Below are 269792 nucleotides of genomic sequence, written 5' to 3' on the forward strand. Positions count from 1 at the left end.
CTTTTATACAGTCAGTGGAAAAACCTCAAAAATTGAAACGAGAAATACAATGATACGATTGACTGAAAGGTTCGCTTAAGAGAGATTTTTGAGGATCATGTTGGACGCAAGCGACGACCTCCGGGGCTGAAAATGAAGCCAATGCTGAAATACCAAAAACTGCAGTTCCTTGAATGGCCACTGAGGTTGGCTCCAAAATTGAGTCAGTCATAGACCCCCATGTTACATGACTGCTTTGAGTGACAGTGTCCTTGGTTTCTTAGTCAGATCCACCCCTCGCTCCTCCATAGCGCCACCCTCTCGTCTGAATAAGGCTTCAAAAATCCAAGATGGCGACAGCTGAAATGCCAAATTCCAGACTTTAATATGAGATGGGTGATGTCATTGTGGCTACATCCATTAATTTTTATACATTCTATGGTTAGACAGCGATCTCTGATTTAAAAAATGTTTCATATCATTTAGGAGAGTTCAGAGACTTGGATGCATTTATGTTAAGGAGCACTGAAGCCCTAATATTTATCTCACAACTCAAAAAGATCAATTATATAGATTGGAAAAAATGTAGAAAAGTTTATAGATTCCATAATAAATATATCCATAATGAATGCACTTGTGTAATGTTGCTGTCTCTTCAATCTTTCATTGTTAAATCTTCAGCTCTAGCATTTGTTACTTGCTCATTTAATTATACAGGCTTGGGACTTTGCTTTGAAAGCAATTTCTTGTTCATGTTCACAAGTTAGGATGTGACTGTCCAAGAACATACTAATTACATTTGAGAAATCTATTTTGCATTACTGTACTGCTATATTATTCTCTATTGAGGTCTTTATGCTTGTGATAATTGTTTTCTTTAGCATAATTGAGGATACAGCAGTGTAAATGATGAAGCATGAGAGCTTAATGTCCCAGAGATACATTAGCTCCCACTTTATTTGTTAGCATATGCTACCAATTATGCTTGTACCTCAATAAAAACATGCTTTGTTTGTTTTAAATGGTTTCCTCTAAGGTATCACATACTTTACATTGAAAAAAAAAAATCAGCTCTCTTTAATATTCAACTTTCAAATTCAGAAGAAAAGGTAAATATTCTCTAACTTTTGACTTCTATTAGTTAAAATCCCGTCCCCCAGGAGCTCACAAATGCCCCACTCCAGGCTTCCTGCAGAAATATTATCTGTTTTTGACCTTAAGATTGCTATTAATATGTATATTTTGAAATTGAAGTTCAGTTTTGAAGCTGTTTCCATAAAGGTCAGGTCTTTATGAAAATTAAGAGGAAGGTAGAGGTTTGTGATGGAAAGAGGAAAAACATGCTCTCTTTCTGATAGAATCTAGTGGGTAAATGTTAATAGTTGTTTGGATGGATTTTTTGTTATATTTTGTCTTATAACTGTACTACCAGTCGCATGGCAAGGGGGCATTTTCTACAGACTTCAGACCTTAAAATCAGTCGTAGCTGGAGAAATCATGTGTGTGTGTGTGTTGGTTTTGTGTAGATTCTTTGCACTAGTGATGCACAGTTCGGATCTGGCGTCATCCAAATCTGTATGTACACATAAATCATCACCCCCACTTCCCACCTGAATTAATTATCAAGATTTAGAGACTAGTGGACATTTCACTCCCCCTCTACCAGCCCCTGTACAATATGTTGCTTTTAGAAGTATGTATTGTACTGATGTACATGTGTTTTCCTCAGTAATTTACTATAATGATTAAAGAGGCTGCTTTCAGTAATTGTAAATGTTTCCATGTGGGCAGTAATGTCAGAGCAGCAGATTTGTAAGCAGCAAAAGGCTAGCAAAACTAGCCTCTGAAATTATCAATGAAGTCACTGCTGTGTCTCATGCTTTCTCATGACACACCTATAGTTTCTGCTACTGGGATTGCTGTGATCAAGTCTATTATTAATAAGTGTTATTTATTTAAAATCATAGTTTTTCTCTTTTGGTAAAATGAAAATGGCAACAGGTTTTTATTTTTTCACCCACCTGCAGCCTATCAGCTATTAAATAGAATGTTAATTTTTGTGACCTGATCCACCTGACCCATGGATTCACTGTGGTGCCCGTGGAAAAATCTTTGTACTGCGCATCACAAATGTGCACTGAAAGGACTGAAATGACCTTTGGATTCACCAGTCTGTGTATTTGTTAATGAATCATAGATGGTTGCCTAATTAATTATTCTGGGACTGAATACATCAGAAAACCTCTATTGCCACTTGATCTCCTAAATATCAGGTGCTCTTCGCCCTTGCAGACATTACATATTCTGCCTGAATCTTTTGATTGATTTCTTACTATTAAACTATGAACAGCATTCTAATTACATTTCAGATTGATTGAAATAAAACCTGAATACATATTTTTTCCTGTAGTTACATTTGCATTTTAGGCATGTAGCTGACATGAAAAGGAAAAAAAAATCATGTTCTTTGTGATGAAGTATTTTCATCCTAGAGGTCATATAGCAACACAGCACACGCTCTGCTCAGTTTTCACCTCTGCACCACTGGCTCATCATTCTGTCATGTAGTATGGAAGCTGTCAACAGTGACACCCTCTACTAGTTGGGTGTCAAGGATGGATGGTACAGCCTGTACAGCCTCTTCATTTAACCAAGAGTTTTACTCCAGAGCCATGTTAGGTTAATGGAATGAAGTTGGCTGCTGTATCAGTGGAGGCATGTTTGATCTGTCTTACAGATGCTGCCGAGATGGGCTGAAAATCAGATTAGCTATAGGTCTAAGAAAACATACTGACTGTTCTTTTCTTTGGTTGTTTGTTTAAACAGCTTAAATGACCTATGTTTACAATCATTTCCGATGCAGGAAGTAGCGTGATGTTCAACAGGCGGGGGTGATTGATGGACACCCAAACTATGTTCGCAATGGAATGAGAACCATGTGGACGCAATTGTATGGTTATTATTGAAACGGGCATCATGTAAACTTGGTAGAGCAATTACAGATTGAGGCTTTAATGAATGCACATGGGCAATAACTTTCAAAGTACAGGTGGACATTTTATTCAATCAGACTGATTTTTGACAGCACTGGAGATTTCAAAACTTTCGTTGCCCTGAAATGTGATGTATCAGCGGAAGGAGTGAGATCTGCTTTGTTTTGTTACATCTCTCTTGGGAGGAATCAGTGAATAAACCAGGAGCTCCATCTATGGCATAATTGAGCACTTTGAAAAGGACTCTGGGATTGTGGGTAATTGCTTCAATGCTGTTTGCAAAGTACCTTTTGATTAAAGTTTTCCAATACTTTAATTAGATGGACACTAAGCTTCAAAGGCTATTGGCACTTAGCCTTCAAGCTGTTTCACTATAAAGGAAAACTCTTTTTTCTTATGAAACAACCTGTTTTTTTGTAGTTTTGTCGCTCCCACTGATTATGAAGGCATTTTCCTCACCAACTTCATTGCTGAGATTGGAGGAGGCGGGGACATCACTAGCCACAGCTCAACAACAGGTTGTTAAAATGCTTTTTTTAATTTCCTTTAACATAAAGGAAACCAAATAGAGTAGTTTGAGTTTCCTTCATACAAATCTGATGCAATCTGTCATTTGATTTTTGGTACAAGCTGCACACAAAACGAATGGCAAAGCAAACGTGTTAAAGATTATTTATCACCAGTTTTTATCCAAATCAAGAAAAAATAAATCTCAGAAGTTACTCTTTAAAGAGATAAAGATTTATCTTGTTGTGAGGACATTGGTTCCTTAAAAAAACGCATAAGAAATACAGCGCGCACATGCTACGTGTCTACGTTTGTTTACACATACCTACATACATACACAAAGAGATTGATCAAATACTGTGAACATCCCTTCAAGAACACGTTTGCTTTCAAATAAAAGCAAGACCAAAGCAAATTAAGGGATAGCTGGGTGAGCTTTACAGTCCCTTGGTCTCGTATAAACTCTTTTTATTATGCAACATGAATAGATCATGTTAAACTGAGTTGTTTCGATATCTTCAGCATATATTGATACATAGTAGGGATCGCAGTATAAATGTATTTTACATATAGAGAGCAGTTCTGTGCAAACTCATCAGCAGTAATCTGGTAGATATGACAAGAAGGCAGCAGAGTTTATGTACTTATCACAACTATCTTGCAATCACACACTTATTTGTGTCAAGCTTGGATTATTTTCTTTTCTCCCCCTTATTTTTTGTACAGGTATTTTAATGCATAATCCAGCTGAGATCAATCACTCCTGATAAACCAGGACCATACAGACAAAAGTCTCAGAGAAGCAAAGGGGATCTTATATTTAAAACATTATTATCTATAATGCACATGGATCATACATTTTTAAACCTTCACTACCAATACATGGCTGTGGTGGTGTGTAGCAATGTGCACCCCATATAAAACTACCAAGCACTGCCTTTAGGTTTTGCACTTCTCACACATTGTGTCAGAATAGTAAGTAATGATACACAGAAGGAAAAAAGAGAGAGATGAAGCAAAGACAATAAACAATCTGATATCTCTAGAGTGCTACTGGGAACACTCCTTGTTGTCTTTGGTCTGCATTGCCATTTCCATTATGGCTGGGTTCAGAGAAGATTTTGACTCTGGGTAGAAAAGGGAAAAATGAAAGAGAAAACTCACACATCCTCAGGGTAGATGTTGATTTGAAAGGAGAAACAAAAGAATAATACCCTTTGATGTGAAAAATAAAACCAACCGCTTCACAGCTTTGATGGGAGAATGTGAGGAAACAGCAGTCTAATTGGTGTTGTAATCTCTATGGAAGTGAGGGCGAAGGAAAAAGACAAGGCTTTGTGGCCCGAGTCCCCTGATTGGACAGATGATGGGGTTAAAGTACATATGAGCTAGACACCAAACATTTAGCATCGCATTTTTTTTTGCAACACACCCACAGGCAAGGTTAGAGAGTTACAGATGACGTGAGGGGATTGCAGGAGTCAAACAGGACATCTGAGCACTGAATCAACCACTGGAATCAGATAATAATAGCTGTTGATGGCATCAGGAAGCTGATACTTATAATGACTAATACTGCAAAGTTTGAGACAGTAAACTGGAATATAGTGTTTGTTTAAATGTACTGCTTTAATCAAAAAGCAAAATCTCTCAAGACCAATCGGTTTGCATTACTATCAACATAAACATTTTGGTGTCAGTCGACTTATTTTTAAGGGATTCGCAGGGTTTTTAAGGATTGCATGACATGTAAACTGCCCTGTGAATTCGTAAGGTAGGAAGTTTAATACACTCATAACATCTTAAGAGCAAAAATAGGAAATATCATAGACTAGTTCCCTGGTTATGACGAGAGACATCATAGTAATAAAGTACAGCTTGTCCTGCCTTATGGGTATCATCTGCACTGCTGGAAGACGTTTTAGACAAATAAAACTGCTTGGCTGAAGGTACCCTGTTATGTAAGTCAACCATAACCTCACATCTGCAATAGATGGTGTAGGTGTGGTCTGCAAGCTGTTCACTTCTATACAAAGATATGCACCTTTTAAAACATGGCTGATGGTCATTCAAAATACTTATTGAATGGATGAGGCTAACTTAAGCTAAGGGCATTCGAGAGGTGGTAATTTTGAATGTTATGTAATTTGTTGCTGCAAGAAACTGAGATTGTTGTTAAATTGAGAGCAGTTATTTTTTAAGCCTCTGTGTTGGCGATAGCTGTGTCTGGTTTTCACGTAGTCTGTACATCTGTTCCTCTCATTCTTGTGAACACGATATCATAAGAACACTTCAAATTTAATATGAATGTCCACTTGGACTCAACAATGGACTGAATAGACTTTGGTTGTCAAAGGTTAAGGTCACTGTGACCTTGTCTTTGTCTCATTCTCGTGAACCTGATATCTCAAGAATGCCTTGAGGGAATTTCCTGAGCAATGAACTGATTACAATTTGGTGGTTAAAGGTCAAGGTCACTGTGATATTATAATATTTTGCAAATACAGTTTTCTGGCCATTATTCAACGACATAACTCATGAACAGAAGAGGAAACACTTGGTCAGATACTGAACTGGTAATGCTAATCTTGGATTCCCACCTTCAGACTGTGCTGATTATATAGATCATCTGTGCTGTGGGGTTGAAGATATCTTCAAGGCATTCATGTATAGGAATATGTAGCAACGTCCATATTTGAAGCATTGTCGACTGTCATGGTTACATATGACTCTGGACAGACAAAGTTGTAAACTGTAACTGCAACTTGACTGTTTTTTGGAGTCATACAGCCCTGAGGCGGTAATTCTAGTTTTTATGTGCCCTCTGTTGGGGGCCTGGCCTAAATCCTTGTAGGTATTATTTCTACATTGTAGAACCAGTTCTTACTACCTTATTTATTATTTTTTTATCCTTTATTTAACAGGAAAAGTCCCATTGAGATACAATATCTCTTGCAGGGAGGTCAAGATGAGTAGCAAAGTTTCAAATATAAGCACCAACAGGGACAGATAACACCACACACACACACACACACACACACACACACACAAAGCGCAACAACAGACACCGAACATACAGGAACAACAAGAATCATGGCAAATAGTATCACTTTTTCAAAGCAATAACTTTGTTCTTTAAATAATGATGTACTAAAAGTTTCAACTGAGGGTAAAGTTTCCAAGTTTCATATGCCTTGCAGCTCATTCCAGGCTTGAGGGGCATGAGGCACCTTTAGCACAACCCCAACTTTATCTCAATTTTTTTGCTTTACAGATTTTTTAAATATTAAATATTAAGATCATCCATGTAACTGTCAAAAGCTGAAATTATTTTCCAGGTTTTACAAACAGCAGTTTAAGGCAACAGCACCCCTCAGTATGCAATGTGAGGAAATAAGATGAGCTTGCAGAAGTGGCTCCCAGTGAGGAAATAAAAGAGGCTTTGCAGATTTTTCTTACTCTGCAACAATAGAGATATCCATAGTAATTAAGTACATCCAATAAAAACATTGATAGTACAGTAATGAAATAAGCCATGTTACGATCGAAGCCTCAGAGTCTTGCAGAAAGCTATTGTAATTGAGGAGCAGTTGTGTTATCCCAAGCTCCATTAAAATTTCATCACTCTTGCACATTTCCATGAATGGCATTATTCAAATTATGCTAAATCACATCAGCTTGCCTGCTTGGCAATGCAACGTTGCCCATTACAATGACCGAGTCAAGATTCCCAAAGTCTAGAAAAGGTCTGCATGTGATTTAACAGCATGCTTCATATTCTAAACAGATGCTGAAGAGCTACTGAGTATTGGCCCTTGGCCTCTGAATATTTGTAAGACTGAGGAATAAGAATACTGAAGCCAGTACATTTGAGACAAACCTTTGCTTTATTCAAACAAATATAGCGCACATGGTTTTGAAATAAAGATGAAAAGTAAACTGAATTGGCCTGGGAGGCGGCTACTGTGGGCCTCTGTTATTTCCTGCATAAATATTCTTGACACATATTTACCACATCTGTCATCATAGGTATTTTGTACTCCATACAATTGTTCATAATGTGGGAATGGTGACATCTTAAATTATTTCACTGCTCCATTCATTACAAGAGACTGAATAACACTGTTGGCTGAATATCTGAAAATAACTACACGCAAGAAGCACATGTACATTCGTTTTCTCATTACATACATGGGACAATGTTTAATTCAAAAGCAGCAGCATGTTCTTCACATTGTGGTGAAGTCCACACTGCGCACAACACATCCAAAAAAGTCCAACACAGCTTGACACTGATTTGTTATTGCATGTAACTCAGTTTGCAGTGAAATATTCATCAGGTGGAGGGAGCACCTACTCTTCTGCCCATAATAAGTCACCTGCTAACACACTGCGAGTTGCCTGTCTTAACCTAGGCCATGGGAACATCATTATGATTATAGCAGTGATTTCATGATACCTGGCTGTTAATAATACATGATAAATAGCTGGATGAATGGAACAAAGCAGTGTGTAATATTAGGTGACCCCGTGTTATTAGCACTGAGAGGAACCATTAGTGGGTTGTCTTAACCTGCCTTAATGAGGTCTCCCCGCTCTGGGAGTGAAAGGGACGATTGGTGCATACGATAAAAGGGGAACAGGAGTTGAGGTTGGAGAACACACACAGTGGTGTATGGTGGCTATGTTTCAGCTGCCGACTGGTGTGTCTGTCTGTTGAGGGAATGATTACTTTAAAATTATTGTAAAGTAGAAAAAATGAAGTGGGCCCGCTGAGTAGTCTTTTATTTTTACTTTTGACTGCACATGCTTTTTTCATGCCTTGCCTAACTTGCTCTGCACAATTTTACACATTTACTACAGAGTACTTCACTGGAGTATCTGGCGATTAAGGGCAAATCGAGAAGTGCACTAAGCATTTACCTTGCACTAAAGGTCAAAGACTGCAGCTGGCCCCAGTCAACCTTGCTGCTATTCTCAGATTGTCAAATACAGACGCTTTGTTCAGCATCTGCTACTAACACCTGGTACCTTTTAGCATCTATATGAGACGCACAGCCATCTCAGGGGTGAAACATGTTAACATTGTGAAACAGTCTCAGTTAGGGTTAAGCAACAAAACAATTTGGTTTAGTTTGGAAAAAAAATCATGGTTTGTGTTTAAGTCAAGCGACAAACTGTAGGGCAGAAAAATGAAGCCACTGCAGAGGTTCCAAAAACTGCAGTTCTTCGAATGACCACTTGAGGCTGGCTCCAAAAGCGAGTCAATCTTCATAGACCCCCATGATGAAATGCCCAAATTTACAGCAGAAATATACATGTTTACAGCCTGGTACAAAAAATGCTGTTGGTCTCTACAGCTTATTTCCCTATGAATTACAACTGTATTGGGCAAATACACCTAACTCAACCATTTACATATTTACATTTGATTAAAATTTAAAAGTCTGTATACTTAAGGGTGTGACCACTTTGAGTATCACCACAATCTATGAGTCAGGTCCACCCCTCACTCCTCAACTGCGCCCTCTCATCACTTCTGGCTCCAAAAATCCAAGACGGCGGTGGCTGAAACACCACACCCAAGGCTTCAAAACAGAAGTCCATAAGCCAGTGGCTGATGTCAAGGTGGCGATGTCCATTATTTTACATTATACAGTTTACAAACCTACACCACTGTGGTAGCTAAGTCTTTGTATTACCACAACAATGATGACTGTTTGATGTAGTGTGATGAATCTTTAGACTACTTAGTCAAAACTGGTAACCATTTACTGTTATAGATAAATGTACTCTTTTATTCTGAGTTGTATTTAACCCCAAACTACTTAAATGGCAGTCAGAAGACTTACCCATGACATTGGGTCAATAGGAGTGCACCGCAGTTAGCTAATAACTCTGTGAACGAATAAGTATGCACATGATTAGCATACCATATAATGACCATACAGTCACCCAAAGTTAGACAGATTTTTTTATAAGGAGCAGATCTGTTTAAACAGACTTACACTTGGATTTTATGGCCCCCAAGCATCCAAACGTTATTGAATTTCCAGTTGGAAGAGGACAGCTGATCACCATAGTTTCTCTTGTGATGAGCACAGCTCAGTTCTTGTCAGCCATTGTGGAACAAAATATTCGTCTTACTGCACCACTCAACTCTACAGCTCTGTCAGCACGTCGCCATTATCTCAAGTCTAACAAAATAATTAATGTTCTTGTCAATCACGTATTAAAAGCAGTGCCCAGTCTAGATACACTAGTAGTCAATATTTAGAAACCTTTCCACATGTGACCTAGAAATTACAAGTTGTGAAACAAGGAAAACAAAATGGAGGGTATCAGTCAAGCATTGATGACATTTCATCAGTTAATGCTATGACCACCAACACTAATACCCAAAATTTTAAATTTGAGTTTCCTGTAGCTTTAAAACAGATTGCATGGAAGCTGAACAAAGCAGTTCGTAATGGCTAAATGATGTAATGTTTTAAATATACAGAGCTATAAAGCTAATTAAGCGAGTCAAATTAATTACAAGTAGTGTAGCTGCTTGTTAAAGCTCTCTGTAAATAGGGGTGGGGGAGGTTACCATAGAAAGTGGGGGTAAAGGGGGCTGGAGGATGAACCCTTAACCATGGACCCAGCAGACCCATCTACAGTTACGGCAGATGGTTGTCAGAGAGTGCAGACATGCATTGCATGGATTTGTGTTTATTAGTATTTGTGTATATCAGCATATGAGTGGACACACAAGATATTTGTGCGCTATTGTATGAGTGGACCTGATCAACTTAACAGCTGCAACCATAGTGTTTGCTACACACCCACATAGAAAATATTAAAAGACAACAGTGGTGTCATCTGGAGTCATAGCCTATTTGCCACTGTCATTATCTAGTTTCTACTTCCTGTTTTGTTATGCGTGCCATGTTTGTTCATATTTTGTTACTTTGAAAGGCAAACTTTACTGTGTGAAACCATCACTGGAAATTAAATGCTGTCTCGCTTAGCAAAAACAGCCTAAATAAGAAGACATGGATGTGACAAGTTTGCAAGGTGACATGTTGAAGTATTATTATTGTTATTGTTTGAGGTATTATTTTCTGGCGGAGACTTCCATTTCTTCCCTTGGGTGTCAGTTGATTGACAGTAAGCACAGCATAAAATAATGTGCCCACTGAGATGAAAACACAAAACTCAGCCACAAAGAAAAGACAACAAAACAGACACTTAACCAAAACAAAAAACAGTCACTTAACCAAATTAAGGCATCATATTTACCATGATAAACTATCTAGCATGGACAGTTGCTAAGGAAGTGGAAGTTTCTATTCATACTTTACAAAATATGAATGGCATTAGATACAGAAATAAATACTTTGCAGAGTTTTAAACAACTTGAAGGCCAACGCAGTTCAGATAATCTGCATTCATTATAAAAAAAATAACTCTGGTATTACCATGTTAATAAAACACTTTTTAATTTTCAGAGTGACTCACTGTTTGGCTTTACAAAGAGAAGACTTTAACAGTAATGACTGGTGTGCAGGCCACAAGATGGACATGGTTTCCACAGGGATCATCTCAATCAGAAAAGAAGAAGAGACGGGAACATTACTTGTCAGTCATGTGACAGTGCCTCATTACACTCCCACATCACAAAACCTGAGACTCTCTCAAGTGTTTATTACACTGGGCTTCAGGGAGAAATCGATCTAAAATGACAGCTGGTAGGTCCATTTCTGTGGAGGGTGACGTTGACCTGTAGACAGTGATACCTTAGTGACTGATCTACCTGAAGTTACTGTGTTCAGCTATCCAGGGTGTGATGCTATCATCAGCTATGTTATCTGGTTACATTATGGCCTCTGTTTGTTACATTTTTACAAGAGAGGAGATGGAGATTGAGGAGAAAGTAAGGCTTAAATGTGTGAATGTTCACATAGAGGAAGAGATCTACCAAGGCTAAGTGTGTGTGTGTGTGTGTGTGTGTGTGTGGCAGACCTATCAGTCTTCTTCTATAATCCCTTCAAATTTTAATGCTCATATTTAGCCTGTTGTTAATATTTACTGTGTACCTACAGTACACAAGCATATGGATTGCCAATGCCACCATCACCATGTGATTATTACACATTCTGTCCAATAGAGGGCATTTCAACATTACCAATAAACAGGTATAGCTGTGGCTGTGGCTCATCCAAGAACCATCACCTTATTGTGGTGGAGGAGTTTGAGTGCCCTAATGACCCTAGAGCTATGCGGTTGGGGGCATTTTGCCCCTGGTAGGGTTTCCCATGGCAGATTGGTTCTGGGTGAAGGGTCAGACGAAGAACAGTTCAAAAGACCCTTCATGATGGAAAACAACAGGAGATCGTGTACCTGGCCCGGAGGGTTACCAGGGCCCCGCCCTGGAGCCAGGCCTGGGGTTGGGGCCCGTGGGCGAGTGCCTGGTGGCCGGGCCTTTGCCCATGGGGCCTGGCCGGGCCCAGCCCGAACCGGCTACACGGGCTTGTCCCCCTGCAGGTCTACCATCCGCAGAGGGATCCAGAAGGGAATGGTGCATTGTGGATTGGGCAGCAGACCAAGGCGGGGGCCTTGGCGGTCTGATCCTCGGCTACAGAAGTTGGTTCTTGGGACATGGAATGTCACCTCTCTGGTGGGGAAGGAGCCGGAGCTTGTGGAAGAGGTTGAGTGTTGCCGGCTAGATATAGTCGGCCTCACCTCGACACATAGTTCCGGTTTCGGAACCCAAGACCTTGAGAGGTGTTGGACTCTCTCCTTTGCTGGAGTTGCTCCGGGTGAGAGACAGAGGGCCGGGGTGGGCTCTCTTATAGCCCCCAGACTCTCTGCCTGTACGTTGGGGTTTACCCCAGTAGACGAAAGGGTTGCTTCCCTGCGCCTTCGTGTCGGGGAACGGGTCCTGACTGTTGTCTGCGCTTACGCGCCGAACAGCAGTTCAGAGTACCCACCTTTTTTGGAGTCCCTGGGACCGGTGCTGGACAGTGCCCCGACCGGGGACTCCATTGTTCTGCTGGGGACTTCAACGCTCACGTGGGCAATGACAGCAGGACCTGAAGGGGCGTGATTGGGAGGAACTCCCTGCCTGATCTGAACTCGAGTTGTGTTCAGTTACTGGACTTCTGTGCGGGTTGCAGTTTGGCCATAACTAACACCATGTTCGAGCATAAGGATGTCGATCGGTGCACGTGGCACCAGGACAGCCTAGGTTGCAGGTCAATGATTGACTTTGTAGTTGTATCATTTGACCTGCAGCCATATGTTCTGGACACTCGGGAGCAGAGCTGTCAACTGATCACCACCTAGTGGTGAGTTGAATCAGGTGGCGGGGAGGATGCCGCACAGACCTGGCAGGCCCAAACGAGCAGTGAGGGTCTGCTGGGAACACCTGGCGGAAGAACCTGTCAAGATAAACTTCAACTCCCACCTCCGGGAGAGCTTCGACTGCGTCCCGAGGGCAGAGGGGGACATTGAGTCCGAATGGGCCGTGTTCCGCTCTGCCATTGTCGAGGCGGCGGGCATGGTTTACAGTGGGGGGCGGAGAGCTGCTGACGTCAACTGCAGACATTGTTGGGTGGTGGAAGGAATACTTTGAGGAGCTCCTCAATCCCACCAACACATATTCCAGTGAGGAAACAGAGCCGGGGGTCTTGGGGGCGGGTCGTCCAATTTCTGGGGCAGAAGTCGCCAAGGTAGTGAAGCAACTCTGCGGCGGTGGAGCCCCAGGGGTGGATGAGATTCGCCCTGGATATCTCAAGGCTCTGGATGGGGGCAGTGCCTCTGGAGTGGCAGACCGGGGTGGGGGTCCCCATCTTCAAGAAAGGGGACCAGAGGGTGTGTTCCAACTACAGGGGGATCACATTCCTCAGCCTACCCGGTAAGGTCTACTCCAGGGTGCTGGAGAAGAGGGTCTGGTCGATAGTTGAACCTCAGATTGAGGAGGAGCAATGTGGTTTTTGTCCCGGACACGGAACCATGGACCAGCTCTTTACCCTCGCCAGGGTGCTGGAGGGGGCATGGGAGTTCGCTCAACCAGTCGACATGTGTTTTGTGGATTTGGAGAAGGCTTATGACCGTGTCTCCAGGGGCATCCTGTGGGGGGTGCTCCGGGAGTATGGGGTTGGTGGCCCCTTGCTAAGGGCCATCCAGTCCCTGTACCGAAGGAGTGTGAGTCTGGTTCGCGTGGCCGGCCTGCCTCAGATGGAGTTTAAGTATCTCGGGATCTTGTTCACAAGTGAGGGCAGGATGGAGCGAGAGATTGACAGGCAGATTGGGGTGGCGTCAGCAGTGATGCAGGCCTCTTCACCACACCCGGTCCGTTGTGGTGAAGAGGGAGCCAGAAAACGAAGCTCTCGATTTACCAGTCGATCTATGTTCCAACCCTCACCTATGGGCACAAGCTCTGGGTAGTGACCAAAAGAACAAGATTGCGAGTACAAGCGGCCGAAATGAGTTTCCTCCGCAGGGTGGCTGGGCTCAGCCTTAGAGATAGAGGTGTTTTGGGCATGTCCAACCGGGAGGAGACCTCGGGGCCGCCCCAGGACACGCTGGAGAGATTACATTGCCTGGCTGGCCTGGGAACGCCTCGGGGTTCCCTCGGAAGAGCTGATGGAAGTGGCTGGGGAGAGGACTGTCTGGGCTTCTTTGCTGAGGCTGCTGCCCCCGCGACCCGAACCCGGATAAGCGGAGGACAGTGGGTACAGGTACGAGCTGTGGCTGGAGCAGCTACATGACTTCCCACGCATTTATTCATTTGTGGTGGCCCACCACGATTAAAACATGCACTGCCACATTTTGATTTAATATTTTGGAACTGGACCATTAATTAGGTTTGCTGTTGGAATGTATACACCACTTGGTTATACATTCTCGCAGTGCAAAGCGCACTCTGGGCACAGACAGATGGGGCAGCAAAATGTTAGGCATAGTCAAAGCTCTGATTGGATCTACTGATACTCTTAAAGACTCATGAAGGACCTCTGAATTCAGAGAAGAGACACAGACTGATACATAAGGGACCCCAAACCATATTTATTCTAATTGCGTGGGAAACATTTTGTGACCTGGCCACCAGCTATATGACTCCCCCACCATCAGTCCAGAATCAGCCCCCTTTTCTCTTTGATGAAAATGCTAAGTTAGCATTTAGCTAGCTATGAAGTGTTAGGTTAAAAGAGAGGCAGTTATAGTTAGGGTTAGGGTTAAAGTTGGGGGTACATCTTGTTACATATAAGGTGGATCACTTTATGAATAATGTAAATAAATAAAGTGGATTAGTGCAGCATTTGGCCTCATATTTATTTTCTACAGTGTGGCATTGTAGTAGGGTTCAAATAACCGTCATGTTAGTGGGTTTGTCTTGGCTTGTAGGGGCTTGTCGTGGTGCACTGGTTAGCATTGTCGCCTCACAGCAAGAAGGTCTCTGGGTACTCCGACTTCCTCCCACAGTCCAAAGACATGTAGGTTAGGTTAATTGGTGACTCTAAATTGGCCGTAGGTGTGAATGTGAGCGTGTATGGTTGTCTGTTTCTATGTATCAGCCCTGTGATAGTCTGGCAACCTGTCCAGGGTGTACCCCACCTCTCCCCCAATTTCAGCTGGGATAGGCTCCAGCCCACCCACAACCCCTAACAGGATAAGTGGTTATGGAAAATGAATGAATGATAGCTTTCTTGCTAAATAATAATTAATCTTAGGCACAAAATGAATTATTTTTCAATCTCACATCACTTCTTCAATGGTCAGGAGTATTGATCTCCATGGGTTCATTGCTGTTTGCCATTTGTGAAATTGTAATGTTAGATGTCAATCCCATGTACTAAACCTGTGTCTGTACAGCAGCAACCTGGGTTTGGCTCCAACCTGGGGCCCTTTGCTGCATGTGTCCCCTCTCTGTCTTTCTCTGTCTCCCCCATATCTTGTCATTCATCACCTGTATTATTTAATAATTGGGCTCAAAAAAGGGCTCAAAATATAATCTTTGAAAAAGGTTAATGTTATCACATTGAACATGAAAATGCGATTCAGAAAACGAATTTTTTTTTTCAGATGTCCTGTCTCTATTCATGCTTGTCGCTTGCTTTGAATGCACCACAATGGACGAGAAGATGAAATGAAGAGTTACCTACACGATCGCTACTTGTGTCACTACAATAACTCAAATAAGACAGCAGCTAGCTGGAGGGAGATCGCCAGGGAGCTGAAAATTTCTGATAAATGACCATCGCCAACAACAGCTCACTTGCTTTTAGCTATTTGTATGTCATTTGTAGTAAATACCACAATATCTGACATGTATTTTCTCATTAAAAAATACAAATTTCAGGGGAAAGCAAGTAGCCTACTCACCCATGTTCTAAGTGGTTACATCTCCAGCTGTGAGCGCACAGCTGATAGGTATGTGGTTTTTTACTTGACATAAAAGAAGTGAATGACAGATTCAGTGTGGACAGAGAGCATCTGATGTGATGCAGTAGTTGGACGCTCATTTGCTTTTAGGACAGGGTAGCAGCACATTTTTGAAAAACTTTAAAAAAATACACATTGGAATAGTTTCAGCATTTGAGTAGCATTCATTTTTTAACTATTCGATTCATATTCAACTTCTGAAATTTGTTTCAACAGCCAGAATATATAGTGTATTACTAAGTTCTACTGTCTGCATACCTGACGGAGAGAGAAAGCAGATAGTTGTAAGACGATGCTAAAAGGGAAAGGGATTGATTTTCTGAGCTTAGAAAGCTATCAAAGAAACATCACTTACTTAGAAGAAATAAGTACTTGATTATAAAATACTATATAACCCTTGGGGAAAAGGAGTCAGTCATTGCTGTGACTATTCTAAAAGCAAATATCTTACAGACTGGTAATAATTTCAGTTGCTAATTGATAGTCTTGACACAAAAGATACAGCACATGCTTGAAATGGCAATTGTTGCCCCTTCTATTCATTCAGAAAAATGAATACTACCTTTTGAAAGTCTTTAAATACACTGTAGCTCCCAGTTGGATAAAGAAATGAACAACTGTACAAAGCAACACTTCCTAGTATGTTGTACTGTTGTGGGTCTGTGGGGAACCCAGAGCATAGCACAGCTGTTAAGTACTTTTAGCAGAGCTATTGTTCAGTGAAACAAAACAGCCCATTCAGCTTGGCTGGTTTCCAGAGCACTCCTATAGTGGCCAAATGTTTATCATTGTTTTGACACTGCATAGGATAGGACAGCATGGGGTATGCCTATAGATAGCAGTGTGTTGAGTGTGTGTGTGTGTTTGTGTATGTATTTGTGTGGAGAGAGAGCCGTTGTACAAGGCACTCTAATGCTCTAGAAACAAATTAGTGCTATATTGTAACAGACAATTTACCATACTCTCTTGACAATTCCTTGAAATATGCATCCTTGTATTCCTCTGTGTAATTTCTCTTGGGGATTGAGTGGAAGTGCAGTGGTAACTCAGTGAGCAGGCAGTAAAATTAGGTCTTATTCTTTTAAAATCTTAAGTATGACAGAAACACATGTTTTTATCAGTTGCTGTTTCTACAAAATGGTCAGTCTGCTGTCTCCAATGATTGGCAATTCCTCTGCCCTTGAGTCTTCCAGAACTGAGTCAGTCTTTGGCGTAACAGTATAGGACAGAAATGAAAGGTGTTACATTATCTGTTCTGACTGCAGTCCGAAAGCTGCCGCTACACTGATTGTGCTTCCCCTCTCTCCTTACCCATTTAATCTCTTCATTCTGGCAATGTGCGCAGCCAGGACAGTTGTGCTTTATTCTAATTGCATACTTTCGATTAAAAAAGCTTGTTTTCCTTGATTACTTTGATGTTGAAATGGGAGCAGGGGAGCAATTCACATTCATTCGGCAGTATGTTTTTCCCCCCCGCTCTTTTGTGCTAACAGCAGAATTCCTATTTATATATTGGCAGTGGAACTAAATTACTGCAAACATCTCTGTGGGCCAGCCAGGCATAACAGATTGGCAGGGTCCTGTATTATATCAGTGCCCCCTGCTGGTCACCAGCAGAAATACACCATTGTTCATTCCAGGCACGTATGGCATCAGGGGCTGTTAGAAACACTGTGGAATGGGGTCCTAGATTCTTTGCAGGGCTGCTGGAATATTTGCTAAATGAATCCCTCATGACTGGGATTCCTTTGCCAGTGTACTGCTATGTGCACATACCAGGAATGAATCCAGTGTACCTCCACATTATCAGCATTTAGCTTACACAGTTTTCTAGGAGAACTTGCAGTGAGTGCAGCAGGCTTCATCTCCAAAATCACTTAAGTTACATGCATTAACAAGCATGAAGTGCTTCTTTTGTAAAGCCAGAGGGCTTTTAAAGTATTCCTATGGCCATGTAAAGATCATAAAGAAAGAGCTAAAAAAATGAGAGAGAAGTGAGATATGAATCAAAAGCGAGGGATTGGCATATTTAAAGAGATGAGTATTTAAAAGAAACAAGGTCCCCAGGGGAAGATATTCAGAAGAGTAGGTTTGAATGGGGATGAAGATAAAAGAGTGAGGATACCTTATCTGTGTACTGATGCTAAATGCTACATGCTACATTGTACACTTTAGTACAGCAGGGCTTAGGGCTCAACTGTCCATACAGCAGAAAGCCTGATCAGCTGTGTATCATTCATGCCCTTCATTGAAGTTAACCCACCAGAGTACAGGGGCAGGTTTGCGACTAAAGGCGTGGGTTGACTCCCCCGCTGGGATGTGAGCGTCTCTCCCCAGAGTCCCATCACATACTGCTACAACACGAGCAAACATCAAGGGGCTTTTGCTCTTTTTATGTTTTATTCTCTCTCCATTTCTCCTCTCTCAACAGCCAATAAAGTGAGTTGCACAAGGTTGCACTAAATGCAACACTGCCTCATTGGTCTATTAGCACTCAACTACAGGTCAATTAGGAGTGTTCAACTGCTGAGAGCTCAGCTGGAGAAAAAGCTCGGAGATTAAAGCAAAGAGTTAGAAAAAAAGATGTATTTTTGCCATGTATCTCTCCAAAGACAAATAGATACTGAGAGAGACAAAAAAGAGCTCTGCAAGCACTGAGCCGTAATTGGTGAAGACATAAATAGGATCAGATGCAGCCAACATCACAGTGTGGCAAACAGGTTATACCACGAAATAAAATATGGCTCTTGTATTGACTTTTTGAGTTAGCGTGTTTTATTAGAGGCAATGTCATTTTAAGACTTGACACTAATAAATACATAGAAATGCCATAAAAGCCTTTTAAAGAATTTACATTGTTACGAGTAAAAGTACAGGATAATTTAAAGCTTTTCTGTGGAAAGCAAATGCCAACCACTGAAATGTCACAAAAAGTTCAAGGTAGCCTGAGAACTGAATAATGTTGTCAAGTGCTCTCCTCCCATCACATTTCTAATACAGAAAGGCCTCTTTGAAACTGCTTGTTCACTTGAAACTCTGTTATTTCTGAGTATATGTCAGGATATCAAATAAATTTGGAGCATTTGCAATAGGCCTAATTATTTCATTTTGCTCTTGGTAAAAAGAACACAGCTCAGTTTTAATATAATGAGTCTATTGACAAGCACCTTCCTTCTCTCATCATGTCAAAGCCTGTGCCAGCTGCACCTTGGGATGAGGTTGTTTGTCTTCATTAGCATCCAGTGTTTCTTCAGTGTTTTCATTAGCAAGGTCCCCTCCTGTATTTGTCAACTGCAGTGAAAGGCCAGAGACACAACAGAATCCGGGTCACGCTTTAATCGTTTTCATGCTATCTCTACCGCTCTCCGAGGTGTTTGTCTTCCATTAGCCGAGGAGAGACTTTCCCACACTGGGGGTTTCTCGAGCAGCTGGTGCAGCCCAGCCCTACCAGCCTTGTGAACGGAGGGAAATGAAGCTGCAGGTTTTGTTCCCAAGCATTCCTCTTCTCCCACCTGCATATGGCCGCAGCATGATGGCTTTACTTGAAAACTGGCAGCAACGAGGTCCAGATGATACGAGGTGCAATTTGCTCAGCCTAGAGAAAGTCAGGTGTCTTGCACAAACACACTCAGTTCTCAATTTTTTGCCTCAAACAAGAGGTCAGGGAGTTTGCGACGAGAAAAAAAACACACATATGGGTTTGGTCCAAGTGGTGCAATTACTGCATTTAAACTTCTATAATGGCTAAACCCATTCCACACATCTTGATAGATCTATCACATCATGCTCATGTACGTTGTCAGTCTCCAATGCACTAACCCAGCTCAACACAACAGTGCCGCTGCATAATCATCACACACAGTGACCTCTAATTAAACTACGAAGAGAAACTTTGAGGAGGAAAAGGCTCCCTCACTTCATATGCGTGTGTTGCCTGTTATAGAGAGAGAATTAAGGTACTGTCAGCAGTTTAATGAGCCTCTCACCTATTGTTTCCACTTTTCTGTGGAAACGCGGCACCATCCCTCGCTCTCAACAAAAATGACTGCAGATACTGCTTTCAGCATGTAAGTTACAGTGATTAGCAGCTGTGATTTAAGCTCTTTCTTAATTAACCTTGTTCTTTAATTCCATCCCCCTCTAATTTCCAGGAGAGACAATGGAAATGTGCGCTGACAACTCATGGGACTGAGCCTATTCCAATGACAGGGTGATAGAGATATGGTGTATCTCACCACGTGCACATTAACCAAGTCAATATGAGATAGATGGAGGAGATCATCTTAACCCATTAATCTCACTATACTTGAGTGTATCTTTTGGCTCTGTGTAGTTCAGTCAGTAGACCCTGGTACTGGGTTCATTTTTAAGGGGGATTTTCTGTTGGGCATTAAGCACAGTATACTACTGTCTCTTGCTATGTTTACTTCTACTGCAATTTTAAGAATATATGGAAATGGTACAGTGGGAATCATCAGAGGATCCACGATATGGTGTTATCACAATACTTAAGTCACGATACAGTATTACTATGATTTTAAATGTGTTATATGATATGTGATATGCTGAGTATGATGGTAAAATATATTGTGATTTTTTTTTTTTCCAAATTAAAATTTTGTTGAAAAACTTTGTCAACATCTGTTTCATCTAATAAGATAAAGTTTTCAGTCTGTACATCTCACTTGAGCCATTCTTTTTAGCATAAAAATTATCTAGTTGACTAAAAACGCAATTTGAGAAATTATTATCTAGTGCCTAAAGTTTAATTTGTATTTGTAATATTAATCATTTTCATAGTTAAAAAAAAATTGACGATATGATATTGCTACACAAAAATATTGTGATACTATGCTGTATTGATTTTTCCCTCCACCCCTAGTACTTACCAGAATTTGTTGTTTGTTACCCCTCTGCTAGCCTTGAAATAGTTTAGCTACTCTTACTTTTTTACATACTTGGAGCAGTTTGTTAACAAGTGAAAATAGATGCAAACAAACAGTGTATAGTTATAGTTTATTTGTTTGTACTTGTGCTTATGTTGTGTTTATTTAGATGTAACTGGTAGATCAGAAAGTTTAAATATCTTCAACTTGGTCCAATTATGACATAAACTTGGCATAATCTTTACTTAAACATGGTCCGTCTGTAGTGTCATCAACGGTTCCTAGTTGTCTAAACATAGCCAAGCTATACCTTTTTAACAATAGAAATTGCAGATGAAGGAAATGCTCCTGTAGGCCTTTATGGATTTTTGGAGAGGTCATATGGTTTGGTCTGGAAGCTAAGTTTAAGTAGGAGTACCCGTTGTTAAAAAAAAAAAAAAAAAGAAGTTTTCACATGGTTTTGCTTTTTATACAGTTCTATGAAGTGAAACTTCAATATACAGTGGGAATTCCAGTTTGGTGCTACATACATGTAAAGTGCTTTGTTTATGGTCCTGTGCACAGTAAGATTTGGTGTTGACATGGGTCCTGGCATACTTTAAATATTTTGTGTGTATAAGAACATTCATTGCTGGAGTTACACATTCAGAAGTTAATTGAACTGGGAAGAAACTAACTAAAATAAACTAAAATGTAGGTTTGTCTTAATGCCAGCAGTTGGCATCCAGTTCACATCTTTGGTGGAGGTCATCGTCTGTCTTTTTGCTTCTCTGTTCACCATTACAATTGAGTATAGCATAAGTGTTATTAAAATAACATGCCTAAGAAAATGTTCACACCAAGGTAGCAGTAACCTGAGGTTAGTCAGAACAAAACTGTAGAGGCTAATGAATATCTCTGCTGGTCTATTTAAAGCCTGGCTCACCTTTCTTTTTTTCTTAGGCAAAGTCAATCGCAACTATTGATTTTTACTGAAGCGGTATAGTAATCTCTGTTTGCTTAATATACACCAACTTGCAGTCTCTTGTTCCAGAAAACATTTATCTTTGCTGCAGCAGTCGGTTGAATGGAAGAAAAATGGCGGGGGAGTGGCCAGTTAAATACCAAGACTGTGTAGTGGCTGTCTGTTCATGAGAGGAGCTGTGCTCAACGATTCTGGACTGAATAGCTGGAGGCAGGGCATCAGAATCAAGGCAGTCTGTATACTGATCAGCCCTGAGCCTCCAGAGAGCCACTGGGCTAGGAGTGTTGTGCAGTGTGGGGAGTGTTCAGACCCCATATAGGTACCCACCACCCTCAGCCACACTCAGCAGGATCATTTCTACATACACTGACCATGAGTCAGAAAAGTTGACATTCATGGATTAAAGTATTCTTGGTGTGCATTTGTATGAGTAGTGCTTCTAGGTTTAGTGTAAGGTGTTTTAGGCTATTATCCATCCGTTCATTCATCTTGTAAATACATAACTGGAACAGTGTTCAGTACAAATTGGGAAAAATTATGTCCTATGCACAGCCTGTTTAATGTGATTGACTGTAAATATAGGGGATATGCAAAATAGTGAAGTCATAAGAGCTTCATGTTGTTTCTGGTTTTTTTTTAAGAGATATTGCAGACAGCTTTAAAGGTTTTCCATTTCAATATCGCTCAAGTATTTGTATGTATTTTGACCACAGACAACAGCCATGGCCATACAATGACACCGGCAGTAAAAATTAGTAGGATACTACTATTTAAAATATTACAATGTTGCATTTAAAAAAACAAAAAAAAAAGTTTCTGTTATTAATTATATAAACTTGTTGGCTTGTCAGTGTTTAAAAGAAAAGTTCTAGATAAATTAGAGCCTGGTCGGCCTGTAGCCAGTCCCACAGAGCTAAGCTACTGCGAGCTGTGATTGAGAGCATGCACCTGACGTGAAATTTGATCGTAGTTTCTGCTTACAGTACGTTCACATTGATAAATGCAGAGCTTTGCGTGGAAATGACTGTAGGCCCAGTTGTCTGTCTGTTCGTTTCGTAACTGAGGGCTAGGGCTCTTCGATTATGGAAAAAATTATAATCACTATTATTTTGGTCAAAAATGAAATCACGATTATGGAAACGATTATGCGGTGCACGTGATGACTTATATTGTTTACATGACCGCCTGTCATTTATGTCTCTACATGGTCGTATGTTTACAATTCTCCTCTGCACAAGACAATTAATTGGACAGCCTTACTGAGGGCCACTATGTTTTTGGGTTGTCTGTCTGTTGTGAATGCAATATCTCAAGAACATCTTCAGGGACTGTTTTTTTTACAAATTTGGCACAAACGTCCACTTGGACTCAAGGATAAACTGATTAGAATTTGGTGGGCAAACATCAAGGTCATTGTGACCTCACATAACACGTTTTAGACCATAACTAAAGAATTCATATGCTAATTATGACAAAATATTACATAAATGTCAAGTAGGATAAAATGATAAAGTGATGACATTTTAGATCTAAAAGGTCAAAGGTCAGTGTCACTGTGACATCATAATGTTTTCTAGCCATCATCCAACACCATAACTCAAAACAGAGGGGAAGACACTTGGTCAAATAATGCATTGGTGACACTAATCTGAAGTGCCCATCTTGAAACTGTGTTGATTGTATAGATCTGTAGATCTCCTCCGTGTTGTCGATGTCTGTGAAGCATCCCTGTTTTTGAATTTGTAGCTTCTTTGCAGTAACATCCATATTTGAAAAATTGTTAACTGTCACGGTTACATATGAGTGTGGACAGACCTGGATGTCAACTGTAACTGCAATTAGTGTTGTCACGGTACCAAAATTGGGACCCACAGTACCAGTGAAAGTATCATGGTTCTGAGTAGTATCACGATACCACAGCAAAAATGAGGCAGATGTGCCTTTTGTCATTTATAAAAAGATAAATCACTTTTCTATAATACATCAATGATATTTCAATGGAATAAATTACTTATTGATTTATTCATACTTCAAAAACAGCATCAATAAGTGATTAACATAGCGGGGATCGAAATAAAATAAATGAATGAAATAAAAATTAACCAGCCACCCTCCTCCCCTGATAAGTTAAGAACATACCCTTCATAAGTAACGAACAGTGCGGTGAGGTTTGTGGACCGTTACCTGCCACAAAGAGAGAAATGTGAGCGGCTTGTTTCTCCTCTGACACGTCACATATCTGTGTGCCGCTATGGCTCGGCTGTTCAGGTATAGGCTACTTCTGGGCATGACACCAACAAAGAGGAAATTATTGGACCTGGAGCCGGGCTTCTCGGTCGCCGGTAAACCGTGTTATCTTGCGGTGGCCGTAGCGCTCCGCCGTATTCCTGTCTGTGACCCCCGTTCAACCCACAACCGGCAGGATTCGCCTTTCGTTTCTGCTGCTGGTTGAAATCTGTACTCGCACAGCGTGCTCCTGAATGATTTCTTTTGCTTGCACAAAACTATTTTTAGTCGCAAATGCGAGTAAAATGCTTGCACCGTAGAGCTCTGTTGTGGAAAACAAATCACTGTAGCATATACAAACAAGTCTAACCTACAAGTAAAAAGAAAGAAATAATAACTTTCATTGCTTAAAGATACTCAATAACTCAGCTGATACCTAAAATGTCACTGGAAAACAAACCACTGCAGCGGCATATTGAGTTCCAGGTGGCCAGCGCAGGCCATTATTGGACAGCACATGGACACTCACCCTCTTGTGATTGGACTTTGAACTTATCCCACAGTAGTGCTACCGTGAGGTACGGTAGTACTATGGTACTCCAACATTATGGTATCATATGTACCGTGGTGTTTAAGTACCGCGGTCTACTGTTGGTACCAGTAAATCGTGTAACACTAACTGCAACTGAACTAGTTCTTGGAGGCATACAACTGTAAGGCGGTGATTCTAGTTTCAAGTCTGTCTCAAACCATTCTCGGAACCCATCGGCTGTATTCAGTGTCTGACTTCCGGCAGACGGCAATACAGCCTTTTGGGGCAGACCCCCGATTTTTTGGCATTCTGGTTTGATTTGGGCAGAGGAGGCGAATTTCCGTTTCCGACTTCCGTTTATATATAAGTAAATATGCTGAACCATTGCAATGGATTCAGAGTTTGCAGTGACGCCAATTATGTTCCGCCTCGTTAGTTCACTGCACGGAGCGTTTAACCTGGCAACAACTGCAGCCGGCTCAAACGTGATTGGTCAATATCATGCAGACTACAAACAGCCTACAACCGGAAACCAGGGTTCTTCCACTCTCTTCTGGAGGCAAGATCTCCGAGGTTTGCCTATAGACTCTACATTCACTGAATGTAGAGTCTGTATATAGAGACTAGTCTCAAACCAACACTCACAAACCCATATACACAGTATTCAATCACTGTAATTGTTCCTTTTTTTCATGCTGGCCATGAAGAGGTCCATCCCTACTTGATTTTAATGAGAAGGGGGAGAAAATCCAAAGTCACTCGACACATTGTCATTCTAAATACATTTAGCCAAAGAAAATATGAGTTTTTGTATTGCTAACCTTAGAAGTTACCCACTTGATTTGGCTAACTGAGTCTGCTGAAGCCTAACAGTAGCTTCAGTTGATTTTAATAATGCCTTTTTGCACAGAACAAGGATTTATGTTTTGTCCATCATCTCTTACATTAAAATTACATCAAAAGACATCTTTTCACAGCCACTACAGAAACGGGGGATGATTACAGCAACCAATACCAGTTTAGTGTACAAATGGGCATGTTAATATTGTTTTAAGATTGACTTGTAAATTGGGAAACTATTCTTTTTAACATGCTTGTAAAGGTAAAGGTATAACAGTAACATTGCAGTTACTTAAATAGGTTTACAATAGGGTTGGGAATCTCTCTGTGATAGATGATTCGATACGTATCTAGATACACGGGTTACGATTCGATTAAAAAACGATATATTTTTAATACAGAGCGATTCGATACAATTCGATACAGTGTAGAAACGATATGATTCGATACGATTCAATACAGTGTAGGGACGTTACGATTCGATATGATTTGATACGATTCTATGGTTAACATTTGTTGATGTAGACATTAATCATGTATTATAAAATAAAGAAGCCAATTCTATAAAAGTGACACTCTTACAGTATTTTCAGGTTTGTAAAAGACCACATCCCCAAGCATTGTTGCTGTATGGCACTGGCAAAAATAAAATAAAAAGACAAACAACAACAAAATCACACATTGTCTGTGTTTTTGTATGTATCTTATATGGACTTGAGTCTGGAATAAAGTTTATCATAGCACTGTACAATATAAACATAAAGCAGAATAAAATAATAACATACAATGTAGGGGCAGAATCTGACATCTCCTGTTATTAGTTGATATCATGGACTGTGATGACTAGCAGCATATCACTGACAGCATGTCAGACTATTTCTCTGTGTTTGCTACACTCTGTCATTTATAAAAAGATAAATCACTTTTCTATAATACATCAATGATATTTCAATGGAATAAATTACTTATTGACTTATTCATACTTCAAAACAGCATCAATAAGTGATTAACATAGGGGGATCACAATAAAATAAATAAATAAAATAAAAATCAACCAAAAATCAACCAGCCACCCTCCTCCCCTGACAAGTAAAGAACTGTCCCTAAAGTGCGGTGAGGTTTGTGGAAATGTGAACGGCTCGTTTCTCTTCTGACACGTCACATACCTGTGTGCTGCCACGGGTCGGTTGTTCAGGTATTTTTGGGCAGTCATGACACAGACGAAGACTTCTTGGACCTGGAGCTGGGCTTCTCGGTCGCCGGTAAGCCGTTATCTTGCACCGCGGAGCGCTATGGCCGCCGTATTTGACAAGAATACGTATTTCTGTCTGTGTCTGTGACCCCCCGTTCAACCCACAACCGGCAGGATTCGCCTTTAGTTTCTGCTGTGGCTTGGCTGCTCCCTGGTTTATCCAACCAGCATTAGCTTCTGTTCCCCAGCTCCACCGGTCAAGCTGGCGCTGATGTTTACATCCATTATCGTTGTCAGTAATGCCTGCTACAGAGCATGCTGCCGGCTCTTAAAGCCAGTCAACCGATTGCTAGTCTCGCGATACCCGATCCATGACTCTACAATCGATTCATCTAAGGATTCATGGCTGATTCGTATCGATTGAGGAGGCTGCTGCCGACGAAGCCATATCTCTCACTTGTCAAACCGGATATCCGGTCGTATCGGTTAATCGTTCCCAACCCTAGTTTACAATGGAATTTCTTAGGCAATGGTTATTATATAAAAGTAGGAAATGGCTGTCCTCAAATACCTGCTGTGTCATCTCAACAATGTGTGGCCATGAGAGCTCTCAGAGTCCTAAGTACACTTATAGGTGAGGAGAGCAGTTTATCAGTGTAAAGATTTAAAATTATACGATTTCCTTTAAGCTCCATTTAGGGATTAATTCATACTTTTACTGCCCTACCTAGTAAAATATTTTGCATCAACTGATCACCTAAAGGTATGGATCTGTGTGTGTGTGACTGCTCTGCAAGAAGGTGCTGATTATTCCTATTAGAATCGTGTTGTGTTTCAGGCACTGTAACAGCAGTGTCATCTGCCAATGTTATTTCATGCTCGGTTGGGTGTGAATCAATTTCATTCCGGGGAACAATTACTGGAGATTGCAGATTTTTTTTCCATCCTTCCAATCATAACATTTGAATCAAATCATTGTGCGCTACTTAACATACAGTGCCAGAATCAAAACACATCAGCTGCTCAGTGCTGTGATCATGTGGCCTCTATGACAGGCCATTTCCAAGAGGAAAGCAGTTGTTTGCAAACCGCTATGTTTGTTTCAGTTTCCCACAACTTAAAACCACAGCAAAAATATTCCTCCTAGTTTTTCTCCTCTTTTCTCTGGGTCAATAAATACCACACATGACCTTGGTGAACTCTGACTCGGAACGTTTACATTGTCGGGGCAGGGTAGTCAAACAGTACCCGGGATGGATGGGAGATAAAGCCTCACACATTCTCCCATTACTCTCTTAAAGAATGTCGACCCCTCGGCGATGGACAGAGAGCCTGGATTCCAGGAGCCTAGTTGGGCCAACACTGACAGTTATTTCTGGCCTTAGATTTGGAAGGAGGCAGGCTGGAAGTGGGGAAGGTTAAACGAGGAGCTATGCTTCAACAGTTAAAGAGGCTGATCAGTTTGAGGTTGTGCAGCTTTCACTAACATGGAGGTGTCATTCAAGCCTGGCTACCTATAACTGGAGGAAAGGGTCCATCCATGGATCACTAAACAACACAGACAGACAGGTCCTCTCCAATTAGAACTGGCTGGAATGTATCCGCCCCATCTTCCACTGGCACTTAGTTGGACATAGATGGGTGTATTGCTAAAGGTTAAGATCAAGGTAAATATACTTTAACTGGCAAAGCTTTAAGTAGTGCTGGATGGTATGACCAAAAGCTGTATCACAGTACTTTTAAAGATTCTGCAGGTTTCACAGCATGTCACAGTATTGTTTTATTTGCATGACTGGGCCGTTACATAGGTTTATAGTGGCTTATTCTATTGTCAGGGGTACATTAACTATAACATATTTTTGTCATGTATATAATTGAAGACTTTCATTACTATAATATTTGCCTGGCCCCCAAAAAATATACATTATATGAAGGAATCAGAATGCATGTCATAGTTGCATAATGTAAACCAGTGGTTCTCAAATGGTGTGCCCCGGCTCACTGGTGTGCCTTGATGCTAATCCAGGTGTGTCATGGGATTTTGTGATAACCACACATTATTATTGCAATATTTAACTGGGCCTATACAAATAGTTAAGAAAGAAATTTAAATTGACTGTATCAGCATGTTTTGCGCACCCATTTCATAATAAAGAGGCAAACTCAAGCTAAAAACTGTAATTTGATTTTAAAAAAAACCCTTCATTGGGGACTTATTTGTTGTTGTTCACGCGTGGTAATTTAAGTGTGTGACACATCAAAGGCCCTTATTGGCAGCCAGTATTGGAATAATTTAAAAAGGGGAAAGCAATGGATCGCTTTATTTAAAAAAAAAACAAAAAACAAAAAACTTGTTTATTAACCTAACCACCACCACCCCTCCTAGTGGGTACATTTTTCCTCTTGTTTTTTCTACATAAAGATAGCAATGGATCGCTTTATTGTATGGACCAAACTGCAACAAAGCGCCAGCGAAGACGACCTACCAACGAAAGAAATGAAGAAAGTAGTCAGTAGACAGTATCACAAAAGCAACCTGTCTTATTTTTTCTAATTTTTATTGTTTTATGTCATTTTTAGAGTTGTAACGCACATTATATAGGCTGTTGTAATGTGTACAGATATAGACGTGTGCCTTGAGATTGTGGCTTGCCCTTTGGTGTGCCTTGGGCACAAACGTTTTGAAAACCACTGATGTAAACAATTGCCAATTGCGACATAGCAAAAACAGAACTTAAAAATAATAGATATACAAACAACAACCTTTAGATTTTCAAAACAAAATATTGTAATATTATTGTATAAACACCATTAACTGACTACAAATACTCATATTGCTCATATTTTCTCCCCGCCAAGACTCAAATCCAGTGTTTTAATTATTGCCCGTGAACCCGTCTTTCTTGACTGTCTATAGTGGACCATATCCTTGCATGGGTTGATGAATTGATTTTGATGTTGCAGTGCCTCAAGAAAATGTGGCTTCAAGTGATTTCTGACCCTTTGGCTACTGGTTGACAGTCTCAGATCTGACCACCATAATTACATACACTCATGGTACGTCACATTTTTTAAAACCAAAAAACTTCCAAACAGTAGACACAGCTTCTCTCTTGGGCACAAGTTCTTCTGGTGCATCTCAGTCTCTTTCTTCTTCCTCCATCTCTCTTCTCTGTTATTTTAAATTCACTGTAGCTAGCAACAGAGCCGCTCCCATCTCTTAACAGACTGTAGTGTTATGCTACTTTGCTAGCTAGCTAGCTGTACCCACTACCCAGCATGCTGTTGGGTAATTTTGGAAATGTACAATTATTAGTGGTACAGATTGTGTCACGCATTGTTTTTTATGGTCTGATGTTCTACCCTGTTAAAAGAGAGTTAGTGTGGTTTATTAATGGTTATGTTACAAAGTTATAATAGGCTCCCCTCTCCAACGCTATGTGCACTGACTATTGCTACCTATGTAAGACTTACAGCAGTTGTTTCAGCTCTGTACTGGTATAGTGACATATAAAAAATTCATGTCATAAATTAAAACCAGTATACCACCCACCAATAGATTTAAGTGTTAAGAAATGTTATAAGTTAAAGCTATAGTTGGTAATGTTGGAGAGCTAGCAAGATTTGAAAGTGGCACCTCCTCTAAGCTCCACCCCTCCTCCCCCTCCCGTCAGTGCTCCGTCCAAAGCCACGCCCCCACAAACTTTAATGCGCATTCTGCAGTACACTGACAGAGAAGCTAATGTTGGGCTAATACGAGCTACAAAAGTAGCTAAGTTGGCTAACGTTACATATTCCATGAAAATAACAAATCCCCCCCCGAAGCAAAACAAATAATTACCAGTCTAACAGAAAGACAGCAACCTCTGCATCACTTTTCAGGCCCCTCAGTTGTCTCCACCGTTCAAAAGTTGCGATGTTGGTTGACTCTGGTTTGTCCTCTCGCTTTATCTAAAGCCTTTTTCGTCGCAGCCTTTTCTGCCTCTGACTTTCTTTTCTTAGCCTGTTTAGCGGGGCGTGGTGTTACAAGTAACGCTGGAAGTGGTACTTTTGGCTGCATTTTCTTTGCCATTATTCAGCAAACTTATTCTCCTGCTAACTCTGTATTTCTGCTGAGGAGTGTTCTGAATATTTCCGGCAAAAGATGACACATCATGAGTGCACGCAGGGAGGAGGGAGGTACAGAGGGGGGTGTGGGCAGGACCAGAGCGATATATAAGACGAGACATGAAGGCATCTGATTGGTTCTTTCCACTCGCACCGAGAGGCAGGGATTGGTCAGAGTTTTTACAGGCCTGTAGCTGCCACAGAGGTCGGATTTTTTTTTCGTTCCTTTTTCTGAACAACATTGTGTATTGATTACTCTCAGGATGGAAGGACCATTTCACCCAGTATAACAAAAAGTGTTTCTGAACAGGATTACCAACTATAGCTTTTTAGGCGCTGTATGTATGTAAGAATGTGGCCAAAATGGTTACTGCACTCAGATTCTGTAACTGATGCTGAGACTCTACTGACTGTGTGACTGGTAGAAAGCGGTGGGTGGCAAAACAGGCCAAAACACAAATTCAAAACATAAACATGATTGTAAAAATGTTTTTTAAATGCGAATACTCTGGCTGTACTATTGTTGTCAGTGAGATCAGTATGTTATATGAACATTATTCCTTGATCTTTGTGACATATTAGGATGATTTTACAACTATTTGCTTTAGATTTCTTACATATAGCTCTTTTAATTGCTTATTCTGAAGATCCACTCGGTAACTTTTAATCATATTAAATGCTGCTTTAAAATAGTGTCAAGACAGATAGTGTTATATTTTACAGTTCAGAGATAAAATGGCTGCAATAAAATGTTTTCTGAAATCGAGTGGTGAGCCAATAATTGTAACTCTCCCTGTGAGAAAGATTATCTATTTTAGCATCAAGTCTTTCCTTTGTCACAGAGGAACACCTTGGAGAGGGTGTGCACACGGCATACACAGATTTCCTTCTTTCATGCCTTGTGAGCTACTCATCCCTTTCCTGTCCATATCACACAGATACCCGACTGCGTTCAACAAAGGCTGCAATCATCAAGCCCTGATTTTTCACTCAGGTCTGCGCAATATCAAATTGACAAAAGAAGAAGCTATTTCTGAAAGAGGCACAAGAGCATAAAAAGCACACAAATAGTAGAAGAACAAGAATCGATAGATTCTCTTTTTGCAACATTGGGGATGTGCGTTGTGGTGTATTGTATGGTACATCAACCTTCCACCCACACTTTGCAGATCTAAACAGACACTACGCTTGTTGTTCGTCATGTTGCCACAGCAATATTTCTATTTATCCTGTGAGACAGCTATACAAATAGATGAAGTGCAACAACATGACATTTTCTGTACTTCAATTACTTTGCGGGGCTGGGCCACGTGGGTTAAAAGCCAACAAACCATAACTTTCCCTGACATTTCCTCCCCCCACAGTGACCGTTGATGGATTCTCCCTGACAAAGCATTCATTATCGCGGAGAACAGAGAGTGCACTAAAATCTCTTCTCTTTTCTTCTCCCCTCCATCCTCTGCCTCCCTGTCCAAATCGAGATGAACTCAGCTGCAGGAACAGAATGGGCTCCACACTCACCATCAGAGGGGAAAAGCGTTGAATCGCTGCAGGATATTCACTGGCAATCAAAAAGTATATCCTTATTGCAGGGCAGCCATTATGGTGCAGTGGGCAGAGGGGCATATCAAATGGAAACAACTGTTCTGTGCCAGCTCAGATTTGATCCTGCTACAATGAGAGAGGCTGCTATGGAAATGAGCTATGATGGCATGCCATTGAAGATTAGCTTCCTTTTATCATTTATCTCAGAGTTCAATGCACTGAGGCTCAGCAGTCCAAGATGCATCGAGTCACCATACGTGGCAGGCACCCCCAACCCCCCAAAAGCCCTCTGGAAGGATGTAGCCATAATGTAATGTTCAGACAGTTCAGTCAGTTTAAACAGAGAAGTGTAAAGATGGAATATCAGCTTGGGGTCAAAAATAAAACCTGTGCTACTTTTTTTTGTAATTATGTGACTATTTAACAGGCAAGGGCTCATAAGGGAACAATTTACATGCCAGAGTTGGTGTCCTCATCACATCTCTCTTACATGGATGCAAACACACACACACACACACACACACACAACCCTTATCCACCCACTAGCAGGGGACTGATTGTCTGATAGCATTAGCATTCCTGTCCAACCCTGATATAGAAGCAACGCAGGAGTCAGGCTCACTTCAAGAGGTTCACATCACAGACAAACGCATCCATTCACTGTGGACAGGCTAATAAATAAAAGAGTAACCCTGTGGCAGTAACAAGCCTATAAAGTATAGCTATGTTTTACAAGTGAATGAGACGGACGGGCAAGAAAGATGGTTACCTTGCGCGAGCCGGGCACTCTGTACTTTACAAGGCTGAGAGGAGCGTGTGACTCTATCCAATACTGCACTCTGCTGCAGATTGACTCTGCTTCATCATGATATGAAAATCTCAGAGTGTCACAGCATGAGTTATCATGTTTACACTGTGGAGATGATATACAGTACATCTCTTAAAGTGACGTGCATTTTTCTGAAGTATGAATTAGAGGTGAAATACATTGTAGTTTGAAAAACACATTTGAACTTCCTATGTCAGTTGCCTCTTCACAATCAACAAACAAAAATTTATATTTTGTATAAAGGGTGCATAGCAATATCTATGCTTTAATAAATTGGTTTTAAAATATAGATTAAATTTTAATTATTGGCTTCAATCAGGACCCAAAGCTACAAATGCATGATGACTTGACGAATGAATTTGTGGCTACAGAGGAGACAACAATGACGACATGCCAGTTATTTTCTCAATAGACTCATAATGTGAGTAAACAGTGAAAGATTTTAACCACAATGTCCCACACTCCGAGTAGATCAGATATATTTAAATTGTTGGTTTTATTGGACCAACAAACCCACAGATATTTAGTTTACTATCACTGAAGTCTAAAACCAGATACTGCATTCAGGTCGATGTTATCCCTGATTTGCGCCGCATCCTCAACTAATTTTGAGAATCTGTCTGAATTTCTGTCTGATTGGTTGCCGTTTGACATGTAGTTTGAGGGGGATCATGGCAGCAGAGTAATTGCCTGAACAATAATCGGTGATCAGGCTCTTGGACAACAGGATAATTATATCTGGTATATCAGAAATGTTGTTGTTGGTTGGCTGTTTTACGGTCTGATTTCCTCCAAAGCTGCTTTCTAAAGATCTGTTATAAACTGCAGTGAGCTTGTTTAAACATTGTTGGAGTAGTATTTTATATGATGTGGATAAAACTGTGGTCTTGACACTGCTGTGATATAACACTGAATTTCTCTGCAGAATACACAGACCATATTGTCTGCATGCTCCAGCAAACTGCGTTTTCATACTCTCCTTTTTTTCTTCATACTTTGTTTTCATTGGGCCTCATGCAGAAAACAATACATACACTTTCTCTTGTATTTGTTCCTTTGCACAATTTGTTCTTATTCTGTTCATACCCATTTACTCACCAATGTTGTTTCTTTTTTTGCTCTGTTCTTAGGTTAGAAAATTTTACCAGTGGTCGAGAGCACTCTTACCAAGGTAAGGAGACACATCTTGTTTTACAGTTAGCAAACTGTTCGTTCAACGTTAGGACAATAAGTTTTAAACAGATGTATATCATATAATCAAAGTTGGATTATTATGTTTAAGAGTAATTATAATGATTGGATTATTAAATTCACGGGCTAAAGAAATACTATTGGTCCATTGATCCCAGTTTAGACTATAGAAACATTTGGATAATGTTGCATTCATTCAGCTTCTGAATGGCTTATGTACTGCTCTTAGATACTGCTCTGCTCATATGACATGTACAGCATCACAAGTGTTTTGCTATTACTGGGTTCTACCTGAAAAGCTAGGAAAATTACATTTGCTTTGTTTAGGCTTATTTAAGAACACATCCATTTCACTACTGCTTTAAGTTCTTGCATCCTTTTTTGGTGGCATCTCTCCTATTCTTGGGCAAATGTGAGAGTATTTGCACACCACACAACACCTGTTCTTATATAGTCCTCCCTAACTGTGTTAATAAGAAACAATTGTTCCTTGAAGTAGAAAGTGGTTTCTGGCACAACTTCACCGATTCACAAGGTGCATGGAGAGTGAGGAAACACTGGAAAATGTCAAAAGAGCTCCAGCAGCACTTGAGGTGTGAAGAACAACTTTATTGACCGACGCGTTTCGGCTTGTGGCCTTCATCGGGGTCTTACCCTGATGAAGGCCACAAGCCGAAACGCATCATATGAAGAACCACACCACAAGCGTTGCTGGAGCTCTTTTGACAATAAGAAACAATTGGCCACACACCTCCAGTTAGATCAAGTGGGATTCATCATTCAGCACATCTGGGTTAGAGCAGAGTTCGATAGTTTAGAATGTTTGGTGCATCTGGAGTTGACTTCTGATTTTTTTCTCTTAAAACTAGGTAAGAAGTTAAGTCAGAAAAATATTTCAGAAAATGTTGCTGCATGAGGCCCGTAGAATTAATACTACTTTTCTCTCTTTTTTGTCAACATTGTTGAGGGTGTGGCCATCTTCTTAGAATAAGCTTAATAGGACTTGTCATTGGACAAACAGACTGGGCGCTCCGTGTTTATGTTCAGTGTGAGCAGCTACATCATGGCTGGTCAGTTGATCCATGCAGTGTGAGCATGAAACTTGCAGGTTTGGCCACAAAGAAAGGCAGATTAAATCATGAAGTGTTAGTTAAGATGGCGAACAAAATTAATAAAAAGGCACCACAAAACAGCAGACTTTGACAACTGACAAAAGTTTGAACCCATATATTTGTAGTATTGTTGCTTAAAAATTGGTAAATGATTAATGGGTTGTCAAAATTGTTTCACTTTCTGTGTTTTTTTTAAATGGACATTGATTAATCAACTAATTGTTTCAACTGTAAAATAACAAATTAGACTATTAAGCAGTCTATCCCAGAGAGTTTAATAAATAACTTCCCATATACAGTAGGTTTCAGTGAAATTGAAATTTTAGTGCAATAAATTGATCACTAAATATTCCAATATTCTATAGATACCATATAATGTATACTGTGCATACTGTATCACAGATCCAAACACTTAATTGCCACATTAGGAACAAGCGTACCCAGAAAATAATAAAGCAGAAGTGGATAAAGGACAGCAGATACTGCCGTGAGGCTCCAGTCTGGCTGCCATGCCACATCCACGCCTAGTGGACACAGCGCAGCTGAACAAAATGACCCCATGTCGGCTCCAACATATGCACGTCAAATACTGGATCAAAAACAGGCCTGGTGGACACAGGCCTTTATATTTACACAGCGTCTATTTTACAAGTAGAACCAAAAGCCAACCAATCAGAGCAAGCTAACTCAGCGGCCTCAATTACAGGGAACGTCTGAGCAGCCAAAACACTGGCCTCATCATGTCTGCGTTAGCCCTACTCCAGTCCACAGAGACTGCAATCAGCAGCACACAACACAAATATAAACACATTAGCTTTAATTAGATTGTGGCCAGCGCTTTGACTCCATCAAATCTAATACATATTATGCTGGATGTAATCCAGCTGGTTGCTATGGTATTGTTGCCTCTGCAGTGGAGTGAGGCTGGGATAGTATGTGCTGCTGGGGAAACAGTGAATTCTTTAGCTGGAGATCTAGATGGGAGAGAGTGAGTCTCTATATAAGAGTGAATGTGTCAGCATGTGTAAGTGGGTGACAGAGTATTTAATGTTTGTGTACATGCATGCATGTATGTGTGTTAGTGGTTATTTCCAGGTGGTTTAGAGAGAGTGTGTGTATGTTTGTGTGTGTGGTTAGGGAGGTAGGGGGTTGCTGTTTGTATAAATGCATGACCACGCACATATATGTCAGTGCGACCATGTGTCACATGCAACATATGCTCCCCAGCAGCTTTTCCTTTGGAGGGAGGCTGAGCTGTGGCACACAGCAGGACTTTCCCTGACATGATCCAGGGGGACAACATGGAGCACAGTCCCAGGAGCCACAGGGCTCAGCCTGGGGCCTATGGAAAGCTGGAGATTTGTTTGTGGCCTCGCTTTCACCATCTTGTCTGCTCACTGCCTGTATGAGCACACAGGCCGACTGCATCAAAAATATGAACCGAACTACACATATGGACACATGCAATCATGAGTGCATTCCTACATAATGAAATATTTACATGCTACATATATACACATGAACACAGGGTAAACTATCTGACATGACTGCCAAAATTGAGCTTATCCATATTTTCATGATTTTAGACATTTGGACAAAATGCTCATATAATGTAACTTTTGTATTTATTATCAAATGTTTGGTGTTTAACAGCTTAGACATGGATTTCATCAGACTGTGTAGTCTCAGCTAGTTCATACACACTATGCACATGCACACAAACTAAACATCCATGTGTTCCCACACACAAGCATAATGCAAATGTAAGTGTTTACAAATGCACATTAACACATACAGTGTTTCCTCTAACATTGTTTTCAGCAGCGGGGGGTGGGGTTGGGGGGGGAGGGGCACGGTACGATACCAGTGAAAGTATCATGGTTCTGAGTAGTATCAGGATACCACAGCAAAAATGAGGCAGATGTGCCTTTTGTCATTTATAAAAAGATAAATCACTTTTCTATAATACATCAATGATATTTCAATGGAATAAATTACTTATTGACTTATTCATACTTCGAAAACAGCATCAGTAAGTGATTAACATAGGGGGGGATCAAAATAAAATAAATAAATGAAATATAAATCAACCAGCCACCCTCCTCCTCTGACAAGTCCCTTCATAAGTAACGAACAGTCCCTAAAGTTTCTCCTCTGATACGCCACATACTGTGTGCTGCCATGGCTCAGCTGTTCAGGTACTTTTGGGCAGTCATAACAAGTTATTCACCTGGAGCTGGACTTCTTCGCCGGTAAGCCGTTATAATGTGCCACCGTATTTGACAGGAATATGTATTCCTGTCCGTGTCTGTGACCCCTGTTCAACCCACAACTAGTGAGATTCGCCGTTATTGTTTATTGCCACACTGCCGACATTTTACTCTGTCCGTCACCGCACGTTGTTTGATTGCGTTATCAAAACACGCCGCTATTATTCAGCCTTGCTTTTCACTTATTCCACCGAATACCGAATGTGTGTGTTTTTTTTGCAATATTCGGCCAAATATATTCGGTGCATCCCTAAATAGAAGCCTTCCCCCACTCCCCACTCCCCTCACCGCCGCTCTCCTCACTATACTGCCAACACGCCGCTGCTAAATGAATGTAGCGGAAACACTGACATACATACACAGGCAAACATGCACATGTTCTGCACATGCAAAAACAGTATGTTATACATTGATGCAATAATTGGATAGTAATTTGTGTTCAGGGCTGCAACTAGTGTAAATTTTATTATTGATTAGGGCGGTAGCAGTTCGTATATTCGTGCCAAACATCAGGGTACTGGGACCAGATTCAGTGCACACAGCCACACGCCGAGTACACAGTATGTTCTGTAGATTGATGCACATAATGTAGAACCAAAGTTCATAAGCTTGAGTTACTCCCAGAAACCTTTAGCTGTAAGCTATTAGCAACCTGTGCTAAGGTTGCATGACAGGCTGATTGGTGTGCTAGTCAGTCACACTATGGCAAGCACAAAGGAAACACTCTCCTGTGGCTGTTATTTCTCCTAACCCTGATCTGTTCCTGGTCTCTTGGACGCCTAGCAGGCTCATAATTATAAGCCTGTGGGCCATTGTATGCATATGAATGTACATTTTAAACCTCTTCAGTCTCAAAACTAGTACTGGGATCCATGTTTATTAATGTTACACTCAATCAAACTTGGCCGGACTCCTTTACGGTACGTCACTTCCGGTTAGTGGGTTTTTAGATGCGGAAACAAAATTCTCTCACAAAAACGACCCCAAAAGTCACTGTAGTGTGTATATCTTTATGGTTTGTGTTTTAATCAAGTTTCTACATCATTTTCCTACACATTTATACACCATGGTCTCCAACCTGCAAGTTGGGCTTTGAGCAGCCTTTGGTTGCAAAAGCATAACGTGATATGACAATTTTTTTCTAGTCATTTTGTTTTCTCAATCACATAGCATTAGAGGCTCCTCAGTTTTATAGCCTGTTGTGACCCGTTGCCTTTTTTCAGTGTTTGTACAGTGTGATACAGAAGTGTTTGAAATATTTCTTATTTTCACAATGAAGATAGTTTACCAAAATTGCCAGTAAGCAAAATGCTACCTCAGTCCTCAGCAAGGGACTTTGTCTGTCTTTGACACTTGCACTACTGTCCGTTCAAAAGAATGAAAAAATGAGGCTTTTTTTTCTGCCGTACTGAACTCGCACCAAACCATGATTCCTAATTTTTGGTATGAACTTAACCATGACCTCTGTGTGCTGTTACACCCGTATTATTGTTTTGATGTGTTTTTAAAAGTGAAAAATCTCCACCACAGCTTCCCAGATCCCAATGTAACAGTTAATTTATTTTTTTATTTTTTAGTGCAACCTATTATTCACAACCCAAAGACATTCAGTATCCAATCATAGATGGCAAAGAAAACACTGTTAAGGTTAGCTCTAGAAGTATTACATGTGGGTCATCCTCCTTCATAGCTCAGTCCATTTGTAAACATTTTAGTGGACACATAACTGGTAGAAACAGTAAACAGTGACACCATCATCAGTGACAATTCAGCTCACTGGTGATCAGGCTCCCCACCCATATCTTGATTCCACCATTGTTAACTTCACATGGCACTGGGTGGCAAAGGTTCCAGAGCAACCACAGTGTCTCTGCAGCCCACATTAAAACAGAAGAGCCCTACAGACATCTCAGTCCCCTCTGTTTACAATTTATTAAGATACCTCAGGCTGGCCTGTCCACAGCTCCGGCCGTTCTTCTTATCCATTAGTACCTTGAGGAGAAACTTGTGTCAGGTTTAGAGCTCCCAGTGTATGACTGCATTATGACACCCTCAATGTCCCCACAGCTCTGATTTTGCTTACTTGGTGATTTAATGGAATGAAGCTTTAGTTATTTTTCTACTCTGACACAGTCTGTATTTTCAGTCTCTGTTACACAGGGAGTGTGATCTTTGCTGGGTGTTAGGGTTAGGGGGGTTACCCTACCCCTACCCCTATCCCTAACCCTGTTTTTGTGTGTGTGTGTGTGTGTGTGTGTGTGGGGGGGGGGGGGGGTGGTTAGAAAATGAGAAAAGTAAAGGAGGTAATAGAGAGAAGAGGTGAATAGAGAAACATGTGAGCAGTGATACCCAGTTGTAGTGTGTGTGTGTGTGTGTGTGTGTGTGTGTGTGTGTGAGTTTCAAGGAATACTTTAAAATTTTGAGAAATATGAACATTCAGGTTCTTGCTCCTGCTCCAGCAGGTGGTCAGTTTAGCTTAGCACAAAGACTGGAAACAGGAAGAAACAGCTAGCCTGTTCAAAACTACTACTTATTGTACAAACAAGATAATCTGTACACAAACATAAAATATAAAAACAACGATGTAGTTTTATGGAGACAGACGCGCAATAACTATTTCTTGGCAACCAGCAACTGAGCGCAATTTGTCTTTTTATCACTTGAGGTTGCCAGGCAACCAAAGAAGACTCAAACATAGTGCCAGGCCATTTTCCATTTTGGTAATAAATGTTTACAATTAGCCACCATATCATAAGCTTATCCATTATACAACACTGTGACACTGCTGTATGCCAATTATGCACACCCGAAGATCAGCTCAGTCATAGTGTTTTTGAACATTGTGTGCATGTGTTTGGTTTATTGGTGAAAGTTGGGCAACTAAATTATTTGGTTAAGGTTAGGGAATAAATAGATTATGTTAAAAAAAAGACAGAACAAAACTACTTTCTGCACTGTTAACAAGGACACAAAAATAGCAGTCACTGGTTAAGTAATAGTGATATAATAATAAACTTCTTGTGGCGTCTGCACTGTGTTACTTAAGGGGGCATAATAGTTTGTACAGTGTGTGTAAAAACAAAAATATCAAAATATCCATTATCTACCATTTACGCCTGATCCAGAGTTTATAAAGTTTTTAGTATCTAAATCCTGATGTCCTGAAATTCCTCAATAGATAAATAAATATTTGAGTTTGCTCTTAAATATATATTGTGATATAGACTTTGATTTGAAATGCATAAGGACTATTCATTGATTACTATTCATTGATTAAATGCTCTCTGGGATGCACATTTCTACTTATTATCATTTAAAGCTGCTCTTACCTTTCTTGCATTTCACACAGCACAAATTTGAACATTCAAAAGTCCCTCAAAAGTCCCATCCCCCTCCTCCTGCAAATCTACCTCCCTCCAAAGGCCTACTCCCCCTTCCTCTATAACGTCCTCATTACGTCTATGATAGACGTAGGCGTTGGCAAGGTAACGTCGTATACACAAAGTCAGTAATGACTGATGAATTTTAGAATAAGGTTACAGTGCTAACGTTAGATAGTAGCGTTAACGTTACTAGCAAGTGGAAATGCACAAGGAAGATAACATTAATGTTTCAGAGGCTGTGCTACAGTAGGCTAACGTTAGCCTTTAGCAACTGGATGCTGTGTTGTCATATAACGTTATAGCCTATTTTACACTAGAGTTAAGGCTGTGCAATTAATTGTCTGGTGATTGCGATTACGATTTTGAGGTCAAACAATTAATTAATGAAATCGAGGGCAAACAATTTTTGGTCACGGACGCCTGGAGATGTTATTTTGTCTTCTACAGAAGCCGCACATGCTCAGTACCGCCCTTCCCCTCCTCTCCTCTATTCACTCCACGAGCCAGTCAAGTAGGTGAACTGCAAATAATGCAAGGGGCAGGTGACCGCAGAAGATTTCAAAAACAGCGTGCGTAAATGGCAGAGGGAGAGCGAGAGAGATTGGTCTGTGTGTGTGTGTGTGTGTGTGTGTGTGTGTGTGTGTGTGTGTGCGTGCGCGCGCGCACACATCTGGGCCGATTTCCGTCGTGCGCGATACAGAGAGCAGAGAATTGTAAACGTGCGACCATGTAGAGACAGAAATGACATGCCGTCATGTAAACAATATGTCATCACATGCGCCACATAATCGTTTACATAATCGTGATTTCAGTTTTGACCAAAATTATCGGGATTGAGCAGCCCTATGTAGAGGCAAACTAAAAATACCTGTCCAGCAGAAACTCTACGACCATCTCGTCCTGTTTTTGCTCAGGATGAAGCCGCATCAGTCTTCGCCATCGCTTGAAATCAGAGCTGATGTTGGCCCAAGTTTTGGCTCTTGCAGCATCGAGTTCTCTCTTAGTGTTAGGTTTTTCTGCTATATTCTTTCTTTTGCCAACTGATATCCCTGTTGGAACGGCTGGAGGTGGAAGCGGTGGTCCACATTTGTCTGCCATTGTTAGGACTGAACAAAATTATGGAAAAAAAAAAATCAAACAAAAAAATAAAATAAAAATAACCAGAGTGCACTGAAAGCAGATTCAAGGTTTTAGCTGTAATGAGCATGACAGGGAAAGACTTTAAGCCTTAAAATGATCTTTTTGCAGTGTGGAATGATCCCTCATAGAGAGAGCCCTTAAATGTCACAGCCGCAGCCTCAGCAGATCTTTGGCCAACCGACACAATGAGTGACGTACAGGGCCTTTGCTGCTGTAATGTGCAAACATCACTGTTTGAGCTGTTCTGGCTTTGGCCTGCTCTCGTCTCTCTGCCTCTCCAAACTTGGAGAGCAGCACCCAAAGCTGTGTGCAGTTACACGTCTCTAATCCTGTAATTACTGGCCCATCAGCGCCTAGTAAAACCATAATTGGAACCAGCTGTCTATTTGTTTTGTCTTTTCCTCTCCCAATCTGCACCATGACCAATTTGACATTTGCAAACGCATCTCTGGACCTCCAATAGAGGCCTGTTTTTTTTTTTTTTTAACAAGTGGGGACAATTTGGTCCAGATTACAGTTGTCCAGAACCACGAGCCAGAAAAAGAAGGGGGGAGCACCGTTAAGTATGGCAACCTTGTCTCAAATATCCCATGATTCCACAGGGCACAGTGTTTGGCTAAGTATGAGTCAGACATGAGGTCCAGCTGTACAACGAGCCAAAAAAACAGACCTGGCTGAAAAAAAAACATGAAATTGATGATCAGACAAACAGACAAGCTCATGGGCATGCTTAAAGGGAGATATAAAGGTTACTAAAAAACAAACTGTCAGTACAGAGGAAGACAAGAAAGTAAAAGAGAGGTCTGGCAGAGAGAGATTGGAGTTTTATTTATGCAAACATTTCCCAGAGGCAGCTGCTCTCCAGGCAAAGAGAAGCACATTGTTTATTCACTGCTTTTACTGTTCTGCTGCTTTTATCTACTTTGTATTTGTATCATTAACCAATACCTGCATACCATAAACTATTAAAGCCACAGAAATCTTTGTAGATGAATTCATTTCTAGCCAAACTTTAGCCATGTAACCCGACTGTTCACTAAATACTTACTGGTTGTAAACAGGAGTCAGGTCTCTTTGCTGGTATGACTTTGGCACAGCTAGGATTAATATGTAACCAGGCCTATGTTTGTGGACTTTTACCTTTGGCCTATAAATATGCAAATATATTACTGCAACACAAAAAATGTGCTTTTAAGGAAACAACATAGTTTTTGATTTTCTTTTTTTCCTACATCATTTAAAACTGCAACCAGATTCTTTGGCTCTTGGGGGCAGCCGAAACAAGCTGTGAACACGCTGACATGATTATCACCATTTAAGCTGATATGATGAGCTTGTTAACAAACAGTTGCCTTTTTACACATCCAGCAGATACAGAGCAAAATTTGCATTTATTGGAGTTTCTGACCACCTGATGGATTTAAGTCCAATATTTACTCAGTTATAGCTCTGACTTTGGTTTCCATTAACTTCTGGTGGAAATATGTGGCTGCTTAATGCTCCACTATGTTCATCAGCTAGTCATAAACTTTATCTGTCTGTCATTTGGTGCTGAGCAGGTAGTGTAAAGTGGGTTGATCAGAGCCCAGATGGTAAAGTAAAGGACTGGAAAACTGAAACAGTGAGCTAGAAGATGCTGTAACAGAGCTGAGGGGAATCAAGATTCAAGATTACTTTATTTGTTGTTAGAGAATTTTGTCTTGGACATAAAGGCTGCCACATTAAATTACATACATTGTGCAAAAACAGACATAAAGTTCATTGTACAGATATAACTGCTGGATCATGTAATAATGCTCTATGGGTTCATCACTGAGATTCCTATTTTACACACATGTAATCATGTGATTCATTATTAATATGAAAATATTGGTCACAGCTGCTTTAAATACGAACTTGGTACAGGTGTCCATGTTGTATGTTAATATTGTTTTTATTTTCTATTTTTGGAAGAGAAGTCAACTAAGCTAAACACACCCTGGATCTATTTCTGTAAACAACAATGAAACCAGCAGTCGTTGTTGGTTTCTCATTACACTGTGGTTTTAGGTCAGTTCCCAAAATGGTAAAAATACTCTTCTATCAAAGGTGGAGAGTTCAGAAAATGGTTGGGGTATAACGATACATCAATCTGGATCGATTCATTGATCAACAATATCAATATATCCAGTATCATCGATGCAGAATAAAAAACATTTATACATATATCATCTTCAAGACATCCCTTTATTTTGAAATTCAATAGGACATCTGTGTCACCATATTCGCCCAAGCACACCAAATATCTAATCATTTAAACAGTGCCAGCAGCCTAGCCCCAGGCAGACAGTGGTAAGCAGCCAAGAAAAAGACGATGAGGATATTTACTTATATTGTCTTATTTTGATCACAGCCCCCTGTATTGAATCGAATTGAAATTGCTAAATGACAGACTTCGTGATATCAGGAAATATTGTGTCGTTGTACAAAGACTTGATTTAATATAATGATGATACTTGTGATTAACATCCCTAGAACACAGTTTTTCAGAGGACACAATTGCTACCTGGCAACTAGCATGAGATGACCATAACATAATATATCTGACAGATTGAAATGATTTATTTTAGTTATTTAGACAATACAATTAACACATGTCACTGGGCCAATGCAAAATCTGGTATACAAAGATAAGGTGTACAAAGACAAGTTTGTGGCACATTTTACTGCACACTGGAGTTAGCAGTTTAAAGATACACGTAGCCTAGCATCGCCAGACCAACTCACAAATGCAAATTCGGCTGAACCTCCCAGTTTTTTTTCAGTTTCTAACACCCAAAGTAGATGGACAGACCCACAGCCAATCAGAGCAAGAAAACCTGTAACGTTGCACTGAGTGAGAGACAAATGTAAACAGACTTATGTGTGCAGAGATGAGCTTTTGTTATTCTTGGTTTCAGAATTTCAAATTAGTACTTCAAGAGAAAGCTGCACATCAGCTGCAGTGATTTTGGTTTTTGAAAATGCCTCAACAGCGCTCCCCTTTACAAAGCTAGGTTTATGCTTGCCATGGTGTCCCTGGCCTGAGGTTGCATGAGCCAAAAAATGACACAATCATGAATTTTGCATTTAGCACAACGGCTCTGTAAGTTGTCATTCATCGTATCAAACCCGTCCCATGTTAGATTAACAGTTGTGATCGGCCTGAAGCGGGCCAGGTCAGGTGGAAATCTGTTTGAACAGGAGGAAGACCAGACGCATCTGCCAAAGCAAATAAAACTTGAGCTCACAGATTCATCTGGTTCCCAGGCTAAGATACACCTGCACAATTCAACACAATCCAACACAACAGCCTTGGAATAAAAACTACCTTTATAAACCTTATAATGTACAAATTTGTAGCTGTCAGATAGGTGTTGATTCACCCAAGATCATTTTTGGTGTAGTGATGTGCTATTAGATTGCTCTGTATTAAGATGTGCCACTACTGTTCTACCCTCCTTATAGAACAGTACCTGAACAGGACTGGAAAACATGTTAAACACCTCCAGCTCTTAAAATGAGGCAACAAGGTGAAGGCTGTTCTGTTCAGACACATCTGCTTAACCATAGTGACAGTATCTCCAGTAATGTTGTTAACAAAGGTTTTACCTTTTTTGTATGCAGAACTTAAGATGAAATATGACTCTTAAAAGATTACTATTTCTGTTATCATTATTCTTTGTGCACCTAACAATAAATTAATAATGTATATAATCTTTCAAGTAATAATAATAGATAACAGCAGCGCCACATTTTATTTAGGCACTCATTCCCTGGGCAAAGATAAGTGTTTACTACTCCAGAGAAGATGTTCCACACAGTCACACTAACCTTCATTTTCATTCTGTTTTCCTTGTGAAGGTCATTGTTTCCTTTCCTCTCTCTGTATACATTACATTTCACAGTCTATTGCTTCATTCTCATCTAATGACTTGCAGGCTCCTCTGTCTGATTTGCCAGAAATGAAAGCAGACATGACAGACTAAGTGACTTCAATTCTGCTGTGGAGTAGAACTACATACCCACAGTGAAAAACACACAGCAGATAAATAACGAATAAAGAAGCAGGCAGAACTATCAAGAAATACAATCATGATGCAATAAAACTGCACAACAACAGAAAAGACATGATTAAAGTTGTTTATGGAATCAAAATGGAAGCAGCTATTATTGTATTTTTGAATTGTGCTTTTATAAAATTGCACCCTCAAGTGTGTTTTGTCAAGGACTGTACATGATTATAAAAAAACTGTGTCTCTGTGAAATGTTATCTCCTACAAATTATGTTCAAATGCAAATGTGCACAGGCCAATCACATTTAGGAGGAAACAGTGCCACACAGATTATGTTTGTAATGCTTTTCTTCATTTTATCAGACAGAACCTTTTATATTGGAGATATTTTTTATGTTCACTGTTAATTTTCTCAGTTATGTTAAAAGAATTCCGTTAACTTTTAACTTTTGAGATGGATCATAATTAAAAACAAATATGAAGTGGATGGGATGCAAAACTGAGTTTCGTCCTACACAGTTGTTTATAAAGACACCCTTTTTTAAAGTGGAATCAACTGCTTTGGAAATATGTAATGTTTCAGATCGTTTCCAGAGTGAATGTATTAGCATTTAAAAACCGTCTTATATAACTGAAATAAGGCTCTTCAGATAAATGCTTTTCCATTTCTTTATGTTGGCAAATGAAGTTGTTTTGATTCTTTTTTTACAATCTTCAGAAGGAGGGTAAATTTAGGCGTGGCGTGCTACCCTGTGATATAATATTTAAACAATTTAAAGCTCCCACAAAGATAGAGGGCTGTTTTAATGCTTTAACATTGATGTGAAATAAAAGTGTAACTTTCTCAAATGATAACATCATGCTATAGAGTTACAGTAGCAGGCTTTCTTCACGGTGTTTGATACTGTACCTTTAGCCAGCATTGCCTTGGGGCTCATATTTGAAATGCTACAAATGCTGTAGCAACACAGGATAATTTAATAGGTTTCTGACTGCCAATCCCCAGGAGCCAACATGAGACAGGGGGGAAAAAAGGCAGCTATTCTAATGTGTGCTTGGCTCTCTTCCTTGACTCGGCTGCAACTAGCACTGATAGGAATGATGGTTTTTATATGTATCACTTTCTGAGTGGCGGCAGATGTTCCGCATTCTCCAGCAGCACTCCGTTCCGGGGGGAAATCAGGGAAAACTACGCACTATAAAATTAAACCACTGACACTTCACCGGCCCTGAAACCAAATAGGGCCCGCAGCATCAGCAAGCTGGAGCGAATCCATCATTTCTCATTTTTAGAGGGTTCCATCTGTGCTAACTTTCATTAACACTGGCTGTATCTGCAGCAAACTGCTTTATAATAGATAAACACCGCACTTCGTATTCACCAGGGCCCATTGTGTTTGATATCACATGAGAGCATACAGAGGGTATATGATTAGGAAAACCCCCATATGAGTTTAAAGCTAACATTGCCTGATTTCATTATGCTCAAAGCAGCGATAATTATTTACATTAGGGTGTGCCACAGTCAGTTAGACAGAGAAACAACTCTGTCCAAAACGTGTGTGCTCCAGTTTGAATCAGATATATCTGGCTCTGAACGGTACAGATGGATAAAATGATTTCCTAGATGACTCATTTAAGTTTTATAATAAGCCCTCGTCCCAGAAATGATTTGTTGCTCTTTGTACCAGAATCCAAAAAAAGTTCTCATTTGTTGTTTGATCTTTGTTTTGCAGGTTTTGCTTAGTTTTAGAAATGTAATTAATTTCAGTCTGAGACGGGCTGTACCATCATTCAACACATTGTATGACTTCAAAGAACAAAATATAAACAGAAGAAGCGAACAGAAAAGGGATGCTTATCATCCACTCGCTGACCTCCACAAGGATAGGGGAGGTTGCATTTAAATACTGCTGGAAGTAAATGACTCATTGTTTGTAGAGGAAGTAACAGCACCACATCAAAACCTAGTATTTGGTGGGACAGTGTATGAAACGCTAGAGGGCCTTTAATTTGAAAGAAGGAGTTCAGTTGTGTCCCAGTCCAAAAATTCTAAAAATGAAGAACAGTATGCTTAGACAGTGCTAATAGTGTCATATAGGTCATAATTGTTCAAAAGCACAATTATGTTCCTCAAAGAAATTGAGAATTGATCCTCTTTTTTGTCTGTCCAAAACTGCCATTTTGATTGCAGCTGGCTAGTTAGCTTGCTAACACCACCATGCTTTTATGCTAGCGTTACCCTGACAGAAAATGAACCGAACAAAGTTGTCTCTCATCTGACAATAGCAATGTGCTTTCCTACGCTGTGACAAGAATGTGTGGATAATGCATTAAGTTGTTACTTTTACTCATGTAGTGACTGGCTTGTTAGCTAGCTAGCCTGCTTAATTCCACCATGCTGTTATGCTAAATTGGTAACTGAAAATAAGGAATACAAGGCTGTCAGCATCATGGATGTATTAAGAGACCTGGATACAGCATTGACGGTTAGACCCTGTTCATTCCAATGAAAGTTGCTCAGTGGCACATGAAGCCAAAAAAGCTCTATTTCCACTGCATAAAATTACCTGGATGATCAACGCTGCTACCACATCATTGAGCAGGCACACTAGAGACTTCCGCCAGCCGAGCCAGCTACTCACAGTTAGTGCTCAGGGTGGGGTTGCACCAGTTTGGCGTATCTCTCTACTAAATTCAGGATTTAGTAATTACTAAACCACTACTAAACCCTTAGGAATTACTAGCTAGTTTGCAACTAGTTGTTTATTAATTTTGGTTGCACCAGACCAGTTTACGCAATCCCATATCTAGTAGATGCGTAAGTGGTTACTAGTCGCATGACGCATAACTTTTAGCTGCTCTGTTACGTTAGTGGCACAGGTTGTTAAGGCTACTATTGCAGCTAATCCAGTGTATATTGAAACGATAAACATCACGCTAACGTAGTCGTTGAGGTGCCCACACAACGCCAGTGCCACCCGACGCACTGCCCGGCACACAGTACTTTTGTGGACTTGGATCGTGTCCCCAACCACATTCTGCATCGACCATGTAGCGAAGTATCGCAACGCGATTGTCACTTGTAACGACGGAGGTAGAGCCCCGTTTGACTCGGACCCGTGCTCAATTGCCGGAGCCAGCATGTCCGTGATCCGCATTACCTGGTCGCGCCTGAACCGGTACCGACAGTAAATATCAAAGTCATCGTACACATCCAAAGGGTGGATTCGGTCTCTCAAAACCCTTTTCCTAACGGCAGGTTCTCTGTTTTGTAGAGCAAGCCTCTCTAAACGAGCCATAGTTGCTGTTTTCTTCAGTTGGTTCTGATCCTGTGTCGGCAAACTAGGTAACAGTTACACAACCCTTAGGGTAGGTGTAAATATTTAGTAAACACAAATACGTGATTCCTAGTAAAACTGGTGCAACCCATTTTAATTTAGTAATGACTAAATCTTGATTTAGTAAACACTTACACTTTTACTAAGGTTAGTAAACACTTAGTGAGAGGTAGTGCAACCGGCTCCAGCTAACTTGAATGGGAATAAAATGATTAGACTTGCACCGATTACAATCTTTTGGGCCGATACCGATTTCCGATTTGCAGAGTGTTTGGAAGGCCAATTCCGATTTCATTTTTTTCAAACCACTTTACAGCACACAAGATATTGCAATATTTTCTATCTTTCCTTTGTTAGAACATTTTAACCAAGATACTACCAGCTTTTCAAAAAAGCCACCCATGTTTCACTTCCTCACATGTGCAATTCGCCCAAGCTGTGAGTTGCACATGTGCATGTGTGCGCGCTGCTGATGTTAGACGATGTCAATCATGCGGCGCAATGGGATTGACCGGCATTTTAAATCAGCATATTATAGACTGACTGGTCGGTCGCACGTCATGGCCGATCACATGAAAATCAGCCCAATTCTGAGCGCAGCCCATTAATCGGTGCAAGTCTAAAAATGATTTAATCAGGCAGCTCTTCTAGACTTTACAAATGTTATCAGACATTAATTAAACCCTGATAGTGGAACAAGTCATTTCGCAGGGGTTGTGCCGCTCCAGAAAATGTACACACAGATTTACAGACGTCTCTGTCCCGATAAGGAGTCTTTTGGGGCACAATGGCATCACGTCACAGACCCTGGAAATTGCAGTACCACTATTTGACCACTATGAAAATTCCTTCAAAGCCAGACTCAACTCGTGGATCCTCTTCAGTGTCCACAGCTCAGAAAAGCAACAGTCAATGAGGAAACACCAACACTCTTGTCATCACTGACTCCAACCAATGGTGTAACTTCATCACTCACTCACTTACTCACTTACGGAGCGACTTTGGCATCTCTATGGCTGACCTCACAGCTGTGGTCCACCAAAAAAAATCTGTAAAATCACTTGCATGTGCTTTACATAGTTTCTGCAAAACTTTGTATGTAAATGTGATTCCTCGTGATTTTGGTAAATTTTTTGTTAATTCAGTAACTACATTCAGATCGGTTGCTTCGTATTTTGAGTCCTTTGTATTGTAATCTGTTAGGCTCCAAAAGCTGCCTCCACCAGTAGCCAGTGACACCCAGTTGAACCTGGATAAGGGGATTAGACCTCAGGCATTATGGAAATAGTAAAGATCAAAAGAGGACCAGCAGTGGTCAGACTGTTCACACAGGTAGACTGGTGGAACAAAGCCTTTTTAATTACCCTTTTAATTGCCCCTTTAACAGTATGAATTAGCATTTTAATGATGGGTATGTAATTAGAGTGGAAAAGGCTACGAGAGCTGCAGGCTGCTAATAATGCCTCTCAGCTCAGAGATCACAGCAACAGGAGACAAGAGCAGCTGCACCTGAGCGCCGACACACACTGCACTACTCAGCCAACAATGAACAGATGCTACATGTACACATGCATACAGAGAAGGATTTTCTGGCACACAGGCACACACACACGGGCACATCTATGGGTGCATACACACAAAGATTTAGCAGTCACTGGAGTGAGCAATTGGTGAATGTCCAGAAACCGAGGAAACACTGACACAAACAATTTTCATACACAAATCCACACGCAGGGCCAAGTCTGCCCAAAAGCCTGATTAAATCATTAAACTGGTCATTAAAACCATTAAACATTAAAGTGATTATATCATCAGTCACCGCTGTGTATTGGAACTCAGACCTGATGTTTTTCTTTGTTTGTATGGTGGTAACGATAACCATGTTACCACAAACATAAAAGTACCTCTGTATATACAGATGCTCATGGACACAGAGGTGCATGCCAACAGAAAGCTTATGCACACACGTGCACAGACACACATGCACTCTCACACTGTTCCAAGCACACAGCCTATCAGTGTCGGAGCCACACAGAGGATAGCTTTGAGGACCTTGGCAATTACACCATTTACAACAGACTCCACTAACAGCTCGCATGTAGAGATTGAAGGATGGTAAAGGATGAGAGTAGTTTGGCTAAAGGCTTTCCAGCTAATTAAAAGACTAACGTAGCCTCCAAATGACCATTAGGATTCATTTGGCTCAAATGCAAAAAAGGCAGAGATGTATACCTCATCATGAAATGAGTGCAAGATGAAAGCAGGCAGCATCCAATGTGCCATTTCTGTGTGCCAGTCATTAATTGTAACAGAAACCTTTACCTATGTTTACATGCTAAGTGAATTGTTCAAATGCACAAGCAACATCAAAGATCTTCTAGTAACAGTCGGCTCTCAAGAGGCATGCAGTTTGCTTTCATATGAAAATGTAATAACTTAAAAAGGCCGAAAGGAGACACAATGCAGGCAGTTATTATCTGACATAATGGCTCTATATGAAAAACATCAGTGGCACATAGGTCATTATTATCCTGTAATGATATCTGCAGCGTAATTATAGAAATCTTTACTCGTGTAGCTATCTAAGAGCTCATATTGTGAATTCAAAGCGTTCTTTTGTTTTGTACGAGATCAAATACAAATGTTCTCCCTCTCTTTGACCCTAGTTTTATTCTTTATGACGTGCCTCTAAGCAGCTTGTAGTATTTATTTATGATTGGACATTAATAGCATGCTGCAACAATGAGACACATTTTTATGAGCTGAAAAGAGATCAAACCTGACATGCAGCCTTTATTTCTGTTAAACCTGTAATCAGCCTCTGCATTCAGTCTGAAACTTGCCCCACCGCTGGCTAATCTTACTCTAATTGCAGCTGCCCTTTTACAGGTCACAAACTTGGTTCTATTTAGCACCCACATTAAGATTATTTAACCAGAGCCGAGACAGAAATATCAAGGTGGGGCTCACATCAAGAACACAGGACCGTCTTTGTGCAGTGTTGCTTCTGGGAGAGACTGAGGGGGTTTCTCAGTATACTCTGGACGGCCGTCCTAATTATTTTTCCCAGAGATGAGGTCACATTCTTCGTGGCCCAATTATGGATAGAGTAGAGCTTGTTATTAACAATTTGCAGACAGACAAACAAACATGCTGGCTAAAAGGCATTTATTCAGCATGAGCTCTCGGAGTGTTTTTCCCTGGTCATGATGATCAAATTCAAACAAACAAATGTAGAAACACAGTAAGGTAAACAAATGAAAAATAATCCTAATATTTTGGCCATGAGAGTTTGAAGTTGAGACAAAAGAACCATTTTCCCCCCTCTTTTCCCTAGAGGCATGTAGGACTATGGCATGATGACACAGCGGGCAATAATGCCATTAGCAGACTATTATTGTTATTTGATGTGCGTTAAGCAACCCTTCTACAGATGGCTTAGTATGTTCAGGGGTATTAGCCCTGTTGTCATGGTGAACACAAAGGCTCCAGCAAATTGTTGGGGGAAATTGTTGTGATAATAAGCATTTCTTATCCTAATGGATTTGTTTCTAGTGATGTTAAATATTGAACACACCAAGCCAAAAAACAAACCAAACAGACAAGTACAAACATTAGAATGTACATACATTGGCCTCATGTTCCCTTTTATATCTGGTATACATATAATATGTGTGATTCTTTATGTATCCCCAAAGAAAAAAGATATTTTCTCTTGCTCCTTTCCACGGAGGTTAGAGGTCAGGATCAGCTATAGAACAGTTCTGGAGTTGGTGGACTCAGACATCACAGTAAATGTTGACAAACATGAGAGCTTGAGTACGGGGATCTATGGTTGAAGGACGTTCTCCATGCCTTTCAAACAATAAACAGGGAGCAAACGGCCCTTTGCTAAGCCCTGATTCCCTTAGTTAATGTTTCTATGTCTGTCAATCTCTGCTAGCATCCCACTTATGCTAATTACTATAATAACAATGGCAGATTTACAACTCCAAATTTATAGTTATGTTTAAGTCAATTTATTCATAGAGCACATTTAAAAAATAACAAATGTTGACCAAAGTGCTCCACAGATAGATGGGAATCATAAGATAGAAACATATTGCTATCGGGGCAACATGTTTTGCTGACATCACTGTAATTTAAACTTATCCAAATCAGGACAGAGCTGCTATAATAGGGACTTCCTCTAAATATGGTATTTCAGCCAGATCGTGTGGTTTTGCAGGACACAGCAGTGCACACCAGTCTCATCTTCGGCGAACTCCGTGCTCTTACTGTTTGTGCATACTTTGTATGGTAACCTAAATGCTCCTTTGTAAGAACAAAAATCCTGAATTATTTTAGTTTGATGAAAACGGGAAGATAGACTGAGTGTCAAGGTATGGGCACGTTTCATTTTAAAGCTTTGAATATCAGGCAGACTAGACCGAATTATGCATGCATACATTATGAGATCAGTTTTTTTTTTAATTATTATTTTTTGGTGCTAAATATAGTCTTTCTGTTGTTGGTAAATGTAGGTTATCAAGAAAAGTCAAAACTTTTAAATTGCATTGTTAAAAATGTGAAAATATAGTATAGCCTACCAACTGAGCTTGTGGGCACGGCAGGCTTGAACGCATCCGTCTGAGGCTGTGGATCAATGCCAAGTTTTACCACTATATCACTATTCCCTCTATCTTGTAGCTGTTTTTTCCTTATCTTTTGAATTTAATATGAATTATGGAACCGTTTTTGTCAACGTTTGTTTCCCCCGCTTTGTACAAAAAATTGTTTAAAGTTTCAACAAGTTTCTTCTGGAGTGCGTGACACAGGTTTGTTTTGAAAACGACCGTGGACTGTCACCTGCTCAATGCATCAGTACCTTCGGATGCCGTGACAGTAATAGCCAATAATGTCAAAATATCATTTACAGACCGATTTAACAGATGATCACTGCTGCCCGACCCGCAAGTCCATTTGCGGGTCCCATGGGTTACGGGTCGACCCGTGCATCACTACTCAGCTCAGTCTATTAATGCTGTACATAACAGTAAGGCTATAGACATTATATTCTATTCAGGCCGGCAGAACCAGCAGCACCTACAGTGCACGGCACTGCTGATTAACCATTTTATTGCAGTACAGAGTGTCTGCCAGCAACCAATTACTTGCAGAAGCTTCCTACAATTTGTTTCAATGGTTCCGATTTAATCAGAAGACAAATTAAACAGGATGACTAGCAAATGTGAAAATCAAAAGAAAGCATAGAATAATGTACTGAAGGAGACTGTTATGCCATCACATTTTTTTGTGGTTTGAGAGCAAAGATCCGGTCGCCGCTGTGCAAAACTCCGCAATACAATTACGTCCGAAAAAACCCTGGAGTCCAAGAAAATCGTCATTTAGTAAACCATCAATTCAGTCTTCCTATGCGTTATGATGCTTGCTTATGAGCTAAGTGAACAGTATCGTTCTCGCTGTAATAAGCTACCCAATCAAGATGAAATGAAATTCTGTATATGTAGTGTACAGATTGTACCTGAATTCACAAAGGTTATCTAATGAACAAAACAAAGCAACAGCACCTATAGCAGACAATAGTACCCTTCTATGTCGATAGCAAAGAGTCACATCTGGACTCATACTGACTGTACAGTGGCTACCATCACACGTTTGCTTTCACATCGACTTTTTTCTTATCAAATTTGATATTTTACAGAGCCCACTCGTCCACGTTCACAATAGGAAGAGCCGATTCTGCTGAAGGTCACCCCGACATCCGAGCTGAATGAATGACATTTAGAGTACAATTTCCTATTTTTCCCCATTTTCTTTGAAAGGCGTTGCTCTACATGTACACACCATGCACGCATGCACACACCCGCATATGTACACACACACTCACACTGAAGGCTCTCAGCTTCCACAAAGCTCTTGTATTTTACCGCAATGAGTTACACACACAGTAATGACTTGGCGGGTCTCAGAGTCACTCTCCTCTTTCTTTGAAACACATTAGATACAGAAACACTGTACAGAAACACTGCAAACTGAATTGACTTCTCAAACCTTTATCTGTAATTTAAAGAAACATTTATTTAAGTTGACAAAGTTCTCATACGACTGTGGTTTACAGCATCAGAAAGCTTACATCATTCAGTACTTTGTTTTAGGAATTCACTTACTTTATATGAATTTTCAACCATTTATAGCTGGCACTTTTGCTCCTGTTATTAGAAGATGGTATTTCTTCTAACCCTGTTGCAAAAGGACACGTCTATTTGTGCTCCCATCCAGGATAATCAAGTCATCCTTGTCCACATGCCTCCCTGTATCTCTCCTCCAGCGCCCTGACCTTTATCTTCAGCTAAATCTTATTTGCCTTCAGGACTTTATAGGGTTTTCCACTCGTTCATAATCTATTTGCAGTGTCCTACAGAATTTTCATTGCTATGACATTTGACAAAAAACTTAATGGTAAGATATTTCAGTCCCTGTATTCATTTGCGGTCGACTTTGAGCGAATCCTTTTGGAAGCAGTGGGTAGATGGATTGTGAGCAGCTTTGCTCCAGGGACATTTTCCCCATAGTTCAAGAAGATTACCTTTTTGGATGTGTGCTCCATTAAGCAGCTGTCCAAATCATAAAATACTCCCAAAAAAAAAAACTTTGTGGAGTTGCTGTTGTTTACTGTCGTCTAATGAACTACATAACAAACTGATGAATCACCAGTGTTTGTTTGACTTTTGTCTTAAAATGATATGATGATATGATGACTTTTTCCTCCTCAGCAGAGAGGAAATGACAGAGTGAAACAAACCACAGAATTGAAATAGTTTAAGATCAGTGGATGTAGCTGAAAGAATACCAAGTCAAACTTGCAGTCAGCTATTTATATTCTGTTTTACACCATCCTTCTGAAATGTAGACTTACTTATAGATGTGGTAGCATTAGTAGTTTTCTCCAAGACAAGATCAGGACGATGATGAATCAAGTGGTTATCCATGTTTGTTGTGTTGCTCATGTACCTTACTTTAACAAGACAGTTCTTGCATATTGCATTGCCTTTTTTATAGTATGTCCCATCTGTGTTGTAAAGCTGAAGTTGGCCAAGATGACGGTGCCTCACTGATTTGTTTTCCCCTGCTGTCTTCACTCTCCGCTATTTTCTCCTTGTGAGTTTCACTGCAAGGAAGTTAACTTGCGTTCACTTTACCACTTATTCATGTGACACACGCCACCACGAGGAGTCATGAAGTAGTGACTGTGGTTAGCCAACTTGGCAGGGTGATAACATTTAGAGAGCCTGGATGTTTTAATAAACAATATTGACACTGGGTGCGAGTTTATCAATGACGTATCACAATAGGATGTAAGACAGTATATTCCCATATGGATATTTTGTCGCACTCCCAGTGTTAACTATCTTGTAACAACAATGATCCAGGTTATGAAGTTAGTAGTATTATTTGAATTCTTTTTAAACAGTCCCTAAACCAGCCGAAGACATCCGTCCATATCAGAGCCATATTAAAGTCCTGCGTATTATTGTAGTGTAATTAAAAATAAATGAGTCGACAGTGGTCACTGTGTTTTAGATAGGGAGATGTTTATTGGGTACTCTGTACTGTCAGGCTGTTCTCATGCACAGTTTGTGCATATACCTACAAAAAGTAATACACTACAATTTGTATATAACCAATGTAATCATGAGCCAGTAATTTGTGTGCAACTCACATAATTGGGAAAGCTGTGATCACGTGAACAATGTGCTGATGGGAGTAAAGACAAAGTCAACATTAAGAATGAAAGTCTGTGGCAGGTTGGGGTGGTGAATGTCTCAAAACCCACAGGACTTTCCCCCAGGAGACTAGTGTTCATAACCATGCGATACCAAGTTAACTTGAAGATTTTTTTAAGGCTGGAGATATACTTGCTTTTAACTATGTGTTCGCGTACACATGATGGCTGCTTCGTGTCGCCTGCGTCTGTTTGGAGTGTTGGTTGTGGTGTCCTCAGAAATTAACGCAACTTGTCCGCGAGATATAATACATACATGAATGGATGGAGCAGTGTTGGCGAAACAAGAGGAAGAAACTCACTATTGTCAAGATCTGCTTTAAACATACCATCTATGACGGGACTGCTGTCACTTAATCTGCCGTGATCCACGCTGATTTCAGAATTAACAGTACCGTAGCCTCCTCGAGTGTTACCAGGTTTGTTGTTTACATCATGCAAATCTGGAAGTTCTTTATGGTTTGAGTTCTCTGGTGGGGAGTCCAGTGAAATTGTCTGGTATCACGCAAAGTACATAGGCTAAATATGCCAATAATACCATTCATGGCGCAGCCGGTTGTCTTTGCAAACGCATGGTTAAAAAGTGAGTATATCTCCAGCCTAAGGTACGTTGTCACCATGTTTCTTTTCCTGAACCCAACTTGTGTAACTTATCTTGCCTAAACCTGAAGACACTCGACCATGTATTTTTTCCTGAACCTTACCTGTGTAACTTTGCGTTAAGTATCTAACGGCATTCATGGGGCACAAATTTTTTAGATATGTTATGAACCGTTGTATGTGCATTTTCACATGATATCATACAAACTACTGTATAAGGATACATTAGTACAATATAATGCAATCTCCAGTCACCTTGAGGCATCCTGTTCTACATAGTAAAAATAAAAATGTAATAAAATTGATATGTTGGTTAGGCCTAGATTAAAAAATTAGCTCTCTAGCACCCCCATTTTGTTTGATCGGGTCAATAATGGAGGGGTCCCCTCAGATTATGTGTGGTCATATGCCTACAAAGTTGCGTGGTGATCGGTGAAACCCTTGAGATGTTATACACCTTTATGTGATGAGCCACACCCTCCGCAATATTCATTGCCTTATAGAAGCTCAGTTTTAGTAAGTTTTCCAACTTTTGCCAAGAGGGAACTTTAGATATTGGTCCCTAGATTATGTTTATGCAGATAGGTCAAACTTCCTAGGAAGAGATCGATTTTAAGTGTTTTTCAAAAAATTCAAAATGGTGGAAAATCTGTACAATCAGAAGTTACGGTTCTTGTGGCAGATTTGTTTCTCATGAGGAGAGGCATCTCTGTGCAAAGTTTCATGTCTCTACGACATACAGGGCATGAGATAAGCCCATTCAAATTTTGCAATTTCACTCGGTTGCTATAGCGCCACCCTTTGGCCAACTGATGTAATATTGCTTCATTCCCATCCTCTACCAGTGTGCCAAATTTCACATGGATTGACCAAGTCAGTGAGGAGAAAAACGTGGAACGGACACACACACACACACACACACACACACACACACGCCCACAGACAGTTTTCATCATTATATAGTAAGATTTACACGTTTCTGATAACGTTACCAAAAACTACATTTGGAGCGTCGATAAAAATAGATGTTATGGCAGGGCTAGCGTATTGAATTGCATTAGATTGTACAGGTGTACCTAATGAAGTGTATATACCGTACACATTAAAAAAACACAGATATTTGCTAAACTGCAGGTGTAAGGTGGACAAATCATTTCACATCATTTGACAGCATTTCTTTGCTGCTGAAATGCATTTTCTCAGTTTGGGTAACCTGTGGTATTTGGAACCTGTAGTATTTTTTCCAAATCTGTGTCCTCCATCATTCCTGAGTGATCAAGATCATAGGAAATTGTGTTTATCAAGTCCGGTATACCATGTTATTATCCCATTAGACTCTGCTGAGCATTATTTATTTCCTCTTACTGTTTCATGGCTCAAAAGGGTAATAATCCCGCAGAAAAACAAAAGGTCAAACCCAGTAAACAGGCATGTCATGCAAAATTGTTCTGTTCCAGACATAAAGAAAAACATGGTGTCTGTAGCCTGCAGTTGTGGTGGTGGCCTGCAGATCATCTCACAGAGAGAGAATGAGGGTGTGGTTGGAACAGTGACATTCTTCAAGCCAGTGTAAGATTAGAGAGGCTGTCAACTGATCAAATTCACAGTAGCTCACTGTGAAGAACTTTGAGTTCAAGAGAGGCTGCTATAAGACCAGCACTTATAAATGGTCTATTACTGAGTAAGGAGATTACACCCCAGAGAGTTTTTTTTAGTTACCCTTCTCATTTTCTGTTTGCCCTCTTTTTTTGGCACAATCCTGTGAGCAGCTGCCTCCAGTGGCACGAGTTTGTCCTCTGTGATGTTTTATGTGTGGAAACGTCATGGATCCTAGGGTTGGATTTAGCCAGGAGAGCTCTTTTTTTTTTTTTTTGATCATACAGAATCAGTCCAACATTATAGCATTGTGGCATTGAAGTCAAAGAGCAATGATAAAAAAGGGAAAAAATACAGCCTTGGGCATAATGTGCAACCAGGAGCATTTATGCAGAAATGAAAAATGTCAATACTGCTTCCTTCCATAATATTGCCTATTTCACTGGCACATAACACTGGCCTGTGACTCATGAACATAAATTCAGCGCACACAGTACAGTAAACCCGAATAATGATTAATATAACTTTCATCTTGGGTTTGCTTCACTTGGTGTGGCCTTGGGTCCTTTAATAGTCATGGCACAGTGGAAAAATGTAATAGGTTGCTATTCTGCATGTCCTTCAAATAAAATGTTTCCATAATGGTGTTTCCTCATTGGTGTGTGTGTGCATATGTATATATTTATATATATATATATATATATACACACACACACACACACATATATATATGTAGTTTTGCCCTTTTTGTATCTTGACAGAGTGCTAGATCACAGGATTACGACACCTGGGAAGAGACAGAAAATGGCTAAGCTGCTGAGAAGTATTAATATAATAATCAAGTGTTTCAGGTTTCTTTTAATTCAATTGTCCCTCTTAACATTTCCTGACTATGTCAATCAATGTGCCTGCCTTGTCTTTAAAGCAACAGAGGAGTTATCCATTCCGGCACCATTAAAACATCAATGTCTCATTTCTGCTAAATGGCAGAGGAAAGATAATTGGCATGTGTGCATGCATATTAATTAACTGATAATGAGACGATAAGCCCCCCTCTCTATCTGCAGATGTGGAACCACTAATCAATTGGCAGTGAAATGGGGTAAAAATGTGCTTCTTTTATCCCACTACTGAAATTAAAAACCTATTTAGTACCACGTTTTCCAACAAAGTGCTTTTCATTTATCTTCTCCAGCACATTATTCAATCACACTTTCCATTTGTATAATGGTAATATTTTCATGTAATTTCCCACTGCCTCTGAGATGGGTATTTTTGATATGGCTTTGTGAAATGGCTATTCCATTCCAGCTCCATTCACTAGCTGGTAATAAACTTACAACCTATATTTCAGATTAAATGTCTTCAGCAAATGGAGCCAGCCTCAGATGTTTCACAACAATGTGGAAAGATCACTTCTGCTCCCTGGTGGCGGCAGAGAGAACTACGTCAGTGTTTGTCTGTGCCCCCTGGTGGCGAAAACTGGAAAGTGCTTGAACGTTTTTGTAACCCAACTCTTGGCAGCATTTCATTATTTTCTGTGTAAAACACTCACTGTCTCTGACTCTGATATGCAGAGCATGCTATCTAGTTGGAGAGCTGCAAGGTATCCACAGCTGAAACATAAGCTGACTATCTTAAAGGGTTGCTGCTTTAGCCTGCAGCAGAATTGGAAGCATTTGAAAGAGTGTGTTGAAACTATCAGCCCTGACCAGAGGTGTGTAAGCGCTTCAGAGGAGGAGGAGAGGAGAATGAACATATAAGGGCTGTGAAAACAAACAAAGGCGATGCAAAGTACGCCGCAGGGGGCTGTACAAAGATCTAAATGAAGGCTAGAAAAGAATATAAAGGCAACACAGGTACACAACACAATATGTGAATCAGTGTATTTATCACAAAATAGTTTCTGGAATATGAACATAAGAGCTAGATTTCTTCCAGACTGTGTGTATTCATGTGTGCATGTGTGTATGTGGCTGGCCCAGACGACACAGAGGTTGATGGACAGTAGTGCTGCGTCTCCTCCTCCCGCTGACAGGCCCTCCTTCACCCAGGACAGGCCAATCTGTACACACAGCGACACAGACACACAGAGCCCATCTCAGTCACCACACAGCCCATTTGTCATGTCAAATAGTCTCACAGAGACATGGCGGTCAAGTTATAGAGGTGATTGTATCAAAGTGACCCGAATGCGATGGTCATAAATTGCTTGCTTTATGGTGACGTACTATAATCCTTGGTCCATTGATGGAATTGAAAACAATGAAAGGTCATAGTTACCTGATAAGTAAAATGTGAAAACATTTTTCATGAAGCTCATTAATAATATAGAGAAACACAGCTTTCAGGTAATCATATTTCTTACCTTGAGAGGAGTTAAGGATGAGGTGTAGATATGGCACTTAGCTGGAACTCTCCGTTTTTTCAACCCCGTCTTTCTCCGTTGTTCCATTGGTTTCCTCTGTAGACGCCTCCTTGGTGGAAGTGGCTGTCTTCGGCCTCTCCTCTGGCTTCTCAGAAGGGTCCACCACCGTGGTGCCCCGGCTTGTGTTGCAACCCATAATTTGACGAAATCTAGGAGTTTACAGTGCCCTGTTGAGCTGATGGGAGTCCAGAGGTGTGTAGAGTGTAAAAACACTGGTCGTAACCTTAAGACCTGTTTAAGTGTTGTGGGCTCAGGTGCCTTTGTTCTCTATGGCAACCTCGAGACTTCCTGTCGGGTTTGGGCACCTGACTGTGTGTTGGTTTTATTTTACGAGCCTTTGTCTGCCGGCTGCACTGCCTCTTTGTAATTACCTCCTAAGCAACATTGGTTGAGAATTAACTCAGTAGCATGCCAAACATGGTTACTGATAAACACAGAAAGGGATTGTGTGTCAATCACAGGGCAGCCATGGTTACCAACAATGGATGTGCTGGGAGTTTCTGCTCGCATTCAGTCAGAGGAATTTATGAATTTTATTATCACCAGTCAGCTAATGTTGGAGCAGATCCTTAATTACAGGTCTACAGGGTCTGAGGAAACAAAAACTGTAGGTTAGTAGTTTGGTAGATACACAGCTCTGTTTGACAGTGGAGGTGAAGACAGAGAAATGAAAACCAGTGATGTTTATTAAAATATTACAGGAGTGAGTCCCTTTGCTGTTTGGTCATTAGGTAATGCTTCTCTGTGAGGCAGAAACAGATTTCATGGTTGCTTCTCATTAGCTTTATAAAAAAGGGATAAAGAGCAGAGTGTAAACCAGTATATACAATTTAATGTGGACATTCAACCGAATCCAAACAGTCTCTGCTGGTAATATCTGTAAAAAATCTTGTTTAAGAATAAAGAGAATGATTTAATGAATAGGAATGTTGTAAAGAGACACAAGATACACTGTCAGTAAATTTATGTTTATTGTGAAATGTGTCTTCGTTTAATACTGTTAAGAAAAACTGTAGTTAATGGTGACACTTGGAAGAATACATGGGCAATGTTTTGATTTAACAGCATCTTTTAACAACATTTTCAACCACTCACTGTAGTGTGGAAAAAACAAAATAATGAAAAATATCACGTCAATATCCATGTTTGTTTTGTGTCACCCTGTGGACGTTTGCTCATGGAATGGGCAGGGTGTGCCCAACGCTTCAACGTTCGTTGTCACAAACTGGTAGGGCGTTTACAATTCTCCTCTGCTCTCTGTATCGCGCACGGCAGAGTTCAGCCCTGATGTACGCACGCACGCGCACACACACACACACACACACACGCAGACCAACTTTTCTCTTGCTCTTCCTCTGCCATTTTCCGCATGCTGTTTTTGAAATCTTCAGTGATCACCTGCCACTCACATTATTCGTAGTTCACCTACTCCACATCGTGGAGTGAATAGAGGAGAGGAGGGGAGGGGGCAGTATTGCGCATGCGCGGCTTCCGGGTGCGTTTGATTTGCAACACAAGACAATGAGAGTAAACTGACAAGAAGCGCATAATCGTTTAATGTCGATTATTTGGATTTCATAATCGTTGCAAGCCCAAATCGTAATCTAGATTAAAATTGGATTAATCGAGCAGCCCTACAAACTGGCTGAGTAAATGTGACAAGTAAAGTAGGGTGTCCACACAAAAGATTTAGTTCAGTCAGAAACACTTCAGTCAAAGAAAACTTGATTTGCATTTGCAGTATTATATTTGGTGGTATGGCTCTGTTCTGGGGCCCCTATGACTTTCTTCAGGCCTACGCAGAAAGCCTCTCCCACGTGCCTACGTGGAAAGCCTAAAGGCAAAAAGGGCACACCTGTCTGCCCTTCAACGTGCAAATGAGGAAAGCCTGAGGCAGGCAAACCTCCCTGGCTTGCAGAGGAAGCAGTCACAGTAGGCAGGCCAGAGCAGTTTGAATAGGGCGCCCTGAAAGAATTTGCCAATTGGTTGCATAGAAAGGAATCATGTGATCTATCAGCTGACTCCCTTCCATCAATCAGCTTCTTCATCAGTTGATCGGGCTGTTTGAGATCAGCTGATGTAGCTGGGATGTGAGCTGAGCTTGACATCGTGTCCTGCCTGAACTAACGCTTTGCTCAATTTAAAACAACCAGAATTGATTAAAGTACATTTAGGGGTGTCACACAGACTAAAATAAGTTTGTCTTTTAAAAATTTGAATGTATATTTAAGAAAATATCATTACAGGATAAAAACAGATTAAAAATGCTTTAAAATGGCTTGCACTAATCAAGTAGTATCATCCCTCACCTAATCAGAATTTAGCCAAATAAAATCAGGTACTCATTACGGCCATGTGCGTACACTTCGTCCCCATAAGTGCTGTTAGAGGCAGCCAAGTTTGTCCCACAATTTTAAGGAATGTCAACTGAGCACTTTCCAGCCATGCCCTACTTCAGATTCGTACATCATGCACCTCCACCCGGGAGCTGGCCGACACGACTACAGTCTTTTACCATTGGCTGCTGAGCTGAGGGTTAGGTGTCTTATTCAAGGACAGTAAGTGTCAGAGATAGTACAGAGCAAAAGAGCAAAGAGGCATAATTTTAGCTGAGACAGGATACAATACTTAGAGCTGTCAAAGAATTTAGCCCAAAGGAATTCTTAACAGATACCTGTAAGGGAAGACAAAGCTGCTCTGTGCTTTTCCTCTAACACCTGACATTGTTATTACAGCCTCAGAAACATATGACCTGCTACTCTCCACTCTACTATAGGTTAGGCCTTATAACTGGAGATGGTTGGTCCTGGTCCCGACTTCTCACACGATCATTTATCACATCCCCTAGTCGCCTCTGCAAGGCTGACTGACCATCCGAACGAAGCCTCCTTGCTGGAGGACCATCTTCGTCTTCCTCCCCTTCTCCCTGCTCTTCCTCATCTCTATCTAGTGGTAGCTTATAGCTGCTTGACAGCAGCTGTCTGCGAGGAGACACTTTCCGCTGTTGTGGATATGGAGACAAGGGAGGAGTGTCTCCCTACAAAAGAGTGACACAGCATGTGTTATAAAACCCCATATTAAGAGATGTAGTGTTACAGTATCCGATACAGTATATTACAACATTTTACATATCCATTAATATTCTTTTGGATTTTTTTTTACCTTCTTCTTGTTCAGTTTGTCAAAATTCAGACAAAGATTTAAAATGGTACACTTACTCCAAACTGCAGGGCAAAGTGCTGCATTTTTGTCTCGTAGACCTTGATGTAAAAGTCAAAAAAATCGCCTCTCTCCTCCTGATGAGGTCCTAGATAATGTGTTGATGATGTATTAGGGGTCAGGATACTGATGCTGTGGTCTCCATTATCTGTAATCAACAGTATAATAAATTAAAAGGAAAAATCAGGCCAAGATATTTTCTGACAGGATGCTGGTGATGCTCTCATGTTTGTGAATCCAGCTGGAAGTGTATTGCATGTAATGAATGTTTGTTGTTGAAATGACCGATGCAACTTGTTAGCCCAAATGAAACACTTCCTATGAGTAAAAGTGAAAGTGTGTTATCTATTATTAAAAAAGGGGAAAGGAAAGAGGCACTAGCAATGATTGGTCAGGAGCTTCCATCACCATCCTGCAAATACCCCAGGGCAGAGAGTGCAGAGCAAACCTATATCAAACACACTAACTTATATTACACCCATTCTTGAGGACTGGGACAAATTATGTCCTACCAAAAAGTTTAAAAAATACTTAAAATTAGAACTTACCAACACACTAATTCCATTTCTGGGGTGAACCATTATTTTGAAAGGATTTGCAGAAATGAAATAAATATGATTTATAAAATGTTTCGATCTGCTTTCTTTTCTTATTTTACCCTCTAAATTTGCCCTGCTCCAGAAAAAACTCAGGCAGCCAAAACACCTTTGTCCTAGAAAAGAACTTAACAACTTTAGTTAATATGTAAAGAGCGTTCAAAATCTAAAACTAACAGTATGCACCGATAACCTCGGTGTAAAAATGTACTGCTATAATTGTCTGTTTTAAAATATATTTTTTGTGAAAATCTTGGCCCTTGAAAGATATGTCCCCAATTTTTGTCAACTCCATCAGATTCCAACAAAAACATAATTTAATCAGGCTCAAAATGAGTTTACTATATCCCAAGGATTCCGGGGATAAACGTAGGACACTTAGCTGCTGTGGCATTTTGTGGCGTATGTAGCAATATAGACTACCAATGTGATGGCTAAAGCCAGCTAGACAACAAGGTCATGCACGTGAGCTCAGAGACAAACTTATATACCTCCAAGTGAAGAGGAGTATGAATTAATTTAAGTTACAGCCAATCCCCTGTAGTGTACTTTGGCAAAATGACGGACAGCCCTCAGATTTTCAGGTCATTTTTACTGAATATCTTTTGTCATTGACTGAACTTCTTTACCACTACCTCTGGGGCCATATTTTTATTTGAGTATAAAAACTGAGGTCAGCTGTTGTACATAAAGGGTAAATATCTCCTAATGGAGTAGTCCACCATCTGCTGGTATTCCACAAAAATCAGTGTCTAGGTAAAATGGAGCTTGGTCAGGAATGCCCTGGGCACCGTTTCCCAGTTTTGATGTACCTCAGTCCTCTACGAAGGTCTCTAAGATATACCTTAGCTAAGGAACTTCTTTTCCTATGAGTACCGAAAACGGTCCTTTAGCGGGTGCTCGTAAGGAGGGCTGCTAAGGTACATTATTAGTTGGAGCTGTCCTTCACTACGGTGCTTTAAGTGTATTAATCAATGCTGCACACATCGATTGATCTCAAATAAACTTGCACCGATTAATCAGCAGTGCTCGGAATTGGGCCGATTTTCACATGATCGGCCATGACCTGCAACTGGCCGGTCAGTAAAATATGCCGATTTAAAACGCCGGTCAAATTCCCGGCGCGCCACATGATTGACATCGTGTGTTTTTGGGAGGTGGCACACACATACACACACACACACACACACACACACACACACACACACACACACAGCAATGAAACGTGGATATGCTGGTGCTATAGGTGCCTATTGTGTGACAGCAACAGATTTGCAGTCTGTACACTGACAGAACTGATGTTGGAAAACTATGTAAGACACAAACTGCCATTGAACTGCAATAATGGAAAAAGAGAGCCAAACATGTATGCTGTTATAAATGTCTCACTAACAAATGCATTATCGGTGAGCAGCAATCTCCTTGTTTATAACGGGATGCGCATGTAGGTCATGTTTTAATGTGATATGCTTCAGGCGTATTAGGACAGGGATTGTTGCTGAAACGGTGCCAAAACGCTTGTCTGGACAGAAATTTAGTTTGAAAGCACTGCTTTTAAAAATACCCGTGTATGTGTGGACTAGGCTTCAAATAGATGAGCAGATGTTCTGTAAAAGGTATAGCCTAATTTATGATATAATATTTGATGGAGGTAAAATTATTATGGCAATACTTTTTTATGTTACAACGTCATTTATTTACCTTTATATGAGATTAGACTTGGACCGATTATAATTTTTTGGGCTGATCCTGATTTCCGAATTTTCAGAGTGTTTGGACGGCTGATTCTGATTTTGGCCGATTCCAATTTCTTTTTTTTTTTTTTTTCAAACCACTTTACAGCACACAAGATAATGAAAATTTTCTATCTTAACTTTGTTAGAACATTTTAACCAAGATACTACCAGCTTTTCAATAATCATCTCAAACAAACAAACAAACAAAAACAGTGACATGTTTCTTAACCTGTTAAGAAACATTTTCCTTTTTGCTCAAATATAACTTCAGGTACAGTATTAAAATAAATAAGTAAAAAAAGGCATACATAAATAAAAACATAGATAAATAAAATAATAATTCTTGGTATATAGCATTTGTGGGTAATTTCTTGAATAGATAAAATTCACACAGGTGTTCAGTATGTGCCTGCCAGTAAGCACGCGGATATGCGGATCTTCGACACGCGGACACTCGTCATTTTCAAGCGGCACAGTGCAGCAGTGAGAGCTCAGCAGTTAAGTTTAACTTGGACAATTAACATCTTTCTCCCTCTCTGTTTTGAGGTGTGTGTGTGTGTGTGTGAATGATTAAAGTGAGAAGCTGCCCATGTTTCACTTACAGTAGAGAGAGTTTAATTTGTTTAGCATGTCAACTTTGTGTACTTTTCAGTTTGTCTTTGTTTGTTGTCATTGAAAATAAAGTATCCTCTCCAACCTGATACTCTGGCAGAGAAGAATTGGCAAATTTTTCATGGGCGCAACCCACATACTCAGCTCTGCTGCTTATCCCACAAAAGCATGTTCCTTACAAATGTGGCACCATTTAAAAGGGGAATAAACAGGCTTGTTATAAGATTTATTGCCAAGAAGCATTGTTACAACAAAAAAATTATCTACCACACACAAATTTCCTTACTTTTTGTGCTCTGTGATCTCTGAACTTCCCCAGAAGGTGCAGAAAGGGCAGAATCTGTTGGAAGGGCACAGGTATAGCGGCCTATTATTGAATTACAAACCAACTCTGTTAATTTAAAAGAAACTTTTTTTTAGAAAACAAAATGCATACACCTCATGAAGCACTTCTGCCTGGGGCTACAAACACTTGGCCCATTCATCTTTGCTTCAGTTTATGTGATTCAACCTTGTTCAAATGAGTTTCTTGTAGCAATGCAACATCTCATGCCAGACTTTAAATCAGAAATGATTTTGTCCTGCTTTACTTTGACACCCCATTCACATTCCATGATCTCAATTTAACAGTATTAGGTCTCATTTAAATATAGAATTTATATTTTAGGCCAGTAGTTTGTATATTATTTTCTACAGATGCTAAGCATGCTCTGCACCTCGAGAGGAAAGGGAAAAAGAAAAGGAAAACACACCGGAAAAAGACAAAACTTGCAAAACACATATTGTCAGAATACTCAGCAGTAACAAAGAATAAGAGAAGGGGAACACATGCCTCCTCTTACCTTGACCTGACTGTGACAGGGTTAGGGCACTTAAAGAATAGACAATAAATGGTTGTTGAGTCAGTTAGCCTTAGAAGCACATCTTTAAAACTCAACATGCTGTATCAGTTTTTAAGATTGATAGAGTGCAATAGCGCAGTAACAAGAAGACAGCAACTGTGACATCAGATGCAAGATTCTCTCTTTTACAGTTCTTATTAAATGGTTTCTTACTGTTTTTTCCAGTGAGAGGATTTTCTGCATCTCCTCCTGAAATCAGCACGTTTTTGCAGACCTGAGAACAGAAAATGTCTGTGTTCATTACTGTTGAACTAATATAGCCACACAACCTTCACATCTTGTATTTGAATATTTTCTTAAGCAAATTTGTTTGCTGAGATCTAAAGGGACTTGAGCTTTAGTCTTTTCCTGTATTTAGTTCATTCTGAGTTCATCCAGTTGCTAAGAGAAGGCAGGGCTAATCTCAAAGAAAAAACTTACACTTTTGCTGGCAAGTGGCTGAGACTTGTAGCAATTCATTATGCGTTTGGAGAGTGTATCCAGTGTGCTTATCTGTAAAAGCAATGCCATGAATAAATAACTGATTACGTACTTTGAGCAAGTGTTGTTACCGGACATGCCAAAAATGCAGGTGACATTAACTGCATCAGTACAACACACCACAATATTCTGTGTAAAATTCAAAGTGTAAAATAGTAAACAAGTATAACTTTGAAAAAGTTGTTCAGTTCTTTTTACCACCTCTTCCCTACACATATACCAGCATGTTTATTAAATCAACAAATCACCATAAAAGGTGTTGAGATTCAAAAGCCCACCTTAGTTGTATGGAAAATGGCACATATGAGCAGTTGATCCAGGTGACGATCTACCATGAGCTCAGTGCAGTGGACCAGAGAGTACTCAAAACAGGTCCAGATCTTCAGACGCAGCTCATCACAATAAACCAGCGTTGAACACAGCTCCTTCAGACGCTTTCCCATCAACTTGTAGATCTGAACCAAAAACAAGACATGAGCACATAAAACACATTGTGCCCCATTGAAACCATCTATAGTGCACGGTCTTAAGTGCATGGTGCAGGTCCATTTAGTGCTTGTCCAACCCGACTTTTGATGGTTAAACGACACATAATGTGCAAAATAAGGCACAAGGGGCAGGGGTTATTTATGGTCCCTAAGTTGATCATAGCTGTGTTTTGGGCAACACATGTTACACCTGCAAACGTAATAACAGCCCACAAACGTAATAAACAACAAACGTAATACAAACCTGCAGCTTTGAATGTAATAATCCCGCAAATGTAATAAATTTCCCACAAACGTAATAGCAGCTGCCTCCTACAAATGTAACACACAATTTTCCGCAAATGTAATAACTAAGGATAATAATAATAAGGAAATTATTACATATGTGGGAAGGTGAAAATCTAAACTGTAATAACCTCCCACAAATGTAATATGAGACTGAATAATGATCTTTGTGGTTGTTGCTGTTTGTTTGTTTGCTTATACACCTGCCAATAGTGATGTGTGTGTTGACAAGCAACCCGCAGGTAGGGTGGGGCGGGTCAGAAAGTGACAGAGCAGCGTTCTGAGTAAGTTAGAAATAACTTATAGAAACACACACACACACACACACACACACAGACACACTGGTCATTCCTTGTCAGTTCACAGAATTACTCTGTGGCAGCAAATATGTCGTTTAATTGGATTTATTTTATTTTCTTCTGCCTCTTGTTAATACGGATTTCTCTGCAGCATCTGGTCTACAGTACCTGTTCAGCACCTCAGACAGTGGCGCTGCGGGATGGGTTGGCTCTCATAGGGGGTCAGGTGCAGGTTGTAAGTTTTTAAAAACCACAATAACTTACAATAACTTAATTCTCCTCCACTCAAAAATGTGTTTTCTTCTTGTTCCTACAGATGAATGTTTGAGCCTCACTGTGCAGAATGATGTATGTGCAGAGCTTGACACTCGAAGGCTGTTTTCACATTTATCTGCTGAAAATGCTCATATGATTTTAAGGGCTAGGGCTACGAGCCTATGTTGGTGGCTTATGTAGCCTTTGTTTGAACCATTAAATTAAAATATGTCTGCATATCAAAAGCCAAAAACTTGAATATGTCGTTCAGTCTTTGAAGTGATGAAAACATTTTTCAAGATTTAAGACTTGTCCGTGTACTTTTTGATAGTAACATGGACCAAGACAGCTCTGTTTGTGGGCGTGCATGTGTGTTCGAGTTATATTATTGTATGTGTGATTTTGTATATGTGTGTATATGGGGAAGAAATAATTAAAAGAAAAATAATAGTAATAATAATAATGATTAAAATAATTGTGATTATCATCACAATTAAGTTATCTTTTTTTGATGAAAATAAATGATAATTTAATCATTAAATATTCCTTCAAGACATGTTTTAACGTATATAAGTGTTTCTCTTTGAATAATAATGTATGATATAGTTTTTCCACAAAAAATTCAATTATCTTGTTAAAATCCTTAAAATGACATCTACACCTTCTCCCTCATTAAAAATGCTAGAATCTATCAATATGCCAATTTTATTCTTCATTCTTCACTGTTAAGTCCATTCTCAGTGTATGTGCACTGTGCAAAGAATGAACGACATATTCAAGTTTTTGGCTATTTCATGGTCTGTCACCAGCTTGTGTCATTTAATAATTGTCTTTAATGTAAAAATATTAAACACAGAGATTTGCTTTTTTTCTCTTGATAAAAAGTTAAATAGCTGACAACTGTTGTTTGGAGCCACAGAGTAGAAAATCATTTTGCAATCAAAGTATAACAAAACATATTGTAGATTAACTTACCTTGACAGCAAAAAAATGGAGGGAGTTGCTTCTCCAAGATCTGTTTACAGCTGATGGGGAACGCTGTTGTTCAGTGCTGGTAGATGGTTTAGCACCCAAAGTGAGAACCACTGGCATTATTCATATTAAGAATACTGTTGTCAGTTTGCAATTGAGCATTGTTTTAAATTGAGGAATGTCTTAAAATGTATTATATACAATAAAATTAAATGCAATAGAATTACAGTAATGTATTCAAAAAGGAGTTTTAATACAGTGCATGTATACCTGGTTGGTTTCTGTCAGGTTGAAAGACTGTTTGCTTTGGATCTTCAAGCTCTGTAGGAGGTATCGCCTGTTTATGACATAAAGCCCTTGTTAAAGCGAGAGTTACATGTAACTACGGTTCTATGAATCCTGGATGACCGCCAGAGGCGGTGCATAAGCACTGAATGTCTTTGTCTTGTGCATGTGTAGGTCGAGCAGCTATACCAAAAAGTCACCTGTGACCCCCTGATGACCCCAGACAGGTTATATCTTTCGGTGTCGTCAGAGGATCTGTTTCTGCAAAATCCTCTTGCGAGGCAATGAGGATTCCGAGTGACTGAACGCTGTGGCGGTCATCCAGGATTCATAGAACTATAGTTGCATATGTTCTATTTCATCCTTCCTGACTGCCAGAGGTGGTGCAGCACTAGATGACACACAAAAAGCTGGTTTGACTGGCGTATACTCGCTGTACCATCCACGTATGCTCTCAGAGCCTGCACAGGGCATAACTGTCCCGACTTGTTGTCCTCCTCCCCCTCTGGCAGGTCAAACTGCGCCAGCTGGATAGGCCGATTGAGGTGTGAGCTTGACAAAACCTTAGGCAGGAACGCAGTATTTGGCCATAAGGTGACCCCTGAGCCATCCAAGTTCCATCTCAGACATGAATTACTGACTGATAAGGCATGAAGCTCCTCTACACGCTTTGCTGAAGTGATGGTGAGGAGGAGGGCAGTCTTTGCCAACAACCATCTCAGTTCTAGTCAATAGGTCGTCATTATTAACAAAGGTAGCTTGCCTCTGTAAACTATTAAACAAAACAGGTATAACTGTAAGTTGCCACAACATAAAGTAAGTTAGCTCCAGTGGACACACTGCTGCTAACTGTAAACATGCTACAACATGCTACAACAGAGCACACCTATGCTGGGAGAGGGAGTGGAAACACTGCTGTCATCAACAAAGTAACAATATACGCTTTTGGGTATGGTACCTAATCAGTCAAGTGACCAACCTTTCATACACCATGTCCCGGGGGGACAGCTTACCGCAGCCCTTGGAGGGCGAGCACCTCGCAGCTCCGACTGACAGCGTGTGGTCACAAGGCTACTGTCGACAAGCTGCTAACAAACTAGCTTCGGCTACAGTGGGCTATGGTATGTAAAGGACAATTAGCTTGAGCCGATACTACGACCGTGGCGTGGTATACCTGCGACAGTGAAAAAAGAAAAAGGAACAGATCCTCTGACGACACCGGAACATATAGCCTGTCTGGGGTCATCAGGGGGTCACAGGTGATTTTGTTGGTATAGTTACTCGACCTGTGCATGCTCAAGACGAAGACATTCAGTGCTTATGCACTGCCTCTGGTGGTCAGGAAGGATGAAATAGAACCTTGTAGGTGTGAAAAAACACTGCAGTACTTCTGATGTTTTGATAAAGGTCCATCATTTGATTAGTAGAAACATTTTAATCATATTTCTGATTTAACCTTACTTAGAACTTGTCACTGGTATCAACTTGAAGAACCTCGTGTTTAAAACTTAGATAACTGCTAGTGCCAGGTAAAGTGTTTTTGTGTTACTGCCAACCTGTTGGCAGGTGGGCAGATGGCCCTCATTGGCTCTGATGTCCTCCCACAGTGGTGAGTGGCTGGTCCAGGCCAAGCTCTCCAGAATTTTTTCTTCTACTTGGGTGAGGTGTCTAAAAACAGGACGAGACAGGTCCCCTTCGGCCCGCAACACCAGCTCAATCACCTGTCACCACAGGAGAAAAAAAAGAGGGATGGAGGTATCCTCAAATTTAAAGGGTGGCACGAATGTTGCATTGGTTCAAATTTCAGACCAGATGGGAAACTATCTGGAAATAATATGGTGAGCAACTGCCACTCTCCTCATCCTGAGGAATTTTCCAGCTGTGGTCTAACAAAAGTGTATCAGTAACAAACACTAAATTGACATCTCTATTGGCAAATAGAAGAGGCAAGTAGAACCATGACTGAATTTTCAGAAATCCTTCCTGTGCACGTGCAACGTTAACTTATGTCATTGACAATTATTAATATTATTATTATTATTGTTATTGCAATATAGCAAGCTTGGAAACACACCTTCAGAAAGTGGTATGGTGCCAGTTTTAAGATCTGAAGGAGCAGAGGGAAGTCACACGGTAGACGGTTTGTCGATATGGTAATCTCCAGGCAACAGGCCACCAGACAGGACTGGAAAAGCCCATTCCCCAAGATGCCCTGTGACAAAAACATGCAGAAGCACAAGTGATTTACTTTAAAAGAAATATGTGAAAACAATAAGGACATGTTTAATTTTAAGTGGCTCAAGGGCATAAACATAGAGTCTAACATATTCTGTATCACTCAGTCAGTTTTCATGCAGTGCCCCTCGAGTGCGCAAAGGTGTTTGTCAGACACCAGTTCCACTTGTAGCCTCAGGGGGGCGGTGCACTCACTGAAATGTTACTGATGCCTTTCCTTTCCCTCTCTTGAATGGCCAGGGTTTCCAAGAACCTGTAGTACAATTCCTGGGCATTACAGCAGCACTTTTTTGCCAGTTCTGTGAATGATATCACAAGGAGTATATGTGACATGTATCAACAACAACAGCCAGCTCTCTGATCATGTAGGGATTTAAAATACTGTAGGTGAGCAGACAGTGGTTCCCTGCTGTGCTCAAAGAGACACTGTTGTTTCTCATAGAACCAGTAAATGTAAAACATGTGGTCTGATTTGTCTTCGAATGGGCACTATTGCCTCTGCTGATCATAAAATTCTAGGAAATAAATCAACTAGTAATACAGTGAAGGCCACAGATATGTCCTCCAGAAATACTGAACATAGGGTAACAGTGTTTCTTTAAATCTGAATGAAACTACTATCACTGTCACATCTGTCATCTCATTAAATAGGTTATTATACCATTGGTGTTCTCATTTCCTGCATTGTCCCTGTGGTGTTGCAGAAATGTGTCCAGCATACGTCTCAGTCTTGTTTTAATCTCCTCAGTTGGATCTCTGGAGCAGGCCCTGTACCAGAAGAATCATGGTGGTTAGTATGGAAGCAGAGTGGTTGAATGACCAGGAGATTTGCATTGGCAAACAATTGAAAACTAAGTAAAAGTCCACACAAGGTTTCTAAAAGGTCACACTTCAATTGTAGAAGAATTTAAAGAGTTTACAGACATTTTCTGAACTAAATAGTGTTTACACATGGTGAAACATTCTCAATGCCTCAGTGCAAACCTGTGGGCTCTCTACCATTATACCACATGTTAAACACATTAAGTAGTGTTTGTTATATTTAGGGTAAGTGTCAAAACCTACCATTCATGTAAGAGAGTGTGGAGTGATACTGGAGTAATACTACAGAGACAATGTTTTCGCTGTGACACTGAATTATTTAAGTCTGCCTGTGACACTGAATTATTTAAGGTCTCTTGTGGTTTTGTAACTATCTGTTATATTGTTTACTTTGTTAAACTACTTGCTGTATACTAACACAGCTTACATAGCACTGTTATTCTGACAAACAAAACTGACCAGTGTATGAGCAGGCTAATACCGTGAGACTGTAGTGCTAACCTTAACAAAGCCACCAGGCGTTCACTGGGGCCAAATCCTGGTGGCTCGGTTGCCATGGTGACCTCTATACAGGATGAAAGTCAGAGCAGGAATGTGTACCTGAAAAAAGATTTTTTTACAATTTATAAAAAAAAAAAAAAAAAAAAAAATATATATATATATATATATATATATATATATATATATATAGTAAAAAGTTGTATTTCCATCTTTGTCTGTTTTTTTTTTTTTTTTTTTTCCGGAAAGCTGGAAAATCTGCCAGCCCATTTAAATCTCTCTAATTTATATATCTAGTTTGTGTAGCAATTGCCATAGTAGATTTGATAGTTAATAATTAAGTAATACCAAAATATATAACTATCATTCATAACTCAAAAGCAGCACCTTTCAAGACAGAGGTTGATAGCCAGTTAGCCGAATTACTTAATCTAGTCTCAAAAACTGAAGGCTGCTACAGAGTTCTTTTCCTGGTGTTCAGGGACCTGATATTTTTACAGACACAACACTTGGCATTAAATACTGAAATCAAGAGAGTAGACAATGTATTTAGGGACCTCGGCTGAAAGCAGAGGTATGTTTAATATTATTATTCTTTCTCCTGCCGTCTGCGAAAACCCAAATTTGACCCCCTAAACATGCTCAGAAACTCACCAAAATTGACATGCATGTCAGGACTGGCGAAAAATTTGATAAAATGAAAAGAAATACCCCGAAAGTGCCAAAATGGGCTCTCTAGCGCCACATAGACACACTAAAATGGCCACTGTAGAAAGATCAAACCAAAACTGGCTTGTTTGTCACATCGAGACCTACGAATCACACGCTGACACCCCTCACGTAGGTGCAACAGGAAGAGAAAGTAACATGAGCAAATGTGGAGAAATTGTCAGCTGTGAGCTAGAGTGGAGAGGGGTCTAAAATCGTCTACAACTTTTGTCTTTAACTGTCTATGTGAGCTCAAGGCTGAAACAGTGTGAGGCCAAGGTCCCGTCCAACGCTGCTTGCAGCTTTAATTATGTATGTTATCTCTTTAAAGGTCCAGCGTTTAGGGGTATTTATTTAATGGTATGTAGCGGTGAGGATTACAACCAGCTGAAACTGGTTAAAACTCCTTCAGTGTTCACTGTTCAGGAGGTTTTTAGCAGGAGACGAATTATTTGCAGAGGTCTCTTCCTCGCTTAGACAAATGAACAAGGTGATTTAAACCAGTAAAAACACTGAATAAAGCAGTTTCACCTTACAAATCAGTGTTTCTCCTACCCTGCTCAGCAGACGGCCTGCTTGCCCAGCCCCTACAAATGTGTGCTCAATTATTGACCCTTTTAACTTTATGTGCGCTCACATTATTTCAGATCCAGATGCTCAGGGGTTTTTTAACAATGAGCTGAATTATCTCCTCCTCTCCAACACAAATGGACCCAGTGATTTAAACCATTAAAAACCAAAACCAAATGCAGGTTAGCATAATATCAAACTGGTTTGAACTCGCACTTCTCACTTGATTTATTACCTCAGATCCACCCTCTCGTCCAAATCCCTTCTGGCTCTAAAAAAGATGTTGAATGCCGAATTGCCAGACTCAAGGCTTCATAATGGTAGTCCACAAACCAGTTGGTGACATTACGGCAGCTACGTCCACTTGTTTTACAGTCTTTGGTTATAATTCATGCAAAAGTGGATGATGACAGAGTCACATTTTGCTTTTCAACTTTTCATGTAAGATGAAGTTTGGACTTCATCTTACAAAGGAAACTAAAGTCATAAACAGGTTCAAAGTCACTTACCAGAGTTGTTTTGGATTTGAAAGCCAGATTAAAGGGCTTCTAAGAATTCCCCTGTAGGTCTCTTATGCCTGGTTGGTAGTAGCAGACGAATCCTGCAGCATGGCGTTAGCCTGCTGCTCAGCAAACAGGAAGTTCAGATCATAGACCTCTCTTAGACAAGCCCCTTATCACATGAGTGTTGTTGCTATGAACAGTTGTGCAGTTGTAGTAGGGACCTATAAACTGAGCACCACCAATAGGAGGACAGAGGGCTTCAAAAAGGAGGGAAAACCTGTTATCCCTTTGCTGTAACAAAAATGTTCAGCAGTGTAACTCTTTATGCACTGATGCCTAGCCAAAACAGTATTTTTAAGCATGTGGTGTTGGTTAAGAGAATTTGGAAAAATATTTGATGGAACTTCCTTTAACAATAGTATATCATTAATTATAAAACCTACCAATATAATGTGAAGAGAAAGTTAGTAACATTGACCAATTAGTTTTTTCCAGATACATTTAAGATTTAGTGGATCACCAACATTTATACATAAGGTTTTCAAGAACTTTTAACAGTTCTTTTGTACTAAATGCTGCATTATAATCATTGCGAGAACTCTGTCTACCCTTTTCCTTGCCCCCATGATTCCTTGCATGAATTATTGGCACGACTTCTGGTGCTGAACTGGAAGCAGCATTTTCCAGTGGTAACAGTTAACTAATGGTACGCTATTCCTCTTTTGTACAGCAATTGGGAAATACAATATGGATCACACCACCTTCAGACGGGATGATGTCATCATACCTGTGCTATCTCTGACAGCCATCTCAAAGCATTGGATGTTTTCATTCATTCATTCATTCATCTTCTAACCGCTTCATCCTCTTGAGGGTCGCGGGGGGGCTGGAGCCTATCCCAGCTGACATCGGGCGAGAGGCAGGGTACACCCTGGACAGGTCGCCAGACTATCGCAGGGCTGACACATAGAGACAAACAACCATTCACGCTCACATTCACACCTACGGACAATTTAGAGTCACCAATTAACCTAGTCCCCAATCTGCATGTCTTTGGACTGTGGGAGGAAGCCGGAGTGCCTGGAGAGAACCCACGCTGACACGGGGAGAACATGCAAACTCCGCACAGAAGGGCTCCCACGCCCGGGATCGAACCGGCAACCCTCTTGCTGTGAGGCGAGAGTGCTAACCACCACACCACCGTGCCGCCCATTGGATGTTTTCCTTTCAAACAAATTATGGTATGTTAACGATAAGCTTGCCTTGCGACGTTAACATGTTAAGTTTATCGCAGCCTGAGCTAGTTTACAGTAAACATCTAGTCCTTCTAAAGAATAATTTACTTTATAGCTCCATGTCAAATAAATGAGTGATGTTTCCAAGCTACAAAATGCCAAGTTTAGAGGCACAACTCAGTTATATCTATAATAATTAATATAATATATAATTCTGATGTAATACATCTCAGCTGTCAAAACTCTTTTGGTTTTATTATTTCCAAGCATGCGAAAATGTAGTGTATGCGTTAGAGTAGGGTGTATACTAAATACAGGATAAAGCAGGTCCTGTACTGATTCATAAAGGGACGCTGCATTTCATTTTCATACAGGATTATCAGCTATTAACATCATAAAGTATACAGGTGGCAACCCATTCGTCTGTGAAGGTAAGCAATGAAAACTGCATCATTGGTTACAGGAACAATCTATTATTTTTCTGGGTCCATGTTCAACACAGTTTTGTTTGTTGAAGCTAAATTTAGTTTAATCTGATTATTAGTAATGTTACAGAGCAAACAGCGCAAAAGGTGCCAGAGCTCTGCAAGGACATTTTAGAAAATGCTAATATGACATAAGTTAAATATCTGTCCAAAAAAGGCAAAGCAGTATTTCCTTAAAGGGCCAGTGTGTAAAATGGGTTGAAAACGGTGACATCAGTGGTCAAATTCTAGATTGCAGGGCTCACTCGCTCACCCCTCCCGTCGGGTAAATGACGGTGGCCTCGTAGGGACAAAAAGCCTTGCGCACGAGTTTTTGAGGAGTAGGTCTATCTAGCGACAAGGTGAATGTTTATTTAGAAATCTAAACCATGTTACGATATTGTAATGAATCCCTCATGAGCAGGAGACCAGAGGAGCGTTCGGGAAAAAGGCTAGTTTATTTGAGCACTCCAGAAACTCCGGTAACACTCCAGGGGGTAAAAGACTCCGTCCCAAACTTTGACTCTTCTAGCATAACACACACGTCATAACTTTACACACATACTTGTTTACCATGCCGAGTGGGGACCCCCCTCCCCTCTCTGCTCAATCTCCAGCCCGCACACTGACTGACAGCGTAGCCGGTAAACAGAGCTCAGCTGTTTATTTAGCCTAGGGATATCTCCGGACTACAGTAGCTGCAATGGATGACTTTGAACGTGATTTTGAGGAGTTTCTTGTAGCGGACACAGACCCAGAGCCATACCTGTTTGAGCCGGAGCATACAGATGAGGAACGCAGAGAGTGCATCACAAGGAGTGAAGTTGCGTCTTCTTTTCCTCGCTGATGACGGTTCGGGTTCATTCTCTCCCGTTGCGTGGTAAGTGTGGTCCATTCACAAACTTTATAACTAAAAGAACTTTTCACTACTCTCTGTCGACGAACTACTAACACTCTCTGCTGTTTCCTCCTCCTTCCTTCCTTCCACTGTCTTCGTTGGTTCATTTATACACGCGAAATGCGTTCTCTGGCTGGCTGGATTGTCCACTCGGGCTGCCTTACATACATGGCAGCGCAAGATGGCGACCTCTCTAAAGCAAGGCCCTTGCTATATATATATATATATATATATATATATATATATAAAAAAGCATAATTATAAGGCTACGAAAACCAAACGAATTTTATTTTATAGCGATTATACACTTGTATAAACATTTTAATGGGTAGAATATTCAGATTCAGATTGACAATAAACCATGCCAAATATTACACACTGGCCCTTTAAGTAAAGTCAAATTACTTTCAAAAAGGGCCACAGATGGCAGTTAGCCACCAAGATTAGCCACTGGAACGCACCGTTCATAGTCAAAGCTATGAACTACCTACTCCTTCCCGCTGGCGGTGGGGTCGTGGTTCCTGTTTTGAAAGACAAGAGAACAACACAACTCCCTACACGTGCTGTACCTTACTATCTGTTCATCACTTTCTATTCTTTTTACCATATATGAAACTAATTATCTAAGCATTGCAGTATGTGCTCCTCAGACTTCATGTCTCTTCCTCTCCTGTACTTCTCCACTTCTGCAAAGCAAACACATTCAGATCAGCTGAAATCATCTCAGTATTCTCATTGTTCACACATCTAAAACTTATATAGTGAAACACAACTTATAGTAAAACACATAAAATCATTCTATTCCCAACAGTCCCCCTTTTGGCCTCATAGGACTGAGGCCACTTTTTTTTTTTTTTTAAGTCCCAATGTATCCAGGTCCCCCTTTTAGGTCTTGTGATTACTGCACTTTTTGTTTCTTTTGAAACAAAAAGTTATAACTCCCCCTTTTGGTCTCATACACATGAGACCACTCACACCTTGTCTTGTCCTGAGTCTAAGTCCGAATCCAAATCAGTAGGCGGCCTTCCTAACAGGGTGGCCGTCTCCATTTGAGTCATCTGATGTGGTGGGGGCTGTGGATGTTTTCTCTCCACAGCCGACACTATGATTCTTTTACAGTGACCGGATACATGGGATACAACAACAACCACATAATGCTAACACCGCGAGCATTCCCACCACAGACAAGAATACCGATACCACTAAATCTTTCCACTTACCGAACCACTTCTCGAAGATACCACCCAGGGGTTTATCAATACCTGAGTGTTGATGCATTTCCTCAGAGAGCGTGCGCAGCCCTTCTAGCGATTCAGATTCACAATAAACCATGCCAAATATTACACACTGGCCCTTTAAGTAAAGGCAAATTAATTTCGAAAAGGGCCACAGATGGCAGTTAGCCACCAAGATTAGCCACTGGAACGCACCGTTCATAGTCAAAGCTACGAACTACCTACTGCTACTTCTGCTGTCTCACTGGAAGTTGCACCTATAATCATTTCTACAGTAGCTGCCTCAGGAAGAACTACTGTTTTCTGATTTGTAACTCTCGCATTTTGATTAAGAAAATACCATTTTAGCTTTGGAAAACTACGTTAGGGTTCAGTTACCTGAGTTTTATGCCCAGAAAAGGTTTTAACCAAGCTTACAAGAAAATGCTTTTCGGTGACTTCTTTCACTGGCCTGAACACTGCCACTAAACCTGCTCTAGAGTGAGTGCCAGTGTGACAAACAAATTTGGGCAGAACAATGATAAAAAGACACATTTAATGACATCTACCATAAAGTTCCTGACGCTGATGATTTTTTTAATAAGGCCTCCAGATAAAGCACTTAACAGAGAAGAATATATTTAATAGAAATAATTAAACCTCAGTTCCTCCATATAACTTAATAGAAAGTAATTTGGAAAATTACAAATGACTTTTCAGAGTATGGTCCTGCACTACATTAAGAAGTATTTGAACTACACTACACAGCTTGCAAATATTACAACTGCCCAATGAAAAAAAGAAACTGGTCACAGTGACTTGATATTATCAGGCTTGGAATCAAAACACAAAACCAATGAGGCCAATTTTTGTCATCTCAGTGATTACATACATATTGATGGACTCAAGGCTCATCCTACTCTCCAGTGTGCTATGTGTGAGCTCAGTCCTGCGTGTTCTTTAATGAAGCAATAGGAGAAGATATTCGGTCTCAGTTAATGTAGTTTATTAAGCAGTAAAGGAATAAAATTACAGAGCTCTGGATCTCAACTTCACGTCCCTGACGAACAACAAAGGTGTGTCAGTTCACGAAGTCTGACCTCCTGTCCTTCCCCTGACCCAATATATTTGAGCGTAACAGAGTGTCATTGTGCACGCGAGGCGTTGTCCTCTTCTCATTGGCAGTTCCACTTCCTCCTTCACCACACCACACCCCTGCCTCATGTTAATCTGACTCCTTCCCGCTGGTGGTGGGGTCGTGGTTCCTGTTTTGAAAGACATGAGAACAACACAACTCCCTACACGTGCTGTACTTTACTATCTGTTCATCACTTTCTATTCTTTTTACCATATATGAAACTAATTATCTAAGCATTGCAGTATGTGCTCCTCAGACTTCATGTCTCTTCCTCTCCTGTACTTCTCCACTTCTGCAAAGCAAACACATTCAGATCAGCTGAAATCATCTCAGTATTCTCATTGTTCACACATCTAAAACTTATATAGTGAAACACAACTTACAGTAAAACACATAAAATCATTCTATTCCCAACAGTCCCCCTTTTGGCCTCATAGGACTGAGGCCACTTTTTTTTTTTTAAGTCCCAATGTATCCAGGTCCCCCTTTTAGGTCTTGTGATTACTGCACTTTTTGTTTCTTTTGAAACAAAAAGTTATAACTCCCCCTTTTGGTCTCATACACATGAGACCACTCACACCTTGTCTTGTCCTGAGTCTGAGTCCGAATCTGAATCAGTAGGCGGCCCTCCTAACAGGGTGGCCGTCTCCATTTGATTCATCTGATATGGTGGGGGCTGTGGATGTTTTCTCTCCACAGCCGACACTATGATTCTTTCACAGAGGGACCGGATACATGGGATACAACAACAACCACATAATGCTAACACCGCGAGCATTCCCACCACAGACAAGAATACCGATACCACTAAGTCTTTCCACTTACCGAACCACTTCTCGAAGATACCACCCAGGGGTTTATCAATACCTGAGTGTTGATGCATTTCCTCAGAGAGCGTGCGCAGCCCTTCTAGCGCCTTAGTTACTGACCCGTCTGGAGCTGTGTTATTTGGGATGAAGGTGCAGCAGAGGCCCTGGAACATAGAGCAGACACCCCCTTTCTCCGCCAAAAGCATGTCTAACGCAATTCGATTCTGTACTGTCATCAGGAAGGTGGCTGCCAGTTGTTCAGAGAGTCCCCCAACTGCGTCCCTAGTGCTGTTGGCCAGTCTAAGAACATTGTAATGAACACAAGTCAAACTGGAACCCTGTACTTTGCCCCATGATGTATGTCAATTCTACTCCACCATACTTTGCTATGCAGGAGTCTGACGTTCCACTCCCTGGTGCGTTTCTCCTGGTTCAGTTTCGGCTTTGTCTCTGAGGGAAGACTCATAATACAACAGAGGTAAAACAATAACACAGGTTAACACAACAACTCCAACACACACCACTTATGGTGGCGTGGTTCTAATCCCAACAATTTCATTTCTTTATTTTGTATTGCAAAAAGGTAAATATAAACGTGTAAAATATGAGAGTAAATATGGAGTGTAAATGTGCTGCAAGCGAGTCTTTCTTGTATCCTGGCTTTATATTACTCAAACGTACTCTGGGCAAAGTGTTGCTTCAAAGGAGCTTCAAACCTTCACATTGATCACAGGATATCTTTTCCGCACTTATGCTAAGCTAAATGAATAAATGTCTGTGTGAGTAAGCTGTGTTGTTTGTTTTTTCTTTTTTTAATCTTTAGTGTCTTTTATGTCCTCCAGTGTTCGGGCAGGTGTCTCTGCCACTGCACACTGACTCCAGTGATACCATGTGTCACCTTTTCCCTGGAGTTTGACGGCGTGGGACGTCCGTTCCACGACTTTGTAGGGACCAGTCCACCTTGGCTCTGACCACTTTCATTTGATCACCTTGAACAGGACCCACTCTGATGTTGGGGGGTCTTTCCCTTCTGCTCCGTCCCGAGCTGTGGTCACCTGTTTGGAGAAAGCTGACACTAATGCTGTTAGTTGGTCATAATACAGTTTGTATTGCATAGGGCTTTCTATTTCTTCTGCAGTTTGGATCCCAGCTCCCGGTCCCGGGAACTGGTGTCCTGTTTTTAGTTCATATGGCGTGAACCCTGTCAATGAGTTCACTGAGCTCCTGATTGACAATAGAGCTAGGGGTAGAGCATCTACCCAGCTCATTTTAGTCTGAGCACAGATTTTGCCTATTTTTCCCTTAATAGACTGGTTCATCCTTTCCACCTTGCCCTGTGACTGAGGATGATAGACTGTGCCAAATGTGTGTTTTAGCCCCAATGCCTTCTCTACCTGCTGTAGGTCTTTGTTTTTGAAGTGAGTCCCGTTATCAGATCTGATTCGTTTGGGGAACCCGTGCCTGGGGATATATTGATTTATCAAAAATTTGATTACTTTCTTTGCATCCTCTGATTTGGCAGGTATGGCTTCTGGCCAGCCGGTGTATGCATCCACCGCCACCAGAAGGTACCTGTGTCCTCCCACTCTTTCTATCATATCTGTGTAGTCAATAATGACCTCTTGACCTGGGAGTTTAGGGAGAGGAAATTTCCCTTGGTGTGGTTTCACTGTGGGCCTGACATTATATTCTGTACATATTTTACATTCTCTGATGTGATTCTCAATCATGGCTGGCAGAAAAGGGTGCCACCAATGAGTGAGACCTCGCACCATTTGCATCTTTCCACAATGAGTCACCCCGTGAGCCTCCTGGAGGACTGATCTCATCAGCCCTGTGGGTAACACTGGTCTTCCGTCCGGAGACCTCCACACACCCTCTGTTCTCACTGCTCCTCTCTATTTCCAGACTGTAAGCTCCTGTGGAGAAGCTTTCTGCTGCTCTGCTATTAACATATTTACATCACAAGGTGGCAGGAGATCATGTACTGTTTTCTCTGTTTGTAGCATGATATACTGTTGACTATATCCTGCCTTTCTCTTGGCTGCCCTGTCTGTAGCCTCATTTCCCCTAGCGATAGCTGTCCCTGCTTTATCATGGCCCTTACACTTAATGACTGCTACCTGTGCTGGCTTCATCACTGCCTCCTGTAGCCTCTTCATATCTTTTTTCATGTTTAATGGGGGTTTTTGTTGCTGTTAAAAAACCAGATCTGATCCACTGTGTCATTTCCACATGGATTGCTCCTACAACATATGCAGAGTCTGTGTAGATGTTCACTCTCTTCCCTTCTGACCATTCTAGAGCTGCAATCATTGCCTGGAGCTCAGCCAACTGCGAGGACTCTTTGCCTGTCACCCTTTCCGTGAGGACTTCCTCAAACCCTTTTTCTGTCTGTCTCACCACTGCATATGCTGCTTTCAGTCCCTCAGTTGGATGCCTGAAATAGCATCTGTCTGTGAACAGTGTTTCCTCTGCTTTAGTCAGGGGCTTCGCCTGCAAATCTTCTCTCACCCTGGTGTCTTTCTGCACCTTTTCCTCACATCTGTGTGGCTCGCCCTCTCCCATGTTATCTGCCATGTTTACACCTTCATGTGTGAATGTTATGTATGGTGCATTAAGATCTTTTCCATCCTTGTCTGTCTGAGTGATGTCATGGTAAATTCCGCTGAATTTACATATGCCACTATGCTGTGCGTTGTTAGTACAGTCAGTGTGTGTCCCATCACTATGTGTGCTATTTTCTGCAAATTTTTTGCCACTCCTGCTGCATGTCGTGTGCACGGTGGGTGTGTGTAACATGTGTTCTGCGTCTGGATGGTCAGTCTTTTCCCTACCATGAAACCTCTCTATCTGTCGGTGTTCCAGGATCGCCTTGTCTGTAGCTCCTTGTCTGATGCGATATGCTTTCTCAGAGGGTGAGAAATCCACTTGAGGAATTTGGGTGCGGATCCAATCAGTGAGTTGCATTAACCTCTTACACATAGGGCCCAAGTCTTTGGCCTGATGTTTTGCATGGATTGCCAGAGATATGTGAGGGGAGGCTTCTTCCTCCCCTTCATACCACTGTTGCTGTTCTGAAGCAAGGTCAACAGCTGCAGCCACTCCCTCATTACCCACCAGTATACAGGACGACTGTATATCCCACCTGTTACCTTCAATTTCATTATAAAATGCCTGCTGATACATCTCATCCCCTTTTCTATCATAATAGTGTTACATGGAAGGGATCAGGAGGAGGGGTGTAGGGATTTAATGACTGAACCCAAGGGCGCCATGACTGATAGAGAGTGCAAATCCCAGGAGTTGGTGTGGTGTTTGGCTCGAGGAGGCCCCAGCAGATATCTGCCCACTGTCCTTCAGCTGTGGGGGATGTGTCTGCAGATAACAACATTTGTGAAGATGAATGTACAGTTGATAATGAGCAGTTCACAGTGTACCTGTTTGGGAATGTCACTATCAGTCTGTCCGGGCTGCACAGGATGGAGGCTCCACACTTTAATAACACATCTCTGCCCAAAAGGTTAACAGGACATGCCATTGAGGAAACAAATGTTTGTGGAAATGTCTGATTTGCTTGGAGTATGGTAGTGGTGAGTGGTTTTGTGAGTGGCAGATTTTCTGATTGACCTGAGAACCCAGTTAATTCAACCGCTGATGATGACATGTGAGTAGCAGACACAGGGAGGTTTAATGTGGAATACCGTGCCCCCATGTCTAGCATGAAAGGCAGTTCTTGATTCAGTACCAGTGTTTCCCACAGGACAGGAATTTATTTGTGGTGGTGGGGGGGGCGGGTATTAAAAATATTTTTCAGTACTCAGAAGCAGGAGTGAACATCCAACGTCAGAGTTAATTACTAACGAGCAGAACCTTATAGCCGGGCTCCACCGGCTGCAAATGTAACGGCCGGGTTCCACCAGCTGCAAAAGTAAGCGTCCCGTCAGCGTAGCGTCACGGCGTATTCATTTGGGCTCCACTGACTGCGTGGAAGTGACACATAGAGAAGCCAGCGGGGTTGTTTACTGCTTGCTGAGCCATGAAATGTTAAAGCATTTTCCACCTAAGTTATTACATATATTTGAGTTATCTACAAGTTTACTGTAGTGATTGTCATCTTCTCGCTTTCAAATGTCCGCCACAGACATTTACACAATGTCACGGATAAACATGGGTAAATGCATGAAAAAAAATCATCACATATCACCTCTGATAATGGTTTATTCATTTAAAAACACACTGTGCTCGTTTAGCACACTATTTCATGTAGTTTTTATCTGCTGGAGGGTCGCGTAGGGCAGCATAGCGCGACAAAAATAGAAGAGCCGCGTAAAATAGAGAGTTGTCGCGCCGCTCCCGTTGCCGGTGCAGCCACTGTAATTGATTAACGGAGGCAAGCTGCTACAGGACTCACGTTGCAGTTAACACTACTAACAGCGTGAGTTAATGTCTCTGCACATGTTGAGCTTCCAGCTATGTTAATACAGACACAGGCTAATATAACATGATGAGTTAGAGTTGTTCGAACCACTTTTGGACTTCTTTGCCCACATATTTGTACCGAGAGGTGTTTGGATCTGTTCTGCTACTACGTCTGCTTCTTGTTCTTCTTCTTCTGGTGGACCAGGTGTGTTAAGTGCGTCTTTACGATGCATACCGCCACCTACTGCACCGGAATTGTAACGACAAGATACATTCACAGTGAGTCCCATTATAATGTGTTTATGAGCGAGGTCGAACAGGTAGCGCCAAAAGCATAAAAATCTATATGTGGCGAGATAATTTATTCGTGGCGCACCGCCACAGATAAATGAATGTATGGGAAACACTGAGTACTTAAAGTCGTAGGTAGGGGTCTGCCAGCCCCTCCCGCATAGGGGTTCTTGGGCCCTGTCAATATCCTTGGGAATCTTCCCAGGTCATCAGAGGATATTGACCCTGTGGAGCAACAGTAGCATTGGGTGTTTGATGCACATAATCTTGATAACCTCCTCTGTGTGGTCCCTGATACCCGCCCCTGGGGGGTCTGTTTCCGCCACCCCTGGGAGGTCTGAGCTGCCTGCCTCGCATCCAGTGCATCCTGTCCTCCAACCACTCGGGGTCAGCATTACATGAGCAGGTCTGGTGTGGACAGCGTTCCTGCCAATGCGACGGGTCTCCACAATGGAAGCACCCCCCATCGCCCTGACCCCCTGTTGGGCCGCCACGATTTCCCCCCCTGCCTCTGAATCTTCCTGTACCACCTCGGTACCAGCCGCTCCAATGGGGAGGGTGAGGGTCTACCCACTCAGGGGTTGGAAAAAAATCTGGGGTAACTGTGGGTGATGGCTGAGGCTGCTGAACCATTTGATTGGTTGATTTTTGGTATTTTTTCCACATCATTCGATTTACGAAGTGCATCCTCCAATTGAAGTTTGAGCAGCTGAACCTGTGCTGAGTCTGTGTTTTCCTTCTCTTCCACCTGCTTAGCTCTGTGTTTTTTCATGTGGTGTGTGAGGTGTTTCTCCCACTGTTCAGTGGAACAGCCAGGAAGGTCAGGGTTGTTCTCTAATGATTCTTTTACCTTCGTGGGCAGTCCCTCTAACACGGCCTTTCTGAACAGGGTGGTTTGTAGTTCACAAGACCCTGGGTGTACTCCAGCCACATCTACCCATGTGTTCTTACATCTGCTAAGGAATGTTGCAGCGTTTTCGTCAGGTTCGATGTGAAATGTGAGCATGTGCATGGCGCCAGACGGAATGGGAAACTGTTGTCGCATGGCCCGACCGATAGCAGTGGCATGGTGGGCGAATGGCTCTTTATCTGTTAAGTTAACTGTTTTTGCCAACGTCTCAAGTGCAGTTAGAGCCCAGCTGGAGAGCTGTTGTCCCAATAGCGCTCTCCAGTCCCCTAATGCTAATTTGTGACCCATGGTTTGTTTACAGAAATGCTCCATCCAGGGGCCTCCTCCCTCTAAGGGCGGGGGCATCTTATCCAGGATGCAGTGCATATCCGTAAAGGAGAAGGGTTGGTATACCTCTCCTCCTCCTGGGGTCTTTTCCAGGAGTGGCATGGTGAATGTTTTTGGCTTGTTCTTATTTTGTCGGAGATTATAAAGAGAACGTGGACGACCTGAACGTGAGCTCGCAGCACTGTGTGGCATTTCGATTGACTTCATTATTCCTGTTAGTCTTACAGCCCTCGTATCATAGTCGCCCTCAGAGTCTGACCCTGACCATCCTTGACTTTCCTCATCCTCCATTTCCTCTATCTCAGAACACTCCTCTGGTTCTTCTATCCTTTGCTCATTTCTCCTTTCTCTGTTGCTTCTATCTGACCTCTCTCTTTGTGCCCTCAACTGAAACACTGCCTCTGCTAGTGGCCTCGGCTCCTCCTCCATTGCTTCCACTTTAGGGGTGCTGGAGGAAAGAGGGCTCTGTTTCATGCTTCTCTTGCTGTCTCTGCTCTCTATGCTGCGCACGTCATCCTGCATGTCCCTACTCCTGTCTACAGATCTCAGAGTCTTCTGATGCACATTCTGCGCGCCTGCCACAATACTCATCACGTCCTGTCTCAATGCCTCCACCTGTACTATTCCCTGTCTTATTTCCTTCATCACTTTCTCTTTGGCCCTCATATACTCTTCTTCCCCTATCACATCTGTATTAAGCACACCGTCTTTAATCATCAACATTGGCATTTGCATATTCTTCCCTGAATATGGTGGGGGAATTGGAGCTGTGGGTGTTTGGGGTAGCTCAGGATACAACCTATTAGAGGTGGGCTCTGGTGGGGGTGAGGCTGGATCCGGTGCAGGAGCAGACAGAGGTTGCTTATCTTTGTTTTGTTTTTTGTGACTTTTGTCTGTGTTTTTCCAATAGGCCATGGCTGTAACTGCCATCTGATGGAGCAGAGCTTGTTTGCACTCCTTCATTTCTTTCTGATTTTTCCATTCTCTTTATAAATTTAGGTTCATTCTCCTTTTTAGCGTGTTCTTCCAAATCATTTCGTGCTTTTACTTCTGCAGCCTCATCATCCCCAGGCAACTTATCTTGTGCCTGTAATGCCTTCCACAACTCATCAAACTCCCTACCAACTTCCTGTCTCCACTTATCCTCTACTCCTGACAACAGTTGTTTTCTAATTTCCCTAAACTGAGTTTTTACCAGCATGGGAGGGCAGCCTCCCCGCTCGCGACAGTCCCTGTCGAATTCGCCAATCATCACGTTTCTCTGTCCCTCTTCCGCTCTGACTTGTTTCTACCAGTAAGGTACTGCTGCACACAATTAAAAAAAAAACAAAAAAACAAAACTGTACACAATGCTTTGTGCCACGTGACCGCTCTACAATGCAGTCCACGCGGGCTTATTATTCCCCTTCTATCGCTGTGATTTTGCTGCTTAAGTTCCACCAGTTGCAGGCCGACACACCCAAGCTTCTACACCGCTCTCCTAGGAGGGTGCGGGATGCCTATGGCTCGGCGACAATTGGCTTCTATCTTAAGGCAAAATTACAGAGCTTCCTCTTTTTTTTCCCCCACAGAACACGACCACCGCTCAGGCACTGAGAGAGCAGGAATTTGAGTCACCTCTAATAGACTCTACACAACTCTCTCGTCCTGTAAAATAGCTGGTTGTCGGTAAGCCACCCACACAACACTTTTCCCTTATTTAAAATACTGTTTTATTTACACTCCCAATATCAGGGTGGTTCTGCGGACCATTGAATAGATGTCTCAACATGAGCGATAGTATTCAGTGTTAGGGATCACATGGAAAATGCTCCCCTGCCCGCAGAACTCTGTAACCTCTTTTTTGTGTTGTAACAATCTACACAAAGGTCTTTCAACCTCAGACAACCCGTGTCTTCAGACTATATTCTCAGCTGTCCAAGGAGCAACCTTATGGGTCCCCCCTGAGCTTATCCACCTCCGGACACTCGTCTTTTTCTTTTTTAGAGATTAGATGGAAGACCTAGTCTCAGGGCTTTTCACCCGACTATGTTTCGTATTTAGGAGTCAAATTTATGATTTACTCCAGGGCCTTACACCTGACTATGTTTCATGTTTAGGAGTCAAATTTATGATTTGCTCCAGGGCCTTGCACCCTGTCCTGTCGAGGTGTTGACTATGTTTCGTATTTAGGAGTCAAATTTATGATTTGCTCCAGGGCCTTGCACCCTGTCCTGTCAAGGTGTTGACTATGTTTCGTATTTAGGAGTCAAATTTATGATTTGCTCCAGGGCCTTGCACCCTCTACCCCGGGGCATTTCATTTTTGTGTTTTGTTTTAATTTTATTCCTTTACATTTTAGACTAGGAGACTTTAGTACAATGACAACACAAGTTTTAGTGTTTCCAATTGCAGAACTCCGATAAAACAGGCGTCTGCTTACCTTCTTTTTAGGCCGCGGCAAGTGTTGTCACGATACTGCTGTCCTCCGCTGTTAAATGTCTTTTGTCCCGTCACTTCTCCGGCTTCATCACGTTGGGGTCACCAATTGATGGACTCGAGGCTCATCCTACTCTCCAGTGTGCTATGTGTGAGCTCAGTCCTGCGTGTTCTTTAATGAAGCAATAGGAGAAGATATTCGGTCTCAGTTAATGTAGTTTATTAAGCAGTAAAGGAATAAAATTACAGAGCTCTGGGTCTCAACTTCACATCCCTGACGAACAACAAAGGTGTGTCAGTTCACGAAGTCTGACCTCCTGTCCTTCCCCTGACCCAATATATTTGAGCGTAACAGAGTGTCATTGTGCACGCGAGGCGTTGTCCTCTTCTCATTGGCAGTTCCACTTCCTCCTTCACCACACCACGCCCCTGCCTCGTGTTAATCTGACTCCTTCCCGCTGGCGGTGGGGTCGTGGTTCCTGTTTTGAAAGACATGAGAACAACACAACTCCCTACACGTGCTGTACCTTACTATCTGTTCATCACTTTCTATTCTTTTTACCATATATGAAACTAATTATCTAAGCATTGCAGTATGTGCTCCTCAGACTTCATGTCTCTTCCTCTCCTGTACTTCTCCACTTCTGCAAAGCAAACACATTCAGATCAGCTGAAATCATCTCAGTATTCTCATTGTTCACACATCTAAAACTTATATAGTGAAACACAACTTACAGTAAAACACATAAAATCATTCTATTCCCAACAATATGAGAATAGAAAGAAAACCCTGCAGTACAGCAACAGTGTGTTTTGTCATTCCTTTTGCATATTAGTCATTGGTTACTTGTGTATAATGCTGAGTCAACTTTTGAAAGTTTTTTTTTAATAGTCAGTCATGCAGTCATCAGTATGCTATCACATTGTTACAAAAATGTGCTGATTTCTTTTCAGTCTGTTGGCAATGTAAGTACATTTATATCTTAATAAGTAAAGAATTAATAAAAGCCCTACATGTGTTTTGGGAGGAGCTGTCTGCCCAATGTAGGTTTATTATTAAATGTAATGTGATTACTTCTCTGAGTTACACAAGGGGTGGAATTAGGCATCTTAACAACATTTATTTGGCAGGAAACCCAAAATATATTCTATGACAGTCAGTGTACCACAGGGTATACCTATCAAGTACATTTACATATGGAAGCAGCACACATATATCAGCGGCGATCATGAGGTGAGTTTGAAGTCCGTATCGTCCCATCATTAAACTCCATTTTTGAAGCAAATACTGCTCTTTACGTTATTGGCCCTTGTTGAATAAGCAGTCTGAAGTAAAATAGTTTCTGCACACATTTGAGAGTTTTCCAGTTGTTGTGGGGACATTTCCGCTAAAAAATGAAGTGAATCTTCTGGATCTTCATTTCCTGGGATGGTGGGAGTAGATGGAGGCTTTTGTGTTGGTTCTTGCAGCCAACATAAGAGAAATAGGCGTGCTTTGCTTGTACCTTCCATGTCTTGTGTTACTGGAGCTGGCGTCAACCACTCGTGGTTACTGAATGTAACTTAAGTTCTATGAGTACGTAGCCTTCTACCTGCGTGTTATCAGAGCCACAGTACGGCACATTATTTTCAATATGATTAAATATTTATCACGGTAATGACAGTATTGCAAAATCCATGTCTTGGCAAAATGTGACACCGGTGACTGTTACAAAACTGGTATACCTCCCACCCCTAAGGAAACCCTTCTCTGTGTGGCAACATAAAGAAGCAAGCAGCAATGGCTGGGTGTTTGCATAAGGGCAAGTTTAAAGAAAGCAGAGGTGCAGATATACAGAATGAGAGTGGCAAATGAGTTCATTACTCAGACATAGACAAATACTGTACTGTTAGTAGTCAGGGTTTTCCCTGCCATTATACAGCTTGGGCGCACTGCCTAAATATTTTTATGTTATGTTTAAGCCTTATGAGCATAAAACAAGCTGTGCAGAGCATCTGGACGAGTTGACACACAGTATGGGCGATGCAGAAGAACTACAGTGGTCGATGCAAAAAACTTCAATGGCCCTATCTGAGCAAGTGTTTGGTTTGTCTGTTCTGGAATACTGTAGAAACAACATGGCGGACTCCATGGGAAAGACCCCCTTAGTAGGTAGATAGAACAGCTTATTTTAAGTCAACGAAACACAATTCTTATTTTCAGGTGATTATACACCTAAGAAAACACACTTATTATATTATATTCCATTCCTGCCAATATATCCTTATATACAAATCCCTAAATGGGCAAGAAACGTGCTATATTGCTAACTTCCTTGTTAACTATTTGGCTTCAAAAACACTGCGATCATCTGCTGCTGGTTTATTGGAGGTTCCCAGCAACAGCTAAAAGAAAATTGGGGCTCTAACCTTTATGCACTGCACCCCAAAGCTGTGGAACACACTACCTATAGACATCAGGAAAGCCAGCTCACTAAATATTTTAAACAAAAGCTAACAACATTTTTCTTCAATTAAGCATTTATGACTTTCCTGATACAGGCCTGGAAGGCTTTGTTTTTACACTTTACACTTCAAACTGCTGCAGTTCTTTTGAAATTTTTGTATTGTACTTGTACTTATGATTTATAAATTAGCGGCTATTGAGCTGTAATGCTTTCTGTGTACTCTATTTTCATATTTGTTTTTTCTTTATAATTGTATTTAAGTGTCAGTTTATAATGCATTGCATTTTTGGCATGTTTTATTCTATTTTCAAATGAAGCACGTAGTGCATGTAATTCCCTTATGCACTTTGTGCTGCGTGTGTAAAAGGTGCTATATAAATTAAATTTATTACTATTATTATAACTATTTTCCCCTTTATCATACACACTAGACCTTTAACTTCATGAGCCGGCTTTTTCTTGTAATTTGTTTACCTTCTCTCTTCATCCATGTGCCAGTAGCTCCACCAAAAATTGAAAGTTAAAACTTAAGTTCCAGCTGGCATCGATTCTTTTTGCTACTTTCAAATGGTTGTATTTGAAAGATGATCTTTCCCTTCTTGGTAATGTGTTATAAGTAACCCTTCACTGAAAACACATTGATCACATCCTTATTTTATGTTTGATAAAAATTTATATTTGAAAATAAATTGTTTGCTTTGAGTGAAGTGCTTGAGAACAAAAAAAAAGTGCTTAAAAAAGTACTTAAAAGTCCTTAAATTTCATTTTATAATGTCTGTTGTAACTAGATTTGGAAAAGTATAATATAAGGATGTTTATTACTATATTGTTATTTCTTTCAACATAATTTTATTATGATTCATTTATTTCACTTCCATTTTCAGAGTTAACTTTTTTCATATATGTGAGCTTATTGTCAGTGGTTCAAAATCATATAAAAATGTGACACCAAAGTCCTAAAAACCCAGGAAAAACCCTGGTAATAATGTGATGTAAAAACTTTTTTGGTTAGTTTTTAAAAACCTGTCTGTATACCTCAAGTACCATTGAATATAGTTTGATGCTGCTGTAACTTCTGCACTTCAAATTTATTTCTGCTTTTTTTTTTAACCATAATTTTATCTCAGACAGGAGACAAGACTTTGAGCTGACAAAGAATTTGGCCCAAAGTTTTTCTTAACAATAAAAGGACGGAAAAGGAAGAAACCGCTGCTCTGTGCTTTATCTCCAACACCTGACATTGTTGCAGCCTCTGAGACGTCATGCCCCTCTCTGCTTTAGTGCAGGTTAGGCCTTATGACTGGAGATGGTTGGTCCTGGTCCTGGTCCCTTCTTGTCACGCGATCATTGACTACATTCCTGAGTCGTCTCTGCCAGGCGGACTGACCATCCAAACGAATCCTCCTCGCTGGAGGACCATTATCCTCTTCCTCCCTGTCTGCCTGCTCATCCTCTTCTCTGTCCAATGGTACCACATAGTGTCGCCTGTTGGGTGACCTCCCAGTCCTGATCATGTTATTGATCTCACGCAGACGCTGCAGTAATGGGAGGGATATTTTTAGCAATATTTAACTGTCAGTCATTCAGTCATAATGAAATCAGTAATTTAGCTCTGGTCAAAGTGTTAACTGAGCACAGAATGAAGATGTATATCTAATATCTTCAGTCCACACTGTGCACAAACTAAAATATGATTTTAAGACAACAATTTGATCACTAAAAAGGTTTCCAACATTAAGTCCACAGACCTCTGGGGGGCTTGTGTTGAAGTAGTAGCAGAGTCCAGTAGTAGGGGAGGAAGTGGTTTCTGTATTGTATGGTGAAATGAAGATGGAGTGGCTGCTGGACAGCCGCCGTCTGCGAGGAGACACTTTGTACTGTCGGGGGTATGGAGACAAAGGGGGGGTGTCTCTCTACACAAGAGGGACACAGCATGTATTAGAAGATCCCATCTTAAAGGTTCAGTGATACAGACGCAGACATTATGACAGTTTATCAAAATTTAGGGATTTAATATGGTTCACTTACGACAGAGGTTGGAGCAAACTGCTTAGCAAAGTGCTGCATCTTTGTCGTGTAGATCTGGTTGTAAAATAGAATAAGATTGCCCCTCTCCTCCTGAGAAGGTTCCAGGTAATGTGTTGATGGTGTGTTGGGAGTCAGGATATTGATGCTGTGGTCTCCATTATCTGGAATCAACAGTGTAATAAATGTTAGCTTATCACTGTTTCATTAAAACAAGTTGGATAACCTTTATTGTCTCCAAGGCTTCAACTAAAATGCTATATACAGCTGCAATCAACTTAATATAATGTGTACCTACAAGACATAGACACAATGATAAATTACAAACAACAAAAACAGAAAAGATATATAAAATGTTGCTCATGCCTTGTTAGATAAGAGATATAAATGCATAGGCATCACAAAACTGAGGAAAGAACTCAGAGCCATAAAACTTTACAGTAGAATGTCTCATATTATATTACTGATATAATGCAGGTTCCAAAATTTACACCCTCAAAGTGCGAATTCAGGAAGATTTGAAGTTTGGCAAGTGAATGTCTAAGTAACAAAATAATGTCACAAAAGCCCATGCTGAGTCTTTGTTGTGTTTTGGTGTCACTTATGGGTACGCTGCTTCCCTGCTGTCACTGTTGGAGTTTGACCCACCCAAAAGCACACACACACACACACTACAGGTGCGTTTTTATGTATGTCCAAATGGTGCTGCAAAACTGACTGTCTCAAGAGCTCCTAGTTTTGTGGCACTTTTTACTCTCTGAGACATCAGCTACTCTGCTCAACTATGACTTGCCTTCTGTCTGCTGCTAGCTCCCATTAAGCTAATGTGTAGCTGAGAGTTATGAGTTGTGCCTATACTTATGAAAGTGTAAATATTAATAACACAGAGGCAACATAGACTGAACCAAGACAGCAAACTCGTAATGGAGGTCGGGACTTAATAAAAAGATAGCGACCAGGTGTCAGACTATAAGCAGCAGGAATCCAAGAGGAAGCTATGAAAAATGCTGACACAACACTGGCAAAAAAATATATAAAGCAGGCTGAAGCTCCAAGCAGACATTAAAGGTCCAATGTGTAGGATTTAGAGGAATACAGAGTGCTAAATGTTAAATTTGTGATGTCATTTTTACCGGTTTTGATCACCTTGTTTGTCTGTTTTAGAGAGAAAGAGACCTCTGTGGAAAAGTTGTCTCGCAGTAAAAACCTCCCCAATGTTGGGATCTTAAGAGAAAACAGTGAAGCGCACATTAACAGGTGCTAGGCTAATGTAATGCCAAACAGCCTCAGAGAAACACTGATTTGTAACGTGAAACTGCTTTGTTGCTGTTGTCTTAATCACTTGGTCCGTTTGTTTTGGAGAGGAAGAAACTTCAATGGATAATTCGATTCTCAGTGAAAACCTCCTGTACAACGAACACTAAAGGAATCCTGACCGAACGAAGTTTCAGCTGGTTGCAATCTACAACTTCACTGCTAGAAACCACTGACTCCCCTTAAATCTTACACACTGAACCTTTCCAGCTTGCGTCAAAACGAGATTCAATCTGGGGTTGGCTTTTACTTTCACCTTCACTGTTGAGCGTGTATACGAACAGTAACTGACAATTCCTGTTTAAAGCAGCTGTGCGGAACTTTTCGTTTTTGTTGATTATAGCGCCTCTTTGGTCGAAGCGGTATGACATCCACAGCCTGGTGTCGTAAAATTCCGACTGCAACCGTCAGTTACCGCATGCCTTTGTTTTGGAGAGCGAGAGGATTGACTAACGTCACGTCAATCCAAGTAATTAGTGGAAACAGCAAAATTACACAGTAAGTTCTCCTGTCGTGTTTCTGTTCTGATCTAATCTGTTGTTGTATTTTGAACAACTAAGGCTACCGCAGTAGTGTGAGCCTCAAGTTATTCTGGGTAATGTAGTAACCGTTGTTGTGCTACTGGAAACAATGAGAAGCAGCCATGTACGTTCGGTGTAAGAAATAAACAGTTAACAAGTCATCTGCTGAGTCCGCATTATTATGTGAAAAGAATACTCCGACAATTTGGGAGTTATGCCCTTTCTCTATCATTTTCATATTGAGACAACATGATCAATATCTTTTTTGTGTCTGTACGTCCAGTGGCTGGGTCTCAGCGGTTAGCATGGCGCTTATAGGGGGTCAGTACATCTTGCGCGGAGGGATACACCAGTGAGCAGCAGCTGCAGCTGGCTCTGGGACAGGTACACTAGGTCACTTGGTAAAAGCAAACAAAGAGACGACACGGATGATATTACTCACCCGACTGAAAGCTGTCCATCAGCTCCTGCAGGCCTGGGCGTTTTTTCCAGTTCATCTTAGGAATCATGAAAAAAAAGTTTCAATTGCGCCAGGATTAGTGATTGCTGCAAAGTTTTCACTCCTTGTGATGCACTCTCTGCGGCGCTTTTCCTCCTGATGATATATCTCCCCAATGATGGTACTAGCACCAAATCCCATTCTGTGCAGCAAAATGGGAGCAGAGGATTCAGCCTCTCTTCTTGCCCGCTCAGCATCCAACACATGGAGTTCCTCATCTGTGTACTCCGGCTCAAACAGGTATGGCTCTGGGTCTGTGTCCGCTACAAGAAACTCTTCAAAATTGCATTCAAAAGTTGTCCATCGCAGCTACTACAATCCGGAGATATCGCTAGGCTAAATAAACAGCTGAGTTTTGTTTACAAGCTACGTCTGTGCCTGCTTCCCTCCGCGGATCACAGCGCAGGACGTACTGACCCCCTATAAGCGCCATGCTAACCGCTGAGACCCAGCCACTGGACGTACAGACACAAAAAAGATATCAATCATGTTGTCTCAATATGAAAATGATAGAGAAAGGGCATAACTCCCAAATCGTTGGAGTATTGTTTTATGTGAAGATACACAGTGAAGACATAACATAATCCTAACACAGCAAAGTTGTTGCCTGCAGCCTTCGCTTGCAAAGCTAACGCTACGTTAGGTCAGTCCAAGTAATTAGTGGAAACATGCTAACATTACACACAAATTAGTAATAAAGTAAGACCTGTTCATAAATGTTCTGGTGTAGCTCTGAATTTCTTATAAACTGAGGAAAACTGCCTGCTGTATATTTGTGTTCATGGTCACAGTCACAGATAATTTTAGATGATGCTCCTTCGTTATCTGCCATGACATCAAAAGTACAACCAAGTCCTCATAGATACATCTCTGGTAAAACTGTTAGGTGTTATGTGTTCAGCAATGCCCGTTGCGTACTGCTTAATCGAAGAACACTGTAAACACGGCTCCTTCTTCTTCTGTGGTTTAATCGCTGCGGGCCGCTGCCGGCGAGCAGAATCACTTCCGCCTCAGGTGCCATATTCTGGTTTGCTGACTTCCGCTGTGTGTCCGACCCGAGCGAGGCTATGCTAAATAGCCATATAGAGAAAGGCTTTTTTGTCGCTGTTGGGTTCAAATAAATATGCGGATCTTCCGGGGGGGGGGGGGGGGTGATATGTAGTAGGGATAGTTTTATTAATGGTAAAAAGTTCCGCACAGCTGCTTTAATATTTGTAAATTAGCTTGTATTACACCACATTGTATCATGATGTCCCATCATAATGTTAATTCTGCATGCAGATGAGTGAGTGAGGTATTTTCTAACTAAAGGGTTCTTACTGTTGTTTCCAGTTCGAGAATTTTCGGTGTCTCTTCCAGAAATCAGCACGCTTTTGCAGACCTGAGAACAGAAGATGTCTGTGTTCATAACTATTGAACTATTATAGCTATACCACACACTCAAATACACTCTCAATTTGATGACATAGTGTTAATACTCAGTAACATCTTAAGTCATACATCTTATATTTCAATTATCCAATTTTTTAAGCCAATCCACTTCCTCAGATGGCGGTAACAGTGACTTCAGGTTTATGTATCAACTCCACTGTTTTCTTTATGGGTCAATGAGAACATGCAGGAATAATCTTAAAAAAACAACATACACTTTTGTTGGACAGCGGCTGAGACTTGTAGCACTTCATTATGCGTTTGAAGGGTATCTCCACCTTGGTAATCTGTAAAAGCAATGCCATAAATTAGCAACTGATTATGTATTTTGTACAAGTGCTGTTACCATACATGCCGAAATTTACATGAAGTCAAACTATTGCCTAAAAAAATTCAAATACAGGTAACATTAATTACATTACTGACCTGATGCATTGGTTTAGATTCAAGACTAAAACGGTTTGTGTACACAGGGGCAAAATGTGCATCTGCATTCTTTTTGTCAGATTTATAAACCTTTTTTTTTTAATAAATCTTGATAATTGTGGCACTGAGCGCATGTGTACCAGTCTCATTTCTACACCCACATTTAACCAGTAACAAGCATAGAAATGCCCTGTTTGCATATCGATAGTTGTGCTTCTCCACCATTCACTAGACCTGTCAATGAGAAATACAGACTGTGACACATGGATGAGGTTGTCCAGTGGTGCCAGAGCAGTTGTCATTATACACGACTGTTGTGAGCATCTGTACCAATTATTCATTAAATTTCTGCAAACCATCATTGCGGTTGAATATTAGTCATTATGATTGTTACACATCAGAATAATGATCAGTGATTCATAGCACTCATGATTAAACTGACTTTACAAAGTGCTTTACAGAGTAACATTAAATGATCATTAACCGTGTGTACGCCTGGTATGAAGAATGTGTGAGGTGCGCACATTCTCACCTCACATTGGGCCTCATTCATTAAAATGTGCACAAAACTGTTCTTACTAAAAATGACGGGCTGATTTGATTCTTACCACTCAATGTACATTTGTAAATCAGAATCAGGCATGTGCCCGCTGTTGCATTCATCACACTGCCACGCCCTTATTTCTCTATACAAGGAAATCAGTTTGCCCAGAGTAGAGGCTGACATTTTTTCGGGAGTCCCACGGGTCACGTGATTCCCGTGGGATTCACATGGGGAGGGAATCAGTTTCACTATTCTTCACGTGATTGGGACGGAATGGGGAAAAAAAGTCAATGGGAGCGGGTGGGACTGGGAATCATAATTAGGCCTGTCACGATATGCGATAAGTCGGTTAATTGCATGGTAAATTAAAAGCGATTAATTGCCATATTATTTGTTTTCCTCGTCTCTCTCCACCAAAGAGACTGGACGACAAGAGCGTTCACTTCTGTGCATTGTCTGGCAGCCAGGTGAGTTCGTTCATTAGCGTAATGAACGGAGGGAAAGTTCTTGTCATCGAGTGTCTGTCTCTGTGGAGGAGGCGGGGCTATGGGCTACACACACACACACACACACACACACACAGTGCGATCTTCGTGAGGGGGAGACGAGGCGAAGAAGAAAACAGAGAGTTGAGCGTAAGAGAAACACATGGAACTTGTTCCTAAACCAAATGTCACAGCCCCTGTGTGGGAGTGATTTGGATTTAAACCAAATGACAGAGGGCAGCCCAGTAATTTGGACGAGCCGGTGTGCCGGGGTTGTTCCAAAACCATCTCAACAAAAAGAGCGAATACAACCAACTTAACTGCACACCTGCTATAACAGTAACATGCTGCTCTAACACTGATGCTTCAGTATTAATAATCTAATGATGCCATATAGAATAATATCAGTCAGAGGAACCAAACACTACTTCTACTGCAATACTTTAACTACATTTTTCTCTCTCAGAACTGGTTCTTATGTGTGATCCATGTACTATATATATTTTGTTTTACTGTAACTGAAACACAACACGGGAGTGGGATGGGACGGAAGTCATTCTTGTGGGATTGGGACAGGACAGGATTTTTTTTTTTCCCTTTTTCATGGGATTGGGACGGGATGGGATTATTTTTGTAGGAGTGGAATGGGACGGGACTGAAAATCCACTCCCGTGTCACCCTCTAGCCCAGAGGTGTATCATGGGGAAAGTGGCGAACGTGTTTCTAGGCCCTGACACACCAGTGTCGGATAGTTAGCGAGAGCCTGTGAATGTAACTGCTGTCAGAAACCGCTGATAAGCCATATGTCACTCTCCTCAAACATGTTCAAACATGTTTGTCTCTGATGTGCTCTCTCCTGAAGGCAGCAAGGTTAGATGTGCTATCTTAACACCGGGTAGATCAGAATCACTTACATATCCTGATGACAACAACAACAACCCTTATAATAATATCATAGCACTAGAAATTGGCAATCATCAGGTGTGTGGAGGCATATAACCATGGGGCTATAATTCTTGTGTAATGAGTGCAGTTTTAATATGCTCTGCATTTAGTTAAAATGTGTGTGTTTACATTTTCTAAGACAGTCGGTCTTCATCATTTGTACCTACGCATGGTCTGAGGCAGTTCAAAATGTATTCCCATAGTATAAAAAAATTGAGGTGAGAACATATTGAGGAACCCCGGATTTCTTCTAAAACATTTGTACGCACAGTTAAAGCACATATTTGTACGTAGGCGCTGTTTGTGAATGAGGCCAACTGTTTATTTATAAATCCCAGTTTATGTGTGGGAAAAGGTGTACACTTGTTTTTGTGTGTACACAGTTTATGCACCTGGTCAATGATACATAAGCCTTTCAGTAATGGCTTTTTGAGGCTTCTGGCCTCACACATGGCTTTAGAGTTAGGGTTATATCATTCCCTGTTGGTTTGGTATGCTCTTCAGTGGATGGTATGGATGGGATTTTTATTGTAGGACAAAAGAGTAAAAACCATGTACAGGTGGACTACGCCACAGACACCCCTTGCATATATACCAGCATGTCTACCAAATCAGCATATGACTACAAAAGGTGCCAAGACTACTGTCAGCCCACCTTAGCTATGATGTAGATGGCACACATGAGCAGTTGGTCCAGGTGACGGTCTACCATGAGGTTGGTGCAGTGGACCAGAGAGTACTCAAAGCAGGTCCAGATTTTCAGACGCAGCTCATCTGAAATGTCCAGTGTGGAACTCAGCTCCCTCAGACGCTTTCCCATCAAACTGTAGACCTGAGCCAGAGAGCAAACATGACCACACATATTCCACACTATTCCTGAGAAATAGTTCTTAGAAATGTAACATAGTATAGAGAGAAAACAGATATCTATCATTTGGTCAGTTGGACATGAGCTAAACAGCACAGAATGCTGTCACTAACTCGTGCTTCGTTTTAATCACTTATAATATAAAAATATCAACTCAAAGATTAGCTGACTTTTCTTTCTTGATAGAAGTGTGGTTGTTGAACTGTGAACTGTGGCCCCACATAACAGTTATCATCACATTCGAGTGCTATGGTGTGCTAGATTAACTGACCTGGCGAGCGAACACATGGAGGGAGTTGCTTCTCTGAGGCCTGTTTACAGCTGATGGGGAACGCTGCTGGTCAGTGCTGGTAGACGGTTCAGTTCCAAAACTGAGATTCACTGACAAAAACAGTGGATACATAATAAGAGTACTGCAGTCAGTGTACAACTAAGGAGTGTATCAAATGTTTTAAATGCTACAGAATTACAATAATGTGAACAAATGAAGAGCTTCAGTACACTGCATTATACCTCCTGGCTGATTGCTCTCAGGTTGAGAGTCTGCTCTCTTTGGATCTTCAAGCTGTGTAGGAAGCATCACCTACATATGACATAAAGCCCTTATTAAAGCATGTACTGCGTGTGTGAAGAAACACTGTCCTTCTGATACTTACATACAGGTCCATTATTACATCTCTAATTTACTTCAACTCAAAACCTTGTCACTGGCATCACCTTGGAAGAGCTTTGAATATTAAATCTTAGGTAACTCCTGGTGCCAGGTAAAGTGTTTTTGTGTGTTACTGCCAACCTGTTGGCAGGCAGGCAGATGGCCCTCATTGGCTCTGATGTCCTCCCACAGCGGTGAGTCGCTGGTCCAGGCCAAGCTCTCCAGAATTTTCTCTTCCACTTGGGCGAGGTGTCTGAAAACATGATGAGGCAGGCCCGCTTCGGCCCGCAACACCGGCTCAATCACCTGTCACACCACAGGGGACAAATGGAGGATGGGGGTATCCTCAAAGTTAGAGGTAGTTGGGGACCAGATGGGAAACTATCTGAGGAAAAAAGTCTCTCCAAATCTCTCCACCCCCCTTTTGAAACTTCTGGTTCCTGTAAGTCAGGAATGTAACCATATTTTCTGCTGTGGAGCTTTTCCCATGAAGTATTCTAACAAGTGTATGTGTTAAAGTAACACACACTGAATTCACATCTATATTGGCAAATGCAAACCATGACAAATACTTGCAAAAGTTTGTCTATGCACACTCTCCTGTATCATGGACATTTATTAAATTGCATGCATTTTTCTCTGAATGTCGATGAATGTGCACACAACAGACAGTTACACACTTACTGTAAGCATACGCTATACATCATCTAAGAAGCTTGGAAACACACCTTCAGAAAGTGGTATGGTGCCAAATTTAAGATCTGGAGGAGCAGAGGGAAGTCACACGGTAGACGGTTTGAGGATATGGTGATCTCAAGACAACATGCCACCAGACAGGACTGGAAAAGCTCATTCCCCAAGATGCCCTGTGACAAAAACATGCACAAGCACAAGTGATTTACTTTAAGCACAGTTTATTGCAATGCGGATGTGACGTTGAGGATTTGCAGGTGCCAAAGTAAAAACTTGTGAATGTGTAAAATAGTTATTGATATTTTGGCCTATTAAAAAGTTACTTGAATTGTGTGGGGCAGAAATAATTTTCAACCACATCATGATATGGATATTATTTACAAACATTTCTGTTATTAAACACATGTAGCCTGATATAAGACTATACATGGGATTTATATCTTATTATCTGCAGGGACAGATGAGTAGGCACTATTCATAAACTTGTATGAAATATATATGAATATGACAGCAGCAATAGTTGAACATTTCCATGGCAACGAGTAAAACGCGAGGACTGTCTATTAGCCGCCTGGAGTCTCTGCCCCTGCAAACTTTACGTGATGACAGTAAATATGTCACACTCCGTACAACTGAAGTCTGCGAGGGCTCAGTCTGCAGGTCCAGATAGCGGACATTTGGATTCAGCCTGTAACATATTCAGTATCACTCAGTGAGTTTTCATGCAGTGCTCCTCCTGTTTGCCACCACAGTTCCATTTGTGGCCTCAGGGGGGTGGTACACTCACCGAGATGTCACTGATGCCCTTCCTGTCCCTCTCTTGACTGGCAATGTTCTCCAGGATCCTGTAATACCAGATCCCAGCTTGATAGCAGCACTTCACTGCCAGTTCTGTGAACGATATCACACGGATTATATGACATGTGACATGTATCAACAGCAAGAGCTTTATTCCAGAAGCTAATACCTGTCATTAAAAAACAGCCAGCTCTCTGATCATGTAGGGATTTAAAATACTGTAGGCGAGCAGACAGTGGTTCCCTGCTGTGCTCAAAGAGACACTGTTGTTTCTGGAAAACAGTGACGATTAAACATGTGGTCTACTTTGTCTCTGACTGGGTGCCGTGTGTTGCCATTGCCAATCATAAAATTCTGGGCTATAAACCAACCAGCAACATTCTCCTCCAGAAATACTGAACATAGGCTAACAGTGTTTCTTTAAATCTGAATGAAACTACTATCACTGTCACATCCGTCATCTCATTAAATAGGTTAGTATACCATTGGTGTTCTCATTTCCTGCATTGTCCCTGTGGTGTTGCAGAAATGTGTCCAGCATACGTCTCAGTCTTGTTTTAATCTCCTCAGTTGGATTTCTGGAGCAGGCCCTGTACCAGAAGAATCATGGTGGTTAGTATGGAAGCAGAGTGGTTGAATGACCAGGAGATATGAAACAACTGAAAAGTAAATAAAAGCCCTCACTGCAATTGTTGAAGAATTTAAACAGACATTTCCTGAAGTAAACAATGTTTACACATGGTGAAACAGTCTCAATGCCTCAGTGCAAACCTGTGGGCTCTCTACCAGTATACCACATGTTAAACACAGTAAGCAGCCCCTGTTATATTTATGGTAGGTGTCAGATCTAACATGCACATAGGAGATACAGGTCTACACAGGCACTGATGAATTATTAACGTCGTAGATCTGAGATTCCACACTGACAAAATGAGCAGTGTATGAGTAACACACTGAGACTGTAGAGCTAACCTGAACATAGCCATCAGGCCTTCACTGGGGCCAATCCTTGGCCATCTCTGGTTAGCCTGAGGCCCGGTTGCCATGGTGACCTGCACACGCACACAGGAGAATCAGAGCAGGAATGGGCACCTAAACAAGGGAAAGAACGTTAGAAAGCCTGGGAGACGACACACTGCAGTACAGTACAGTACAGTACAGTCAGTCAGCCACAGAATAAATATGACTTTTAAAAGTGACAGAATATGTCATTTACATAGTTTGTTTTTTTTTCACTCTTTCTGTGTATGGTATGTTTACATCAGTCCAATGCTACTTTTGTAACATGCCAGACGTAATGACAACACTGTGTCTTGCACAAAAACCACAGAATGTAGCAAAACGGCTAGCCTGGCTAATTTCAAAACTAAAAAGATCTTCTTACATCACCTCTAGATCTCACTTATATATTTCATTTGAACTCAAACACAAATATACAAAACAGATGGATGATACTTCCTGTAACTAAGTCACTGACCCAGTCAATACAATGGTTATCACCCATTCTGAAGAATTGGGACAAATCATGTCCTACAAAAAAAATAGAATAGGAAGAACTTTATCCACGAAAGAAAATTCAGCTGTCCAGCAGCTCATAAAAGACAAAAAACAACCGTACAGCATCAACACAGTGGTATTAAAACAGATATCAAATAAAATAAGTTAAGAATAAGTGCATAAATAGAAATTAAATTAAAATAAAATTGTCCATTTCACAGTCCAGTCCAGTTGTGGCTAACGTGGTGTGTGTGTGTGTGTGTGTGTGTGTGTCTGGATTCAGGAGTTGTTAGACAGAAAACAAAACAAAAATAATAATAATAATATTTAAAAAAAACCTTAAAATTATAACTTAACATGCGAATCCAATTTTTTGAGTGAAGCATTTTTTAAAAAGATTTATATATACTGTATGTATGAAATAAATATGACATATGTAATATTCTTCTTTTAGACTTGCCCTCTGCCAGAAAACATACTTGTCCTAGAAATTAATTCACAATTTCAAACAATTAAAAATTATGTTAAAAGCCTCCATAAAAGCCTATAACTCATACACTGGTCATTTTGTTTGTTAAATTATATTTTTTGTGAAAATGCCGGCCCTTTAAAGATGTGCCCCACATATTTGTCAGCTCCATCATATTCCTACAAACACATTATTTATCAGGCACAAAAGGGGTCAGCTATATCCTAATGACTCCTGTCTCACTTCCTGGTTTTCAAAAAGGTGGAAATGCTGCTCAAGTACGAGTGAGCTTTCCATTTTTAGATAAATTCATTAAATAATATGGCTATCAGGTGTCTCTCAACTATCACAGCTCAACTCTGCGGCCCTTCTAAAACAAAACTGAACAGGATTTATGGTTTGAAAATGTGCATTTTGATTTGCATTAAGGCAACTTTGCAAACTAAAATGACTACTCAGTACGACTACTGTGATGTTAATAAATATATACATTTTTGTCAAATCCGTCAGCTCTTACCTGACACCCTTGCTGACGTGTGTGACACCTCAGTTCTCTTTAAGTATTGAATAAACCATATATGTTTTCATATTTTTGTGTTGCAATATTAAATTTCAATATATTGTCTCATCCCTAGTTGTAATTGACGCCGTCTGATGAATTCTCTATTTTCTATGTAAATGCTAATTTTTGTAAAAATCTAAAAAAAAAAAAAAAAAATCAAAAACAGAAGATTTGTGTTTTAAACAGTTTCTGTGCTTCCAGATTTATTTTTCTTATGTTTGTGTAATATTTTGTATTTTATATGACGTCAGCTCCGTCAAAGAGAAATCACCTCTATCACTTTTTTCTGTTATATTCATTAATGTTCACAGTGATTTATAAAATGAGTTTATGTCAATTGAAAGTTTCTGTGGTACACCTAATGTGTGTTCTTTGTGTTATAAGTGAGGTATGTTTTTTTTTTTTATCACAAAGTTGTGAGTGGACAGGGTTATAATGTTTGTTTGTTTTTTCTTAAATTAAAAAGACATAACACTTTTTTTTAATTATACAGCTAAATAGATAAATAATAATAATGATAATAATAAATAATCTCATATTTAATGTAACAAAAATTATTAAACATTTCCATCATGTTTTATAATATGATTCTACGACTTGTGTGTGCCTACAAGGGTTAATAGCCAATACATTCTTTTAAAATATATTTTACTGGCATAATTGAAGAGCAAAAATTAACCCCCCAAAATTAAGGTTTTGTCCCAGTTGTCAAGAATGATTGTTATAGCATTAAACTCACTGAAAACAGTGTGTGGTTAAATTAATGTGCATGAATATTATGTAGTAAATTTAAGAGGTGCTGGTAAGTGGATTTTTGAACTTAGGTCAGAGCTAGGCTGGCTGTTTCTTCCTGCTGGCAATGATGATGATTCACGTGTGTAATTGTACATGTCAGATGGGAAACCTTCCCAAACATGGACTGCTGCTCCACCTGGCAGCAACACTGATGTACAGTGGACATGTTTATTATTTAGTAGGTTAGAGAATAGTTCCTGTTGGCTGATGTGTTGAGTCTGTGACAAGAGGAATACTTCAGATGCCAGAGAAGAGTCATGTCTGTAAGAGGGCTCGGCAAACAAGATCATTTTAGGCTTCACAGACTGTTGTGTTCTGTGTCAGCGTCCATTAAAGGAGCTTTTGTTCCACGCTGTTTAATGTGAAAAATGATCACAGGTGATCTGAGGCCATGCGTCATCTCCAACACCAGCATTTAACTTGTTACTGGGAATTTTTACATTGTTGTAGACCTTGTGGTACTCTTACTTTGAATGCTCCTTCCTCCACTGGTACCGGCCCCTCTTCTACCTCGGCCATTTGAGTTTATCTGCGTGTGTTTGTTCCCTCCTCTGTCCCGACTGAATGGAGACTCTGTTCCTCTAATCATTCCCACATGTGCTGTTTATCATTCAGGGTTACTGTCCTCACTGAGTCAGGCAGACCTCAGAGTGCAGTGTCTGCAGACGACATGTGGTGATACGTGTATGTGTGTGCGTGTGCATGTGTGAAAGAGAGAGGGAGATACAGAGAAAAAAACACAAGCGGAAAGGCTGTTAGGAAGCAGGGAGAGGTTGTAGGATACTGAACTGTGATTTTGTTTGGTCATCTGTGGGGTCTTGTAAGTCTTCACAGGCTGGGTAGTGTGTGTGCAGGTCACCAAACATGACCGTAATGACCGTACTAAACTACTTTTACTAAATGTCCTTTATATTTCCTCTTCACGGAGCCATCTTGAGCCCAAAAAATGTATTTTGTCTCTTCAGGAGAATCTTTCAGTAGACACAGTCAGTCTAGCTGTCTATTGTAAGGTTTACTCCCACACAGGCTGGTATTCTAAATGACAACACACTTTGAAAATTACCCTTTCTGTCCAAGGAGAAGTAGCTTTACTGCTAATAGCTTTTATTAGTAACCAGCTTTGTTTCAGTCTGAAACAGTTTCTGCCTCTGATGACGCACATTGTTACGTTCAAAACTCTCAGAAACACAAAATTAGGGACTGATATCTGACCGCGATCTTCCTTTTAACCCTCAAGCATGACAGTTGTTCACTTTTGCTTCATTCATTTCCCTTGGCACTTCTCCCTGATAAGGTCCCTTTTATCTAGTGATGATCTAAATGAAGTTGCTAATGGCATTAACTCTTTAAGTGTTGGGGTCAGGGTTAGGAATTTTAAGATTAAGATGTTGACATCAAAGAGCTTCTCATGTGCCAGAGTGAGGCCTAAGATCCACCAGTGGCCTTATTTGGTGTATAAATGTCTAGTTTAGTGACAATTTGATGAGGTTGAGATGAAATATATTTATTTCTATGGTATTGGTAGAAGTACTTGGCAGGACTGTGTATATAGCTGCAGATGAAAAGCTTGTTGATTGACTAAAGAACTAAAGAGTTAAGTAAGAATACAAGACGAAGGACGAGAGAAATCCCTGTATTCCTATGTGTGTGTGTGTGCTAAGAGTGTGAGAGTGTAAACTAATACACAACAATAATAATAAATATAAGGCACAAAGAGAAGAAACGCTGGCACAGGGTGTCTGCAGATATCACCAAGTTAAATTTAAGACCTTTTTTTTTTACACCACCTTATATGAAATTTAAGACCAAACCTGCAATGGCAGTACAAATTATATACTACTATATTGTTAGCCTCATAGCATAATTGCCTGAGTCATATTTTAAGGTTTTCAGAAAAGACAAAAAAAAAAAAAAACACATTTTCAGCAAACACGTAAGAACTTGTGTCACACGTGTAAGTACTCCTTCTGAATGAACACACTGATGTCAGTCTGTCCAGTGACTGTGAAGAGTCATTGGGTCTGTCAGGCTGGAGAAATCTTTGCAGTAATGTGACTGAAAATATTTAAGACCCATCAAATCTGAATTTAACACAGGCCTTATATTAAGAAAGCTTAATTTAAGACATGTTAAGACCTTTTAAGGACCTGTAGACACCCTGTGGCAGTTATTTTAAAATAAATAAATAAAAAAAACTTTGTCACCATGACATCACATATTTCCTACTGATTCATCTAAAGTCAAACAGCTGCTGTAGGGAACAGAGACCTGACAGACTCTTTCCTCTGAGTGAGCTTTAATGACATCACACAACTGCAGCTAAGCTAAGTAAAAGACACAACATATACTTAAATCAGGAGAGCAGGCAGTATGTTTTTATATCATGCTATCTCTTTATCAGTCAAACAACATGTCTGAATTGTTTCCACAGCAGCAGGGTTATGACCAGGCATATCTCTGTAGCATGACAACACCCACAACTACACACACAGCTACACACACACCTACTCATGCATATGAATCACAGCCTGGATCTGAGCCGTCATTACCTGATTAAAGGTGTCCTGATTTGTCCTGAGATCTTTGTTCATCTTACTTTGACAACAGATTGGTTAATGTGCCGTTACAATGCCACTGCTATGAGCCCCAGCAAAAAAAGAAAAAGCAAGTCAGCAGTGCATGCCTGCCGAACAGTCATAAACTGGACTGAAATAAAATAAAAAATGTCTTGAGTTAAGTTTTTACCTCGCCCAAACTTGTTGTCACGCTCCATTATCTTCCTCATTCTGCCTTTAATGTAATATGTAAAACATCTTTATGCATCTTATAGAAAGAAACAGCTTTCTTTGTGTCATGCTTTGACACTACATGCTTAGATGGTCTTTTGTTTTTCTGAAGTCAATTTACACTCTGAGAAATGTATAATCTGCTGCCAATTTCTGTGGGTTACACCCATTTCCTGTTTCCTCCAGCCTGGTCTTCACTGACAGAAGTTACATCAAAAAAAATGGCCTTACTTTCACTTTCAGACACGTGTTTTAACATTTAAATGTCACTGTAGTTAACTGAATGACTGTCCTGTGTGATAATCAATAAAACTTTATTGACAGTGCACACAGGCCTGGCTGCAACAGAGCCATTTACAAAGGTCAATGATTAACTGTGTAGGATCAGACTGTGCTGCAGCATTCACTAACTCATGCAGGAGAAGATGATGACAGGGTTACAGTTTGGTTTTCAAACTTTTCATGCAACATGTCAGTCAGGTCATCCAAGTGCAACTTTTGACTTACACACAAGATAACAGCCACAAAGAGGGTCAAAGTCACTTACCAGAATTGGGAACGTTTAGTGAGCCAGATTTGGGCTCCTCTGGTCTAAGGATCCCCCTGCACGTCCCTCATGTCCGGCTGGTAGCAGAGGAGTGGAGCAGCATGGTGTCAACCTGCTGCTCTGCACACTGAGGAAGTTCACATCATTGGCCTCTCTCAGACAAGCCCCAACTTGTCACTTGAGTCTTGTTGCTATGAGAGGCAATGAACAGTTGCAGAAGTAACCTACACAGGCCACTGGGCGCCACCAAGAGGACGAGGGGAGGACTTACAGTAGAGAGGAAAACCTGTTAACCCTTTGCTGTACATTTTAAGCAGTTTAACTGTTGATACACAGATGTCTGGCCAGTACACTGTTTCTAAGCTTGTGGTGTTGGTGAAGATAATTTGGGAAAAGTTTATTATAAATTTTAAAACCAGTAAGTGTCATGTGAAGAAGAGGATTGCACATCAAGGTTCATAACATCAACCAATTATATAATTTTACATACATTTAAGATTTAAAGGATTACCATAATTTGAACATAGTTCTAAAAATCTTTATGCAGTACTTATGTACTTAATCCTGCATTACATTAAGCTATAAATTAGCACTTAAAGAATCCTATAGTATTTTTTTTTCTTTAAACTTTATTTACTTGTACTCTAAATATTTTTAACTTTAAATGACCCCAATGTGCCAACATGATATTCATTCATACTTTTATTCATTTTCTGTAACCTCTTATCCTGTTGGGGGTCGTGGGGGAGTATAAAAATTAAAATTTAAAAAATAAATTAAGTACAGAGCTGGTGGGGATTCCAATAAAAAATATGCCTCAATAAAGTCATAAATTTATAAGATACAAACTTGGTTATTTTCTGAGATTTAAGTGGTAAATTTGCAAGAAAAAACCCCCAACACAAATCTATGATTAAAAAAAAAAGCTTAAATATTCTCTGAAATTAAAAAATGTGAAGAAAACAAAACTGAAATTCTCTGAGATTTAATTTACAAGAAAAAAATATTTGGGGAAAAAAACAAACGAAAAAAAAAAAAATCTAACCCTAAACATGACAGTGGGCCTTTGCTAGATTTCTAGTTGACAGTAAATAGTATTACTAGATAAAAATGGCTAACTGACACAGATTTACATATATTAGTACATGGTTAAATAAACATATGGTATTTTAATGTATTTATTGTAAATTTTCTTGTTAATTTACGACTGTAATCTCCAATTGTGAGATTTTATTTTGAAGTCACCTCTCTTCCCCCGCTTCTTTTGTTTTTCCTCTTAATGTTACAACTCGAAAATTGATCCTAAGGATATTACTGCTATGTTAGTAACCACTGTTTTCTGATTTGTAACTCTAGCACTTTGATTAAATAAAAGGAACCATTTCAACTTAAAGTAGAGGGGAAAATGCCACGTTAGGCTTCAGCTACCTCAATTAAAGCAAGTACAGTTTATTTCCTGTCACTGGAGCGTGCCTAGAAAAGCTTTCATCCAAGTTCACAAGGAAATACTTTTCCGTGCCTTCTCCCACTGGCCTGAACACTGCCACTCACTGTGGACAGCAGACTCAGTGCCAGTGTGGAAAACAAATTGGAGCAGAACAGTGTACTCACGTGAGGAGGACAAGAACCATAAAGTTCCTGACACTGACGACAAAGCAACAGGCAAAGGCACACTTAATTGATAGTCAGAAGAATATGTTTAATAAAAATAATTAAACCTCAATTTCCTCTATAGAACTTCATAGAAAGTAATCCAATAAATTACAAATGACTTTTAAGACGCGTTGTCCTGCACTACATAAAGAATTATTTTGACTACACAGACCACAACTTGCAAATATTACAACTGTCCAATGAAAAAAAAAAAAAAAAAAAAAGACAAAAACTGACCAGGGTGACATTTAGGATATTATCAAGCTTAAAATCAAAATACAAAACCAATGATGCTAGTTTTGTCATCTCAGTGATTACATGTATGAAAACGGAAAGAAAACCTCGCTGTACAGCAGTAGTGTGTTTTGTCATTCCTCTTGCATATTGGTCATTGTTTACTTGTGTATAACGCAGATTCAACACTGCCTCGCTCGCACTAGCAGTGCGTCGGAAGTCCTTGCACAGTACAACCTTAAAAAAAATAGTAAAAGACAAGCAAAATGAAAGCAAAAAGTCCAATCATATGTCTACCTTTTTTTCCCCCATGTGTGTCCTAAAGAGGCTCAACACAGTCATCAATGCATCAAGCCATCGCTGTGGGGCAACACAAAGTAGCAAAAGTCGTTGGATCAATCACCTACAGCAGAAGTAGCGATGGCTGGGTGTTTGCATAAGGGCACTACGAGTTTAAAGAGAGCAGAGGTGCAGATATACAAAATGACAGTGGCATGTTTAAGTTCATTGCTCAGACATAGAAAAATACTGTACTGTTAGTAGTAATATTAAAAAAAAGAAAAAGCGATTGCATTGCAAGCAAAACCCATGACGAGGTCTATATATAACAGGCATACAAGGAAATCACTTTAAAGCAACATTAGAAATCAATACGTGTCTTCAGTCTTTGTGGTCAGACCACGCGGCTGCTCATGGTTTCACCCACAGAACAATGCTACAGCAATACTTAAGAACTAAACAGACTGAGTTCATCCAGTGGGGCTCTGTTGTAAGCCAGTCCAAAACAAAAGCCTCACCTCAGAAATCATTTAGAAACATATATCTAACAGTCCACTGTGTAACAGCAGTCCTAGAGCCAGCACTGTTGTGCCAGAGAGAAATTACAAAAAGGTACTTCGGCTTGAGTGAACTCCAGTGTTTACGTGTATCCTGGTTACAGCTGGACGTGAACATGTGCAGGGACGATGGACAGAAACACACAAGCATGGACACTGAGCACAAATCTGGGGGCGGTTAGTTTGTCAGACAGGAGATGAATGAGAGCGTGAGGTACAGGATAAGGGCACTTCTACATCTAGCCGAAGCTCCATTCATCAGCGGAACGGAGTCGAGACGAAGTGAAATACGCACAACCGAGCTGCAGACTCCCAGAAACACAAGCTGCTATCATTTAGCCCTTCCTGACGCTAACCCACCTGGCACTGTGTAAAGTTTAATACTCAAAGACGGTGACAGAACTACAATCTTAGCGAGGATCTGAACTATTTTGTGCTTCGTGCTTTTGTGTGTGTTGTGTAAGACTTTGGTAGACAGGTGGTCATGCAACACAGAATCCAAAAGGACTGTCATTTCCTCCAAATTTCTAACGAGATGTGTCTGAAGGTCAAAAACACTTGTAATAGTAGTTCTCTACTGGTCATAGCTTTGCAAGGCCCGCTCCGTAATACACAACATTCAGACTGGAAAGTTCTGGAGGCAGGAGATACCAGGTGAGAGGAGTCGAGCCAAAGAAAACACCACAGTGGAAGCTCTCAGTTAAAAAAAAAAAGGAAAAAAAGAAGAAGAAATGGCCTCTGAGACACACACACACACACACACATACATATTCCTGCAGAGACAAGGACATTATGTACATGGACAGCAAGAAAACACACCCATGCACATATACATCTGCACAGTGAAGCCAATCCATCTAGCACAGTTGAGGTAAGATGCAGTCAAATATGCCGGGGTTGTAATAATAATAATAATCCTGAATTATTCTTCTACACAGAGACCACAAAACTAAGCCAGGACCTCACAGGGTCAAAGGGCAGTTTTTGGCACACAGTAAAAGGTTGGTTTCCGTCCCCCGCAGCTGGAGGAGTTTATTAGACTGTGACACTGGAGTCAGAATCAACAGATGTGCAAGTGAACATGTATGCCTACTGTGAGTAGCTAAAGTGCGCCTTGGACATGTTGTGACATGTTTTGTAAGGTGATGGTGAAAATAAGGACTTTCTAAAATTAGATATTGATGTTAAAAAAAAAAAAGAGAAAGAAATCACAGCAGATTTAATCATGATTTGTTTCGAGGAATTTGTGTTTGATTGATTGAGAAAAATAAAAAAACTATTCCACAGATTTCCCCCAGTGTGAGGCGATATTAAAGAGGGAGTTTCAGGTAATTCGGTTTCCAAAGAAGGATGTGAACTAAAGCAGAGATGAATTCAACGTGATGTGAGGGTCAGTGTCGGGTAAGTGAGGCTGCGTGAGTTGTGCACTGGGGTGGAACATGGCAGACAGAGAATCTACAGCTTCAGTGACATTCATTAGCTGCCCAAGTTATTGCTGACATATCCAACGTATGATCTGCAAAGCATAAGTGTCAACAAACCTGTAAAAGTACCGACTATTTACAAGAGAAACCAAAGTGTTTGTCAAGTGTCGTTCCCCCGACCCCCAAACAATCAAAATATATTAATAGTACAGCTCAGTGAGCATGTTGATGTAGTTTCACTTTTTTTAATAAAATTAAATCCTGACATACTTACAATAATGCCGTTTTTTTGTTGCAATTGTACATAATTGTGGTACAAGTTCACAGAGTTCAGAAATCTACTAAAGTCTGACATGCAAAATGTCTCAAAACAAGACTGTACCTTGTGAACAAACACTGAAATTTTATTTCAGTTTCTTTTAAGTCAGTTTTTCCTGTTTTTTTTTTTTTTTTTATAATTTTTTTTAAGGTTTTTGTCTTTATTACACAACATTTTAGTTAGTTCATGTATTTACATGTAAAGAAATCGCAACACAAGTGCTGGAAAATCCATATATATGTGAATATATGTTTACATTTCTAGGCGATACATAAATAAATTTATAATTATATATTCATAGCATCAGTCCTAATCACTGGAGTCTGAATCGTCTGATGAGGAAGAGCTCCCAGACTCTGATGAAGACGACTCAGCTTTCCCCGAACCCTCAGGACCACTGTTCTCCTTTTGTTCTGCTGAGTCCTCCTCCTCTTCTTCTTCTTCCTCTTCTTCGTCTTCTAATGCCTCGTCATCCTCCTCTCCGTCCCGCTCTGCTGCTAGCTGCTCTGTCTCCTGTGGTGATGACTGGGAGACTGCAGGCGGAGGAGGACGAGCAGGAGGAAGGGTGGGGTCACTGTTTGAGCTCTGCGGCTGTGTGGCAGACACAGGAAGGTTAAGGCCTGGAGTGAGAAGCATCCCTGGGTAAAGCATACTGGAGAGTAACAAGGGGTTAAGAGACAGTGGGTGACTGGAGGCTGCAGAGGCAGCTGAAGCACTTTGTGGGGCGGTGACGGAGGAAGTGGAGCTGGAAGTGGAGGAAGGAGTTGTGTTCGAGCCCTCTGTCCTTTCTCCTTTGGTGTCTGAGGTGTGAGAGGGGGCTTTAGAGGCAGACGGCTCTCCTGTCACAACGCTGGAGGTTCCCTTTGTCTTCTCCTCAGAGACTCCCGTGCCCTCCTGCTTTCCAATCAAACCGCTCATGCCAAGCAGGTTTGGCAATCCAGCCATACCAGACAGCATCATGGGAAACATGGCAGCGAGGTTACTTGCGGCCAGGTTGCTAGCATCAGACGGCAGCCCCATCAGGCCCGCAGTGAGCTGCAGGGACTGTAAGCTCTGGAGGTTCTGCTGGAAGGCCTGCAGGCTGGTCAGGTCCATTCCAGAGAGGAGGCCGTTAGCCAGCAGGGGGTTCAGACCCAGGGCCGAGGCTGCTGGGTTGGGTGCTGCTGCTGCTGCCGCCGCCGCTGCTGCCTTAGCCAGAGGGTTCTTGGGTCGACGTCCACGCCGGCTCACCTCCTCAGGAACGATGGGTCCCGTCAGGATCCTGTCAAACATGCTCTCTGGGAGGTAACCCTGGAGACAACATGGAAGATATACGCAGGGTTAGCAGATGATGATCTATATCACAGAACGTAATAACAGTGGGGTAGACACACAAGTTAGGTACACCTCCCTTAACAGGTTATGACCTTCATGAAAGGATTTATTGATGTGCAATTATATTAGACTGCATCTGTTTTGGCCAGGTGTACCTAGCAAACAGACGACCGAGTGTTTATTGACACCATTCTTGATGTGTTGATGTGACACAGTAGCTTTCGTCTGATGAATGTGTTACTTGGTGACTCACCGACTGTTTGACAACATCAGCCCATTCAGGTGGGACTCCGTACTCTGGGTTCTCCTGAAGGAATCTGCACAGATCCTTCAGAGGAGGAGCAAAGGCTCCACCAACCTGCGGGAAAGATTACAGGCAACATGAAGCAACATGCACAACAGGCGGGATACATGATCTATATTTAGAAAACAGCCAGTCATCTCAGGTACGCAAACAGCACTGTGTCAATGTTACCGCAAATAATTCTAACATTACTCCCTTTAAAACATTGCTTTAAAAGGTATGAGTAGTTGTATCAGATTGTCATTACAGTAAGAAAGAAGCTACAGTCCAGTTATCGGCCAATAGTGTCATAATCTGTGGGGATGATTATGACGTTTTTGTTTTTTTTTAAGCCGTTTTGTTTCCACAAACCCACGTACTATACCACACACAACCACACCTTGCGAGCATTTCTCCTGTTGATGATCTGAACCCTCTCCTCTCCGGTCAGGCTGTTCACATCAATCTTGTTTGGGTTCCTGCAGCGGTGCCTCTTCTGCTTGGGCCGACCGTCCTGGAAGTGGAACTGCATTTGCATCTTATTTACCCCCTGTACGTGGAGAGAAAAACAGTCATACTGACGGAAAATGTCTAACTGCGGTGACTTTTCTGCACAAGTTAGCAAAAAGTTTACTAGGTTTTGCATCAATTGCATCATCAAATTTGGGTGGGTTATGCTACAGTTGTGAACTGATAATGGAGATTTACATTTATCACAATCAGGTTTTTTGTCAGGTTTTCTCTAACACCTCAGAACATTGTGTGTTATAAAAATAAAAAAAACGTACAGGGATAAAAGCTCCTGTGTCTGCCACAAAGCCAGGGTGCTCTAACAGCCACTGCTCTAGATCTTTCCTCCTGGGAGCGTCGTCCCCAGCAAGCCGGGTGCCATCTTTGAGGTTGATAACAGGGACCCTGCTGTCAGTGTCTGCAGGGGCCTGACTGGAGTTCTGGCTGTAGCCTGGCACCGCAGCCGCAGCCACGCCTACCTGGCCAATACCGCCCCACCCTGGAGGCACCTGGAGATACAGAAGCATGTTTGACATTATTTACATCACAGTTTCTCATATACGAGATAGACAGAAAGATAGAAATTTAACTGCTTACCTGATCAGGAACAACAGGGACTCTACTCCTATTCATGAAGAGTAGGTCCATCCCCTCCACATTCTTCCTCCTTCCTCTTCGCCTCTTAACCACCGGCTGGCCATCCAGTACTCCGTTCAGCCTCATCTGACCAGTAACACCTGGAGGCCCTGCAGAAGAGGCAGCCTGTTAGCTGTGAACTACATTTAATGTGAAATGATGGAGCTCTTTTTTCTTGGCACATTCACTTTCAGTCTCAAATGAGCTCTTTAGACTTTTACCTCTAGTTACTGTAATTGGTAACATGTTCAAGTGATGTATTTCAGAATGAACACACATTTTTTGCTCTGCAAAGAGCTGTGTAAGGGTCAGAGCCAGGGTGCTTCAGAAGATGGCTAAGTATCTACGCAGTCTTCCAATTGATCAGAACTACTTTGCTGCCATCTAGTGGTGGTAAAGGAGAACAGGATGGCCTGTCTAATCACAGCAAGGGCTGTTTTCACAAAAGGATTGCTCGGCTGTTGCAGCCACTAAACCTGTGCAAACAGGACAAAAAGAAACCATGTAATTCTCAGTGCAACCTGTAAAGGTTAAATGCACCCCTAACTGCACTGCAAAACAAATAGCTTCTCAGTGCTCCTGTGCTCTTTGTGCATATTAAAATGAGGTAATATGCTTATATTTGGTGCAAAATTAGCCTCTTTCTATGCAAATAAGCCTCATTGCAAAAGCAGTTAAATTCATAAACATCAGCTCTATTAGCCACACGCTGCTACAGTGGAATTATTAGTGTCTTCAGAGAGCTGGTGGTAACTGAAGTGCAAATCATGCCATCTCCTTCTACAGTCTGAGGGTGTATCTTGAAAAAACAGACAACACCAACAGACTGGGATATAAAATCCCAAATACAGTTTCTCTCCTCCAGGTTTAAATTCTTTGCCTGAAGTTTGGAGGAATGCCTCTGCACCTCGTCTGTCAAGACCTGTAGCTTATGATCTGAACATGTCAGCTCTCTTTGTCTCTCTGCCATAGTTCTGACCCCTTGCAATGAGATGCAAAAAGGGCAAGTTGGACCTAGCTGCCAAACTTCATGAGCGTGTTTGTGCTGTCCTGTCATTAGCACAGTATCTTTTGTGAATCAGACCTTGAGCAAAGCAGATAGTGGCTGCAAATGATGCACAATTCATGGTGCTCTCAGCTGCCACAATCCATTCTTTGTGAGTCTGCCTGTCTGTATGCACGTCTTTCAGTATCTGCTGTATTTTAAATGAACACACCGGTCTGGAAGCTGCACTGAGGCTTGGTGATGTCGGCCAGGCCTGTGTCCGAGGCGCTCTGCAGCTCATGAAGCCGAGCCAGGTACTGCTGTTGGGCCTGTGGGCCCTCCTCCGACTCCAGGGGCCTCTTCAGAGGTAGACCTTGTTTCTGGAAGGTCAGCTTCAGACCTCCCTCCTGCTGTCCAGACACAGACAAAAAAGGTGTTGGATATGTCTTGGAAGATTCATAGCCACAGAGAAAACACACAGAGCTACAAACAAGGAGAAACTGAAGCTTCTTTTTTCTTCTCAGGCTGTTTTAGGAACTTTCTCTGCCTATCCGGTGATTTTTTTTAGGGATCACACAGGAACTTAGTCTTGCTTATTGTCTTATCTCTAATGCTACATCCTGGTAGCTATGTTAAATTTCAATTTATGTAATAAATTATCATCTCATGAGAATTTCTTACAATAAAAGCAAATTCAGGTATTCTGTTGTTAGTAATATTGGGGCAAATTAACACACAGGGTAGCAGCTAGTAGGGCAGTGGGTAAAGTCTATTCATAGTTTGGACTGTATTGGGAAGCCATGCCAAAGAGATAGCTGCTGTCAGCACATAAAGGCCTCATAGGCAACAAGCAGCAGGTGTCTGAGGGTCTGTGATGGTAAAAACTATACAATTTGGGAAGAGATCCTTATCAACAAGCAACACAAAAGCAAGGAATAAATGGAAGCAAGTCAGAGGCCTGCCAAGTTAATAGCCACGTTGCCTAGAAGCATATTAGAGAACACCCACAGCCAAGGTCTCCATTTCAATCAGATTAGAAGCAAGACCCCTTCAGTCTAGAGAGGCTTCAAACTGAACCTTATTATATTCTCATGACTGAGTGATTTGTGCTCATGTAATCACAGCCTCAGAGCCCAATTCAAATTGAGTGTGTGGGAAAAGAGAGGAAGGCTGCTATTAAATTAATCTCTCCTCCTGCCAGGCAGTCAAAACCACTAATCATACCCAAAGGAAAGAAGGAAGAAAACCAGAGAAACATGCTGAACACGGCAGCTAGCACCGGTCATGGCAGCGGAAGTGGTAGAGTCCTACGATTAGGGCGAAGCGGAAGGAGGAGGGGAGTAAAGGAGAAATCAACATACATCGTTGAGTTTTACTGAGAACTCCTTGTTTTCTGCAACATGCTTGGTCACCTTTGACCCCTGTGGTGAGGCAGAGGGGTCCTCGCACAGGCTGTTGGCGTTGTCCAGCAGCTTGGTGGTGTAGAAGGAGGCCACTGCACCTCCGGGCTCATAGACCCGACGTGTTCCTGGCCACTTGCCCTTCAGCACTGCCTGGCAGATGCTGTCCAGGCGGTTGATGATCACACGATCCTAAATAAACAACAGCACAGACGATCAGCACATTCAGACTCTTGTATCAATTTCATTCCCCAATCCCAACAACTATGTTTCAAGTTTTTATATTGATTTGTTTTTTGGACTTCCATCATTTAAACCAATCATCAGAGACACATACTGATGACATAAATTATTAAATATTCCCCGTCCAGCTGAATACTGGATTTGATGCTTTGTAAGACATGCAGTGTTGTTTTGTTTCAGTTTCAGTGACTTGGTTTCACACATATGCGGTAGTTCACCTTTGGCCAGTAGGATGCAGCGAGCATGTACCCTCCTCCTTGGAAAGGATGCGAGGAGCTGTTGGTGATGCCGTTCTCCGCCATATGGGTGTCTTGTGTTTCATCCTGTGTAGTGCTCAGAGACGCCACACTGTCCTCATCAAAGCCCTTTACACTTGTTGCTGCAGCCACTGAGACAGTCATAGAACACAGATGTTAGGAACACACATAAGCTGTATTTAATTTACACAATCAAGCTGGTTAGTATTTAAGTGAAATATGTCTTTGCTCTGAAATAAGTGTGAAATAATAGAGTTTTTGTCACCTACGCAGAGTTCAGGTACTCACCCTTCTTCTTCCCTTCCTCTCCCTCACTTTCACTGTCATCAGAAGAAGATGAGGAGGAGGACGATGATGATGAAGAGCCAGAGGAGCAAGATGATGAAGAAGAGGAGGAGCTGGACCCGGAATGTGACGAGGAAGAGGAGGATGATGATGAGGAAGAAGAGGAGCGCGATGAAGAGCTTGAGGAGGAGCCATCTGAGTCGGAGTCTGAGCCGCGCCTCGTCTCCCTGCGGCTCCTCTTGCTGGCCTTCTTCGGTTTCCTCTCAGTAGAGTTGGGTGTGAGGGGTTTGGTTCGTGCCGCCACCATCTGCCTCTCATTATCCCTCGTCTCAGACACTGGCTTCTCCTCCAGACCTGTGGGAGTAGCTGGTGCTCGAGGAGGGCTCCAACTCTCCCCCTGCTTCTCCTGGCCCTCCTCTCCTCCTGAGGCTGGTTCCACTTTGAGTACAACCCCACCAGGCTCTGCTTCTCTCTGGGCAGGTGGAGGCAGCGGAGAGCCTGTCAGCAGTGAGCTTGTGGCCTGGCACTGAGAGTGTAGAAGCGGGGTGGATGTACGTGATTGCTGCTGTGCAGTTTTTGTTTGGCTGTAGTTGCGTTGGGCAGCCATGAAGCTGAGCTCAGGGTCTCTCAGAATGTGGTAATCAGTGCGGCTGACGCCGTGCTTGGCAGCTCCAATTAGCAGGTCACGGTCATGAGTACCAGCCTCCCACCAGACAGGCAAGTCAGAGCTCATCTGGCACAGCGGCAGGCGCTCGTAGAGTAACTGATGGCGAAGGACTTGTTCCCTCACCTGGCGAAGCAATTCCACTCTGTACAGCGTACGAGAAGCGCGCTCCTCTGTGATGGGCTGGATGTTCAGAGACGGGTCCACTGCAGAGTCTGGAACAAAGACGGAGAGGCAGGTGTGAGGGAGAGTGCATGAGAGGAAATAAAGGCTGCTCTACAGGTACAACCCAAAAGACCTGTTTGTGCCTGGAGTTTAAACATCACACTGTTTGTCTTTCCACAAATGATTAACCTTATCAGCCCCTCTACCTCAGTACTGCTGAGCTAGCTTGTTTATTAAGGTGCTACCGACCTCCCTCTCCAGAATAAAACCATTTACAGCCAGAAATGAGTGCAGCACATATTACAGTAACCTGAGGCAATGTTGCTGATATCATCTCCAGAAAAGTGTATTTGTCACATCAGGGCATGGTACATTAAAGTATAAATACATAATATATCCTAATAGAGAATTTTTTACAGACGCCAGCTACTGCTGGGCAGATACATGACACAATATCCTGACTTATACAGCAATCAAAATATTTAATTCATTTGTTACTAAAAAAAAGACTTCAAATTAACTGGGAAGCATAAATTCTTGTTTTGATTATAGTGTATAAATAATATCTGACAGTTTGTGTGTGTGTGTGTGTGTGTGTGTACGTGTGGGAATAAGCCAAGTAGACTTCTGACCTCCCTCTTTGGGTGGCAGACGGCACACCCTTCGGCACATGGCGGTAAAAGCACACAGGTATTTCTGCAGGCTCTCGTCAGTCTTCTTGTGCAGCCGAGCCATGGCCCTGAACTTTGTCCAGTCGAACCGGCCCAGGTTTGGGTCGAAGACAACACCGAAAGTGGAGACCACGCGGTAGAAGTCAGCCTCTTCTCGCCTGGTCCATCTGAGGAAAGTGAAAAAGGTTCCCTGTCATAAAACTTTTCATACACAATAATCTTTCTTGCAGTTATATATTCCTTCTCACTGATTAAACCCTCCAAGATGCATTGTCCTCTCCGTTCTGACCTTTGTTGCCGTTCAATCTTTGCAACCATCTTGGGGTTGAGGGTGTCGTTCAGTGTGGGGGGCAGCGGACAGAGTGGAGCAGACAGTATCATGGTCGACGGGGACTGAGTCTGAGTCTGGTGGATCTGGAGGATCTGCCGGCTCTTGGTGTAGCGTTGAGAGGCTGTGATCAGTCGCCTCAGCCTGGCTGTCAGCACCGAGGGTGAGGGCCAGTAAGAAGTTTCACTTGTCGCTGGAACTGCATCTGAATCAGAGTAATAAACAACACAAAGAACATTCAAATTCCAGAAATCTGAGTGCTATTTCTGAGTGCTAGCTTCTATTTTTCTTTGTAGGAAGAGTGATGTGCTAGTGTCATTTTCATCTTAACTTCTAATTATATAACTTTTCCAGATTGCTCCTGCCTGTGGGAAGCCTGTATTTATAATAATCTTCATAATGATAATCCACTGTGGATTACAAGCATCTAATACTCACCTCCGGCGTTGTCAGTGACAACCAAGTCTCCAGGAGAGGAGGCGTCATCCTGCATGAGAAGACAGTGTGTGTTTATGTCAAGACAAAACCACTACTTCTCAAACCAGGAATAGAAAGTTACCAGACTGTGATGGACCTCATAATAAGTAACAAATGAGCATGTTTCCTCAACCAGTTAAATTATTATGCGTTATCAGAGGACCAACATGTCCCTTGAGTTCACGTGGCCTTACCTCCATATCGTCCTTCAGCAGGGCTGGAGCAGGCTTGTACTCTGGGTCATCCACATCCCTACACACACACACACACACACACACACACACACACACACATACATACACAGATAAAGTTTGTGTCATTTCTGCAGTTGACAACCAAGCTGACACAGTTTTTTTTTTTAAAATATCTAAACCCAAGCCGAGCACATTAAAACAAAGACCATATAACGTTTGCACTGACCCATCCATGAAATCGTTGCCTCTCTGTTCGGCAGCGATGGCCTTCTCATCTGGTCGTCCCACACGCTCTAGGAAGCACAGGGTTGGGTCTGCACGAAGAGTGTTGTACTTCTCATAACCTGGGGGTGCACAGGAGGATAAGCAAACACCAACGTTAGCCGAGGAGAATGCATGGAAACTCTCAGATAGGGACACAAGCTGGATGACTTCCCACAATCAGCTGGTATCAGTGGAAAACACACAGATACTAAAAATAGTAAAGCCTAAAATAATGTTTTACTTTTTAAAACTTTAACAAAACAGGTGCTGACTTTCCCCCTTCTGTAGGGTGACCACAGAGGCTTTGAGAGCAGAGACTAGTTGAGTTCAATTTCAACTGTAGTGCATGTTTCTCATTTAGATTACCTTGTTAAATAAAACACAGTGAAAGATGAGGTTTCTTACCATGCTTAAAGACACCCAGCAGCAGACACTTGTCTGAGATGGCATCCCACCACAAGGCTGGCAGCTCCGAATGGTCAGGGTCTGGCACCCAGATCTTTATCTCACTAAAGAGATGGAAGAGGAGGAGGTTTTAGATAGATGTTATGTGGAGGAACCTTTATTGATTGGACTCATTTACTAACTTTTTTAGTCTTCTCCTATTTGTTATATTAACATGTAAACACTTCAAACTCTTCTGGATGCCTAACACATGAAGGGCTTTTATTGTGACACAAAAAAATTAGAACTGTGAAACAATAAAAGCCTCCTTTAACTTTCTTTGGTGATTTCCTTGTTACTAGTAGGTTTTATTAACCATTTTCAACAGCGCTGTATAATAGAGAACAGATAAAAACTCTACATCTTTCACCACCAGGTGGAGCTCTACAACCTTCTTATTCATTTGGTTGAACAGTAGTTTCTTCCTTCAACAGGTTGATACCACATGCTGGTGGCCATACTGGCCACTCAAGGAGAAAAATCTACAAAGACGCTATTTCACCTTGATTTGGAAACTCTGTCTGGGTGTACAACGTTGTGTTGAAGCTGTGACATCTATCTAACCTCTCTGTGTATATCATGAATCCAACTATTCTATTATCTGAGCAGATCATGACTTTTACAACCACTCTCAGCAGAGTGTTGGTTACCTACCGAATTATAATTTTAAAATAAAATGATTGTGTTTCAAGAGACGAAAGCAATCAAAGTTGTAAAAAAAAACAAACAAGCTAGGCAGGAAGTGTATGTAAAGTAAAGTAATGTGTGCTCACCTTGAGTCCGCGCCGTCTAGCACCCTCTGGGCCTGGGATCCTATCACCTCTTGTTTCAGGTAGTAGAGCATTCTGACCCTGAGCAGCACCCTGCACAGAGAAAACCCAGTGGTCACAACAAAGCCCCGACCACGCACAAACGCTGAGCGAGCAGAACCGACGCTCACACGCACGCAGCAAACTGGTGAACACAATGCAAATCAGTGAAATGTGTGACAATTCAGCTGTAATCCTAAAATGTAGTCCTCTTCCTGTTGTTTCACATAAACAGCATACACTTGAATGAATTTATGTTTAATATGTACCCCAGTATTTGATTTTGAGTCTATGTGTGTATACAGCTAGAAATCATTAGCTCCACAGGCCTTCCACAGGGGAGATATACACACTGATCAATTAATGTGGGAAATTATAGTTTCACTGAAGTCGACATGATTGTACAGACCGCACAAGGAGTCAGGGGCAGCTCCACAGCCGAGCTCTGAGGACTGAATGAACAGACAACAGTCTCTCTCCAGTCATCATGTGGTCGTGCTCTGGCAGTAGATGAAGGCTGGGAAGTCGAGGCTGACAAGGTAGCGAGAGGCTGACTCACAGGGGAGACATTAGCTCTGTGATGCATGATCACACATCGCAGCCAGCAGGCTTTGAGCGAAGACACAGTGAAGTGGTGGGAACTGTGGTGTGCTGGTGTGCCAGGCTGGAACGTCTGGCATGCCTTGAGATTTTGCTTAATGTCGAAAAAGCGCTCTGTGTAATCATTTTGTCTCAACACAAAATGATTTCCATGTACTGCTTGCTGTTGGGGAAAAAAATGCAGCACGGAGGTTTCAAGGATTTCTGGCATGAGAGCAAAATTCTCTGTGGGGTATTGCTATTACTGTGGAGTTATTAGCTGTCCTACAATTACTCTTTACAGAACGGTTACATCTCAGAGGATACAGTATTCTCCAATGACATTACCAAATGAGCAGGGAAATTTAGGAAACATCCAATTGACACATCCATCTTTTGTGAATGGAGGCCCTAAAACACCCCTAATAAAACACAACTTATTCAAACCAAATTAGATATGAAAAACTGTTAATTAACCAAGCACCTGTAACTTTTCAAATTATTCTCATGTCTCAATGTCTAGCACCTGTTGCCAGACTACTGATGTAGCAGTATTATAGATAATAAGAAAAAATCTCTCTAGTTAAACTGTCACACTGTCTACTTCTTTGTATTTGCTGCCACTTTTTAAACAACTATCACATCATGTAAGCCTGTGGCCTCCTCTTCTGCCAAGGCCTCTTCACACTGCTGCTCTTCTTTCAAGAGCACTGAAAGAGTTGTGGACTGCCGCTCTGAAATATAGCATGCCAGGCATTCCATCTTTTTTCTCCAGACTGTAATTCAGCAAAATATTGTTATAAATGAGCCTCAAATCCTTCCCTGATTCACTGACAGGACAAAAAAAAAACTGCAGAGCCCCCAGGTCTGCCTGTCTGTCGGAGTGATGGATGTCTATGGTGACCAGTCTGGACTTGTAGCTCTGCTAAATCAAAGTCCTGAACTTCCTCCCTTTTTCTCCACCACCCTCCATCCTCCTGTGTGACTGGACCCGCCCAGGAGCAGCTGCTGCTTCCTCTGCCTGTCAGCACAGCCCTTCATCATTTTCCTCTCAAGCCTTTGTTAGTCAGTGTGTGCGCGCGCGTGCGTGCGTGCGTGTGTGTAATGTGGTTCTCTCAGAGAGGCTGCAGAGTATCTCAGCACAGTCTTTCAGAAGCAAATAAGCCAAGTATGCATGACATGAAAAGAATCCCTTGTGGTCTGTTCACAGAAAACAATCCATCATAAAACCTGCGTAACAGGGAGACTCTGAGTCACACGTGTAATTCTGATTCAAAACACACACACACCATGAGAGTTGTGTGTCTTCTCAAAACTTAGTGTAAAAAGTGCACGCAAAGTGCTTGAGGAACAGGAAATTCACACAACGTGATGATGAAAACAGTCAGAATCATCTCCCGCTACTTCTTATAGTTTTCTGTGTAGGAGTCCTACATTTACGGTCCTGTTAAGGAAGCCAGTGAACCCCCTCCCACCCCCACCAGTCACATTCCAGGTCCTCGGAGTGAAAAAGCAGAAGTCAGCAAACCCTGCTGACTGTGTGTCCCCGTTTGCCTGGCCTGTCACATATCAGACAATCCCTGGATTCAGCACAACTGGACCGGGAAACAATGGAGAACTTTCTATGGAAGCTGCAGCGCTCTGCGTCCAAAGCCCTACAGACACAAGCCCCCTTTTTAAAAAGAGAGCAGCCATCTATTTGGCTTTATATCTCAGCGGACCATGTTTTGATAGCAGCCATCTTTTTCCCCCTGTCTGTAAATAAGAGAGATCTATGACGGCCATTAGCTGGGCTGAAGTCTCATTAAGAATCATATCAGTCAGCTAGTCTAGATGTGATGCACGTCCTTTAATGAATCAGTCGACTGTCAGCTCCAATAGATGTTTTAGTGCCTCCTAATTACTGTGGCTTGGAGGTGCCACAGTTAAAATTTGAACCACGTGCAAATTGTATTTTCAAACACTTAGGCTTCATTCTATTAAAAATAAAGTGATACAATCTGTGCTAGAAGAGAATAATGACCACCTGCCAGTAGCTCTAATAGCATAAAGGTTTAAACACAGACACAAGAACACGCACACGCTCAACCAATGAGACAAAACCAACTAACCATGGACGATTAGTCACCATGTTCACTATAAGCAAGTTAAATGCATGAATATATAGGATATTACAACTATCTCTTTAATCTAAGACACTATTTCAGACAGTCAAGAGTATTTGTCTTTTGTACCGTGGGTACTACTGCATACTTATACACAGATGGTTCTCCCAGACTGTTGGTGCTATCAGAATACATCTCATTTAGTGTCTTACAGTGTCCGTTAATTTTTAAGTGGAATAAGGAAACACCTACTTGTTGCAGTGGTGTTTGAGGTGTTTCTTGTAGCCGTCGTCCTGAAGCATGTGCTCTGGGTTGTGTTTCCTGAGCCACTCAGCTTTGTGGATGTCAAAAGAGCTCGACTGGGTCTTCATCTTCTTACCCTTCCTGCCCCGAGGGACCGGAGCAGACAAACCTAAAAGGTACAAGAGGAGGTCAAGAGTCATAGACCGTATAAGATCATGGACGTAGCCACCATGACATCATCCACTGGTTTGTGGATTCCTGCTTTGAAGCCTTAAGTCTGGTATTTTAGCTTTCCCCACCTTGAATTTTTAGAGCAAAGAGTGATCATATCTGGACAAGAGGGCGGAGCTGTGAATGAGCGAGGGGTGGATCTCACTGCGAGCCTGAGAACACTATCCACAGTGACCATAAATTTAAGCTTTAGAAAAATGTAATGGGTGACTTACAGAACAATTTACCCCCCATACAGTTGTCTCAATGGGTAAATTAGCTATAAAAGAAAAAACAAGTTGTTTGTACCAGGCTGTTAACATGTTTATTTCTGCGGGTCTGTGAGGACTGACTGGCTTCTGGAACCAGCCTCAAGTGGCCGTTCAAGGAACTGCAGTTTTCAGCATTCCCGTCATTGGCTTAATTTTTCAGCTCCAGAGGTTGCCCAATGGTTGACAGTCACTGGTGCAGTATAGGAATCTAAGTAGTTTCCTAAATCCCACCTTTTCTAACCTCTCCATGTGCCACTACCTGCTGTGATAAGGCCAGTTAAATGTAGGCTGTAAGTTCTGAGACTCACCCAAGTGATTCTGCAGCTCCTTGGTGCGTCCATCCTCAGTGGGGGCAATCAGGTCCCACATGAAGCTTTTGATCTTGTCATCTCCACGGTAATGGACCAGACAGTAAGCCAACAGGGCCCTGCAGATGGACTCCACATCCCTCTCCGTCAGTTGCTTCTTAAAACGCCCATGATTGAGAATATCCTTCCAACGACCCCACCTGGACAGCAAAAAGGAAAAGCCAGACATAAGAAAAGTGGGCTCAGATTAAAAGTATCACTTGTCAAGCTACTTAAAAGACACTTTAATTGTCAATCTCAACGTTTATGTACGGCTTAATTATACAGTGATGACATCCTTGTGCATTTGTATGTAACTGGCACTAGATACAAACAGCAAGGAATAATGGGACTAAACAAAAGATGTATGTTTCCTGTATACTATTACACGTTTTCAGTTAGGTTTCAGTTTCTATAGACAAGATCAACACAGTTGCTATGGCTTGATGGATAAACTATTTTAATCATCTTACCCATAAACAAGCAGATTCTTCTCTACTCTGAAACACTCTGTGCGTCCATAGCTGTTGAGGCGGTCGTGGTTTCGCCTGAGCTTAGGTTTGGTGTCGTCACTGTCGCTGTTGCCCTCCGAAAGCTCTGCCAACTCATCCTTGGTGGCACTGAATGGCCTCGTCTGCTTTCTGACACGAGGAGTGTCGATCACCAAGCTGTTCTGTAGCGAGGGAATGTAGGAACAAAATTTCATTAAAGGGTTTTCCAGGTCTAAGTCCTTGTGAGAAAGGTCCTCAGTATGCTCTGTGTACTGTATTATTTGTGGTGAAGTACATACTCTGCCGTTGACCATCTCCATATCAATGTCAGCCTTTTTGGCCCATTTGTCCCAGAAGTTGGGGTCATCCAGAGAGATGTCTGTGCGGTTTCCAGACGCCACAAAACTGGCCTGAAAGCAAACGTGTGAATCATATTAAAGCATAATCATATGTGCCCTCACCTGCATGATGTATCATGAGCTGCTCCTTGTTGAAACTCAAAAACAGCCAGTGACCTGTAAAATGTTCAATGTACACTGGATCTAGCCATCTCTAATTACATGGTGAGGAATGGGTAAGAACAGTTGATAAAATTTAATTTACATCACCTGTGTTGGAGCAGTTGTACTTATCTACTTTACTCACCTTAGCAAAAGTCGAGCCTCGTCCCTCAGACTCAATGGTGATGGTCTTTGTCCTGCGCTGGAGGATCTGATCGATGTCCTCCTCACAGAATTTGGCCCCTTCGTCCTCCTCATCCATGATGGCCCCGTACGCACCACGTCGCAGCAGATCCTCAATCTCCTTCTTTGACAGCTGCTGCACTGCCTGATGGGTAAGGAGGAGGATATAGACATTTAGAGTCAATAAACTACTGTGGATACAACACATATAGATAAACGAACAAGGCAAAACAGAATATTAAATGGACCTGAGCTGCAAAATGGAGCACAATACTACATAATGCACGACACAAAAACCTGCATAACCTTATAATTTAAAAAAGAAAAAATCCCGTTTGTAACGACAGACAGTCAAACACACGCATGATAGATTATTGAAATCATACCATCAGCAGCTCTGCATCTAACCCCAGCAGATGTTTATAATGCAAATATGTTCAGTCTGACCAGATGTGGAGACCTGCTAATAGCTCAACCACCTCATACTCCTGATAATTCTCAGAGGACACCAACTGCAGCAAAACATCCACCTACACACTTCACACACTGTTGACACCCTCCCTCACAACGAGATTAGACTCTAACAGGATCGGTTACACTTCAAGTGGAAATTTCAAGAGTGAGCTCCAAGTTTTAGGGTTTGTGAACAGTTCTCTTTCTTTGCTTGGCATCTTGTTGTCTGCCATCTGTTCCTCTGATGTCATTCAGGACTGATATCACAAACTGTTGACTTTTATTATTGTTGGAGAGACTAGTGGAAGAAATCTTCGGTATTTTATTTTTATAACTTATCTCATTCTCACGCGATGACAACAGGAACGTCTGAGTTAGAGAGTGTAAGAAATGTGTCTGTAATTGTTATGACTGTTTGTATGACTTTACTTAGACTGGAGTAAAGTTCCAAATTTGACTTCAGCTTTTCAGATCCATCTGTATTTTAAGACTTTAGTTATTTACTGTGCTAAACTGAGAAGCTGGAGAGTAAACAGATAAAGAAACAAAAAAAGAATAAAAGGTACATTAAGAGAAACATGGTGAATAAAAAAGGATGAAAAGTTTTGTCTGAATAAAAACTGTGTAAACACTGCTCTGTGATTAGCACAGTGCGACACCAGGCTATTTCCATTTCCTGCTCATTTGTGTATTAATGTGATGATGAGATAGCTGAACTGAAAAATGAAATGTCCAGCCAAGGTCAACTTGTGAAATGGATGGTATTCATCACAGGCACTGTCTGAAAACAAACACCTCCCTTTGGAAATTAACTCAAAATAATTTACATGACTAAATGATTTAATTCCCCATGTCTATATCGGTCCGTTTGGACAATTCTCAAACTCACCCCTCCCCCGGCGCCTCCTCCCAGGCTGTTATCTCGGCCACTCATGCTCTGCAACACTGCTTTGTCCAGGCCCAGCTTGAGGCTGGCGCGATCGAACATTTCTCGCTCGTACGAGTTCCTGGTGATCAGACGGTACACCTTCACTGCCTTGTTCTGACCAATCCGATGGCAGCGAGCCTGCGCCTGTGAAGGGCGGGGAAAAACAATGAGTAAACTGCACTAAATGTACAAATAGAAGCATTTGTGTTAATATCTTCAGTCTGACCCAAACGTCACCTGATCTGAAATAATGGCAACATTAATTATTGAGTGAAATTCGAACATCCCCCTGATTGGACACAGTGTAAAGCACTTTTCTTGGTGATGTGTCTTGTTGGCAGGTGTTTATGAGCAGATGTCAGACAAGAGATAACTACCCGAGTGCCAAAATTCTCTCATGCCTGAATATTAACGGTACAAATCTACGGCAGTGAGCTGCCTCTACTGCTAAGCGAGTCTGTGTTGTACCTGCAGGTCATTCTGCGGGTTCCAGTCTGAGTCAAAGATGATGCAGGTGTCTGCTGCTGTGAGGTTGATTCCCAGGCCGCCAGCTCTTGTGCACAGAAGGAAAACAAAGCGCTCCGACTCGGGCTTACTGAAACGGTCGATAGCTGCCTGCCGCAGGTTCCCCCGAACACGTCCATCAATTCGCTCATACAAGTACCTGCAACACAAAAAATGACTCATTATTCTGTGAAATATTTATCTTGAGCTTCAGGTCAAAATTGATTTAAACATTAAACAGTTTGATCATGTTTGTATTTTCTTACAGAGTTTGATTTTGTAAATTAAGCTTTTAATAACACATTTTAACATGTTATAACTCAGCTATCTGCCGACTGTACGGTATGGGTCTTTAACTTTACCCCCAAACCTTACTTTTATTTTCCTTCCCTTCTACACCTGGGAAACTGTATGCTGCATAGATAGATAAAACGGTTTCTACAAGCAGTGGTTATGCTCTTTCATCCTTGTGTCCATTCTCATCCCCTCCCACACTCCGACCCCGTGCCCTCCCCTGGGAAATCCACTTCCAGTCAGGAGAAGCCTCACAGAAACTCTTGCTTGTCTAATGCAGTGGAGCCCTGAGGGGTTCTATAACCTTCTGCTGAACCCTGTCTAAGGTCTGTGCTGTGCAGCACCTCACATGTTTACAATAGTTTAGGGTTTGCTCCAGCGACTGGTGGGAAGCCAGACGAAAGACAGAAAGAGAAAGAGAGAGAGAGAGAGAGAGAGAGAGAGAGAGAGAGAGAGAGAGAGAGCAATGAAAGGATGTAGGGAGACAAAGACCCCCCCCCCAAAAAAAACAAACAAAAAAAAGTCATGGAAATGAGACAGAAAGGACTGAGGAGTGAGAGCTGGGAGATGTTAGAATAAAATTAAAGACAAAGATGAGAACCAGAAACCTCTTACTGCTAATTATCAGATTCCTAAATGCCATTAAACTCTGACCCTTATGGGTGGTTGTAAACCTTTCCCCATGATTGACTCGCCAAATGTTCCTCACCACTCACTCCATTTCAGCTTTTTATGGGACTTTTGGGCATTACCTAAGACACTGCTGACACAGGCAGAACCAGACACACACACACACACACACACACACACACACACACACACACACACACACACACACACACACACACACACACACACACACACACACACACACACAGAGGGAAGCAAGGTGAGAGCTCTTTGATTCTAAAAGTAATGTTACACTGGGCAGGGCTTAGGTTGTGTATAGAAGCTTTATGTCATCTTTATCAGCTGCTCCTGGGCTCTGCAGGTGGGGAAGCAACGGCTTGCTTCTTTCATTCACTCTAATTACAGGCCTACAAATCATACAGTTTGCACAGACACTGGAAAAAAAGATTATCTCAAATTTAATGCCTAAAATCCTGTGACTTATTTTTTGGAGACTGAGATGGCTGTATTAATTACCCTTAGTGGAATTGAGATGTTGTAGACTTAGAAAGATTAAAACAGCACGTTTATCATCTGTAAAAAGATTTAACCAGATTTTTTTTTTTTTTTTAATTTTGGCAAAACTGTTATTTTGTCTATTTTATCTGTTTGACCAGTGGTAGTGAAAGAAGAGACAGAAAGAAACTACTCCTTACAGTGTTGCTACAGAACAGTTCTCCCAACACTCCAAAGACATACAGGTTACGTGAACTGGACAATTTAACACTCACACCTATTAGTGATCTGTATCTGCTTGTATGTTGTATGTGTGTACGCTGCATGTCATGATATGTTTCAGTCCCTTTTGGCCCTGAAGAGGAAAACTGGATGCACAAAATGTATGGATGGGTGGGTGTATGTGTTGTTTGGACTCATTTGATGTGATGAAATATCAGGCTCCATCACTAATGCTGCTGCTGCGGCTGCCAAGTACCCCCACTGCCAATTGGCTGTCATGGACTGCATGCTAAAACACACCGCTATAGACATACTGTCCCTCACCACTTCCAGCCATAGGAGTCAGATCATACTTTGCAACATGTGTAACAGCTACTGAGTGTTCCCAGTAAATCCTGCCTGTCACGTGCACGAGGTTTGGTGCTTCCTATGAATCATAAAGGATCTAATGAAGCCAGAGAATAAGAGTGACTTAACATTTTTGAGCAGCAGCACTAAGTTAATATGAAACGTTTTATAAGGACGAGAAAAAAAATCTTATGCACAAGTGAATTTTCTTTTCGCCATGGACTATGACAGAAGAGATTAACTGAACAGTGTAACTAAACACTTTCCAATTCAACATTCAAATGTTTTCCCAGAACTAAATTCATTACTGCATCTAATTTGTGTGATGTGTCAAATTATGTATGCTGATGCTGAATGACTGAATAACTTGTTGTAGCTGGTTTTTTGTATGCAATGCATGATGTGTTAAAGAGATCACTTTTTCACATTTCTGTAGGAACCCTTACATCTGAGCTATAAATAGTAAATCCTCAATTATCTGTCACCATTACCTTCTCTGAATGAGGTAGTCTTCCAAGATGTCCAGGCAGCGCACCATCTGAGAGAAGATGAGCACCTTGTGCCCTCCGGCCTTCATCTTGGGCAACAGTTTGTCAATGAGGACCAGCTTCCCGGCAGACTGCACCATAGCCTGCAGGTGAAAGTCGATGGCAGTGGGGCTATACACCTCCCTGAAGTCCTCTAGGATCTTCTCTTCTGCCCCTGACATAGCAAAGACATGTATGCATTAGCAAAAATGTATCTTTCATGCTTCTCATATTATTTTCTACATCTTAATGTCCACTCATGAAGATCAGGGCTTCACTCCTTTTGTTGATGGAGCAGGTGTGTAAAAACAACTTAAAAATCACTCATTTAACAAATGCTTTTCCTGTCTCTGAATGTCAACAATTAGGATGCCTGTGTAACATGTAGTGTGTGTATTATAATTTCAGGAGTATATACTAAAGAATGGACTCAAGATTTGCATCAGTGTCACTGTGGTTTAATTTAAAAAGGTAACAAAACACCTGCAGGTGCATATGCAGTATCTACTAAATCTCTTAAGATCTCCATGGCTGACTTAGACAGCCAACAACACAACTATAAATTTCAACTTCCTTTATCTATATTAACCTATATTTAAAAAGGTACCATCCTACCTTTGATGAGGTAGGGGTGGTTGCAGCACTTTCTCAGCTCCATCATGGTGTTGACCAGGTTGGGCATATTAGCCTGGCCAGCTCCTTTAGCCAGGAAAGAGAAGTTCTTCTCCAAGATGGCGCGGTAGTATTTCTTTTGAATGTTGGTGAGCTCGACCTCGATGATGGTTTCCTCTTTAGGAGCCAACTTCTTCTCCACATCCTCCTTCAACCGCCGCAGCATCATTGGCTTCAGGATGCCCTGTAGCTTCTGTACCTGTAGGCCGACAGATTAAAACAGAGTTACACATCACATGTCACATGTAACTGCTTTAGGATACTGTATACTACTATCCACAGGTACGGGGTTATACAGGCTACAATTATCTTCAAAATATAATTGTAATGTCTCAGACAAAACCTTTCAGTTTCCTATCCAGTTTACATGTTGGCATTTTTCACTTCATGCAGAAAGGTGCATTTCATGTCTGTAATGGATGCAGATGCAAAGAACCATTAAAGGAGCACATCTAACATTATGCAAATAATGACTGCCCTAACGCTGGCTAATGCCAAGTATAAAACCTTAACAGCAGTTGCCTGCTTATTACTTCCATTTACAGCCAACTTAGATGAGACACAATCTGCTTACACACATAATCTGCCCTCCATCAAAGTAGGAGTCACCAAACCCATCTATACTATTTGGTATCAAGATTTTATAACATCAGATTTTATATATTATTGATATCTGTCTGTAGAGGTATTGTGTAGCATGTAATTATTTTATATAGATATGTTAAATTTTAAAATCAGTTTTTTTTTCTTCATTTGATGCAAAACCACATTTTCTAAATCATGTGCATCACAGCTTACTACTAGGTCCCCGAGAGTGGGCCAGCTTACCCCAACCACTGTCATTTTTATTACACACACAGACCCTCGTCTAACATCAGTTATGTTATGTGTTGAAAAAGCACCTCTTAACAGCACCAGCAGCGTCTACTATGAAAAGGATTTCACAGTCCCACTAGCACAAAGAGCTTCTAGATTTAGTACCGCGTGTTGAGTACGAGCTGTTCCAAATATTTTAACTTTCGGTGTAAGTACCACACTTCAAGCATGTTTTAATGGTCTTTCCTCGAGCATCTCTTTAGTGGCTCTGCATAAAAATGAAATGCCAAACGTCAATGTGTAGAAGGAGAGGTAAAAAGCCTTTTTCTTCTTTTCTTTCTTCTTGAGCAATTGTGTCAATAACACAGTCCGACAATGAGGAGCATAATACTCCATTATCTGTTATCTTTATCCACCATATGTTTTGTGTGTGTGAGTGTGTTGTACAAAATGTCACTGTGGCCTAGTTAGAATAAGCCCCACTTCAAGGGTTCCATCTGTAGCAAGAGGATCTTTATACGGTATCTGAGCAACACTGTCTTGTGGAGCTCTAAGAAACAATAACTTGACGCTTCTTTTATTTATTTAAGTCCCCTTTAATAATCCTGAACATTAAGATGACAAAAAAACGGATGGCACAAGAGGCTCAGGCAACATCTGACTTGATTGTGTATGGATTTCTGACCTGTTTTATCAATTCAGATTATTCACAAACGTATTGTGAGTCCATGCGACTGCGGGCTCACCTGCTCCTCAGTCTTGAGGTCTCCAAACTCCTGCATAAAGGTGTTTTCTGAGGGGAAGCGTGCCGGCTCCAGGAAGTGAAGCAAGCTGAAGAGCTCCTCCACTGTGTTCTGGAGAGGAGTACCTGTCAGCAGGACCTTGTGCTCCTGGAAGGGAACAAGAGGTACGAGAAGACAATGTTTTAGTATTTATGAGTTGAGCACTACTACATCAAACTGTCCAAAATGACTGCTTTATTAATGATGCTCTCTATCATGTTATTTCATAGCATACCTACATACTTGAATAGCAGTATACTGTTGAGAATGACAAGAACTAGACAATGTTTCGAGCATTGCACTTATGCACACATTTGAAAAGAGTTTTTTGTTTCTTTATCTCTCTGTAAATTGACAGGAAATATACCAGGTTCATGAGCTTGAAGCCCTCTAGCAGCTTGCAGTTCTTGTTCTTGAGGCGGTGGGCCTCATCGATAATAACACAGCGCCACTCTATGGCATTGAGTTCAGGGCAGCCTCCCAGGATCATCTCAAACGTGGTGATAACAGCCTGGAACCTGTAGGCTCCTCGTATCGCACGGCCCTGAAAACAAAAGGGAGAGATGTAGGATTAACTCTATGAAATGGGTTTATCAGGCATTTATAAAACAATCATTCACAAATTTAAGAGATAGAACTTGTGTTTTATGCACAAGAAACTACTGTCTGTTTCACAAGTGGAGGTGTGTGAAATACATTTCATTTGTTTCATTGGCCTTCGTAGTTTGATGAATGTGTTTGATGCAGACTGTGTACGCAGGGATATCATTACACTTTTAAAGACCTTTTCAAGATTTTTTAACCAAATCTGACAGATTTTTGGACAAATTATCTGTTTCTTATTCAAGTGCTGCAGGTAAATATAAAGGAGAGTATTTTTTTTTTTTTGCCAACAGCAAGTTTAAAGTAAAAAGACAGTATTCGGTTCAGTGGTAGTTTAAAGATTTGTAACATCAGGAATGTGTATTTTCATGCAGAAGAGTTTGACTCGTTTTGACAAGAAACGTAAAAGATGGGTAAATAAAATTAGATGAAATGTTTGAGGCAATTAAAACCTCACAAATTCAAATTTAAGACTTCTTAATTACTGTGAAGACCTAATATTCATAATATTGAATTCGAGACATTTTAAGACTCTTCAAGGACCGCAGACGCTCTGGTACTGTCATTAAAAAAAGCTGTTTTCTGAGAGAATATAATGAGTGTGTAACTGTTAATTGTTAACATTACAAACCTACTAATTTGCAGCCTTGACAGCAAACACATGGCTCACACGTTATTTTTAGATTTCGCTGACAATCTAAAAACACACCTCTTGATCGTGGAGCTATCTACATTAAAACCAGGACATTAGTGCACACCTGCCGGTGAGTCTTTATGCTGTTTGTTTATTTGTTTGTTTATCTGTCTGGGGAGGCTTTTCTTCAACCCGCCTCTCCATTTGTATCTATCGCCTTGACAACAGTCCTCGAGGTATACTCAGTTATCCAGTAACCCCCTCCCACAGCCAGCCAGCCAACAGACTGCTGTAAAGGAGCCTCTGATATGCCTGAGCAGCGCTGACAGAGAGATCCCCTGGGGGCCTGCTATGACATCACAGGCTGCCTGGGAGACAGCCTGGTGGCGGCTCCGCTCTGTTCTGCACTTGCTTGCCTTAATTCCTCCTACGGTTCGTCTGAATACTAAGAGCTTCTAACTGCCTGTTGTGACACATCACATGGCCTGCCAACCACGGAAAGCCTCTGCCCAGGGCTCACTAACTACCTAGCAGCCTACTTACTGTTGGGCACGTGCCCTTCTTTGGATCTTGTTATACGCCATGTTGGTACTATGAACCACTTATTCATAAAAATCCTCTCTTACCCAACACCGTAAGAAATCATGGGCTCCAGAAAATTATGTAAAATCTGTGGCACTGTTTAAGTGTACAGATGCTGAACCTTTGTCGAACCTTTTGACATGACTGAATGACAGAATTATCAACGTCACATAAAATACATTTTCCCTTCCTGGAAACATTCCTCTTCCTACAGGTGTTTTCTGCTCAGAGACATTGTGCTAAGCGAGTCTGCCGCATTAGACAGAGTTGCAGTGTATCTAGGCTTTGTGTTACACATGGTAATCACGTTCTGCCTCGCTTTTCAATATCCGACTCCCATTGTTGTATGCGGGCCTCCTGTTTTCAAACATATCATTAGATTACTCACAGGACTTCATGTTGCTGACACAGTGCTGCTGTTCTCTATAGAGCAGCACTGTGATTATTTTAATCGAAGTGAATCAGTGCTTTCCATTCTGAAGGTAAGCACAGGGAAGTCGCTTTCTGCTCGCCAGACTTTAAAGGGGGAAGATTAGGCGTGTCAGGAGGGAGTTAACGGCCTCTCAATCCTCACAATTCTATTTGTGTTGTTAGGTATGTGAGACAAGCTGAATGCCCCGCTGCGTATCCACGACTGATTCTTGACCGGCTCCTAAATGCTGGGTTCACACTGCACGCAGGAGCGCTGCCAAGTGCGCAGATTTTCCGTGGAGCGCTGCTCGCTTGCTCTCTGCGCTCATATTAAGCGATTAGGCTGATCACAGTGGACGTGCCGGGGCGCTGAGTGCCCTGGCCTGCTCGCGATCTGTAGCAATAGTTTCGGTGTCTGGTCTATTTTTCCCGTGAGCGAAACTAGCAAGAAAACACACTGAAAATGGTTTTTTTTTTTTTTTTTTTAAACGATATAAAGTGTGTATCAAATATAATATAAATGATCTGACCATGATAAATGATAGAATATACATTCCATGCTTCCACCCACCCACCCACACACACGCGCGCACACACACACACACACACACACACACACACACAGCCAACTCACACAATCACACACGCACAGGATCAGACAGGGGCAGAGCTCTCTCTCTGCTCTTTTAACAGAGCAGAGAGCAGAATCGCTTGCTGACCGGCGCAGTGAAATGCGCTTCTGGTGTGAATGACAATTTACAAATCAGGGCGCTTCCACATCCAGTGTGAACATGGCGTAAGACTTTTCTCAGGCTAAAATAACAAGTGTGGTGACAAAACACACAGACGACAGGAGGAAGGAAAGCAGTATTCTTCCTTAAAACATACAACAGCAATAGCTGCACTGCTAACAACTGCATCTGTAAACATGAAATCAATATCAAGTATAAAATCAAGCTGCATCTAACAAGACATTATTAATGCATTACGAAGAGTGCACTCTCTAGGGGGCACTAGCAGGGTTTTAGGCTTCAATCTTGGGACTCTTAAATCTTTGTGCACTTACTTGATAATAATATATTAAGCTCTTAATGGTGAAGACAGTATGGCAGAAGGTCACATGCTACAGAGAGGCATGTGTCTGAAGCCTCAAAATTAAACCTTGCAAATAAAAAAGATTTTTATTGCTGTTTGACTTTTTTCCCTAAGAGAGGAACATACTGAGGTTGGTATGTAATATACTATATGTGCTGCACTACCCCTGTGTAATATGTTGACAGTCCTGTGCTGATTTTGTTGTGGGACTACAATGTTTGTATTTATGCTGCCAACTCATTTTATTTGATCTTTTTTCTATCATTTATTTATGCTTATGTAATAAGAGTATTTGTGCTCAGTGAACCAACACCCCGCTCAAAAAAAAGGGCTGTAAAAATAAAAAGGCAAAAAGGTCTCTGTCCCTTTACCTGCGCGTCCCTGAAATACATCTCATACTGTTGGAGCATCTGCCTGCTGACCACGCTTCCATGGTAGACGATGACGTTGAGGTGGGTCCAAGTACGGAACTCGCGCTCCCAGTTGGCGATGGTGGAGAGCGGAGCGATGATGAGGAATGGCCCTTTAATGCCCACACGGTGGATCTCCTCTAGGAATGTGATGGACTGGATGGTCTTTCCCAGGCCCATCTCGTCTGCCAGGATGCAGTTTCGTCTGACAGGTGGAGATAACAAGGGTTAGGAGAGGAAAAAGTGGAGACGTAATTGGGGTAGAGTAAGAACAGCAGAGGAAAGTGAATGTGTAGTGTAGTGAAAGGTGATGAACCATTTACAAATCAATGACAACTGTGTGGAAAAAAGTGTAACTATGACGTGCTGTGTCTCCATACCACCAGGAGAAAGTGTGTGTGTGTGCATTCACTGTGAGCATTTCGGTTTCATGTAACTCTTGTACTGATTCAGAGCAAACAAGAGAAATGTATTATGGGACAAAAAAAGGTGTTTAAAGAAATACAACGAGAGGAAAGGAAGAAAAATGAAAAAGTCCCATGATACTAAAAGAATAAACAGCAAACAATGGAAGAGAAAACGACATCATCAGCAGTAATAACAGAGCAAAGAGATGAGATACAACATAATGGCAAATGCAACTGCCTCTGCTGCGTGGTGTACTCCAGCAAACCATTTATTCAGCTGTCCAGTGGGTGGGGGTATTATGTCTTGATGCTAATTGCAACGTGCAGATATTCCCACTGGCCTCTTAAGCAGCTCTCTACTTTTGATGAATCTCTCTGCGTAGGCATACACAAACTCCTGCATGCTCACACATAAAGCCAATTCCCAGGGTTAATGCAAGCACACTGACACTTTGTGCTCCAGATGTACTGTGCGCCGCTTCTTTTGTGATCGTGGGCGCAGAAAAGCAATTGTTGTTGCAGCGGTGTGCACCTTGACAGGAAATTTGACTCTCCTTGCAGGCCCAACCAAATCATGTGAATACAGCCAAATCACAGCGTGGTCCACACACACACACAGACACACACCAGGAAAAGTGATTCATTATTCATTATCTGCGGCTCCAACGCACCCAGAGGAATCCTCTTGAAATACATGATGCCTATGTAAAATCTCTGAATCAATAAATATACTGTAGTACTCTATCGGCATGGGATTACTGGAGGTTTACAGTATGTTAAGAGATGCCATTTTGCTTGAGGGGTGAGATATATGCTAAATCTACTATCTGTCTTTCCATTTGAGAAGTGCACTGAAGCTACTGAACCTATGCAAAGTGGCAGCATGTCCCTGTGCCAGGGCATTTGCTTGAAAGGCATAACAATCTACGACACTCTCATTACAATGTTACCTCCATTATTTGCCCTCATTTTATTATACTGCTGTATCACATTGATTCTAGCTGTACTTCTGATTACACCTGGATATAAATTTATTATATAGCTTCAATAAAAGTTCAGTCTTGTTATGTTAAATCACGAAGGGTAACAGTTATAGACTAACAAATGTTACCCTATAGGGGGCGGGGGTTCAGTTTGTACAGGCTGTGGGTGTGTGCACGTACACATATACACTATTTAAAACTGACCTGTTGTACCAGTTGAAGAGAAGCCAGTTGACCCCCTCTAGCTGGTAGTCCCTGAGGCTGTTACCATTCCTGTATTCCCTCGACTGCTCCTTCTTCTTCCACAGATTGGCCGGGGGCCGCTCCTAAGTGACAAATTTTATATGGAGTGTTAAAACGAGTGTTTCGAAATGAACTCTGTCTTTACATTTCATACACGATGATGGCAATAATAAAAGAGACTATTTTAGGAAAAGTGAAGAAAGCCAGTGAGTGCTGATTTTTTTAAGACAAGGCAAGTAGGGAAATACAGGAAACAGTGGCGTGATGGTGTTTGCATTCTCACTATTCATCTCAAACTTGAGCCACCCTGCTCATACTGCAGGTGCACGGCTGCAAGCATTAAATGCATTTATATCAATGCTGCACATTTAAAACAACAGGTTTGCAGAGTGTGAACCTTCCTTCCTCCGGGGAGGTGACTGTGGCAAAAGGAGAAACAATCTTGGTGGGTGTGATTATCCTGGGCAATACAAAAAACATGATGAATCTGCGTGTTGTACAGTTATAATATACTATACATACAACCATGTTTTTTGCTCCATGTAGCAGAAGCTATACTGTAGGTAGCAGTTGAAAACATGATCTTCTTTCAGCCCTTTGTTTTTTTTCTTCCTCTTCAAGTTTTATCTCTAATCTTACAGAGGAAATATCTTCTGATGAAAACAAAGTCATGTTTTTACTTTTACAGCAGACACATCATTCAGTACTCTTGAAGTGAGTGGCAGCAGGTGTTTCTGAGTCTCCTCAGTTTGTTCCCTCTTCTGTGTGAGTGTGGTCTTTTGGCTAATGATGCCTATTAATTTCACCATGCAGTATGTTGGGTGGTGGTGGGTGCAGTGTAAACACATTTTCAAAGATTCCACTACAACAAATCATTATAAGAAAAGAAGCATTTTTCCTTCGCAATGAACTCCCTTATTAGCACTTTCAAATGCCAGCAACAGAATAAAACAAACACAGTGCATATACATTATGAAGGCAAAAAAGGAAAATGCAACACAGTGATAAGTGAGGAACGTCATCGGGCATGGCTTACCGCTCTGCGCGAGTCTGGCTTCACTGCCTGCAGCTGCTCAAACTCTTCAATCTTGCTCTGATCTACGTCGTCCTTTAGTTCCCAGGTGCTGTCCTCGTAAGGCAGAGAGCACCACTTCACCAGGTAATACACCACCTCCTGCACCAGGCAGAGGAGAATTAGTGCTGCAAAAGACTCAAGCGAGGCCAAGCTCTGCTTTTATAATATTAACAAAGGCTGCGAGGAAGCCCGTCAGCATGGCCTTGGGCCCTTCTGAGATACAAAGACATCACTAGAGTGGAGAATATACTGAAAGGAGAAAGAACCACAAAAATACTGAAAAGGAGCAAACGCATGTTCAGGCACGTCGACACAAATAAATAAGCTACTGGCGGATATGATTAACAAATGAAAGAGAATTCACTTTACCTCTCCTGTGTCTTTGTCCTCACAATACGACACCTCCAGCACTCTGTCTACCTCTACATAGTCGGGGTTAAAGGGCTCCTCTTCCATCTGAGAGCGGCAGAAAGAAAGACATGAGGGAAAGAAAAGGAGAGAATAAGCCTGAATGCCCACTCACCATCTGGAATCTGAGACAAGTATCACTACTGTATCGACAGAGTGAGTAAAGAGATTCTAATTTATGCACACAGATGTGCCTGCCCACACGGACCAAACACAAAAAGTAAATTAAACATCCACACACACAGCATTCATATGCATGTACGCTAACCAAATGCACATGTCCTAAGAGACACCACGTTGTGAAAACACACACCTGCTCATAACAAATGCCCAAATATGGAGTGTGCACATAAAGACAGTACGCTGCAGACAAAAACACAGCCACACAGCCTTACATCTGCAAAGAAGAGTGCCCTCTGTGCTTGTTTCATCTTGAAACGTTTGATCTTCTGCTGAATCCTCTTGTCCTTCTCCAGCTGCTGCTCTGTGGCCCACTCACAGTGTAGGTAGGAGCTGACACACAAACACAAACACAGACACAGACACGCACACACGCACACACGCACACACACACACACACACACACATTCGGACTGAGGTGAGAAACCCTGAAAAACACCTTCTAACAGCATCTGGGGCGACCGCTGAGGCCAGCAGGTGTGATCACAGATTGCAGATTTGGTCACAGACATGACGTTCAGAAAGTCGCTGATCTCCTCTGTCATATTTGGTTTCATCAAATTTCTAATGCGACGCCAATTTTTCAATACTTTTCATCAATAGGCTGAAAACATAATGAATGCAATCTGGGTGAAGATTATCTGTCAAGTGCAAAGAAATTATTTCTCTGGGAGGCTGTGGTAGTAAACCTATGGTTCACTAGGATTTTTAATATGCCCCTGAGTTCAGAGAAGAGAAATTTAATCACTCTTTGGAAAATTTACATGGCAATACTGAAAGCTGTCCCGAGCATGCCTGAGATGCTTGTGTAATCACACAGCTCTAATTTAGCATCCTTTCACTTACTTAAACTGGGATGATTACAGGCATAATACACACAAATAATCACAAAATATTAACTGAATGACTGAATGAATACACTTACTAGTTTTTGTATTTTACAAAGAACTCCTCCCCTTCGACCACCACTCCTGGAGAGACCTGGAAAGAGATTTAAAATGACATAATATGTAATTACAAACGTTTAAGATGTTGATAACAGATAAATATCAAGTGAAACAATGTTGTGCTGACAACATTATTTGCGGTGATTAATAATTCAGATCTCAATATCGAGCAAAATGATTGCAATAGCAACTTCCAACCTAATTGTGTGGTAAATTATCTGTTACAATCACTTGAAAGCAGGAAAAGAAAATACAGTAAATCACTACCTCCTTCTTGACCATACGAGAAGACATGATTTTGTCAACAACAGCAGCATCCTCTTCACTGGGATTCTCCTGCAAATGCAGTGGACACGATACATTTAATATCAAGTGTTGCTGTATAGTCTCCCACAGCAGGAATTTGCATAAGCCTCAGGACACTTCCTAATACAAAAACCACACACCACAGTGTGTATTATTACACACTGTGTGTAATAATACAAAATGGAAATAAAAGCTGCACACACTGCATGCAACTGAGCTCTTCCTGAGGTTTCTCCTCTTCTTTTTGTCTGTTTTTTTTTTTCTGAAATGAGGACCCATGTTTAGAGACTGTCATATGTTAAAGCCCTCGGGTATATTTGTGACTTTGTTTCACATGTCTATAACTGACTGGAGGAGAAAGAGTTTACCACTCTAGCACTGCCTCCACCTGTTCAGAGCAACTGGAAAAAGTGTGTCTGATTTAGACCACGGAAACCAGGGTGGAACTTTTGGGCAATATATTTGTGGGAAAACGGTTTCTAAGCAGAGCTGTCGTCGCAGTAATCCCATCCTAATTTCTCTCCCGTTGCATCTAAATTATTAAAAATAGGATCTGAATATGTATCTGTCCTGTTTGTACAGGCATACTGCAGGGGTCCTGGTTTGTACGTCACAATGTGTCGGTGAAGAGAACAGGCTGTGCTGCACTTCACTGTGCGTGCTGTACTGTTGTTCTTCTACAAAATGTGCTTTTGTTTTTCAGTATATAAATAAGTTCTTTCCAAAAATATTCTTCTGTATCATTGCCACAGAAAAAAAACAATCATTTGCATGCATTCTTGTTTGTAATCCAACAAACACTTAAAATAACTAAGATTCATGAGCAATGAAAATCATTTTACTCTACTGTGCACTCTGCTGTGATATTTTTCATGTCCTCTAAAAAATGAGTGAATTTAAACTCTATTTTTTCACTACTAGCAAGTTATAGGCAGAAGTACTTACTACAAAGAGCTGAACAGCAGGCTGCTTGGATGCTGCAGTGTTGGTTTTCTTGGCTTTGACAATAACCTTGACCTCATCATCCGACAACCTGGCCTCCAGCTCCTCAGAGTATTTCTTTCTCTTCACCTGGCGATTAGATCGCCTCTTCTGGAAAAGAAAGACGAGGTGAAAGTAGAATGATATCCAACTGCTCTGGATGCTTTCATACATCAATTTTACCACTGAAAAACCAAAACTAGTTTATTCTCCAGTGTGCTTGTTAACTAGCACCATCTTACGGTGCATCAGAAAAAGCATCAATGTCGCAATTTAATGCGTGTGAATCACTGACGTTACCAGAGTTACACTGACTATACCTCAAATTGATTTATCACTGATTAATTATCAAGGCTCAATCATACTAACCCATATTGAAAAGGGTAATAATATGGGTTATCCATCTGCCAAATGTCATGAAAAACATAACCCATAAATGACCTTGTGAAATTTCAACAAACCAAGGAAGAAATTCAGAAAAAATATTATGACTTAAAGTCAGAAACCCCCACACAAAACAAGAGTGCTCCAAAATCCAGCTCTTTCTATTCCTTCCTGTCAAGCCTTTATAATTATCATATGCGTGGGCTGCTGTATCCTGCATCAATACACGAGCCCCTCCTAATGATAATATGTAGTTAATTAGGAATAAATGCCACTGAGCCAAAGTTAATTAGGTGTGGAGTATAATATCCCCGTGGAGATATACCCTCACATCCCCAAAGCCAAGCTGACCAGAAGCTGGAAAGTCAAACCTGCCACATGCCACCACAATGGGGCTGAACCCCTGGGGTGGCCATGCTTCTTTTCTAGCTGTCAGCCATGCTACTTTGACTCCTTCCACAGGATCATCCTAAATGAGTCATCAACAGACTGTTTTAATTAAGGCCAGGGGCGCCATTTAACGAGCGTAATTATATCAAAGGCAGTAGTCCGGATAGGAGGCAAAAAGGAAAGAAAGGGAGAGGGGTGGTGGGGCGAAGGAGGAGGCAAAGTCACTTGTCATCCTCACTCATTCAGACATGCCACTCTTAACATAGCAGATACCTGTCATGACTTAGCAGTGAGCAAAGCAGCACAGGACTGTGCTAGAACAAAAGATAAGTGTCACCTGCTTCAATTGTCATCGTTAATCAGATCACACAGAAAACAGCCAGTGTACAGCTTAGAGAATTTCATTAGGGAGTACTGGATACCCTCCCCCTGGTATTTTTTTTTTTTTTTTTTTAATAATCCCAACCTCAGGTGAGCAATCACTAATTTTCCACAGCAGTACCTTCTCTTAAGTGGAAAACAAGATCACCACTCTGGATTTGAAATAGAAAGTATGTGATAATTTAATTTAGCTAAGTGTTACGTTATCAAACAAACAAAATATCCCTGGAGGATTTCAACATCACTGGCTGTCTGCGGCGACATTTCCTTTCAGATGAATAGCTGTTAAATTTAGGTGTGTGCATGCAAACATGAAGGTGCTATTGTTGGTGCTTTGACCTAGATAATGCTGTGTTGATGATGCCTCTGTCATATATCCATCATCACCACAGATAAGGATGTGTACTGGAGATAGCAACCCAGTGCGTGACCCCCACGTGAACCACAGTGTCAATCCTCCCAGGCTCAAATGAAAACTGTGAAGCCTTCCTCCAGGCTCAGCAGCAGTGTCAACAGTCAGACTGAAGACACCACTTCACTCAATACCCTGCATCAGAATCGCAACAGAAGAGAATCCAGATTGTTTTCTTTTAGCAGAGGTGTGACCGTAATGGCATCAACACCTCATCTAAATAAGGTAGGAAGTTAAAAAAAACAAAAGAAGGCAAATTCCCACTGAAAACCCAAGTGTTATCTTACAGTGTAGGATTAGTGTTTTAATATGATGAAGTGGGATGAAAATACACTCTGAGTATTCCCAAGCATTACAGCCCCAGTTACAATAATAGTGACTTGTACTGTAGGTTTATATGTCAGTTTGCGAGTGTGTGTATGCACTGGATCTTACGGAGTCGTCATCTTTAGAACTGTGTCGAGGGGGAGGGTCATCATCCGACTCCTCTGAAGACTCCGGCTTTCGCTTTTTCTTCTTCCCAATCTTGATGACAATTTTCCTGTGAGGGAAGAGCACACTGTGAATACATGAGATGAAGGCCAGAGTAACTGCTCTAATTAAGTATCGTAATGTGCACTGCATTGTTGTTAACAGGAGTATTTTGTCCATGCAGTTGATCACCAACTATGAGCTGTTTCTTTAAGGCATTTGTCAACACAGTCTTTGGGCATTTGACTGGTATAAAAATAAAAATGAATTCTCAAGTATAATCAGAATCAAAGTAAATTCAACCCCAAATGACGTCAGTATTCATATCAGTTCTAAAATAAATCAAACAACAATAAAAATATCTTCAATCCAGTTAACTCAAGCACGTGTTATGAAGGCCTACATAATTCTATTAGAGCATGGCATTTACTGTGTCAGTGTCACGGGAGAATTACGCTGTTCATTTCTTTCAGCTCATTGTGGCCAGTAAGAACAGGAGGAACTACAGCAGCCAGTAACCTCATTGATGTACATATGGGCATGTGACTATTGCTTTGAGATGGACTTGAAAAACGTGAACCTATCCTTTAAGGAACAAGAGATATGAAAGAGACAACAAATATTTCAAAGGTGAAGTGTATAACAATTAGGGGGATCTGGTTGCGTCTAGTGATGAACTGCAGATTGCAACCAGCCAAACCTTCTCCCGCCTAAGATTCCTTCAATGTTCATTGTTTGGGAGGATTTTATCAAGAGCCGAATTATCTGCAGAGGTCTCTTCCTCTCCGAAACAAACGGACCAGCGGATGTAAACAGCTAGAAACACTGAATAAAGCCATTCCACGTTACAAATCAGTGAAACTCTGGTGCTGCTCGTTGCCTGGGGCTTGTTTGCACGCAAAAAACTGAACGGCCCCTATATGTGGCCATTTTGATTTGGCCGTTCTGGGCTACCGTAGAAACATGGCAGCTCATTCTAAGGTGAGGAGAACACAACAATTCATTATTTCAGGTCACTATACACTAAATAAAAGATCCATCCTATATTTTATTCCATTTCTGTCAATATGTCCCCCTAAATCCCTCACACTGCTCCTTTAAATGTACTCTTTCAATGCAAATACTACTACTGTATTTCACAGTAAAAAAGAAATGTCAGAAAAAACACATTAAGTTGAGTTTAAGACAGTTATAGGGATACTTCACCCCCAAAATGATTATTTGTTTATCAGTTACTCACCCCCATGTTACCTTCAATTTGTGAAGAAAATTTATACCTCCACGGTCAATGAAGATGTAAAAATCTGAGATCATTTTTGATGAATTGAAATAAATAGGGGCCATGTTTAATAACAGCAAGACTATATCAAAACATCAGTTTGCAAACTCGTACACTATTCGTGCAGTATAATCCAATCTCGTCTCACAGCTCATTTATTGGTGAGGAGCTCTGCTGTCACTCGCTCACACCTTTCACCTCCTGCCCAATGCACATGCTGGTAGGCAGGATTTCAACGGAATGTACGAGCAGAGGTTAAATGCACGCACTTGCCCAGGCCGTGCATGACACTTTTTATGCTTAAGTATTTTAAAAACTAACGTCTTAGAAAAAAGTGCATGCGTTTAGGAACTACTGAGCACACAACTGGATAAATGAGACTTGGATTATACTGCACAAATTCTGTGAGAGTTTGTAAATGTATGTTTTGATTCAGTTTTGCTGTTGTTCACGTCTTCCCCATTTACTTCAATTCATCAAGACCTTTTCTAAATTCCTGAATTCTTCACTCACCGTGGAGGCATGTAAGAAATCCAATTTTTCACAAACTCTAGGTGACACAGGGAGAGTAATTGATATACAAATGATAAATCTGGGGGGTTGAGGTGTTCCTGTAACTGCCTTTTAGTGAATGATAATGAACTGCTGGGGTGAGGGACTGTCTCGTGGATTATAAGACAAGGATGAGCCAGTGTCGTCACACAGACATTAAAAAGAGGCTTACACAGAGACCAAGGTAGAAAAATTAACAGCACGTCGTTGATCGTGCAGAGAAAAAAAAGAGTACAACTACACGTGCGTAGCCCCCTGCAGGTTTGCACCAGTGTGCAAGATAGAGTGAAACAGGAGTTCACAGATTAGCATCTGCTGCACTGCAGCACGTAAACAGTAAATGCATTTGCAGCAGTAGCCAATATTCTATGAATATCTCTCTGTACAGCTGTCAGCATGTTATTTCTGACCCCATCATACATACAATAACAGATTGGGGACCAGCTGAAGTATGGTGGGAAATGCTTATATATGTTAACATGCACACAGTGGGAGCTGCCTCAGTTTATAAAGACAGAATTCAGTGCTTTGCTGAAGCACCCACCTAGTCAGCGGATTCAAACAGACATCATTTGGCAATATTTTTCCCTTTAAGCTACCACTGCTAGTTTGTGAGTGTTGAAGTTCTCACCAAGGCTTAATGTACAATTACCAAAACAGACTGGTGGGATGTGATGATATCTGGAGCCCAGATAGCAGCAGATTGCACAATGAATAGACGCATGCTTCCACTTTTCGCCAGTGCTTCATCCTCTAACTCTCCTCTCTCTTTCACACACAGTCACATATTATTCCTGTGACCTTTCCCCATATATTTTCTCACCACATATGCACACACTTCCTATCTTGCGCCTCTCCGCATGTACTATCTCTTGGAAGCCACAGGCGCCAAATCTCTGGCTTGGCGTGATGTTAATGGGGGGGGGGGGGTAAAAAATAAACACACTGCTATCATACATGACAGCATCTGCAAACACGTTTCCATACACACACAAACCTGCAAGGCCTACTCTGACAGACTGCTGCAGGAGCAGGTATGTCTCTAGTGAGAAGGATGTCCCTGTAGGGCTTGTTCACATGAGATTACATTAGAGATTCATAGAGTGTGAACAAAGATTCCTGTGCTTGCCAATATCTTCTCTTGTTAGCAAACATTCATTCTGTTAGATAGTCAGCTCTTCAGATACCAAGTGGCCCCACTTGACAGGAGGTCAGTCTGTAGAGCAACATGTAGGTCCTATTAGGGACAGCAAGCCAACCTGTTACCTGCTAACACAAGTCAACCATTTTAAAGAAAGACTGCATATTTTTCAAAATGATTCCATGTATAATGCAGGAGCAGCATGTCTAGAAGCTTCCTAATTTTGTTTCTTTCAGTGTTCCTTGTGGTAGCGTTCTGGCTTACTTCCATCATAATCTGACATACGCAGATGTCAACAGATGGTGACAAAGAGACGTCTGACTGAGATGCTCTTTCATTTTCTCTGTCTCTGTCGTATAAATCACTCTACATTGTGGAGATGCAGCAAAGTAATAACCACAACACCACAACAAACAACCACTAAACTGTATTTTCTGAAATACAGAACAATGCCGTAAACAAAACAAACAGAGGATTTTTTTTCAGTCCAGCTTTTGTCCAACTTTAAGATCCGTTTACTGCTCAGCTGATTGTAGTGTTGACTGGCTTCCCATTCAGAAATGGAGACTGACAATTTCTTAGTCTTGGTTTAAGTGATTTAAGTTTCCACATACCCTGACCCTAATCCATGTACTAAATGACATAGGTATATATTATGGATGGAACAGGGACCCACTGAGAACAGACAGCTGAAAGACCTGTATATTGTTGTTGCTCCTATACACACTTCTCTTGTTAAAACACAAAAACAAATACACCGGTTCGTTGAATTCCCTTAAAACTGTTAGACACTTTCAAACACGTTAGGCTTGTCTAACTTCCTTGACCAGTTACCACATCTGGTAAACAATACAGATCCCATCAAAACAAGGCCTTTCTAGGAACAAACAGAGCAAGATGATACAGACTAAGTGGTATTTTATATCAAAGACTCCAGGACCAACCAATGCTCAAACACACACGTTACATTACATAAATGGGTAAAGTAGAGAACAGCAGATTCTTCCAGCAGCACTGTGCTGATGAGATGTCCCTTCTTTCTAGTGTCCCTGCCCCCTCTGGATGATATTACATTTCACAAATCCTCTTGACAATGACACTTTATGGTTGCCATGCGACATGCCCTTGGGAGTGTATTTGGCAATGTGGGCGGCAATGTTCATGGTGACATCACTTCCTGTGAAAAACAACACCAGCACATGTCCACTGACACTATGAATTGTTGAGAAATGTGCCAAGTCAGAGTGACACCATGAAAAAAAAGGAAAAATAACCAGCTGTGACACCCAGAAGAATTGAAAAAAAATATTACAAAGCAGCTGAATGGGACAAAACACAATGTTCTCCCTCTACCAAATAAAAGCTGGCTGGGATACGGGCCTAGCAGAATACCAGTGTCACATCACCAGGCAGCAGCTCAGCAGCTAACAGCATATAACAGGGCTAAAGCATCTCTCTGATCCCCATATGGGAAAACCTGAACTGTGAAACGAGATACTTGAGGGCTGTGAAATCATCGATTGTGCCAGTGCAGGCAGAGTACATTGATGGTGAGGTGGCTCCTTGGTGCTGCCATATACTGTAATCATGGCATTTACAACAGCAGCATAGCAAAGAGCTTAACATGATGACAAGTATATATTGTACACACACATATACAGAAACACACAAAGCTTAAGCCACATCTTAGCGATGGTTACAGCCTGTTCCATCCTGCTGTGGCTGATATACAGGACCACCCAGGGGTTTATGAACACTAACGCACATACTCCCTTCCACTCAACAGCCTCCCCACAAGCTGAAATATATTAACTCAAATGACAGAAAGGACTTTCACATTAACCTCTTACTGAGAAAAAGAGGTCTGAAAGCAGTCACTTCTACTCTTCAGGGTCACAGTTGAGTCTTCCTGATGTGAAGAACTGACTATAGAGCTCTTGTACAAGGCAGTTTCAATGACATGGAAATCATTATCGGCCAATCTTGAGTTGTAAGAGAAGGATAGCTTAGTGCTGTCTTAGAATTATTTGAAGGTTAGAAGACTAACACCTCAACAAGCTCAGGAAAGGAAATGGAGAAATTGACAAAATAATCACACAGGTTTGCGTCACAATATTTTCTATATTGCAGGAGATTGTTGCCTATATGCCAAACTGAAAAATGAAATCAATGAAGCTTGTGTCTAATTTCCAGAAGTCCATTTCTTACTTGAGAATTTACTTGCAAAAAAGTGTCTCTCTTACAGTCCTTCCCTCTGCAAGAGTAGTAGTAAACCTGTCCTAAACCATGTAGTTAAGACAGAACTTCTGGTCAACGAAATGAACACATAAAACGTGCCTCTCAAACTGTCTAACTGTAACCATCAGAGTCAATATAAAAACCATGCTGACGTATTTACAGCATAGCCCCAAGGCTGATGCTGGACTAACTGCAACACATTCAACGCCTCGAATGTTTTAATATACTTTGACAAAGAAATACACATGTGGTAAGTTTAACGTTACTCAACATTTCACTTCCCACAGTACCAAGTGCAATCTGCCCTGTACAAGCTATACTCATCTCGGAGCAGTCTTCTCAAAAGGCTGGATATTTTATGCAAGCCTGCTTTAAGGCACATTAATGCCAAAGCATTTGGCAGAGAGCTTTGCAACAACTGCCATGTACTTTTTGTTGAATAAAAAGAATACAAAAAGATTACAATTGTAACCATACAAGCATTTGCCTTCAGAGAAAGCAACGCAGAGGCAGTGTTAGAATAAAAACATGGTATATGGGTCATTTGGAAACATTTAAAAAGGTATAAAGTATAAAGTTAAGTTAGCTGGATTATCATTGCTCATTATTTTGATGATCAATCTCTACATCCATCCATGTTAGTCTTTTGTTATAATTACTTGGTTTTTTTCTGACTTAAGGAAGCAATGAAATGATTGCTTTTCCATAATTAAAACAGTAAATGACACAATGAGATTGGAGTGCTGACAGCACTTAGGTATGAGTGGGAAGCTGTGCTTGATTTGTTTAATCTTTTTGATACCAGGAATGAAAAGCATTTCATTCTGAAACCCATTTGTGTGTTCATTTTATGTTGAATGTTTTCAGTTTATTCCTCAGCAAAATTGTTCAGATGCAGACGCAAATTAATATTTAACTGTATTAATAATATTTTTGATGAAACAGATACCACAATAAATATCATATTTCAGTTCTCACTGCTCCTCGGAAGCCTCTCTCCTCTAATTTCATATCTGCAAACTCTTCTGTACCACCGTGGTTGCCTTTGAATCCACCCACTCCTCCAAGCTCATGTTGACTAATGGAAACCGAGTGTAACAAGTTGACAATTCTGTCTGAGTATCAGGCAACGGCCTTGTTTCATATTCGTAAATTTAGATGCATTACCACCTGGATGGTGCTGGCTGCCCTTAATGTTTGTTACTGATGGAGAGCAAAGTGATTTATTTGCAGCCCCACCAGGATTGAAAGAGGCCATCCTCCAGACATAATCTTGCATCTCTAATTAGACTACAGCTGCCCCTGATCTGACATTACAGAGTGATCCCCGACGACAGGCTACCACTATCTTTTTACTGAGAGTGATAGGCTAGTTGCTGTTGGAGGCTAGCTTTGCTCCCATCCTCCTATTGTGCCAAATAACCTCCATCCCTTGTCCCCCCAGTGTTGTCCTGCCCTACTTGGCATGCCGCCACTGGGAGTGAATGTGTGAGGGTTTGATTTTAATAGAATCAAGATATGATAATGCTTTACAGGCCAAGACTGCAATGTGGTGCTTCAGCATCTCAGAGAGACCTTCATCGCCTTTAAGTGCGTCTACCTCTGATTATGTGTGACAGTGTATCCTTCGAAACAACAACAAAAAAAATAAGTGTGGCGTGTGTGTGTGTGTCTGTGTCTGTTTCTCATCCTGAGGGGCTTATTGAGACAGTAGTGCTGGTCCTTCTCAGGAAATCCCCCCTTCTTATGAATGGAAAGCTATAATCTCAGTGCCACACTGCACACAACTGGAAACAGTAGTAACAGCACCATCAAGCCCCCTCTCAAAGACAAATACTGTATCAGCACAGTGCACATGGCCACACAGGGGATTTCTGCTTTATTCAGCAAACATTTTAAAAATGGGCAATGCTCACACACTCACGAGAACGTGTACATTTGCATGACTTTCAACTCAAAGACAAGCAACACGGACCCACAAACATGTTTATATCACACACAAGCACACATGTGAGCATGCACACATACGCACCCTGCAAGGGATTAACTAGGGAAACACTCAATTAAAAAAACAGCTTTAGCTCTTCCTTATGAAAAAGTGGGGGGAAAGAGATTAGACGGCTAGCAGGCAAGCCCTGAAATATGAACAGCTATACGCTGCTGCATATACGCTAGACTTAAACCTCCATTTTCTATCATGTAATTGATCTCACGAGCACCATTTTGTTTGATATTTTCCTGCTACCCTGCTCCTTTGTAGTATCAGCATATTTAGAACATGCCTGCTCACAGGAAGCATTGGATGCACGGCTGTGAGCATGCTGAACGAACCAAATTTATATTAGGGAAAAAAAATGTAAAGGAGGAGGGGGGAGGGAGAAACAAAAAAGGGAATGAGCGGCACAGTGCTTTCATCTGATGATTATATGAGCTTATTTTTCAGCAGGTAGGCTGCCTAGAAAAGCAAATTCCAGCACGCAGAGAGCTGTGATCAGTCAAGCCTGGCCTGCTAAATAACCCTTGCCTCACCCAGGGGTAGATTTTGTTGGTAAATATTTTGATACACAATATGCACCTATAGAGCAGGTTTCAGACACAACTTAAAGTGCCTTTGTTTCATTTGTTAAAACCTACAATTGATACCAATGTCTCTACTGAAAACTGATTTCTCCTTGCAATATATGCGTTAGATTTTGCCATTTAAAACAGGGATACAGGCCCTGTGGTCACACTCACACATGGCAGAGGTGACATTTCTAATATCACATTTCTACCAAAGACACATCTTCAACATGATAAATTTCAGTCTCTTTTTCGATGAAAAGAGGCCATTTAATTTAAAATGGGATAGCCAAATTAGACATGGAAAACAAAACCCCTTTTCCCTTTTAGCCAGCAGCTAAAAGTGCTAACTCCTTAAACCAGTGGTTCCCAACTGGTGGGTCACAGTCCAAAAGCAGTTTGTGGGTCCATTTTGAATGGAACTGTGTGGACATTGAACTAATTTGGACCTCGTGGCTGGACCAGTTGGGAACCACTGTCATAAACAGCACTAAATAGCGGCAACAGTGCTGACAGAGCCAACGGTGTAAACCAGGGGGACCCAGAGGGCAGGCACTACACTACTGTGACAACGCTGTTCTGATTTAAGGTGTAACCACCGTATAAGCACAATGCAAAGTGGAGGGGAAGAGCTAGACAGTGGGATACACAGCCGTACCAGCTTACAACAACAAACCACAGAGAAACTCAAATACATCACTCCACTGTATCGTTACATAAAATAGTGGTTTGCTGTCATATCAATGCTCTGAATGTCACATACAGGACCTTTAATGCCATTAGTATCACCTGCTCTTTTCCGACTATGTCAAATCAAAATGTTATGCATAATGGTGTGTGTGTATAAACTAACAGGAGCCACTTTTCAAATAAACGCTGCAAATCAGTGAAAGTTGCAGTAGAGACAACTGCATCATTTTTCAGCAGATGATGTTGAATGATTCCCCAGGGTTATTTCCCCTTCCGGCAGCAACGCGCAGACGCTTCCATATTGATATGTTTTGATTTGCGTGAAGGCTTTAGGATCTTACAGTCTATGTTTAAGCTTTGATAAAGGTTCAGCACAGATGAAAGTCAATTTAATGATAAAGAATGTTATCAGCTAAAACTCACATTTAAAGCAGTTTCTACAATTCCACAGTGGCCCACTTTAATGTACCGCGTTTATTAAAGCATCAGTTGGGACTTAAGTAAAGGAAATTTTTTTTATGTGGTTGTGTTTTCCTCAAACACCCCCAGATCAGGACGCCCTACTTGATATTAAGGCGCTTTAATAGCCAAGAAAAAGATCACTGACAAATACACAACATCTTTTCTTGGATATGTGTCATGTTGCTAGTCCACCTGCCACAGCGGCTGGTGCATCCATATTTTAATCAGTTGCTTTCATTTATGTTTCTCATCAGGCGAGACTGATTTTCCATATGATGATATGACCCCTAACTTGCTGCCATATGATGATATGACCCCTAACTTGCTGCCAAGCGGCAGGTATAGAGTAAACTAGCAAAGTAATCCAGAAGGGACTTACTAGCAGTTAAATGGAATTGATGATTCTAAGTGGAAACCCAGGCATGGTGGTCTCAAAGAAACAGACCCTTAAGTACACAAACAATTAGGGTAATAGTCTTATCTCAGGCCCCTTTCCCTGCATAAAGAAGACTCTGATGCCGTGGACAAGTGAGCATACACTGAACACAGACTACACACACAACCTGAAGCTTCCTGAACACAAGCCTGCACACAGCCTCAGCAGAGCAGAGGCTGAAGTAATGACTTTAGCGGAAGGTTAGTACCTCTGCAGCCGAGATAGATTAATATTTTATGGGGAGATCCTGGGTGGTGCATGCATACAATCAGGACTCTCCTTCGGCACGAAGCTCTCTTCGGAGCGTCTTGCCGTTGTGTATGCAGGCTGTCTCCATCACCCTACATTACTAACAGAAACACTATACCCCACTTAGCTGTATAGATACACATCCTGACAACATCTAGGCAGACGAGCAAACACACCAGGTCTCAATGTATTTGGTGTTTCAAGCCGAATACAGTCAGGTGCAAGCCAACCCCAAATGAGTATGTGCACTGCCAGTAATCCATCACTGACTTTGTCCTCACCCCCAGACGTCAGTACTTAGGTTTCTGATGAGAAGGCCTTGACAGGTGTAGAAAAATGTGAATGTGCAGTCCAAGGTAGAGTTTGAAACATAAAACATGGCAGCACACTCACAGTGCAAAAACAGTCAAACCTTTTTGGACATTATGTTTGAAAATCACAATTGTCTTTAGGGCTGCCCTTGAAAGACAGAGATTCGAATCATTGGTTGGAGGCCCCTCAGTTGACCAAGATTGCTTCAAGTCGAGGTTTGTTTGTTTTTTGTTTTTTTTTGGCTATGCAGTGTACGATCAGGGACATTTTGGTCCCCAAGTTTTGCTGTGGGATCGCCCTTGACTTTTGCGCTACTCTTTCATACAGTCAGCTTCCGCTGTCACACTAAACGTCCAACTGAGCCTGTTCAAACTTTAAAATTTTATATGGAAAAAAAAACAACTTTGTCCTGTAATCATGTTAACAAATTCTCATGTTCCCTTTTGACCAGAGTGAGCTACGGTTGCTTGTTTCACCTGTTACAACTAAGGCAGTGTTATATTACAGCTTGTTTGTTCTGCTAGGCTAGCAAGCTTCCTCCTGTCTGTCCTGTGTCCACATGCAGTCACCACAAGAGGAACAATACATGGTGTGCATGTCCCAAAGACCCAATTTCACCTTCAGGAGTCATCTGCTTTATGCATATACTGTAGTTTTATTTAAACAGAAGCAATACATTTTACTGATGTTATAAATGGTACATCTGCCTACTTTGTTTCATCAAGTTTTTTTATAACTGATAAAAAAGTCAAAGCAACTGTTGAAAAAGGGGGAGTATAATGAGCTCATCTGGGTGTTCAGGCCAATACAGTAGTATTTATGTTTTAGTTCTCATGTTTACATTACAGCGCCGTGAGCCTGTGAATGTTCATGCTCTAAGTTCTCATGATTCAAGGCCTAGACCTGCCTCAGTAAAACTGGATTGGCTGGATTTGTTACTGTCCTTTCAGGAACATGATATGAGTAGATTTATTATCTTAATCTTTTTCTTTCTAATAAAAGAGAAATGACATTCCACTCCTGTAAGTATATTTCCAAAGTCAAAGTTGTGTTGGTTATCAAGGCCTCAAGCTTCATAAACTCCATTACAAATCGTCTGTTTTGCCTTTAATGTGCCGTTTCTAATAAGATAAAAGTAAAAGCTTTACTAGCATTAGGATTTTCCCAGCTATGAATCTTCACACCTTGGATGAAATGTTCACACACTCCCACAAGCCTCTTCTCATATACAGACAGAGTTATACGTTACTGCCACATTTGCAAAAAAGAGGGCCTTGTACATCTGAACTTCTTTTCTCAATTAAAACAAAGGGAGAGGGACGCAAAGAAAGTGCTACAACTGTAAATGATTACTGTGGCCACATCTTAAAGGACTGTGAAACGATTCTGCATCACAGATCATGGAACCACTGAAGATTAGGTCACAGCGTTGCAGCTTTCAGATTTCATTAAGCAGGACAAACTACAGGGTCACATTCAAATGTGTCCTGAGTCCTTTTCTCTTTTTGATAGGACAACTGTGCGGAAGGGATGCAACCTTTGTACATGGGGCGCCTGCTCTACCAGGTGAGCTAGTGGGTGCCCATGTTGTCAAATCCTGACTGGTCTGAACGTCAGTTAAGATAATGTAAATGGTGATGGCTGATGGTGATGGTTTTCTGCAGGCTCCTTACAATCTTGAAATATTACTTGCCGTGGCAAAATTGGAGGAGGTAACTGAGCTTTAAAAGCCTTGTAAAGTGGCCTTAACCAATTTTACTACATGCAAGATTCTAAAATTATATTTTTTCAAGGCGTAGTATCAACTGTGAGCATATAAAACATCAACACAGTACAAAGAGCACTGAAAGTACAGCTTAAAAAATGTACTTTGTTACAAATTCAAATGCATCTCAAAGTTACTGTGATTGAAAGAGGTTTATAAAACGCAGCACAGTAGCATTAATACCAAACTCTACAGAGAGAAAGCATTTGTCTGTGTTGAGAAACTTCACTTGAGTTGGTTTAGAAACTAAACAAATACACGAACAAAGCTATCAAGAGAATATAAAAGGTCATGGAATATTTAAATGTTTCTGTAAGATTGTTAGGTTTCAAAATGGCTGGAATGCATGATGTAATGAATGCTATAAAAAGACTATTGAGACAATATTAAGCTCCATAAGCAGACTACGTTGCATGCACCCTAATCTCATTGCTTCTCGTGCTTTTTTCTGCATGTAGGCCAAGTATGGCTACACTGAATAAAAAGGGGTTACACAGCTCGTTGCCCTGATCGTTATCCGAAACACTTTGAATGACAGACTGCAGACCAATTGTCAGCTGCCTTTCAAGACAAGCAAGTCTTGGATTGCATTTGATTAAATGCTGATGGTTTCATCAGCTGTGTCTCAACGACTGCAAGGTGGTTAAGAAGGAAAAAGGATCTGGTTTTGCACTCACCAACCAAGGTAGAGTTTAGTTTCCTGTTCTCTAAAGTGTTCTGTCTCAAACTTAAATCACATGATCAAACTGAGCTCCATTCAACGACTAAAAGTGAGCATGTTCAATGATGCACACCAGATCAACAATACTGTATAAAAAAAAAATATTTTTTTCCTCTGATCTGCAGTGCTATTTATCAAACTAATGATTATGGAGATATCAGCCTTGGAGTTGTCTGCATTCTCTCAAATATAATGGAACTAGATGGCACTCGGCTTGTGGTGCTCAAGGCGCCAGAAACTCAACAACTATGTCTCTTTCCAGAAATCATGACCCAGTTACTCAAGATAATCCACAGACCTTTTTGTGAGCTGTCTCATGTAGGAACTATTTTCTTTCTACTACACCTGCCAATACTATTACTGCGCAGAGGGAAGTGTGCATCTACTGCTAGCTCACCTTGCAGCACCAAGCTAGTTTGCGTTACAGCTCAGCCAAGGAGGTCGCCATTAGCTGCACACTTCCGTCTGCACTGTGATACTGTTTGTTAGTGTAGTTCTGTAGAAAGAAAACAATTCCTATATAAACTGCTCACAGCAAGGTTTGTGGATTATCTTGAGTAATAGGGTCATCATTTCTGGAGAGAGACGATGCTGTTGGGTTCTTCAAATGCATTTTTTGGCACTTCGAGCACCACAAGCCGAGTGCCATCTAGTTCCACTATATTTGAGAAAACGCAGACATCTCTATGGCCGATATCTCCAATAATCTGCAACTCACACCACAACAATCTAGTCTGATAAACAGCACTATGGCCACATAGAAAGTGGCCTGAGTTACCGTCAGCATCACCAGGCATGTACATCCAACTAACTCTGGAAAGCCAGTGGGACTGTATCACTATGACTGATTCCTCCATCATCTCACTATGTTCCCAAACATCAGCACTGCTACAACTTTCTCATTATCACACACTCACACACACACACCAAGTAAAATCCATTATCTGCAACAGCTTTTCTCCCCACGCCTAGCTCATCTAATTATTAATCAACACAGCTGCCAGCCAGATATTATTGTTGACCATTGTCAGTCACTCTCACGCTAAGTCTAAGAAAAAAAACACACGCCTTCTCAATCATGGCAGAAACTAATAACACTAGCAGCACACAATCTGACATTACCGAATCTAAACATTCCCCTTTTTTTCCTTCAGCTCCCTGCCTCGGCCCTCACATCTGCACCAGCTGATATTTCAATAGCTTGTGTTGGGTGTGGCTTATAGCTACACACTGCTTATAGCAGTTAAACAGGGGGATGGGAGGCGGATCACAGTATCTATACATCAGCACTACTTGCATGATTATACTCGGCAGCACTGTCTCACATGTAAATGCAGCCTTTGTTTGCTCCTCCCATGTCTATGCTGATGACTGAGCCTGGTTTATTGTTATGGCGTGCTGTAAATTCTGTTGAACTTTGAGCTTCCATCTTGGCAACCACAGGCAGAAAATGTACGCTAGTAAAACAATGTACCAGCAAAATCCACCCGTACACAAGCAGGTTACATCAGTAAAACGGGCAGTAACAGTTCAGACAGCAGGTGTAAGTGATCGATCCAAACATAATGAAATGTATGCAGTGTTTAATAAGAGCATCCTCCTAACAATGTTATTTTAACTACCGAGTAATAGAGCTCTCAGCTTAAACACAATAGACTCAACTTGGACTCAAGATAGAACAGAGAACAGTAGGATTCAGATTTGACTTTACAGTGCTATCAATAGATCATGTGGAGAGAGATGACCTTGCCATTCAGCAGCTTGTCAGATATAAATGAACAGCAGCAGATTTGGACAAACATCATACCATCTTACATCTAAAAAATGTCAACTGCCCTCCCCTTCAAACTTATACGATCAGGTTTTGTTCTATTTGTTAGTTATCTTCACCTAAATCAGAGCATGTGGGTGCAGTGGTGTTAACATCACACATCTGCATATCTGGTTCTGCCAGTACACTGTAATATTTATCAGGTTAGGCACATTAACTAGAAAACTGAAGAAGTGAAGAGGATATGAGAGAATCTTTATGTCCTTAGAGAGGGGAAAATCTGCAGTGAAAACACAAAATTTCTTTTCAGTGATGATAAAATACTAGTGAAATTATGTTCATTATTTGATGATGAGAAAATAAATCAACCGCTTTGCTGCATTTCCCTCCATTTGCATGGATATAGATTTATATCAATGTCAAGTGAATACCTGGATTTTGTGTCCATTTGTGTCACTATAATTTTCATACTCTTCAATTTAAAAAAAAAAAAAATGAATACAAAATATTACCAGTACATTAGCTTGTTCTGAATAATTGTTTATCGCAGCTCTATTTCTGGGTCAAATATACATATATCTCTTTAAGTGTGGTAGCACAGTGACAGGGTGTTTACCCACTGCAGTGGCATTTTCACTTGTTCATTTGGGCTTATTAAATGCTGCAGTGTTTATGCTCTGGATGTGTTAAAAGAAATTCAGCATAGCTTTGGGTAGAGTAGGACCTGATCAAAGCTCTACTTATAGGATTATTTTAACAAATGAAGGTGCATTTATCACAGTATTAACGGCTGGGACTACATACCCAATCTTGGCCTTCTGCTTGGGCTTGGAAGAGGGTACAATACAGGCCTTCCTGCAGCCCTTCTCCTTAGGCCGTGCTTTGCCGCTTCCTTTGTGCTCACGCTTACGGTGCTTGTACTGTGAAGAAGAGCTGGGGAAGCTCTCAGGGCTCATGACTCTGGGGATATTCTTCTCCCCACGCTGCCGGGCCTTTGCAATAGCCTCTGATATTATCCTATTGGCCTTCTCCTGCTTGTCCTGTGAGGTTGACTCCATCTGATGATGCGTCCTCCGTGGCGTCCTCTTCTCCGATGGGGAGCTGGATGAGGATGAGGACGATGAGGAAGAGGAGGAGGACGATGAGCTGCTCTTCATTGGGGGACTGAGGACCCGTACCTGGCTACTGGGACCATTAGCGTTCTTTCGAGGCTGAGGAAAGAGGGAGATAAATAAAAGAGTTTTTTAGAATTATGATCCTCTTTAAGGCAAACACTGCAGACCTGATGTCATCTATCGTAGATGACACAAACACAAACTCATGACGTTAACACCTGACCTTTGAAGCAGAGCAGAGTGACTACAGCTAATGTTGTACAAGGCAGATTCACTAACTAAAAAAGGGCACACAAGGCAAAACTATCTGTGTGAACTCATTCTGAAGCAAATTATAGCTTCTGCAGCCAATCAGATGCTACATGCACAGGTACATTATGTTCAACAAACTACTCATTCTGCATGTCTCCATATATACAGGTACCAATTAAGTCAAAGCAATTTTATTTATATAGCCCAATATCACAAATTTGACTCAAGGTGCTTTAAGCTCTGTAAGCCATTTTCTAGCCGGATTTGTATATTTCTATATAAAAAGATTAGCAGAGTGTAAACACGTCTTCATGTTTTGTAACATACAACAAGTAATGATATTAGAATTAGCAGCCATATAAAACAAGGTTGTTATTTATGGCTGATATGACCGTATGAGGCCATTATAGAGTCATACAGCTCAGCTAACAGATGAGTAATACCACCAAACCTTTACAGAAAATGGTGCCAGCACACTGAGATGCCATTTCACTGTACAATGAGCAGAGCGTGAATGTGATAATCAAATATGAAACACAGGCTTAGAGGGAGAAAAAAAAATACTATAAACCACTGCAACCCCTTTATGAAATTACAATATACTGTAACGCTGCGATGTGACTGCACACGTTCACTCATTTAGAAAATAATCTTCTGGAGGTGGTGTGAACCTCTCAGACAGCAGAGATTGTTGCTGTCCCCCATCTCAGATGCTGGGGGTGGAAGGGGGACCTGTCTATCTCTACATGATGCTCACTTTAATGTTCAGCCTCCTATTTCTATCAGCACACCTTCAGCATGAGAAAGGCCAGTGCTTCCCCCAAGAATTCTTCCAGATCAGGTGAAGGAGAGTCTGAAACTCTGAAACCATGTGACATGAAAACTCTCTGAGCCTGATACAAATGGAATTCTTTAAGGTGGAGTAAGCCCTTCAAAAGGTGGGGTAAACACTGGCTCAATGTAGCAGGTTACAGTGAGCCTTTCAGACATAAATTATCCAGCCTGGCTGATACATGATAATACGTGAATAATAGATGGTGTGACTGCGGTTATGCCTACACAAGCGCCTTGTGGTGGGCCTTGAGCCCAGCGGAGAGGGAACCCATAAATGGATGACCTAATCTAAAAATGTGTTGCGTTTGCCTACATGGCCCAGGCGCGGCCGGTTGCTTTTTTTTTTTTTTTTTTTTCCACACTGCTAGCTAAATAAAGAGAATTAGCTTGAACCTCGCCAACAAAGTGGGGGGAGGGAGTTGAATAACTAGCGATTCATTTGGAAGGAAGGGGGAAAAACACACACGCACACACACGTACACACAAGAGCTGCATTATGATTTTCACGTGTGCAACGCTGCTGAGGCTATTAGGAAGAAATTTACTGGATCATGCTGGAATGTTCTCATTCAAGTTAATGGTAAAAAAAAAAGAGAGAGGGGGAGGGGTTGAAAGTAACGCTTAAGAGCGGAAGAACATGAGGGCACATGAAAGAAGCAGCAAAAATATGAAAACAGGCTTCTATCAGAGAGACGGAGAGAGAGAGAGGGAGAGAAAAGATAAAATGCACCAAAACTGGGAGCACTGCAGCTGTGTAATACATCTATAAATAACTGAAATTACAGCCTGCCAGCACTGCAGTGATTTCAATCTCTCTAGCAGCACGTAGTCCCATGAAAACGGTAGGGACCATTACAGCCCATGAAAAGGTAGAGTAAGCTCCATTTGGGCCGGCCAGCTCTCCCTCGCTCTCACCCCCTCATTTCCACATGTAGTGAGCTCTCTGGTGACTGACAGGTTCAACTCATGGAGGACACACACACACATACACAAACACACGCGCACACACACACACATCATACACTGTACATAATCTACAGTGCAGAGGGCAGCTTGGCGAGAGGGTGGGAAAGAGATGTATGGAATGAACAGCCAGTGGGGGTGGGGAAAGGAAGACACTGTAAATCCAGTGTGTCTTGATAAGGTCTAGCACAGCAAAGCAAATGAGTATGGAGGGGAGGAAAATAAAGCAGCAATGAGTTCAAGATGGCGGCAGTGCAGCATGAGCCAGTAGCAGAGGAGGTTGTTCAGTTCCTGCCGGCCCCTCCTCCTCCCCCTCGTCCCTCCTCCCTCCCAGCTCTCAGAGCAGCTCACTTACCCTTCCTCTTGGCCTCTTCACTGTAGACATGGTGGGGTTTTTTTTCTTCCTCTTTCCTCCCCCTCTCCAACCGGCTAACAAAAGCCTTGCCCTTTCGCCGGGTTTTTTTTTCTCTCTCCCTCCGTTGCTCGCTCACGCTTTCTCTTACAAACACACTCACTCTTTCCCTTTCAACAGTCGTTTTCTCTCACTCTTCCTTGAGCCGTGTGTCCCCCCCTCCCCTCCCTCGCTCCTCGTTTTGCCTCCCCTCCTCCTCCCCGGTCAGCTCTTCTCCTCAGGCAGTGCGAGAGCGCTGGAGCCGTTCGTCTCCTCCTCCCCCAGCGGGCAGGGCTCAAGAGGAGCGCATGGGAGCTCTCTCTCTCACTCTCCCTCACCCTCGTTTGTCTCTTCACAGGGTGATGAGGGAGCAGCGCTGTGGGCGGTAGAGGAGGTGCGTGGCAGTCCAGGAAGCTCTCATTCTGCTGCTGCGTGCTGCTTCGCTGTCGTCCGGCTTCACCCAAGTCTCCCTCACTCTCTCTGCGTGCGTGTGTGTCAGAGTTGCCTTCCCCTGGCTCCTCTCTCCTCCCCTCTCATTGATTCCTCTTTCCGCCTGCCTTTCGTGTGTGTGCTCTCTGTACCTCTCTGTACCTCTCTGAGCTTTCTCCCTCTTATTTCTCCTTCTTTCTTGCTCTTTCCGCTGTGCTGTTTCCCTTTTTGCGCCTCTCCTCGTGCTCTTCACCAGCCAGGACAAGGTAGGTTACTCCTTTTATTACACACAAAAAGGCTTTTGTGTTAGCTTGCTTGCTTGTTTGGCCGGTTGTTTTTTCCTCCTTTTCCCCCACTTGTCTTTTTCCTCGTTCTCCCTCGCTGCCCTCCCCTCTCCCTGGCTGGGGCGTGTATGGCGAGCTCGAGACTCTGGCAGGCAGAGCGGCGGAAAATGAAAGCACAAAGCAGCAAAATGCATCAGCATGAATATTAGAGATGTCGTTAAAACCCAGACTCGTTTTTCCCTCTCTCTCTCTCTCTCTCTCGCACTCACTCACTCTCTCTCTCTTTGTAAGGAAGTAGGCCAGCAGATGGTGCTAGCAGTTATTACATTAACTTTCACAACTTAACCCCCGAAGTACTGGATTTCGCCCACAACACAGATTGTCAACAGCGTAGTTTTTTTTGTCCCCATGTAGGTTACTGCCAATGACATGCTGATTTATTTATGGAACAGCATTATACAGAAAGTCTGCAGCAACAAACACATTAACAAATTCCCAAAGGCTAAAAATATACACAATATCAACAAATGGACACAGTACCAAGCAGATTCTCTAACCATACCAGACACATGCAGCCAGTACTGCACTCTCCAATGGTGAGTTCATGCACTTGCGAGGTCAAGGCCTGGTCACCCTGCTATGACTCTCGGAAAAAAAATTCCAACAGGGGAAACTGGGAAGTGTCCAAGACATGCGGCTCTTCCTGTGCGCCAGAACAGATCTAGGAGGAGCGAGCCGTTCAGAGGACTCCTGACAGCATGATGCAGGGGCCATGTGCACCGGCTGGCACATGGTATTGGGAATTATGCAGAGACACACGGCTGGCGTGAGGCCAGGTACAGTGCACTGCACTACTGGGTCAGGCCAGAGTTACTGACAGTTACCCCGTCAGCTTTTAAATCTTTATTTACTGTGCAAAATCAGCCAAACAGACTTGTTTCTCAGCCAACACCCTGTTCACTGTTCACGCAGCTGCACACATTGGTATGTGAGCTGCACAGCGCTGTCAGGGCTACCATCCCCATAACTGGGGCAAGACAGGGGTGTGCTTTTGACACCACATCTTTGGAACAGCATATGTCAATACATATTTTCTGACAGGTTTAGGCTACTACAGGCTATAAAGGGATTTGTAAATACAACACACACAGTAGGACAACATCTAAGATCTTACACAATACTTGGAAAAGCGCTCATATTGGATTTCCAAGGAACTCTGTGCGTCTGTGACACGAGCCTGACCTCCAGGCACAAACTCAAATGTGACTTTTAAGGTTTTGGTGCAAGCATGTCCCATAAAAGTTCTTTTGTATTATATTTCATCATGTTGTTCCATTCTGATCCTTCTCAACCCAAAGCAAAGTAACCCACTTGTTGTGAGTATAAGTATAGTGTGAAATATGTGGGTGAGCATGTGTATGCTCCAACACAATATGGCTTTACATTGCATGCTGAACCTAAATAAAGTTATGCATCTGACCAACTGGAATGGTGTGTGCAGCCTTATTCTAAATGTGTTTGTGTGAGTGAATGTGTGTGTAAGTAGAGAAGGGGGAGGTTATAAGATCGGTGAGATGACCAGGTAAGACAGCGGCACTATCTCTCTGTGGGTTTTGCAGTTTTACATTTTACAGCTATGTATCTCTGGCAGAGACAGATCTGTCCTTTTACCAGTGTGCGCACCAGCAGCAGCAGCAAGCATCAGATCCACCTGCCATGCCAGGCCTTGGAGTTTGGACTTTAAAGCAGGCAACATGCTTACTGGAAGCTGAGCAACAGGGTCCTCTCCAAGCTAAACAAATCCTCTGTCAGATAATGCCCACCAGGGTACAGCAGTTGGGGCTGAGCTTTAACTATAAACACATCAACGGTGTAATGGGTGTTAAAACTCCTATGAGCATGAATAAACAAAAAAATTTCCTCTACTAAAACAGTCACACACTAAATAACAACAAAACTGTGTCCTTAATTTCTGCATCTGCCTTTCAGCTTCCTGCACTTGCAACAACACAGAACGGCCTCTCCACTGTGAAAGTGGAAAAAGGAGTGATGCTTAAAGGAAAACCAAATAACAACTGCTACAATCTAAATCTACAATCCAAATAAATTACAGTAGCTAACAGATTATTTGATAGGCAAAACAGGTAAGAGGTGACAGACACTGAGTCTGAAATACTGCTTATTTAGAAACAGCGAAATTCAGTTACCACGTGTGGCTGTTAGTGACAATGAAACATTTTTCCTTCACTGAAAAGATTTGTATGTGTGTCAAAACGAGAGCAAAGAAGGACGGAAAAAAAGAGAATGACAGTCAGCAACATACACATGCTTCAACGGTCACATGGCGTGAAGCCACTGCTCCTTGGTCACTAAACAGTTAATATGCAAACAAGCCTGGCAGCTCTGTATGAAGGGGAGTGGCTTCCTTTAAGGACGGACGAGGGAGGGGAGAGGAAGAGGAGGGGAGGGGAGAAGAGGAAGGGGAGGGGAGTAGCAGAGCTGGTGAAAGGAAATGAGTGCAGAAAAAAAGTGTGTGTATATGTGTGCGTAGAGAGACAGAGACAGAGACAGAGAGACAGAGAGAGAGAGAAAGAGAGAGAGAGAGTGGCTGCAAAGGCACAGGTGTCTGTCTCTGAACACTCCATTACTTCCTCATCAAAGGGCCTGTATTAGTGCGCCACTGCTCTCATTTCTTGCCTGTACCACCGTGAGAGTCTCCACTAGCTCACCATTAGGGAAATGAGAACTGAGAGCAAGCAATGCACTGACTGAAAATGACAAGATGGCTAGCACCCACCGGTGCTTCAGAGTCTACCGCGAGCTGCTCCTCTCACACAGACATGAAATCCATGACCACCTGGAATTTAATGTCACCCAGTGTTAATAGCAATATTATCCATGGTGCACTGAATGACAAAAAAGGCCTTTTGATCTATTTTGCATGTGTACTGCTGTAGACAATTCACGTTTGATCTGGTTATTTACGTTTTTAAACATTGGCAAATAAGGGGTATATAAACACTGCACACATTACATTAATGTCTTCACACCTGTATGTGTTACATATGTAACACATATATACAGGTGTGACACTGTGCACTGCGTACTCCTTTTTACACTTTGTACTGTGAACCTCTGCTCATTCCTTGGATCATTTTGCACATTTCTGCACAACATACCACTTGCAAAAAAAACTCTCACAACTCTTTCATTTTCATTATTGTACATATCTTTATAGTATTTTTTCATATTTTTTTTATGGTAATTCTTTTCTATTCTGTATGTTTCTTGATTTTTGCAGTACTTGCTTTATTTTTAATTTCACTTTCTCTTACTACGTTATGCACCAATTCACCAAGTAAAGTCCTTGAACTTTAAAACCTAGCTGGCAATACCGGATTCTGAAACTGAATAACCCTGCTGTAGTCTACTTGAGCAAGACATCAAATCCACACAAAATCAGATACCGTTTCATAGCTGGCCAATTTACAAATCTTACATTTTGTAATTTTACTTTTTCGGTGACAACATTTTAGCTCAAATTCTCCAGCCAGCACTTCTCATTTGTCTGCTTTTATCTGCAAATTGTCAAAACATTAAAAGAAGGCCACAGACATTATTATTAAACCAATACACCTTTTTCACAGCAGTTTTGACATGTCACAGTAGGTGAAGCAGAGATGTATTCAATAACATTAATGTGAGCCGCATACCACTTAGGGGAGGCCTTGGTATTGCCCATGCTGGCTCATTGGAATAGCTTACTGGGACACTTAATGGAACTGAGCCATGTAATGTTATGAATTTCACCTGTGCTTTTCCTGCTATGACAAGTCAAAATGTCTGCTGTGAAAGATGTCCATGTCTTTGGTTTGCTTGTTTTTTTGGGTTTTTTTGTTTTTGTTTTAAAGGTATTTTATAGGGCATTTTGCCTTTATTGGACAGGACAGGTAAGCGTGAAGGGGGGGGGAAGAGAGTGGGGATGACATGCAGCAAAGGGCCACAGGCTGGATTCGAACCCGGGCCGCAGCGGGAACAGCCACTAAGCCTCTGATGCCCCAGTTTGCTTGTTTTCTTTGATCAGTAGCAAATAATCCTACACGTTTTTATTTAAAAATGATTGATTTTCTAATATTTAACTAATCATGTAATCAACCATCTAAATAAAAACAGCCCTTGCCAACACAATAATGACATAATACTGGATTCTCACGTTTAAAATCAGTGAATGTCCATGAGACAGCAACCAGTGTTTCCTGCATGTTTAGATCTGTATGTGGTGGACTGACTTCCAACACTTGAGAGTTAGCTACAACACAGTTCAACACTTAAATTAACAGCTGATCAGCAAAGTTATTTTTCTTATGTATAACGCTGGGCATGAATGCTGCGTCTTGATCAATCATGTCAAAAGAATCTAGACTCCTGTAGGTGGAAACACTGAATGCACAGTGTTGGATGTCAAACCAACACGAATCAGTGCCCTCTCTATAACTCCACCACAAAATCACATGGATGACATAAATAAACCTAATGCCTGATAAACAAAGTCTCATCACTTTCACCACCTTGGTTAAACCTTTGCCTTGCTTTTCATACCTCCTTGAAAATGCTCCTCAGTGCTGTTTACTTAGAATAGGCCTGGTCTTCAGTGTTTCTCACAGAAATAAAAACTTCACAGATGCCTCTTCTCACCATACTTTGTTAATGATACATAGATGGCACCGTGAAGTCTAGGTGTGAAAAGATTAGGCCCCGCTAATTAGGCCTACGGCTACAGGCCGGTTTGCAGCCACGCTGAACTGCGAGGCAGCGGCAGGGTTGATAAATGAAAAGAGACATGATGCACAGCAATGCTTCCTCAACCAATTAAATACAGCACCATGCATTAATGATCCTTTATTCAGGGCCAAGAGTAACAGTAGCTGGGTCGAGCACGGTGCCCTCTAGAGAAGCTGTTCAAAGTCTAACAGAGCATTATTACTACAGTCTGGTTTACTCCACTGTGACCAGACAGCCTTACTGAGCCAGACAGAAGAACTGCACAGGGAGAAACAAGATGGTACAAGCTCACAGTAGAAAAACCTGCACTTCAGTTGCAATGTTAATGTAACAAAATGATTGAATTATACTAACAGCTACTGAAAATCACCTATTCACCTTTATAATCACCTTTCTATTTTCTATTTCACCTTAAAAACACATCACAGTGTGATACAGACATGGATATTGCTGCATCCTCAAGGTTAACCATGCAATAAGCCCCAAATGTAAAAAGAAGAAGTAAGCAAAGTTTAAGTCTAACAACTGCACTGACCTCCGAAAATACAACGCTGCTAGCAGTGTGTGTGTGCCTGAGATATTTATAGTAAACACACATAAAGCTCAAAGGACTATGATCACAAAGACAGACAAACAGAAAACATGTACACATCCAAACACCCTGTTTCCTTCGCTCCTTCCTTCCTTCCTTGAAACACACACTCACTCTCAAACACAGACACACACACACACAATAATCTTTAAACCAAGTTAATTATGTTCAAATACAGCAATTAGTGCACTGGATACAATTAACCAACTGATCCAGCTGTAGCAGGGATATGTCTCACCACCACCACAGCCCTGCTGCACTCCTAATCAACTCCAATCCAACAGGCTTTAACAAAGACAGGCTTTGCTCGCTATTATGCAGTCAGCTAATTGACTTCCTTATTTAATCAGGTTCAGCACAGACAGCCATTCCTACTCTATTGCTAATAAAAATGATGATGAGCGCAGACGGATCCATGTGAAGTGTTACAGGTGCAGCATGTTGTACCGTATACTCTGGCTGGGACAGAATTGAACACTAGGGGGTGACTGTGAGGAGAGAGGGCAGGAATGAATAAAGAGAGAGGACGTCTGTCATCACCTTCAGGTAGACAACATATCTGAATCAGTCTGGTGAAAACACCAGCATGTTTTCCTGCATTTGACTGACATCAAAAAAGGCTACAATGGGGATGTTAGAAAATAAGAAACAATCCAAAATACTATGTGACAAGCTGTGATATTAGCATTAATGTTGGCCAATGTTGGTTTAGTTTGGCTCTCTCATGATGCTCATTTTCTCACTAAGTTCTAAACAAAATAAAAAAAATCAGCTGTAACTAGGGTTTGAGGGCTGTGCAGAATACAGAGTATAGCCTCAGCCTGGCTCTGTGTCAATCAGGCCCTATGACTGAGAAGAGCAGGCAGTGATTCTAACTAGGGCATCTGGCTGTCTTGTATCTTTAAGTGTCAGCTCAGCGGGCAGTCGCTCAGCAAGATTTAAGATGATATTTTAAGGGCTAGTGCTGTGTGCACGCACTGGTGAGCATGAGCCAAAGTGAGCAAGAGGCCATCCATCAACACAGGGACACTCTTCACAATTAGTAGCTGACTCCCAAATTTTACATGCCAACAGTGCCATTATGGATCCTTTCCTCTGGAAACATAGGTAGCCACTCTTAATGCAGGTCTCTTTTGTGTTTAATTAAAGATGAGCAGAAAGTGTTCAGAGGTAGCCAAGGTAGCGGTAAGGAAACCTGTGTCACATACTGTACCATCAGTTCTGCCTTTTCACGTAAACATCTGTTGATTTTCTCACAGAGAGGAGAATCTCACTGGAATTTCTGCACAGACTGGTCAGAAAAAGTCGTTATTATAAGTAGTTTATTAACTTTATTCTGACTTCATTTTCAAAGACAGGCCACAACGCAGGCCGACAGCTGAAGAAACATGAGCTGTCAGCTAACAAACAGGTCGTAAACTATTTAGCCAGATTACCTAAACCACCTAATATGAAGGCAATACTAAAAGTGACAACACCAGTAATGTAATAAAAAAAACCACACTGTCATTACAAAACACATGGTGTGTCAAAAATGAATCAGGAAATCAGGCCCACAAACTGTGACAGATGTTTTTTTTGTTTGTTTGTTTGTTTTGTAAAGATGCATGTTTCCTTGGGGTGTGCCGTACAATCTTGTTCATGGTGATACCGGTATAACCTTAGATCGCATATGAAAAATTCATATTGTGATACTTGCAGTATTTCGATTTGTTGACATATTTACTGAATATTTGAAGGCAAACTGTTAGGTTGACATGTAAAACTATACCACTTATGTCTATGTTCTTAAATTAATAATTAATAATATATTTTTCCACTAATTTGTCATATCAAATATATTGTTATTGCAAAAATACCCTAAATTACTGTGATATTATTTTAATGCCTTATTGCCCACCCCTAATGTTTCCCAGTTTTCAGCAATTATCTTGCTGCACACAATGGGTCTCATTCATGAAACGTGAGCAGAAGGAATTCGTGTGTAAACTGTTCGCAGACGGAAATGTACGTGCATGTCCGCATTCATCAATATTTTAGTAGCTCCGATCTTTTCATAGCTACTAACAAAATCTACTCCTGCTCCTGACCACTCGTAGTGCTTGTGTAAATTTAGTAAAGCACATAAATACTGCTTGTCGTCACTATTGGAAATAACAATTTTAATTCGTACTGCGCTCTGTTATGTACACAATATACAGATGCCTTTGAAACACATAATCTAAACATGACAAAATATTAAAAATATAACACATGTAGTTGAATTAGTTGGCAATTAGCAGGTTTAAGATCCAGATTAGGTTCATGATTGTGAATTATCTATGTAAATCGACTCAATAGATTACACGTTCTTTCTACATGTTGAATGATGATAATAAAAATATCCGTAAGAACAGCCGGATCACAGCCTCTTCGGCCTCAGTGCCTGGGTTCAGCAGGGGCAGCAGGAACAGCAGGTGGTGGAGCCACAAAGGAGCACGCGCCAGCTGAAATAATTATTTGAGACACTTTTTTTTTTCTTTTTTTTTTTTGTGGCTTTTTGATCATTTGAATGAATAAATCTGATTTGAAAAATGTTTAATTTACATTGTATAAAACAGAGCTTTAAGCTATTAAGATTCAAATAATTTGAAGACGAGGCATACAAAACTGCTGTAGGCTATATGTTATCCGTATCATTTGTTAAAATAAATGTTAAAATAGTTCTACATTCCGACAGCCATCACTGATTTAGAGTTTATCCATTACGCACAAAACATCTCTGGTTTCCCGTTCCCACTTCATTCGAAACCCCACAAATGAATCTTCTGTTTGTTTGGTGACCGCTGTAGTTTTGTGTGTGCTTAGGCGTTTCTTTGCCTCCAGTTTCATATCAAACCATTTACGCTTCACCTCTGACATGGTTCTTTGTACTACAGAGACAACATTAACAGCATCTGTTACCTCCCTCCAGGCCTTCGCTTTGCCAGTCCCTGTCACACCACTACTAACTGAAGAAAATAAAATGTTTTTTCTTAAGTCCACTTCACCCAAAATTATTTAGATCTCCGCTTTGGAAAAATTCTTTTTTCCTTTCTCTCTCTTTCTTTGTTTGCGCCATGACTGACAGGTCGACTGGATGCACCTACACCTCCTTATATGGTGGTCATTGGCTATTCCTGGGCGGGGATTTATACTAATTGCTGATTACCGGGAGCACACTTTAAAGCGTCACTTTACGATGGCATTGGCATTCATGATCATACACGTGTTTACGATCAAATCTCAGTTTCCCACGGTGTTCCTGAATTCGGAGTAGGTTTTTAGGAGAGTAGGCTTTTATGTGCAGATCTACACACAGATCTACTATCTTTTCATGAATGAGACCCAATCTCATCAAAACAAATAAAAACAATGGCAAAACCTATGGAAATAAGATCCATGTTGTAATAAAGCAGAATAATGCTTTGATCTGGATATGGGGTCTCCTCACTCAGAACCAAACAATGACGTACTGAACAGTGTTTGATTGTTCCTCTGAAATGAAACTCTTCTCCCAATAACCACTGACATGGACGTGAAAGCAGCACAGGTGGCCTCCGAACAAGTGACAATTTTGCAGATGCTGTATGATTCATCAACCCCAGAGGAATTAAATGTGTTTTGCATATTGAACAGTTCAAGGTTTTGGTGTACATGACGTGTCAGAAGAAAAATCGTGGCCGATGTTTTTTAAAGCTGTTTTTTTAACTGCGGTTGTTCTGAGTAATGACGTGGTGCTCTCTGAATCAGAGATGGCACAGCAGGTCAGACACCAGGCAGTGAAGTGAAGCTGAACTGTGCAAAACAAGCAAGCCGGATGATGCCATTCATTAATGGGAACATCGGTGCAAACTGAAGAGTGGAGCTGAGAGGAGGTCCCTTAGGATGCGAAAGAGAGAGAGCCAGACAGAGACCGAGAGCGAGGAGAGGAAATTGAGGGAGGGATGAGGTGGAGGGGAATTCAGCAAGGGGCTTACTGCCAGACCTTTACAACTCCTTCATTATTGAAGCAGTGCAAAGGGAGAGCAGGGCCAATGCCTGTGCTAAAAGGAACACACACACACACACACACACACACACACAGAGGACGACGTACATCTGCACACAAGAAAGACAGAGTGGGTGCATAGTCGACCTGCAGCCTTCAGGATATGATGAAGTAAGGTTTTTTTTGTTTGTTTGTTTTGTTTTTTTTTCCACTGCTCTGATTTCCACCTCCTGTTCAGTGCAAGGCAGGTGTCTGGGGAGTGAATCTCCACTGGAATGGTGGAGGCCGGGCATACAAGCTTTCTCCCACCAAAAAATGTTGTTATATCTAAATTTTGGAAATTAAGTTTGAAAGTTTTTGCAACACTGTGGTTGCAGCTGTTGCTGTCAGAAACAGACTGGATTGCTTCAGTATCCTTCAGTTGCTGCATTTCATCCAATTGCAGCTGTCAATATTCATAAGTCAACTCAGCTCTGGGCTATGAGACAGAGCAGACCAAGTGATGATAAAGACATATCTTGATAAAAAATAAAGAAAAGTTCATGCTGTCCATGAAAGCAACTGTGCTTAAAAACATGACTAGAAAAAATAGTTTATGTCTATCACTGAATGGAAGAAGTCCATAAATAAAGAGAGATCAGAGGCTGTTAAACCCCAAATATACACGACACTGTAGGAACTTTACATAGGATACTTTTCCTTTTAAATTGACCATTCTGTATCATAACATAACATAACTCAGTCCAGGAAAGTACCACCCCCACTCATTGCAGGATAAGGAAGAGAGATTTTGTTCTTGAGGAGGGTCAAATTTTCTTTTTACGTAAAACTACAAGAGCCACGGTTTGTGTTGAGCTGTACTTCAGCATGCTTTTCATAACTGCACTTACTCAAAGTACAATAATCATTTTCAGAAGGGAAAAAAATGGCTAAAATAAAACCATTTGGTGACATTGTAACTACATTGGCTTGTTAATCGCAATGGTCTTTTATGGTAAGTTTACACACTTTCCCAGTATGACTGCTCCTGGCTTTTCTTCAGAACGCACCTTTCAACAACAGAGAAACTCTATCGTTGAAAAGATTTTATCTCAACAGCTTTAGCTTCAATAAGCCCACACTGAGGCTTTTTGGGGGGGGGGTGCATCTACCCTTTAGACGATTAGCTACAACTCACCACAAAAACAATGCACGTAAAGTTTTTAAAGCCGACCCAGACTTGATTTCAAAGCTGATTTAATTAAAGCCGTTACAAGGAACTTTTAACTGGATATGCAAAAGTCTCTCGTTGCTGCTGATGTCTGTGCGTGACCTACAACAGCAAATGAGACCATCAGTGTGAAGATAAGCTATTTCTATATAGTGTATATCCATACCTTTAGGAAACTGTCTCCTGGTCCTCCCCAGGTCGCTTCCAGGACGAAACGATTTACGGCACTCAGACAGCACACGTCATCTTACTTAGCTGCTTACATTTATAGTGACTCTAAATAGTCGCTATTCCTCCTCCTCGACCAGACATCCGCGGGGAGTTAAAATAGCAGCAATCATCGGGTAAAAGTTCTGTGAAAGCACTGGACTCACCAACAGTCAGCCACGTCTCAGTCACACAGAGAAAATCCAATCCTCGGGAAGTCAGGAAATCCTTCAGGATAAACGTTTTGTTCGCTAGCGATCTAGCATTTACCAGCCTAATCCTGGCAGGAGCCGGCTCGTCCACGGCTTTAGCTGTCCGGAAGCCACACACAGAGGCCGCAGGTTGCGCAGATTCACCCCGCACCAACAGGGACGAGGAGAGCAGGGGCCGTGGGGCTGGAACACCTCATCTGGGCCGACGACAGGTACCAGCCCGGCGTCGACAGGGTCCAGCGAGTGCCGAGAAATAAAGAGGTGAGGCACCGCTCCATACTCAGTCCAAGAAGCCGTGGAAGTGCTCGCCAAACAGGCTCTCATCCTTACCAGCCGACCGCTACGTTTACCCCGGCGGCGGTGGCGTTACGCTGGAGAGGTGGAGCTGGGGCGCGGCAGAGGTGAGCTGGGATCCCCGATAGGAGCGGGGGCAAAGTTTTCCCGTCTTGTTGTTTCATTCATCCCCAAAACAAACACATGCGCGAGCCAGGTAAGCGTCTTTACGACAATACGCGCTAGAGCTCATGGGAAATGTAGGCTTCATTCCGGCAAAACACTACCGTTTTTGTCCACAGGGTCGCCAAAATCAACTCAAAATGAAAGTTCCTTGTAGGGGCTTTAAATTATTTCGTAATTTCCATGAAAAAGATGTAATATTTTCAGTTGTACATTAAAGTATAATTTTCACTGCCAGTAACAAATTTTTACTCACATTTAATTTTCATTTATTTACTTATAGACACTAAACAGAGAATATTCTCAAAAGTATGCCTCCCACAATAACAGCACTGAATAAGAAGTGAACGCACCGTACATTTTGTGGAAAATTTGGTTTGGATCTGTTTTTGTGTTGTAGTTTGTTTAAACTCACGTTTAAAATCGGATAAAAACATTAAAAAGTCGACTTTCAATTTGGAAAACTAACATGAGTATTTCATCTCTGAGGACACTACCTTAAATAGCTACATACAATTGTTATTACAAACAATCATCTAAATCTTTGAGTGTAATGAATTACTAAAGTGAAGGTACTTTGACCTACAGGCATACTTACATGATAAAAAGCTGCACCAAGGTTGAAGGGACTACACTGATTTTGGTTACTGGTGGCGTGTAGCATAACTAATCAAAGGCACAGCAGACAAGACTAATTTTCTCCACTAGGCCAAGGAAACCTACACATTAACAGGTATATCAAGTCATATAAAGAGTCTTTTTCTGTGGCCTTTCAAATGAATTCAGTGCTGGAAAATAATTTAAATATTTTTATTTATTGAGGGTATTAATCTTATTTATGCAGAAATCATCAGAGAGGCCAAGGGGGGAAGGAGCGAGTGACAGTTTGTTGGCATTATATACATCATGTATATGAAACATCTATGTTGTCACTGCATTGTTTTAAGCCCATCTGTCATCTACATCCAGGGGCTGTCTCAATGTCAAGAAGAACAGTGATGCGCTATGATCAACCTCATACACAAACTAGCGAACAAATTCTCACCTGACACAATCAGCACCACTGTACTGCTCCTGTGCTACTGCGGTCTTTTCATTCAACCTACAGACTGATTTAGCGTAGCATGTGCAAAATATATTCCGATGTCGCACTGTAGACGAACTACCAGACAGATTAAACAGAAGCAGCAGCAGAGTATCAGAGTCGAAGCAGAGTAGCAGCTCTCATGTTCTCCACACAGCATGAGAAGAGAGATGCAAATTGGTATGTGTTATGTAACGCAACTTGACCCTATATCGATATAAACAGTATTATCTTAATCCATATCTTGCTTGAAAATTAACCGATATACCGTACATGGTGTTTACATTGCCCAGCCTTATCTACAACTAATATTATGTTTTTGTCTTTGTTTCCTTTACTGACCTTTTTGTGAGCCTGTACGATGGTACTGCCAACTACCCAGTGAGTGATGACAGATAATGACATACCAGTTCCAACAGTGAACTTTCGTCTTCTAAAGCAGAGAGTGAATTGAGTCCTGTCAACAGAAATGGAGTGTTGTAAAATACAAGCCGAACACTCAATACACAAAGACTAGACTTGCAACACAGGCGTCCATGGCAACTAGCAAATGACTTCCTACTGACACAAACCTGTTTGCTGAACTCACAAATCAGTAACCAGCGAGCCAACTGCCGTCTCCGTGGACAATGTGACCGACATTAAGTTGTGTCAAAGTCAAACTGTGGCAAAGAAAACCATGTATCAAGTGGAACAGTAGGACAAACTCACTGTAGCCACTCTAGCTTTACTCAAGCTTGCTTTATTCAAGCTTCACTTGATACAAAGATTTTTTTTTCCTGAGATTTCCTCAGACAATCCCTCCCGCCTACCACAAGAAGACAACCACTGTGTCAGCTGTAAACACAAGGGCAGTGGGGTCATTACTCCTTCATGTTTTTTCTTATTTCCTCTACTGCACACTACACTGAGGCTAATTTTCTTTACAAAGGGATTTTTATGCCATCTCCCTCATGAGAGTCTTTTTATACCCAGAGACACTGTGGTAGTCTAACCACCTAGGTTTCCCTTCTCCGCTAGTCAAAGGTTAACACGAGTTCAAGGAGGCTGCCTCACGTCACAACCAGAAAGCCTTGCATTCCAGTCACATGCACACACACACACACACACACACACACACACGAGCCCTCCACATTTTGACCAGTGAGCAAACACTAACCCACCCAGGAAAATATTCAAAGCCATTTAATCCTGGGAGAAAGAGGCAAGCGAGAGAAAGAAGGACAGGACAGCAGAATAAAAGAGCGTACTTTAAATTCAAACCTACTGACAGTTAGGGCTGGCAGCGTTCCGACATGCTCCTGACACACTCAATCCAAGTACAACTCCCGCCTCCCTCTCCTCTCCCAGCTCCTCCTCCACTGAGCCCTCCCCTTCCGCCCACAGCAAAGACCGCCTGACTTCCTGTTTACCTCTGACCCTAAGTTATCCCCCGCCCCCGCCCTCAGCTGGCAGACCTCCAAACAGACAGGCTGATGAGGCCGGATGCAAACAGTCAGAACACTTGACATAGCGAGCAAGCCAGAGGGTCAGGGAGGGAGGGAATGAGCAAGAGAGAGAGAGACAGAGAGAGAGGGTGGGTTGTGTATGGATGTTGGGGGAGGTGATCAGGGAAAGTGTGTGAATGAAACAGCCTATTACCATGTGGCTGAAGAAGCAGCGGGTTTCCCAGGGGTGTGTGCCTGGGTATGTGTGTGTGCAAAATGTGCGCGTGTGCTGCATGTGGGTTGTGGTGTTAGGGCTGGGGTGATGCATGGTGTCAAGTTTCAGGGCTGATTATGGCATTGCCTGCCCAGTCTGGTCAGCTGGTTGGCGCTGAGTTATATAAACCTCAGAGAGGTCAGGAAGCTGGCATATCACACGTAAATGTGCCAACTCTACTTGCAAGTGCACACAGATATCCTAAGTTGCTTACTCGCGATACAGCTCTGAGGCCAAGGCAGGGTAGAGAGGGGTGGGCAGCGATACCCAGTCAGATAATAAATCTAAACCAGCATTGCAGGCAAGCAGGCAGGCAGGGAGGAGGCACATGCTCAGTGTCACTGCCGGGGGCCGTCAGTGGCTACAGCAGCACAGGCCATCAGTAACCATCCATCTCCACTTCCATCACTGTTTCTTTTTTATGCAGCAAGGGAGTCATGTGCACCTCTATACTTAAAGCCTCTGGTCTAATAGCAAGGCAAACTGCACAGCCAATCATTAAGAATACATGCATCATGACAAGAGAAGAGGGGTACAAATTAACCAGAACAGATTAAAATGCAGCAAGGCTGATATCACATCAAATCACATAGGAAACACCTGGCAATACAAGAAAAAGTGAGGCTTAACGGCAAGACAGACAAACTGACAACTGTTCATTTTTCCAGGTCTGCTCTCTGTGTTATATGTATTTATCTATTTGCATCGTTAAAATCACCAATACACTTAAAATATGCCAAACTTATTTTTCAAAAATATGCTTAAGAGGTCGTAAAGAAATTTAACCCTTGACCTCAGCATATAAAAAAGATTTTAGAGTAACCAATTTATTGCAGTTCACTTAAACACTGTCTGACTGCTTGTGCTAACCTGATTTCTCCCAGTAACCTGGTTTCTTGTGTGCACAAGAACCGTAGTGGCCTGGGCGAGTTTAAACTGAAACTATGGCTCCTCAAATACCAAGAGGCAAGAATGCAGCCAGGGTGGCTGACATCCTCTTTCAGTTTGAGTACGTCAAGAAGGGTGTTTTAAATGTGTTGGTGTTGTCCCAACAAATCTTCAAAACCAGTTTCCTTTTTGCCTTTGGGGCTATGTCTAATCTGAACCCATAAATAGCTCTATCAAATCTAAATTACGACATCGATTGTGAACAAGAATACAGAATAAGGAAGGCACAAATTACCCATTGGGTATTAACCACAACAGACAATAATGATGCTCTCCAATAATTTACTATTTTTAATTATTACTACCACTGCTACTACTTCTACGACTATGTACTGTGCAACTTCTGTTGGTGTACTGCGAATGGTATGGGAGGGTGATGAAAAAAAAACCCTTTGAAATATGTAATACTGTAGTATGATATATTAAATAAGGAAGTCCAATTGTGGGGAAAAAAACTGCACACACAAAACAACCTGTGGCTTTTTTAGAAAAAGTAGAAAAAATGGTGAGAGATACTAGTGTTGCTTTCATCAACGAAGAGTATGACTAACTATCGTCGTCAACGAACCTTTATCACGTGACGATAACGAGACGAGACGCAACGTAAATGGTGGTCGTGTGACGATAACTATAATTAAATATATAATGCAATATTGTTGACGAATAAAAACAAGACTAAATGTGGTTTACAAAATAAAACCTCTGCTAAAATGTCTCTTCATTTTCGCTGACCAAAACGAGACCGGACGAAATAACGTTATAATGTTTAGTCGCATTATTATTATTATTTTGCAGTATTTCCGTTTCCTAGGCTGTGCGTCGCACTGCGCAGACGGATTACAGCCGTGACGATATACAGTACAACATCACTCGCTCTCATGTGATATTGCTTTTGTACAACAGTTCAACAATAGCTTAAACAGCAATGCTGAGTAAGGAAATGTTAACAAAAGGTAATGAAATAAAAGTATGTTATGTAGCTCCGCGATCCCCCAGTCTGTTGCCAGGCAACGCGGAACACACACCAGGAACTCACAAGCTACTTTGAATTTACATTGATCTGCAGCTTTGTAACTTCGTCCAGTTCGGCTGATGAAACGTTGGCAAACCTGGATGTTGGCACGGCCGGATTCAGCTTCCCCTCTCCCTCATCCTCATCAGTACCTCATCAGATGATCACTGATAATTCCTGACCGTTATCGCTTAATTTGTGCTCCTCTCCAGTTTGTTGAGGTCGGCTGATGTTACACAAACACACCTGGAGGTCTGAACAGAAGAGTCCTGGCTTTCCTTTCCCTCGTCCTCTCCCGACGACCACTCATAATTCAATTCAAATGTAATTTTGGGGAAAATATCCATCTTCTTGGTGCAACGCTATAGTGTCAGTTTGTGTCAATGTAACGAGTGTGACAGCTGGTTAATTAACGGTTGTGTTTATATATATTACACGGCTATATTAAATGCTGTATTCTGATTGGTCAGTCGCGGCATTCAGAGGTCTAATATTACTGTGTAATGACCGTGGCTATGTAGCCCAGCGTTGCTAGGGACGCTTCCCTGACAAGGAGATTCAGCCGTTGCCAGCAGGCAGGGTGCACGTCGGGGTTCTATTCCCCTGTCGGGAGTTATTTTCCCAGTATTCACCGGCTCATTATACATTATCCCTTACTTACAACACCTGTGAGCGGAGTGATTTTACTGTTACAAGTCCCAGTGATACTCTATATCAGCACTCACGGAATGCCTGTCAGTCGTCCAATCAAATTACTCGGTCGGAACTAACTGTTGTATAAATAAATATATATTTAGCTCTAACTAGGAGCTAATTTAGAAAAGAAAATTTTGGTTTGGTTATACTATACTAGGTACTTATACTATATTGACTGGGTATAATAGAATTGCATTACTAAAAAGAGACTAAAATACAGTTTTCATTGACTAAAACTAGACTAAAATGTCATCAGTTTTCGTCAACTAAAACGAGACGAAAATAGTCATGGATTATTCTGACTAAAATAAGACTAAAATGCTCAGACTTTTAGTTGACTAAAACGTGACTAGACAAAAAGAGTATGAACGTGACTAAAACTAATAAAAACTAAAATGACAGTTTAACACAAAGACTAGACTAAAACTAAAATTAAAACAGGCCGCCAAAAACAACACTAGGGGACACTACTTTGCACAGACATCAAGACAGAAAACTACAAAATTTTACAATTTGACGTAATGTACTATTTTACATTTCCAACACAGTTTAACATGGGTGATAATCTGACTGAGCACATATCTGTTCTCAATTCACAGCTCAATTCCCTGGTTGTATTTGCTGCCAATTAGGGTGGCTATGTTTGCTCTGCTGAGCAATCCCAGTTTACCATGTTGCCCTGCTGCTTTCATGTTTGGTAATCCTCTCAGGAAGACACTTGAGATCCTGATGGTGGGTTCTTGACCACATATCATCCCCTCCAAATTACACACACAGAGGCAAAAATAACAAGCTAACAGTAAGCCATTTTTTCCAGGTTAAATCTGAAATTATTTTTACCCGTGGTTTAGTTTATAACAATGTCTAATGGCCTGTAGGCACAAAAGTGTTTAATCTCGATTTTTTTTAAAGGCAGTTTTAAATTTGTGCTGTAGAAGTGAATCCACGTCAATCATGACCACAGTTACTATCTTCTTTTAAAATAAATAGTACCTTCTGCCAACTAGGAGCCAATGACAACAACAGTACTTGGCAAACAGAAAGTCAAACTGCTGTGGCAACAGGCAATCAGCCCCACATGGCATCAAATTTGTGCCATTTGGGCATACACACTGTTGTTTTCCTACACTGCATGGGAACACAGTGAGTGTGGGGCAATCTCCACATAATGGCCTCTTGAGCCAAGAACATTTAAAACAACATTTCAAAACTGTATTATCCCACCAGTGAGCAAGAGCAGCAATCAATGATTTTTAATGCCATCCATTAATCCAAAACTATATTAATTTCTAAATAAGTACCACTAAAACCACACATTCTGTTGTCAGCGGGTGGAGCTTTGTCTCACTTGTTCCAAATGACCCATTGCCTCTAAAAATGAAAAAATCGATTTCTCACTAAACCATATTTAAGTAACTCACTGATTAACTCTCCAGTGACCAGACAAATTAAGATACTTGATCACTTAATGTGACTGCTACACAAAGCAGTCCCACACCGATTTTCAACATTGCCCACAATGTCTTTTTCAACCATAGACTGTATAGACTGCTCTGCCCCACTTTACACACGTGAAGCTAAAATATCCCAGAATACAGCCGCTGCCATTTTGCTCTGGTGATGTCATCCGCAACCAGAGTGTGTGCAGTAGCGATCTCTACAGTATCAAGTTTTCCGCCCATACACCCATCCAACCAATCTCGAGCAGCACTGCTGAATGCGAGCCTAACAATTGGCTCACACAATTGTCAATCATGATGTAAAAATTCCCCTTTCATAGCATTTAATAACCAATTAAAACCACACTTATCAGACACACAAACACTTGAACATGCAGCAGTGTAATGAAACTACCTTAAATGACAGAAACCATCTTTGGGAAAAATGTATGTGTGAGTTTTTAGTTTGGCCCATGTCCCATCTACTAACATGGAGAGGACAAGCTTTATGACCTATACTGCAGCCAGCCACCAGCTGGCGATGTTTCGGCTTCACTTTAGGGGAGCTGTCCTGTCGTCCATCTTTAAATACAGTCTATGATTTCAACCTACACATATTACAAATCACAACGTTTTTACCTTAAAAAGGGATACGTCATCCCCCATATCCCCCATTCATATATTAATTACGCACCCCACGTTACATTCAATTTGTACTGAAAATGTTTTTTTCTCCCATGCCTCTGTTGAAAGAAGAATCCAAAACTGAAACAATTATTGACAAATTGATGCCATTGGGGTCCCCGTTGAAAACAGCAATTAAATCACAACAGACGGCCCTTTCTGACAGACAACAGTTTGCCTTCTTTGGATTCTTTTTCCGCCAGAGGCATGAGAGAAAAAAAGCTTTCCTCACAAATTCAGTGTCACATGGGGTGAGTATCTGACTTACAAATGGTCATTTGGGGGTGGTGAAGTATTCCTTTAGCATGCACAGAGATAACACAGACACCAGTCTTGAGTTCCTGACTAAACACAGCATAAAGACTAACCGCTGACTCACATGGGTCCACAAAAGCATTACAAACTGGAATCCAGCTCGTAAGTGTCGCACTAGAATGCCTGAACTGCCACCTCAGAGAAAACCCCTTGCAGTCCATAAATGTTGCTGAAATGACTCATGGGACAAGCTAGCGTTCTACACACAGCTGTTCATTTTAGATCCATTACAACAGGGGCTAAGACTTTATTTTTACTCAATTCAACCTGTGATTTCACAACCTGGGACAACCGTTCAATCTCAAACCCCGGATGCTCATCACAGCTGCAGCTGACCACTACAACCATTGGAAATCCTAATTAGCCACATTCACTGCGGGGGAGTGAAGAGTGGGCAGCTAGCCCCTGATGCCTTGCCTGTTCAGCAAACACACTATCAGCAGGCTCTTCACACATCAGTGCACATGAATAGCACGGTCAGCCTGTAAGCATCAACACAGGGCTGGATGTTGACACAGACAGGGAGAGGCTCGTTGGTATGGCTGTGGTTCATGGCCCCATTTCAGTCAAGGACCTTTGCAGATGGGCAAACGGTCTGCCTAACCAGAGCTCCTACACACAGGACACAGGTTTTGTTGTCACCTGCTGGCTGCTGGGGGATAGTCGAGGCAGTACTCGACACACGGGTTGTGTTTTGGCTCAAGGGCATAAGTTTGGTTTCAAAAGTGGGAGTGGGGGTGTGTGTGTGGGGGGGGGGGGGGGCTAATAGTCTGCTGCCAGTAAGAGGACAGTCAAACTTTACTGTAAAATGGTAATCATTCATGTGTTTACTACACCAGGGTAAATGCAGAAAAGGTGGGGTTGGAAAGATAATACCAAACAACACTGCTGTGTATGTGGAAATGAGAAAGATTCAGATTTGACAGCAGTTGGCCATGGAAAACAAGAGTGCTCTTATAAAAAAAAAAAAATGTGTGAATTTTTCACATGTGCATGTTTCTAGTTGGAGATAATCTGTTTCTGCTGCACCCAACAAAATCTGTGGAGTCACTGGTACATGTGTTGTTTTAAATTTGCTGAATTCCCACATAAATATGATCAAATAGGAGTATGTGGGTGCTGGAAATCATGCCTTCCTCGTAAGTGTGTGCAAACCATGAGGAAATGTCTGTTGCTTTTGCTGCTGGTCATGTGTCACTTGTGGGCCAGGAGGCTGTGTGGATGCTGCTAAGTTACTAGCCAACTGAGGTCCAGGAACCGCCTGAAGCCTGTTACAGCCAGCTAATGCATTCTCCCAACCTCCCCCTCTGCTTCTTTTCTCCCTCTCATGCTCTTCCTCTCTGTCTCTTTCCCTTCCTTTCTTTCCTAAGCTCCTCTTCTTTTTTCCATGAGCTACTGCTTTCTCCATCTCCCAAACCCCATCCCCCTCCCTCAAGTGCTAACCACTCTCCTCCACCACGCTCTTTTCTTCCCGCTTGCACTCTCACATGTGCACATGCACACAGACACACAGAAACTGTGGCAGCTACCACAACAGTGTGCAACCTCCCCCACACTCCAGCAAGGCAGTGTGCAAGTGCCTCTGGCTTGCCCTGACCCACATCTTGATATAGCCCTAAGTATGCTTACAGCTAAGTCCTGAAGACACTCCTGCCACTCTTAGCCTAATCAGGCCTGACCTGCTGTCGGCACACTGGGCAGATAGACAGGCCAGGCTGGACAGACCATTATCATTTTCAGAAGGCTTTCAGATGGCCCCAGGTACAGCCTCTCCACCTTCCCCCTCTCCACCACTGATTGCAGGTTTCCTACCAGAACACGCACATGTTCTATCTGGGATAATTAAACATTAAATGAGGGACTAGATTCTGGGCTATGCCACACTGGGAAGGATACATAAATTCTCTTAATGTCAGCACGGAAATGTTCTCCATTAATAAAGCAGACACATGTGCAAATATAACATCTAATTAATTTCCACTGATCAACCGTCATCCTCCAATTCCCCATATTAATCTAAACTTTGAAGAAATTGGGGTAAAGAACAGAGTGCATAGGGTGTGCAGATATAAATTAGACTAGGACAAAAAGAATATATTTAGAGGGTTGCCCTGCTACAGTAAAACTAATATATAGTGTCATGTTAATTTTTTAAGAACAAAAACATTGACAGTAATAATTAAGTTTGTAACACTGCATTACCTTTTCCTCCTTGCATTCAACAGGTGGTGGTTTCTTGAGCTCATGTCCCCTTTCCTGGCTGGAATCAACCCAAGAACAGTTGGATTCATCCTGCTGGCTCAGAGCAGCCTCCAGCTGTGGCAGTAGGTCAGGCAGGAGGTCAGGAGACTCCAGGCCCCCCAAGTCTTCCTCCTGAGCATCTGATGGCAGGAGACTGTCTCCCAATTCTTGATATCCATTAGTGTTGATGGCCCCGCAGCTCTGAGGCTGCTCAGAGGGCAGCTGGCTAGCCATGCTAGGGTAGCAGTTCATAGACTCACCAAACATCTCAGATGACTTGCAGTTTGCCTGAGTTTCCCCAGAGCAATGTAAGGCCCGGAAAGGGCATTCCTCTGCCTGGCTAACCGGGGTCCTCATAACAGCTGTGGTTGCAAACTGACACACTGTCCCCGAGAGCTCAGGCACTGTGGAAGTGAGGGGTTCAGTGCTGGTGGTGGACATAGACACTGAGGCTGTGGACAAAGACTGCTGACTGAGACTGGGCATTTCTGGCTCTCCAGGGTAGGAAGGGTATTGAGCAGGTTGGTAAGCAGTGGCAGAACTGACTGAGCATGTGGGCAGGGAGTGAACCATAGATGACGAATGCATGGGGAAGGGCAGGTTAGAATCTTCCAATCCTGATCCAGAGAAGGCTTGACCTCCCCTGGCCAGCTGGTAGCTACCGTGCTGCTGCTGCTGTGGTTGCAAGCAAGTCCCACTCAGAGAAGCATTTTGACCATCCAAATAAGACTTACTTGGCATAGCCCTTGAATGGAACCTTGGTCCTCCAACAGTAAGTTGGTGCTGAACCTGCTGCTGAGTATGATGACCTTGCTGTTGGCTCCGAGATTGACCTCCCTGGTGGAAGGAGAAATTATGATGCTGCTGTTGCTGCAGGGACATAGTCTGTGTGTTAATTTGTTGGTGCTGGCGTTGGTTTAACAGCTGTTGCTGATGACTTTGCTGTTGTTGCAGCTGCTGCCGCATTCTGTGGTGCTGCTGCTCTTGTTGTTGATGACACGGGCGGTGTTGTTGCTGCTGTGTTTGTTGTTGTCTGACATGAAGTTGCTGGTTGTGCAGTTGCTGCTGCTGATGACAAAGCTGTTGTGGTTGTTGAGATAAGGGGTGGTACACATTCCCATTCCGATCCTGGTTGCCCCACATTGGACTGCCACTGTTACAGAACAGCCCATTGGACTGAGGTACTTGGGTCATGGCAGCATTATGGTACTGGCCATGCTGGTCTGCAATCACGCCTCCACCTCCACCACCTGTGCCCCCAGGTCCAGAAAATGCCTGCACCATAGGGTTCTGTGCTTTGATGCCAATGTAGTGACCTATCTGCTGACTATAAGCAGGCATGGCTTGTTGGGTAGTAACTGGTGGCATCATGTCTTGGTGCTTCCCTTGGTCTAGAGACTCCACTTGGAGGGGCTCGAAGTCGGCACTGAGGTTTAGCTCATCCACAAGTGATGGTGCCGAGGGGAAGCCATCCTCGTCCAGCCCTTCCAAACCTCCAATAAAGAGGTTAGGGTCATTAAAGAAGTCCATGGCAGAGCCCGGAGGGGAACTGGAACCTTTGGAACTCCACTGGATCCAATCTGGTCCCAATGAGCCTCACTGTGAGCTACAGCATGTCCATTATATTGTGTCCCTTTCCAAAAACAGAGAGAAAAAAAATACAATACAACATTAATATGAGAAGATGGAAACTGTGCAATCTCACTATCTGATTACAGTTTGCAAACAGCCTATAAGATACTCATTAATATAATCCAGCAGTCACCACACCACCCACAAATGAATCACTTTCCAGCAGAGATGACGTGGAAACTTATCAAGTGTTTTTTTCCCCGTAATATTTATTGTCCAATTCATCATCAGTGATACATGTTTGTAGGCTACTACAATTGCATGAATGCCCTTCCAGTGTCCAAAAAAAAAAAAAAAAAAAGGCAGGTAATGTCTAGGTCAGAAGGGTCGGGGGAAAATTTGGTACCGTTAATTACCCATCAGCAGTGCCTTTCATGTGTGTAGCAAAGCAGCTGGTGCAAACCAACCGCCAGCCACCAGCAGGTGCCTCTTCCTGTACCCCCTCCCCTTTCACACACACACAAAACGCACCTCAACCCCCCACCCCCACCCCCACAACCGATGAAGCGGCCTGCCCTGCCGCTGCAGAATGTGTGGGAGGTGCAGACAGCTGATAGAATTTCAACAGCTAGGGCCAGAGGCAGATGAGGTTCTTTGAGCATGTGTGTGTGTGTGTGTTTGAGTGTATCGCTTCTGCAACCGCAGACCAGCGGAAGATGACAGAAGCTAACCCAGGTCAGTCATTATATGCTGACTTGCTATGCACACAGGCAGGCACACAGGAGCATGAACAAACACAGCTATCTATGCAGTATTTTAGTATAACTTGTAGTAGTGTTAACACGATACTGGAATTTCTCACTGTGATACTGTACCTTGAAAAATATCATTAATTTGATCATTTTCAATACCATTTTTTGATACCATGGGGAAAATTGACATTTTGGGCATATCATTTTATTTTTTTATTAAAAGATAAATTTAAAAAGGCTTTAACATGATGACGACTTTTCTTGATTAGCAACAGACAACTGCTGAGTTACTATAGTAAATACTCATTAAGAGAAAGCGAGAAAGTGCGGCTTGTACTGGTATATCGCTACTATGGAAAATGAGTGCTGAAGCGGTTTCCGATATTCAGTCTCGGAATGCACTGATAAATCAATATTTGACAACACTAACTTGTAGAGATACTTCTAGTTTCACCAGCTACCATATTTCAACTAACAGTCAAGCTGAAAAGTGGCATAGCAAAGTAGTATTTTCTGTATTTGTTGTCTTAAATATGCTGGGTGTTGGTCAGTTTCTGTGTCCATAACTATGGCAGTCTAAACCGTATCATGTGTGATACGTAAAACATGGGCCAAACAAATTATTTTTAAAATTACTGACTGTGAAGGCACGCAATGAGTACCTAAATAACACTGTAATGGTGGACATAGTGTCCATGTGCTGTGGCAAATACATAGGTGGCTAAACTTCCTTAAATCCTATTAAACATCCCAAGGACACAGACATTAATTTGTGCAGTCTGCCAGTGAATCTAAAACCACAACTTTTGTCAGGATTTTCATAATTGAGAAACATTAGCAATATGCCTGAGGTTTTATATTAAAATGTGATTTGAATTGCCAACCTTTCAACATTTAGGTTATGTTGTTAAAGGGGGGTTTTGGCTAAGTGTGTGAAAGTGTGTGGAAGGAGGGTGGGCATGACTGCGAGAAGAAACCGAAGGATCTTGGGTAGGCCCAGGGAGAACATTGAAACCGCATACAGAAAAGCCCCAGCCAACCAGCAGGTCAGAACCCTGAAACCCTGCTAACCACCGCATCATGGTGCTCTCACTCCTGTTCTGTGGCTGACTTGCAGCTTGTGAGTGTGTGTTTTTTTTAAACAGTGCATGATTTTAAGTCTCACAATATTTTGACACAGATCATAATTTGTGACACCTGTGGTTCCTCAGTTGTCATATCGCTTATCTACTATGACAAGGAGCACAAAGCCTACATTTTATCCACTGACTGAGCTGTTACAAGGCTCTTGTAAGTATATTCTCTTTATTTTACACAAATCATACGGTTCTTTTTAGTGTTGTACAGGCAGGTTATTAAACCAGAATAGGTTCTATCTTGTCAGAAATTCTGTTTAAGACCAATGACAGGCTATAGAATGCTGCTGGATAAATCCAAGTGCTGTGCTTCACACTTCATTCACACCTGATGTTATTAGTTTATTTAATTTGCATCACTGAGTTTTTTTGTTTCTAGCCAGCAATTCAGAGTGTGGTAGAGTAATTCAAATGACTAAAAACATAATGCCTAAACCAAAGTTAAACCATAAACTGACCAAACATAGGTAGGAAAATGATCCAACAACATCACTGCCTCCAGTTCCCTCACTGTCATGTTATCACACACATACCTACATACTATATCACCCTCCCCACCAACCACCATCAACAGGTCCTAAAAACAATCTGATCACACAGGCATGAAGTCGTCAGTGTCAATTTGAGTTGTGCCTCCAACTTCAGGTTCACCCCAATGTTTTGTTTACTAAGCTGTTTAATAGGGAATCGTGTGAACACGGCATTCCCACTTGTTAGTTTTTTTTTTTTAAGCTTCTTTGGATGCCTGTCTTCATGGGCAACACACTGATAATCTGTTTAACACTGTCAACAAGCAAAACAGGAGTGAAATCACTGAGTACAATTACATGGACATGAAAAACCCGATTATGAGGTTTATCCTGGTTATGTTCATATTCGGGATATAGTGTTTACATGAGCACAGAGAAATCTGGTTATTCATTCCCCATATACATTACGGTTTCTTTCAAAGTACACCAGCTAGCATATTAATGTTTCTCATAAACAGAATATGGTGTTTACATGTTCATAAACATAAACGGGATAGTCCAAAACCTGACCATAAACAGGTTATTCATGTCCATGTAAAAACAGTCTGAGAGGAGAGATGATATTGAAGAAATGAGAAAGGAAAATGTGCACAGTTGCCACATCTCAGCAGTATATATATAAACATTTAATCATTTTTTTTGGCTTGGGTTTCTGATAATAATAATTCTCATTTAAGATATGCATTAATCATTTAGATGACAGTACTGATTTTGTGGCCAACACAAGACAATTTATGAACTATGCTTGTGTCCTCATTTTAGTAAACATACAATGGGTTTAATTTTCATGGCATAGTTTTTGTTGGTTTTTTGGCATTTGAAATGATTCCCAACCCAGATATTCTCTTAATGGTGACAATCAAAGTAAGTCTGAGACGAAGCCAAACCCGAGTTGAAAGCTGAGGCGCAGCAGTCCATCCAAGCTGGATTTACAACAGTTAACTGGAGGTAAAGCTAAACAGTATGTGCCATATGAAAACTGAACTGTTATGGGTTTAAAGAAATAATATCATCTTCCCCATGTGCCATGACTCAATGTAGCATATCCCTGAGTCTGCTAGCCAGGCCTCTGCTAACCTTTAACACCCCCAGCCTGGCCCTGAGAAACAGACCAGTCCCTTCAGCCTTCCAGCTGTTTCCTTTATCATCATGACGTTGTGAGCACCATTGAGGCACGTGCAGCTCAAGCCTAATATCAACAATAAGTGCGAACAAAGCTGCCCTGAGGTCGCCATTAAAGCCTGGAGCTACAAATGGCCACTTCTGCGCACTTCAATCAAACAACATAAAACCAACAAGTTGTAGCTAAAGCAGTATCGAAATTGCGGCAACATTAGCGAGGACTGAAGTTAGCCATTTTGGGAACAAAGTGCCATTGTGTACTGTAGCCTAACTAAAGGCTCATTTAATTTAGTATCACACTCAAGACTCTTTAAATGTTGTACCTGGCACAATGGTGACATTAGGCCTACCATTTAACACACGACAGCGCGTTCGTCGCGTTTTAAAGGTTTGAATAAGTTTAATAAGGAGTGTCGTCTTCATTAAGGAGACACCGGGCTCACCTCTGAAGTCTCAGCATCCTCTTCATCTTAAGCCCAGCAATGGCTTCAGCTCCTGAGTGCGGTGTTTGGTAAGCCAGCAAGGCGGCAATGTGTTGCGCTACTTTACGCACAACTGTCCGCCAAGTTGCAGCGATATGAACGCACGCGGGACATTTGATTTGAGATGTTAATTGGTAGCCGGCTGGCCGCGGGCTGCTGAGTTGGTCGCACGTGCTCCTCGCCACAGCTCCACTTTGGAAACCACAGGATTCAAAAGGTGTCGTGACGCTTCCACACTGAGCGAGAGGAGGAGGGGGAGGAGGCCGGAGACACGGAGAGGTCGACAGTGATGGTGTCCATGATAATACAACTACTTCGTTATCCTCGCCCGACTTTCGTCTTCATTTACGGTGAAACTGCGGACGAACCGGCGCTGCTGACATACACCAGTCCACATAAGAGTGCGGTGCTAACAGGCTGAGCCCGGCTGGTCGCTGTCAGTTCAGGACCACCGTGACCAAGAACCACTGATGACTACTTTGGGAGCCACGCACATTTCCATTTCACCCAACCGGCAAACTGTGAGAAAGTCCGACGACATTTGCGTCTTTCTATAGAAACTTACGCAAAAACTAGCGCAGACAAGTTTGGCAAGTGTGTTATTTGTACCGGGAAGATCCACACTCAGCAAGGCGGTGTGTCATAAGACAGCTGAGGCGAGCCTCCCTGACTGACTGTCAGCAATTTGACAGCTCCCTGCCTGCATGAAACACAAACCCTCGAGTCCGAAACACTCCTCACACAAACCACACGAAGAAATATAATTTCTTACCTGAAGCGAACCTCGAAGTGCAACTCCAGACGTGAAGGTTGAGAGATCGGTGAAGTTGTGACTGTGTTGTTAGTTGTACTCCTGCTGGCGACAGCGGCTCTACCGCTGCTGCTGACGTGACTGTGATAACACCGCATTTGCATATTAGTGACCTCCTCTCTGATTGGCCCGCGGACAATTTGCCACAATTTCACCTTTTTTTTGTGAAATTAAAATCGCCCCCCACAGTGGGTGTGCTTTGAATCGGTGGCGCCCCCAGCCAGCCCCTGAGAGCGGCTGATTAAATCGTGGTTCATGTGTGAAGTCCTTATGTTGACAGAGTGCATAAGATGGCCGCGTACACGCCAGAGCCAATCTGGAGAGGTTTTACTTTCGCACATGCACCGGAGTCTCTCCTCAATGCAAACCTGACAGGGGTGGGAGGACTGCTTTCCACTGCAGGTACATATCGACCTCTGGTGGCTGACTGAGATAAATACTGCCCTGAATTAAATTAGGACTCCACTCCTCTGTCGTCCTCAGTAGTGTCTTCATACTGACCTCATGCAATGTGTTTAATGGAGAAGTACTTTAATGTCCTGGTTTTGCCAGTGACCCCAGGTATTCTGTTAATTTAATGTTCCTTTGATTAAAAAAAAATAACTAACAGAATACTGTCTGAGTAGTATCCTCCAACAATTTATGAGACTATGTACAGTTGACAATAGCTTAGGTAACTGTGTAAATGAATGTTTGTGTGAAGCTTCCCCTCCATGTAGATGTAATGTACACTGCTCAAAAAAAATAAAGGGAACACTAAAATAACACATCCCAGATCTGAATGAATGAAAAATTCTTATTAAATACTTTGTTCTTTACATAGTTGAATGTGCTGACAACAAAATCACACAAAAATTATCAATGGAAATCAAATTTATTAACCCATGGAGGTCTGGATTTGGAGTCACACTCAAAATTAAAGTGGAAAAACACACTACAGGCTGATCCAACTTTGATGTAATGTCCTTAAAACAAGTCAAAATGAGGCTCAGTAGTGTGTGTGGCCTCCACGTGCCTGTATGACCTCCCTACAACGCCTGGGCATGCTCCTGATGAGGTGGCGGATGGTCTCCTGAGGGATCTCCTCCCAGACCTGGACTAAAGCATCCGCCAACTCCTGGACAGTCTGTGGTGGAACGTGGCGTTGGGTGGATGGAGCGAGACATGATGTCCCAGATGTGCTCAATTGGATTCAGGTCTGTGGAATGGACGGGCCAGTCCATAGCATCAATGCCTTTGTCTTGCAGGAACTGCTGACACACTCCAGCCACATGAGGTCTAGCATTGTCTTGCATTAGGAGGAACCCAGGGCCAACCGCAGCATATGGTCTCACAATGGGTCTGAGGATCTCATCTCGGTACCTAATGGCAGTCAGGCTACCTCTGGCGAGCACATGGAGGGCTGTGCGGCCCCCCAAAGAAATGCCACCCCACACCATTACTGACCCACTGCCAAACCGGTCATGCTGGAGGATGTTGCAGGCAGCAGAACGTTCTCCGCAGCGTCTCCAGACTCTGTCACGTCTGTCACATGTGCTCAGTGTGAACCTGCTTTCATCTGTGAAGAGCACAGGGCGCCAGTGGCGCCAATCTTGGGGTTCTCTGGCAAATGCCAAACGTCCTGCACGGTGTTGGGCTGTAAGCACAACCCCAACCTGTGGACGTCGGGCCCTCATACCACCCTCATGGAGTCTGTTTCTGACCGTTTGAGCAGACACATGCACATTTGTGGCCTGCTGGAGGTCATTTTGCAGGGCTCTGGCAGTGCTCCTCCTGTTCCTCCTTGCACAAAGGCGGAGGTAGCGGTTCTGCTGGTGGGTTGTTGCCCTCCTACGGCCTCCTCCACGTCTCCTGATGTACTGGCCTGTCTCCTGGTAGCGCCTCCATGCTCTGGACACTACGCTGACAGACACAGCAAACCTTCTTGCCACAGCTCACATTGATGTGCCATCCTGGATGAGCTGCACTACCTGAGCCACTTGTGTGGGTTGTAGACTCCGTCTCATGCTACCACTAGAGTGAAAGCACCGCCAGCATTCAAAAGTGACCAAAACATCAGCCAGAAAGCATAGGAACTGAGAAGTGGTCTGTGGTCACCACCTGCAGAACCACTCCTTTATTGGGGGTGTCTTGCTAATTGCCTATAATTTCCACCTGTTGTCTATTCCATTTGCACAACAGCATGTGAAATTGATTGTCAATCAGTGTTGCTTCTTAAGTGGACAGTTTGATTTCACAGAAGTGTGATTGACTTGGAGTTACATTGTGTTGTTTAAGTGTTACCTTTATTTTTTTGAGCAGTGTACTTTGACAAAAGAAGACTACTTCCTTTCTCCTTGTCCCCTTCCCTTTGTTGAAGATCGGTTAACACCTAGTGACAATGCAATCATGGAAAACAATGGGGACGGAAACTTAAAACTAAAAGGACTTAAAAGTCTGTGCTCTGCAACAGCTATTTCAAGCATGTAAAACCACTTTAACCAATTCAAGTGATGACAAAAATTCCAATCAAGACAGTTTTTGATCGTTTTATTGATTTCAGAGAAAAGCATTAAACCTCACGTCATTTATGCAGCGATATCTTTCACAAACCGGAGCATGAATGGTACCGTATGGAACACATTAAAACTCACACGTTTGAAAATGCCAGCAGCCCAAATGTCAGTGTGTGAAGTACACTGAGATTTTGTTACGTCCTTGCCTTTCGCAGCAGCTATAAATAGATCTAACATGTTTCAGCACCATATCTGCTTTTCTAAAAAGGCTATAGTCCTTCTGGAGTTCCCACACATTATTAAAAAAATCCACCCTTTTCCCCCCAAAGTCCTTAGTTTGACAATATTTGCATATTGAAAGTGGCTGTTCAATATTATTAACAACTAAGCCAGAGCCCTCCTAAGATGATGACATTACATAAAGCATGACATTTCTCTGGCACAACAGAAAAGATGGATTCTTGCAGCTGGACAATAATCTGTTTGTGCTGCTCAGAAACTCAGTAACAACAAAACCTTATCAAAATACATTTCTGTTTTTCCTTCTGACTTATGTGGGAATCCTGCCGTGATTTATCTGACTTGTGATGATATGATCTGTAAGAAAGCTTAAGTAACATTTGCAAAGACAACCAAAAAAATCCACATAATAAATCCAAGCATCAATGCAGACAGGTCTCTAAGAGTCAAAGCTTAGCACGGCAACCATTATTTACACATCAAACCTTTAATAACCGACAGCCAAAAAGGTACATAACACATTCAAAATGATTTAAAATCAGACAAAATAAAATACAGGAGCTTACTTATTTAGATCTCATTTAAAACCATACCTGCCTGCTCTGCTTTATATATATATTCTTATATATTAGAAACTAAGACAATAGTTTACACAGTGGGATTAAAAAGAAATCATTGTCCGATAAGAAATATAAAACATATGTCTAATTGGGTAATGGGAGAGGTGGCGTTTAGGAGGTTTTATTCACACAGCTGTGACTGACAACATTCCAAGTCTGACAAATAAACAGTCCTGAGCCAATTTCAACGAGTGGTACAGACCATGTTGTCCACTATACTTACCATGTGAATGCTTTACTCAAACTTTTTCAGCTCCTTTTTGGGACAGTTTGTTGTATCACCGAGCCCAACATGTGCATGGATCTGAAAATCTAAATGAGAAAGCTCTTTGATTGCATTACAGCCTAAATGATGTTGCTGGGACATCCATTTGTCATTGTCGATTTACATATGATACAAACTTTGTTTCCTTACTCTAAAGCTGTTTGAGGAGACGCCTACAAAGCTTTTAAAGCTGAGCAATAATGTGGAGATTTAATATAAAGTTCTCCCAACTGTTTCAGGGATCCAGTTCACATAAACAGCTGAGGCGAGCCAGTGGCGTGGCATCCTATGCATGTGCCTCCCTCTAGTGGCTGCTGCAGTGACAGCGCAGGTTCAGCTCTGTGGAGGACTGTCGTCTTTGCTGAAGGGCTGTGTTGACCCCGGCTTCACCCAAGACAGACCTGACACCTGCGTTCCCTTGTGGTGATCCTCAGGCCGTCTCTAGAGCAATACAGGCACATTAGTAACATGACAGGAAAAGCTCGACAAATCAAAATGCTTATAGCTCAAACTGTCTTAACCAAACTTGTCAACCAAAACTCTGAGATGGTCAACTAAACTGGAGTTTGTTTTAAAAACTTACTTTGTACGTGAACATCCGCTCCTTTGCCTCCTCATGAACAGCTGGGTTCCACGGAGAAAAACTATCACAATGATAAGAGTGGTAATGTAAGTGAGAGACAACTTCAGAGTCTCAACACACACAAAGGATTACAGGGTGTGTTTTCTTGTGGTGGTGAAGGTTCTGGAATGTTTGGGGGACAGTTCACCAACCTTATTGCGTAGGGATCATCTATCTTGGGCTGGTCAAAAAGATGACTGTTGCATAGTTTCACACTATCCACCACTTTGCTTTTGAACAACTGCACGTCCTTTTCATATCTGAAAGGAAAAAAAACTGTTAGCTTTATGACATGTGAGACACAAACTGTGAAGAAAGCCTTAAGTAAATTTAAACCTTTTGTTGTGGAGGAGATTTAAAGACATGCATATGGCACTGCAATATGAAGTACCAAAAGAAAAACAGAGCTTCATGTACAAAGCTGCGACAGGCAGCTGGAAAGAAAAATGACTGGAGTTCCTGGTCCCTTTTTTAGATTACAGATAATGAATTTAGGTTTGTTTTTTAGAATTTAATGAGCAAAGACCTGGGGCCTGTATCACGAAGCAGGATTAATGTCTTAGCGAGGTAACTTCAGGGTTAACCCTGGGTTTTCGGTCTCACGAAGCTGGTTCAGTTCTTATCGGGGTCACCATGGTAACTTACTCTGAACGGCTATCCTGCTCCGGAGCAGGGTAAGTTCAGGGTTTAATCTGATCCTATAAAAAGCACCACCCACTGGCCAATCAGCTGTTCGGAAAAAATGACTCCGCTGACAGAAATGCAGCCCAGTCACGACGGGCTGAATTTAACATGAAGTTTAATTCATTTGATTGATTTTGATTTGAAAGTTTATTTTGAACATTAAAAAAGAAAAGAAAGCAACAACAGCAGACAATGAACAGATTGTTCAAAAAGGAGTGGAAAGAAGTCGAACTTTCATCCCACCCCTTCATAAGAAAGAAACTAATAATTGGCAGACACTTAATAGCACTATTAATTAGTGCCAACATTTTTTGTTGTTGGAGGAAATGATCCCTGTTAAAGATAATGGGCCTAATTGACAGCTTTGCTGCTGGAAATGTGGAAAGTAGCCTATCATGTCTACACTTCATGGTGTCTGAGGGATTTTCCTTTTTGTTTTTTAAAGAGGGAGACTAGGTATATTTTTGCGCAGCTGTTAATTTCTAACTCAGCTCAATATCAGGATGATTTTATTCAGACTATCAATTTGGTGTTGATATGATTTAATTGTGGCGTCAGCTTTAAGCTTTATTGTAGCATATATAACGTTATGACAAAGAAGACCAATTTATCAGACGCAATGATGTTAGACGATAATTGTAATACACGCAATTCATCTGCGCAACATTGATTTCATGGGATTCAAGGGTGTGATCAGTGCCAGATGTACAGGTACAGGTACTGTAGCTACTTGAATCAGTGATGAGTAATTTAACCTACACATAATTTTATTTTCTACCTTGTTTTGTCTTGATTTTTCCCTCTCTCCTCCTCTATTTCTTCTTTCCTTACCGGTTTTTTTCTTCTCCATTATGTGATTTCACTGATGTTTTGACAGGGGAATTTACTTGATAAGCTTTTAGTGGCTTCTAACCTCTCCGGCACTTTTCTTTTTTTTAATCTTGTAAATTTTTATATACGGTCTGTTTTTAACATTATGTGCAAATAAACTAATCTAAACTAAAACTAAACATTATTCATCCCGTTATGCGTCGCCACGCATGTTTCCTCCTCCTGCAGCTGCCACGGTGTTGGCCTTTTCATGTTGCTTTTCTCCTCCTCATATTTTAGTAGAATTAATCTCTGATCCTCACGAGAAATACTTTTTTTTCCCCCTCACATACGGCGCTCTGTGAGGACGCTCAGTGACACTGCGCTTCTCTCATGATTGTGATTGGTCCGCTGCGTGCACGTTCATAGCTCTTGATAAAGCAACCCTGGGTTGAGTTACCGAGTTGATATCCAGCGTCGTGATACCGATTATCCTGATTGCCATTGTTAAGGTTAGTCAACCCAAGATAGGTCTGGGTAACCCAGGAAAGGTTGATCTCGCTTCATGATACAGGCCCCTGTATACGCTGTTCATTATATTTCTGGTTTGTATCACTTTCTATGGTAAAAGGCAGTGACAAATAAACTGTGATGCTGCTGCTGAATTATACAGTGTTACTTACAGGTGCTTCTATTAATTTGTCCTTTGCATTTATATCCATGAGGTGATGCCAATTAACTCTCTGCATATTGCAAGACAATTTAACAGCACCGCAACCTACATCCTCCAAAATGATCATACAACCACTATCTAATGGAGTTTTACCAAAAGCTGAGGATTATAACATTCAGGAAGAGACAATTTACTGCAGGACTGTTGTTTAAGACTGCATTTATTTAAGCTAGGTGTACCTAATAAACTGGCAACTGAGTGTATTTTACAGCAGACATTTCAGCATGTCAGCAGGGAAAGCACATGTGTACCTTAGAACATTAAAAAAGGCTGCATTCCATTTAGGTGAGCTAGTTTGAGGGTTCTGGTATTGAGCATGCTGGCTCAGTGGAACACCTGACTGAACTGAGCCAACATTCATGAAAAGCCTGTGTTTTTTAGCCTGTGTTTTGTCCTGCTATGACCAGTCAAAATGTCAAATGTCAAGTGACATGTATGGAGGTGTATCATATTTGTTCTTTTACTCTTATTATGTTATTGTTATGTTTGTAGTGTCTTGTAAGTCCAAGGGTCAAGGCCATGCAGGTTGGACACCTTTTGATGCACAACACTTTGAAAAGTAAATTTAGCTTACCATAGGTATGCTCCATGTTCTGATTAACAATCTGCTTAAGCATCTGACATTTGTAACAATACTTCCTTGTGCCATACAACCACTTACGACTTGATCAAATACAATTCTGCTAAATACTAAGTTATGTCAGTGGCTAAAGAACCAATACAATGAGTTTAGATTTGCATTTTAATTCTATTCAGCTTAGCTTATGTATATTGATTTATTGATTAATTGGGATCACATCATTAACAGCAAAACTGTATCAGAACATCTTCCTACAATCTCTCACACTATGCTCAGTACTTCTGGAACATATGCATTTTCACTAGAGGAAAAAAAACCCTTAGCATTGGAGCAGCAAGTCTGTGTGTCTTCGGGTATTCGACACCTCAAACCTTGTTACATTTCCCTAAAACACAGTTGTTTCAGTCATCCTGGCTAGAATTTATTCACTCTGGGGAAAGTGGTATCTGTGGCAGCTCCAAATTACGCTCAAGGCATTTTACAGTGGACAGCTTGTGCACCGACGTGGAGCATACAGTGGGCTTTGTCTCTCTCCCCCTGATGGACACGTTTGTTATAACACACTCACATTTCTACGATCACATTTAAGTCCTCCCAATGTTTTATCCCACCCTTGGAATTACACAGTATGTCCCACCTGCCTATCCCGTTTCACTCAGAAATACGTCACGAAACTGTTGCTAGATTCTCTTGAAATGCCATTGTATGTATGTGTGTGTGTGTGTGTGTGTGTGTGTGTGTGTGTGTGTATATATATATATATATATATATATATATATATATATATATATATATATATATATATATTCAGCAATATCATACAGCACTAGAAAGTAAATGTTGCATTGTCATGGTTAATCTCTTACTTGAGATTAAAAACAGCTGAAAAAAGGCACTCACAGCACAGCAGCCTCTGGGTTCAGTGGTTCCGTGGTATTGATCTTGTAGAAAATAGTACGTGCGTACATCAAGACTTGCCAGATGTGGTTGTGATTCCGTCTACAAGTACACAACAGAAAAAGTTGAAAACATTATCAAACCATTTTGACAGGAATATAGGTGTCACTTCATTGTCCACATAGAAAACTAAAAAGAAAGAAAAGAATGTAAAGAATGTTTTTTTCCCTCACTAAAAGTTAACCCCCTACCATCACAGAACTGTAGTTACATTCATAACCTTGTTCTGAGTGATGAAATATTACAATATTAAATTAGGTGGATAATCGAAGATATTCTTTCTCTGATCTGAATACCAGAACACTGAACTTGTTTGCATTATTTTGTAATTATTCAAACAATATTTTCCTTTCAGCCTCATTGTGTTTTGGTCCAAAAGATGACTTTGAAGATAACGTCCAGCTGTGTAAACTGTCCAAGGGAAGCAGTGACTGAGCTGAACTGGCTCGGGGGGTGATGCGGTGAGTGGAGGCATTCAGCACACAAAATGAGTACTTTAGTTTTCAGTTAAATATGCACGTATGAAGAATAGGAGACTAAACTGTAAGTATAAAAGCAGAAAACACACCTCCATTTGGTGAAAGCTCTTCTGACATCAAGCTCTCCAGACACAGGGTCAACAAGAGGATGGAAGACTGGGATGTCAAACACTAATTTCTGAAACAAAGCATAAGGAAGAGATGGTGGAGGGTTTGCCACAACTTTTGGCTCAACAAAGTTTCATGACCATTTTGTAATAAAGCGTATGTCTCTTAAGAGTCCACCCATTATAGTCAATGCATCAACTTATCTTAAAAATATATGTAGTTTCACAGTTTAAATACAACTGAAAACATTTCTTAATGATAGTTTGAGACTTTTCAAGAGCTTTTCATTTGTATAAAGTTTAAGACAAAAAATTAGGCACACAATACTTACAGGACATTCCCCATCTGGATAGTTATCTGGAATATACACTGTGAATTTGAAGACTCCATCTTGGTACAAGCCATGTCTGATGAATATGACCCCGAACCACACTAAACAGAGGGAGACATACAGAATCTTTACTTCCATCAACAGAGGTAAGAATCATGAAGCTGATGTTTAGCATTCAAGTAGGAATCCGTGAGCAGCCACCATAGGAATAAAAGGAGAAGAATTGACATTCCCATTCCAATCAAGATAGCAGGATGGTCAGAGCGGCGGCCATTTTTATGCAACCATTGTAACGACTTACTTCATCATAAACTTCCATATAACCATTCTAATTTACAGCAAGCGCCGCACTCACTGGAGAGACGTTTTGCAGTAATGACCAAATCAGCAGTAGAGTACTAACGTTACATTTTCAAAAAAGCAATCCATTTCTTTTAAAATATCACCGTTGTTATTTCCCTGTTCATTTATTGCTATTTATCCCATAAATGGCTTACTGTAGGCGTCTCCAGAGAAGGTGCGAGAGCCACTACTCAGCAGGCAGCTGCTCAGCTGGCAGCTGAGAGGCACAGAGAGACCGTGGGGATAAACAGTACCTAGAGCCATCACATTTTTTTACATCTAATTCCGTGAATTAAGGATTAATTTTGCCCAAACCAGACCTGATGATTGTTGGAATACTGGACTAACTAGATGAATAACAAGACCAACTAAAATGGTTTTGATGAGTTTTATTTTGTTTCCATCAAGTTTGAATTAAGCGTGATTTACAACAAGTTAACGAGGCAATAAAGTTGATGTTAGTCTTAGTTCAATGAAAGAGAGAAACTTGGGTGTACGGTTGTATTTTTCTGTTTCACAAGAAAAATAAGGGTATGAATTGGCCAGCACAGCGTTCTCAAACTACTGAGGGTGACACTTTATGGCCCAAGTCAAATGACTACAGCAAACAGTTCAATGTCCATTCTACTCATTTTATTTCTATGGTAGCCACATTTTACTGGTGTATCTATGAAACAGGCATGAACTTAAAAGAGAGGGTCCTTACTTAGTGCTGATTTGTAGGATGGCTGGACATAAATTCCAGGGAGTTTCTGCTTAATCACTAGTGTGCTGCAGGTCACATGGCAAGAAGACACATCAATACATTAGGGAGAGAAACATGCATGGAGCTTAATTTTTTCTTCTTGAGCACCAAACCAAAGGGATACTTTGAACCCAACTTAATACAGTCTATACATCTATGTAAATATAAAGTGCTAATAAACATATTTTAATTAAGAACTCCTGATAAAACATAGAAATGTGAAAAGTACTAAGGAATACAGCAAACACACTGAACCTTTAATTCTGATGGTAATCCAATACTTACAACTCAGCCAGCAGAGAGTACTCCAAGTAAAAGGGGCCATAGGAGGCATGTGTGCCATTTGCTGACTGGGCTGGGGTGCCTGTCGATGTAGGCTTGGTAATAGGGGCTGCATTCTTAGGAATGGGAGGAAGCTGCTTTTTGCCAAAAGGAAGTCGGGCTGGGCTGGCTCTCTGTTCACCGTGCCCACCCTTCTCCTCACTGTCAGACCTCTGCTGTTTTGTGTGAGAAATATGACAGGATTCTCAAATAAATAAAAAAAATAAATAATGTCCAGTTATGTGAAAAGGCAGGCAGAATTATACTTAAGAGCCAGATTAGAGAAGGCTACTGTTTATGAACCATTATGCACACTCAGTAGTAGACTAATGGCCCAGAGTAGTAACCATGTGCTGTGACCAACCTCTCACATTACACTGCCCATCTGGTTTGCAGCTTATCAGGAAGCAATGTCTAGACAAGAGCACTTTCAAGTACCACTATCATTGTCTCTTGCTGATGCTGTTCAAAATGATAGGAACAGTAACAGTACACAGTGTCACTGACAGACTGAGCACACAGCAGCAGGATGCCAGGAATGCACCAGGAAGCTGCAGTGAATGCTGCTGATGACTAATACAAGTATGCCAGGAATGTTTGCATCGAACAGTGTGGCAACAGAACAGATTCAGTCTGCACATTCATTGAAGTCTGACTTGACGGCATAATGCTTGAAAAGTTCCTCTGACTAGGCAGAAAAAAAATTAACTCACACCCAAGCTCAAGGTACACCATTTGTCTACTTCTTAGCTCAGCCGGGTTGCACCTGCATGCTTAATATGTACCTTCTTTCCCCTTTGTTTGTGGGAATTCAGTCTGGCACTGGCCAATTGTATGGTATTTTACACTGTCATCAAAATGTATAATTTTTCAGTCATATTTGTACTTGAAATGAGGAAGCTAAGAGATTTTACATTCAAATTATTTTCCAAGAAAAATGAGTAACAGACAACACCCTTTTAACAATTCCAGTTTACCAAGATTCCTATGAAAATGAATACAAGTGGAGACAGGTGCAGGAATGGAGACCTCTAATAGATACAGGCTGGTGCTAAAACTGTAAATGGTACTGAAAACATAGCCGGCTTTCTCAAATATCCAACAATTGTCTAAAACTTGAAACAAAGCTGTGACTGCTGAGTGCAAACACATCATCTTCATATGTACAGAGCACTGGTGACACTAATCTAGTATAATGATTCATAGGGAGAGAAGGTCACAGTTGCTGAGCATAAGTCAATAGGTTTAATCTCCCCTGCTTTTTCAACAAACACACAAAATTTACATTAGATGGCATGAGACCTTAGAGCAATCCAGTTATTAAGTCAACAGACCACAAGATCAGTACACAGTTCTCAATGTAAAATGACTTGCTTGCTTGATCTGGACAGTGAAAAAATGCCAGTACTATCATAACTACCATGCTAATAAAAATAACATTAGGTTGAATGCCAGTCTGTCATGTGCACATTATGTTGCTCATTTGTGTTTACCTTACGACTTGTATTGGCAGACATGCTCCAGAAGGGGTTCAGGTTCATTACTCATTCAGAGGTTCAGATTGGTGTCCCTCTTTCTATGTAGGTCCTACGAAGAGTGCTGTCCGGGCCATCCGCTGCTGTGATGGAAAAAGACACTTGACATAAGTGTTGCCACAATGGTCAAACATACACACAAACAACTTGGAGAACATAAACACAGTTAAACCCTTAATGCTGATCTAATGTCATCTTGCTAATACTATATCAATAGATTGTTACACCTTGACAGCTATCATTTAAATGTCCCAACGTTAAGTGCAGACAGCGTAGGTCCTCCTCCGTGAAGATTTTTACTGAGAGATTGTTTGGGATAGGCTAGCTTAGTGCTAACTCAGCTGTTTTATGAAGCATGCTAGCAGTTGTATTGTTGTCGACGTTCAAATAGTCTATTGTATAACTACTGTAGGCTGTCGTGGGGTTGCAACACCAAAGATTACTGTTTTACTTTCTATAAAATCTGCTATTAATACTGTGGTATTCCTGATAGTATATCGAGCAGTCGTGTCATTCGCCAGTACAATGCTAACGCTACATTAGCAAACACTATGAACCTACGTTAGGTAGTTAAAACTGTCGTTAATGCTAACTGTCTAGCTGGCAACTGAAAATGTGGTTGAGTACTATTAACAAGCTTAAGACTAGTTAACGTTAATGTCCACACACTGACGTTGTCTCAACTGCTTTCCTTATCTCTCTTAACGTTATATATAGCATTAGCTTATAATGCTACCTTTGACGTTGCCAACAACTGGACTACTCCTTTAATTTTTAGCCCTTGCAAATGAGAAAGCTTAGTGATGTGACTCACCGTATTTACTAGAGAGCTGTAAAAGTCCTTTTAAAAGAGACGTTAACGCGTGTCTCGGTCTAATTTTCGCAGAAACTGCTCAGCTGCTCGCCATTCCTTTGGGTGTCATCCCGGCTAACTGGCTAACATCGGCTAGCTAAATAATTTGACAGACATAGAAACCTGAGGTCAATCTAACATAATGAGGGGCGTTTCCGTGTAGAAGTACGGATTTTCATTGGTCTAGGGGATAAGAGCCCTGTCATTTGATTTGCTGGCGCGTCCGTCACGTGAAAGGGAATGTGTGCTTTGGCTTTGTCAGGGGAAAAGTAGTGATGGAACCAGGGTTTGCTGTCAGTCAGGTGGTAAGTACAGTTGCCATATTTTTCTGTAACGAAAGAGATATAGAAAGTTAACAAATGGTTAAATACAAAGAAACATTTGATTTTTCATAGCAGGAAAAGCTCAGGTGGAACTAATAACATTACCAATGGCTCAGTTCCAGTCCATCAGTCCAGAATGCATCAAACTGGGGCTCGTTACTGGCTACATTAAATGAATGCACTTGTCGTTGGTGTTATTGATTACACCTGTGCTTTTCCCACAATGACATGTCAAGATGTCTGAAAAAGCTTTAATGGTTATGGAGTGCTCCAGGGATGACCTTTTTACTGTAGGCAGACATGGAAGTTAGTTTGCTCTGGTTCCCTCATAGAAACTAGCCAATGGGATTTTTCAATTGTATTTTGGATTATAGCAGGAAATAAGATCTACAGTATGACAAACAAACGTTCATGGTACTTGCATCTTTTGTTCAGCAAGACATGCAAGAAATGCAATCACCAGAAGTAAAAAGCTAACGTCAGGCTATAAACGAACTACACCATGGTAACATGACTTAACTTCACCACAGTGATGCTGTTAAGCCATGTTCAGCGTGATGATGTTATTTTCTAGGGTGATTTAGCCACTTGTTAGCCACCGCCTTTGTAAAATCAGGCCTCCAGGAAAGCAACTCAGTCTTTAGGGGTGGGGGAAAAAATCGATACACCATAATAGAGTGATTTTTTTGTTTGGTAATAGTGTATCGTCACACAGTGCCAATTTTTTTTGATTGTTTTTTTTTTTAACATAAATTATTAATATTACAAATACAAATTAAACTTTAGGTATCCTACTAGAATAATCTAATCAATTGCTTTTTTCCGTCCACCAGATACATTTTGCTGCTGCTGTGAAAACAAAAATTGTCTGGGGTGAGATGAACAGACTAGTTAAAACAGATAATTTACCGTTGAAAAAAGTAATACATCACAATATATTGCAGTGTATTTTATCGTAATATTCAGCATATCGTAACATATTTAAAATTGCAATAATATTGTATTGTGGCTTAAGTATCGTGATAATATTGCATCATGGATCCTCTGGTATTCCCACCTCTATCAGTCTTACAGCAATTTTTTTTCCCAGTGGCCACTTGCAGTATTGCAGTGAAAAAAATTCTCTACGGCCCAGAGAGCATTTTCCCCCTAGGCCACAACTGTCAAAGAGACATCTATAAAACTGTTGACAAGACAGCTTGAGTTTGAGCTGCAAACTGGTTTTATATATGTAAAGGTTCCTTAAGCCAAAAAAAAAGACATTTAAAAATCTGTGACATCATCACAATGTAAGAGCCAAGTGGGAACTCACAAGCGGGGCCAGCAGGAGAAAGACTACTGCGCATATTCAGTGGGCCGTATACATGGAAGTAAACCTAGAAGCTAGAAAACTTTTTTGGTAAATGTCAGGAGATCAACTACATTGGAATGACTCTGCGCCATCTTGGTGTCCAGTTCCTAGTTATTATTAAAATCTATGTTTAAGACACATAAAAGCTTAAAAGGTGATGATTGGTGTATTTACTGACGCATTTTATGTCATAAAACAAAATGTGAAAGTCTCTTAAGCTTATATTAACCACAGACCTTATTTCAGGCATCTAAACAAAAACCCATTGACTTTAAGATGAGACAACCTTTGTGCAAAAAAATGCAAACTCATTTCTGGGTCTTAGGTCTCATTCCTAGAGCACCCTATGTCTATCACCCTGTGGCCACCCTGTCACATCGACCATGTTTTCATCAACTGGCTTTGCTAAGTTGTAATTCAGTTCTGTTTTTTGATAGTTTTTTTAATTTCCCCAAAAGTGTACTGACCCATTTCTTTAAAAAAAAATCCTCCTACCTAGCTCTTTCTTTGAGATGGTTAATGTTTCAAATGTTTTGCACTTTATTAGATGTATGGGCCACATTAAAGGTTGAAAAAGTACTGAAATAGGCCTATATAACTTCATGTTAGAAATGTTATATGTTAAAAATGATCAGTTAAGCTTTTCTAGTAGACTTTATTGTTAATGCCATAGTTAAATGATACTAATAATACAACATTTTTTATGGCTTAAAAAATATCTTTGTCATAGAGAGAACTGCGCAGATGAGGGTATCTGGTAAATGAGTATCTTTTGTGGCTCTTCATCCTATACATAATCTGTTCAGTTTTTATAAAAGATATCGGAGACTCCCAAAAGTGCTTCAGGGTCTTCTGATAAACATGAAAATAAAACACACTATTCTATTGCCTTAATTTGAATGTTTCGGTGTTCTGCACAGCAAAAGTCCCTCGAGGGTAAGGTGCATCCAAGCCATCTGTGTCACACATTTCTTACGTTTTGACCATGCTTCATTGGCAGTTCATTCTGCTGATTGATTGATTTCCTAACAATTACCCCTAATTATTTTTCTGGGTGAGAAAAAAAAACTAATTTAATGCATGGGTGACTGCATTAATTGGGAGAAATGACATTGTCCAAGTTTCAGAGTAAATACAAATTATTGACTCCATTATTGTTATCTGATTGTATATTGTCCCAAGTACACTTCACTGACAAAGGTAATTAGTGTCCTGCTTCTTTATTGGGGCAGCCAACAACGCAAGGTCACCATCACTCTTTTGACATGTACAAATCAAAGACCACCTCAAAACAAATAAGTTTATGCCTGCTTTGCCTTCATCGACATTGAGACAAACTGTCTGACACAAACAAGGATGCAAATATCCACACCACTGCTTTTGTAATGAGTTTTTTGCCTTTGCCATTGATACCTTATCTAATCAACTATTGTGACCTTGTTTGGTCAAACAAATATACTAATGAATGTAATTAAAGTGGGAAGATTGGATTAACTAATTGAATATGTGACCCTAAGAGCTGGATTTTCTTTTATACTGGACATTTTGCAGCTATCGATATAGGTGGAGGACAAATTCTATACCCTTCCTGGGCATTTTTTTTTTAATTTTAAAGAAATGTTCCTATATATTAAAAAGAAACCTCGGTGCTGACAAATGCAAGGTGCAGCTGGGAGCTACAGTACAGCAAATCTAGTGCACACATTTGAATAGTAAGTGCATATCAGCATCAGATCCCTTTTTATATTTGCCATGTAGATCAATGATGTCATGGTTTATTTTATCGTCTGATTGTTTCCGTCTGAAAGATTTATATACTGTGGTTTCGGCAGCATTTTCCAGCTACATGCCTTCAGCTGGCATTCAAATTTAACATGAAATATGTTCCCCTCTGTCAGTGCATTTCTTCAGAGAATTTTAGGCCCGCTGATTCAGGTCCACAATTTGGTTTAAATGACAGTTAAAAATTACAATTGGCAGTCCCTGGTGAAACCTGTCTTGACAGAGCACACATAAAAAAGTGAAAAAAGATGACTCCACGTCCAGATAATATGCAATAACAATGTTAGTTTGAATAAAGAAAGCCAAATCTAGATTCAAATGTAATATTCATTTTAGAAATATGAACAACTGGGGAGTAAAGGATACAGAAAAAAAACATCAGCCAAAGCCTTCATATAGCAATAGTCTTTCCTTATCCCTGAGGCTATGGCCTGGCTAAAACCTCAATGCAGCAATTATTTGCTGTAATGACTGCAGTTCAAATAAGCCTGGAGATTTTATTAAACCAAATGAGAGAATCATCTGTGTATTATCACCTTGTGATTGACAGTGACAAGTGTTGGGCAGGCTCGGATGTGAGCATGATGAAGAAGCTCTTGGCAAAGCTCTCGATAATGTTACCCCTGATAAAGTTTCCTGGAAAACCTCAGCCAACAAATGGAGAGGGAAAGCTCCACGCATATTAATTCCAATTGTCAGATCCCTCCGGTGGGGGAGCGGGGTAATCTGGCAGGCAGCCCTGGCTGCCCCTCCATTCACTGAGTGGCATTTTACACAACTAATGAAAAAGAAATCCATTGTGCTGATCATATGCATAGATTTCAGTCTATAATAACGATGAAATAGAAATATTCATAATAAAAGTAAAGGTCACTCGCTGCTGCAGCTAAGCTTCCTAAGCTGCAGTCTTTGCAATAGCAGTTGTCAGGTTACAGCGATAAAATAGGAAAAAGGGAGACGTCAAGTTTTAACCCCGCAGAGGCCAAGAGGTGAGACACTGCCACCAAGCTACGACATACTGTAGCCTCTTGATCATTTGTTTATCCTTCTGCTACACCAAACACTACATGTCTGTTCAAAGGTGGATCCAACAGGTCAGCCTCGTCCAGCGTCCAACAGATAGGTTAAAGGTCACTCATACAGTTGTGATTTACATAGTCCTCTCTCTGACGCACAATACCAAAGCTAGTGTCTACATTCTTTGGGGATTTGTCTAGTCTAGTTAATAAAATACATGGAAATATGAACAGCCGCCTCTCCTCTCCTCAGCACTCCCATCCTGCCTATCTCTGTATGTAGGTCACCTGGGCTTCTTCAGGCATATGAGCAGTGGAGTACACGGCTGGAGAGAGGCATATCTCACCTCTGAACGACATTCACAGCATTATTATTGCCCGCTGCGACTTCCACGCTGAGCCCCGTCTTCATATGCATCACACATTGGCATTTATTAGTGCCATGCACTAAGTACAGGCCATGTTATTGAATTTGAATATCAGCTCCTAGCCACATTCACAGGCCCTGGAAATATATTATATTAAGATGAAGCAATCTCATTTAATAACACCCAAACTAATAAAAGGAGAGCAGATTGGAAATTAAATTTATGAATATTGCTTGGCAGCAGGAGTGATCCAAAAAAGCCCAGCTTGGTCTGTCATATGCAGATATTTCTCTAGCTGTAAGCACAGGTGTTGGAGAAATTTCTGACTGTCTACTCACAAGTGCAATGTTGAGGCAGCAGATATGTTTCAGTCTTTTTGTGTTGGTCCTCGTTCAGATGTAAGAAGCCATGCTATGGGCTACTTCACTCAAACTGGACAGAAGTGTTTTGATCAAAAGAAACAGCATGTATGTGATAATCATTCTCCGTATTATGACATGTAATAGGCCGATAAGGATAATAGGCCAGGATGTGATAATTACCAGTGTAACATTTTGATGCCTTTATAGCACCGTGTGTTTGAGCTCAGCCTTTATGTTGTTAAGCTGTTGTCTCCTTTAAACTGAAGGTGAACATTCTGGATACAGTAGGAGAGTCCCATTACCACAAAAGTTATTTTAAACCAGTGACAAAATATAAAATATGTACCTGGCCAGCTACTTGAAAAGCTCTTTTTCCCTTTTTTTTCCTCTAAAATCTTGAAACACCGGCTTTCTGAGGTGGCGTTGGTCCAACGGCAGTCATATCAGTCTGTGCCAGAGCTCAAATTATAGAATGCCACTTCTTCACTTTACTGACTCCGCTTCACACGAGCCCGTAATTTTCCCTCTTGTGTCGTTGATGGACAACATTCTGTCGGCCAGTGTTTCACCGTTATGTGTGCGTGTGTGTGTACAGCAGCCTTTTGCCAAGACATCCGACGGGCCCGGTCCATCTGTGTGTAAATGTTGACTCCCGGTGGAGCTGTGACTGTCACTCATTGCCCAGCCTGTGTAGTGCCAGGCATTGATCGCTACATATATCTTGCTCTGTACTTCCCAAACCTTCATCAACAGATGCGGCTGCAGAATTGATTAGCAGCGAGTCAATGACCAAATCTCTTTGGAAACATTTTTATTTATGTGTGTGTTTATGTGGATAGCTTAGAGGGCCATTAGTGGGATTACCTTTGAGGCTTGGCTGAACAACAGATGTTCAAGGACGACTCAATCAATTTGACTTACAAGAGGCTGCAGTTGCCGGAAACAAGTGATAAGTCTGTAAGGGGGAAAGAGGGGTTAAATAAAAACAGTTTGCTGTGGTAATACGTAGGTACAGCAGAAGAACAGCTGAATTAGACTTACAGTTGGTGCATTATTTAGAGTGAGATCATTGATTGGTGCCCTAAGACAAAACAAAGTTAATGAAGGAATCATCTTGACATTTATAAAATGATCAAAAGTATTGGTGGTGCCGTTTTAACTATTGGGAGCTTTAAGCCCATTAAACTTATTGCTTCTATACAAGCTTAAGTTATTACTTTAACTCACCCAGCATTTGTTACAGGAAAATACAGGTAGTAGTTTTTATTAAAGTAAAAGAAATCTGTAGAGCTATAAATCATATTTATGTGCTTGGGTCTATGCTGAAAATCCTCATTAATATAGCTGAGTCATACACAAACAAAGTTACTTTGGCCTTTTAATATAATAAATACATATAGCACCAAACATGTTTATTAAATGGATTTCAGCCCAAGCAAAACTGCACGGGTATAAGTAAAACATTTTCAATATAAGCAGCAGCGCCAGCCTCCAGAAAGGCCCGTTTTAATTTGTGCAGAGTAGTGCATTCAATTATACAAGCATCTATATTGAATTCAAATTAATGTTTGATATGGATATTTTTATTATATTTAAATAATCTCGATTCAGCACAAAATGTATTATTTCTCAGAGACGATCATGTTCTTTCATTCTTTTCAATTTCCCCCTTTCCTCTCATGAATCAAGTAGCGAATAAATGTGTTGCGGAGACTCGCGATCTGCCTTTCAAGTCAATGCTTATGCTTCCTTATCTGCAAACTTATTAAAATTAAGTCCGAACACAAAATGGTATTTAAAAAGTTTAAGTGAAACAATTTGCATTGGGAGTGTGTGAAAATGCTAATGCATTCTCTCACTAAGCCCCACAATCACTGTCATCCATTTCGAGCTCTGATTGTTTTCCACATGGATGCTTTCATTCATTATTGCAAAATTATAAACATAAAGAAGATCTCTGTATTAATATTTCTGCTTTTTGTAAAAGCTCAATCAACCATAATGTTCTAATTTTTTCTCTGTGAACCTCATTTTATATTATCTCGCTACTCAAGGAATGGATGTCCCAAAAGGGATTTATTTCATTTATCAGGATTATTGAATTAAATTAAACTAGACACTTACCGCAAGCTGAACAGAGGTACCTTATCCACTTAAAAGGTAGGCCTGCTCTTCATTGCTATTTAGGCAAACACATTAGGCAGCAAATGCCTTTTGTTGGCTGAGCCTAGGTTACTGCATAATTCATTTGTTCATTAAGGAAAAGCGTTGAAAGTGCTTGAGGTAAGTGGAAAAGGTCATGTATTGAATGGATCTTTAATTAAGCTACTTTACAACCACAGTAACACGACTGATGACATGTGCATTATGTTTGTTGACATGCAGAATTAGTGTATGGAAAGACAGTAAGTAAAAGAGAAATGGTGGAAAAGAGGTAGGTGAAGTTGATTTAAACCAAAAATTAAAATAATGAAAATACAAAAAAAGCTATAAAAGATGTTCCTGCATGTGTGTATCATGTCTTGTAAGAGTTTATTTTTTACCTTCCATCACTGAAGGATTTTTCTGTCTTTCACTTACAGAAAGTGCATATGTCTGTTGTAAAATATTTGTTTCAGAGGTGCAAAGCTCTGAAAAACACACGACTGGAGAGCATTTCAAGAGCCCGTCTGTTATTCTTGCGTCCAGCAGCAGATGGCAGGCTGTTTCCACTGATGAACCGTCTCCCGACACAAGCACATGCTGAACTTCTGTACCCCACCGATGTGATGTTGGCTTCCCAGACCTCGCTGCTCTTGCCTGCGAAATGCATTCCCATTAAAAAGGCATTTTTAAAGCCAACACCAGTGCTATAACAATCATCTCCCCAAAGCCAAGCCTCCACACCCGGGAGCTCGGCACTGCCACACAGGCAGACATGTGGCGGCTGCCACAAACAAAGGCCCCGTACTCTCCTCCCCATTCCTCTTCCCTAAGCTTGCACATGGTTACAGGCCGGCCTGCCAGGGGCAATTACACCCACAGCCCAGTGTGTGAGGTCTCACAGAGACCCCAGTCACCACTAACAAGATCAAGGCTAACTCCGTATCACACTCACAGTGTACAAACACACGTACACCTGCATGTGTGTATGCAAACGCTCTGTCCCCTCGCTCTTCAACCAACATCTCTCTCCCTCTCCCCCTCTCTCTCTTTCTGGCACGCTCTGAAATTATAACACATTTTGAGTGGCTGTGGAAAGTATAGCTTTTTTAAGAGCAACAAAAATAACAGGGTGACAATCATGCTGTCAGACGTGGCTGTCTCATTTCACTGTATGTCATTAAGTTCAGGACTTTGTCTTGGTGACACTGCTGCAGAAATACATCAACATATTTCATTTTTATACACAAAACATCTATTTTTAGATTATGGACACATGACTAGCTGACACCAAAAATGACATGGTCACCCATGCAGAACAGGGGTCTGGTTTTAGCCCCAATTGTTGAAGAAGAAGTATTTAAAAATGTACATTATTCCCCCTCTGTTAAAGATAGAGTCAGCAGGACTTCCCTAAAAAACAATGTACATACTCATATAGATGTAAGCCCTCTCAAAATAAGCACTCAATGACCCACTGGAAGAGCATGGCAGTGTATTTCTCTGCCCTCTGTCTGTATATTTTGTGTGCAGGACATAAGGGTGTGTACCCTTACAGTGCTTAGGTAGGGTCAGGACTTTATAACAACCAGGTGCCAAACCAAAAGAGCAGGCATCCAAAAGACACGGTGAATCACGAAACAAGTGAATCTGGGGTTGGCTTTTTCTTTCACTTTTGCTGTTGAGCATGTGTACAAACAGTAACAGACAATCCTACAGAGTATACTTTAAAATAAAGATGATCCGATCTGCAAAAATAGTCTCATTCTGCCCAGCAAATGCCTCTCGTTGTCTTGTAAGAAGTACTAACATTTGTTTAAATCCTGTTGTTCTGAAAGAGTTGGTGTCAGCTTTTCAAACATGATATCTGATGTTGGAGGGACTCTTTTCATTTGCTGCATCTGAACCATTCACTGTTGATAATGAGGGCATACATTTCTACCCTCCTTATCAGGCCCAGCTGCAGGATGGGTGACGAGTGGGAGAAACCGTACCTCTGTACCCTGATACAGCCATCAATACCCACGAGGCCATGTGTCATGCAGCAAGCAGCCTGAACGGAGGTTCACATGCCTCCTATGATACCTCAGTGAGAGCCCATGCTTTATGTCCTCACACCAAGCGCTGATGTGGCAGCTCGCTAAATAATTTGTGCTTCTTTACCGGGGTCATTGGATAGAGAATCTGGTTGTTGAATAATTAATCGAGACACAATCTAAGCAGGCGACTACTGTTTCCTCCTGGTTTCAGCCAGATTGTCTGCTGCTGTCCCACGCATTCACGCTAACTTGCCTCCTAATTCATCTGGATTGGAACCTCCATCACAATATTTCTGTCGGCAGACTGGTGTTAGGAAGAGCATGTCCTGTGCATGACCCAAAGGATCTCGAAAAAGAAAACCACACTCAGCCGCAGAATCTATTTTCATTTTGTGGATAAAAATAAAACAAGCCTATTACCGCCATGGCTTTGTTTAGCTACATAATTGCTTTTCATTATTCAGTGCACAATTGATACCCAGAGTGTAGGTTGAAAGAGGCGCAGTTGTTCGAGTGCGGCTGGAAATGAGATCTTTTATTGATACTGCTGTGTCTCAGATCTGATTCTTACAAATGCTGAGTGATAAAACTGGAGCCTGATTGTCTGTCTGTCTCTGTGAATACTAATGCCACTCTTCAGGCTGTTAGATGTGCTCATGGTAGCCTAAAGGTTGGAGAAGCAACAAGCAAGAAAAGAACAAGCTTGTTACGGAAAGATTTCCTATTGACTGAAACTGGTCGCAAAATCTGGGGCAGGCAAAACTAACAAGTTATGCAAATCGTAACTCTCACTTTAAAGAATTGTTCAACATTTTAGGAAATAAGTTAATTCCCCTTCTGCCAGAGAGAGGAGAAGATAAATACTATTGTGTCTGTACAAGCAGGGGTTCAGTTCGGCTGTCCGGGGCTCAGCAACAGCACTGCATCGACTCTTCTTGGGCGGCCCGCCCAGGTCAGAAAAAAAAATTAAAAATTCAGTTTTCACAGCGGGCTGATGGCCAGGGGCAGGGTCTAACCTGTGTTATGGCAACAACAGAAAATTTGTTGATCCAGCAGAAGTCAGGTTGGTCCGGGATCAAAACCCACTGGGGTGCGTTGGCTGAATTTGAGATACTTAACAGTAGTGGTCTATGCTATACCGCACTTTCTCCTCTCAGTGAAGTATACCACTGCTGAACAGCACAGGTTAAAACAGCCACACATCAAATCAACTGCACAAAAGTGGTAAATAACCATAGACTGTATAAAATCAATGGACCCCTAGGAAGTCCGCCGGGCTTTGAAACCAATTTTTGTAATGGCCAAACTCTGGTACTGCAATTCCCGGAGTCCTTCACATGATGCCATTGTCCGATAACAATTCAAAAGTCAGTCAAGTTAGCAGAGTCCTAAACCAGAGGTCAGCCCCTCAGCCGGCGGAAATATGCCGCTCAGCTGTGCTCAGCTGCTTGGCCACACTCACATCAAATGCGAATGCCTATTTTGGTGTTGCATTTCTCGTGCAAGTTTGAATGCTAAAATATTTTATTAACTGTTTCATATGTGTGTGAAATCGCTGAATCGATGAATAAACTTCTGCCAGTACGTCTTCAGCATCATACGTCCTCACAGAATCTCAATGCTGATTGTCTACCGTGGCACAAATCGGTTGCTAAAGTTCAAATTTTTCTCTCACGAATAAGCATATGATGCGAAATCATGCTACTGGCTTCATTTGTACCATTTATTATTTTGCGTCATTCGCAACCACCTCGCTGCCCAACTGGAATTTGTGTCTAATCACATCTTTGCATTGACTTAACATGTAATTCATTTGCGTGATTGTCTTATTTGAGCCCAGTGTGAACATAGCATTAAGTCTGCAGAGCACCTGCTGTATGGGCCCAGTAATATGGAAGCAGCGCTGATCATCATACCACAGAAATTAGACGATTGAATGGGGCCCTGCTGCCAACGCTGTATCCAGGTCTCTTAATACATCCATGATTTTGAAGCCTGTATAAAATACATGAAAATTCACCTGTATAGTTGTCATGAATGGGAAAGCTTTTTTTTGTACCAGGCTGTAAACAAAATTTCTGCTGTAAAGTAAACCAAGAGTTGCCTACTCAGGACTTTTACCTAAGAAAAATAGCAATACTACAGTGTAGAAATACTCTGTAACATGTTACAGTCTTGCATTCAAAATGTCATTCATGTAAAAGTACAAAAGTATTAGCATCAAAATGTACTTAAAGTGCCCTCTCAAAAAGTCATCAAACCTGAGAAACACCCTGGTCAGCCCCCAAATATAATGAATCCCAGTTTAACCCTTAAGGCAGTGTGGCTTAGCTTTGCACAACCAGTCAAGGCATTATATCCTGTTTGGTTAATCTGTACAAAACCAAAGTGTACAAACGACAGTTCGCCTTTACGGGTTGTTATGTGCCAGACTTTTTGGCCATTGCTAGGAAATCACTGGAGACTCCAAGAAATTGCTCCCTGCAAATGATCAATTTTACACGAAGTGAGCTTTACAGGTACTGGTAGTTGGATTTTGTTAGCTACGGACAAAGCTAGTCTTGTTGTTTTCCCCTCTTTTCAGTTTTTGTGCTAAGCTAACCAACCACTGGCTGTAGCATATTAACAGGATAGACATTAGAGTAAGATCTATTTTCTTATCTAGCTCTTTTCAAAAAAGCAAATATATATATTTTCCAAAATACTATTGGTTTAAATACCACCGACGGCCCCTTAACTGATGTTTGCAGTATTGTTGTAGTTCTTGGCATTTTTTAGATATGAATATAAAGTATGGCTCCAGATAGCAATCCTTAAAATATAAATATACAGTATGTCTAAAAAACAAACACAAAAACAAAACATTAAAATTGGACACCTTTTTATAAAATGCCCCACACTACTTTGAGTGTTTGAGCATTGAGCATAACTGGCCCCAGAGGGAATCACACTTCTAAATCAGGCAGTTTTAGTGGCATGCTAGCGGAACCGTCATTGGGAAATCAGACACCAATAGCCAGACCCGTGTCAATGAGGCTTAGCTACATTATTTTGGCCCCCAGAACCAAGACTCTGATTCTTGTGTGTGCATTCCCCAAATACTTTCCCATCACTGCAAATCCCACTCACACTTAGCTGTCCCTGTGCTCATCACTGATAGCTTGCCACATCGATGTAAATCCTCACATTGATTTACTCTCATAGTTTTACCCATCTTCGGTTGTTTTGAGGGGAAGTGGTGTATGACCAGGACCGGTACCCCAGGATAATACCACAACATGGTTGTCAGAGTCTGTGTCCCTTCAGAGCAGGCGAGAGGGATAGGGCAATAAGTCTGAGGTGCACTGTAAAAAGGACAGTAAGAGATAGAGCTCTTTAAAAAAATACACCAAGACAGGAAGAATGACACTTAGCCCTTAATCATCTCTGTGTCTGCAGGGATCCCCTGTACTTTTGTATCTATTGCAGATAATGGTCTTTCCTTACTTGACAGCATGTCTTTGCCGAGCCAGAGCTCTGTAACCAATGCTTAAGTGTATCAGGGTGACAAAGCGTTGCTAGATTCGGTGGTGTCACGGCTCATCATGTAGTGACATTGCTGACAGCTGTGGTGTTAAGACGGGGAGGCTGTTGAATGGAGTCAGAATAGATTCTAGTGCAGTAGACCCAACTTCCATAACAATGCCTTCCCTAAGGATCATGCTGCAATATGCAATCCAACAACACCAGCTGGAACCACTGGAAGACAGGGAGGGGAAGTAATGGAAATCTTGGAGTACAAACCAAAATGCTGCTTCAGTTATTGGAACGCATGGATGCTTGTGTTTCAGGAGAAAAACCAGAGGCATAAGGAGTACAAGAATGACAATGTTTTCTGTGGGATAGATCTCTCACGTGCTATTGTGGCTGGCAGGCTGTCCAAGTGTGCTGGCTCCTTCCTCAGAAAAAAAAACTGGGAGGGAAAAGTCCCAGCCATCGGATATAAACGCACCATCTTGAATCTGTCCAATCCTATCAGTCCCGTTCTATGAGCCTGTCGGAGGAGACACGTCCTTGCCAGGTCCTCCACAAGTTTTAAGCGACTTCCTGTTTGTTGAAAACAGTACGGACAAATTGTATAATGAGAAATGGTGGCCCAAACATCGTGGGAGCGTGCCGTCTCGGGACCTCAAACTCAGTTGCAACTAATTTAGCCTCAACCCCAAAACAAGCAGAACAACATGACAATGACCAGGCTTTGTCTGTTTCCACGCAAAAATGGTCTCTGAGGTTTGGCTCGATGTGAGGAGAACTATACTTGTAGTTACTCACTTTCTGCTGGGCTGTGAATGGTTTTTAGAATGATTGCATTCAACATGACCAAGAAATAAACATTTTATTCTACACTTTTTTTTGCATTTAGGTCATTTATACAAACTGGAGCTTGAGAGCAGAGCACTCAGATTGGCGCCATGGTGCGTGTGAGAGACCGCACTAATAACTGGATTCCAGTATTTATACTGTTGATCAGAATCCTGGAAGAGATTACTGTCAACCTCTGTTAAAGGTTAAGACGGGAGGAACTCCTAATGTTAAAGAGTGATGTTATCAGTCATCTTTCCATCCAGCTGTATCAAATGATAGATTCTTGCCTGTGTACTCTGCTGCTGATATCCTGAAATTTATTCTGATTTAGAGTCTGCGGCTTTGCCATTGCATTTCAACTACTTATACTATAAAGCTGGGCATACATGTTGAGCCAGTTTATGACACGACTCATTTTAGTCAGACGAAATTTCAGCTTCGTCGGGCGTCGTTTACTGTGACGTGTACGGGGGGAGCGAGGACCGATCGTGGCCCGATCAGCTGCTCCCAACCGGCCATCTGAGATTCGAGTAAATTTCTGTCATGGCTCTGCACACGGCAGCAGAGCCACGAGTCTGACCCGTTTTGTAGAAACTGACTTTTTAAGCTCTTTTTTGGACATCTATCTTTATATTAGTATGAACCATACCTCTGCTAGCCAACAAACTCCTATCTATCCACAGCTCTGGAGCATTTGAACAAATCTTTACTGTCAGTAGCCAAAATTTACATGTAAACTCAGGTTGTGGCTTGACAAATAGACTGCACAGTGTGTGCACATAAATCATGAACTTTAGCTTTTACTCTTAAGCTTACTTCAGACCAAATATTCGCGAGTTGAAACATGTAACTCCTTGCAATGCGCTGTTCTGCAACGTTCTAAAACCCTGCCGGTTCACACCAATGCAACTAGATGAGACAGTGTATCATCTCTAGGCAACAACTCTCTGGACCTCTGCTTTGCAGCTTTTCAGGCTTATTTTGTGGCTGAATATAATTTGTAGCCTCTTAAAATATGAATAAGGGAATGAAGATAGTGATAGTGAGAAACTGGTTACAGTTGCATTTGTAGTAGTGATGAAACAGCGAGAAACAAACAAAAGGAGCATCAGATGGACTGTATTCATAATAAATACGCCACAATAATATAAGTAAGCAGCACCAATTGGGGGCATAAGCACATACAGCGGTTTTGTCTAGTTACAAATCTTTGGTCTGAACTGGGCTTTACAGTGGGAGTTGGCATTAAACAGCATTTAGAAAACAGGCTGGAAGATATGAGGATGATCGTCCAAAACACTTTCCATGTAGCATAATATCATGTTTTTATGTTGCTCAGTGGTGAAATCTTCAGATTTCAGGCAAAAATGGTTGTATGCTACACATTCCTAAATGATTGCTTATGCCATCCATCATTTTCTCAAAAGATTGGTACCACTTTTAGGTCTGTGTCTTAGGTAGGAAGCTAGAGCCACAACCCAATTAGCCTAGCATAGCATAAAGACTGGAAGCAGGGGGAAACGGCTAGACTGGCTTACTCCAAAGTAAATGAGCAACAACATGCTAATGACTGAGCTTTAGAGGTGCTGGTTGGCATATTTTGGACTTTAGACTGGGCCACCCTGGCTTTTTACCCCTGCTTCCAGTCTGTATGCTAAGCTTTGCTAATTGCCTCCTGATTCCAGCTAACACATGCGTTATAGTATTTTTTTTTTTTTCAGTAAGTGCTGCTCATTTCAAAATGCTGAATGTGATACATAATTAATCCCCACAGGTTTTGTCAGCCTCTCTGGATGGAAGTTTAAGCTAAATGTTTGAGATTCAAGAGCTCTTTAATGTCTGAGTTTTTAAATCTTCCTGATTTAAATGCATTATATCAAACCCAGCCCTGGTTTCTGATCACAGGGCAACAATATAGCAGTCTAAGCTTCTCCTTAGCTCATCACACCAGGACCTCCACATCACAAATCGTCCGTCGTCATGTATGTTTAAACAGGCCTCTCTAATGATGGTGATGACCGCGTGCTTATATTTGGCTCCTCAACTTTGTCGCTGAACTGTAATGAATGTTGTGGAAATCTATTTCATCCCCTGACCATTAGCAGGCTGTGAACACTCTCTAATACCAGCCCGGGCCTCATTTTCCAGGCCTCTGATCACACCGAGCAGTGGGCAACTAATTCGCTCAATGAAATGGGGCTTGCAATTACTGAGGCAGAGATTTGATATATCACGGGAAATTAGGTCGATTTTAATAAATTACCCATCCCACTGAATAGTCCACATATGCTTACCATGGAGGAGAGGCTGTTTTGCCAATGGGAGGCCTAGTTGTTTTAATCCGTGTGTTAAAGGATGGGGACAAGTAGTGGAGTAGGAAGTGGAGGGTGCAGGAGGGTGCAAGGGTTGACTCGGAGTGCCCCCATCTAAATAAAGGATGTCAGAACTTCACATCTAAATAATCTATATTCATAGCTTCCTGGACCTCCCAAAAAGCGAGTGGCCCTTCCATTGGCACACAGCAACTTGTCACACAATGCATGAGTAAATAAAATATGAGTAAGTACATTTTCACCATGTAGCACAGGGTGTATTTTACTTTTACGGCAGCATATTTTGCTCATGATGGAGGGCGAGCGCGAGAGAAGTCGAAATGCCTCCATAAATCATTCCTTGCGTTCTACCTCAAAAATAGTGCTCACATGATAAATGCGAGTTTACTGGAAGCATTTTAACTCTGAACAATGAGTCTGTGTGTGTGTGAGTGTGTCTGTGTGTGACAAATCTGGAAGCATTTTATGGTCAGCCGCAGAGGCCTCTGTGATTGGACAAGCTATGTCACTCCTGGTCTTAAAAGGCTTTGCACAACAGCGAGGGCATCCGCGAGTCATCCCGCCATTTGTGGGATGAGAAATTCCACAGGATTCACCACGCAATTCGTTTCTATCCAAACTGCTTATTCTATCTGCAGGCTGTTGCAGACACATGATTCAGCTCGGTAATTTGTGATTGCGGTCTATAATCAATACCTGGAGCGTCACACTGACTAATCTGGAAAAGGATTTGTTAGTGTTACAAAACAATAGTTCTGAATCACATCACTGACACTCTAAGGTGTGGATATTACTGTGAGTCAGGCACTCAGGGAACCACAGCTCGTGAACTGTGAACTTCATCATTTTGCCATCTAAATCAGTGGTTCCCAACAGGTGGGTCACAGTCCAAAAGTGGGTCACCGGTCCATTCTGAATGGACCGCAAGTGACTCACAAACATGTCTTGTTTGTAAAAACCACACTTTATTTTAGAGTAAGTGAACTTCCTGCACAGGGCTGCTTTTTTTTATGTGCCCTTTCTTGCTGTTGACTAATGGACAGTTACTTGACCAAGACCACAAACTAGCGTGACAACATGGCCAAATGCAAGTATGTCACTTGAACTAATAACTAAGGAGAAATCCGGACCCCATGGTCGGACCAGCTGGGAACCACTGGTCTAAATGACTTAGATGGGAGTACAGTATACTCCTTTGTCCTAGGTTGGACGTTCACTAGCTTTACTTCAGTAATAACTAGATTCACAGTCCCATTATCTATTAATCTCCAAGTCTTTGATTGGAGAAGATTCCAATTTTACCTCTACTGGCCACTTGGTGACACTGTCCAAGTTTCCACATGTTGTTGGCAGTGTTGGGCAGTAGCATCACCTCATGTAGCAGCGTCACTAACTTAACTACATTTCTCAGTAGCGCGATGGTAACGTCACTACTTTCTGAGTCAAATAGCTTTTCAGTAGCAAAGTTGATTAATTAATCGAGTAGTGCGGTAGCGTCCACAAAAGTTCCAAGCTATTTTTCCCAGGAAAAGCTTTTAAGTTTTTCTGCAGAGGTCTGGATAAAACTATGGATAATAAAACTGAGGATAAGTAATGTGACTGATACCAGCGCCACACCGAGGCATGTAGACGAGGGAAGCATTTCCGCGTGACATCACATACTAATCCTGCAGTTTATTCTGCTTGTTGCTTCGCTATTGGCTTTTCTTGGCAAGACCCATCCTAATTTCTTATGTGTCTTGCCCATAGGCTGTATACATTTAGTGGATTTGCAGTGGACACTAGAGAACAGTCCACAACAAGGGCTAAGAAAAGACACAGAACAGTATTAAAAAGGAAGAGAGGAGAGACAGAGTGACATACTGATGTCATGTGTTATTTGCAGGACATGTTCATGTTCTAATGTCCCAAAAAAAAGTTTTCATTTAGGCCCGTTATTAATTTGTTTCTATTACTGCATTTTCTTTATTATGGTTATATTGACTGAAAAATATATTTTGGAATTCTGTTTTTGAATTACTGACATAGCCAGAAAGCCTACTGAAAGAGGCCAAGACAGAGAAATACATGCAAGTAGGAAGAGGAGAGAGAGCATTAGGACGACTGGCGATGTCATGTTATTGGAGGTCATGTTCAAATGTCACAAAGTCTGTTATTTTATAATAAACAGTTCAACTGAACATTTTTTTTGCCTGCCTATTTGTTTGGCTGACAGTTTTTCTGATCACTGAGAAAACACTGAAGTAACCTAAAGTCAAGCTTTGCAAGTAGCAAGCTATTTTTGCCATTTCTCCTAGCTTAGCTTGCTATGTTTCTCTAGAGATAGCTTCATATAGTTCAACTTTATTTTGACATAGAGTAACTGGTAGCTTAGCTCACTACATTTATCAAGCAGCTTGCCCAACACTGGTTGTCAGTCATTAGATCAAACTCTTCCCATATCAGATAAGTGGTTGTGACAGGCCCAGATGCATCTTCCAGATTAAATATAACACAAGCTTGCAGATTTGTCAGGTTCCCAGGCTAATCCTCATACTTATTACTCTAACATTTCATTTTTTTTTTAGCACTTAAATTTCAAACCAACATTTCATGCCACCTCTGGCTAGTGCAACAAGCTGTAAACACAAAATTGAATGAGCATGAGAAATCATACAAAGGATTTTGGGGTGGTATTTAGGTGAAACGTCTCGACATACAATGGTTGTTATGATGTCTTAAAAATTACCACCTCACAAATGATGTTACATACTTACTAAGTTAAAGTTACGTAGTTTAGGTTTTGGCAAGTAAAGGCAAGTTATATAGGTTAGGTTTAGGAAAAGAATCATGGTGACAGCATACCTTAAAGTAACTCAAAGTTCACTTGGTTTCTCTCTGTTTCAAACACCAGTCTCCTGAGGGAAAGTCCTGTGTTGTTTGACCTATCCCTCTTTATACTATTTACTTCTTTACTCCCATCTGGGCATTGGCCACATGATCGCAGCCTCCCAGATTATGTGGGTTATACACAACATACTTGCACATGATTACGTGGGTTACACAGGAATTGCGGTGCATTACTTTTCGTAAGTATCATAGCTTTTTTTCACCTCTTTTGTCAATAGTGTAAAAAAACACAATATATCATAGGACTGCCTGGTAAATATATGATTACGTAAGATCAGGTAGGAAAGAAGAACAGACAAAAATAGAAAGTACGTTTAAAGTCATATTTTAGATAGATACAGTGTTGAAATGAAAAATCACTTCAGTAATATGTTTACATATTCCCTATTGCTAGTGGATGTTTGGGGGTTTGTTATAAGCTCTGTGAAAGGCACGCAGGGCTCCCAGAATTCTTCATATCACCACATTGCTCCCTCTGTATTTCACAAACCCATTCCAAACAACCTCCCCCCTCTCCATTCAAGATAAATATGAAACCAAAAGAAGAAATTCATGCTTGAAGCAAGGGAACTAATCTCCCTCCTGCCTGTTTCACTCTTCTGTGTTTAATTGATAGAAATTGCACGCATCAAAGAAAACGCACACTGAGATTTAATGGGCATAAAATGGACATTAGCATTTTAAAGAGGCGGATTAACACATTAATCCGGGCAATTTTCATCCACTACTTCCAATGAGATCGTCACAGCGCGCAGGCTCCTAATGGAGCTTAACTGGCTTTCTGCTTTAGTGCTGCTCTCAGGGATAACAGCAAAACTTTTAGTTTTTGGAGAGGGGAAACGAAGGGGCTTAATTTGTGTGATGGCTCTTTCAGAATGGAGCTTTTACTTCCAAGTGAACAGACGTCCACATGACACATTACACAAGTTGCAACAGTGCCATGGGTGTACTCTGAGACACTGCAGAGACGTGGGTTTCAGATGGCGGAACTGTCCGTGCTTGAAAAAGCAGCAATCAAAGGGGCTGTTGTTGGATGAACATCATGGAGTTGACTTTTCATCCATGCTGAACATATGTGGTTTTGCTGGGAGAGGCACACTGGGCTGTTGAGCACAATCACTGTACATACAATAGAAGTGAGTACATGATTTTACCATGATGTTGGGCACTGGGTCTTGCATTATGATCAAAGCTCGTTCAATATGCTCACCATCCACCCAGATGAAACTCATTTGGGCTGATACTCAATGTATCACATCTACAGATGCATGTTGGTTGGAGACACCCACACCCAGCCCCAAAGGTAGGAGACACACTGCTCAGCTGCGGATTGTTATTACATATAACTTGTCAAACCCGAGGAAGGAAGTGGCTGCCAGTTGGTCCCAGAGGAGCGCTGGCTGTGTTTCATGTGTGAGGGACGAACCCATGATGAGCACACACGTGCACATAAAACATGTTCGCGCACACATTGCACCAGTGCAAGCCGTCATTAGTGACACAAACCCTCAGTGGCGGTGTTTAGACTACACTGAGCTCTCTTGATGCGATGTGTCCCCTACAATGGTACGCACTTTCATTTCCATCCCCGTACGGCTGCTCCTCCCTTTTGTTCGAGTCATTTACACCGCAGTTTATGCACACACAACATGTAAGCCCGCTGTACCTCCATGCAAAGAGAATGTAATGTAGGTCATCAAACAGAGCCGACTGGGAAAGTGCTGTTGTTTGTGAGCGGCGAGGCAGCCTCCAGAGTAAAGGACTGATGTGAAAGGAGGGGTGTAAAAAAAAACAACAGAGGCAAAAAAACACAATGGAACAAACAAAAGCTTCTTCGACAAACTGTTAAAACGTAGAGCGCGTCTGTTTTGGGTGTTGTCACTGGTGGGTAGAGGTAAGGAAGTACAGAAACACTGCTTTCTCTCACTCCCTCTCCCCCTATCTCACGGGCTCTGGTGAATAGTTTATGCTACGTACCTTCCATTCACCTCTGCCGTACTTTCCGTCCCATTATCGCTCCAACATGAGATTGCACTCAAGACAATGTTGGAATTTTTGATAACATGGATTGTGAAACTGAAACACTGTTTTGAATTAATAAACAACATAGTCTAGAGCTTTTAGAGCAGAATCCACCCTTTTCCCTACCGCTCGCTGTATTATTAGTAATATTACTTTTCATCTTTGGCCTGTTGTCCGGAACCATCTGAGGAATATCACAGAAAGCTCTCAGCTTCCTGGATGGGGATCGGAGATGGGTGTTTCTTGTAACATGCTCTGGCAGGGTGCTGTGATTTGAGTAACCCCTAAATCTGCAACACCAATGACATCTGAAAAGACAGGCTACACTCAAAGCATGGTTTCCCTATTCTCTCCACTACCTTTGTCTGAAAGCCTGCGACATCTCCGTACACAGGTGCTGGGCTGTAAGTGTCTCAGTCACGCTCTGGCCTAGATTGGAAGCAAGAGAGGATACACGGCATTCTTATCCACTGAGAAACCTTTCACTGCAGTGGACATGAACAAAAAAGACTTTTTTGTCAGTCTTGAATTTATGGCAGTTTTATGAAGCTTTCGTTGCTCTGCCACAACCTCGCACTCTCCCGAACAAATACAGTAACTCAATCAGCCTTTCATTCCCAACACATGTTTACCAGATTAAGAAAAAGAGACCCCCTCGACCTCCTCTGTGAGAGATAATGTTCGCATTCCTATGGCAACCGCTCTGTCATGGTCAGCGGTTTCTTGCCAGACAATAAAACACACAAATGCTGTATGCTGATCCAAGATGTCAGTAACAACAAAAACCCCAACCAGTATGAATCTAACCTCGCTGATCACGATCCACCACCTTTTCCACGAAGTTCTCATCAAGGACTCCCCTTTATGCAAACACAACTTAATTAATGTTTAACCTCAAAATGGCAATGTTTCAAATGTAATAAGAGGGCTGGTATGGATTTGATCAGAGAGAGAAAGAAAACACGCAGAAGGATGTTCACCCAGGGGCTAACTATGGCCAGTATTTGAAACGCCATCAAAGATCTGGTCTTTTCCTCATCCTTTGAGAATAATTACACTTACTGTATCTGCTGCTCAGTCTGATTCATGTTAGCAGCTTGAGAGACAGCCAAGGCACTTGGACGAAAAGGACAGAAATTTATAGTGCAACGCTTGTCTTCTCATTTGCCTTGGCCGGGCTTTCGACAGCCTCAAAAAGCTGGTAAGCTCAGATACTTTGAACCGTATGATAAGGATCAGCTCAAGTCAGACAGACGCTATGCTAAGAAGAATCCAATTTTACATAAGGGCTTTCAAAGAAGTGCGACATCCGTAATTGAATATAGAGTACCCCGATCAAGTGATCAAAGCGGGGAGCTTGCAAAGTTAATGAAAATAAATAAAGCTAAAAAGTGCATTTCTCTTTGGTGACAGAAGGGTTTAAAGGGATGGTGTTTTATCCTCAGTGCTGAGACCTGTCTTTTAATAAGGATCATAATGAGGGGTTTCCTTTTTATAAAGAAAAAAAAAAAAAAAAAAAAAAATCACAAGCCTTGCGAACAGGACAGAATTTGATTAGGACAGCCGGCTCCGTTCGCGTGCATGTGTATGGATGTGAGTGTATGGAATAGATCCATCCATTCCTGATGTGGCTCCCAGCAGTCGACAGCTCTGCCAACCGTTGTCATTTTCTGGCAGCCAGATTACTCTTGGGGTGGCATTTTCACAGTTGTCAAGTGAGGATTTAATGGCCAATTATCCTCAGATAAATATATCTCTGCTGAGGAGAGGGAGCCATCGTAGGAGTGGGAGACTATCGCTTCTAATTGTGGGCTAAAGAAAGAGGGAAACATGTCTGGTCAAAGCCTCCGGAGACTGGCCGACTTCCTATATCCGTGCGCTGCTACTTCATCATCACCCGAGAAGGCAGTTGGATCCCTCAAAATAAAAAATCCACAGTACTGTAAATCACGTATTACACTTACAGTACAAAGTACACACCGTCGTTAAACAGGGTGTCGCCATCCTCACTTTAACCAGAGTCTTGCTGTCGATTGCTTTTTTTTCCTGTTCCCTCACTGGTATTCATGACAGGGAAGGAAATCGCTCACTGAGAAGTTTAGGCCTGTAGAATGACTGAAACATATGAATGATGGGATTATGGAAAGAAAACAAAACCAAATTTAGCACCGTGCTGCTAGGCTAGAGAGGTGACGTGAAGAAAAACACTGTAAGATGGCAAGTAAGATTTTTCTACATTGAGGTCATTGGTTTATTTATGTAATATTATGCTTTTCTTTCAAAACACAGTCAAATAAAAGCTGCTGTCGTCATCAACAATTAATGTAGAGTTTGGCTCCATCTCTCAAAGTGTTATAATCCATTTATGCTTGAATTTACATGTTATGCATTCTGCTGCAGAATCAGAGTATTGTTAAACAATTTCAAGGCCATTTAGTGGAAGGCCGAAGAGGAGCCCACCTGATCCTGTCCATCTGCTACAAACTCCTACCTGCAACTTCCTCTTCCTCACTTAGATTATCGGCACTAACTCCAATGGCTTATACTGGAACGGGGTAAAGTTTTGCTCGAGAGGCGGCGGTGACAGAAAAAGACTGATTTCAGGCTCCAGCATTATACAGACATGCGTCTCTGTTGCTGGCAGGTTAGCGGTGTGTAGATGTCAACGGGGATAGCGGCTAACGGGCTGAGCGGCCTGCACCAACGTCACCTCGGGTTAATGACAGTGACAGTCTCAATCGCTGGGGTGGTGGAGAGGATTTAATGCTTCCCCTTTGGCACCAGGAAGTGCTGATAATGATGCTGGGTGGCATGGAGCGTGTCCCTTCTGACATCAGCAATGATTTAAACTCCGGCAATGGTGAGCAAGTTCATATACACACACACACACAGAGGCAGACAGACAGACACACACACACACACACACACACAGCTCTCTAAATGACGACTCTTACAACCTATTGTCTCTGTTTTTTACAACGAAAGCACACATAAATCAAAAGATGGGCTAGGTCTAACCAATGAAGTGGTTTTCAACTATAAACCTGGGTCATGCATGGAAACTACCACAGCAAACAAATACTTGCTACAATGAATTCAATAATAACCTTTTATTATTGCTTATGATCATGATAATATTTAGAGAAGCAGATCATGCAGTTACAACAACCGAATAGAGACTGATTTAATTTTAAAATGCTGTTCTCTTTGTTATACACAAGCCAAAATATGTGGAAAAAGGTTTTTACCATACCTACTTAGTACACACTTCTGCACTAGCCTACTCCAAGTGTTAGCAAGCTAGCTCTGACATGTAGCCTGGCGTACCAACAGCGAGAATATTGAAGATATGAATGCGACGGCTCCTTTGGATCGATTTCAATAGGAGTAATTGGCTTTGTGACAGCAGTCCTCAGTTTTTTGTGCAGCATTTTTGAGCTAACAAGCTACCTTGCTAACCAGCTATCAGATACAAGCATGTGCAATGACCTGTGCTACACATGCCACAGTCTAAGCATGTCAAACTGAGAGCCAGACATATACTATGCACATAGCTCATTATTTCAGATTGTAACATACAATTCAGTGGTGTTTTCAAAAAAAAAGTCCAATTACAATTCAACATTAGGCTGTCACAATGCACATCAATAAGCTGTGAACATATTATAAGCTACTTTTCTGTCAATTATTGAACATCGTCAAGGCCATACACTGTACTTCTGTTGCTAATATTGGCTTAACGGTGCTATTGTAAAGGTAATATGTTGATTTATTGAGGGTGATATTTTTAACTTGTGACATGGCTGTAATGGCATCACCAGACTTGCAAATGTAATGAGAAGGAGCAGCCATAAGAAGATACACTGTAATTCTGTCACCTAACAGACTATAGCCGTCACCTGATTTTGCCATGTTTCCCAAAAGTTACACCTAAAAGTTACACTTAACTTAGTGATCTTCGCCCTGGTACAGGTGTGATGTGCACTCTCCCTACCACCTGATGTAAAGTAACCTCAGAGTAACTGATTGAAATTAAACTGAACATTTTACCTCGCCGCTGCTACACTGTTTGTGCTCGCAGTCACTATTTCCACTCTCTAAGTTGAGGCTGCGCCCAGCGTTCCCTGCTACGCTCCTCTTCCTCTTCCTTCCTGCCTCCACTCTTTATATTTACATTATCATCATTGACACTGTAATGATTGGTGTGATTATGCATGCGGACGGGGCTGTGAACGGGTGTGTTGACACGGTGTTGACAGGCTGGCGCGGTCACATCTCTCCCACTGTCTCAGGTGGGAGCTCTGGTTATGCACAGCCTTCATTTAGATTCGATTACAGTGATGCACGCCTTATGGGTGTCACTTCTCTTCCGCTTCACAATTTAGGGAGAGAGGATGGGCAGTAATTGTGCTACCTGGGTGCAGAAGCCCTGGTGGCAAATCAAGCAGCGGGTGCGCGGTGGCATATCGTCTGGCTGCCTTTTCCCCGGCTCATTTATTTGCCTCCAGTTGTCAACGCGGGAATATCACTGTGTGCAAATTAGCTAGCTGGGCCTTCAAGGAGCCACACTGCCTCTTCCCGCCCACCCCGCCCAAGTGACGCCTGTTATGTCCAATTACACACCCAGTAGCTGTGATTAGCATGTGTAACTAGCAACTCCAGCATGAGCATCCGTGCACATGCACAAGTAGAGTACACACGTGCATACAGGCACAAATAAACACAGGTACCTCATCAGCATCTGCTTCATTACCTGCAAACCCCCTCACTGCGGATGCAGAGCAGTGTCTCCTGTGGGTTGTCATCTCCTTCTTTAAGCTTCCTAGGGGCCATTGTGCTCCACAATGAGCTGAGCGAAGCTATCAGCTAATAAGTGACAAGCTCTATATACTGTATATACTTTATGTACAACATGTATATATTTTACATCACTTCTAAGGGGCATCATCTCTTTGTAAAACAATGCAAGTGAGCATAGATATCACACTTACAAACAGTACTATAATGTGACACATGCCACCATGACACATATTCCCAAAGTAAAAGAATCTGCTGGGAACAGAAGATCACAGTTTCTTCTCTAGTCAACAGAGTGAATTCTCTTCTTACCAGCTCCAAAGCCTTTGGGTATTGCATATTGCAAACAGCCTACAGCAGCGCAGTTATGTGGAACAGAATAGAAAAACACGCTGGTTTTGGTTGGTTAAAAATGAAATGTTAGATCTGTAGCGTTTACTGTCGTACAGTTGTTGTTATTTCAGCCTGTGGATATTTGTGGCACGTCTCTCGACATGGCCTCGACCAAAGAAGCAGCATTACTCAGGCTCTGGCCACATGTGAGCCGCACATTACGGCGAGCTGCGCTGGCCTCTGACCACCCCCGCTCTTAAACTGCAGCGAAAACAAAAGGCGGCAGCGAGTTCAAAGTGGTGTCTGTTTTGTGTGTAGTCATGGTGGCCTGCCTTTGGATGCTTTCATCATATCTCTCAGTGATGCCACAGTGCCCAGAGGGGGTGATGTCACGGCGAGGTCAATGTCAAATATGAAAGAGGGAGAAGTGGCTGCCAAGGACTTGTGGGGAGAGAATAATTTAACCAGAAGTGTCCTGAGATGGGAGGCAAGAAGGCACCATGTGGCACATTCGCCTACGCGCCTGCACATCAGGCCTATATTCTGTCAGCCAACGTAGCGTAGGCCTCGAGGTCTGGGGATGCAGATTGTAAACCACATGCTTCCGTTTATGTCTCTGTCACTTTTTGTCTCTTCTCTCAGTCTATCTGGAACGCAGTCAAATGGACAAAGTGCTCCGTGAACAAAGGGAGCATTGGTATCCTCAGTACGACGCTTACTGCTCGGAGCAGCTGTGGAAATGTCAAACAGGGCTGAGATGAGAGAAGTGTCGCGAGTGGAATGAAACTGCTGACACCTCATTTCCTTTCATTCCCAGTTCTGAAGCTACTTTTGTCACACGATGTTTTATATATGTGTAGGTCCTATCTCTCGTCACTTGTGCTTTTCACCCGACATCAACCATAGAAACACAACACATGCTATCACGCAAACTGCTTCTTGTGAGCCATTTGTTCTGCCGTGGCAGCGTGCTCTTTGTTTGAACCTGCACCGTCTGTTTCTCCCCAAATCTACTTTTTAGAGGGAGTACAGAGGGAGACACTGTTATTCAGAGTGGCTGAAGGTTGTTCTGTATGAGTGTGTTGTGATTGCTGTCTCTACTATCACAATTCTTTTCTTCCCCCTGCGAAACGTAAATCTCATGTTTTAAAGATTCCTTTAATGGGAATCAAAGACTAAATATTTCAATACAGCTATTTTATTATTCAGTAGACTCACAGGCATTTCCAGCCATCTGACTGCGAGAAATCCATGTGCCTCACGTCTTAGCAGTGCAGGTACATGGCTTCAGCTGGCAATATTACAAGGATTAGCATGGCATATGAAATATTTAGTGGATTTCTTCTCCCCTCCTTCTAAAACCTAATAAATCAAATGACTGCCAAATGTCATTAAAGTGATGGTCTTTGACTGGGTAAGAGAGAGTCCCTTTTCATATTCAAATTTGGGGTGGAAGAAATGAAAAAGCGGAAAAGGTTACTTGGTTTAGCTGACAACCCCCAGTGCCCCGACGCTGGTGGGTGAAGACTCGAGGAAGGGCAGATGGAAGGAGGAAGACGGAGTAGTGGGGCGCTGTGACAGAGAAGGTATTGTCTGACATGCCAGCCGGGCGTCCTCGTGGCATTGGTCTCCTGTTGGCTCAGGCAGGGCGTCTGGCCTGCTGTTTTGATTAGTCAAAGGTGGCTTTTTTTTTTCACCGCTTCTTTTTTTTTTTGGGCCGAGGTGTCACCGCACAGTGGATCACAGGCAGGGGCTAGTGGGACAACCAGCTGTCTCTGTCACCAACTGTCACCAGCATTGTCTCTCCTCCCTCACTGGCTGAACAGATGATGGACATTTGAATGGCAGGCACCATTCTGCCCCCCCACCTCTCCCCCCACCACCCGGCATACAGGGGAATCATCGATATTCATCCCCTCGCCCACCTCCAGCCTCCCTTTCTGTGTTTTGAGTCATTCATATGTAAACGCAGAGATAAAACATATGGTGCTAATTTGCAACAAATCAACAGTGACCCAGGCTGACTTTCTACTCCGGATATTCATAGTGAGAGTTACTAGACGCCCAGCACCTGTCTGTGTTTGAAGCCTTGCCTTATTCATTACCAAAGTGTGTTGGCAAAGAGTGTCAACAAAGGCACAGCAGGCCTGTAATTTGCATTCTTCCTACAAGGTGACATAATGATGTAAATTATCAAAGAAAACTGATTTTGTGTAAGACACTGAGGTTGTTGTAATGCCATTGGCATTGGTCTCATGAGACTATTTGAAAAGGAAATTATAATAGATACACAAGGCACTGTTTGTTACCTTAACTCCGAAGGGAAATCAGCTTCAAAATCATCTGGATGTGAACTCATTGAATGGCAGCTGTCCTCATGTCGACACCTCATCAGAAATGACAACAGTGATCTGAGAGGGATACAATGAGCCAAACAAACTTTGATTTCGCTTCACTTACATCATTAGAGCCACTCATAAGGTCACAGCATAAGGAATCAGATTGAGGAACATCATGAAAAACATAGCTGGATTAAAAGGAAACAGCGTTGACAAAGTTAATATCCATTATACATCAAATTGATAATGTTAATTTTGAATAAGTCAGAGGTGTGAAATATTCATGTGGAGCTGTCCAAAGTTTTTTTTTCTTATTTCTTTTCTCTCCTCCTTCTTCTTCTCTTCCAGTTGACTTGACTTTCTTCTCCATTAATTATCATGCCCAGGAGGTTTTTCAGGGAGAGGAGCAGCCATCAGGCTGAATCATCTTGACAAGGCGGCATGGCCCAATTACACCAGTGCTCCGCCGGGCTTTGATGTGGCGGAAAAGCAGAGAGATAGGGGCAAATTGCACAGCCATATTATGGTAATGATCTGATTTAATCCTGCCACTAAACTTTATGTAGCTTGTTTAAAGAAGATGCTAACGCTAATTACAGAGGTGCACAGAGGTGCTGGGTGGGATCGGGTGGAGAGGGCTGAGCCGAGGGGCCTGTGGTGGCTGTGCTGCCGCCGTGGCTGCTGGGAGTTTCGAGTCTACAAAGTGCAGCTCATAAATGTTGTAAATGAAAATGAGACAAAGTGGACTTATTTCCGTTTAATTATACATCCAGCACAGGTGAAAAGGTCAGGGGTATAGGGGGGCATGTGCGCAAGCTCCAAACCTGTTGGGCTACCGCTGTTAATTAACACATCGGAGGATGGAAGTTAAAGCAGGTTTGAGAGAACGGGGAAGAGGCTGAGACAGGAGGGAAGGGAGAAGCGGGGAGGGGGTTAGAGAGGGGTGTTACAAGGAACGCACGATAATATCAGCCTGTAATTAACTTGTCACTTCAATTACAGCCCCTCAGATTGGAATTGTCTTGGGTTATGGCGCTGGGCCCTGTCTGTATGGTTAATTAGTCTGACGAGTAGCCACCGTGCTCCTCTCCGCTCTCCATGCCGTCACGCCCGCAGCAACTTCAGTTTATTGTTCCTGATGATTGACTAGCATGCAGCGGAGAGCGGATCAAACTCCAGAGAAGGAGCGCGACTGATCAGCTGTCAGAGGTAAACCGACTCCATACTGTCCTCTATTATATTTTAATGGCTGTTAGGACTTTAACCTCTTTGCTTGCTTTTCTGTATCAATTATTAATGTCTGTGTAAAATGTATTATGACCCAGAATGTGCTTGAAATACGCTCAAGTTGATTTTATCTTCAAACAGGAGGAGACAGACGGAGTGGCAGCACCACTGAGGGCTGGTGGAATCTAAAAGCTTTGTATTTAAAGTGTTAATGGATCGATCATTTTTGTTTGAGCTTTGAGTTCAGTGAAGTTAGACAGACTAGCTCACCTTGATATGAACCCACCTGTGGACCATTTCCAACTGTTAGACCATTATTAGATGGACAGTGAAAAGGAAATAAATAGCAAAACTAATGTATGAATTCATATAGGAGTTTTATTTGCGTTTCTCTTTGTTACCGGACCACAAGCCATTAGTGCCACTGAAGATATATGAAAGCGAATATAAATATCACACTGACAAATTGCAGACTAGAGAGCAGTCACAAAGCTTCCTTGTAGGAACAGATGTATCTTTGATACTGTCTGTTATATTCATAGGGAAAAACTGTGTATATATCAATAGGCAGAAAAAAAGTAAACACAATTATCTGTTTGCATTATGCTCAGGAGGAGATCAAAGATATTTAGCATTCTTAGATAGGTTTTTAAACTTTTTAAATGCAAGTGAAGTGCTATAAATATACATTAGAGAGATAGTCGCAGTATCTGCGATGGTTTGTCCTCTGCGTTACCTCTCTCCGTGTACATGAGGACATCTCCTGGGACGCTGAGGGCCTCTTTGTAAGGATTCATCACTTACACAGGCAGTCGTGTGTACTATCACAGCTCTTGGTGTAACTCTTTGAAATCTCACTGTTATGCAGAGCTTGCACTTGTGAAGGGCTTGTGAAGATATGTCGAGCATTCTGACACAGGTATAATCCGCACCGGGGCCGGAGTGGATCAGCGTGTTTTCTTAGAGTCTCAAAGGAAACTTTGACAGTTCTCGCTCCATCACATACTTAGTCTATGCATTCGTTTCAAGAACCATATGTACTGTAGAGAAAGGTTTCAAACTGGCAGCTGCTAAAATACTATTGAGCTTTACTTAAAATTGCAGCAACAGTTTATCAGAGTAAATGTTACTTTTTCAAATGGAGGACATGCTTTCTTTTTCATTGCACTCATTACAGTACATTCTTACCTGTCTCAGTCAATTCATGTGCATCTGAACTTATACTGTTAGTGTATTTAACAGATGGATTTAGAGCACTCCACACCACTGGTATCAAACTTATTTCAAGTGAGGAAGTTGCTGTTGGTTGACTCCTTTATCTATCTCTTTCTTTCCACTTGTGTCTTCTTATTGCAGATATGGTGGCAAGCCTTAAACTCCAAACAGAAAGGTTCTTCTGGGCATCATCATTTTAGGCAAACCATACATTTTGAAAATGAGGCGCAGCTCCGACTAGAAAACAATGTTTTGATGCATTTGATGATCCAAATGTGCATATTAAGGCAGTACAGGAGGAGGCGCACATTAATAATCCTCCGGGACTGTAACATGCTCATGCTTGTTTAACCCAGACAATTCCTAATGTGACTGCTTTTGGTTTGGATCAAGGTCGGAACATGTTCTCACCACAAACAAACCGGGAACTGCCCACTGGTTCGACAGCCCATTGTTCCGACCATATTAAACTCATTGTTCCGAAGTCCGTTCCGAAATCATCATGACGCCCTGTAGTTAAGGTCTGGTTAGGTTTAGGCACAAAAACCACTTGGTTAGGGTCAGGAAAAGATCATGGTGTGGGTTAAAATGAAAAAGAAAGTGACAAACACATAAGCCGCGAGCCTGCTCCGCCTCAAGCCGCTTGCGGCGCACCATACGCCCGCCGCAAGCCGTTTAGCACCGCGGACAGTTGGACTAATGGGATGTCGAACCAATGGGCTGTCGAACCAATGACATGGACCCAAACAAACCATACCAGAGTTTGTTTGTAACCGGACTGAGATCACCTCTTCAAGAAGGTCTCGGTCCGGTTGTTTTGGTGCATACCCAAGTGCGATTGCTGTGTTCACACCTGCTCAAATGAACCGCGGTTAGGGGGCTAACAAACTTGAGTTCGACTGACCCGAACCAAACAGGGCAGGTGTGACTGCACCCTAACAGAGATCAGGTTGGACCTTGGTCGTCCATTTGCTGTAAGTATTTCTGCTTAACTCTTGTGTTACCCCTGGACATTTTTGTCCATTTGCAAAATTCAAAACTCCCTCACAGGCAAATGAAAGGTCACAGGGGGGTGATTTTTTGCATGGGGGTGTCATTCTGGGTGAAATTTCAAAATCTCAACTTTCAGCACGAAAATCCATTATTTGACCCTGTAATGCATTTTTATTCTATCCATGACCCTGCAAGTGGACAAAAATGTCCATTTTCTAGAAAGTGTCCAACAAAAGGTCACAAGGGGATGATTTTTGCATGGGGGTGTCATTCTGGGTGAAATTTCAAAATCCCAACTTTCAGCATATAATGCATTTTTATCCCATCCATGATAAATGGATGGTATAGCAACAATAACAAATGGCTAAATGACAGGTGGACATTTTTGTCCACTTGAAGGGTCATGGATAGCATAAAAATGCATTACAGATTCAAATAATGGATTTTCATGCTGAAAGCTGGGATTTTCAAATTTAACCCAAAATAACCCCCCCTTGCCAAAAATCACCCCCCTGTGACCTTTTGTTGGACACTACAAAAGTTTCTATAAAATGGACATTTTTGTCCACTTGAAGGGTCATGGATGTAACTTTTTTGAAGGGTAACAAAATTAAGTAATAGGAGCGAGACTCAAATGACCATTTAACATTAATCCTTAAATCCAATTCAAACAGCAGACCCATGGTTATGATTTTCAACATACTTCATCAGATTGAATTTACAGCAGAGATTTAGATTGATAGACTGTACTGTAGAATTGGCAGTGATTAAAAAAAAAAACAACGCAGTTACACCCCTGAACAAAAACATTGTTTTCCTGTGAGCGTCTGCCATCAGAATATGTCATCCACTGAAGAAGTCTTGGCTATGAGGGGCAGGGGTGGTGGTTGCACAAGGCCATGATGAGGCTTCCTCTCTGCCTTGTTCTCCTACATGTATCCGTCAGCCTGTGGCCTTCAGAACTCAAGCCCAGAAAGCCCTCAGGGGCTCGTTCTGTCTGACATTGTCATTACTGGACAACATACAAATGTTGTGGTTTACAAGATTGACAACAAAAAGAAATCGTGTTTCTTTTTCTCATTTCAGTGAGGCAGCGTGATTGTGCACATATTTACTGGAAGTGAAATGATCCATGAAAAATGGCTGACCTATCAATCAAATCTGGCAACAGCAAGTAAATGGAAAAAAGGGCTTGTTGATTAGACTCAAACCAAAGAAAGGATTTATGATTCCTCTGACTGCCATTGAACACTCTCTGCGTCTGGGTTCATGGGTTTTCTCTTTTTAAGGATTTATATTGTCCAATTTTTGTTCTTTTTTTCACTATTTAGTGTCGTTCAGTTGAAAGAAAGCATACGCCATCAGTCAGAGAAAGTGATAATTGTCGGACTGGTCTGGTTTTGATATGGTGGCTGTCATCCGTATGGAGTCCACCTTAACAGCAATGACAGCAGCAATGGAGAATGTGCACCTCATGAATAAGCTGGCATGCAAAACCTCTGTAGCAAGAGGGCTCCATTCAAATGAGCTCTGTTATCAAGCCCCTCCATGGTGGCTTGCCAATGGCTGGACTGCTAGCGTGGCCGTTATCCAACAGCAAAAACCCTTTGATCAGTAATAACCAATACTACAGCAGCGTCATGGGGCTAACTGAAGCTCGCACTATTCTTTTCCATCCTGCAACTTGTTTACAAGTCATTAAGGAGCCTACTCCCTCTTTGTAGCCGTCAGTCTGTGTAATTGTCATTGACAACGCAGTTTGGCCCACGACACTTGGGACATGCCTACAAAATGTGATGAAGACAAGGCTTTGGAAAAATTCTGCATCTGCAAGGGAATTGGGTTAAAAGGCAAAATTAGTCTGACAATTACTCTGTGACGGTGCTGTTAAGTCCACGCAAAAAACACAAGGTATTGAACTGATTAAAGTGTTACCCTTTTTTTCTACTCCCCGGGAGGATCAAACATAGAAGTTCAGCCAGCTTCTTTTAGTGCTGCCATAAAAGTGTCCCTTCCCTCGCAGACATGATGTGAAAGCTGGAGAAGTTCAATCCCTCATATTGTTTGAAGATTACAGTATCTTTATGGGCATGTACCAAATGTGCACTAACAGAGCCTTTATATTAAAACAGCCAATGGCATTTGAACCTGCCTCATGTGAATTGTGGTCCAACACATTCCATGTTGGTATTGTTTAAATTAGGACTTTTATGCATTGTTTCCGCAGTGGAGCATTGTAATACATAAAGAAGGTATATACAAGAATAGTTAAAAGACAAAAGGGTATTCTAGGCTTGTCCAAAGTCCGGTCTATTCTCAGCTATTTCTCATGTGACAGGGTAGTAGGTTCATATTGAAAAGTTATCCTAAAGAGAGTAAAAATACAATCATAAAGTTGTCACAGTTCACAAACTGTGCAGAGCTGCTTTATGAGATGACGCCACAAATACCAAATCTGTCTGTTATTGCAAGTGACATTGTCATTATGCACTGACACAGCATCCCTGCTCTAGTGGGGCATAAAAATGTCCTACTAAATCGGCAACATAAACACGCTGATAAATTACATTTATATGCCATCAAGCTGCGACATTTGCTGACACCAAAAATGTTTCTCCAGATCTACCGAGGCGATGGTTCTCATTATCCAGCTGAGGAGTGAGCGGCGCTGGGTTGTTAATGAAAAATACACAGACAGTGACCTTTGTAAAGTCTCCCTGCAAATGACAGAGTTAACAAACTCCAGTCAGGGCGCAGTGAGAGCTGGAAACAGAGGGAGAGAGCCTTGCTGTTCAAGACACATTAAAAGAACTCAACACTTTATCCGTCTGAATCCTCAGGTTGTCGTGTTGGATGAACGCTGACAGGGTCAGAAAGGTCAGAGTGGTCGCTAACTCCTGCCTCTGCTCCAGAAATCACAGCTGCAGAGATAAAAAACCTCAGGCCTGAGCTCTGCCCAGGCACCAGGGGAGTTGGAACAAGTCGAAAGACTACGGTTTGACTCCACAAAGAGTGTGGAGGAATTTCTATAATGGCTAACGTCTTAATTAGCCCATAAGAAATAATAGAGCCCAGGACTGAAACACAGCCCGCCAAATCATGACAAAATGGCGGTAACGGTTCACTTGGATTCCTAAAAAACATGCAACTCATTAAGCATCGGGGTAACAGGCTAATTTCCTATTTTGCAGACAATGTTTATAGGGCGAAATCAAATGCAACGTTTTATTAAACATAGGTGTGTCCAGCAGACAGCCATAAAAATGATATTTTGTTTCCTTTTATGTATCCAGATATGCAAGCTAGTATTCTTGTGGTATTATTGTACAACTGTAAAGGCGCATTGAAAAACAATTAGAGGATTTACTGCCAAGTATCAAATTAAACCGCCTGTGACCTCTGGGTTCACTCAGCCATTTTCATAAATCCTTACTTGGACTGATTTATTGAAAGACCTTAAGACGGGTTACCAGACGAACTGTGAATTTGCTGAGTTGATGATGGCACCATGTTTTTTATACCACAGCCTATTTGGCTCCTTGGAGCTTAGCTGATCACTGCAGATGAAAGGGTCAACACAATGACAGTTGCTATATGAGATGCAATCAGCCCTGGGACCATTAATGCTGGGGTAATCATCCTTTATAGTGGTACCGGTTTATAAAAGATGCACACAGCAATACTAGCAGACTGTGCAGAAGGATTATTGTGAATACAATCAACTTCGACAAGCCATGGGTGGAGCTCACCACATCAGGATAATTAACATAGTGTCAGTTGTGTCGTCAATCCTATGCAGTACTCTGAATGTGTTTTCAAATCGTCTTTGTGCTGTCCTGTGTTATCAATCCAATCCATCTGGAGAGCCAAGGAGTTTCAAACAAACTCTAAAAATGATTTTCAGATCCTCGCTGACCACGTCGGAGCGCTAATACTGCCTCAGAAGTTTTTGGGAAATGTTTCAGCACTTTGTTGAGTTATTCTTTGCTCCATGGCAGGTGCCCTTTCTCACGCTCTCACTGAGACCATATGGGCCCGTCCAGCCTCAGCCTCAGCCTGCACCAGGCTCACTGCCTGCCAAAGCCCTGTCACACCTGAGTACAGAGGATCAAAGAACCCTGCAGTGCCTACAACCACACAGCTGCTGCACGTGCCAAACTTCCTTCTCTGCTCCACTTCCTTTGCTTTCAGCACATGTGTTTCCAAGGTTGACCACTAATCCTCCATTTATGTGCATTATCGGGTCTCTAGAACTCACTGGAGTGACAGCTCTGGAAACTCTCAGCCATGTCGTTGTGTCTTTGGCGTTGTTATCCCCTCCGGTTTGTTCAAGTTTTTGTCTTTTTGTCTGTTTGTTTGTTTGTTTGCTTCGCCTTAACTGTGGAAAGCCACATTCGGAGAAAAGGAGCACAAGGAGAAGGCTTCTGCAATCTCACTCGGCCAAACCGTAACCAGCAAGGCATAATTGTCGTTGGGGTTTCCACTTGTAAAACAATGGCTTTGGCCAGCTTCGGAGGCAGCTTTTCATACCAGCCAGCTGAAGAGAGGAGTGTTTTCTGCTCAGTGCTGAATTAAAGCTCCAAATTGGGACTGTCATTAGAGAATTCCACAGGGACTGCTAACGATGCAAAACGCTGACTCAAACCAAAGCATGAGAAACCTCTGGGGCAAATAAATATTCTAGATACAGCCATGTATCTGAGCAACAAACAAACAAACAAATTAAAAATATCGCTGTGTGATTAAATAGAAGAGAGAAAGCTATTGATTATCACTTGGCTCGCAGACTTTTTTAAATTGTGTCTACCACTTAACAGAACAGACATTGGCGTGAAGAGGGACAACTTGAGATTAAGTTCATGTCTTCTGCAGCTCAGTCGTCATCTAGCGAGGGGTGTTTAAGTGATCTTATTGACTTTTGCAGATGCACTCAATCTAAGTTAACTTTTTGTAGCCAGGATTGATTTGGAAAAAATCACCAGGGGTTCCTTTAATGCTCTAAGCCACATTAATTTCCACTGGGAAATTCGTCTTTGTCCTTTTACATCAAGTGAAATAGAGATTTATTTGTACTTTGTGATCCCCTTAATGAATTAACCCTGAAGAATATTACCAACTGTGTATGATGTAGTTATATTATATTAAGAATATTTGTACATAGGTTTATGTAGTAGTGCTGTGAATGCACTGTTACTATAGATTTAACTCTGTTTCAGCTTTTCTGTTTTTGCAGCTTGTTCCAGTAAAGAATGAGAAGGTTATATGCAGTTCAGAATATGCAATGTAAATTTTGTAACTATCCACACTTAAAGAAGTACTTCAGCAAATTAATATTGTGCTTTTATAAAACTGGAGAAGTCACTAAAGACAAAACAGCAGAGGCCAAGATAACCTGACGTTCAAGGCCAAGTCATAGTTTCCGCATTCGGTGTTCACAAGTGTTCTCTTTGGTCCATGTGACGTAAATGTTGTCATCCAACCACGTTCACATGGGAGATGACCATATGGATCCCATTTTTTGTGACCGCACCGACTGTACATGCTCTAATCTCTGGTGCCACACTCCAGTCCGGTCCAAAACACTGTGGTCAAGTCGACTTCAGCCAACGCACCTCGGTCAAGTTATTGTTAAATATGATATTCGACAGACATTCACTCCAGATCCATGACATTTCAGCTTCACTAGATGTTGGCTTTGGGAGGATGCTAAGCTCACCTCCCAGCCCTCCTGTTTATTGCTGGGGACTGATGCAGACCCTCAAGTTTGCTACGAATCAAAATTGCGTGGGTGTCCGCATGACCACAGCTGTCTGCGAACATTCAATGCTGAAAGTGTGTCCGAGCCTTAAGTTTCAAAAAACACTGGATCCTGCATTTGCCATAATAGAATCTTTCCTACCCTACTAAATGCCAAATTCTTTCAGGCCTTTGTTAGAAGCAGCTTCTTTTATCATTACTATTCCCAGCCCCATTCTCCCCATTGGTACCTGAGGACATATTTTCTTGAACTTTAGAAAGCTCCCTCTTGAACCCCAGAAGACATTATACAACAGTAAACTGGCTGAGAAGTAAGCTACTGCGATGAGTAAACTGAACTTCCACTGGCCCGTCTAATGTGAGAGGTGAACATATGTATCTGGCTGATGTATGAAACATGTGACATTAAAACCTCCTCCAAATAACAATATCAAGACCATTATCCACAGTCCATGGCCTGACTAAGGACAGATGCTGATCAGCTTTATGATCAACAACTTATTTGGTTTTGTTGGAAGAAATGTTGCTCAGATGTTTGGAAGAAATGAAGTATATCATAAAATCCAAGCATATTATAGACAATGGCAGCAGTGTTTATGGGACTGCGTAACAGAGAAATACTGTAATTATACTGATAATTTACTAATCATCCCATGTAAAACGTGGAAACCATGACATAGCTCAGTCAATCTGTGCCCAATATTTGTATCAGATGCAGATGTATGCTTTGAATAAACTATAATTCGGCAAAAAAAAAATTGCTTGCTCGCATAACTGATATTCACTGTACCATTACCAAGACGCAAGCAAGGCCACGCTTTTATTTTATGATGCAGATGTTTATCAGAAATGAGTCACCGCTCCTTGGCACTAAAAAGCTGCACTGTGATGTACCGGCATTGTTGTCTGACTGCCAGATGCAGCGGTCTCAATTTAATGTTTTCATGACAACTGTTAAATCTCCGCGAAAGCCACAGCGTTAGCATATCCCCAAGGTCAGATATGGACCATGGCTCCAGAGTTTTCCATAGAGAGTTGCATTCAAGATGCTGCAGTTTCATCCTGAAATGAGATATCTAGTATTTGAATGAAATGATGCCTAACCTTGATCTGCATGCCTGCATCTCTGGATAGGATGGATGGGTGTCTTAGAAAAGGACTGACTGCAAAGAAAACATAGACACAATACGGTATGATAGCTGATAACTTTATTTGGATTCAAAAATAACACTGAGTTAGGGATTGTAACACTGATTTTTCTCAAGATAGAACATGTATTATTCCCTTTTTGTGACCTTGCTTTCAAATGTAATAGAACCCAGGTTAACAGTGTACAGTTCTCGCTGATTTACAACTTATCACTTCAAGACTTCAAAGCGTATTTCTTCAACACTTTTGCAAAATAATTGAAAAGCAGCATGGTCACTTTTCCAGGCCATTATTGGCAAAGTACACCAGCCCCACTGATTCAAATGGTGTGCTGTAAATCTGCTGGGTGAAGGGATTCCAGAGAGCATATCAATTCGAATACCACAAAACTGGCTGACAGAATGGATTTATAAAATTGTATGTGGAGAAGTTTTGATACATCAATTTTATCAAGTTTGACGCTGCCTGAAAATAGTGAGTATGAAGGAAAATGGACACGTGCCATGTTTCTGTAGTGTCTTAATTAAACACTCTTGACCTAAACTTGATGAAATTTACCAAAAATGACTAATTGCCTCTCATTTAGTAAATATAAAAATCACATCATAAAGTATTTTAGTAGTGTATTTTAAATGCTATAAAATGAAAAGAGAGTATTTGGAGCCAGTTTTTATGAGCGATTATAATATTTTATATAAACAATGTTCACATACATTGCAAAATTCAAACCACAAACAGCTCTTGGATGTACTGGATGCGTGTCGCCATGGGAAAATTGAAAACCGACACAGACAGCATTGTTTCCCAACGACACTTATGAAAATGCTAAAGGAATACTTCACCCTGAAAATGACCATTTGCATATCAGCCACTCGTGACATTTTATGTTGAATTTGTGAATAGAATAGTGTTTTTCTTGCATGCGTCTGGTGAATAAAGAATCCGAAAATGGAGAAAATCTAACAACAGCATACATAATGTGCATCAAAATATCTTTTTACAAACTCTCAACTCAACTTGTGCAGAATAATCTAGTCCAGTGGTTCCTAACTGGTGGGTCATGGTCCAAAACTGGGTCACGAGTCCAATCTGAATGGACCGTAACTGACTCGAAAATGTGTCAAGTTTGTACAGTGAAATTCTGCCACAGAACTTTTATTTTGAAGTGCAGATCCTGCTTTAAAGTGAGCGACTAACAGACAGCTACTTTACAGAGACAGCAAACTAGCTCAATGACATGTCCAAACACAAGTATGACGCTTAATGTATTAAACCGTGTGCACCTTGAACTAATGACTAAGGAGAAATCTGGACCCCGTTGCTGGACCAGTTGGGAACCACTGATCTAGACTAAGTCTCACTGATCTAGTCATAGGCCCAGTTCTACCCAAACAGACAGTCCATTCTGGCAGGAAACTGAACTTAAAGTGAAACTTATCTATGCTCTCTTCAATGCCAGACTCCAATGACAAATTGAGTCATTTTACCTCACTGAGCATGGGAGCTGCTGGTCTACCACTGCCTCAGTCAGTTTGTTTATGTTATTGTATGACTGTTTTAAAGGGTTAGTTTGGATTCAGCAAAGTCACGCATTAACAGAAACAAACTACCAATCGAGGTAGTACCAGCAGCTCTCGTATTCAGCAAGGTAAAATTATAACTTTTTTGTCAGTGGAGTCTGGCTTTGAAGAGAGCATAGATAAGTTTCACCTGTAGTTCAGTTCCCCAAGGGCTGCATATGACTGGATGAATGAGACTTCGGTTATGCTACATGAGTTGTGTTAGAGTTTGTAAATGGATACAGTGTTTTCGTTGTTAACATGGACCATCATCGTAACATGAGGGGACTGATATACAAATGGTCATTCTGGGGATGAAGTATTCCTTTAAGAGTGATCAATAACTTTTGCAAGCTAACAGGAAATACAAAAAAAACACCCCAGACAAAACAAAACAAGGGCTGCTGCTGAGAATATTAGCAGAAATGAATTGTATCTGCTTTGTCAAAAACATGTTTCTTGTGTTTGTAGAATATGTAGCTTGCTTACTAAGCTGTGACAGGGTGGGATGTGATGTACCAATAGGAACCAGAAGGTTTAGGGGTCATTTGGGGAGTAGTGACAACATGCCACTCACCAAATCATCCCTCCTCTCTCTAATGTAAAAATTAACCATCCCCTTTATGCCGACCACAGCGGATTTGAGAGTGGCTGGGCTACACGGTTGTGCAATGCTTCCCTCATAATTCAATAAGGATCAGTTTCACTACAGAGAGCTCTGGAGTCAGAGAAGGGAAATCTATAGAGCAACACAGTGCAGAATGAAGTGCAAATGCTGACGCTCGCCGAAAGGTTTGGATTTTGGTTGTCATGCGCTCCGTGTTAGACTGGGGTTGAGAGCATTTGGTCCGTCGCCTAATGTTTTCGTGTTGGCACTCGCCTTCTCACCCGAATGGGTGCCAGATGTCTTTTTTTTCTGAGCTGAGGACCTGAAGCACGGTGACTCGGAGGGCCCTCGCGCTGCTCCAAAAACCACTGGCAATGTACACGCAAACTGGCACCATTTAATGAGTCACACAATTGCTTCAAAGCGAAATTACATCCATTTAAACCTGTCTTACACGTCACCCAAAGAGGCGCAGGGAAAAAAAAGTGTCTACCTTCAATTTATAGCCGAATGAAAACCGCAAAGACAAAAGTGGGACATGTGCAAGTTATTATGGATACACTCCATTCTCAGTGATGAGAGCAGCATGTATAAAATGGGGAGGGAAGGGGAGGGGTGGCATAATCTCTGCCCGGCATATTTGTATGATACCAGACTTTGAAATGGAAAAATCAAAGGAAAGCTTTTTAGAACAAAATGTGAACTTTCTTGCCGTCTCTTCATGACCAGGCATGGTATATAATCATCATTTCAGCTGTTGGTTCAGGCCATCAAAGGCTCTGTACCCGATTACTATATCACAGGTGATCACAGGAAAGTCAGGAGACATGCTCTGCGAATAAAAGCAGCCTTAGAAAAGTACAGTCTGAGCTGCTGACAGAGTACAAAGAGGGCAGATTGTTTTGGCATGTAAAGCCCATGCTCACATATATGTGAATATAGGGCAATAAAGCCTTAATACAACACTTGGGAGTTATGGAAAAAGTCAGTGCGAGGCCTATAGTTAGAGGCAGAGGGCCGCCATGTCCTAACAGCTGTCCACAGCTGTGTGGGTGGCTGAAACAGTGGCGACAGCACCCACACTGACATTGGATTTATCCGGCGTGCTTTTCAGAGCCAGAACACAGAAATATACGGCCGTGGTACTGTCAATAGCCAACATGCATGGGTGTGTGTGCAGTGGCCGGCCTTGTAACCAGCCGTGTCAAAGACATTTCCCAGAGGCAGACAACATGCTAAGTGAATTTCTATTATTACCAACAGCAGAGCTACATGTGAGAACACCAGCTGGTACAAGGAACCCAAATAAGATGATGTATTAAACACCCAAAATAAAACAACCAAAAGGTGGCACATTTGGAAGAGTGCCATGTTTAGCCACTATGTAATTCTGTTGCCCTTCCTGACAAAGTACAGCAACCATGACCCGAACAACACTTCTCTTCTTCCAGCAAAGCTAAGCTGAAAACTGACTGTGGCTTCTTTTTGATAAAGGAAATGGTCTAATAAATGTGCTGCTATGCTTTTGATGTGACTTTTGATTTCTCGATTCATGCTGTGCTCTTGTGTCGAGCAGCTGGGCAAATGAGCTGACTTAAAGGCTGTAGCTGGCCCTTAATCCCTTCCATCCCACCGGCCAGTAGTGCATGCAGCCTCCGTCATCATAGAGAAGAATAGAAAGAGCTGGAGGAAGTAACACCTGGTTCCCCGGAGCCCTGTTGAGGCCCCTATAGGGATAGCACATGCAGTGCCACTCTGAGCAGCCTGGGCGGCGCTCAGCTGCAGCATTAAAGATGTTAAAGTGTGTTAGCAGAACAACAGCTGAGCAGATGATCTGAGGCAAGAGACACTTAGCAATGACGTTTAAACATATAGGTGAAAGGTGGAGGAACCTGGCAAAGTGGGTGCGTGACTGTGTGTGTCAGTGACTGAAAGAATGTGTTTTAATTGTGTGTCAGCGCTAGCAGGGTGAAATCAGGTAACCTGCCACTAATAAATCTTTGTGTCCCTAGCATATGCTTTACAGACAGCCCATCTTTCTCTGGCTGTTGCTGTAAAACTATCAGCCGCAAGAAGAGAAGTCCAGCCAACACGTTCTCTGAAACACACGCATATGACATGCAAGTTGAAATATTTGATCACAAAGGTGGTACCATCACACACACACACATGCGAGCACACGCTGGACTTGGCGCATCAACTTCACAGGCTGTGTTCCTCTCCCACTGCGTTTAAAGTGGAACCACACAGGGTTGTGGCCCCCGTCTGCACATCTGGAGGCGCTGCTGCAGAAGGCCGCAGTCCCCGCCTCCTCCTGCACAGTCCTCATCATCCTCAGCCCTGTTATAAATCCCATCTCACTGTGTCCGTAATTATTCCACACATGCTTATGCAACAAAGCAGTAGCCAAGCCAAATGACAAACAGACCCGAGCTATAAATTAAGACTTATTTCTTACTTTAATGGCTTGCACTCTCATAATGTTTGCCACTAATTCTGTGCTGCAAAAAGTGGCAACAGCGCACTTTTCTTCCTCGTGCATCGCTCTTATTAACACTATGTATCTAAGCAACAAAGCAAATATGGCGTGTGTTGAGATTGTGAAAAAACAACAACATTAGTTTCCACTTTTGTAAATCATTTTGTGTAGAGGATTAAATGATCCAGCGGCTTTAAAGACACAGTTACCCATGCAATATTGTTATAATTAGTGTCGGGAATCTTCATACACAAATAACCAGAATCAGTCATCTCACTTGAGACTAGCATTTAGAAAACCAGCCAACAGAAAAAAAACATTTCTCTGGGTAAGTGGCACTATAAATCCATATCAAGTGTCAAGCACTTTCTCAATTATGTTCAATTACAGAGCACCACATAAATCCTCTAAATCTCTCTATTATACCAGTTCTTTTCATGTCATGACACATACACACTGCTGTAAGGGAGAATTTCCCAGTCAAGCAAGCCTTTCTTGACCCTCATAGCCTGTCCTCTGGAGAAGGAAATCCATCAGACCACTTGACAATCTGCACCAGTTTACCTCTTTATTACAAGGACCTGACATCTGAGAGAGCAGAATGAATGGGACGAGGAGAGCAGAACAGAGGAGAGGAGTTCTTCCTCAGCCCGAGGCTTGTCACTCAGCCGTACCCAGCACTCACTTAATCAAGCAGGCATGTGGCATGGTGTGGCAACTGCCTGGGTGCATAAGTACATGTCTTGTGGTTTACGCTGGTTTAAGACAGGACGGATGTGGCACTAGTGGCAGCCTGTCTCAACTTGTTCCTGGTATGTTTGTTTTGACAGTCAGCTAAGACCCCATGGGCTGGCCCTCCTCGCCCCGGCTGATCCAAAAACATAATACATTTGGTTTTCGGAGACAGAAATAGAAGCCACATTATCCTTCAAATATGGAAAGCTGTTGCCCAGAGAAACGTATAAAAAAAAGTCATTTAATTTGGTTTTATTTTTTTTTTTTATATATTTTTTTCCTATCCCCCTGCCTTCTGGCTTTTTTAAGAATAGAGCGGAAATACTCACACACACAGGCAGTTCAGCCTCGCACACCATATGTATGAGCATTAATCAAATGTTCCTGGGCCTCGCCTTTAGTGCTCAATTCACAATATAACAAATGTTCCTCCAAGCAGCACATCTGTAGAGGATGTCAATAAAGGACTTTGAAATGTACACCAACGCCAACACTCGGTAGACAAGAAAAGGGGGCTTTGAAACAGCTCCCATTGGAGGTGCTCGCTAAAAAGAAGACCAGCGGGGTATTGAAAAGATGTCAGTTTCCCCAACTTTTTCTATATGTAAATCCACGTTCCCTACGGGTTCCGTTTCTCAGCGAGGTATCTATATATGGAGCCACTTTATTACGGACAAATCCTCTTTAATGTTCTTGTCGGTGGAAGAACAGCTGGAGCGGAGATAAAAATGAGGAAGCAATCTGCACCAGCTGTTGAAGTATTAATACAAAAATTAACTACTGTGTGTTGGTTAATTGCTTTCTGCTTAATGTGCTTTCAAAAGCCTTGATTCCTCTTTTCTGTTACACAATCGCAACTGCAGCGGGATATCAAGAGGCCTGTGAAATTAAAGATTCCATTTAAAGGAGCAGCCCTCCTTCCCCCCATTCTTCTCACGGCTCAGCGGCCATAATGGACTCATGTGTTGAATAACCAAAATGGTCACATTAGACACCTGCTACTGTGGTCTTGGTAGACACAGATAGGGAACTCTTTTAGGCTGCAGCAAACACAAGTGCCGCTCATCCGTCAAGAGCTCATGCAAACATTTCCATAAGTGAAACTATAAGTTTATCACACTCTGCTCTGTCCCATTCCAGCAATCGCACGCCCACACAAACCGGCTGAGTGACGACGAGTGATTTCAAACAGCACAGCTGGTATATTCACTTTAACTGCCATGCGTTTTATTTGCGTTATTATCTGTTGCCACCTCACTCCTCAGATCCACACTGACTGGGGCCACATGGAAGCAGTTAAGAACGACGTGTCCCTTTACAGAAAACAAAGGATTTTTTTTCCCCCTCTCTTAAGGAGTCACAGCTCTCCTCCTCTGGGGCCCATACATGCACGGGTCGTGTCTCCAGCACATTTAATTCCACGCTGTAAAAGCATTAATCAGAGCCAGATGAAGTGGGAAGAATTCTAAGACATTATGTTTTTATGGATAATTTGAGGTTATTTATGCAGGATAAATAAGAAAATAACGAGCCCCAGACAGCAGTACAGAGGACACTGGTTGCTGTTTGGACATTCATTCACTGCAATTACTCCACTCCAGAGCACTAATCTTTATAAACCCAATAAACTCTATAAACTCTACAAACCCCAGATAGATAGATCCATAGATAGATAGATAGATAGATAGATAGACAGGCCTAGATAGATCCATAGATAGATAGATAGATCCATAGATAGATAGATAGACAGCAAAGTAAGCTTGACACCAAAATTGTTTCCATTGTTGTCCATTAGATGGCTTACTTGTACTACAAACTCTCCGCATGTTGGTGAGGTTGGGGGCTCGTAGTTCATGATCAGGCCACGGTCGACATCTTCCAGGAAAACAATGCTGGATAAGAGCGCTGTGTGACATATGAGAGGTCAGAGAGAGGGCTGCCACCGCAGAGCAAGAGCCAAAAGACAGGGAAGGGGGCAAGCCAATTTGACACACATTACTGCTCTCCCTCTCTCGCACAGGCACACACACACTCTAGCACTCACAGGTTCGGCACTGTACGGCGTGTACACGCAACGAGCATCTGTGCAGCACTACGGTAATCAATAGATAAATATTTCTAGGCACTGAATCTACTATTTTTATTTGCCAAAAAAAAAAAACAAATCTGAGAAGTTAATGGTTTGAAACTTATTTTCAAAAGATAAACAAAAGAGAATGAGAATAATTATTAAAATAAGTGCCTTAAGAGAAGTAAAAATTTTGTTTTTATGCCGGACAATATGATTACAGTCCTGCAGGACAATTAGAATAAAGTAGAAAAGCAAGGCATGGCTGGTAAGGTGGAAAATATCCCCCCAAATATTCAATTTTATATGTTCATCGCAGAATGATGATTAAAAGGAGAATAAGATCCTAACCTTATCATACAGCACAAGTTTTATATGGAGACCTCCCCTCCTCCTCTCTGCTTTGATATTGCATGTGTTGTGAACATGGAGTCTGTATCTCTGCTCTCGCGGCACCACCTCAAACTGTCATTAAAGCGCATGTCCTCAGGTGGAAAATGACTTCTGTGGGGGAGCTTCTCCAATGATAACATGGATTTGCTCTAAAATACGTTGCTTTTCTCAGAGCGTCATGAATAAGTAAACGTCGATGAAAACCCTTTGCATTTTCACTATCATTCCTAATGCTTTTGCTTTTAAGATGCATATTGAGGCATGCATAAAACATCCACCCGCCCCCCTCGCTGCAGCCGCGATGAATGATGGAGGAAACTCGCGCACACAAAACCCTCTTCACGGCAAAAAGAAAACAGATGAACAAACAAAACAAGTAAGTCTAAATGTGTCCTAGGCGCAACGCCGAAGCCTAAAATTACATGTCTTTCCCTTTCCATTTAGCCGAGCGTTTCTGTATGAATTGTGCTGGCGTCACTAGAGTTTACTTTGGTTGAATGAACTTCATGTGATCTTTTAATTCATCCAATTGTCGCTGTTGCCCTGGAAAACAGGGCTGTAATTTTGGCCCCGGCATTGATAAGTTTTTCACTTAGCATTGAGAGGATTAAATCAATTATGTTGATTCTGTATTTACTGCTTGCATGCCCACAGTCGTTTGTAATTAGCTTATTGCTTTTGATCTGATGTAATGTGATGAAATGCCTGGAAGCAGCTCTGGGAGCCCGCTTGGCTGGAGCAACTGGGGTGGGCGCCACTTCCAGGCCCCCACTGAAGCCCATCCGATTGTCCAAGCATGGGGAGGGGACCAGGGCGACTTGCGTGAGCAGCCGCGGACAGAGAGTCAGGGGGATCGGTGTCAGAGTGGAGGGAGGGACCACCCGCCGAGATGGCAGCATCCTCCAAACCTCATTACCCTCAGAGGCCTTTCCTTCACATGCATGTGTAATTACACCCCACCCCACCCTGCCCCACCCCACCCCCAACGAAAGCTCTCACAACACCTGATACCTGCAGGTAGAGCGCCACAGGGGGGCCTTTGCAATGATAGGGCTCCAGGGCCCGAGGGCCCGCTTAGAGTAACTACCATTCAACTCTGGCCACCCACATCAATCAAAGACCCCATAACACAGAGAGTGATCATCTGTTTTGGAGAGAAAGAGCTGTTTATTCATGGAAAGCTAATTGTTCTACCTAGCCACTGTTCTGCATCCAAGACTGTACTACAAAGCACAAAGGATGCGGGATTGGATTTGAAATAGTCCAATATATTTGGACTTGCCTAAAGGACTGGATGTTGCCTGACAGTTTAAGGACAGGGGATCCTTTTCAAGTTAATTCTGTCAACCTTCTGGTAAACAGACGGATGAAGTCTTTGGCTTAACTAATACAAGAATGAGCTGGACCTCAGTTAAATGCAGAGTTTCAAGCGCTGCCCATCTTTCCTCAAAGGGGAACGGCTCCAACATGACTTCCATTCAAACTACCCCAACAGAACCCCTCCCAAAGCACCCCCCTACTACCCCCTTCTCTTCCTCTCCCAAACTGGTGAAACAGACCCACGGTGCACTGCAGACTGTTCTGTTTATGAAAGAGGTCAGGGTGCCACATATGGCCAGCGCGTTAAAATACACACGGCTCCTGCCGCGGCTGCTAAAAATGTATTGCGGCTGTCTGTACATGCAAGAATAAAATAAACTCTGAATGTTTCAGCAAGCAGTGCTGAGAATTTAATGATTGAGTATTTGAAACTATGGTCAGATTTGTACATGAAAAAGCAGAAAAAAAGACACACGTCTTTTAAAAGTCCAAAGATATTGGGTTAGACGTCAGCAATATACAGAGAGTTGTTTGACTTGGCAGGAGGGGACGCGCAGATTTGCCTGGGATAAGTGTGTGTCACACGCCATCTGAGAGGATAGCAGGGCCACAGTAAGCCATAGGAAACTAGCGGTGAAACTAAACACATGCAATGACAGCCACAGGCAGTTGATGTGCGCCAAGGAGTCTTAGCTCCCAAAAACTGGCCTGAGGGGAGAGAGAGCAGGGCTACTGATAAGTGGAATAAAGAGCAGAAAATATGAATACCTTCCCCTTCAAAGCAAACCATTATGTGCCACTAAATTCTGATTATTTTCAGTGCGATTCTGGCGCTTATTTCTCTTGGCTGCGCTGAGCTCTTCTCTGGCTCTGTAACAGATTTGTGGCTCTATGTTTCACCTCTCCAGCAAATAGACTCTGCGCTTAATAAGACAGAGGTTGGAGATTACACTGTAGATTGTGTGGGTATTAAGCTTCTCGTGGGTTTTATGATCGTCTCGCCATCAATAAAGCCTCCTCCGACACCAAAGACAAAATCTCTAACACTCCGCGCTTCTGCAGGCGCCAGCAAATGTGAAGAGAAGGTCAAGACGGGATCACGGCATGTCGCTGGGTGTTGTTCGTGTTTTTATGGCAATCACGCCTCGAGACTGGGCGCAAACACTATAAGGTTGCAAGTTTGATTCCAGCAATGACCATTTCATCCATCACTGTGGAGATTCAGTGAACACCTACCTGCTCCAGCTGGCTGCCGTTTCGAGCCATTGTGGTGAAAACACAAAATTCATATTCCTAATTGCACTCTGTGATTAAAGTGCTCTACATTTCATAAAAATATCAAATCAGTGAAACTGTCCAGACAGCGAAAAAACACAGGCTCTGATAGTAGGCGCCAGTAAGTGTGAATGCAAGTTCAAGAGGGCATCGCTGGGTGCAGCGCCGGGTGCAGTGCTGGGTGTTGCTCTCCAACGCCCTGTCTTTATGAGATCAGGCTTGGTTCTGGGTAATCTGCTATGACCTGTGGCAGGAAGACTGTGTCCACCTCTCAGCTCTGTGATCCTGCCTTACACCTAGCAGTTGTGGGTAATAACCAACCTTAATTCCATCTCCTGCTGGGCAATGAAAAACCTCCCCCGCTGCTCTTTGGTTTTTTCCAGTTGCAGGGTCATGCACTAGCAAAGCATTGTGGGAAGAGAAGGGTGACCGAAGTGGAGGAGGAGAGGGGGGAGGACGAGGAGGAGGAGGGAAAGTGTAGGGGTGTGGGTTGGGGGGTTGCTCATAAAAAAAGAATAAAAACATGTGTAATGAGAAAACATGTGGTGTGTAACTATTGGAAGTCATCAACAACAGAAAATAATAATTAAAGTGCAGGATGGAGAAAAAAAAAACTGAAGCTGTCTTTTCGTGGCTGGGAGACCACTGTCATCATGTCTCAGGAATTAGGCAAACATATGCTGGTCTGCTGCTGTTGAAACCAAGGCGCCTCGCTCAGGCTGCGGTTTGGGAACATGAAAGGCTTTGTGGGATGAGCAGGAGGACTGGCCCTAATTCAGGGCCTCATTGCCAGGGAAGCTGGCAGCAAACTCCGATTGTGGGACAGGGAAAGGAATTTGGTTACATATTCCAGCGAGGACCGCAGCTCCAAACAAACCGAAGCAACAGGCTGCTGAGCAAACCATTCTGTCCGCATTCAAACCCCCCTCTCGTCCTGCTGCTGCTGCTGTAGGAGAGAAGGACTCATTCCCACCTGACCGAACCCCTGAGGAGGCTGAGGAGAGCGAACATGGGGAACAGGAATGTAGGAGGTCAAGCCCAAAATTGAACTTGTAGCCCTGCTTCCCTGCTGAGATCCAGTCCCATGCAGGGCTGAGTATGCTGGCAGCAGACTCGCTTATTTGGAAGGAGTGTTTGGAAAACAAAGCAGGCTTTGTGTTGTTTTATTGCAGCCAATTAAAAGTCTTAAACTCAATATCTATCTTTGAGAGGATGCACAGAGGTCAACATGAGATGTGCAGGGGAAACAGTTAGCAGGTCTCAATAATCCCCACTTCACTGGGTTAAACACAGCATGCCTTCACTGTAACCTGATCGACTTAGCAAATTGGATAAAACTCTTTTTGCTTCTATCTTTTCACAGCCGTTGCAATGTATATCCACAGGGCAAGCCCGTCTTGATTGCTTTCCAGAAGAGAGACGTTTTCTGGCATTTTCAGACAGGCAGGGATTAGATTAATCATGTCTCCGTTCAGGGTACATATGATTATGGTTGACTGTTTACAAGTTTTCTCAGATGTGCTCCCCATGCCAGGACATGGTGGTAGAGCTCAGAGCCTGAAACTCATTCATGCATGCGGTGGTCTTGTTTTAAACCGAGCTGCAGTGAAAAATCATTCATTTTTTGACAGTGGAAAATACAGATGTGAGGCAGCATTGGATTTACACCTCCTTGTTAGCATTTATTTAACTTCTTGGAGTTCCAACTGGTTGAGGCTCAGTATGTGAAGTATGTGAAAGTGATTTATTGCCGTTCAGCGGCATCTGAATTGTGTTGATGCCGCTAACTTCAGGCAGGTCAGCACAAAGGCAAAATGAATTCCTTGCATTATTAGTTAAGTTTATTTGTCTTTAAGGGAGGATGTAGTTTAGGTGTCACTGTCAGTATCATGCCCAGCCAGTGGGAGGCAGCACAGACTGGAGGATAATAGCATTGCAAAGCACACACACTTGAATGCACGTATGTACACAAAGGGTGAGTCACTTGAGTGGTTGAAGGTGACCATATCACACATCTGGGGAGCAGACCCAAATGGCCAGTGGCAGAGGAGAGGACCAGGATCAGTGGCCAGAGGAGTGGTGACATGTGGCACGCAGAGGGGAGAAGCAGACCTCATTCAGTTTGTGTCTGTAATCCTCCGCCCTGAGAGAAATGTTTGGTTATGGTTAAAGGCGCTGTTGTCCCACATTTTCATCCACTTCTAATTACAACATAGCTGAGGCTCAGTGGCAGCCAGCGTAACTGTTGTTGTTGTTGTTGTTGCTGTTTGTTGACATTACACAGCTCTCCCCCACAACACACTTGTCACACGCACACGTTCAGTCGCGTACAAGACCAATTCATTCACACCCGTGTGTCACTGCGTGTGCGCACACACACAGGAGCACACATGCAAAAATACATACGCACGCTACAGGCAGGTTTTTCACACACACACACACACACACACACACACACACACACACACACACACACACATCCTTCTACACAGTGATCAACATAGTTGAGTGGTAACCATTGCAGAGCCCAATATAGAAACACAAATCTGTTTGGTGCCACTGGGAGATTAGTACAACCACACTGAAAACCAAAAAACACTATGTAGACATTTCGGTGGACCGGATATCACAACTTGTACATATGTGAGAGAAATGCAGCGCGGTGAGAAGACAAGTGAGTCACTTATATGCCACATGCTAACTGTACAATACAAATGAGTTACCACCAACTAATAGGTGCCAGATACCAAGTAACCTAAATGGCTTAGTGTGATGGTTTAACATTATTGCAGCTGCCAAATGTAGAATGGATCTTTATTATTACTGAGGGGGGAAAAAACCTTAAATACATGCAGCACACATCAACAAGAGGTGCAATAAGCAGAAGAAAATCAGGTAATAGACATAGATACAAATATGTTGTACATTTAAATTGAAAGTATTATGAACTGCTGAACAAACGTGAAGGTTTTAGAGAAATTATAAGTTGGTTTTAAAACTGGTTAAAGGGACATTTCACCCCAAAATGAAACAAAAAAACTATATTTTTCCTCTCACCTGTAGTGTTATCTATCAGTCTAGATTGATAATCTAGATCTGAGCCAGTTAACATTACACCTCAGCTGAGGAGGACGCAATTCATGTTTACATCTCGTGCTGGCACGAGCACAAGCCTCTCATCCATGAGCAGATGCACACTTCCTTCTGGGCAGTGATATAACTAGCTGGTGTAGTCCAGTCGAAGAAAATAGTCCCTTCGTGAAACTGCTTACAACAAGGTCTTGAGTAACTGGGTTGAGATTTCTGGAAAGAGACGCTGCTCTTGGGTTTTTCAATTGTATTTTTTTGGCAACACAAGCTGAGTGCCATTTGGTTCCATTATACTTAAAAGAATGCAGACACCTCTACGGCCGATATTTCCAACACTCTGCAACTCATACCAAAACAATCTAGAGTGATAAATAGCACTACAAGTAAAAGTAAAAATATGTATTTTTTATTTTAGGGTGGCCTGTTCCTTTAATTTAGGTAACATTTAGTACTTGAATGATATAAAAAGGCAAAGTATAAGCTGAAATTATTGTTTTATTTGTTGTAAATGGAATATGGACCTACAAGTTGTTTTCCCAAACACATTTAGATAACAGACACAATGATCAACGAGTACTGTAGATGTCTTGATGACGCTGACACTTATCAGGACCAAAGCAACAGCTGCAAGTCTGTCTAAATACATACTGTACAGTACACGCCACAGTTTCTCAGTCTGTAATTTAATGTTTGCAATTAAAAACTCCTGTGCTGCCTCTCAGAGCGCGTAATTTACTGAATCAACGCCTTTAAATCAAGCGCTTCCTTCTGTGACAGACTTGTGTCTCCCGGAGGAATTTGCCATTCCAAACCACAGTCTGCGATCCCCACGTTGTTTTCACTCCCAATCACACGCTTTATCTCCAATTGCTGACTAATTACCAAGAGTGAAGGGTTATGGGAAAGGCCCCAAAATGGCAGTCTGATGTTTTTTGTGGTTCAGCATTTGGATTGCTGCTTTTCTTGTGCTTTTTTAATTGTCTGTCAATTTACAGTGTGTGAAACTGAGGTCAGATGTGAGATAGGTCAAAATAGGGACAGCTGCTTTTTAATCAAGAAGATTAAAATGAACATTTACAAAATGTACAAGTACAAAACACTGAATTGAACAAATACATTTATGTGTGCATATTTATTGAAGAATCATTTTATATACTATACCCGCAGGATACAGCTAACATGCATGACGTGCTACCACTGTGACATGGAGCCTGTTAGAGAAGTAAAAGACATTCCCATTTGGCCACATGTCATCAGTAGTGGCAGCCATATAATTAAATCATTTACATGAATGAAATAATGACAGGTTAACCAACAAAAAATTTAAAATAAATTCACCACCAGTCTAACAACATCTGGTTTGGGTGTGAATTTGAGCGCTGTGGGCCAGATCATACTTTAACGTGTCTCTGAGACATTATATTAGAGTAAGTTACACAATGTGAAAATGTAGCAATGAGATTAAATGTAACATTCATCAGTTTTCCCCAAGAGTTTGATTCCTGGTTTCTGTTTCAGCACTGAAACAAAGAAACACTAAAACTCTCCATTGAAATCTAAAAAATGAAATTGTCGGCTGGAAGATCCTCAAGGCGCAGCACCCTTCCCACTTTTTTGGTGGTGAGGGAAACTCCACTGCGACGTGAAGCATCATTGCTCGGCAATATCAATCATAATATTTTCTCTGTGATCTCAGATGCCATGGATGAAGTAATCTGACGACATGCCATGCCTCTGTTGATGTGCGTGCGAAACACCTGAGGTGACTGACTCATATAGAGGCACTGTGCGGTGTGACATGTACGATTCTCCAGAGAGAAAAAAAAGGGGGGCACTTAATGCCTCTGTTCATGATGAAGCAGCGAATTATGGAGACAGGGTGTGTCATCTCATTCTCTGCTCCTTTCATCATAATCTCCCCCACTACGTTCAGAGAAAAAACCCACTGGAGGCCATCAGCCCCGAACTGCAGCTGAGAACATCACACAGAGATCTACCTATGGCCTATTTCAGCAGTTCACTATACAGACAGCTTATGGATTAACAGCCACCGACTTAAAGTTGGAGGAGTGTAAAGGAAGTCAAATATACAGTAGTAGAAGTGCCTGTGTGAACGTACATGTGAGTGTGTGTCTCTGACCGCTCAAACACGAGTGTCACCTGCCGGGCAGCTGTTAGTTTGTGCACCAACTGACAACTGACATGTTGCATACAGGAACACACACACTCAGATGCTAAATACCAGCTAAAAACAGCCAATAGTTACACTTATATTAGATTTTGTTGACATTTACTTATACCAAATTAAACTGGGTAGAATGGTGTCTGCAGCCAAAGTAGGCTACATCCAAAATGTGCATCATAACCCTTAGACAGGCTGAATTTAATACTCCTTACCATGAATACAAACAAATAGTAATGTTATTTTACTATAAAGCTGGACTTAAATGGGAAATTTAACACTGTCCTGGTATATCTTTAGAGAAATTCTTTTTTTTTTTAAACTGTGTTGATGAAAATAAACGTTCATAGCTATTTCGAAGTTGTAAGACAGGTTTTGTTCTCAGCTCAATTCAGTGTTACATTTTAAATTACTATCATATACCTTGTTTTACCCCACACATAACAGTAGTGAAGAGGTACTGAGATCCCTTACTGAAAGGGACTATATATAAAATTCAGAGTGTATGAGATGCGGTTCTCAACATGGAGGTGGCTAAGCTAGCAGTTAGCAGCCATTGGTGCTAACTCTATAAAAAGTGCTGCACTACAGTGCTGACAGAGGTAACAGTGTAAACCCAGGGGGAAACCGGAGGGTGGGCGCTAAGTACAGTATCACCAGTTACTGGGGTATGAATTCAGTGCAAAGCGATGGAAATGAGCTAGTCAGTGGGAGGCACCTGTACTAGGCCTAATTCCATTTAGTTCAGTTCAATTCAATAGAACTTTATTCATCCCGACGGAAATTCTTGTGCTAGAGAATGCTTCAAATTACAGTAACACTAAATACAGTAACCGCAATTTTAACGATTCACAACCAATAACAACCAGACAACCATTGAGTTCCCCGGGTCAGGGTCATTCACTGGGCCCAGAGTTAGAACAACAGAGTATTAAATGTCAGGTAAAATATACAAATACACAGGACAGAAGTATTCTAGAGGAGCAAAAGCAAAACCAGTGCCTAACAGAGCATTCTTGGAACCCATCGGCTGTATTCGTCGTCTGACTTCCGGCAGACGGCAATACAGCCTCTGGGGGCAGACCCCTGATTTTTTGACATTCTGGTTTGATTTGGGCAGAGGAGGCGATTATCCGTTTCCGACTTCCGTTTATATATAAGTAAATATGCTGAACCATTGTGATGGATTCAGAGTTTGCAGTGACGCCAATTATGTTCCACCTCGTTAGTTCACTGCACGGACCGTTTAACCTGGCAACAACTGCAGCCGGCTCAAACGTGATTGGTCAATATCACGCAGACTACAAACAGCCTACAACCGGAAACCAGGGCTCTTCCGCTCTTCTTCCTGCGGCAAGATCTTCGGGGTTTGCCTACAGACTCTACATTCACTGAATGTAGAGTCTGTATATAGAGACTACTAACAGAGTAACAATAGGATTATGATAAGTACAAGAGTTGAAGTAAAATGGTGGAAAAAACAAACTGTGCTTCAGTGTTATTTTAAATATGACATAACAATGAGAGGTAGTATTGCAACTCACTGAATAAATAATGAGGCCGGACCAGCTTACCACAACAAACCACAAAAAAAGTCAGGTCACAACACACATAGAGGTGGCGTGACTTCATTCTCTGCTCAGGATGCCATTATTCCACTATATCTTTACATAGCAAATAGTGCTCTGCTGCTATATTAATATATTCATGCTCTGTTGCATACAGAACCTTAATGTAAAAGTATCACTACCTCAGTGTAGAAATACTCCATTGCAAGTACAGGTTCTTCAGTCAAAACTTCACTTCAGAAATGTACATCAATATAATCAGCAAAATGTACTTAAAGTATCAAAAGGAAAAGACCTCACTGGGAAGCAGAATGGCTTCTGTCAGTGTTGCAGCATTATATATTACTACATTTTTATTATTACAGATGCTTTAATATGTGAACAGCTTTTAACTTTTAGTTGTCAAGATGGAGCTTATTTGTACTATGAACTTGAATGTAAAATCTAAATCTGCAATACAAGTAGTGACTGTGGCTGTCAGATAAATGTAGGGGAGTAAAAGTATATTTTACTGTGAAACTTAGTGGCGTACCAGTATAATGAGCATAACGGAGACACTTAAATAATGTTCCTCAGAACTATACTGAATTACAGTGCTTGAGTAAATGTACTTTGTCATTGCCGTACAGTAAACCTACTGTTTCCCTCTTTTTTGTGTGTGGCAGTACCCTTATCAGTGAGTTCAGCCTAAAACTTGGCCGCCATCCATTACAACAAAATTGTTGCCTGCTTTTAACATAATTACATTTCTGTTGCTTTGATTCCAGTCCGAAGTAATAAAACACTTCTAACCCAAACCTCAAAATCTATCCACAAGTACAATTAAAGTTAAAAGTGCAGTTGTTTTATGATAAGAGCTGCAGGGTCTGAAGCCACCAAGCCCTACCACCTGCTTCTGATTGGCTAGTGGCATGTTATTTTCCCCTCACACATACCCCAGCATGCACTGGGGTTTATTTATTAGGAATAAAAAAAAGGAGTCACTAATCTGTGTTCGGTTCAGACAGCGGGCTCCCCCTACACACTCGCTCTCTCTCTCACACACACATCTGTGTACCAGCTGAGCAGGGAGCAGTCCCACTGTTAGGCTTTCACATATCAAAGAGCCTGGGGTGCTTTGGCACTGCCGGGGTAGTTGTCCTTTTTTACAAAAGACAAACAAGCAAAGAGCTCGGGATGCGGTCCAGAGACGCCTTTGACACGGTGTTGAAATGGGGACTTGGCTCCGTGACATATATGATCTACATGTGTAAAAAAGCTGTGCTGTTTGTTTTTTTTTTGTAAGACATTGCCAGTTGCTTGTCCTCAGCCTATAGCAGTCCACATTCTCTATTAATCTACTTTAACCATACACCACAAAACAACATAATTTGCAGAATTGTTCAATGGTTTCAAACTTTGGCTCGGGGCTGCTTTTGTGTCAGGGGTGCATGGAAAGTATTACCTCTAGGTGTGTGGTACTTCTGTGATGAATGGTACACAGACTTTCAGAGGTCAGGATGTTAGTCTGACACTGTGACATCACCAAGACATTAGCAATTACACAAGTGTGGCGAATCCCTCTCTGAGAGATCATCAATTCACAGGCATTTTAAATCATCGTGCAATCCTCACAAACCCCAAAAGACTAATGTTCCCAAAACAGCTAATCATTATTTATCATATTTCATCAGTGGGATCAGTTTTTGCTGCTGGCATTAATGAGAATGAGAACATGAAGAGGGATGATGACGATGACGGCGATCGCGTGTGTCTCAAATAGATCTTGCAAGACATAGTATTTAACACGTAGAAACAAATCACAGAGGTCCAATCCATGTACCGCAGCACAAATAGAGAACACTATTTTCAGCAAATGGAAACAAGGCCCATTTGGGATCAAAGCATCTAATGGGTTCTGGATAACCAGAAGCTGCTGTCAGTTTCTGGCCAAACCAAACAGACATGCAAACACATGTGGCACTGCGTCCAGAAGATTTTCAATAGTGCTCAGAGAATTATAGCAACATAACGTCTAATCTAAGTCTCCCCCTTTTACAAATGTATAGTGGCGGCAAGGGACATCTCAGTCGGGACAGTTGACTGAATGGAAAAATGGCAAATAACTTGACCGAGTGTAACCAGGGGTCGTGCAGTCGAAAATATTTTTATTGCCGAATGAAAACAGTTCATTTATATTGTGGTGATGAAGCCTATTTTTCAGAGTATGCCTTTTGCACTTGTGTCCTCCTCTATCCCTTCAGGACAGAGGAAAGAAGAAGCAAATGAGAAGCAAACCGACAAAGACAGAATTTATGTTACATATTTTTTGTTACTAAATTCTCAATTTAATCTTTGAGGGTGGGCCGGGGAGAAGAGTGTAAACTGCCCATGTCTCACTATAAACCAACCTGCTATTCAGTTGACTGTACAGTAATTAGAAGTGAAGGTGGCCTCCGGGAAAGTGTAAAAAAAGCTCTGTATATGGGAAGTTGGGTGTGATTTAAACTTTTCAGTCAGTGTTAAATGTACCTGTCACCATCGGCACGCTCCGTAATGTCAACTAATTTGGAAATGGGGAGAAATGTGCATGGATAAATAAACACGTTTCAGCAGCGTTCATGTCAGTGGTCAGACTGGAGGGTTTGGGTACAGTTTGGGCTGTCAGATGAATTCTTGTTCACTTGCCAAACTTGAATCACTTTCACATTCATCAGTGTACAGTTATTAGGAACAAATGGGCATATTAGCTCAGTGAATGTGTATGTAGCATCAGTGCACCAGTGAAAATAAAGTAAAATAGAATAGATTTTTATTAAGCCAGAGGGGATTTTCACTTGAACATCAAAGACCCCTGCATTGTTACTAAGTTTTACCAATATACAACATGTCCTGAGTGTGCTCTAACAATCACAGTCGTATGTGTGCCGTATGTGCCCCGCATGTGTCTTCTACTGAATTCAGCGGCTGGTCACACAACAAGACCTAAACTTGGTAACACTGACTCAAGGGGAAAACATGCACATTAAAGACCAGAAAAGCCCTAATAAAAAGCCTCTAATGTAAAACAGTCCCCATCAAAGAGATCCCTCTCAATATTTGTTGAACTCTTACATATAATATTAATGCCATTTCAGCCATTGTTCACTCAGGCTGCGTTTGATCTGTGGGGCTGCTATAACTCTGTGGTAATAGGAGCGCTAATGAGAGGAGTTGGCACTTTATAAACACTGTCAAGAGCAGGTGGAGCGAGGGGTCACACTGGGCCATTGTGTCCACCTCAGCTGGTCCTATTCAGAACGACTTATTTTCTTAGATCATGTGGAGTAGTTTGACAAATCAGCATATTTCAGGCAGACGTCTTTGTTAAAAGTTAAGTCCGGTCCTGGGCGATTGTGTCGTGCTGAACAAATGTGTGATTAATCTGCAGCATGGTGCTGCTGAGTGATACGGCGCAGGCTTCAATAGAAAACAGGTCATCTCTTTCTCTACAAAAGATATTCCCTCCTGATGGTGCACGAGGCAAGGACACACACAGAGGATGTATGCTTCTGTATAGAGTTTTATAACGTCTCTCAGCTTGACATTGTGCGTGAGATTTAAAAAGGGGCTCTTTTGTATGTCAAAACCTCACTTTTAATGGGTTTCTTATAAAAGTGCTCAGTGATCATGGTATTCAAATCACAGCAATAGCAAAGCGCTTCCTCATTTTCGGTGTCTGGAAGTGATCCCAGGCAAGGAGGTGTACCACATCTTAGACTAAGGCTGCACGCTCTTTCTGTTCGCTAACCCAAGGGCTCTTTCCTGTGGTGCTATACAATCATTTATTGAGGCTTAATCAACATGTATTGAATGGTGTATGTACTTTTTGAGCCATTTTAAAGGCCCCTCTGTGCACTTTAAGCCTCGGCCATGGGGTTGCAAGGTTTTTAACAATGTTCCAGCTAAGGGCTCGAGGCAATAAATTACTTCTGTCCCTGAAGAGCTTTTATTGTGGCAAGAAACAATTCTTTGCACTGAGAATTAAGGAAAGGTAGTTATACTAGCTAGACAGCAGGTGCTACTCAGGCCCGGCACTTCTGTCCCTGCAGGACTGCAAAGTGAAGTTTGAGATAATTTGCACTGATCCAGTCTGGGCCTCTCTGTTAACAATCAGGATTAGTCAAACACAGTCAAATGTAGGACACTGAGAAATGTAGAAAAAGGACCACTTGTTTAAACTGGTCAAAGCAGCATTTTGCTTATGGGCCACGACAAAACTGGCATTATCTTGTTTCATTCTGCATTGTAGCGGCAGAGAATACATCTATCAATGACAGTAATAGTCATGTGATTTGATTTTATTCTGTCATAAACAACAAACACATAAACAACAAACACATAGCAGACTTGTCCAGATAACAAAATAATCAGATTTAATCCAACATGGGACTTCAAACAGGTGTAAGCAGCACATAACACATTGTGATAACAACTGCTGAGTGGTGATGTGCACATTTAATTATTGTGGGTATGACTCATTATAGAAACAGCACATTTTTCTAAAATTATGAATGTCTATCTTCCACCTTTGCGCTTGCTATTACTTTTACTATGTCTATTACTAGAAAGGATTTAGTTCCAAAACACCCATAGCTGTGATTTTTGACTAAATGTTGACTGTGCCTGCTGCTCAACCACCTTTCATAGTCTGGTGCCTGACCATATAAATTTATAGCATAGACCAGGGATACTCAGCTTGCTTTGCCTGGGGGCCACTTTTACAAAATGAAAGGTGGCCAGGGTCCAGTCACAAAAGCCCCACACATGTTAGGTGTATACAGGGGTGTTTCTTGGATTTTAGGACATTCAGGGTTTAGCCCGGACCTCTTTATTGATGAACAACCTCTGTCTTGATACTTTATGCACCCTGGCACCTTATTTACATTAAAAATGGGGGTGGGGGGGTGGGGGTGGAGACCCATGGTGAATCAACTTATTTTCATTGTGACCTCATAAATGTTTGGGGTCCACCAGGCACCCTGTTGCAGGCCAGATTTGGCCCATGGGCTGCTAGTTGAGTATCACTGCCACAGACTGTATAACAGTAATAGAGTCCCATTTTGAAGCCTTGAGTTTGGCATTTTGACCATCGTCATCTACGATTTATAGAGCAAAAGTGACCACATTTGGATGGGAGGGTGGAGGTAACCCTAATGCTGACTGCTAACTTGGTTAGCATGGTGCATTTACAGTCTATAGCTGAGTTTAATAATGCTAATGCTAATTTTGGCTAGTGCAAAACAGACATAAAACCGTTAAAAAAATGTACTTGCTAGAAAAACTGATGGAAAAACATTTAACTCCTGGCTCCTTCTGTACAACCAAAAGCTGAACAAGAGTTTTTAAGATGAAGAAAATGTTACAGGTAACTCTGATAAACTGAAAACCGTGAACTAGCCTAGCAACAGCTAAACCTACAGCTATGCCTATACTCTGTAAATCTGGGGT

General features: G+C 41.6%; 4 protein-coding genes across 17 annotated transcripts; all 4 read right to left on the reverse strand.

Annotated features, from left to right (window-relative positions):
• Nucleotides 1-60504: 60504 nt before the first annotated feature.
• LOC125878610 (retinoblastoma-like protein 2) lies at nt 60505-77600 on the reverse strand. Of its 2 annotated transcripts, XM_049559925.1 has the most exons (15): nt 77385-77600; nt 75601-75699; nt 74939-75045; nt 74473-74576; nt 74117-74254; nt 73599-73763; nt 72028-72094; nt 71761-71870; nt 69737-69913; nt 69399-69470; nt 69132-69192; nt 68363-68416; nt 65132-65280; nt 61854-64950; nt 60519-61550 (listed from the first exon to the last, which is right to left on the reverse strand). In XM_049559925.1, exons 2-14 carry the CDS (start codon nt 75654-75656, stop codon nt 64684-64686), a joined length of 1527 nt encoding a protein of 508 aa, XP_049415882.1. In that variant the 5' UTR covers nt 75657-75699; nt 77385-77600; the 3' UTR covers nt 60519-61550; nt 61854-64683. The 2 variants fall into 2 exon arrangements, with proteins under 2 accessions (XP_049415890.1, XP_049415882.1); XM_049559933.1 differs by lacking the exons at nt 74473-74576; nt 77385-77600 and having other exon boundaries at nt 60505-61550.
• Nucleotides 77601-92373: 14773 nt separating this feature from the next.
• Nucleotides 92374-112021, reverse strand: LOC125878597 (retinoblastoma-like protein 2). 3 transcript variants are annotated; one of them, XM_049559912.1, is made up of 14 exons: nt 111809-112021; nt 106125-106204; nt 105636-105742; nt 105142-105245; nt 104390-104527; nt 103803-103967; nt 103523-103592; nt 103281-103390; nt 102797-102973; nt 99957-100028; nt 99631-99691; nt 95980-96140; nt 95700-95864; nt 92374-95486 (listed from the first exon to the last, which is right to left on the reverse strand). In XM_049559912.1, exons 2-14 carry the CDS (start codon nt 106196-106198, stop codon nt 95229-95231), a joined length of 1662 nt encoding a protein of 553 aa, XP_049415869.1. In that variant the 5' UTR covers nt 106199-106204; nt 111809-112021; the 3' UTR covers nt 92374-95228. The 3 variants fall into 3 exon arrangements, with proteins under 3 accessions (XP_049415869.1, XP_049415858.1, XP_049415850.1); XM_049559901.1 differs by having other exon boundaries at nt 106125-106244; nt 111809-112019; XM_049559893.1 differs by lacking the exon at nt 111809-112021 and adding an exon at nt 108944-109172.
• A 4163-nt stretch (nt 112022-116184) lies between these two features.
• Nucleotides 116185-195606, reverse strand: chd9 (chromodomain helicase DNA binding protein 9). 9 transcript variants are annotated; one of them, XM_049559954.1, is made up of 39 exons: nt 195508-195606; nt 189103-190774; nt 164090-164496; nt 149072-149177; nt 147034-147180; nt 146050-146118; nt 145761-145816; nt 145051-145168; nt 144617-144703; nt 144209-144346; nt 143134-143255; nt 141501-141744; nt 138172-138348; nt 137769-137912; nt 136150-136405; nt 135499-135709; nt 132983-133178; nt 132476-132658; nt 131096-131278; nt 130750-130860; nt 130433-130632; nt 129921-130120; nt 129140-129299; nt 126168-126257; nt 125356-125459; nt 124913-125030; nt 124687-124744; nt 124454-124502; nt 123977-124220; nt 123649-123854; nt 122191-123066; nt 121864-122033; nt 121364-121594; nt 120235-120412; nt 118979-119127; nt 118660-118890; nt 118272-118421; nt 117842-117946; nt 116185-117564 (listed from the first exon to the last, which is right to left on the reverse strand). In XM_049559954.1, the coding sequence occupies exons 2-39, from the start codon at nt 190669-190671 to the stop codon at nt 116584-116586; spliced, it is 9024 nt and encodes a 3007-aa protein (XP_049415911.1). In that variant the 5' UTR covers nt 190672-190774; nt 195508-195606; the 3' UTR covers nt 116185-116583. The 9 variants fall into 9 exon arrangements, with proteins under 9 accessions (XP_049415911.1, XP_049415937.1, XP_049415927.1 ...); XM_049559980.1 differs by lacking the exon at nt 195508-195606 and adding an exon at nt 194697-194781 and having other exon boundaries at nt 120235-120409; nt 121415-121594; XM_049559970.1 differs by lacking the exon at nt 195508-195606 and adding an exon at nt 194697-194781 and having other exon boundaries at nt 121415-121594.
• A 2452-nt stretch (nt 195607-198058) lies between these two features.
• On the reverse strand, nt 198059-208387 carry LOC125903975 (akt interacting protein). Of its 3 annotated transcripts, none has more exons than XM_049601232.1 (10): nt 208228-208387; nt 207372-207496; nt 205843-206051; nt 205519-205583; nt 204471-204571; nt 204121-204209; nt 203496-203594; nt 199941-200048; nt 199750-199810; nt 198059-199607 (listed from the first exon to the last, which is right to left on the reverse strand). In XM_049601232.1, exons 2-10 carry the CDS (start codon nt 207417-207419, stop codon nt 199500-199502), a joined length of 888 nt encoding a protein of 295 aa, XP_049457189.1. In that variant the 5' UTR covers nt 207420-207496; nt 208228-208387; the 3' UTR covers nt 198059-199499. The 3 variants fall into 3 exon arrangements, with proteins under 3 accessions (XP_049457189.1, XP_049457178.1, XP_049457184.1); XM_049601221.1 differs by having other exon boundaries at nt 205843-206054; XM_049601227.1 differs by having other exon boundaries at nt 205843-206054; nt 207372-207493; nt 208228-208375.
• Between the last annotated feature and the right edge of the window lie 61405 nt (nt 208388-269792).

Source organism: Epinephelus fuscoguttatus, linkage group LG2 (assembly GCF_011397635.1).
Source record: "Epinephelus fuscoguttatus linkage group LG2, E.fuscoguttatus.final_Chr_v1".
Taxonomy (NCBI): Eukaryota; Metazoa; Chordata; class Actinopteri; order Perciformes; family Serranidae; genus Epinephelus; species Epinephelus fuscoguttatus.

Bases quoted from the DNA above. Each gene is read 5' to 3' on its own strand.
- LOC125903975 (XM_049601221.1), bottom strand. From the start codon at position 207,419: ATGAACCTGAACCCCTTCTGGAGCATGTCTGCCAATACAAGTCGTAAG. The intron at 206,055-207,371 runs GTAAACACAAAT...CACACAAAACAG, and splicing joins CTGCCAATACAAGTCGTAAG to CAGAGGTCTGACAGTGAGGA. The intron at 203,595-204,120 runs GTGTGTTTTCTG...GTGTACTTGTAG, and splicing joins AGAGCTTTCACCAAATGGAG to ACGGAATCACAACCACATCT.
- LOC125878610 (XM_049559925.1), bottom strand. From the start codon at position 75,656: ATGGCAACCGAGCCACCAGGATTTGGCCCCAGTGAACGCCTGGTGGCT. The intron at 72,095-73,598 runs GTTGGCAGTAAC...TGTCATAAACAG, and splicing joins ATCTGCCCACCTGCCAACAG to GCGATACCTCCTACAGAGCT. The intron at 69,193-69,398 runs GTAAGTTTTTTC...TTCTGTTCTCAG, and splicing joins AGCCACTTGCCAGCAAAAGT to GTCTGCAAAAACGTGCTGAT.
- LOC125878597 (XM_049559893.1), bottom strand. From the start codon at position 108,994: ATGGCCGAGGTAGAAGAGGGGCCGGTACCAGTGGAGGAAGGAGCATTC. The intron at 100,029-102,796 runs GTGGGCTGACAG...TTGCTTTTACAG, and splicing joins CCATCTACATCATAGCTAAG to ATTACCAAGGTGGAGATACC. The intron at 99,692-99,956 runs GTATGTTGTTTT...TTCTGTTCTCAG, and splicing joins AGCCGCTGTCCAACAAAAGT to GTCTGCAAAAGCGTGCTGAT.
- chd9 (XM_049559954.1), bottom strand. From the start codon at position 190,671: ATGGACTTCTTTAATGACCCTAACCTCTTTATTGGAGGTTTGGAAGGG. The intron at 147,181-149,071 runs GTAAGATCCAGT...TTTCTTTTCCAG, and splicing joins GTTCTAAAGATGACGACTCC to AAGAGGCGATCTAATCGCCA. The intron at 130,861-131,095 runs GTGAGTAAAGTA...GTTTGCTTTCAG, and splicing joins GAGGCTCGACTTTTGCTAAG to GCCAGTTTTGTGGCGTCTGG.